We start from the raw sequence: 256580 nt of genomic DNA on the forward strand, positions 1-256580 counted from the left end.
CCTCGATTTGACAACTGGGAATAACGAAATTGAGTCCATCTTACTTCGAGGAGAACGTCTCTGAAGTACACTTAAATTTACGATTTAACTGCTTAAGATTTCTAACATTTTATTTCCATAAGAGGTTTAGGATTTTTGGCGTGAGTTAAGATTTTTTTGGACCTATTCCAAGGCTATAGTATAATTATCATAAGAGGTATTAAACTTTTATACCAGTTATATATGACCATGATTTAAATTGGACCTTCGAATAAAATTTTAGGTGATCCAAACGTTCAGTTGGTTGTTTTAAATTGTAACGTGACTTTAAGAGCTCAATTTTTTATTGGTATTAGGTTAAAAAAAAGTACTAACCAATATGGGTGAAAAAATTCTCAAGTGCAATATCAAATGTATTTACATATTGGCGATAGAAAAGACAAACTGCCCATGTCAACAGAAACACACGTCACACGTTAATAGAAACCGGCGAGGTCGCAGCAACATTTCTTGGCAAGAAACCATCACAGCGTTTGCAAAAAAAACTGGAAAATAACAGAAAATTTAAATGCGGCTAGCCAGACTAGAATTCAATCAGAGTCCTCCTGGAACACGAGTCCGATATATGCAGTCGCTGCACCTGTTCAATACGCCGTCGTAGACGTTACTCGCCTGGTGACGATTCTCCGGGACTGCCTCCGTGCTTCAACTTCGGGCGGTGCCTTGGGCTGACGGTTGCTCGGTATCCTCTGCGCCAGACCGCTCGAAGGTGCACTCAACCAGCCTCGGCTCCGCAGCAGTCTCGGGTCTGCGGCTGTCTTCCTTCTCTCCCCCGGCATAACAGTCATAGGAGCCGTCCCTTACTTGTGGCTCCTGTCCGTAGCGAGTCGTCCCTCTTACTGCTTCCTGGAGTGGTGACGGACGTTCCATGTGGTGCGCCCAAGTCTCCTGGTCACCACGGGCCGGTGTCCCTTCTTGGTGAGCGAGCCTGGTGAAGCGACCCTCGCTCGTAGCTCCTGTCCGCAGCGAGTCGTCCCTCTTACTCCTTCCTGGAGTGGTGACGGACGACCCAGGTGGTGCGCCCAAGTCTGCTGGTCACCACGAGCCGGTGTCACTTCTTGGTGAGCGAACCTGGTGAAGCGACCCTCGCTCGTAGCTCCTGTCCGCAGCGAGTCGTCCCTCTTACTCCTTCCTGGAGTGGTGACTGACGCCCCAGGTGGTGCGCCCAAGTCTGCTGGTCACCACGAGCCGGTGTCACTTCTTGGTGAGCGAACCTGGTGAAGCGACCCTCGCTCGTAGCTCCTGTCCGCAGCGAGTCGTCCCTCTTACTCCTTCCTGGAGTGGTGACTGACGCCCCAGGTGGTGCGCCCAAGTCTGCTGGTCACCACGAGCCGGTGTCACTTCTTGGTGAGCGAGCCTGGCGAAGCGGTACCTCGCCGATTCGCCCTCTCGCCACGGGCGTCTCCGTACCTAAGGCGGGTCGTGGAGTGCCCGCCAGGCACTCAAGACAAGCACTGGCGTAATGACAGCCAGATGACGTCAGCCGAGTCCCTTCACGAACTGTCGTCCTCGTAGATGGTGGGTCGCCGACCACAGCTTTGAAAAAAAAAAAAAAAAAAACCTGACTCGTGGATGTTTGTCGAGTGAACAGCAACGCGCCGGGCTGGTTGTTAGATTGCTGGCGGACTAGACCGGACAGTTATTTCGTCAATCGGTGGGCTCACAAGTCCCCACTCAAGAAAAGTAGTTACAACCTGACTGTAGGTCAGTGAACAGTAGCTGTGTACCAGGGTAAAAAACAAAAAAAAAAAACATCGTCGTTACAACACCTCTAGATGTACACCCAGGTAAGTGTTTGAAGTAAGTGTGTTATTTTCTGCTGGTTGTTGCTTACAAAGGGAAAAAATATATACTCTTCACGCGGCTTTCTCTACAACGGCGTTTGCAGCCTTGTTGCTCGCAAGGAATCCTGTGGTCCCCAATGGTTCGCTCAAGTGTATTTGTACGAGTCCCCGCAAGGCTCCGGCCGGATTACAAGTTGCCAACCTCTCGGCGGTCAATATCCCGCGTATTATAGGTTATCATTCCGCGGCCTGGGAGCTACAGCTATAGCGATTGCACGTCTCCTCTTCATTGGCGAGTGGAGGGAATTTCGTTTCGTACCTCCTACCGCTTCAGACCGAAGCGTCCGGGGTTAACATACTAGCCAATATTATACAAACACTCTTTTTAGAGACACATACAACACAAAACTATCTGACTATTTATTATTAGATAAATAACTAATAAACTGCACTAATATATGTGTATATATAAAAAATTTTGTGCAGTCATCTGTCACCATACGGGTTTGTGTCAGGTTGTTGACAAGTGATTCTTTAGACACACGAACGTTCTCATGAAGTGGTTTTTAAACCTTGCAACAACTACACTTGCCAGTGTTCTAACTGCAATGTATAGGGACCGGAAAAATTCGCGGATTCAATGACCTCGTAGGATAGCCTCCAGTCGCACCTGTGTTTCCGTACCATGTGCGTCTCTGCCTGAGGACGGGAGCAGATAGCAGTTCCCGAAACGTCGCTTGTTTCTGTTGAGGTAAAACTATTGTATTTGTTTGTCTTTTCGTTTTGTCATGTTTTTTGTCTCGCTTCAACTGTTGTGCTGAATTATTTTGGGTTTCAATATTTTTGTGTTGTCATCATTTGTGGGGATTTTTTCGTTCTCTTAGTACATTTTTCTTTGTTTTTCTTTGTTTGTTTGCTGACCATATTCCTGTTTCGGAATATTTTGTGGTGTTCATATCCTTGTTGACAACAGCAATTGTTTGCTTTATTTTGTGTGTTTTTTGTCTTTTTTTGAGTATTTTTATTTATTTATTTTATTTATTAGTTTTTCTTCAAACAGAAAAAGTTCTTAGCAATGGCGTATGTCCAAAAACTTACATCAAGTCAGCCTCCATTGTCCTCTGAATTTCTCAAGTAAACACGCGTATTCATTGGGTACTAAATTGTGAGGCGTCTCCACTGGGTCGCTTGTGATTCGACGCTTCTTTGGTCGATAGTCACTCATTGGCCCACAGAGCTCCAGTTAAACTGCGAGCCAATAGCAGAACCAGCAGAATTGTACACATGTTTGAATTTCAGCTTATCACGAAATGAATCAGCGAATTTTTTCCGTCTCTAGCAATGTCTTCAATTTGCGTGCGTCTAGTCTATTCTCAGTCTTGAAAACACGCTGCAAAATCTCTACAATGATAAAAGATGAAAATATGAAATAAATACATTATGTTTTAAATTAATGAATTTTAAGTATGTTTTATGTCCATTAATTTAAATCTCTAATTATATTTTGCGTATTTTTAAGACACGCTATATTATTTAAACTATAAAAATATATAATATTTAGTCGTTGTGATATTTGGTTACGAAAAGAATAATTATACTATATGAAAATTTTAAACAATACCTTTGCATTCAAAAAAAGGCAATATCACAGTTTCAGGTGATTTTTTTGTTTATACGCAATAGACGTTTGTTCTTTCCGAAGTGCAACAAAGGAAAGTTAATATTTTATCATTTTGATCTTGTGTTTATGGTCAAGATTCCCAGAAACTTGATAAGGTTTCCATAAAAAAACTATTTACAGTTGTTATTATTAAATAAAATTTAGCAAATTCAATTTTTTTAACATTACAGTTTCAGCTTCCTTAAATATCCTAGTTTGTTCTCCACCAAATAAAATTTAATGTCTGGAATCAATTGTAGGTTCAATAAAATTTTAAAGATTTATGTTCAAAATTATTAAATAATTAAATTATAAGAATTGAGTTATAGATGTAGGTATTTTATGATGAGCATCATAAATTTAAAAAAAATTGTATCTTTAAAACTAAATGATCGTATCTCAATGCTCTTTGGGTAGACAGATGACACATGATCTGCACTGTTCACAAAACATTCATGAAACTAAATAACTAAAAAAGATTAAAAAAAATATTTTTATTTTTAAATTAAATAAGACTGTGGTCTTGAACTTTTGTTAGGCAATGCATATACACATAAATACACATATGTACAAATATATACATGTAAACACATATACATACATACAAACGCATATACACTTTTACACATATGTACATACACACATGTAAATATACACGTTTACATGCATGCACATACATACAAACGCATATAAACTTATACACACATGTACACATAAAGACATATAAATATACACATATACATGCATGCACATACATATAAACGCATATGCTCTTATACACACACGTACACACAAACACATGTAAATATACACGTATGTACATGCATGCACACACATATAAACGCATACACACACATGCACACGTGTACACATATAATGCAAGAGCTCGCGGCAACTGTCACCCGCACAGCCAAGGGGCTCCGCACGTCATCAATCGGACAGTCGGGGTCCCGGAGGTCCCGGGCACGGACAAGGTTCTCGTGTCCGGCAGACGGGACTCCCGTGGACGGACGGACGGACAGCCGTCCCCCGGTCACGCGATCACGAGGGCCGTGGATCGACCCGCCGAACCGTCTCACGTCTCACGCACGCCTGGCGGTTCTCGTCACGCGCTCGGGCAGCCTTCACTTCACAGACGAGAGAGCCAAAACCCGAAGTTCCCCGAAATTCATGCTCTTATTTTTTTCCGTTCTATCTCATTGCATAAACAGGTGTGGCATTAAATTTTGCTGTCGATTAGGATAGGTTAGCTACATTATAAATACTTTAAAACATTGTGGACGGTTGGTTATATTAGGTAAGTACCTACAGCTACATTGGAAATAATGTAAAATCATTTTATGGTTGCTTAGAAAATAACTTTTTAATATGTGGCTATCCAGGGCTAGGAAACCGTTTACATGATTTCACAGTATCTTTGATGTAGCTATCCTAACCAAATCAACCGTCCACAATGTTTTAAAGTATTTATAATGTAGCTAACATAACCTAATTGACCGTTAGTATCCTTTTATCAACACCGCCATATTTATTAAAATGAACAAAAACAAACCCCGAAGATGCACGATCGGGCGTTTAGCTCTCTCGTCTGTGAAAAGAAGGCTGCCCCAGGCGCTAGGTAGGAGAGCCCATACTTTCAGATGATGGAGTACAGTGTTTTTGGAAGAAGCTTGGCTTCTGGGTTGTAGAGCCGTGTCCTTGGCGAATAATTCACAGACGTTTGAGGTCGACATTGCAGTCGCCATCCTTTCAGGGAGCAGTTAACCTACTGATGATGGCGACTGCAATTTCGACCGAAACGTACGGTGAATTATTCGCCCAAGGACACGGTTGCAACCCAGAAGCCAAGCTACCTCAGACGATGGCCGTGAAAGCCTGCGAACTGTACAGTGTCTTTGTCGGTAAACTGGTAACCATTTGCTACGGATTACGGTAAACATTATCGACCCTAATACCGGTGGGATTGATGCGAACACATAGAGGCATCGAATAAAAGAAAATAGCCAGTCATGGGGACTTTAAACATATGTGAAAACTTAAAACTTTGTTTTTAAATGTGTAATAGACATCATTTCTACGTCAAATGTACGTAAGAAAATGATTTTGGTATTATTTTAGTACGATGTCAGCATGATATCATTTATCCTTACATCATCTTTTAGTCACAACAGATGTCAGTGGTATGTAAAAAACTAGGTAAAAATTCATTACCTAGCTATGACTTACCAGTGATGTCAGACCTAGGCTATGTATTCACGTCGACAAATTAACTTCACTTACTGCTACTATAGCCATGTCGGTGATGCGAACTCACAAGATTTTACCCATACAAAAAAAAAGAGTCCAACACGCTCACGATACAGTCGAGTATATACAATGTATTATTGTATACATGCGTGTGCATGTACACAGTCCGCTGCGATTCGCCAGTCTGGCGCAACACGTCACTAGCATGTCGGTGACGCGAACCCATATGTATTGCCCCCTACCAAAAATCGCTCAACGAGGCCGAAGAAGTTTTCACTTCAAAAAGTATTATGACCGCTGAAAATATTTTTTCTCCTACTCGATCAGGATCCCCGGGCCTAGAGGAAACCTCAACGGCACACCTTTCAGTCTGTCAGTGTTTGGAATGGCAAGATGGCGATGCCTCCAGGAGGTCTTCGCCGATGTTTGCGATCCGTCGCCGGCTGCCGTGAGCGACTGTGAAATACGGCGCGAAACATTCTGTAGGTGGTTGGGGAAGGGGGGGGGGGGTTGTGAGGGGGGGGGGGGGGAGGAGAATAATCCCGCAGTACTTCGGCAACAAATCACCAGCAGCGCCGGCGCCACTTAGCCTAATGCCGCTCCGCCGTGCGCTAATGAGGATGGAGCGCCCGAATTAGCGCTCACAGAGAAATCCTCTGCCCCTGCAGGTGCTCGAAAAAGGGGTAGAAGTGAGAAAGAAGGGGGGGGGGGGTTGTTTTGAATCGGCGCCAGTGACTGGCTTCGCAGCGACGCCGGCGTCTGGACGCCTCAAACACCTAAAAACTCCCCCCCCCCCCCCCAAATGCGATCATCATCACCTGGACCCTTTTCCACTGACATCAAAGTAATGTAAATTCACAAACAAATATTTTACCAACTAACTGCGTCACTGAAGGCTTGATGAGGGAACGCGACGACATGAATAAATGTGTGAAAACCTGCTCAAATGCATGACGGATTCTAGGAATTTCCAAATAGTCAGGAAAATAAAGGAAGTTCTCTGACAGAACTGTAGTAGGAAAGAAAAATCCCATAGGTTTCAAAGTACTGTTTCTTCTGGTAATATTTTGGAAACCTCTGTAATCTCCTGGAACGTTTTAAGAACTCAATGTAACCTACATAACTTCCTATATGTTTGCAAATATTAAAAAAAGATCGATTTATAATTTTCTCACATTCCATGCAGCGAAATATTTTGAATTATTTTAACTTAATGCTTCCAGCATTTATGTCTTAACGAATTTCATATAAGGTAGTTATGCAATTATTTTTTTAATTCCAAACACTATTTTTCATCAATCGCACTAATACGTGGTAGTATAAATTTTTCTTTGGCAAAGGTTTAAGGTAATACTAATATGGTTATTAATAAATTCCGAGTTTGATACAAAAATGTTTTAATTTATTTTAATATCAGCCCCTGTTTTTAGGGAAATAGTAAATCTTTTCATCAAAAATTGTATCAGCCAAAGGTTTTATATAAATTTAAGGAGTTTTACAATAAATTACAATGTATTTAATAGTACATATATCAAAAAAAGTAATGACATCTTTTTCTACCCTTGTTATTTCTACCCCTAGCAGTAATGATTTGTAATATAAAATTTTCTTAAAACAAAAGTATTCAAAAATGTTTAAAAAGTTTAAGTTTTAAAATTTAAAAAATCAAAATGTAGAATATTATGTATTAATACATTAAATAGGCTAAACATTAGTTAAAACTTAAAATAGTTGCTAACAAAGAACTAATATAGTATGTAAATAAATGTAAGTCTAAGTTTCATTGTAATAAAAGTTTAATTTACACCACTTACAAAAAATATATATAAAATTGAAGGTTAATCATTTATTTTTACAAATGTTCAATTTAAGCTCCTTTAGTTATACGGCACACATTTAACCAAAAGTCAATTTCTTCCCAAGCTTTGGCTAAAACGTCCGAATTAATGGAAGCAATAGCCTCTTCAATTCTGTGTCTCAACTCTTGTCAATCATTAGGTAGCGGCGGAACGTAGACACTATCTTTTAAAAATCCCCTAAGTGAAATATTGCATGACGTTATGTCAGGCAAACGTAGTGGCCAAGCGAAAACGAGCTTTGTCGTCTCGACCATAACAACCAATCCAACGGTCAGGGACTTCGACGTTCAACCATTCTCGTACGAAAAGATTCCAATGGCCAGGGCTTAAATTACATATTTATTCTAAGCAAATATCAGAACACAAAACTCTTTACGCTCAGGAGTCGCCATTTTGCGTATGTGGCGCTGTAAGCTAGGAAAAGAACAAATAAGTACTTACGACTGCTCTTATCTAAATATGTTTGAGTTACTCTTCAGTTGTGACCTTGAACCAAAACTATACAACGCTTAAACAATTGATACTATTGAAATTTATAACTGGGTCATTCTTTTATGGACAAATTGTATAATTTATTGATTTTTATTTTAAAAAGATAATTCGAACATAAAGATCGCAGGCTTTCGCGGTCATTGTCTTAAGTAGCTTGGCTTCTGGGTTGTAGCCGCGTCCAAGGCGAATATATCACCGAGGTTTGGTCGACATTGCAGTCGCCATCATCAGGGTAGAGTTACCTGCAGTAGGTCACTCAACCCTGATGATGAAGTCTGGTATGTCAACCGAAACACAGGCGATATATATTCGCGTTGGACGCGCCTAACTCGAACATTTTCCTCAGTAACATGACTGGATTGCAAGAGACGTGTAGAACAATGAGAATGACAGTACGTGCAGGCATGTAGCAGAGGTGATGAATGGCGTCTGGAGGGAAGTTCCACGGCTCCAGGCAATCCACGAGCGGATTGCTCCAGTCGGAGGTGGATCTTCGAGGGAGGGGGGGACGACGACTGTTCCCCGCAGAGCTGTCTCCAGAAGAGCGCCTATGAGGCACGGCCCCGGTGTGTCTTCTTGGTATCTCGCCGCGCTCCCCAGAGTGCAACCACGCCGGATGGCGCAGCCGCACCTTCCACTCCGCCTGACGCACGACTCCCCGGGTGTCTTCTCACCCCCGAACACACACCCCCTCCTCCGGGACCCGGGGATGTTCCCGCTGGTGAGAGTACATCCATCCTCGTTCCGGCATACCGTGGCTCCGCTCCGCCAAATGCTGCGGTCACTTCGCACCGCGGACGACCCGAATGGTGTACCAGTGAAGGGTCTTGGTAGCTGCCGCTCTGTCCAGTTATGCTCTATTTTGACTGTTGTTGGGAATCAAGCCTGGTTCCAGGAGTGTCTGCACCGATCACCCTGGTGTGAAAAACCATCCTTGTCCTCCGCTTTCAATGGTGTACTTGGAAGGGGTGTGTAGTGTCATTCATCTCTGGGGCACGGTTCTGGATTTCCTACCCGGATTGACAAGTTAGTTGGTTGCAGCCTGTCTGGTGGCAGACCTCGGTGGTCACCAGCTCCCGAGGTCAGTACGTACTGGTGGGGTCTGTGCCTGCTGGGCGAGCTAACTTCCTGTGAAACTCTGTCCACTGACTTGCACGGGCAGTTGGCGGTCCGCTAGTAGCACAGAGCGGAGGGGACCTGTTTTCCGAGTCTAGTCCAGATGTCGGGCTCTGGATTAGTAAGATCTGTGAGACGACTCCTGTTCTACCCTAAGAAGGCGCAGACACAGGAGGGGAGGTGGCGGGCGAGCCGGCCTTCGGGCCGGAAAACAGTGTGGATGACCCAGTCTTGATAAAGTCTTAGGGCTCAGGACACAGCCAACTGTCTGGTCAGCTGAGTGCGGTAAAGGGGCTGAGGCGGTCACCATGCTGGGTTGGTGGTCCCAGCCGCTGGTCGGTGCCGAAGCTCTAACACCCTCCCGATCAACAACAGGGAGCGATCCCTCACAGTTATGTTTAAAATAATAATCTCTGGAATGTTTATAAAAGCGAACTGGAATGTTACTCCCACCCTACCCTATTAGGGCGCATATGAGGGAGGGGAACGTGAGAACGCCGGCCGTATGGTCGGAATAATATGTGGACGACCCTGGGCCAACTTCACTCCTGTCTGAGGGGCATACGTCATTTTCATTTTAATAATCCAACCACCAAACACATGATAATTTATAATACATTTTTAACAAGAATTTTAAATGATCTACTATTCTCTGGTGTAATAAATAAAAATAATATGTTACATTACAGAAAGATAAAAAGTTATAATGTATCAAAAATATTGTTTACATAATATAAAAACGACAAAAAGTGAATGCAATTGTCGTTACAATAATTAAGGTTTAAACAATTATTATTAAATATATATTTTCAGTATTAATGTGAGAATATTGTGCCTTGTTATAAGTTTCTACCGGCATCCTACATACACGCCTACTAGACCAGCCAATACGTAATGATTTAAATGATAACATATCTGCGTTGAAGGTTGGTTTAAGCGGGCCGTACAAGATGGCGTCGCGAGTTGGTCATCACTGCTGAAGATCGAGACCGCTCCCATCTTCAATTTCCCCAGCCCGTTGGGAGATCGACGATAAGTTAGTCATAAAATCACACCCTCGAAACATATCTCATTTTTTCAATTGCCGTGTCACCACTTTCAATTTTCAGAGACGTTAGCACATGTGCCATTTTACCAATCTTTTGATCTAGGTTTAAAAAGTTCGGAATTTCAAGAAACAAAAATAAGGGTTTAGGTATCTAATATGCGAAGGGAAATTGTGGAACTCGATTTAATAAAGCATTCACAACACCCAATAAATTTTATAACTCAATGAGTCACGTATTGGGCAAATTTGGCTGAACATTGTTCCTACTTTCATCATTTGCACTGTATTGATAACATTTGGAAAAATGTTTCTTTATAATTTGGACAGTCTTGGCTCTTAACCAAGACAGTTATATTTTTAATAGCAAAAATATATTTGTATGTAATTTAAAAAAAATGTTTTCGTTAAATTATGGCGATGCGATGAATTATTAGTTTTGCAAGAGATGCTTTATAAGTAGTTTTAAAATTTATACTTACTAAATGTGCCAATTATCTAGCCAAAAAAAAGTTGTCAAATTGAGATGCAAAAAAATTCTACCCGTTTTTTCCGCATTTTTCTTTCTAAAAAAAAGTGCTAAGTTATTCTAGGCGACTCGGTCGACGTGTTTCAAAATCATCTACAGCGACTCGACTTTCAGGGAGAGAAATCTGGAAATACGTGGTTTCCTCGCCTGGGTTTCGAGTACTTCCCTCTCGTGTCTCTTCCCTGCTCCACCCCCCCTCACCCCTCTTGCCCTCCGGGGCAGCCCGTGGGGTTGGCATGATATATTCCTCCCATTACCAGCCGCATTTTTCTGCGACGCCGCCCGACCCCCCCCCCCCCCCCCAAAGACTACTCAAGACCCTGCCGGCGCGCACGCCACTGAAATGTAGTCTTGCTTCTTTGGGTAGCACTTTCCCCCACCCCTATTCCCAATGCCCCAAGCATAAAAGTCATGTTGGGGCGAGAAGAAAATCAAAATAGGAATGCCAGTCGAGCAGAATTCTGATATATACAACACATTTACTTCAAGAGTGTACTTACAGATAAGCTTTTTTTTCCTATTTATTTTTTAGAATAAGTTCTCTTCGAAACTGCATACAGCGCCTTAAATGGCTCTATGATGTATGAAAATTCAAAAAGGGTAATATTTCAGAATATTTTCTTGTAAGTAAAGCTGTCTGAAATCAAGTCTGTGTTTTGTGATTATTATGAAACATAATTCGGTCTCTTTGACCATAATACACTCCTGCAATGATACTCAAGTTAACGTGAAGTACACAATTGCAAAGTTGAATATTAAGATTTATTGCGTATATGTTTATTTTAGTGTTTCTTTTGGTTAATTGATTTCAGCTTACTTAACGATGGCATTCTTTCCAGACTTCATGTTGTCGTCATCAATGCAGACACCGATGCAGTGGGTCCGCCCGGTCAGGGGTATACCTCGTGTTGGTGGGGCACTCAGGGGTGTCACCAGCCAGAGCCCCGCCTCGCCAACACAAGCACACCCCTGACCAGGCTTGTACCAAAGAGCGGCGCGCAGAATGCGGTATCGGCAGAGACCGGAAAAATTCGCGTATTAATTTCGTGATAGGCTGAAATTCAAACCTGTGTACAATTCTGCTGGTTCTGCTGTTAGCTCGCAGTTTAACTGGAGCTCTCTGGGCCAATGAGAAACTATCGACCAAAGAAGCGTCGAATCACAAGCTACCCAGTGGATACGACTCACAATTTAGTACCCAATGAACACGCGTGTTTACTTGAGAAACGCAGAGGATAATGGAGGCTATCCTAGAGGTCATTGAATCCGCGAATTTTTTCCGGTCCCTAGGTATGGGTGCTGACCTCTCACGAGGACTCATGCAGAGAACGCGTTCTGGGAAGAGATGTAAGGCCGACCCGGGTGTCGTGAATACCTCATGAGGCAAGTGGTGACACTCAGGTGGTTCCAGAACAAAAAAAAAAAGGAAAGTGGGTTAAGTCGTGGATTTCCCTCGCAAGGAGGCTCCAGTTGACGGGACATGCATGATGTTAAGAGGGCTCCGAGCCGCCTTTGCCTATAGTCGGTGCTCGGAGCACGTCGCGCCAGGTAATGGGATCAAACCCTTGATCCCCAACACATGATCACTGCCTCTCCGAGATCCTTACACCGAGCGCAGGCCATAGTTCCAACCTGTGAAGTATGTGCAGAGACAACAAAAAATATCTCACTGGCAGCTCAACATTTTCCTGAGTGGCTTTCTTGAGATCTTCGAGACTTCACTCAAGAAAACTGCTCGTCCTGCTGAATACCTTTTAATGTCAGGATCATTCATTTTGTTGTAACCAAGAATCAATTCGTAATAGCAAGACAAAGTTGTTTTCTATCAATATTGTTTGTTAACAGGTACATATATTTATGCCACGGTTCAACTGACATCACACACATATGCGAAAAAGAAAATGTTAAAAGAGGGATTTGGCTAGAAATTCCGTAAAAAGAAAAAAACAATTCAAACTATTGTGATTTTTTCAACAATATATTCGATAAGGTGAAAATAATGACTCATATAGTACTGATGTAACCAAAGTTTTTTAGTAAAAATTCGTAACATTCATTGGCTTGGTAATCACGACTACAGGAAATGGTTGGACCTAGCAACTAGGAAAATATAATCACTTCGAATTTAATGGAACAAAAACTTATATCTTAAAACTGTTTTTTTTTCTTTTCTTTTTTGCAATTTATGTCACTTTACTACACATTCAAATGTTAATTCGATGTTTTTAAATAGGTTATATTTATGTTACAAAAAGTTTCCGAGCTTAGAAGAGTTCCAAGTAAATTAGAAGGAACATTAAAAAGCTCAAATGAAGGATTTGCAGCTCAGGGTTGTTTACATTGGTAACTTTAATTGATCATGTGAGTAACTTTCATGCAATGTGATATTAATGTAGGCTTCCATTGCATAGTAATACCTATATGTAGACCGATTCTTCTTTTCTGAAAATGGGGCCAATACAACTATAGAATTTTTAATAAAACTTTCATAGTTATTTGATACACAAAAACATTGTTTACACGGATCTTCGTTTAAGTAATACATTAAAATCAGTTATCATCCCCAAAAAAAATTTAAAACCCTTTATAATGAAGTACTAATTTATCAATGCTTCAAAAATAAGACTGAATAATCATATGTAATGTTATATCCTAAACAACAAGCTACCATATTTCACTATGACATCCGTTAATGGCAGCTCAGTCGGGAAAAAACGCCGTTAACATACTGACTTGTAATTTATCTACTTCGATTCTTGCGCCTGAGACCTTTATCCTCATTCAAGCCCAGTTTACACCTTATTAGTGGTCAACGATTATAATTGTTCACAAGAACCCCAGTTACCCGACTAATTCAGGAGCTGGCATGTACAATTGACCCGGGTAAAGCCACCAGCTAATACTGCGTCAGTGAAGGACTCTGTTGGAGGGTCTAATGCTAATCATCGCAGTAGCACCCAAGTGGCTGTGGGTGCCATAGGGCCAATTGGCTGTCAGACAACCGCATGCTTACGAGCTTGCACGAGTCGAATGGCTAACCGATATCGAGAGACCCTGTGTGTGTGTTTGTGTGGGAGGGAGGGGGAAAGGGCAAGTGGCCAGGAAAAAACAAATTACTGTGTGAGGTCTTCAACTAACACGTTTTTAGAGGAATGACAAAATAAAAGTTGATATACGAATTTATAAGTACTTGAAACTAGTTTATGCAGTTGCTATATAGTAAGGAAAAAAAGACGGATAAGCATCGGTCTACTTCAAATAATATAACGGAAATATAATGTGATATTTCATTCTTTACAAAACAAGAAACTGTACTCATTTGAAAACCGAGAGTTGAGATAAACTATCAGCGAAGAACATAAAAGGTCTGCAGTTCGCCGAACCATGGAACCAGTGGCGGATACAGGAAAATTTGTCGGGAGGGTTGGCCGGAATGGGAAGGGAGATTTAGGAATGAAATTTAAAAAAATGTAATATTTTGATATATGTATTCAAATCAATTTATTTTCTAGAGACACTTATACTGACATACGGAAGAACAGTAGTAGACTATGTGAAGTGGCTTCTCACATAGTTGAAATTGCAGGTGATTTAACATCTTATAAAAATAACACACTGGCTTAACATATATTTTGTTGTTAACGGTTTTCAATATATAGGAAGCCCATGAAAGTATGTATTAGGTTCAATGGTATATTATACTAATTTAATTTCAACGATTTACAACAAATTATACATTTAAACTGAAATAACCTAGTTTTTTATCAATGTTTTATATGTTCACCTTTAATTAAACGGCTCACATCCAACTTAAAAGTCCAGGTCTCCCCACACTTTGGTTAACAAGTCCGGAGTAACGGAAGCAATAGCCTCTTCAAATCTGTGTCTCAACTATGGCAAATCATTGCGTAGTGGCGGAATGGAAACACGATTTTTTTATAAAGCTCCAAAGTATAAATAAATAAATAAATATATGTATTATTTTTTTGGTGAACGTGGAGGCCAGCGAAAAAGACCCATTCCATCGGTCAGGGACTTCGGCGCTAAACCACTCTCGTACAACGAGGTTCAAATGAGTAAGTGGCTCCATCCTGTTGCCAAATCAAGTTTAAAGGTTCACCCTCTACTGATTGGGGAAAGAGCCCCCTTTTTTTAGGCCCTGGAAGCGGAAGGGGAAAAGAAAAAAAACAAGAACGCATTAACTCTCGCGTGCGCTTAGCTGGAACTGTTTCAGTTGCTCTTCGATTGTGACCTCGAACCAGCATCCTAGAGTTGGTACTTTATGAAATCTCATAACTGGGGCATTTTTATAAGGACGTGACGCAGGTTCCGATCGACTTGACGAACCTCGTGCGAGCTTCTGGATTCCCGAAAGTCGCGCCTTGTTGTCTCTCGGGAGTCATCGGGAGGCGGTTCGGTGCGCAGAAGAGGAAGGTACCTACCAACCAGCGCCCGTCGACGCGGCAAAACATCATTTGTCTTTCCGGCGGCGCGTGTCGTCGCGCGGGAAGGGTTGAAGAGCGCAGAGCCCCGAAGGGTGCGCGGAAGATTGTAAACGTGAAGCTCCTTCAAAAGGGGCTTTTACGAGCGCGAGCGCTGCAGTACTTTCTCCTCCCCCGCTGCTCCAAAAACCCCTGCAGGGAGGGTCGGAACTTGTTGGTACGTGTTCCTCCGGCGAAGTTGGCCCCGGGGCGAAACGCCGGCGCCGAGGCGCTGATTACCGCGGACTTGTATGGCCCGGGAAAATAACTGCCATAACTTTGCTTCGCTTCCCGGAGATTAACTTCGCGCTCAAAGACAGCCCGCTGGAGGGGGTGTGTCGCGCGCTGGGAATCCGGCGAACAAGCCCGCTCTGCTGGAAGTATGCCTAATTAGAAAATTTGTCTCACAAAAAAAAAAATTAAAAATTCAGAAGTGAATAAAAAACAAGGGTGATTTTTATCTGTACTTTTCGAGATTTTATGAACAACAGTGAATACCATAAAAAAACAACCTTTATGGGTAAAAATAAAAGCATAAAACCTGTATTTTGAAGTATTGACCTGACTGTTTCAATTTTTGTCTATCAACAATATGAGGAATTTTTGATTTTTGTTGCTGTTCTACATTTTCACTACTCGTTGTATGCCTTATTTAATTTGGTTTTATAGCCATTCTTGGCTGATTTATATCAGTATAAATTATTTTTTTTTTTTTTTTTTTTTAGCTGAAACTTCAGCTCAGAACTAAATAGTTGTCAAAGATTAGAAGATTCTTTAAATATATTGGGAACAAATTTACGGATTTAGCTTTAGTATTTGAGATAATTATGATTTTCTGTATTACATTCTATGCTAGAAAAATAAGTCTCTTTTTTAGAAACCCATCTAGCTATTTTTGTCCAAGATAAGGAGAGTTAAATTTACCTTAAATGTTCAATAAACTCACTTTTATTTCACAATCAATATTCACTACAATTTTTTAAAAAAATTACTTCTACTTTTTAATAATAATTTTGAAGCAAACGTAGGCTAATAAATTATTTTTCCTAGTCAAATTAATATAGTTTACACTTTAATACAAGACAATTGACAGTACATGAAAGCTATTTCATCCAAAACGAATATAAATAAAAGACAAAACTTTATTTGGTTTGGATCAACAGTAATTGTTTCCTTAGGATGTTACTTCAAATTTTAACATAAACTATTATAAATTATTCTATTAAATAGTTATAGCATTTATTAATAAGACAGTATACTATGCAGACAGATAATTTTAACAAATGATATTATTATTCCTATTTTTTTAAATTTCTTCTACTTGTAATTTTTTTGTATACTTCTTAACTAACTGACATAATATCTGTTTTCAACGTTACGATGGCATAAAGAAAGATAGTTTCACTCACCCATAAAATTGGCAATATTTCACGCGAAAATATTAATACCAATAAAAAGGAAAACGCATTATAAAATTTATTTTGTAAAAAAAAAGGGGGGGGGGGGTTGTCTGTAAAGTCAGTTTACGGACAATAATTTTACGCGATAACGTCATAAAAAAAACATTAATGAAAAATTGCGTACTTTTGTTTATTTCCAAATATTATTTACAGATTTTGCACATTTAAATTAAATAATTTGTTTAAATATAATCACGAACAATTAGTTTAAAAACCCGCCTTAACCTGTTTGTATATAATAGAAGATTTTCTCGCACTGTGGTTGGCCGGTTCTTACACGCTCGGCTCAGGCGGAACGCGACAATTTTTCGTGCGTGCAGCCGGCGTCCATCGATTTTTAAGACGCTATCACGTCAAAAAAAAACACCACAAAGACTTAAAACTAAATGAAACTTTATTCATCCAAAGTGGTTTGTGGGTTTCCACGGGCTGTGTCGCGGGCGAGGCAACCGTCTCCAGACATTCGGCTCGGGACGACGGGAACAACCTCAGAGGAGACCTCCTGCCCTCCTGCGCCGGAGACTAGCGGCACTCGAAAATTGCGGGCATAAATGAGGAAAGCATTCCCGACCAGTCTGAATAAAACATGAGGCGCATGAGACGCCGAGGGCGCGTGAGAATGCGGTGGGATGGGCGCGACGCGACGAACGGAAACAAGACACTCATAAACAACGCTCCATATATATATATATATATATATATATATATATATATATACACACACACACACACACACACACAAACACACACACCGAAAACCACCTCTCATGTATCCTGGCGTCCGATGAGTGGAAATGAAATTGTGGTTTCGTTCTCGCGGCCTGTGCCTTCCACGCTCGTTTGCAACCAAACCGCAAAACCAATCTGCAGAAAGGCGTTCTTCTCGACGGAAGTAGTGACAAGGTAGCTGCAAACCTTTCGTCCAAATGCAAATTCTGCAATTTTTAGGTGCACCTACATCTGATCGACGAGGTAGAGAGACTGTTGCAGATTTTTTTTATTTTTCGTCATTATCTTTTTCTAGGGACTATTTTGTAGGAATTTTTTAACTAGACACCTTCCTTGCATTAGTTGTTCTGGACCAAAATATTTTCAACTGATGTTCACTTAGTGTAATACCATTGGAGTAAAAAGTCGCTCAAGTGATGATAATTACGAAGAATTTTTGCGCCGTTTTACAACCTTGATGATACACTAAGTGAATATATTGTTGAAAATATCTGTGGAAGAAAAAAAAAATTCAAAATTGGGTTCGAATTAAAATTATATAAATATCCCTTTATAAAATTAATGGTGAAAAAAATAATAAACTCAACCAATATTTTGTTCACTTTTCAACCTTCGTAATTTCCGGCATGAAATTTTGGTAATTTAAACATCCGGAAGAGAAATTCTTACTACAAAAAAAACTTTAGGAATTACATATTTTGTAAAATAGTTGAACGTTAATTCATTAGTATGTAGTAATGCGAATGAGGAGAAATAATAGCAGTTACTGACTACCCGTTTCTTAAAAAGTTAAATTTCCGACCTACCATGGTTGAAGAGATATTAATTCTGAATGGAGATTTTTTTTTTTTCAAAATGAAATAACGAACATTTATTATATTTTTTAGTTTTTTTTATCTGCTGACCGTGCTGGACTCAACGCGAGAGAGGTCTGTTCGGGCGAAATCGATAGGACCGAGGAGGAAAACATTCGCGAGAGAGCTCGCCTTGGGGACAAAATCCATTGCCTGTCGGTGAGGAACTAGTTTCAAATTCTTACCCCCCTTCTCCACCCCCCCCCCCCACAACCTTTTCACCCTCACCCCCTTTCGCTCCAGCGGAGGGCGAGGTTGCCTGGCGACCCACCTAGCTCTGTTTCACCCTTCCCCCCCCCCACCCCTTCATCGAATCTCCTCGTCTTTTAGCATGCCGCCACTTCCTCTCGGAGAAAGGGGAACCTACACCCCCCTTTTCCTATTTTTTTCTGTACCCGACTACTACCATCGCTTTTCCTCAGCCGCTGGCGCAGGACTGGAAGAGAAGCAAAAAACAATCACCGGATGAGCGCAGGCGGAAACTTTTCCCCACCCTGAACCCCTGACCCTATACCCCCTGCACTTCCCGGATAGGATCTAAATCCCCCCCCTTCCCCCACTGTTTGCGCCTCTGGGTGCAGAGGCGCAGCCCCACCCCCTCTCCCCCCCCCCCCCAAAAAAAAAACGGCGAACAGGGATTTCGGCGAACGCAGGGATTACTGACGGGGGTTTAACGGTTTGAGGGTCGCGCGCGTCTATGCGCCTACTGAGCTCCAGCGCCTTCGCTCTGGCATAACAGTTTTGAACTGAACCTCTGACTGATACACCTGTACCTCCACTACGTTCGTGCCTGATAAGCTTCCAGTAGAAAAAAAATAAAAAAAAATAAATAAAAATAACCCCAATTGTTTCACGGTCATTAAAAGAGTATATTTAACTCTACTTTAGGATGAGAACCAACCGATCAGTAAGAAAAAAAAAATTACGGTAATGAAAATTCTAAAATTTACTTAACCTATAAGTACGTTACACACGAAGAGTAATTTATATTGCAAATTCCATTCGGTGACTTTTTTTTTTTTTTTTCATATTTAGTTGACCCCTCGCTTTGTACTCGTCGGAAATCTGGTTTCCAGAGGAATCGTTCGTAAAGGTACAGATTTTTTTTTTGTTGTTAAGTTGGAAAAATTAGTTTGTTCTCGCTGAGAGCAGAGTGCGTCATTCCTCGTTTACAACGGGGTCCTGGCGACGCACACAAAGGCAGCTCTCCTGTCCGTAGCCGCCCCACAGGTCACGTGACGGCCGCGCCAGGGGGGGGGGGGGGCAACAGCAAAGGGAAAGAAACATCTGCAGTTGACGTCTGTGAAGGGACTGGAAACAAAGGGGGTGGTCTCCCTTGCGAGCGGGTGGTTTTGAAGGGGGTGGGAGGGCAGTGCGTTCCTACCCTTATCATACGTACGTCATCGGTAGCAAAGATATCAAAACCAAAATACTCTCTTAGGGGTCAGACACATTTTGGCACGGCACTGAGTGAGGTTTGCGATACCAAAAATTACGGTCGTGCATCCCAAAATTGTGCACAGAAGTCTTAAGCGGTAGAGCCAAGAACAGAAACACGTCATATTAGTTTTCCATTAAAATTTTTGTTAATAGCTATAAAAATCTGCATTCTTAAACCAGAGATTACCTACTCATGAAAAGATTTACAAAACCCATAACATAAGGTGGTATTCCAACTCCAAGACGTTCGGATAAGGTAGCGAATAAGCTACGTCTCAGCATACAGACGTAGCCTAACTCGCGGGCCGTATTCCAGAACGTGTCCAAACCGAATCCCAGTAAGTGGAAAAAAAAAAAAATCGGAGACAGTTTCGATAAACGGTGCTCTGCGCGAGGCTAGAAACTGGCTTAAACGCATTCTAACGGAGGTTTTGTAAACATCGATACAACTGTCACGGCAAAAATACTGAAGATACGGTTTTTTTCTTATTTTCTCAATTAATTTTTAAGTTGCGACTATTGCTTGTTTGACCGTTAATGTTCACAAACTGTATTCCGCGATAGTTTAGCGATCATAAAACTTTATTTGACTCAGCCACGTGCTTTGCGCGGTCCTCAATGATCACAACAATGACCATATTCGAGCTGATGGCACCAGACGCGGGTCCATCTGGACGAAAACAACGAAAAAGTGAGATATGCGCATGTGCGGAATTCGGGCAACAAATCGGCAATGGACAAGCCACCAAAATCCGTACCCTTAAAAAAAAGTGACTTGTTGTGACCTATCGTGCACTAGGAATGCGGTTAGGTTAAAGGTTTAGAATATTCGACACATAAACCCTTTTGTGTCTTTTAATAGCTGCCATAGTGTCTACTATTACTACAATAAAAGTCTTTTCACAAAAACTAAATTCTAACGCCAAATGAATTATCTAACATCTGTGTGAACCAGGCTGGAGTATGCCACGTCCATTTGTTACCTCTAAGAATTACTCTCAAGCGTACTTACAGTGAAAACTGGCTAAACGTTTTATCATAAAGTCTTGTAACTGCAATTACTCCCGCGATGGAAATGTCTAGAAATTCCTAGATGGTGATAAATGACCTATCATTTTTTTTTAAAATTGCTGTAATTTTTTCTACGTTATAGCTACCTTCTCTGTTACCCGACCAAATCAAAATGGACTAATGTACGTTTAAATTAATGTCAACATATTACAAATATATATATACTGCTTAATGAGTTTCAGCACTGGCGTTTGTTAGTATACAGCAGAGAACCGTGATCGATAATTTCAACTGGCGAAAGAAGAGGTATATAGCAAGAAAACATATGTATATTTTAACCTTTGTTTATCCTTCCTGGAACTCTGAGCGTTTGGCCGTCTTTATTGATGCACTCGTACGATCGAACAAACTTTCTTCCTTTCTAAATTATTCACCAAACTCCGTTTCTCGCATCGGAGTTTTTCTTTCATTCCTATTATGAAACCGTTAAAATCTTTGACAAGCAAAAGTAACTTTGGCTCCTGCAGTAACAACATGTTACGAAGAGCTCAAAGCGATGGAATATTCAGAAAGTCTTTTACCTTTCGACCACCGACAGGCTTGAAAAAAACCTTTCAAGCTCTACATGCAAAGGAATACGAAGCATTTGTTACAGCTCAGTAGTAGACTATCGGTTGGTGACTTACTTCAGTACCTGTAAAAAAAATTATCTTCAAAAATCTATTGACCCGTACTAAAAGCTTTAAATTTCAGCAAATCGGTCCTTGACGCTGGTTTTTTGAACGGGCGTTGCTAGCAACAGTGCTAAAAAATAAAAAAAATATTCTCGAATAGTTTTGAAGTAAGTAAAATAAAAACACGTGACACCACTAAATCTTTCATTTCCTATTTTCCTAAAATGTGTGCGTGTTCTTATGTAAACGCGTTAGAATTTATGCTTACTTTGCGTGATAAAAATCTAAATTTAATTTTTCATGAAACTATTTAATATAAATAAAATAAAAAAAGGAATGGAGTGAAGATCATAAATACGGATAGTAAAGAATAAATGCTTCCAATTTAAAAAAAAATTAAATTCTCAGCATTCCATATTTATATAAACAAATGTATAATATTAGTTATTTAATTTAGTAAAATAATCGAGATGAATTTTAATTAACAATGAATATACATAATTATGCTGAATATTTCTTATAATATATTAATTTAAATTTATGATTAAATTATTATTATATAATGTATTATTTATAATGCAAATAAATGATACACACAGGAACATAAACTCACTTATATAAATACAACTGATCATGAAATTAAAACCAATTCATAAACACAATTTATATCACTAATATTAACAATTATTATGTTTTTTTAAAATTACATTGACCAGTATTTAATATAAATCACTAGTGTACATATATATGGTTTAAAATTTTTTAATCTTATTTAGCCTTTTCTCTTTCTGTCGATGTTCGCTGCATGCTGCACGCGCATCGTAAAAATTCATTCTTATAATTTTTTTTTCCATAATTCGCCTAAATAAGTGTAAGCTTAAAAAAAACAAGTCACCAATAAATAACCTACAGTTATCTTTGAAATAGTTTCGAAAAATTTCCAAGTGTTCATGCGGTTCGATGGTTTAGAGACTCCAGCTTGTGCTTGCCACCAAGAATACATATTTTTCGCGGGCCGAAGTTCGAACGGACGCGAGGGACGGGCACAGGGTGGGCCACAAACAAAACAACACTGGAGGTGCGAGGATCCGACGGTAGCAGAGCTTTGCGCCCCCCGCCAGTCATCCTGCGAGCCTCGTTACCACTGCAGTGGCTCGGCCGACTCTCGATAACCAGAGACCGGAAAAATTCGCGGATTCATAACGTGATAGGCTGAAAATTCAATCATGTGTACAATTCTGCTGGTTCTGCTATTGGCTCGCAGTTTAACTGGAGCTCTCTGGGCCAATGAGAGACTATCGACCAAGGAAGCGTCGAATCACAAGCAACCCAGCGGAGACGCCTCACAATTTATTACCCAATGAAAACGCGTGTTTACTTGAGAAATGCAGAGGATAATGGAGGCTATCCTAGAGGTCATTGAATACGCGAATGTTTCTGCTCCCTATCGATAACCAGAGCGCTGACGTCACCGGCGCGCGATGAGGAGTGACCGCTCTCGTCGCCGCGGGGAGGGGGGTGGGGGTAAGAGGTGGAGGGAAGGTGTTTTTTTTAAAGAAAAAAAGAAGCTGTATGTTTGGGGGGGGGGAAGGCAATTACCGGAGGCTGCTGATAAGCCTTGTTAGCAGGGTCTCGTGACGTCACAGCAGCGAGGTTTTGGCGCGGGATCGCCGAGAGAGGATCGTAGCGTGTGTGCGACGCCGCGGTGGAAATTAGATCGGCTCGCGATCGATGCTGCCGCTGCCGAATCCTTGCCTCCGGGCGTCGGCCGGTTCTCCCCCCCCCCCCCTCCCCCTTTTCCTCCTTTTTTTCATCCTGTCATGTCCCGGCGCTGAATCTGCGGGCAACAGCAGATGCGATAGAAACCTTTCTGGGGGGTTCGACGGCCGAGCCTCGGTGCATCGGTCCCAAAGGGCCCCATAGTGAATGGATTAGGCCCCATGGTAATGGAGTTCGACTGGGTATGGTGGTTGCGGTGTCGGGTGCCCGGGCCTAAAAACGGGCTGTAAACTGCACGGCGAGGTTCCCCCTTTAGCCTTGTAGTCGGTGGAGGTACTGAGGCAACCCCCAGGAGCTTCCTGCCCGGACGCCGTGATTGCCATATTCCAGCTGGGGTTGGCGGTGTTCGTCCCAGAAGCGTGATGATCCGGTTAAACTACCAGCGAACAGTCTGCCGACGAGACCAAAAGTTGGTCGTAGTACGGGAAGAATCCATCATGTTTGAATGGTTCCCCGCTGAGGTTTTCTTATGGCCCAGGATTCTTGGTGAGGTAGGACTCGTACTTGGGAGTGGTGCCCCGAGTGCTTTAGGGGCAGGTATCAGGGCTCCCTAGCCCATTGAAGTACTGACGTTGTGAGCGACGAGGACAGCTCCGGTAACCAGCCTGGACAGCTGGCAGAGGTTGGGTAGGCCTCCACCGGACCGCGGGTTCGCTGGGTGATTGAGGAGTCCCAGTGTGAGGCGGGAGACCGGGGTAGGCGCCAGAAGTGATACTCCAGAGGGCTAAGGGAGCATCCAACTTGCTGGTTAGCTGAGTGGAGTAGGGGGCTGAGGTGGTGCATAAACTGAGATGGGTAGCCTCAGTCCCTTTGCATAGCCAAAGCTCTAACGCTCTTCCTGGTTGCGTATGCGGCGTGATCCGCATCCACGCCCGTGGGGGCCCCAGGGCGGCAGGGCCTCACGGCTAAGAGCGCTGGGTCATCAAAGAAAAGGGGGGAAACCCTAATTTGTGACTTCTGTCATGTCCCGGCATCGCTCGCCGTGTTATTCATTTCATTTTCCTGTCGTTACTTTTAACCCGGCGGCCCATTCCGTGCCTGTTATAACGATCTCGCGGATATCATGACTCGTTTAGTTTTTTTTTTTTTTTTTGAAATTACACTTCTTTAGACGCGTTATGAAAAAAAATATATATGATGAGAGTGAATTTTCACGATGCGCACGCACCAAAAAAAAAAATTTTTTTTTAAAAGGATGAAAAAAAGGTTACATACACGTATAAATTATAAGTCCTTGTAAATATACTTCAGTGATTGATATTGAATAGTGGTCCGTATCACTATAACCATTTACATATTTGATGTTAATTTTAGTTGTATAAATGGTGTTAATAAATTTTTTCAAGTGTATTTTTAGGAGTATTTATAAAAGTGTGGTTATTTTATCGAATATATAATTTATTTGCATTATAAATTTTAATTATAACATTTTTTATAAATTGATTTAAATATATAAATTATAATAAAATTTCATCATATTTATTGATTTTAATTATAAATTAAAATTTATCTTCAATATTTTTACTAAATAAAATAATTGTTTAAGTCATATGTTTATATTAATATTGGTTACAGCGTTTTATTTAAATATTATATTGATTTAGTTCATACTTTACCAACCGTATATTTATAATATAATCTTAGGTGCATTATTATTTTATATGTAATATTTATTTGCATTCAGAATTAAAGATTTTTTTTTTACTGCGCCAAATAAGTGTAACATCTAACGCGCGTACGTAAATACACGCACCCAAATGTTTATAGAAATTAAAAAAAAAAAAAGGTATCTGATAACGGTTAAAAGTCCTGCAAGTGTTAAAAATTATGATCACTTGCCTGGGATGTCAAAGCAAAAAAAAAAAAACCGTTTAGTAAATATCTGGCGAGAAAATTTGTGACCCAGAATACAAATCTGTTGGAAATAATTAAAAAGAAAAATGTCCGGATGTGTGAGAATGATGACTGGACGTGTTGAGACGGTGCCTTGTACTCGCGTGGACGTCCGGATCATTTTTAGGCGCGTGATTGAGGCGAAGAGATGGAGCAGGGAAGGAATGGACGCGTGTCGCAAGCTGCAGCACCCTGAGAAAACACTCAGACGCAGACTCTGGCGTCAGACGAACCCGACACGTTTCGTCACCATGCGAATGACCTTTGACATCTCGATCACAGTAGCCCGTGGAGAGGCAGCCAACCTCACATACTTGAAACATCACATCGCATTTTAGATGAGCTTGTTAGAAAACAGTTAATTTTTGACGCCTATCAATCTAATGATCCGATTAAAGTTCGTTAATCATAAGAACCTTTTTTGAGCATAGAAAAATTTTTATTTAACCTTTTTTTCATACAAAATTCTCGTTACTACATTGAGCACACAACTATACCACACTAAAAAAAATACATTTTATATATAAAATATTTTAAAATTTTAGAATATAAAACAACATAAACTGCTTTTATTTAACCGAAATTGGGAAGTATCGCGAAACAAGTTTAGCTTATTAACAATGTTCATTTGAAATTGTTTGCCTTTTAATGTGACGAACCAGATTTGCATGCCCATTCAATTTTTATAATTGCTCGAACTAATCCCGACGTTTCATGAATATTCATTCTACCTTTATTACGTGACGGTATTCAACCAACCAAGTGAAAAATATATATATATTTAACTGCAACGGGATTAATTCAATATTTGCGAGTGGGAATTAATGTATTATTCCATCTTATTTGCATTGCACATTTGCAGTACCTGCGCGACATAGTTTTTATTTTTCAGAGAATGGTTCTTTTGTCCGGTGGCGGGCCGCTGTTGTTAAAGCGGCTCACAGCAATGGACCGCATCTGTCGCGCTTGCAGGCTGGCCTCGCGCTAATTGATCCCCGGGCAAACAACAATGTTCGAACGCCGGAACTGTTGTTCGCGTCGAGTGCGCATCATTATTTGCATGGTAATTAGAAACACGCGTTGCTACCGGCGAAATGAAAAAAAACAAAAAAACAGAACGCCGCTTGGATTTCGAGAAGGTGGGGTCTCACACGGTCTTCGTAACCGCCAACAGGTTTGACCACCGAATCTCACGAACGTGCGATTACTTGTATTTTTTTTTTGATGTGATAACGTCTTATAAATCGATGAACGCCGGCTGCACGCACGAACAAGTGTCACTTTCCGCCTGAGCTGAACGTGCAAGAACCGGCCAACCACCGTGCTAGAATATCTTCTGCAATATCAAACAGTTTAAGGCGGGCTTTGTAACTAATTGTTCATGATTATATTCAAACAAATCATTTAATTTGAAATTTGCAAAAACTGTAAATAATATTTGAAAATTAAAAAGTATGCAATTTTTCATCAATGTTTTCTTATGACGTTATCACGTAAAATTATCGTCCGCAAACCAACTTTACAGACAATCCCCTTTTTTTTTTATTGTAAGTAACCGTCCTTAGAAACGCATTCACCATACTCCTTACCCGACGTATTAGTTTGCCAACAATAACTTCAAAGAAAGCCCATTGTTAAGTTTTCAACATTTTTAAAATTTTATTTTGAAGTTACACTTTTTCAGATGTCTTATGAGAAAATGAGAATGAATATTTACTATGCGCTCGCAGCATGTAACGAAAAATTACCGGACGAAAAAAAGGCTACATACAAATAAAAATTATATGTCCTTTTAAATCATATACTTTAGTGATTGATAATGAAAACTGGACCATGTGATTAAAACCCGTTTATTTATTTTGAATATGAGTGATATAAATTTTGTTTATAAACATTTTCAAGTGTATTTATAGAAGTGAGGTTATGTTCCCGTGTGTATAACGATGTCAGGTTGCTTGTAAGCTTCCATGGTCGCTGGTAGGGAGTGTCTGTGGAAGGTTTAGAAGTCTCCTGGCCGTTTTCATGGGAGTGTTTGTGAGGTCATGTTCCCGTGTGTATAACGATGTCAGGTTGCTTGTAAGCTTCCATGGTCGCTGGTAGGGAGTGTCTGTGGAAGGTTTAGAAGTCTCCTGGCCGTTTTCATGGGAGTGTTTGTGAGGTTATGTTCCCGTGTGTATAACGATGTCAGGTTGCTTGTAAGCTTCCATGGTCGCTGGTAGGGAGTGTCTGTGGAAGGTTTAGAAGTCTCCTGGCCGTTTTCATGGGAGTGTTTGTGAGGTTATGTTCCCGTGTGTATAACGATGTCAGGTTGCTCGTAAGCTTCCATGGTCGCTGGTAGGGAGTGTCTGTGGAAGGTTTAGAAGTCTCCTGGCCGTTTTCATGGGAGTGTTTGTGAGGTCATGTTCCCGTGTGTATAACGATGTCAGGTTGCTCGTAAGCTTCCATGGTCGCTGGTAGGGAGTGTCTGTGGAAGGTTTAGAAGTCTCCTGGCCGTTTTCATGGGAGTGTTTGTGAGGTTATGTTCCCGTGTGTATAACGATGTCAGGTTGCTTGTAAGCTTCCATGGTCGCTGGTAGGGAGTGTCTGTGGAAGGTTTAGAAGTCTCCTGGCCGTTTTCACGGGAGTGTTTGTGAGGTTGTGTTCCCGTGTGTATAACGATGTCAGGTTGCTCGTAAGCTTCCATGGTCGCTGGTAGGGAGTGTCTGTGGAAGGTTTAGAAGTCTCCTGGCCGTTTTCATGGGAGTGTTTGTGAGGTCATGTTCCCGTGTGTATAACGATGTCAGGTTGCTCGTAAGCTTCCATGGTCGCTGGTAGGGAGTGTCTGTGGAAGGTTTAGAAGTCTCCTGGCCGTTTTCATGGGAGTGTTTGTGAGGTTATGTTCCCGTGTGTATAACGATGTCAGGTTGCTTGTAAGCTTCCATGGTCGCTGGTAGGGAGTGTCTGTGGAAGGTTTAGAAGTCTCCTGGCCGTTTTCATGGGAGTGTTTGTGAGGTCATGTTCCCGTGTGTATAACGATGTCAGGTTGCTTGTAAGCTTCCATTGTCACTGGCAGGGAGTGCCTGTGAAAGGTTTAGTAGTCTCCTGGCCGTTTTCACGGGAGTGTTTGTGAGGTCATGTTCCCGTGTGTATAATTTATTTGCATTAAAAATTATTATATTATTGTTTAAAAATATTTATAATTAATAAAATATAATAGACATCCAGCATATTTATCGATTTTTATATTTTTAATATATTTATCTGAATAGTTTACGAAATTAAATAATTAATTTTATACATGTGTTAAAATAATATTGAATACTGAGTATTTATTTAATTTTTTATATGTGTGAATTCATGCTTCGAAAACCCTTTTCATATTATTGCTATAGTCATTTTTTTTTATTTATGTTAATTATTTTAAGTATCTCGCAGGATAACGCACGCGAGCAGTAGGTCGCAGTAGAACGTGCGAGCATAGCAGGTTGCAACACAACCCACTCTTGCAGTAGGTCGCAGTACAACCCACGCGTGCAGTAGGCCGCAGTACAACCCACGCGTGCAGTAGGCCGCAGCAGAAGCCACGCACGCCGCGGGGCGCAGGACGGCGCGCGCGTGCAGTAGGCCGGCGATCGCCAGCGGCCGGGCGGGTCCTCTCGACGCAGCCGGCCGCGACACGAGGGCAGGAAGGACTCTCGTCCTGCGCGATGTCCTCCCGCGAGAGGGGCCCGGGCCTCGAGAGGCAGTTACGCGAGGACGTGCCTCCTGGGCGCGGCCCGCGAAGGTCCTTTACGACCTCTCAGGACGAACGTGACGCCAGGACACCGAGTCCTCTCGACGCGGCAGTCGAGTCCGCTTCAAGGAACACTGCCGAGGCAAACCTTTCAACTATCCGCATGTTCCCGTGAGAGCCTCGCCTGCTTGCAGAGTGTGCTCAAAATTTCAGAACGGCATATGCTAGAAAACGGCCTTTAGCGAAAGGATTACAATGCTTTTCATCTAATCCAAACACTTTGTAATTCTTGCTAAGCTACTTTTTTTTGTCAGTGAAACGATGAAAGCGTTAAAAAAAATTAAAACTAATTCGGTTTTTATTTCTCAAGTAGAACGGGCGTTAGTCAGGTGAAATGTGTGTTTGTGTGTGTATTTGTTGACAGGAATCACAGCTATATAGTTTTTTGCATGGGTTATTTTATTTTCTCATAATGTCTTTAAAGTGCATTTTAAAAAAAACCTGTGAATGTGACTAAGTATAGTTCGTATTATCTTACGTCTTAAATGTCCTTGGAGACTGGATTAAGTAAATAGAGCAAAGATTTACGGGCGGATTCACTTGAAAAGTAGTCTTGAATCGCACGAACAGGCTACTCACATGAATTCTCCCTGATTACAAATCGCAACGTATTTGAGATTGAACCAATAATTTTTCGGTGGTATTTATTCTCGTCCTACGCTAGGAACTACTTCTACTTAGACATGTTAAAACTTGTCACCGTTGTTAGTTTGGAACAAAAAATATTTTTTTTTCAAGTATGCGAATAAGTTAAATTTAAAAACTATAATGTAACATATACTCGCAATTAACATAAGAGCAATTAAAATCAAACCTTAATATTTTCAGCGATGAGTTAGATAAGTGTATGAGCCAGAAGATAATAAATATTGAAAATATTTTTCCAAACTGAATCCATGAACCGCAACACAGCTTAAAACCATGGAATATTTATTAAATACTCAACAGTAATGCCTCTCGTTTCTCACTAAGAATGTATTGAGGTATACTATCTTTGGCTTCGGAATACAATTTCTGTGAGTGAGCTAAACGAGTTGGACTTTGTATTAGAGCAGTGGGGATTTTTTTTTTGACAATGCCGTCTTCTATCCGACCCGACCACTTGAATGGAATCTTTGATGTATTTTTGCCGCCTCTCTAATTGCCGCTTCAAGAGAGGATGGTCCCTACATACCCTTAAGGAAATCCCATAGATTTTCTCGTCTTTAGACTGCACTCCAAGCTGAATATAAAGACTACATAATTGTATTAGTTCGTATGTAATTTTTTAAAGGTTATTTATTTTATTTTATTTTATATGACACATTATGTGAGTGAAAATAAGCAATAATTCAACTTCAACGCCGTGATTCTTGTAAAGCTTGTAATTGTAAGATAGTAAGTATTAACAGAACACTCTAATTTAGTGCAGATTTTATATCTGTCTCTGTTTAAGTTCTTTGTAAGTTAAGTCTGCATTTGTTTGCCAGTACTACTTCAACAAAATGAAGTTTGTTGGTCATTAAAATTTTAAAGTTTTTTTAATATACTTTACTTCTCCTTAAAAAAAATAAAATGCATTTATTTTATGCTTGGATGCATTAAATACAGTAATATCAATTGATACAATTTTAAATAATTTTAAGCACCTGCTCGTTATTTCCTAAGATACTTTAGTAAGAAAGTTTTAACTATATTTATGAAAATATTTATAGGGATTGTAACATCGCTATAGTGGCCGCCTCAGAAGGAAAACGAGTCCAGTCCGTCAAGTTGGCAGTTCCGAACTGACGTCGCTCGCCCAGACTGCAGCTGGGTCCCGCGACGGAAAGAGATCTGGAGATCATTACGACCGAGTGATCTCCGGAGCTGAGCGTCCGGGCGAGTGGGGGGAGAGGGATCGGAAAAAGAGAAATAACTTGGGCGCCGACGAAAGTTAGTTTTCATTTCCTTCGGGGACAAAAGTTCCGCGGAACAGCTCAAAGGTTTCCATCGCTTGGAAACACTTTAAAATTAATTAAATTTAAGGCAAAGAATGATCCCAGACCATTTTAAGCAGGTAATTCATCCAAGCATCTTAAAATAATTAAATATATTAAAAGTGAGTGTAAAGAAAATTATCCCTCAGTTATTTGCCAACCTTCTCAGAACTATTTCTTTACCCAAACCAGCTCTATGTAATTCAAATTTGAAGAGTTTTAACATATTTTAAATTATTTTCCTTTAAACAATGAGCGAATAATTTGTTTTAAATTTAATGTCATACTGATAATTTAAAAAAAATGTATATTATTACAATTCAAGCGATATGCTTTGTAAATCCGGTGCTGTCAAAAATAAGAGATAAAAATCTTTCCTACGTTTAAACTGGTTGATTTGGTTAACTGACTTATCGCACTGTTTAACGTGTAAAGATACCGATGAAAAAGTCATCAATTTGAAAGAACTCTCTATTTATGTTTTTTTTTACCCGATACAAACAGACTTGTACGTATTTCCTGGGCATAATTATTATGCAACATATAATTGATTTTATAATCCATTTATATTCTATGTAAACATACTATCTGAAGTACCCGACTTTGCCAGGGCTTAATACCTGGCAATATAAGGAAACAATACCGAGTTTCAAGTCTGTAGGACATACACTTCAAAATGGGAAATTTCGATTTTAAATTCCCATTGAATGCACAATCTCGGTGCATCAATGCTACGCATCAACAAAACCGGTACGCCAATCTTCATCTTCATTTTGATGGAAGGAAGATAACCCCTAGCAACTTCCGTCGGCTTAGTGAAGCTCGCGGCGGCCTGCGAACTAACGGCGCTACTAGTAGTTCAAGCCATCACTAACATTATGTTACATAAGAGTTTCGTATAAAATATGATATTATTCCTGATTTTTCTATCAATTTTTGATTTTTTTCCAAGATTATTATTTTTTCTCTACATTCGTTTAGTTGCTTAGTAAATGCCTAATCTGTACCAATGCCTTAAATTGTTTTTCCCGAATTTGTTAGTTGAAGTGATGTTTGAAGAATATGATTGACAGCGAAGTCAAGTCAGGAGCATGCGGCAGTGGTTTTGGCCTCCGTAGCGAGCCGACCTCCGTAGCGTAGTCGGATGCACACTGACGTACGGTGCGAGGGGTTCTGGGTTTGAGTCCCGGGCAAGGCATGGGTGTAAATTTGTGTTTACATTTGTCACTAATTTGTCTGAGTCAATGAAACTGTCACACGAAAATAGTCAAACATTAAATAATAATAAGTAAATAAATGTGGGTTGTTTGACAAACATTAAAAAAAAGGAGCGTAGTCGACAACGCACCAAGCTACAGTGCGGGGGCTCTGGGTTCGAATCAACCAACAGCTATGACTAAAATTTTACAATGACTTGGGATTACAAATAAAAATATCTAAGGGAGGGGGGGAGGGGATGATCGGCACACTGGTGACCGTCAAACTTGCAGCAAGTGTGAACCCATCTTAAAAAAAAAAAAAAAAAAAAAAAAAAAAAGGAATTGGTCAAGCGCATGGCTTGGCGATCTGCCGGCTTAGGTTCAATACCCACTTGTACCTTTTTTATCGTTTTTATTTAAATACGATAAAAGAGTTAAATTACATAATTGTTTAAGGTTTTTGAATAAACTCATAAATCATGCTCTACAGTAAATAAAATTTTAAGCTGTATTATTTAAAACAAATCCTGTTGAAGTATATTAATTAACTAATTTACAGTAAAATTTGATATATTTAATATATTAATTTTAAATACATTTATAAATATATATATAGGATAGTGCCAGACCTTACTGTACAACCGTGGGGTGGACACCGAGAAATGACATACTTTTTGTTTATTTATGGCTTACTTGCTATTATTTTCCATCATAATGGTGAATTTACCGGTTTTTTTTTCACTTCCTTAGGGATATAATTTCATAATTGTGTGTAGACTATGTCACTCTCCGACCGAAAAACTATCTACATGCAAAAACAAATCATGTCGATTCGTTGCTCCGTTGCTGCGCGAAAGAAGGACAAGCAGACAAACACACTTTCGCTTTTATACAATTAGCAGGGAATCAGGGCTGTTGCTGTACGGTGTATAAGTGAGATATTCCAATAAAGCATTTTGGCGGTCGGCTACTTGTACCAGCGTGTTATGAGCAAGAGGTTTCCTCGCATTTCCTACGTTTTGTGTTGCTGCATGCTAATGCTCGAGGCGGCTATGCATGACGAGGAAGTTGGGAGTCACGCGATATTGTAAATGGCTTCCTCCAGTTCTGTGCCGTCAGCTACGCCTTAAACACCTGTTGCTGCAATCATGTGTATCGACCTGATAACTGCTTCCGTATCGGAGAGAAGCCAGGTACAAGTAATAAACTATCCTATTTTCATTACAGCGGTTAGTTTTCAGTTTCGGCGACACTATAATTATACTATAATATAACTATATATACATAACTATATAATATATAACTCTATATTTATATATTATATATATTATATCACTATATAATATATATAATAATATATAACTACTTGATTATTAAAATATGACTATAACTATATAATTATAACTATATAAATATAATTAAATGAGAATCTACCAAAAAAGAATTTGTGAACGAGTGAACATTTTCTCTGCCCACTGAGATGCGGAATTATTTTCCGGACAGTCTGCTTCGTATGTTGTTACAGAAATCTTGCAGTTAAACCTAATAAGTTTCAGTTCTGCAATAAAATAAATTCTCCTTATTTGTACAACCCAAAAACTTTAAAAATTTAACTTTGGCAGCTAATTATGCAAAAAGAATGCGCTGTACCTATTTATTTTTTCATTTAATGAAAGTTAAACATTTCAAAAAGTCTAAAATTTGATCAGTTATTAATATAAATATAAAATCATGACCTGAAATGGGAGGCACGCCCTTAAGAGCAATGCTACGCGCAGCCACCAGTACTATTTCCCAGACCCGGGGGAGTTGCTCTTTAGCTGCAGTCCACCTGCCCCGCAATTAGGAGCCAGACCCGGACCGTAATGAGCGTTTCATGCAACTCGAGCAAGCACTCCTGGCGCGTGGATTTTTTGAATCTCATTAGTGACGTGCTGGCTGGCTCGCTCTGTTCAAGTAAAGGAGAGGCGTGGTCTTCAACTCTTCCTGCATTTCCTCCTTTGTGTATGTATTCCAACACAACACTGGAAATTTTACGTTAACAATTTCTAGTTATTTTTTGAAGTTATAACGTCTTATAAATAGATGAACGCTGGCTGCATGCACGAAAAATTCTCACGTTCCGCCTGAGCCTAGCGTGCAAGAACCGGCCAACCACCATGCGAGAAAATCTTCTATAATATCAAACAGGTTAAGGCAGGCTTTTTAACTAATTGTTCGTGATTATATTTTAAAAAAATTTAAATTAAATTTGAAAAAACTATAAATAATAGTTGAACTTTAAAAAGTATGAAATTTTTCATCAATGTTTTCTTATGACGTTATCACGTAAAATTATCGTCCATAAACCGACTTTACATAAACCCCCCCCCCCTCTTTTTTTTAAGTGAAACTTCTTTGCGCGCGATGGGAGTAAAATTTTAAGGCTGAATTTTAATTCAACGTTTTCTGAATCATTGTTCCTGCCTTGCGCCTAACGCCATCCGACTTGCTGGCATCTAGTAAGGGAGTATTTGAACAGAGGGTTTGAGATTATTCTTTTGTTTGCGCGCTGCGCCACGGGTCATATTCAAGTACGTATTATTGTAATTACTTGTGCAAGTTAGTACTGTTAAACACTGTTATATGAGTTTTTATTTTAGCTGTGTAACCCTATTTTTTTTTTCAAGTTAAACCTCTTTGGACGCGAAATAACAATTTCAAGATCCGAATTTTAATGCAACGTTCTCGTGAAACGTTTCTGCAAATATTTTTTGTAGCTTCTCATGCAAATGAAATTTTACATAATTAACTTTGCAAATTTGTTTTGCCGTGTTTCAATCTGGTTGTTTTTGAATATATAACCGAAAATGTATACGTAATTTTATTGACTTACATTTTTTGATGAGACTGTGAGAATTATAAATCATTTTCTGCTATTAAAGTGTATTGTTTTTCAGCGAACTTTGGGAATTACCTATGCTTAATTAATATAATTTGTTTGCGAATTTTTCCCGCGGCATTATTCGCACCTCCCAGCAGTTCGCGGAAGAGGAGGAACAAAGAGAACGCCAGCTTGCGGGCCAACCAGGAAGCTGATACCACCCCCCACCCCTCGTAAGAGAGCAGAGCACTATTCTGCCCAGGAGAGGTCGCAGCAAGCGCTATAACCCCGCTCCATTCCGCCCGAGCGAGCGAGCACATCTGTTATTATAATGAGCGAGTTCGCGCTCCAAAGAGCCCGCCCCAGATTTTTTTTTTTTTTTTTTTAAACGCCGCTAAATCGTGGGAATAGAAGACATTGGCGCGCATTTTAATCACGTCCTTCCTCATTACGGGAGTTGAAAAAATATTCTCCGGCGAAACGTCTCGACCGCTTAGAGCTGGTGCGTGACCTTTGGAGAGGTGAACTTTAAAAAAAAAAGTACATATATACTAAGAATTCTAGTAAACTCAGCAGCATCGTTTGATGGCGCAAGTGTTCTTTACGATTTAAGATTTTTAGTCAATTTAATTAGAATATTTTAAGTAGATCAGTTTACAGAGTTTTAACGTTATATATTACCTAATTTGTGCAAATAAATAGTGTTTCTTTTCATAAAATGTACAGTTTAATATTATCTGTTTACTTAAGTTATTTTGAATCAAATATAGATAAATGATTGTCATAAAATGAATAGCTCAAGTTTTTATTGCTTTTGTATGAAGACTAACAAAGCTGAACTTGAAGCTAATTTAGTAGGGCCAGAAAGAGTTTAGTAATTTTCAAACAAATTTTCACTAATAATTTACATATAATTTTTTATGAAACAATTGAATGTATTGTGAAAGATTATTTTACAGCTAATCTATATAGGTAAATTTTGAAGTTTTTAGATAGTACTATGACCATTGAAATTGAAAGAAATATAGAAAATTGTAAGAAATATATTTGAAAGGTTTTGTGTTAGAATATATTTGAGTATAAAACAAAATAGTAAATTGTTAAATTATTTAAATGTTTATTTTCATGAAAAAGGAAGAAAATTTTAAAAAGAATATTTAACTACGACTTAACTTAAAAAAATTCAATAAAATACGCCTTAAGACAATGAATGTTACGGCGTTGCCTAGTCTCGCTGTAAAACACATTGAAAACTCTTCGTCTGCAAGTATGCAGTAATCATTGCGCTGTGCAATGAAGCTTGAAATGGCGTTGTGGACGCTGAAGGTCATCCAGCTAACACCACCACCACCCAGGCGCCATGTCTCCAGCTAGGCACCCACGCGGTGTCTGTTCGATTTCCTGTTTGGATCCGGGACGCTGCATTCCCACGTTCTTAGAAACTTGGTGGACGTACTTTTATCGGTATTTTTTTTTGTGGTCTCATTACCACTAACTACGAATTACTATACGTGTTTCAGTTTTAAAATACGTATTCCAATTATGTGTAGACACCACCTACATCCGATCCATATTTGGGTATTCTAGGGGTTTTAGTTTTCCTATTATCTTTTTAATTAATCTTTGTTAATAAGGTCTTACCTTTCATCGACTTTATTTAATTTTTATCGGGACATTTGTCTTCGGGTGTTTTTTTTTTCGTCTCTAACCATTCATTACAATTTGCATTTTTTTCTTTAGAATTATATTTCATAAAACTAAAGAATTTAATGTACATACAATTATTTACGGGTCGATAGCGGGGTCGTCCTAATATTGATCTAACTTGCCATATTGATTTTACCACTTGCATTCCTTCTCCTTGTGTTCCTCAGTCTCCGAGGCTCTTAATTTACTTTTCCTTTATCTTCATCCTTCATTCATTATACCTTCTTCCCTGCTGTCTTCTACATTTAGCTGTCGAGAGTGTTCTTTCATCTTCTAGTTATACTATCGGATAGTTAGTATAGACCTTCACAAGTTGTGGCTGGTAACTGGACAATATCTTAGGTTCACCTTTGGAGACTCTCAGGACGGATTGCAAGGGGGAAGGGGTAGCTCCTCCGAAAACAAACAAACTTATTTTTAAAAAATGTTCAGCTTACATCGATACAGCTATTTCGGAGGTATTCAGGAATGCAGTCCTCACCCTACATTGGAAGGGTAAGGGAATTTAGAGTTTTAGCTGAAAAAAATAAAACCGGTTATTCCACTACAATCATTTCCTTATTACGATAAAATGATTTTATACCTGCCAATAGATAAATAAAAGAATAAAAAGTCATAAATAAATTAACTAGTTATTAATTTACCCTACCTTAGATTCGTTCACAAGAAAATACAAAATAAAAGTCATAAAATCACACAATAATTTTTACAATATTGTTTTGTTACTTATTGGCTTTTGCGGTGGTTGTGTTCTTTTCTAAGAAAGTTTTCCATGACAAGAAAAAAACCTTGCAAATGGCCACTGAAGAAGGTGCACCAACTACCAACATCGTTTTCCGCAAACCAAACAACCAACAAAGATTAATGGTTCCATTTACAAACAAGCATTTTTTTTTAATTTTATAAATAACCAACTAAAGTATAACTAACTACCTACGGAAACTGGCAGACATCGTAACTTAGCTCATATTAAAGCTTAAATTACCTGGATCGATGGATTCGACACCTTAGCTGCATCCTAATACAAGTTTCCTGCTTCCCTTAGCTAAAGGATCCACTAGAACTGCATCGTAGTGAACGCGGCCATTATTTTCATTTCTTCCAAATTATCACAAGGGATGCTGATGCATTACTACATGCGTCCACTAAACAGTCATTTTTATGGATGCAATTCTCGCGTCCATTGATGTGTACCTATCTACGAAAATTAAGTTCAGAATCGTGGTTTAGTTTGTTTGCCTGTTTATAATATTACTTCAGATTTTTGGCTTAAGATTGATTTAAAACATGATAAGTGTAAGTGAAAAACCAAATAGAGACAAATAAAGACGTAAATAAAAATTATTGAAAGGCTAACTTAAACTTATAGGTATATTTATGCTCATTAAAGATATATATTTGTAATTTGATATTCTTAACAACATTTTTCTTTTGAGTGGAAACGTTTATAATATCCACGCTACATTAAAGGATTTTAACTGGTCGTTGCTATTTACGTTTTACTGAATATCCGTAGATATCGTGACTCAAAATGGCTGTGTGCACAATAGTACGACCAACTGTCAACAGGTTGTGTTAGCAGTAAAAGTATTCGGATACTATCTATCCGTTACAAATACGTCATTTACATTGTGGCTACATTTGCTAAGGATATATGGTGGTTTTTGTATAAGTGACTAAGGTGCCCAAGTTAACTGAATTATAGGTTTATCTTAGATAAATAGTTATAGAATCTTATACATTTCTTCAATAAATGGTTTTTTAATATTATATTTACTTTTACTACGTTGGTTTGAAATATCGGATGAGTCCACGTGGGTTAGTGAAATCAAGGACACTGCTACTCTTGAACATATTCGCATGAACTTAGAGATCATGTCGCTGGAAGAGCATTTGAATTCTGTACGTGACCGTTGAAGTCATGTGTTGCAGGTGTCTGCCAAAATAATTTGCCCGAGTTGTGTTCACTTAAATCAAAATTCTTTTTCTCCATAAAACTTTTTTGTATGCCATTTTATCGCCAGTAAATGACAAAATTCACTCAAAAATGCATTTTATTCACGAGTTTTTCATCAAAAGTAACTTTTTACAACAAATTTTTAGTTAGTTCAGTATGCATGATAGGAATGGAATTCGATGTCATCACCTGTGTGGTCTATAATGGACATTGATTTCAAATATCGTTGATTTATTGTGAATCTGAATTGTTTATCTTTAATACTTTTTCTTCTTTTCAGTTAATGATATTACCTTTAATAAGTTCTACGTAATTATATAATTTTTGTCTACATAAAATATATTTAAATGAAATAACATAGTATAAAGAATTCAGAATGGTTAATTGTAAAGAAAGTTTACGGACAAAAATGGAACTTTTGTTATTTTAAATTGCGGTAATTCTTGAACATTTTATTCCATGGTTACTTATTAAACCCTTGAATGGGTGGAGAGATGATTGAAACGAGAAAGGATTATTGTGTCATACCTCATTTGCTTTGCTAAGGATATTAATGGTCCTCTATTGTATGGATTATTCATGATGCGCAAAATACCCGCACTAAGTACAGCCATCAATAATACGTTAAGTACTTACACGTGTATGGCATTATTTTGTTTCCCGCAACATCGTTTACTCACGTTTCTTTGTAATATTAATACCTGGTATTTGAAGTGCCAGGGAACAGTTCGAATTAGTTTTGTACCCTTTTGGAAGAAGCACTAAGCTCGATGGATTTTTCAATTCGTCGTGAACGACTTAAAAAAATTATAACCATACAAGTTCACAAGTTTCAACATCAAAAAGTAGCCATAGCTAAGATATATGCCATGTCAAACAGGAAAAAAATATATAGAATATTTATCTAAAGCGGTATAGAAATATTTTAAATTGCAAGATCGTGAGGCCTAATTCCCCTTAATCTACTTTGTTTTCATTTGAGTGGTTGAGTGGGGCACAATTTACGTTTCTGTTCTACGAAATGTTTTTTCTCATACATGTAATTTATTTGTTATAAATTTTTTTCCAACTTTTTTTTGTTCAGAAAACATTACGTGAATTCTTCATTCTGTATACCAATTTTCTAACGATCCTCTTTCTGATTTCTTGCTTAACCGTGTTTTACTCATGTATATATATATATATATATATATATATATATATATATATCCAGCTCACGTCCTCGCAAGGAGATAAAATATTTACCTGTTTTTAGTCTAATTTTAAGGTTTTAAACACAAAACGTCTTATCGAAATCGGTAAAGTAGTTTTGCATGATTATTAAACATGTCAACAGACAGACACTTCTTTGGTTTTATTGTTAAATCACCGGGTTCCATCATCGTAGCGAGATAAAATATATACCAGTATTTAAGTCAGCTCATTAGCCAATACGTTTAATCAAATTCGGTTCTGTAGTTTTTGCGTCAACTTCGAACAAAATAACCATCAAACAGACAAACTACATTTTTATAAAAGTTAGAAAGCTAGAATAGATTAAAATATATCGATTAAAAAATATTTAACGAAAATTTATTTGATTAGAGGATTTTACCACCTTAATTAATAATAAATTTACAGGCAATATTTTTGATACATAATCTTGTACATATATTTGTGATTTTCTCATTTATTTTTGTGGATGGTTTTCCGTCTTGAAGAATTATTGAAGGTAAACAAAGTTGGAAATCTGAGTTTGGCCTACATTTTATCACTTTCTCCTTCATTTTCGTAATGATTTATGGATACCAGGTTTGGTTTCTTTTTTTCGCTTAAGAAAATGTTCGCACTGCACAAATTAAATATATTTTTGCAAACATAAAAATTCAGATTTTATCATTTAAATTTTTTTATTTCTCACAGCTCTCTTCTTGTAGGGTACAGACACACACAGAATCAACTTACAGGTTCTACTGAGGAGCTAAGAGTCACTGATATCTTTTCATGCATACATATGTAATTTAAACCAGTTAAGTGAGTGAAAATACGAGTTATTGTGCATTCATTGGACTTGTCAGTACCACAGTTAAGTTTTTTACCTCAGTCGTACTTAAAGAATGTATTCATATTCAACGGTTAAGCAGTTATAGAATTGCAGGTGACTTATCTTCGCGTATGGACAAGGCTTTATAGTAATATTTTCCTCAAGGGAGCATGACGGCTTGAAAACGGATTTGGGAAAAGGAAGCGTTTGTATTATTTATTCATATATAGACGCAGAAACGCTTTTTTTTTTAAGTCTCGTCAACCTTAGTTCCTCGCTGGAAATACGGAAATACCTCGTCAATTCGTGAAAAACAAGGCGATACGTCTCGCTACGCTTTAGTCGCACGGTGAGATTATTGCAAGGAGTGCCACCTACATCGAAAATCCATTGTCACCCGTCTATTTTATTTTATTTTTTTTTTTTGCTTCCGCCTCGGTAATTATTACTTTTTAACGAGCTTGTTACCCAAGGTGCATTTCGAGGGGCGTCCGCCATTCCGCGACAGATGTCCTCCCAACACCGTTGCCAAGGCGTTGCCAAGGCGTTGCCAAGGACGCTACGAGACCACGGGACGAGGATGCCAAGAGACGCGGGCAAGGGGGAGCGACGGGTTGCATAAAACAGGAGACGGCGCGCTTGACTCATAGAACCGGGTGGCTGGATGGCATGTCATCCTCTTTGACACCCAACTCTTCAACGTGTGCCATTTACTTCATTAAAAAGGGGTTGCTTTGAAATTAAATGAAATGCACATGCAACGTAGCCATTTTATTGTTGGTTGCAGGTTGAAGAAATATGGTTTAAATTCGGTGTATATTATGGTTATTATATCGTTAATGTATTGAATAATCTTAAAATTAATTTAATATTAGGACGTGGAAAGAAGGCAACTTTTTTTATCATACACTCTTCGCATTCCTTTCAGAAATGCTTCCATCATGGGAAAAACTGGGTACTTTAGTGCTTAAGTAAAGCTAATCAACATAAAAAATTTAATGATCTTAGATTTGTTTAATACTTACCGGAGCTGGTAGTAATTATTTACTGTGTGATTTTTTATGGCTCACCAAGTATCATGACCTAGTTTTGGATTCTTGTAGACGGCATCTTTATCAGACGAGTGTGGCTTCGTAACATTATCTTCACTCATCACTGTGGTGTGAAAATTTATTTCTCCAGCGGTTAAATACCAAAAAAATAAATACATAATTTTTTTTAACATAACATTCGAACACCAATTAAAGAATACGTGATAGTTATAAAAAATAATTTGTACGATGATATCTTACACAAAATATGTTTTTGACGTGATAACGTCTTATGAATCGATGAACGCCGGCTGCAAGCACGAAAAAGCATGACACATTGTCACGTTCCGCCTGAGCCGAGCGTGCAAGAGCCGGCCAACCACAATGCGAGAAAATCTTCTATAATATCAAACAGGTTAAGGCGGGTAGTTTTTAAAAGGAGAAATTTAATCTTATGACGTTATCACGTAAAATTATCGTCCGTAAACCGACTTTACAGACCACACCCCTTTATTGTTTATTTTTTTTGACGTGACAACGTCTAATAAATCGATGAACGCCGGCTGCACACACGAAAAAGGATGACTCATTGTCCCGTCACGCTCATTGTACGCTTGCGCCGCATCTATCTCTCTTCCACTCGATTGGAAAAACCATCGATTTACTATTTCGAGGCTCATTAAACTTGAAACACTCCCATTCCTTTCCTTCTTTTCCTATCATCGTCCTATCCTTAACAGAATAACACAGATTGGAAGAAGTTAAATAGTAAACATGTATAAAAGTTATAGTTAAAATTATCTCTTCGTTAAAGTAATAAACATATTTTAATTAATGAGTGCAAATAAAAGTAAATTTATCAATTAAATTGTAGATTTCATTTCACTCCTTCTTTGTATCCACACAAAATAGTGATAATTAAATAAAAATGATTCAATTTTATTCATAAAATTATGCAATCATTTCGTCAATGTTTTGTTATGACGTCACGTTAAACTATCGTCCGTAAACCGACTTTACAGACAACCTATATATATATATTTGTTTTTTTTTGCTGTCGCCAGAAATCTCGCTTTTATTCTAGTTATCGCGCAGCCGCTTGACAGCCAATCGAACGTGCAGGTGCAGTGACGTCATGACTAGGGACCGGAAAAATTCGCGGATTCAATGACCTCTAGGATAGCCTCCATTATCCTCTGCATTTCTCAAAAGTAAACACGCGTGTTCATTGGGTACTAAATTGTGAGGCGTCTCCACTGGGTAGCTTGTGATTCGACGCTTCTTTGGTCGATAGTCTCTCATTGGCCAGGGAGAGCCCCAGTTAAACTGCGAGCCAATAGCAGAACCAGCAGGATTGTACACATGTTTGAATTTCAGGTTATCACGAAATGGAATGCGTGAATTTTTCCGGTCTCTAGTCATGACGGCAGGCTCGGTGGAGCCCGCCAGAACTGTCTCTCGGAGAAACGCAGGCGAGGTTGGCCCCGTGTCGCGCGCGGCTAAATCAGCTTGTCACGACACGCCCCGCAGATGTCGGCGGCGCAGATTGCACTCCGTTTCAGGTCGAGGGCGGGGTGCGCTCCCGAGTGTGGTGAAGGGGAAGCCTTCTCTTCACAGACGAGAGAGCCAAACGCCCGATCTTTAGAGACCTGCATTAATTCGCGGATTCATTTCGTGATATGCTACAATTCAAATAATTCATACCTTAGCGCTGCTTCTACCACTGGTTCACTGTTAATATAAATTAATGAGGGGCAATTAGAGACCCTGGCTCAAAGAAGTGTCGAATCACAGACACTCAGTCGAGACGACTCACAAGTCAGCAGCCAATGAGCAGGTGGCATTTGCCCGAGTGTGTACAGTGTAGTAGAGTCTATCCTGGAGGTCATTGAACCCGCGAATTTCGCAGGTCTCTACCGATCGTGCATCTTCGGTTTTTTTGTTCATTCTAAATAAATATGGCGGTGTTGATAAAAGTATGCTAATGGTCAATTAGGTTAGGTTATCTACATTATAAGTACTTTAAAACATTGTGGTCGGTTGATTTGGTTAGGATAGCTACATTAAAGATACGTAAAAAAGCATGAACTTCGGGGAACTTCGGGTGTTGGCTCTCGCGTCTGTGAAAAGAAGGCTTCCCGTGTCGAAGATGGACACATCTCCCGTTCCGCGGCAGAGGTAGAGTCACGTGTGCGTTTCCGAAAAAAAAAAAGGTCCTGCACCGGCTAAACGATAGAACAATGAAAACTTCGTCGGATAGAACGTTCATTCAATCACGCACCTTTAAAACCACAAGCATTTCTAGATAAAGCTAGACGTGTGCACAGACGGTTGTCATACTTAACTCACATGTCTGTGGCTCTGTCATTGTTCCACTGACACGCACACAAATATTATACTGTGATGACGGAATTAGTTATTCTTAAGGCTCAGTCTTACCCACCGAGTTATTTATTTCATTATTTTTTATTTACGCCACCATTAATCAAGTACTTTTCCTATAAATTCATTCATATAGTTTTCTTGCCTTTTGTTGATGGAAAAAATTAGTTTTCGCTTAATATTATTAAATGTTTTTTTTTTCGAGCTACAAAATGTTTCTCAAAAGATCATAATTCTGAACGCAACATGACTTTCCACCGCTTATAGATAATCTTCAGTAAATATTAGTTGAAAATATTTGAGACGATTCATATTTTCCGAGAGCGCAATCGCTATAAATTAATAATAAAAGAGCTGAAATAACATAAATAATGTCAAAACAAAATTATATATCCAACATAGCGTTTGGTCCGACTATTAAGTTAATTATAAATATTTTAGGTTTTAAAATGCATAACTGTCTTTGATGTATAATTTTTGATTATGCACTTATCATTTTTATGACGGTAAGTTTCCTGCTGTTTATAACGGCTAGGATCCAGGTGCAATTCATTCATGAAAGTTCTGCACTACATAAATCACGTCACATTAACGAAGTTGTTTGCTCCTTGGTTTCGTAAACCACCCAATAACTTCTGAAGTACTCGGAAGTTTAAGGTAGTCTTCTTCGAACAAGTAAAAATTTCACGGCTTCAAAAGGAAGAAGTCGCAAATGTAGCGAAAGGAAAGAAAATCTATATTACTCATCCGATTTTACATCTTTGAATTGTTATGGCTAACTGTTTTCAGCAAAGCAGTTTGAAAAATATATGCTCAAGAAAAAGCGTAAATTGAAATAAAGTACTGTAGATTCACAGTAAAAAAAATTATACAAGTTCCGCTTCGCAGAAAGTTCTAAGAATGGGCTTTTTTTTACGTAGTTGCCTAGTTGTTCGCCTGGAGTAATAATAGAAAAAGAGCTTTTTTTTTTTAATGCTTTCGCTGTGTTGGAATTCCCCTTCACCTAATACATAATTAATCAGCCTGCTCGCACTCTGGCAATCCCTCCAAACTTTTACCTGAGTTCCCTAATTTACGGCTGTAGTTCTCTCTCTCTCTGTGTTCCTCCGTCCCTCCTCTTTCTACAACCCCTTTCATCCCCCCTCCCCTTAACTCCCCGAGGGATCCATTACCGCGCATTGTTCGACTCGATACACGGATGAACTGTTACGGAATAATTCACTGTCCTTGAGTTTGAAGCGCCATCAAGGTTGCTCTGTTCGAGATAACACGCATTGTTATAACTCACGCCAGCCAAGTTTCGCCCCAACTCCCCCGAGATAGAGCGACGTTTCAGCCGCTTTCTGCACGTCACGTGCTTCAAACATGGCGTCATCAGCTCAGGTAGGCCGGCCCATTAACATTTCCCGTGCCAAGCGAATGGATACCAAGTTGTGGGTTCAATGCGGCTACGCTAAATTTTGTAATGGAAACATGAATAAATCCCATGGGCTTGAACTGTAATTTTAAATTTTTTGCACCACGCACATTATTTAAAGATAATTCTATTCCAAATTTTATTTTTCATAATGAAAAGTAGTATGTTTAGCTGTGTAGTGGAAATTACACAAATTAACTTTACTTCCAAATGAAGGCAAATTAGTGTCAACGAATAAAGAAACTATTTGCAAAGGTAAAATTGCTTCGCTTTCAGGAGAAAGCCTGCCTCAAGATAAGAAAACACAATTTTATTCCTTCATAAGTCAATACAGATTATAGTTAGTAAAAAAAACTAATATTCTATACAGAAATATTACTAAGAGGCTAGGCAAATTTTACCTTGCGGATTTGTTCTGTTATATAATTTACGAGAATACATGCACCAAATTTCACGGCCGTAAGCCTTGTGTCTCCGCGCTACATGAAACACAGACAGGAACCCTAATTTATTAACATATGTTAATAACACAGCAAAATATCATGAAGTTCTACCAGGCACTGCGCATGCTAGGTTTGATTTTTTTTTCTTTTCATGAATTACGTTTCGCAAGTCCGGAACCTTCGACCCTGCGGTAGGAGCATCCTGATAAGATTCAACTCCCGATTATCGGACAGCTGATTTTTCACGCGTGCGAGGGTTTCCTCTGTGGGTTTCACGGCTGGTTGTCGAGTTCACCCCTTAGGCCTACGCCTGAGCTGCGAAAGGCAACGGTGACCCACAGCAGATTCCCCTCGCCTATGGTCCGGACCAGAAGCCACATTGCGATCTCCATGTCTCGTTGCCTGTTTCCAGGCCGATGAGCCCATTGTCATCACGGTAAATCATTATCATCACGATTCATATTACAATTTAACCCCGTCGCCCCATCATACGAGGTTTCTGAATAGCCTTTTGTCCACATATATTTTCCCCCGGGCGCCAGTCCGTGAGCGCATGCGTGGTAGCAATTGTGGAGGGGGGAAGGGGGTTTGCAATACCGGTAGCTATTGTCCCCAGCCGGGGGGGGGGGGAGTTGGGTCACCCCTGCCCCTGGAAGCGCGGATTGCTAACCTTTGTCGTCGCAAGGACTGTTTGCGGAGGGGTGCTTACCGCCGCAATTTCCTGTCTCCCGGGGGGGGGGGGGGGGTTGTGGCACGCGCTCCATTCCAACACTGCAACGTCACCCCTACAAACTCCCTTCCCCCCACACACAAACGACCAGGCTGCGGGCACCAATCAGGAGCTTGCTCTGCCACCTGGCGATACCTTCTGTGCGCTGAGCTCCGAGCCGTCTGCTAGGGGCAGTGCGTATCCTCGAATATGGTTCAGCACTCACACCGCCGCAGTGACGACAGTGATGCGTGATTGGCTGATTACTTTTATCTTAATAGTGTTGTTATGGTGAGGCGCTTCCTTAAAGGCACCGCCTTCCTGGGCACAAATGGGGTGTGCAGAGGTTCAGAAGAAAACACGTGAATTTAAAACTGCTCAAAATGATGACTGAGTCGTGTATGTTTAAGGGGAAAAAAATATATGTAAAAACATTTAAAAATACTCTAAGGGTGTATTTTTTATTTAATATTTCGTTTTATAAGTGGTAAAATGGCTTAAAAACTTGATTTAAAACAATATATTTATAAATTTGGATGTGATTTTTGTAAAGTTATTTTCTTGTAAATATAGCACAAGTATTATCCTTCTCTTAAATCAAACTTTAATTCATTTAGTTACTCGTATGTTTAAATTAATATTTTATTCATTTTACTTGTTATTGCACCTACATTGTTCTAGTATAAACAATGAAAAAGCTTGTTGATTAGAAAAATTCAAAGTAAACGAAATAACAATTATTATTTATGTGATCACTATTCCCTTACACTTAATTAAAAGAAAGTTTATATGTTATTAATAAATAACATACGCAATATTAGTCTTAATGGAGTTTTAGTTTTTCAATGTTAATATTTTTCTGTCTAAACAACTTTGTGAATTACTCTCTCCACACGAACGAAACCTCCTGCTGAGCTTTTATTCTAATGACGCAGCTGAGTTCCACAATAAATTCGTTGCATTGACCTTTATTAAAGGCGTATTTAAGATAGCCAATTTGCTTAAAATATTTTCAAACCAAAAAAAAAAAAACATTTCGTTATCAGCAATAAACGCTACACTTTGCGTGGAAATTCTTGCGTCGTACACTGATAAAAGATTTAAAAAAACTCGGTCAGAGAAGCTTAAAATTGTTCACTTCACACGGTACTGTCTAAAAATTATGTAACTACTTTTAATAATTTGCAAATGTGGTATTTAGTTGTTTAAGTCATGGCGTCATATTGGCGTGTAATTTTTTTCAATGTTATGATGAAAAAATCACTAATTTGTTCGTTACTATAAAACATATAGTACTTTTGCAGGAAATAAATAATGTAGAAGTATTAATATCATAAAAAATTTACTTTAGGAGGAGCTGGTTTTACATACTGTTTTTAAACCATGCGTTTTCAGAGGTGATTTTAATTTAAGTTAAAAAAATTTTTTTGGTGGTTATTTAATAACTATTTCTATGGGAAATCATTAATAAAACATGGCTGAATGAAAGAAAAGGTGAATGCCTTATTCCCCGCCATGCAAAATGAAGTCGCGGTAAATAAGTGAGACGTGCTGGTAGGCTGCGGTGTGGACCCGCCGAGGAAGAAGGCGCGCCGCTAAATATTAGAGCGGCAGTTTCGCCGGCGATGAACTCGATCGGCGAGGTCTGCGTCAGGCGAACCGCGAGGGTGCCCCCCCCCCCCCCCCATCAGCCCTGGAGCGCGCCTGCATTATGCAGAGCGCTTCCCCCCCACCCCCAACTAACCCACTGACGTCACGGTGCGGCCCGGGAGGGGAAAGGGGCGTGCTGCCGCTGCTTCGGACAGTCGTCAGCAAAGACATTAACACATCTGAAGTGTTTAAAAAAAATATTTTGAAAAATTTATGTCCACACATACACGTTTCCGATAAACACTAGGTCAATATTCTTAAAAATAAAGTAAGACGAAAACATACATGCGACTAAGGTAGCAGTACCTACGTCATTAATTGTAAGATTTTTGAACAGATTTGTTTTTTAAACACCAAACAAATTCGAACAAATCGACCTATAATATATCCTATGAGAGACAAATCGTTTACCTTTATTATTTATATAAAAATTAAGAAAAATTGCATGTAAATATGTATGTTATTGCAGTCATTATTCTCTTATGATTTTCTTGGTTCTGGTTTTGTAGCCTGTTGGATGATTATCGAGGTACCTACTGTAATTACTGACTGTTGACTTCGCTTGTGATTCAGTAGGCTAACGGTATAATTCAACAGTTATCCACCAATCGAAAAAAAATTTAATCGAAACTACTCGGCATGGATTTTCTTTCAGTGGTTGTATGACTGCTGAGTAACTAAAGCTAATCCAGTGAAAGAGAATGTTGGTATGAAGCCGATTCGAATGCTTGTTCGGTTGAAAGTCCTTGCTCATCGGGAGTAAATTGTACAATTTTTGGTCCGGTATCCAACCTCACACAAGCTGCATCTACCTTCAACAAACAAACAAAAAAAAATTGATGGTGTTTTAGACGGGACATTTAACAAAAGACAATTAAATAAAATAGAGACAGAGTGTTTTCTCACACGCACACAAAGCAGTTCATCCGAGAAAATATTGTGCAGTGTTGCCAGAACCCTGCCGAAAGAAGATGGTAACATGCTCTCAGCTGCCAGTCAATCAAAAGACTATTGTGAAGTATGAAGGCTCCCGCATCCGATCAGTCCAGCTCTCTCAGTTCGGACTGCTCAGATCGAACTGACATCATCGATTTCATTGAGGCAAACACGATTGTTCCAGGTGCTAAGTTCGGACCGAAAAGTCCGAACTGAAGCCTTTCCATACACTATCACTTTTATAATTACTGCTGCTATTGAATGTTTATTTTCATTATAGAGTATAAAACAAATTGACGGTTTGGAAATATTGCAGTTTCGTTTTTTGGCATAAAAAGAAAAATAATATAGCAATGCAACCAAAGAATATGTACAAAGATAACTGCCACGAAATTCAGCTGGTGGACTGTTAAACTGCTATTTTTGGACTGGCGAGACGCTTTTTCCATACACGGCAGATCTTACTGAGCCCACAGTCCGTTTATTAGGAACGTCACCAGTTCGTGAGTCCACCAGCTCCGAATGATCACAGGCCCCATCGTCCTTTCGCACGCACGGCAGTTCCGACTGTTAAGTAGCAACTGATGAGTCCGAGCTAGCAGTTCGTACTGACCATGCAAGGCGGCCTCAAGAGTTGGAGAGGCGGTCAGGTGATGTGGGAGATCGGGGAAGGCGCCAGCAGTGCCGAGAAAGTCTTAGCGCTCAGGACACAGCCAACTGTCTGGTCAGCTGAGTGCGGTAAAGGGGCTGAGGCGGTGACTATGCTGGGTTGGTGGTCCCAGCCGCTGGTCATTGCCAAAGCCCTAATACCCTCCCGATCAACAACAGGGAGCGATCCCTCACAGTTATGTTTCAAATAAGCTCTGGGATGTTTATAAAAGCGAACTGGAATGTTACTCCTGCCCTACCCTGATAGGACGCACATGTGGGAGGGGAACGTGAGAATGCCGGCCGTAGGTTGGAATAATCTGTCAGGTGAACGGGAGGTGACTGCGCTGTCAAAGGACATTCTGGATCGAGTGTAGAGGTAGCTGCCGACTCGGCATCGCCGGAGCAGCACGGAGAGGCAGGCCCCTGAGGTCTGGCAAGAGGAGGGAGGGGGTCACACTTCACGACCCGTCGCCGTCCCGGCTCCCGGAGAGGCTGGGCGTGTCCCCGACCAGGGACACCGTGTCCGCGAGCCGGCGAGATGGTGGTGATCGGCGACCGCCGTGGGGGGAAGGGCTTAATTGCTGCTAATGGCAGTTGTCGGGCGTGTCGGCCCTCCAGGAGCTTGGCCGGCGGCCAGGCTCGCCCTTCCACCGCCCTTCACTGAGCCCCAGGCCAGTCCCCCAACAAGTCCCCAAAATATCACATGCTCTCTCTATACACTTAGACCCAGGTCAGTCCCTCAACAAGTCGCCAACATATCCAAGCTCGCTCTATTCACTGAGTTTCAGGCCAGTCCCTCAACAAGTCCCCAAAATATCACAAGCTCCCTCGATTCATTGAGCTTTAGGTCAGTTCTCCAACATGTGCCTCAGGCTCACTCGATTCAGGTCAATCTTCTAATATGTCCCCAACATATCACTGAGAAAAGATTTTTAAGTCCCACTGATAGCACAATCTCGTTGCATCAAGGCTACGCATCAGAAAAACCGGGACGCTTCATTTGGTGGGAAGGCAGGTAACCCCTAGGCGAGACGCGATGGATGCACCAAACGATAGAGCGTTAAAAATTCAAGGCAATGCCATCTATTGACGAAGTTCTGCACTATACTGTTATTAGTGCCTTTCATTCTCTAGCAACCGCAAGCTACACTAATCGGGTGGGTTTCACCAAGGAGGAGGATTGACAGTTGCCAGACCTTAATACATGACCGTGTTTCAGACACAGATAAATGACACAAACTCGCTGTTTGTGTGTCTATGACACACTTCCTATGAATTTATAGTACGAACCTGAATTTACCCCCTTTTCACTTCCTTAAGCATGGCATTTCATTATTATATGTAGTCTATGTCACTCTCCGACCCACAAACCATCTACATGCAAAAAATCATGTCAATCCGTTGCTACATTGCCACTTGAAAGAAGGACAAACAAACACACTTTCGCATTTGTAATATTAGTAGGAAAGTAGGGGTGTACAAGTAAGTGTCCGTAAATTGTATTTTGTGGCACCAGGAAGTGATTAAAGGTGCTTGACGCCTGAACTGGCCTCTTTTTGTTAAGGTTTGGGGAGGAATTTTTTTTAAAATAAAAACTTATATGGGAAGGTTTGGATAGGGAGTGAATTCATGTAAGTCGTCATCGACATGGTCACGTGACATGTTAACGATAACACTATATCTGTTCCTATTAGTATAACTTATTGCGCTTTTAAATCTTAAGTATACAATTACTGTACAGTAAAAAGTGAGTACAAAATATATTAATATTCTCATATAGATATATAGTTTGAATAACGAAGAAAACGGAGTCTTTGTAGCAATATAACCTAAAAATTAAGTAAATCATTAATTATTTTTTAATTCCTACAATTACTATGCAATGCGTGTTTTATAGCAATTTAGGAGTTCGTTTACAAACGTGATAAAAGAAATTTGTTGTGTGATGATATTTTTTTCGTAAAAATTGCGAAAACGTTTTTAACTTCTGTCGGCAGTCCTCATGACTGCAATTTTAACGTGACAACGTCTAATAAATCGATGAACGCTGGCTGCACGCACGAAAAAGTTTCCCGTTACGCACATTGATCCGTTACGCTGTGTCCCGTTACGGTCATTGTACGCTTGCGCCGCATCTATCTCTCTTCCTCTCGACTGTTTATAAAGTGAAGTGAAAAGTTAATATGGTTTTCATTGCTTATTACAACAACAATTTCGGCAATAAAGGTTAATTATTCTTGCATTTTAAAAATCTGATTAGTAGTATTATAACAAGTTTTATTCTTTTATTATTAAAATAAAAATTATTCAATTTTATTCATAAAGTATGAGATAATTTCATCAATGTTTTGTTATGACGTTGTCACGTTAAACTATCGTCCGTAAACTGACTTAACAGACAGCCAATTTTTTTTAAAATTTTTTTTTTTACGATTTGATGATTCCGGAATAAATGAGGAACGTCACCAACGGTGAAAGATGTTTCTCAGGGGGCTCTGCTGATTCGCTCCCAGCCACCCCGCCGTTACCGCGTGCTTTCAAACAACCCGCTCGCTTGTTGATTACAATCGCTGTTCATTACCGCCTGGAACGCGAGCTCCATTGATTGCCGTTCACACGCGTCACGCGGTGTCGCGCGCCGTCAAAAGGGGCCGAGGCGGGAGAACGATCGACGGCGAAATGGGTTCGAACGCGGCTCGCCGAACATCACGCGGCTGCATATTAACCGAGATTGACGGCGAGTCAACGATCTTCAAAACGAACCACGAGATCCAAAATTGACCGATGCACAGTTGTTCGAAAAAAAATGTTCTAGGATATTCAGAACTCATTTATTTGCAAGAAAATCAACCAGGTAATAATGTTATGGTTTCAAGATAGTCTTAAACACACAAATAATTGTATGATAGGTTTTTTTTTTAGAGAAAACTCTTATATAACGTAAATCAACAACTATGATAGAGAGACCATGTAGAGACTCAACAGATTTGATGGCATTTTGATGTTCAACTAATCAATGATTTGAGAAAGATTAGGTTTGTGGCAGTTCATGGATAAATTTCAACTGTGGCTTGTTAAAAAATATGATGTTTCAATTTCTGATACATTTAAAAGAAACGTACGGCTACGTATTGTAGCCATTATCATGGTGATATTTCCAGAAAATATTTATATTGTTTTTCGTTTCATGGTCCATAGACCCCAAAACCATCGTCAACTTCAAAGTTTATATAAAACAGTACAGAACCAGTCAATAAACTTGAGACATTTCTAGGCACTGTGAAACAAATAAAACTGTTTATAACCTCCTAGGAGTTAATAAAGTTCCCTGATCCAGTAAAAATACCAATGCAGGACCAACTGTTAGAAGGATCTCTACTCGCCTAAAAGAAGTTCTAGCAGATATCAAATACAACATAAAACATTCAGCCATATCTCAGCACTACATTGAAAAAGGTCATACAATCCACTTCAACCAAGCCAAACACATTATAAATTTTGCCAACTATAACCACAGATTAATCAATAAAATTATAGAAAGAAAACACTATAACAACATTAACAAAGAAGATGACTACAAATTGAGAAATATCTCGAATGATTTTGTTTTAAAAAAAACCATGAACATTCATAATAAAAGAATAAACAAAAGTTTAAATTATGGCACATACAAAGCACATGCTGCTTGATTAGTGATATTATCCGCGTGATAAAAATCACCTTTAAAATTTACCTTAAATATATGGACTTTTGAACTAATAAAGCACCTGAAAATAACTTTGGCAAAAAGGCACATGAAACGAATATGTATTTATTTGCCATGTGATTATATTTTTGAAGGCTTTATTTAATGTATACCATAGTGATTTTGGTTAGATGTAAATAAACGTTATGATATAGGTACGTTCATTTTCTAAGATATCTGGGTACTGTTTAACCATAGTACCATTTGCTTATGTAAGGTGATATATTTTTACAGTGTAGGTTTGAGAGGGATGTTTGTCCTGGAATGGGGGATGGCTGTAATCCACTGGTGTGCCCCCTGCGGCTCTTGGCTGCCCTGTGTGCCTTTGCCCCAGGGGGGTGGGGAGGGGTGTTCTGAGTCATTGTTTTCAATGAGTGCCCACATGCTGCCTGAAACCCTCTGTGGCCCGTTTGGCTTCCTGCCAAGTTTCCCTGGAGGCCCAGCGAGGAAGACACAAGAACCGCCAGTATCACCTTTCTTTCTAAGGGGGAAAAAAATACTTAGTGCGCATTGAAGGGCACTTCTTCACTGAAAAAAATAATATAACTTGTGGCCTTTGATGAACGTTTTAGAAGAGATGAAATTTATTAAACACCGCAAAAATGTAGGACCATAACTTATTGACATGGAATGGACGCAAAGATACACATGATCTCTCAAAGTCTTTTGAAGTAAATCTTAAAAGTAAATCAGCGAATCAAAATTTTTTTTTGAAGTTCAACCTCTGATTATGTTACTAGAGACCAGACTTATTTAAATCATTGCTCTCCACCTGATACGGTCCCAGACAAAATAACTCCTAATTTTTAATGTTTATAACAGCATCAAACTTTTATGTAACTTTTCTTGGACTGGATATCGCATTAGTAGAGACCTGCAATATTCGCGTATTCATTCGGTGGTAGGCTAAAATTCAAACACATATATCTCTTAGATAATTTTTCTATTGGCTTACTGTTCATCTGGACGAATCTCAGCCAGTTATAAACCCTCAACCAAAGAAGGATCGAATCACAGACAAACCAGCTGAGACGACTTACAAGTCGGCAGCCAATGAACTTGCGTTCTTTGCCCGAGTTTACAGGTGTATGTGCAGTCTATCCTGAAGGCCATCGAAAACGCGAATTTTGCAGGTCTCTACGCATTAGGCGTTTTATAAATTAACAATTTCATATTTTTTGCAAAGTTTTCCTACAAAGAAATTGTTTACTAACTTAAAACAAAAAAAAAACATAATATGCCTTTAAAAATCTTGGCAGGAAAAAAATAAGTTTTTAACTGCGCAAAAAAAGTTTAAAAAAAATAGATGTTAAGGCAACCACCAGAAACTCTTCTATTTTTGTGATAGTTGTTAAGAAAAATAATTAATTTTTGGGAGGGCCCTGTTATCATCAACGACCGTGTCCCAGGGATGGGTGCATGTATTCTTCGAGCGCCCCCAAACGATATTTCATCCCGTCGCAGGAGTCCATGAGCCAGGGATAATCTATCGTCTGCCCCCTCGCCGCTATTAATATCCTTCAAATTTTCCAACTCCCCGGGGGTCGTAGTGATCCTTCTATAACGGCGTCGCTTCGTAAGTTAAACTACGCATCACGGCTTGCGTCAGTGCAAGATAGTGGTTAGTACTTTTTTTTTTAAATATAAAAATTATGAAACTAACTTTCTATTAAAAACAATCCAAGTGTGTGTATGTGTCGGTCGCACCTTTCCGATACCAGTCACGTGTTCTGCAGCCAATCAGATGGCCCTGAAATCTCATCCGTCCATCCGTCAAAACCTTACCAAGCTTTGAATTCCGACGGACGGTTGGGTGAAATTATAATTTTAGTAGAAATAAGTGATTTAAATTAATCTACTCACATACAAACAATAAGCTGTATCGGTTATTAACTTTATGTTACCTAAATATTTTATGAGCTCCTCTTAAACCTTTCTATTATGTATAGTTATTTACGTTTACCTATACTATTATAATATTAAAAATACTTAATTAAAAATTTAATTCTACTAGCGACTGTACGTGTAATAATCTTCTTGTGGTGGTCCAAATATTAATTATGATAATATTACTAAGAAAATGTCTTAATAATTAAATTTATTTTTAATTTTAAATATTTATCACTTTTTTTAATAAATAATTTTTTAGAAAATTCTGTGAATCGTAATAACACATCAAATCTATTCCATTAAAACTGATTTAATATTATTTTTGTTTAGAACATAATTTGTTTTATTTTGATTGTTTTGTATTTGATAAACCTTTCGCATAATTGGTTGATATATTTAAACATGCAAAGTATTTTACTGTGTAATGGATAAACTTCTTAAATTAGTCTTGTAATTTTTTCCTCAATATTATAAATTCCCCGTCTCTATTTTCTGCTCGAAGCAGACTTCAGTTTTTTATTCTGTTTTATAGAAGTCTCTTTAATATTTAACATTTTTTTCGTTTTATAACCCTTTCTTTAATACCAGCAAATTTCGCTTTCATTTCCTTCAAGATAAACCCTGTTTCTTTATAAAAATGTTTAGTTCATAAATTAAAAAAATATATATATATTTTTTATCGGCATAATGTATGTAATAAAATATTCTTTCATCTCTTTAAAGAAAACTTAATTATTTTGAAGTTTTCAAAAGGTATATATTTTTAGTTATTTTTAAGAAACAAAAGTGCACACAACCAACAGTATTAAATATATCCAAACTACTGTATTAGACACTAAAATGTTATTATGTGCTTAGTGCTTTAATATTTCTAATAAATGAGACAGAAAAATAGTGAAAATACATATATAGCATAAAAAGGCCTATTATAACTATAAATATTTTTAATGTTGTAACCCTTCTTCCTCCTTAATTGGAAGAGGGGTTGCGTCCCCGACTCACTCTGGGCGCGAAGGGAAAAAATAAATATTAAAACCAGGCATAAAAAGCTAAACAATATAAATCCCCCACACCACTGCCCAGGGGTCAGGCCAAAAAATTTAAAGGATATAATAGTAGAGTAACCATTAAACAAACAAGAGGCAAGACTTTGGACGTATGTTATTAAAAAATAGAAATTTGCAAAAATAATTTTTACTATACATAACCATACAAGCTTAGTTACAAAAGCTGACGTTAATAATGGCAGCATCTTATCCCCATTTGCGATACTAACAATAACCTTTAAAAAATCGTAAAAATATAAATACTGATAACAACAAGTATAAAAATATATAAGGGCGTGAGGCGTGGCCACTATAAAATATCAAAATTTACTGACTGCCCTAATACCAAAAATCAAACAAGACAATCAATACAAATATATAAAAAATCTACAAAAATAATACTGAAGTACAAACAAATTATTTAAATAAAGTTCTTAAACTCTCAATCAACGGTTTAGTCTTTCTTCAGATGTTCGTTGCTAAAGACTTGCCAAAAAAACAAAGTTAATATCCTAGGCGTGCGCTGGCTTCCTGACCTTCCTCACCAACTCCAGAGTCTAATGCCACGCCGGGCCATAGGTACGAATTCACAAAGGCGTGAACGATGACCAAAAAAAAATTATCTTATTTTTTTTTTTTTAAGGGAAATGTAGCAAAAACTCTTCACGTAACATAACTATGTTACCACCGAAGTTTTTATCATATACTTCAAACAAAGTCTTACTTCTTTATTAACTTGCCAATGATTTCATAAAAACGTAGAATGGCCGCACCAACCAACATCAGGCTGCGCATGTAGTCCAATACCGATCACATACTTTTAATAATACTGCACAAGCTGATATATTAGCTAAATGCAACTTTAAGTATGCCAATTCCGAAGACAAACTCTCAAAAACAAATTGCAAAATGTTCGTTTCTTCCAAACTTATACTTTTATTACAACTACAGGCAAACGGGCGACCTTATTAAAAAATCCCACACTGGAACAACGTGTGAAACAAATGGGCCTCTTCACCAAACAGGCTAATAAAAGTTCCGTCCAAATAAAATTTAGTATGGGAAAATACACAGTTCACTAGGTTTGCCAAAAACCAGTGCAGCACCACGAGGGTAAAAATCAAAATCGCGGCCTCTCTTTACCTTGATTTCTTCTGTACCACAGGGCAATCCATTTGCCCTGTCACCCATCGTGGAGCCTCCAACCCAATACTCTTCGTCGCCCGTTGCCGTCCGGCACACCAGTCCGCGCCGTCACATGGCTCTGTCCTCGACGGTCGCTCGGCACGCACCCCCCGGCCCAGCTGATTTTTTCTTCCCGGCAAGCCGAATGTCTGACGTCATCAGCCAACCGCCGGGCGCTCACCAAGTGGTATTTACGTGAAACACAATCGATATTCTTAAACTCATAATCGATAGCTACCAAACGGCGTATAACTAATTAACAGAAACAAATATAATTAAAAAAATTTACAGATAAATTAACATTAATTAAAAAAGGCGTAAAAATACGTGAAATAAAAAACCAGATAAAACTAGAGACCAGCAACAAAAATAAATTACAAGTAAAAATGTGGCCCTGCCGGCCACAACCTCCGCCTTGAACAAAAAAAAATTTAAACAGCAATCTTAAAAAACTAAAACGTCAAAAAAAAAAACCTTGGACTTGGAGACAAAGTATTCTCAAAAACTTCTAATCCAACAAACCAGCCCAAACTCAAACAAACAAACCTGCAACAAGGAAAACTTGCCTCCAAAGCCTCAGTCAAAATTTCAACGCTCAAAAAAAAAAAAAACAAGAGAAGGATTTTCCAACAAGTAACGGAAAAGACAAACTAAACTCACAAACCGAACAAACGGGATCTAAGTATGCCAAAACAAAACAAACAAGCTCCAAAGTCAAGACCGAAACGTATTAGACAAAACCTTCTCTCTCAAAATTATCAATAACTAAAGGTTGCAAACTAAAGCAAAGAACTATAAAAACTATAACCTCACAGGAAAAAAATCAAAACCATCACTGGAAATCTAAAAGACCACTAAAATTCCTGGTGCTGATCCTGCTCCCGCAGCTTGCAAATTAGCGTAAACCTGTTCTTTGGGAAGTTTATAAATCCAAGAAACTGCCATTATTAAAAAAATCAAAAAAGTCAGCAAAATCGCAAAAGTCCAAAGTCTCTGCCTAGCAGAGTGGCGCAGGTTGTAACCCTTCTTCCTCCTTAATTGGAAGAGGGGTTGCGTCCCCGACTCACTCTGGGCGCGAAGGGAAAAAATAAATATTAAAACCAGGCATAAAAAGCTAAACAATATAAATCCCCCACACCACTGCCCAGGGGTCAGGCCAAAAAATTTAAAGGATATAATAGTAGAGTAACCATTAAACAAACAAGAGGCAAGACTTTGGACGTATGTTATTAAAAAATAGAAATTTGCAAAAATAATTTTTACTATACATAACCATACAAGCTTAGTTACAAAAGCTGACGTTAATAATGGCAGCATCTTATCCCCATTTGCGATACTAACAATAACCTTTAAAAAATCGTAAAAATATAAATACTGATAACAACAAGTATAAAAATATATAAGGGCGTGAGGCGTGGCCACTATAAAATATCAAAATTTACTGACTGCCCTAATACCAAAAATCAAACAAGACAATCAATACAAATATATAAAAAATCTACAAAAATAATACTGAAGTACAAACAAATTATTTAAATAAAGTTCTTAAACTCTCAATCAACGGTTTAGTCTTTCTTCAGATGTTCGTTGCTAAAGACTTGCCAAAAAAACAAAGTTAATATCCTAGGCGTGCGCTGGCTTCCTGACCTTCCTCACCAACTCCAGAGTCTAATGCCACGCCGGGCCATAGGTACGAATTCACAAAGGCGTGAACGATGACCAAAAAAAAATTATCTTATTTTTTTTTTTTTAAGGGAAATGTAGCAAAAACTCTTCACGTAACATAACTATGTTACCACCGAAGTTTTTATCATATACTTCAAACAAAGTCTTACTTCTTTATTAACTTGCCAATGATTTCATAAAAACGTAGAATGGCCGCACCAACCAACATCAGGCTGCGCATGTAGTCCAATACCGATCACATACTTTTAATAATACTGCACAAGCTGATATATTAGCTAAATGCAACTTTAAGTATGCCAATTCCGAAGACAAACTCTCAAAAACAAATTGCAAAATGTTCGTTTCTTCCAAACTTATACTTTTATTACAACTACAGGCAAACGGGCGACCTTATTAAAAAATCCCACACTGGAACAACGTGTGAAACAAATGGGCCTCTTCACCAAACAGGCTAATAAAAGTTCCGTCCAAATAAAATTTAGTATGGGAAAATACACAGTTCACTAGGTTTGCCAAAAACCAGTGCAGCACCACGAGGGTAAAAATCAAAATCGCGGCCTCTCTTTACCTTGATTTCTTCTGTACCACAGGGCAATCCATTTGCCCTGTCACCCATCGTGGAGCCTCCAACCCAATACTCTTCGTCGCCCGTTGCCGTCCGGCACACCAGTCCGCGCCGTCACATGGCTCTGTCCTCGACGGTCGCTCGGCACGCACCCCCCGGCCCAGCTGATTTTTTCTTCCCGGCAAGCCGAATGTCTGACGTCATCAGCCAACCGCCGGGCGCTCACCAAGTGGTATTTACGTGAAACACAATCGATATTCTTAAACTCATAATCGATAGCTACCAAACGGCGTATAACTAATTAACAGAAACAAATATAATTAAAAAAATTTACAGATAAATTAACATTAATTAAAAAAGGCGTAAAAATACGTGAAATAAAAAACCAGATAAAACTAGAGACCAGCAACAAAAATAAATTACAAGTAAAAATGTGGCCCTGCCGGCCACAACCTCCGCCTTGAACAAAAAAAAATTTAAACAGCAATCTTAAAAAACTAAAACGTCAAAAAAAAAAACCTTGGACTTGGAGACAAAGTATTCTCAAAAACTTCTAATCCAACAAACCAGCCCAAACTCAAACAAACAAACCTGCAACAAGGAAAACTTGCCTCCAAAGCCTCAGTCAAAATTTCAACGCTCAAAAAAAAAAAAAACAAGAGAAGGATTTTCCAACAAGTAACGGAAAAGACAAACTAAACTCACAAACCGAACAAACGGGATCTAAGTATGCCAAAACAAAACAAACAAGCTCCAAAGTCAAGACCGAAACGTATTAGACAAAACCTTCTCTCTCAAAATTATCAATAACTAAAGGTTGCAAACTAAAGCAAAGAACTATAAAAACTATAACCTCACAGGAAAAAAATCAAAACCATCACTGGAAATCTAAAAGACCACTAAAATTCCTGGTGCTGATCCTGCTCCCGCAGCTTGCAAATTAGCGTAAACCTGTTCTTTGGGAAGTTTATAAATCCAAGAAACTGCCATTATTAAAAAAATCAAAAAAGTCAGCAAAATCGCAAAAGTCCAAAGTCTCTGCCTAGCAGAGTGGCGCAGGTTGTAACCCTTCTTCCTCCTTAATTGGAAGAGGGGTTGCGTCCCCGACTCACTCTGGGCGCGAAGGGAAAAAATAAATATTAAAACCAGGCATAAAAAGCTAAACAATATAAATCCCCCACACCACTGCCCAGGGGTCAGGCCAAAAAATTTAAAGGATATAATAGTAGAGTAACCATTAAACAAACAAGAGGCAAGACTTTGGACGTATGTTATTAAAAAATAGAAATTTGCAAAAATAATTTTTACTATACATAACCATACAAGCTTAGTTACAAAAGCTGACGTTAATAATGGCAGCATCTTATCCCCATTTGCGATACTAACAATAACCTTTAAAAAATCGTAAAAATATAAATACTGATAACAACAAGTATAAAAATATATAAGGGCGTGAGGCGTGGCCACTATAAAATATCAAAATTTACTGACTGCCCTAATACCAAAAATCAAACAAGACAATCAATACAAATATATAAAAAATCTACAAAAATAATACTGAAGTACAAACAAATTATTTAAATAAAGTTCTTAAACTCTCAATCAACGGTTTAGTCTTTCTTCAGATGTTCGTTGCTAAAGACTTGCCAAAAAAACAAAGTTAATATCCTAGGCGTGCGCTGGCTTCCTGACCTTCCTCACCAACTCCAGAGTCTAATGCCACGCCGGGCCATAGGTACGAATTCACAAAGGCGTGAACGATGACCAAAAAAAAATTATCTTATTTTTTTTTTTTTAAGGGAAATGTAGCAAAAACTCTTCACGTAACATAACTATGTTACCACCGAAGTTTTTATCATATACTTCAAACAAAGTCTTACTTCTTTATTAACTTGCCAATGATTTCATAAAAACGTAGAATGGCCGCACCAACCAACATCAGGCTGCGCATGTAGTCCAATACCGATCACATACTTTTAATAATACTGCACAAGCTGATATATTAGCTAAATGCAACTTTAAGTATGCCAATTCCGAAGACAAACTCTCAAAAACAAATTGCAAAATGTTCGTTTCTTCCAAACTTATACTTTTATTACAACTACAGGCAAACGGGCGACCTTATTAAAAAATCCCACACTGGAACAACGTGTGAAACAAATGGGCCTCTTCACCAAACAGGCTAATAAAAGTTCCGTCCAAATAAAATTTAGTATGGGAAAATACACAGTTCACTAGGTTTGCCAAAAACCAGTGCAGCACCACGAGGGTAAAAATCAAAATCGCGGCCTCTCTTTACCTTGATTTCTTCTGTACCACAGGGCAATCCATTTGCCCTGTCACCCATCGTGGAGCCTCCAACCCAATACTCTTCGTCGCCCGTTGCCGTCCGGCACACCAGTCCGCGCCGTCACATGGCTCTGTCCTCGACGGTCGCTCGGCACGCACCCCCCGGCCCAGCTGATTTTTTCTTCCCGGCAAGCCGAATGTCTGACGTCATCAGCCAACCGCCGGGCGCTCACCAAGTGGTATTTACGTGAAACACAATCGATATTCTTAAACTCATAATCGATAGCTACCAAACGGCGTATAACTAATTAACAGAAACAAATATAATTAAAAAAATTTACAGATAAATTAACATTAATTAAAAAAGGCGTAAAAATACGTGAAATAAAAAACCAGATAAAACTAGAGACCAGCAACAAAAATAAATTACAAGTAAAAATGTGGCCCTGCCGGCCACAATGTATAGAAACAAATTTTCTCTGTTAGTTGGATCAAACTTATAAAGACTCTTCTTTTGTGATTGACTTAACCTAAAATAAACGATGTATGTAACTTGTTTCTTTCCTGATTTATTGAATGGGATATTTTCCCCCCTAAGAACGTGGTAGTTGCACTATTTTAGAGTTTCAAAGGCTGTGTAAACGTGAACGTTTACAATTTTAAGCCTATAAACAATTACCCTTCCAAAAAAACTACTTTCAAATTATTTTACACGTGTGCTTTGTTTATTATTAAAAACAGCCAGTTAACGCTGAGTTTTTTTAGTTATTACCACAATGCAATACTTATATTTTACAAGCAAAGGAATGTTTTATGCTAAAAAGTTTTGGTATTATGCATTTTTCACTTGGCTATAAATGGATGATTTATATGATTTATATATTACTAGCTGAAGTACCAGGGGTTTTCCGGGCTGAACACAGGGTGATAGATGGTCCGCAAGTTAAAGCAAAATGGATAGCGCTATATGACAGTGTGTAGGACATAGAAAGATTACACACATTTACTATTTGTATTTCTATGACCTATGATTTTCTGTTATAATAAACTTATAATAAAAAACACCTTTATCGTTGAATAAACTAAAAATTAAAAAAAAAATGTTTTTAAGTTTTTGTCCAACACCCAAATAATGCACCACCACTTTGTATAACTAAAAACGTTGGTGTTTGATATAATTTGTCTTAAATTTCCTATACGTAATAACAATATGATTTGTAATATATTTTATATTAGGCCTACTTATTTTAGGATACAGTCAATACCAAAAATTTTAGGATATAGTCATCACGATAATGAATATGTGAAATTAATAACAATAATGAACCTATCATTAGTGATGGGGTGCTTCAGGGGTGCTTGTGATTCTGAGGCGGTACGATAAGAGCGACGCAGCGCTGGTGCTCGTATCGCAGTGTCGCCTCTAAGCGCAAGGCCGTATACCAGCGCGCAGTCTTCTCTTCGCGTACAGGGCATGCTATAATATATGTAGGATTCGCTAGGGACCGGAAAAATTCGCGGATTAAATGACCTCTAGGATAGCCTCCATTATCCTCTGCATTTCTCAAGTAAACACGCGTGTTCATTGGGTACTAAATTGTGAGGCGTCTCCACTAGGTAGCATGTGATTCGACGCTTCTTTGGTCAATAGTCTCTCATTGGCCCAGAGAGCTCCAGTTAAACTGCGAGCCAATAGCAGAACCAGCAGAATTGTACACCTGTTTGAATTTCAGCCTATCACGATATTAATACGCGAATTTTTCCGGTCTCTAGCTATGATATCTGTAGGATTCGCGAGTGGGGAAAGCGGACCAATCGAACACTTTAGTGGCGGGTTTTGTTCGACGCGACGTGCTTATGGGTTTGCCGCGAGCCTCCGGACGAGAAATGGAGGGTGTGCGGATTCTGGGAAGGGCGCAGATCTTCCCTGGACCGCCAGAGGCGCCTGTCTCCTCGCTTGTTACTCGGAGGATGTTCCTTTCCCTCCGCTGCATCCCGGCCAACGACTCCCCCCTAGCGCCGCCTCGTTTACTTTCTGCTCCGCCTGTGACGAGGTAACGACGACAGCAGCGGCGATACCACTAGGATCAGGGGGGGGGGGAGAGAGAACACCAGACGTCTGGTTGAACTTGTCGTTCCGGAACGGGGACAGGACCGAAGGAGATATCTCAAACAATTACGTCGCTAGAACATTGTTCTTGCGAGTTGCAGGTAGATAGTAGCACGGGCGTCCCGGGAATAAACCCGGAGGGTGGTTCCTCGCCGAAACGACACACCACACGAGTTGTTTGTGTTTCTGAGGCGGGACGATAAGAGCGACGCGACGCTGGTGATCGTAGTGCGGTGTCGCCTCTAAGCGCAAGGCGCGCAGTCTTCTCTTCACGCACAGGGAATACTATCATATTTGACGAGGAAATGAAAATAAAGTTGTAATCAAAGATCCTTGAGTGCTTTTAAAAATATGCCCCAGTAAAAGTTTATTCTTAAAACACACACGTCTTAACCATTTTCTACGTTATAAAAATGCAGTGTAAAAAAAAGTTATGCGGCAACAGAACCACACATCCGCCGTCAGCGTATTCTGAAATGTGTTCCATTAACAGATACCACTCGGACATCTTGAGTGGTTTTTGAGTGTTTTTATTCCTGAAGTTCTACGCATCGCACGTGTGGCCTAGCTGTTGACGAGACGACAGGCCACTAAACTGGGGATGCTTATAGGGAGTCTTCCCACTGATTAATGACGTCAGTGAGACACTTCAATTTGATCAAGGACAGAAATATTATTTCAGAAAAATGTCGGGAAACTTCACGTTTTGCAGCACAGGTCGTATCTGGAAGTCGGCCCATCTAAGTTTCGTCACCGTTGGTAGACTGACAGCGGGCGTTGAAGCCTTCACATATGCTCTGTTCAAAGAAAAGCCAGGTTTTTGGCGTGACAACGTCTAATAAATCGATGAACGCCGGCTGCACGCACGAAAAAGTGGCCCGTGACGCACATTGTTCCATTACGCTGTGTCCCGTTACGCTCATTGTACGCTTGCGCCGCATCTATCTCTCTTCCACTCGATTCGAACAACCATCGGTTTGACTTTTACGTGGCACATTAAACTTGAAACACTCCCATTCGTTTCCTACTTTTCCTATCATCGTCCTATCCTTAACAGAATAACACAGATTGGAAGAAGTTAAATAGCAAACATGTATAAAAGTTATAGTTAAAATAATCTGTTCGTTAAAGTAATAAACATATTTGATATAATGAGTGCAAATAAAGTAAATTTATCAATTAAATTGTAGATTTTATTTCACTTCTTCTTTGTATCTATTCAAAATAGTGATAAATCAATAAAAATGGTTCAATTTTATTCATAAAAGTATGCAATCATTTCATCAATGTTATGTTATGACGTTGTCACGTTAAACTATCGTCCGTAAACTGACTTTACAGACAACTAATTTTTTCTTTGAAGGTTTGAACCTGCAAAGATTCCAGGTTTTTCAACAACAACAAAAACAACAACTTCACCGCGTCGTTCTTGATGGGCGACGATGATGGAAACGGACTCGTTGGTTACAAAAGAAAAGAAAAATCTCGACCGCGCGCGGCGAAACGCGGCATGCAATATGCATGGCGCTCTCGCACGCAGATCCATTTTAAAAAGATTTCCCCCGAGGTGCAGCGGTGGTGGCCTCCCTCCTTACCCCTTCCCCCTTTCCCCTTCGCTGCCCTGGGGCGCCGGTCCTCGGGACACTTGGCGAATAGAATAATATATTGTCCTTCCCATCACACGTGGCGCGCTGCGACTTCTGGTTCCCTCACGCCACGTTTCATCCTGCTGAATGACGTCTTCCAGTTTCCAAACTGCCGCACCGCCTTTCCTCACTGCACAGGTTTGGATCCTCGTTAGATAATCAATACGTAGAGACCGGAAAAATTCGCGGATTCATTTCATGATAGCCTGAAATTCAAACCTGTGTACAATTCTGCTGGTTCTGCTATTCTCTCGCAGTTCAACTGGAGATCTCTGAGCCAATGAGAGACTATCGACCAAAGAAGCGTCGAATCACAAGCTACCCAGTGGAGACACCTCACAATTTAGTACCCAATGAACACGCGTGTTAACTTGAGAAATGCAGAGGATAATGGAGGATATCCTAGAGGTCATTGAATCCGCGAATTTTTCCGGCCCGTTTCAATACGATATTGTAAAGAGTGTGAGAGTTAGTTTGTAGTAAGTAAACTAGAGACAATACACTAAGCATATTAAAATAATTTTTTTCAGATTTTTAAAGCTACAGTAGTATTAAAAAACACATTACAAATCATCTATAATTTAAATAGTTATAGAATTATTTGTTACTAAAACCAGACAACCACATTTCCTACTTTCTGCAAGCTTACACCGAGTTGAAATGTTACAGATACAAAAATTAAAAATAATTGTTTATGGATACTATCAGTATCACTATTGTCGTCTATGTTACCATGCGTTATCTTTATAAATAGAATTTAATGTGTATTCCCTAAGTTAATGTTTTTTTTTCAAATTGATAAATATTTTGACATGATAAATTATATTACTTTATCCAACCGTGCAAAGCTATTTATCGGTTCCACGTGATAATATTCGTGTCAAGGATGCCGTCAGATGAATGGACCCATATAGACATTTTCATTCCAAACACGACTCACATATCTCCGTTGCTGCATATAACCTTATCCCAGCTCATCTTGAGAGCGGAAATACCACTCTCTTATCTCATCATTCCCATCGATCCCTATTTAGCGAAAACAACTTATCACAGCAAAAACCATCATAAACACAGATATATCGCGCCCGGGCGAGAATAAAAATATCGCAGGTTTTTGTCGGAACTATTTTTCATAACTTGAATTAATTTACAATGGCCGAGTCAATAACAAGAGGTCAGATGTCTATCATAAACTTTGTGGTTATGACGTATTCTTCGGGTCTGAGTATGACCGGGTGACTTAGGCTACTATTGGTGGTATTTATTGTTTGAGTAACTTCCTATTGATGATAACAGCATCACTAATAACTGCACTTAAATAAATAATTGTCCTGTTGTTGCAGCTCATATAAAAATTATTTTTGTTGTTCGCTACAATCCAGCAGCATATACTGCACATAAGTTCTCTTGAGAAGTTAATTTTGATACGCTGGAGTCTTGAAAACGACAAGTTAATACAATTTTAATAAACAAAAACTATATCGCAAATAGTTATGTTCTTAATTTTGAAAGATAAATATTGCAATATATTCTCAGCACAAGTAAAATAAATCAGCAAAGCGTAGAAGAAGTGTTATTCTCGCAAGCAACCAAACAATTCTAGCGAAATATTTGAGTTTTCAAAGTCTCTCTCTTGGTACCGCGTCGGTATATCCTAGTGGTACATCACTGTAGTCAGCCTCTGGTTATGTACGTCCCGTATATAATGTCTCTGAATGTGCCAGAGTAAGAGTTCAAGTACATTACGTATCAAAAAAGTTATTTTTTTGCGAGCTGAAAATTGTTTAAATATTTATGAAAAAGAAGTCAAATGTTTTGTTGGCAGGTATAAGTGGATCTTGCATAAGGATGCAAGATATTTTGGTAAATATCCAAATCTCCTAGTCATTTATTATTTATTAAAATACCTTATAATCATAAATAAATTCAAAAAAAATATTTTGTAAATATAACAGTAAAAATTGATTTAAATTATAGTACATATTACATCTATGACTTGCTGTAGTTATGAGCCTGATACAAAATATATTTTACTCCTACCAACCTACTTTAAATGACATGTTTTTACTAAGCGAAAAAATAATATATTATTTCACACATATTTTTAAAAATTATCTTAAAAAAATACCTTTTTTTATTTTTTTTCATTTGCACTCAGTTGTCAAATCTCAGAATCTCAGTTTTTCAAACCCTAACTGAGGAAAGATATTTTAGTCGCCATATTGCAGACGGACGAAGTGGTGGCCAAAGACCGAGATAATCCTACCCCACGCCACCCCCCGTGGGGATTACAACACCCCTTTTTGTCTGCTTCCCCCACCCTCCCTGGCCGCGAAGAAAACAAAGAATTAAATAACCCCCCCCCCCCCCACCCCCGTGTTTTAATGCGTCACGTAGGCAACGTTCTTCTGCGCAGTGGCTTGCTCGCGGTACTAGGGGAGGGGTGAGGAGGATGAAGAGGGTGTTTCTTGCAGGGTGGTTTGCAGCGCGGGAGGGCGGGGGCTAATGTAATCACGAGAACAAAATAGAAAGAGCTTTTTTTTTTGTCCGCCCACCAGTTCTCTAAATATATCACAGTGGCACACCGATGCGAGAGCCAGCTAAATAGAACTTAAGATGCAGTGACCATAATTTTTTAAGTTAAACTTTATTCATGCGCATTATGAAAAAAATGAGCGTGAACTTTTACGATATGCGCGCACGATGCAACAAAATTTCAACAGGATGAAATAAAAAGGCTAAAAACAAATAAAAATTTATATTTTTACTCTTAATTCATATACTTTACTGGCTGATATTTAATTATGATCCATATAATTAAAAAATATTTATTGAGAATATTAGAGATATAAATTTTATTTATAAACTTTTTCGATTTTATTTATGTTCCTGCATTTGAGATTTATTTGCATTATATATTTTAAATGTTACATTATTATTTAATAATTTTAATTTATAAATTATTATAAACAACCAGAATATTTATTTATCTTCATTGTGAATTAAAATTTATCTCATTATTTAAATAAATGAAATCTTTAATTTTATACAAGTAATCGTATTATAATTTAATACTAATTATTTATTTAAATTATTAATATGTTTTTACCAAACTTATTTAAAATATCACACCAGTTGTTTTATATTTAATAATATTATAATTAAATGTATGCAAATTAAAGTAAATTTTTTATTACGCCCCCATTTTTCCAAAATTAAATAAAATCTTATTAAAGGTATTTTTTCTAGTAAAATTTATCAAGGATAAGTACAAGTAGAACAGGTTTCCACGTAAACATTAGACTCTCTAACTGGAAAGTACTAAAGACCCCGAAGAAGTCAGCAGACAAACACACAAGACGAAGTTCGTGTCCACGACCAGACCCAGGAAAAATGTGAATGATGTGAGGTAGCCACAGGACAGTAAAACAACGTACTTACTATATTTAAAATTAATAATGCATATTTTTGAGCTTAATATGGTTCAGTTTCTAAGCCGTTAAGTTAATATACAGGTGGAAATCACACTTAAAATGAATTAACGCTAAAAGAAGAAATGCAACAAACATTTGTGGTTTACCCGGGATTTAAACCCAGGATCCTTCGCATCGACCTGCCGCTCTGCGGGGCTGGCTATAATGCATAGACGCCAAGAACTCCAGCGGCCAGCGGCCGAAACCCGGACCGCCTTGTTCCAACTTCACCTCGCCGACAGAATTGCCTCTTTTGCCCCTCGTCAGTTTTCTACAGCCAGCCCGTGTTTGCGCAGCCCCTTGCTTGTGGTCGCGTCTGCAAATACCGCACCGCCGCGCGCTGCGGGGAAGTCTGCCGACCAGGCGGAACTGCGCCTTTTTATAGCGCACTTCGCGGAAGGGCACAAATATTCAGCAGCTCACAGTGTGGTGTGTCCCTGTCCGCTCTGTGTACTCGATCAACTCTGTAGTTCCCTTTTACTGCCTCGAGGGGAAAAATAAATAAACATTTATTTCGATTTCATCCATCCCACTTTTATCTGTCAGCGACGGCCTGCAGGTTCGCTTCGAACTGGTGTAGACATTTAGTTGCGGAAATTTTAAGACTCGTCCATCTACCCGGTTTTATTAGTTGGTTTTCCTGATGATATTCAGGTTTGCCGAAATATATGGGATGATTTTCGTACCTCGAGGTTTTTCGCCTAGGAAAGTGAGTAGCCAAAGATATTTTTGACGTGACAACGTCTAATAAATCGATGAACGCCGGCTGCACGCACGAAAAAGTGTCCCGTTACGCACATTGTTCCGTTACGCTGTGTCCCGTTACGCCCATTGTACGCTTGCGCCGCATCTCTCTCTCTTCCACTCGACTGTTTATAAAGTGAAGTGAAAAGTTAATGTGGTTTTCATTACTTATTACAACAACAATTTCGGCAATAAAGGTTAATTATTCTTGCATTTTAAAAATCTGATTACTTGTATAATTTCAAGTATTTATTTTTTATTATTAAAATAAAAATGATTCAATTTTATTCATAAAGTATGCAATCATTTCATCAATGTTTTGGTATGACGTTGTCACGTTTAACTATTGTCCGTAAACCGACTTTACAGATAACCAATTTTTATTTCTAACGTAACAGCAACAACATTCTAGACAAACAAAAATAAATGTTTCCATGGTGTACATGTGCGACAGAAGTGAAACTTCTAGTTTATTATACGGTTAGATGTAGGAAAAATAATTCTCTTTACTGAGGTCGCAGATATATGTATGTGCAAGTATGCTAGAGGTTAATTAATGCTATTGCGCCAACTATGCAACAGTGAAAGTATGCAAGTTTATAAGCATGCCAGTTAAAAAGTTTGCTACGTAATTTCTACCCCTCCTCTGCCGTCTACTCCTCTACCGGTTCCCCCTACCACGTACCCAACTGTTACTCTCATGCGAACGGAATTTCCGTAAAGCTCGAGATTTGTAGCCCCGTGCAGTGTTGAAAGTTAGGCAGTACGCGCACGCCACTCCACGCAGCAAGCAGGTCTGTGCGGGCGAGGCCCAGGACTGTAAGATGGTCCTGGCGTCTCCCAAGGGAGCAGCCAGGGAGGATGAGAACTCCTGCAGAAGGAACTGGATGTGACGCCACGCCAACTCCTCCCCACTGGCAACAAGACTCCCCGCTCGGAATTAAACATTCATAACAAGAAGGTTCTGCATGCTACGCGCTGCGTGCGCTGTGGGTGGAAGGGGAAGGGTGTAGTTCTAGGAAAGGAGGTCCCAGCTAGGGGTGGGAAAATCCTCTCGTTGAAGACGCTCCAGCCTTCCAACCCCCCAAGGATCCTAAACGTGAAGTATGTTGTAACTTCTCTTGTTTAGCCGGCGGCATTATCACCACCCCCTCCCCTTCCCCGGCAAACCCTGGCATAGTGCGCGCGGGGCCCCACCTTATCTACACGCCCGTTTCCTTTTCTCTATTATTTAACCGCTTATGGAATGGGGCTGTTAATAAGCTTTCACCGTAATCCCTGCCCGTGGCCCGCGTAAAGAGGAATAAAAGTGTAATGGGATTCCTCCCCTCCACCTACCCGCAAGACTTAATGCGATAATCAACTTTGAGTGTCTTAAACGTTTATGGAAATGTGTTTAATCTGCGGCATTATCTCGGCGTCACCCCTTAGCCCCTTCTCTCTCTTTTTTTTTTTTTGCTTGCCGTTAAATTGGCGATCCTGGACCTACCGCTTTGGCGTCGTACGTAGCGAGACAGGGCGGGAACCGCCAGAGTTTAAGCCATGGAACCATGCGGTAAGGAATAAATTACATCGTGTTTATGACTCCCACCTTTTTTACGCCGCTACCCACTTCTCCGAGAAAGGTTATGGACCAACCAATTGGACCTAGTGTAATCTTTAGAACAGTCACTCATCTTACTACGCAAAGTAAAAAAAAAATAAACAACTTTTAATTTACTTTCAAGCAATTGTTGTTTACATGATTCATTTTTTAATCAATGAAAAACTGTAAGTTGAAGCCAATGAGCGAAACATTTTTTTATTGACGTCGCATAGTATTTTTCGCTAAGAATAAAATTTGACTAAAGAAAAAATTTAATAAAAATATTTACATCCTAAGGTTTTTTTGACTTATTCATAATTTATATTTTATCATTCCTTCGTTGGTTTTACTAAAATAAAGTGAATTACCATCAACCATGTATATTTTTTTATATTATTTATTATTTATTATTTTCCAGTACAAATATTACGGGTATGACTATGCTCTTGAATAAATACATTGCAAATATATAGAGATTATTGCTGAAAGTATTCTTAAATCATTAAGGAATGAACTTCCAGACATTTACTTATCTTTAAGTCATAATTAAAAAATTTCATATAATACAGAAATTATGGTGGATTTTGAAATACTTTTTTTATTTCTTGCACCAATACTTCTTAATAGTTATTACGTTTTTTGGTTTTAATTTTTGTCTCAATACTTTTATGCCCAATTTTTTAAATCTCGTTATTATTGAATTTATGTACCTGGTTTGAACACGTTCGATTTAAATTTTATTACAAATGTTGCATTTACTAACTATTTACTTGAAAATAAACGCTTGAAAATAAGGAGGTAGTAAATAATTATTTTAATTTAAATATTAAAAACTTTTCTTCGTGTTTCACGAGAACAGAAAAATAAACTGTATTCAATTCACGTTAAATGTACAATAAATAACTCATATTAACAGTTTATTCTTTAAGCTATGAAATAGAGACAATTTTAAAATAATATTTTTAGTAAGAAACAATAAAAAAAATAAACTGATACTCAGCAAATAAGAACGTTTGTGAAATAATAAATTATTATATGTGTGTAGGTACCTACAATATTTTACTAAAATATTTTCTGAGATGTTGAATAAGCCACATTTACAGACCCAAAACTAGATTTATACGGTATTTTAATAATTATTCTAATGAAGAAAATTGATTTACAACATAATTGGCGTATGCCAACAATGGCATTTATTTATTAAATTGTTTTAAGTCAACGGGATTTACGACGAGAAGATTATTTTATGTCTCTGGAAAAAAAAATCATTTCCTAAGTAATTGGCCATATCCGTATTGCAGCTTGTCACGGGTCATGTATTGATTTTTGAACAACCTCTCAGGTAGATACTGCAGCTGCCATCTAGCGAGCGGATTCGCAACAATTTCGTTTTGGTTCGCGCCGCAGCGGCTAGATGGCAGAGCGCGCACGCGAAACACCAGGACTTTAGCCCGGGTTTAAGCACCCGGGTATACACATACATTGCAACTAACGCTGAAAAATATAAGATGTAAATTATGTGTTGTGTAGTTCTATTTTGCAGGGTGACTTAAAACTCTCATATTGTGTAAGAAGATACTTTGGGCAGCGTTCTCAGTCAGTAATGCGCTAACACGGAATACGACAGCCCCTTCGATAACGCTTGGCGGCTGTACCGCATAGCAGTTCTGACATGCTGGAAGCCGTCTGCCCCTTTTGTTTCTTTCTCCTGTAGTTTTGCAGCCTTTTGAGATAGAACGTAATTCTGAATACACGGAGATATTATTTTATTTTAATGGTGGCTGTTCTAAATTTTATGTCAACTGGTAAGCAAAATCAACCGAAGCTTTATAAAGGCTAATACCAGAAGTTTGTTTATAGTTTTAAACAAACTCGCGTGGAAAAAAATATTATGAAGTGCATCAATATTTGAAAAAAAATTTCAGCAAGTAATTAGCATTAAATTTTATTTATGAAAAAAGTTTTGCTAATAAGAAAACAAAATGGAGGTGGGAGGGTTTCTCTCATTTTAAATTTCAATTATTAAATATGTCACATACGAAGTATATAACTTTTTACCTCTTTGTCAAAACAATTATGAAAACATGAACACCAAAGTGTCAAACGTTTTACTGATAGAAGACTTTCTACTAATTTCTACAAATACATCCAATGCACAATTTTAGAAGTAGGTTAGGAAAAGAGACATTTGATAAAACCATGACAATTTGTTATAAATTATGTACACATTTTATAAATCAAAACAAAAACTAAAAATCTAAATTCTAAATTACCGAAATTGTTTCCTTCTAACTAAAACATATTATTTTGGCTTTCTAATACATGGAAATGAATAAATTCACATAATTTGAGATATGAACAAACACATATATATATATATTTAGTTTTCACAGTAAGCCTCTCTTGATGTTGTAAATATATCGTGCCAAAACTTGTACCAAAACACAAAACGCAATACCTTTGTATTTAATTAAGGCAATAATAATCGTTAAATAAAACAAATATATTTAAATTAAATATTTTTTATATAATAGGAGGGTTAACACTATGCCTCATGTTAAAAAACAGTAATAATTAAAGTTGCTACATGAATATTGACTAATAATTTTTATTTTTTTCCGTGTAGTTGTTTGACTATTTATGGTAAATTTACATAGATTTATTCATTCAAAATTCCAAGCAAGGTGGATATCTTGGCATTTTGTCATTTTCAGTTTTCAAAATAATGGTACCAAATTTACTTTTAAGAAAGTGTTTTTCAATTTAAAAGCTCTTATTAGTTTATTTGCTGTTATATATATATATTTCATTGATGCGGTAAAGTTTGAATTTTTATTTTATGGTATTTCTGTTTTTCCTCTGGTAAATAAACTCATTTTTATAAAAAACAAAGATGTTCCCATTAATTTTTAACTTTGAAATATCTGTACGGTAATATTAAATTATATTTACTTGTTAATTTGAAAGCGACTGCACCATATATATACATATATATATGTATATATACACATATATATATATGTGTGTGTGTGTGTATTTGTGTACAGCATGAAATCATATTCGTAGCAGCCAAAGAAATAAAAAAACACTTTTAAATCAAAAAAGGGGGGAAAATGATTTCTAGAAATTTAAAGTGATGGTGCATAATGAAATAAACAATAAATTTATTTTAATCGTTAAAAAATGTATAATGAAGTCGTGTGTTTTAAAATATATTTTCGGCCCACGAATGAAAAATGATATTATAAAACCTAGAAACCGGTGCTGTAGGTGTTATTTGATTATAGATTAAAATTTGTTATATCCATAATGTTAAACACGAACTCTGGCGTAATCTATTCATAAATATTCTTGTTCTAGATCCTGCATATCTAAGGCTGGATGCTGAATCTAGGCACCAACGGAGGTGGCGCGACCTTCCGGAACACCAGAGAACTGCAAGTTCCGTCACTGCCTGTCAGATGTCAGCACTCAAAAGTTTATAATATAGCAATCAATAAGTTTTCATGAATTTATAACAATAAATTATTTTCGTAGTCTACAATCAAATTTGTTTAAAACAATTTGTTGGAAAATCACGAGGGTATTAGCTTAAAAAAATCTACTGTTACACACACTGTCGCAGTGCTGTCATTCTAAGAAACTGGTATGAAATTGTTCGAGGTCCACGTGACCACACAATACATCGCTGTGATGAGTTTCAGGATATAAATAAACACTAAGTTTTTTATTCTTGGAAGGTATTTTCTCTCAGCCAAGGTTTTAAAACGTTAAATCTCGTCCTTGTGCGTTGCTAGTTGAAACTGGTGTGGCACAGGCTTTGTTTGTAGTAGACTTTCATGCAGTGTTGGCAGAAATACCCTCAATATGTCGAATTAGAAGTGTCCAGCTAAGTAATTTGAGTCTCTATGAAAATACCAGTGAGTGCACACTTCCAAGCAGCAAAGCTAAAGTAGTAAAGTCGTGTCTGAGGAAAGTCGGCAATCTCACTTTCGTGCCCATTTCAACAACATATTTTGATGTGTACACATATGTCATTTTGTAGAAGAATTTTCACGAATTTGAAACGGAAATGCATTAAGCACGTTTCAGAAATCTCGAGAAGATGGCGGACCTGTGTGATTCATCCGTATATACATATATTTACATTATTTTTATATATTTTGTAAATATCGTGGTCACCCATCAAAGTACCAGCTACGCTCGATGGTGCTTAATTTTTATAATTGTTTACACTACAGCTAGAGACCGAAAAAATTCGCGGATTAATTTCGTGATAGGCTGAAAATCAAACATGTGTACAATTCTGCTGGTTCTGCTATTGGCTCGCAGTTTAACTGGAGCTCTCTAGGCCAGTGAGAGACTATCGACCAAAGAAGCGTCGAATCACAAGCTACCCAGTGGAGACGCCTCACAATTTAGTACCCAATGAACACGCGTGTTTACTTGATAAATGCAGAGGATAATGGAGGCTATCCTAGAGGCCATTGAATCCGCGAATTTTTCCGGTCCCTAACTATAATAGCATACGAATTTACCCGCTCGACATACATTAGTCTTATAAAAGTAGATATAAAATAAGAATATCTCAGAAAAATACGAGTCCTTTTACTATACTTTTAGTTCTTTTAAGCAAAGCTGCCTACATCAACGCGCCAACTGCATCATAACTGTTCTGAAACCACCCAAAGCGCATCAAATGCACCGACTTTGAGAAAAATTTTACAAAATCAAAATAGCCTAACCTAACTCAGGTTGGTTTGGTTCTGTTAGTTTTTTTACCATTTTGCCAAACAGAATTATATATGTTTTAAAAAAAAATTATTTCGCCTAAAATGAATACTTTTCGTATATTTATCATGCTCGGCATTACTTTTTATGAATTCTAAGTTAATTTCAGGTCCGAGTTTCGTATTTTGTTGGCAGAAAAAGGGACATGGACTTGAAATTCCCTCCGCGTCGTGACGTCACTATCAGAGACTTCTCCTTTCTCCTTTCTTTTTGTCATTGTTCCCTTCTGTCCTTTCCCTTTAAGCCGTTCCTACCTCTACACTCTTGCGCTGTGCTCGTATTTACGTAGCAGTGAACAAATCAACATGTATTAACTTATAGCATTTATTAGTGTTGAAACTTTGAGCGTGTGGGCGCAGCACTATCGTACGTTAAATTCCTCATGGATAAATTTTTTGTTCAGATTTTTTCCAAAATTTCTTTCGGCTTTCCTTTTGAAATTATCTTTTGGTATTTCCATTTTTATTTTCATATTTTTGCAGATCTTGTCGACCGTGATTTAATAGCAAATAAAACATTTTCTGGTTCAGGGCTCAAGTCAGGTTTCATAAAAGATATGATGGTAGCATGTTTCATTAATCTCATAGCCGTTCACATAATTGTAGAGATTGAAATTTTTGGTACTGAAAACATACCGTCATGTTGATTTTGGAATTGTTATAATTTGACATTATTGCTCTCTGTTTGTTGATTGTATTCGCCGTAATTTATTTAACGGTGTTTCAAATGTTCTTTATTGGCGTTTGATGTTTATGACGTGAAAATGTGTTTACTTGTACGGGTCGGTAAGCTTGTATACCCAGCACATTTCTTTGCCTTTTGCAATACTCTGTGAGCTGTAAATGTAATCATAGCTCGTTTGCGATGACGTTATATGTCTTTTTTTCCAGTTTTGTTATTGGTAAAGATATTTATTGATTACCCTTAAAGGATCAGCTTGGTAATTGAGATGGACAGTATTCAAAGTTATAAAGTAGCAAAAGCGTGCGAGTTCACGTAGACCAGATTGAGGACACGGGGTTTCGTATGTAGATGTGAGACACCACACAACACTGTTTCATGAAATAAATATGAAAGAGCTTTTATTATCCTTAAGTAAATGTTGTCAGAATATTTATTTATATATGTGATACTCTGAAACTGTAACACGTAGTTTAGTAAAGTCTTTGTATTCTTTATAGTTCATATTTGTAAAATAATTCTTTGATAATTAATTGTTATATGCGTCTTTGTAGGGAATTAAAGACGAGGAATTTTGAATGTAAAATTTGGTTCTGAAATGATAATCTACACGTTAAAATTGCGGTATGCTGTATTTAATGTTAAGAGACATGCTTTGGTTTGTACACATAGTTGAGTTTTCACAATGAGGAAACAAAGAGTGCTAAGAGAAGGCGCGTTGTTAAGAGTTAAAAGTTTTTTTTTGTTAAATGTTTACTGGTGCACAAGGAACACTTTAATAGTATCTGCTTGTAAACTTATTAAAAAAAATTTTAATTTTGTTTGCTAACAGGGCAGCTTTATTACGCTTGCCAATGCTACATGGCTGTATTTACCGTGGGTAACTATGGTACAGCACTAAATAAATGTATTGCTGCTTGTTTGAAAGCTTAATATGATATTTTAGCCTATCTTTGTAGTAACCTATAGTGTCATATTTTTACATTTTCAAACGCATTGAGACACAAAGCATTTTAATTATGATTTCATGTTCTTTGGTTAAGATTTCTGCATGGTTAAAGTTGTGCCCAACCTGTGTTGGGTACAGTATTATAAGTTTATATCAACATGAGATCCCATTAGATGTGTACACAACACTGGAGAGTACTGAAGAACTCGCTCGAATTTTTTTCTAGTTTATGCGTACCTCATTAGTAAGTAAACACAATAAATTATGTAAAACGCAAAATTAAAAGGAAGAACAAGTACAGAAAAAAAAAATTTATACATAAATAATTTTCAACAAAATAACAAATCGAGCCCAGAAAATTATAACGTAATGATAAATGTATGCACAGAAAATAAATGAAACGAAAAGTACCTTAACTAATACAGTTTGTACTCTTCATTAAAAAAAAAGCAGTAGTTGTATTTCAGAAACTCGTAATTTTAATGTTTAAAAATAATTTATTTTCAACAAACAATTTAAAAAAAACTCTCAATTTTTTATGTTAGAAGGCCACTTTTATCGAAGACAAAAACAGTCAATATCTTAACTGTTTGGTTGAGCAGTTCTGTCTTTTCAGCCGCTTATTATCTCGGTCTTTTATGGGCGGTAACATTGTGATTTTAATTAACTCTTCTAATTAAAGGTTCCTATATTCAATGTAATATCTGGGGTTTCATGCAGTGGTGAAGATATAGTTTCTTCAACCTATTCTTAAACGCCATTGAATTTCCCACTAAGGGAATACCCGCCATAAAAAGCACTTAAAAGAACAATGTGACTGTCACGGGTTTGTAGAAGGAGTAAAAGATATTTTACGTTCCTGGCACATAAAGAAATGTCGGAAAGAATTTTTTACGTCCCTGTTGTGGTTGTGTACAGTACCCACCTGTTAAAGTAGCTATTATTCTCCGGCATTGCTGCTGCAGGGTTGTAAAAGTGTTTCATTGTGCTTCACCAAAAGTGAAGCAAGAGTCTGTTAACATGTACGACACCTGCGATGAAATGCCAACCAAATGCGAAAAAAACGACAACAGGAAGAAAGAAAAGCATTGCTGTAGTCGCGGTTGCAAAATAAACAGACGGAAACTCATGTTACAAAAATCAGTGACCACACGTGTATCTGAAGTAACTTGCAAAGAGCGCGGCGACAGAATATGCTCTAGGCAACACTGGTGACAATGCCAAAAAGATTTTAGTCAACCATCCATAAAACAGAGGATAGTACCGTTCTTATTTTAAAAAATTGTATAAAGATAGAATTAAAAACTATAAAATTGTATTTTAAAATAACTTATTTACTTTTTATAGTCTGCGGTTTTTTTTATCCATAGCAGGTTTAGTTTACATCTTATTAAATTGATAAGTGTAGGAAATTTTTGCTATTCATTAGATAGTTTTTATCTGTAAAGAAGCTTTATTTTTATTGTTTTAAGAATATAGCACATAAATATTTAATATAAAGCAATGATTTTTTTTGTGACTCTTGATGTTAGCATGAACAGAATTTTCATTTTGTGGTTACGGTAATATTAACCATTAAAATAGCAGTTTCAGCAAGCTCTGTACATAACGTTATTGCAGAAATTGGAATACAACTTTCCTAACCTAGAGTTATTTAAAATGGGTTTCCTTCAGTAAATATAGCAAACAAACTGAATTTTTGTAATTCAATGCTCATTGTAAATGTACTGCGATAAATTTTATGCACTTTTACAATGACGTTAAGTTTGTAAAAACCAATTCATTATGTTGATAAAAATAATAGAACATTGATTAATTTAATACTTGTGTGTGTAATTCTACAGATACGTCCAAATACGTTTTTAACAAATATTTTACTGAACAAATTGTTATAATCTTAATTTTTAACAAAGTCACTTACTAAATTTTGTGTAAAATAACACAAATATACTTATTTTTCAATAATTACACATGTAAAATTACTAACCAATTAAACATTTACCTAAATTTACAAAATAATTTTGCAGTGTGGATGTAAAAACTTTCAATAGAATCGTTAATTTACACGCAACTTTGTATTTTCACACCAATGTTGAGTTTTTAGAATATCAATAAACATTTGGTTTAAAATTACACGACGCAGTAGTAATTTTGCACAAGAAATGTGTAACACCACATAAATGTAAGCACTATCACCGAACGTGTAAATTTTATGCGTATTTGATTCCTTAACAAACATAAGCAATCAATCTAAGAAAAATTAGCTACTATAATTCTTTTGGACCTTAAAACTTTCAACCATGTCATGCCATAATTTTAACGTCATTAAAATAACATAAGAACAATGTAAAAAAACTTTGACGTGTCTAACAACACCAGAGAGACGGTGTTTTATAAATGCAACTCTTTACCCTTGAACATTTTCATATTGTCATATTTGTGTTTGATTTGTCTTTCAGTTTTGTCGTGTTTTCGTCTTGTTTCAAATGTTGTGCTGAATTTTTTTGGGTTCAATATTATTGTGCTGTCATCATTTGTGTTTTTTTTTTCGTTCTCTTTGTCCATTTCTCTTTGTTTTTCTTTTTTTTTTTTGACCATATTCCTGTTATGGAATATTATGTGGTGTTTATATCCTGTCGACAACAGCAATTTTTTTGCATAATTTGTGTTTTTGTCTTTTGGGTATTTTTTAGTTTTCTTCTACAGAAAAAGTGCTTAGCAATGGCGTATGTCCAAAAGCTTACATCAAGTCATGCACTCCCATTGAACAAACCTTTCAAAAAGATAATGTAATATTTGTTGATAAGATTAATTGTGTTTTTAAAGCACTTAGAGAGTGTAATAAAGTGGGCCACCGAGGACGGGCGCACCTGCCGACGGTGACGTCAGAGCTCGGTGCTTGCACGCAGCGCCTAGGCGCGGCTATGGCTTCCCCGAGCCGTCTTGAGCGCCTTGAGGCCGCAAGCAGCGGGTAAGGTCGCTGCTTCGGGCGGATCGATGGAAGCGAGTACACACGAACTGAAACACAGCTCTTCGCTAAGTGACACTTTGGAAATACAACATGTTTGAGCTCCAACTCGCATGCACCTTCGTGATATAGCTAGAGACCGGAAAAATACGCGTATTAATTTCGTGATAGGCTGAAATTCAAACATGTGTACAATTCTGCTACTTCTGCTATTGGCTCGCAGTTTAACTGGAGCTCTCTGGGCCAATGAGAGACCATTGACCGAAGAAGCGTCGAATCACAAGCTACCCAGTGGAGACGCCTCACAATTTCTTACCCAATGAACACGCGTGTTTACTCGATAACTGCAGAGGATAATGGAGGCTATCCTATAGAGGTCATTGAATCCGCGAATGTTTTCCGGTCCCTACGTTATGTACATGGTTCATCGAATCCGGTGCTCGGGCAGTTAAGCGACACGGATCCCCGCCTGCAGTTCTTCAGGGGCCACAGCGGGGAGTGACCAGTCGCCGGCCTCAGAGTAAGGCCCGACGCCTGACCACGGACGCGCGGTCGCCGACGCGAAGGCGCCGTCGCGTCTCCGAGAATATCGGGGAGATGGGACGATAACGACGACGGGGAGCTTGTTGTGGGAAGAGGAGGGGGCGGGCAGGGGCCGGGAATTGATTCGGGAGGCTGCGAGCGGGTCTGGCGGGGGGATGGTTGAGGGCGGGGGGGAGGCAGGACGCCTCGCGCGCGTGCGCCGACGGCTGGGGGCGCCGCGACGCCTGGACGGCCCTCCGCGCAGAGAGAGTGTCGCGAGGACGCCCCGAGGCGAGACGCTGGTTCCGGGCTCCACGCGGCACGCAGCGACGCCGACACAGGAGCAGGAGCAGGAGGAAGGGGGAGGGAGGGGGTCGTCGCGCGAGGGGGTGTGTCCGCCGGCAGAGGGAAGGCCGCGGTCTCCGGGGGCCGCTATGAGTGGCGGGTCTGAGGACTCGAACCCGCACACGCACCAGCTCGCCCCATGTCGCTGCGCAGCCTGCCGAGGAGAGTGTCCTCGTCTGGGTGAGTTCCCCCCTCCCCCCTCCACAACCCTCCCCCAACCCTTCCTTCATGACAACACCGCCACCCTCCAGACAACCCCTCCGTGTTGAAAAACACACCTCTGAGATCCGGCGTCGGTGACTCCAAACTGACGTAGCCTCAAAACACAATCCCAAAATATTTTTTTTTAAACATGTAACTTTGTTTACCAAAACACATCAACCTTATCTACCATAAAACAATTGTCCACCAGGTATTTTTTTTGTTGGCAAAATAAAAATAAGTAATTTTTCATTTATTAATGACAGAGAGTGTTCGAGTCATCAATCTACACACGCCATTTTTTTTTTCATCGGGTCTATAGGCCTACTGATGTACTGACAAAGAATGATGTATCGTCGTCCGCCGCAGGACTGCAATTCCAGTTGCCCGCCGATCTGCACCGGCTGTTGCGACGTCGATGGATCGAATGGAGCTGGTGCTCTCTTACAGCTGTGTCGGGTCGCTTCCCGTTCGGGACCTCAGCCGTGGGACCTCTCTTCTGCAGTCGGCAGCGTGACACGTGGTACTGGGCCACCCTCATCGGAGGAATAGAAAACTTTACCCGAATTGCATCAACAATGAAGGAAGAAAAACAGCCACTACTAAATATTTCGGCCAGTATAAAACATTTTGTGGTGACAACAATGTTGTATTTTTCAACAAAGCCATTGATTTATAATAATCAAAATGCAGTCACTTTAAAAAGCCACTTAGTGAACACTACAAAATTATTTTGTTGCAAATAAAAAATTTTTCTTGGTGTCCATTTTAACAACAATTTTGTAAGGACTAATTTACTGTTTTATTTATTATGAAATTAGCAGTTTTGTGTTAAATACTACCATTTATACCAAAGCTGAACAGAATAATTCAATAAACAGAATTTTTTATGATAATTAAAAAAAAAAGATTTTTTCTTGATAGCCATTTTTATATAACACTCCTAATTATCTTTATAAATTACAAAAGCAAACATAAATAAACTTTCTCCATTTTTCTTGCACATGGGTGTTTAAGGATCCTGTGTTTTAAGAAGGCTACAAATAAACATTTTATAAAATGAATCTAAAACATGCTATAGCATGTGTATTTTCAACATAACTCTAAACTAATTTTGTAAAATGTTGTGATATTAACATGTTGCGATTGTAGTTAAAGTTATTTAAATAATTTTTCTTATGTTATGATTATTAAAAAAACTTTCAACCAACCAAAACATCTTCTAGCCTACCGTACAACTTTTGTTTCGGAGATAAATTGCAAAACATTTTACCAACATAAACAACGATTGATGCTTACTTACTGACTCCGAATATTAAAATTAATGATCGGATAGAAACCAGAACGCTGAAAGCTTATAGCAATATTCGTCAGCGGATAAACATCTTGTATTTTACTAGCCACGCCCAACATAAGTGGGTGCTGTACAAAATTGGTAGCATCTAAATTTGTTAAGCACTTCTATACTCATTGAGTAAAAAGCGTACCATTTCATTGTTTATTTCATCGTCAGTGTATACTTCACACATTTGTATGTAGCCTATACTTGTCCTGTGTGATTAAGGAACGTTTTTTCTACCATGACCTCGAGCAAATGGTAATAATTTAACCATCTGTCATACAAATTTTTACAAGAGTCTGCGAAAGAAATATTTTTAAACTAGTAGCAGCCAATGACTAGTTTCGCATTTCCTCGAGTCTTTTTAGGACAGTGAAGTCTAGCAAATCTTTCAAAAATATCAAGAATTATTTTTTTTAAATTAGCTAATACAGTTTTACGACCATCACTTGTTACCAGTGTGACACAACTTCAGTGTTTATCATTTGCAAAGAGGTTCTTTAAATCGTGGTCATGTATGGAAAGGGCTTTACGTTATTGATATCCTACTATTATTATAAACGCGAAAGTTTGTAAGTATGGATGGATGTTTGTTACTCTTTCACGTTAAAACTACTGAATGGATTTGAATGAAATTTGGCCTACAGCTAGCTTATAAACTGGATTATCACATAGACCCCACATTAATATGAAATTCCATCCCTAAGGGAGTGAAAAAGTGATAATTTCATTTTTAAAACAGAAAAAAATCATATGTCTTAGACATACAAATGGTGAATGTCATTACATAACATTTGTGGTTCACGATTTTTTCCTTCTTGTTTTTCTCTTAACTGGTCATTTCTTCAGATTAATCAAAACATTTTATTAAATTTTAATTTTTGTTTGTTATAATTATTTCAAAATTAATTTTCCAAAAAATGCAAGCATATTAACTGCTCACAGTGTTTTTTAGAGTCCGACAGTAGAAAGTTATAATGAGAGCAAATTATTTTGTTATCAAAAATAAGAGACCACCACGGCTTTGAGCAGATACGATTTTCTAACGTCGAGTCATTTATATTTATGGGTACAAAAAAGCTGAAAGCATGGTTCAACGGATTGTATACAACATGGTGTAAAGGTTAATTTTAATATAAATAAAATACTAAAGTAACTAACACAAAAGTAAACAAAGAAACAGAATGACGCGGATATTTACTTTGATTTATACTATTTTAAAAAAATAATAATAAAGACAGTTTAAAATGATATGCAAACTAATATGTCCGTTCCCTATGACTGCTTAACAAAACATAATGCCTTGGAGTTTTGCAGTTGCTATTTCAAAGAAATGTGATACACAAAATATTGGTATTTCATTACTATTACACGCTAAATAATTAAAATTTAAAAAAATTATATTTTAGAAGCTTTTTTATAACTGACTAAATGTATACAATTATTTCTTCTAGCCCTGTAAGGATTTATAACCCCATGGAGATTCTTAATCCCATATATAATAACCTTAAATTTTGTTGATTTTTAACACCAATGAATTAACTTGTAAGTTTTAAAACGAAAAGCATGGAGCGCATGTGAGCGCATTAGTAAGGAGTGTAGGAAATACCTTTTGTTGAGAAAACTCACACAACAAATTCATATCATTTGCAATTCAATAAAGTTGTAAGTGAACTATCCATGCATTAACTATCTATTGTATGCTCCCCAAGTATTTTTCATTTTAAAAGTTAATTCGTATGTGTTATAAATCCATAATAGCAAAATGGCAAGGCATTCTATATGGCATTTTTTTTCTGTTTAGTCCATTTAAAAACGTATCTTATTAATATTAATTTAATTTAATTTTTTTCTGGTTTTTATTCTTGTGTGTGTGTGAAATATTGGAATTAATTTAATTATATTTTAGGTACAGATTAACGATATGATTTTATTCCTAATCCCATATAAATTTCAGTGAAAATTTGTGATTGTGAATTTTAAAGACCAATAAAAATATTTGTAAGGAGATGTTAAAATGAGGGGCACCTGCGATAGCTAATAGTAAACAGACAAGCCGTGACAGACGCGCCAGTGCATTTCAAATTCAAAGCAACATCATCTATAAACTAAGTTCTCAATTTAACTGTTATCAGCGCCGTTAGTTCGCTAGTCGCAGTGATCTTTGTTAAGAGGACGGTCTTCGTCAAGGAGAACTATAAGAAGTTGCCAAAACTTACTTTATGACCGTGTGGTGGACATTATTTCTCTTAGCTCTGTATGCTTGATATAAGCATCGCCTGCAAGTACTGCGTTATGCATCCCGCAACACTGTACTGTTAGGTTCGTAGCCTAATGCCACGAATCCAGGGGTTTCACTAAAAAAAACCGTAAACAAATTTGTGAAGAACAGAAAAACAAACAAACTGAAAAGAAAGCGATTTTATAAAATTTTTTAAAAAGGCATGACTCTTTACGTTATTAAGATAATATCCACATATCCATTGAATCGAGCGAATTTCCAGAAATATGATGGATCTACTAAAACAACATGGATATTGTTATGTAACTTAGGTATTGGTTGAAAAATACTAGAATAGTGTCTGTATTAAAACACATGTAATTTACTTTAGTATTCTAGCAAACAAACTTTATTAGTCCTAGGCCTATATTTTGTATGGCATTAGTAGTTTACATAATTATTAAAGTAGTGTAATCACTTTCATGATTTCTTAGTATAAATACATACACTTACATATCAAACCCATTCCTTTGAGCAGTTTTCAATTGAAATGTGTAAAAAAAGTATATATTATTCAAGTTTTATGTAAACAATGAAGAAATAAAGCAAATATAATAGATTTTTTTGTTAATTTTTAAATTTTCGAAAATGCTAAAATGTTTTACTTATTTGATTTGGTTGAACGAAGTATTTCACGTAACATTAAATTAAAAAAAAAATATCTTCTAAGATTATAGTTGAAGTTAAACCAAACAAGCAATGCAAAAAGCATTAACGTGTATTATTTTGGCATTTTCCTTGGTTTTGTACAATCACCAGTTATAGAATGTATAAAGTTTTATTTTGACGCGTGATACTAAAAAGGCAACTTCTAAAAGTTAATTCATAATGTGTTGTTAATGTCACTCTCAAAGCCTACAATTATAGCTTTGGTCAAAAAGAACCAAAAAAATGATGTAGTGTGTGCCGCACACAATTACATCCTCCGCCACGAATGCTTTGTGATGCTTCACCCTCGCTGGCATCAGCCCGGTCATCTGTCACCATCGGTTCCCGATCTCGCCGTGACGGGGTTGAAAGGTCGCCACCGGACGACAGAGATGATCACGGGAGTGCGCTAGTTTCCAGTGGAGTGATCCGGTAATTATCGTCACTTCCCCCTGTGACCATGCGCGCTAAGGCACCCGGCCCGTGTGTCGGGGTGGGAGGGGGTCAGGACTACAGGCAGAACTCTATCAATGAGCAGACTGATGGCGTTCATTCTCCCGTGCACTAACGCACTAATTTTAAAACTCGTGAATTTTCCTTCCATCGCTTCGAGGTGAAAAAAAGCATACGTACCCTAAAAGTTCCTCTCAACTTTCATAGAAACAACGAGATACATCTTCAAGTTCACATAACTTGTTAATGCGGTGTATTTATCATACTAATAATAAAGTGTAGTAAATCTTAATAAAGTGTAGTAAAGTTTTGTTACAGTAGTAAAATTACCTTCGTAACATTGCCCATAAAAGTATGATACATTGGCTTTACAAATGTTAAGCATTATTTTTATTATTAATTATTAACAATAAGTTGCTTTAATCTCCTGGGATCTTAAACGTTTGTTTAGTTACATTATTGTTAGTACTTTCAGTGTGTTTTTGTACTTGAATAGGGCTAGCCTGTTTGGACAATGTATGCTGTCTATCACTAAAAATAAAATAATATAAAGAAATAGCTTCACTAGAGTCCAATAATTTATATAGATTTGGCGGATTGGGTTAATATAGTTTAAGATAAGTGACTGAGTTGTATTCCCAGTATTGTAGGGGATTTCCCAGTTGTTGGAACTGTCTTCCCAGGTCAACAACCGGGTGTTGCGTCGTTGTCCCCTAATCTCCATAGTGCGGAAGGCAACGGATGGCCATTGCAGAAACATAGAGTCATTGAAACTTCAGAAGCGCCTTTGTGTTATCTTTGATCGCCGAGCTCGAATTCGATAAGTATAGTTAGGCCTATTATCTCGTTCCTCGAGGAAAACCTTTTAACCTATTATCGTGTATCCATCCGCTCTGTCAAAATTAAGTGAAATCTTAGTGTGGATAATTTTTTATTGTTTTCCTAGTGCTTATGTTCATGTGCGCGTGGCTGGATTTTGTTTTTTAGCGAGTCGTCAAGAGTTTGCAAAGACTTTAAACATACGCACAAAAAATTATATGCACGCTTTAATTTCTGACAATTATAATTATAATTGTATAAAAACTGTGTTATGTAAACTTTGAAGAATAAAAAAATAGAAAAATAGCTATTTTGATTTCATGAATTTTATATTTTTTCTCTTAAAGAGTCAATATAATATATTAAAACTCTAAGAAATCACAGCTCTATGGTATAATGCTTAGAAACAAAACACGTTTTAATATTTAAGGTGTTGAACACAATATAAATCTCTCTGTTAAAGTATTCAGGGAATTATTCATATTGCTCACATATTATCATAATTACACTGTACATTCCGAAACTACTATTATAGAAATAAAAGTTAAGTTTTTAATATCTATTGTTAGTGAACATGTTTTGTCTTACAATAGTTTATAAGCATTTTAAATAATAATTCATCTCTAGACTATTAGAAGAACACAATTTTACTAAGCGTTACATAAGATAAAATATTGAGGTACGTTTAAGGTCTAGGCCAAACGAGTTACTGAGTATCGTCAGGAAATCGATCACAAATTACGTTTCATAGCTACGATGACAACGTTTCCATGTAAATAGAGCAACACCGTTGTCTTTATATGGGTCGTTGTAAAACTCTGCATGGAACTGGTTATTTTATTAATAGCTCTCCATTAGTGGTGATGGTAACGACTTTTTAAGTGCCATTTTTTGTCACCAAACCAGAACGCCATTTGTCTAACGAGTGTACAGCAGGATGGAAAAAGTATTATATCAAATTTCTTGAAATGATTATTCGAATGTTTTTGAAAATTTTATTAAAATCCATACATAAGGCGTTGTAATATTTTTTTTCGTTCTACCTATTATATTGCGTTATATTTCAGTAACAACGATGCTCAGAAATTTTTAATGCAAATTTGAAAGAATGCTATGTTTTGATTTCAACCGTTGTTTCAATAGAAAAAACACCTATTTCAAAGTGAAAAATTACCAAACTTTGAAAAATAAGGGACAATGTAAGTTTTGTGTATATATGTGTATTATACATAGATATGTATTTTTTTACCTAAAACTTCATCATTTGTTCGTATCGAAATGCAAATAAGTACAACACAAAAATATATTTATCCACCTGAACTTTGTGAAAGCATGATACCAATAGTTCTCTTTGACCAATGAATGGAAGTTTTAATTTTAGTACAGTAAATACAAACTTTTCTGTACAAAACAGACCAAAGTAATATAAAACGTTCATTTTAATATTTTTCTGGGTATCTGGCTGCAGCAGAATGGCTTTCCCGCTTTCTTTGTAAGTAATGTGCGTGAGTAATTAACAAATACATACTTTAGCATATACAATTGGCATTCACTGATTGGTCGCAGATGTCTTGTATCGTGACCTGCAACAGTACTGGATTTTTAAAAATTTATAGCTTTTGTATGATTCGATACTAAATTTGTAGTGTATGCGTCGCTTGCGAGCAATGACAATTACTAGCGCGTTCGAACACATGGTTCAGTCAATGTCACAGCGAAAACAGTTTTTTTGGGGGGGATTTTTTATAATATTTTTAGAAAGGTCTTATCTGAGAGTGTAAGGACGCGATTATTTTTTTAAATTTTATTTTGATGTATTGTAAAATTGTGCAACTGAAAATCTATAACCGCTCAGTGTTGTAAAAGCACTTGCGATAAAAATGTTGACCTACGCCATTTCATTATCGAGAGAGAAAATGTTGTAAAGATGTTGTCCAAGATTTATGTTCGATTAAACATTATTTACCTATTTTATGGCTTAGCTGCAAGTAGTTTCTGGTATATATATTATTTTAAATGTTACCCAAATATTATTTTTCTTAATGCCACTTAACTCCTTTAATCCTCACATTCGGGAAAATGTGAGAACTTATTGATTTTCCTTATTTGTCGTTTGTAATCACTTGCCGGGAGTATTTAAAGCTTTCTGAAACACTCTGTGTATATAAAATATAAATACTGTTATTACTTTCTCACTGCCTGACACACTGACTGACTCTGTCACGCTGTATGAATTCTGTTTCCATGCGCTTACAGTGTAACATTTCCACTTCTCTTTGCTAACCTTTTCCTTCTGGCATTGCTGCCGAGTCCGTGGCAGAAAGATAATAAGCATGGGGGCATAGGGTCACATTTTTATGAGGCCGATAGTTTCAGCATTTTTCAGTGATAAAGTAGTTAGCTGTGGCTTAGTTTGTAACGTTTTCACCGCTTTTATCTGTTTAAAATAATTATAGTTGTTGGCCTCCACTTTTACATATGAATCTACCAGTTACCGTTGTGTCAACTTTCCAGCTCTAATGATGGGATTAAATTGATTGCATATTTATGTTAAGGCACATTTGAATTGGTAGCATACTAATGTTGTTGCTAACTCTAATCAATTGAGCACCTCCATGCAAATCGCACTGCTAATATGATAGCCATCCTGGTGTATATTTTATCGAATCCACAGCAAGGAAGATTATTGAATGACCAAAGACATTATCACATAATGTAGGTTTACAGGAGGTTCTTCATTAAAAAACCAATTTTTTATTAAATATTTTTTAACGATTTACAATTAACTATTGTATGAATATATACAAAACACCTTTCTCAATACAAACCAAGCACATTATATATCCGTTACATTCGATAGCAATTTTCAAGCCTAGGTAAAACACCACTGCTTGTTGTCATTACTTGAGCGGAGCTACTGTTTTGGAGAGAGTGAAGAATGGTCGTCACTTCCTCCAGCCTCGGGCTGTCTCGAGACTCGCACGCGTGAGGTATTCTCGAGGTTGACGTGAGGTAGCCTTGAGTTTGACGTGAGGTATTCTCGAGGTTGACGTAAGGTAGCCTCGAGGTTGACGTGAGGTAGCCACGAGGTTGACGTGAGGTAGCCTCGAGGTTGACGTGAGGTAGCCTCGAGGTTGACGTGAGGTAGCCTCGAGGTTGACGTGAGGTAACCTCGAGGTTGACGTGAGGTAGCCTCGAGGTTGACGTGAGGTAGCCTTGAGGTTGACGTGAGGTAGCCTCCAGGTTGACGTGAGGTAGCCTCGAGGTTGACGTGAGGTAGCCTCCAGGTTGACGTGAGGTAGCCTCGAGGTTGACGTGAGGTAGCCTCCAGGTTGACGTGAGGTAGCCTCGAGGTTGACGTGAGGTAGCCTTGAGTTTGACGTGAGGTAGCCTCGAGGTTGACGTGAGGTAGCCTTGAGGTTGACGTGAGGTAGCCTCCAGGTTGACGTGAGGTAGCCTCGAGGTTGACGTGAGGTAGCCACCAGGTTGACGTGAGGTAGCCTCGAGGTTGACGTGAGGTAGCCTTGAGTTTGACGTGAGGTAGCCTCGAGGTTGACGTGAGGTAGCCTTGAGTTTGACGTGAGGTAGCCTCGAGGTTGACGTGAGGTAGCCTCCAGGTTGACGTGAGGTAGCTTCCAGGTTGACGTGAGGTAGCCTCCAGGTTGACGTGAGGTAGCTTCCAGGTTGGCGTGAGGTAGCTTCAAGGTTGGCGTGAGGTAGCCTCCAGGTTGACGTGAGGTAGCCTCCAGGTTGACGTGAGGTATTCTCGAGGTTGACGTGAGGTAGCCTTGAGTTTGACGTGAGGTAGCCTCGAGGTTGACGTGAGGTAGCCTCGAGGTTGACGTGAGGTAGCCTCGAGGTTGACGTGAGGTAGCCTCCAGGTTGACGTGAGGTAGCCTCCAGGTTGACGTGAGGTAGCTTCCAGGTTGACGTGAGGTAGCCTCGAGGTTGACGTGAGGTAGCCTCCAGGTTGACGTGAGGTAGCCTCGAGGTTGTCGTGAGGTAGCTTCCAGGTTGACGTGAGGTAGCCTCGAGGTTGACGTGAGGTAGCCTCCAGGTTGACGTGAGGTAGCCTCGAGGTTGACGTGAGGTAGCTTCCAGGTTGATGTGAGGTAGCCTCGAGGTTGACGTGAGGTAGCCTCCAGGTTGACGTGAGGTAGCCTCGAGGTTGACGTGAGGTAGCCTCCAGGTTGACGTGAGGTAGCCTCGAGGTTGACGTGAGGTAGCCTCCAGGTTGACGTGAGGTATTCTCGAGGTTGACGTGAGGTAGCCTTGAGTTTGACGTGAGGTAGCCTCGAGGTTGACGTGAGGTAGCCTCGAGGTTGACGAGAGGTAGCCTCGAGGTTGACGTGAGGTAGCATCCAGGTTGACGTGAGGTAGCCTACAGGTTGACGTGAGGTAGCTTCCAGGTTGACGTGAGGTAGCCTCGAGGTTGACGTGAGGTAGCCTCCAGGTTGACGTGAGGTAGCCTCGAGGTTGTCGTGAGGTAGCTTCCAGGTTGACGTGAGGTAGCCTCGAGGTTGACGTGAGGTAGCCTCCAGGTTGACGTGAGGTAGCCTCGAGGTTGACGTGAGGTAGCTTCCAGGTTGACGTGAGGTAGCCTCGAGGTTGATGTGAGGTAGCCTCCAGGTTGACGTGAGGTAGCCTCGAGGTTGACGTGAGGTAGCTTCCAGGTTGACGTGAGGTAGCCTCGAGGTTGACGTGAGGTAGCCTCCAGGTTGACGTGAGGTAGCCTCGAGGTTGACGTGAGGTAGCTTCCAGGTTGACGTGAGGTAGCTTCCAGGTTGGCGTGAGGTAGCCTCGAGGTTGACGTGAGGTAGCCTCGAGGTTGACGTGAGGTAGCCTCCAGGTTGACGTGAGGTAGCCTTGAGGTTGACGTGAGGTAGCCTCGAGGTTGACGTGAGGTAGCCTCCAGGTTTACGTGATGTAGCCTTGAGGTTGACGTGAGGTAGCCTTGAGGTTGACGTGAGGTAGCCTTGAGGTTGACGTGAGGTAGCCTTGAGGTTGACGTGAGGTAGCCTTGAGGTTGACGTGAGGTAGCCTTGAGGTTGACGTGAGGTAGCCTTGAGGTTGACGTGAGGTAGCCTTGAGGTTGACGTGAGGTAGCCTCGAGGTTGACGTGAGGTAGCCTCCAGGTTGACGTGAGGTAGCCTCGAGGTTGACGTGAGGTAGCTTCCAGGTTGACGTGAGGTAGCCTCGAGGTTGACGTGAGGTAGCCTCCAGGTTGACGTGAGGTAGCTTCCAGGTTGACGTGAGGTAGCTTCCAGGTTGGCGTGAGGTAGCCTCGATGTTGACGTGAGGTAGCCTCGAGGTTGACGTGAGGTAGCCTCGAGGTTGACGTGAGGTAGCCTCCAGGTTGACGTGAGGTAGCCTCCAGGTTGACGTGAGGTAGCCTCCAGGTTGACGTGAGGTAGCTTCAAGGTTGGCGTGAGGTAGCCTTGAGGTTGACGTGAGGTAGCCTTGAAGTTGACGTGAGGTAGCCTCGAGGTTGACGTGAGGTAGCCTCCAGGTTGACGTGAGGTAGCCTCCAGGTTGACGTGAGGTAGCCTCGAGGTTGACGTGAGGTAGCTTCCAGGTTGACGTGAGGTAGCCTCGAGGTTGACGTGAGGTAGCCTCCAGGTTGACGTGAGGTAGCCTCGAGGTTGACGTGAGGTAGCTTCCAGGTTGACGTGAGGTAGCTTCGAGGTTGGCGTGAGGTAGCCTCGAGGTTGACGTGAGGTAGCCTCGAGGTTGACGTGAGGTAGCCTCCAGGTTGACGTGAGGTAGCCTTGAGGTTGACGTGAGGTAGCCTTGAGGTTGACGTGAGGTAGCCTCCAGGTTGACGTGAGGTAGCCTCGAGGTTGACGTGAGGTAGCCTCCAGGTTGACGTGAGGTAGCCTCCAGGTTGACGTGAGGTAGCCTCGAGGTTGACGTGAGGTAGCCTTGAGGTTGACGTGAGGTAGCCTTGAGGTTGACGTGAGGTAGCCTTGAGGTTGACGTGAGGTAGCCTTGAGGTTGACGTGAGGTAGCCTCGTGGTTGACGTGAGGTAGCCTCCAGGTTGATGTGAGGTAGCCTCGAGGTTGACGTGAGGTAGCTTCCAGGTTGACGTGAGGTAGCCTCGAGGTTGACGTGAGGTAGCTTCCAGGTTGTTGTGAGGTAGCTTCGAGGTTGGCGTGAGGTAGCCTCGAGGTTGACGTGAGGTAGCCTCGAGGTTGACGTGAGGTAGCCTCCAGGTTGACGTGAGGTAGCCTTGAGGTTGACGTGAGGTAGCCTTGAGGTTGACGTGAGGTAGCCTCGAGGTTGACGTGAGGTAGCCTCCAGGTTGACGTGAGGTAGCCTCCAGGTTGATGTGAGGTAGCTTCAAGGTTGGCGTGAGGTAGCTTCCAGGTTGACGTGAGGTAGCCTCGAGGTTGACGTGAGGTAGCCTCGAGGTTGACGTGAGGTAGCCTCGAGGTTGACGTGAGGTAGCCTCCAGGTTGATGTGAGGTAGCTTCAAGGTTGGCGTGAGGTAGCTTCAAGGTTGACATGAGGTAGCTTCGAGGTTGGCGTGAGGTAGCTTCCAGGTTGGCGTGAGGTAGCCTCGAGGTTGACGTGAGGTAGCCTCGAGGTTGACGTGAGGTAGCCTCCAGGTTGACGTGAGGTAGCCTCGAGGTTGACGTGAGGTAGCCTCCAGGTTGACGTGAGGTAGCCTCGAGGTTGACGTGAGGTAGCCTCGAGGTTGACGTGAGGTAGCCTCCAGGTTGACGTGAGGTAGCCTCGAGGTTGACGTGAGGTAGCCTTGAGGTTGACGTGAGGTAGCCTCGAGGTTGGCGTGAGGTAGCTTCCAGGTTGACGTGAGGTAGCTTCGAGGTTGGCGTGAGGTAGCCTCGAGGTTGACGTGAGGTAGCCTCGAGGTTGACGTGAGGTAGCCTCCAGGTTGACGTGAGGTAGCCTCGAGGTTGACGTGAGGTAGCCTTGAGGTTGACGTGAGGTAGCCGCGAGGTTGACGTGAGGTAGCCTCCAGGTTGACGTGAGGTAGCCTCGAGGTTGACGTGAGGTAGCTTCAAGGTTGGCGTGAGGTAGCTTCCAGGTTGGCGTGAGGTAGCTTCGAGTTTGACGTGAGGTAGCCTCGAGGTTGACGTGAGGTAGCTTCGAGTTTGACGTGAGGTAGCCTCCAGGTTGACGTGAGGTAGCTTCAAGGTTGGCGTGAGGTAGCTTCCAGGTTGGCGTGAGGTAGCTTCGAGGTTGACGTGAGGTAGCCTCGAGGTTGACGTGAGGTAGCCTCGAGGTTGGCGTGAGGTAGCCTCCAGGTTGACGTGAGGTAGCTTCAAGGTTGGCGTGAGGTAGCTTCCAGGTTGACGTGAGGTAACTTCAAGGTTGGCGTGAGGTAGCCTCCAGGTTGACGTGAGGTAGCTTCAAGGTTGGCGTGAGGTAGCTTCCAGGTTGGCGTGAGGTAGCTTCGAGGTTGACGTGAGGTAGCCTCGAGGTTGACGTGAGGTAGCCTCGAGGTTGACGTGAGGTAGCTTCCAGGTTGGCATGAGGTAGCTTCAAGGTTGGCGTGAGGTAGCCTCGAGGTTGACGTGAGGTAGCCTCCAGGTTGACGTGAGGTAGCCTCGAGGTTGACGTGAGGTAGCCTTGAGGTTGACGTGAGGTAGCCGCGAGGTTGACGTGAGGTAGCCTCCAGGTTGACGTGAGGTAGCCTCCAGGTTGACGTGAGGTAGCTTCAAGGTAGACGTGAGGTAGCCTCGAGGTTGACGTGAGGTAGCCTCGAGGTTGACGTGAGGTAGCCTCGAGGTTGACGTGAGGTAGCCTCGAGGTTGACGTGAGGTAGCCTCCAGGTTGACGTGAGGTAGCTTCAAGATTGACGTGAGGTAGCCTCGAGGTTGACGTGAGGTAGCTTCGAGATTGACGTGAGGTAGCCTCGAGGTTGACGTGAGGTAGCCTCGAGGTTGACGTGAGGTAGCCTCCAGGTTGACGTGAGGTAGCTTCAAGGTTGGCGTGAGGTAGCTTCCAGGTTGACGTGAGGTAGCTTCAAGGTTGGCGTGAGGTAGCCTCCAGGTTGACGTGAGGTAGCTTCAAGGTTGGCGTGAGGTAGCTTCCAGGTTGGCGTGAGGTAGCTTCGAGGTTGACGTGAGGTAGCCTCGAGGTTGACGTGAGGTAGCCTCGAGGTTGACGTGAGGTAGCCTCCAGGTTGACGTGAGGTAGCTTCAAGTTTGGCGTGAGGTAGCTTCCAGGTTGGCGTGAGGTAGCATCGAGGTTGACGTGAGGTAGCCTCGAGGTTGACGTGAGGTAGCCTCGAGGTTGACGTGAGGTAGCCTCCAGGTTGACGTGAGGTAGCTTCCAGGTTGGCGTGAGGTAGCTTCAAGGTTGACGTGAGGTAGCCTCGAGGTTGACGTGAGGTAGCCTCGAGGTTGACGTGAGGTAGCCTCGAGGTTGACGTGAGGTAGCCTCGAGGTTGACGTGAGGTAGCCTCGAGGCTGACGTGAGGTAGCCTCGAGGTTGACGTGAGGTAGCCTCCAGGTTGGCGTGAGGTAGCTTCGATGTTGACGTGAGGTAGCTTCCAGGTTGGCGTGAGGTAGCCTCGATGTTGACGTGAGGTAGCCTCGAGGTTGACTTGAGGTAGCCTCCAGGTTGACGTGAGGTAGCCTCCATGTTGACGTGAGGTAGCTTCCAGGTTGGCGTGAGGTAGCCTCGATGTTGGCGTGAGGTAGCCTTGAGGTTGACGTGAGGTAGCCTCGATGTTGACGTGAGGTAGCCTCGAGGTTGACGTGAGGTAGCCTCGAGGTTGACGTGAGGTAGCCTTGAGGTTGACGTGAGGTAGCCTCGAGGTTGACGTGAGGTAGCCTCCAGGTTGACGTGAGGTAGCCTCCAGGTTGACGTGAGGTAGCCTCGATGTTTACGTGAGGTAGCCTTGAGTTTTACGTGAGGTATCGTTGAGTTTGACGTTAGGTAGCCTCGAGGTTGACGTGAGGTAGCCTCGAGGTTGACGTGAGGTAGCTTTGAGGCTGACGTGAGGTAGCCTCCAGGTTGACGTGAGGTAGCTTCCAGGTTGGCGTGAGGTAGCTTCCAGGTTGGCGTGAGGTAGCCTCGAGGTTGACGTGAGGTAGCCTCGAGGTTGACGTGAGGTAGCCTCGAGGTTGACGTGAGGTAGCTTCCAGGTTGGCGTGAGGTAGCTTCCAGGTTGGCGTGAGGTAGCCTCGAGGTTGACGTGAGGTAGCCTCGAGGTTGACGTGAGGTAGCCTCGAGGTTGACGTGAGGTAGCCTCGAGGCTGACGTGAGGTAGCCTCCCGGTTGCCGTGAGGTAGCCTCGATGTTGGCGGTCTTCCCCCGGGCCATTTCCCTCACTCCGAGGGCTTCTTGCGAGTTGACCCACTATTGCCGTGTCGCCACTCCTTCAAGGCCGCCAAAGCACCTTTGTCAAGTATCAGCAACGCAATCTGCTTTCTTCCACTATCCACCACTATTTTTAACACGCTCTCATTATCTTAACCTTTAACGGGCTACGTAAAAAATCTTGGAAGTTTATTTTAACCTACTTCTAATTGTCGTATCGATTTGAAACTTTTAAGTGTATGTAATCCGGAAGAGCATACAAAAATTTGATTTTGGAGTCAGGAGTGATAGTGTAACTCTTCTACTTTTTTGTGAGTAACTTATAAAAGCGTGTTTTTTTCTGTTTTTGTGAACTATAACAATTTTAGTTAAAAAAAGTTCACAAACACTCAGTTTTCAGAGTTTCGTTAATGGATCGCCAATCCAAAATATATTGTTAATTATTTTGACAATTTTATTCTCACCGTACATCCCTAAACTTAAAAATAAAATCTTTCATTTTTACAATATAACTAGGTATTAAATTTTCAGTAATGTCTTTTCCAGTCTATGTAACATAATTGATTTATTATAATAACAAATTATATGTTAAAAGAACTAATTTTATTTTTACTACGTAAGCAGTTTAAATTTGTTAAGTTTAGGCAAGAAGTGTTTGGTCATTTCGGCTGACAGTTCGTCAAGCACCGAAGTCTTCAGCTGATGCCTGGTGACAATGGAGATACTTTGGGTGTCCACCTTGTGACCCCAGGTTCCAGCTCCAACAATATTAATATTACTTGTAACTTGACCATAATACGGCAGTAGCCTGTTCAAAAGATGTTTCCCAAGCAACTGAATGTAAAAAAAAAAAAAACTATTCAAAACAATATTGCATTAACTGTTTCAAGCACGTTTTTTAAACGTAAATTAAGTAAATAATGTTCGTCAGGACCTAGATGTGCGTTAGTGTAGATATCAGGCAAATTTCTAACTTCTTCCGAACTCTAGACTTTCACAATTCGGCCCGCTAAATCTCAGTGGTCTTTATGCAAACAAAGCTGCCCATGTCCGTTTTGTGACAAGCACCGACCAAATAAGATGGAGGGGCCTAATAACCCTTAAGGGCAAGTTTAGTTAGTGATTAATTATCGGGAAGTTATTCCATGCCCTTACGCTATAACTAGGGACCGGAAAAATTCGCGGATTCAATGACTTCTAGGATAGCCTCCATTATCCTCTCCATTTCTCAAGTAAACACGCGTGTTCATTGGGTACTAAATTGTGAGGCGTCTCCACTGGGTAGCTTGTGATTCGACGCTTCATTGGTTGATAGTCTCTCATTGGTCCAGAGAGCTCCAGCTAAACTGCGAGCCAATAGCAGAACCAGCAGAATTGTACACATGTTTAAATTTCAGCCTATCACGAAATGAATCCGCAAATTTTTCCGGTCTCTAGCTGTAACAAAATTTTTAGTGGTCAGTGGTATGTTCAGGGCCTTTTCAAGCACCGACATTTATAATATTTGCTAACTCGAAACTTTCATTCTTCCTCGAGTTCCTCCGACCGCCAGGGCTGAGGTTCGCAGATGATACTGCCGGCCCTTCGTGAGCGGTTGCCTTGGCTTTCATTTCTCACGGCGAGTTAATTGTCGACGTCACGAGCGCAGGGCTGGTCGGTTCGAAGAGCTTTTTAAAACCCAACTCCCATTACGCTTCTTCTACTTTGGTTTATCTCTGTGATTATTTTCTTTTTCCCCCTTTCCCGTCTTTTCTCAGTCTCGGAAGAACCTGCCACTCCACTCCTTCGCCTCTGCCGCCCTGGAAAGTATCTTTGGTGTCTGTTCGAAGATAGAAAGGTCATTCCTTCTACTGGGGTATTCGGAACCGAGACTGATTTTTAGAACCGGGAATATTGGTACTAGAGTTCACTCCCGTATGAATGGTGCAGCAATCGGTGATTGAAGTAGATAGTCATAGCTAGATTTAACGATTAAACAAGTTTAAGAGACAGAAAGTAAAAGGATATACATTTGTGTTACAATTTTTTATTTAAAAAAGCATCTACTTACGTGAACAAATCACTTTAATGTCAGTCTTCTTTCAATATTTTACCTTGCAAACAAATTAAACAGATAATCGTTTTAACGCATGAGAATTCCGAGAATTATTAACTTAAAATAACTAGAGACCGGAAAAATTCGCGGATTAATTTCGTGATAGGCTGAAATTTAAACATGTGTACAATTCTGCTGGTTCTGCTATTGGCTCGCAGTTCAACTGGAGCTCTCTGGGCCAATGAGAGACTATCGACCAAAGAAACGTCGAATCACAAGCTACCCAGTGGAGACGCCTCACAATTTAGTACCCAATGAACACGCGTGTTTACTTGATAAATGCAGAGGATAATGAAGGCTATCCTAGAGGTGATTGAATCTGCGAATTTTTCCGGTCCCAAAAAATAACACTTCTTATTTTCATAACGAACTTAAAAGAATCAATATCGTTATATGAAGTACGTTGGTGCAACAACCACAGGCGCACACACTGCGGTCCAAACACCGAGACTGTCGACTGAGGCGTGGGCAGACTCACTCCCCTCGCCTAGTCAGATGAGAGTTCCAAATTAAATCAACCTTAGCGCGCAATGAAAACTAAAATTTTAGCTGTCCATGTCACTGGGTGTTTTGAGGGGTCCCAGCGTGATGTGGAAGATCGGGGAAGGCGCCAGCAGTGCTGATAAAGTCTTAGGGCTCAGGACACAGCCAACTGTCTGGTTAGCTGAGTGTGGTAGAGGGGCTAAGGCGGTGACCATGCTGGGTTGGTGGCCCCAGCCGCTGGTCGGAGCCGAAGCTCTAATATCCTCCCGATCAACAACAGGGAGTGATCCCTCACAGTTATGTTTCAAATAATCTCTGGAATGTTTATAAAAGCGAACTGGAATGTTACTCCCACCCTACCCTATTAGGGCGCATATGTGGTAGGGGAACGCGAGAACGCCGGCCGTAAGGTCGGAATAATCTGTCCCTGTTGAGTCCATAAAGTACCGAAATAACCGGGAATCGAATGTTAAAATTCCCGGTTCTTTTACTATATCAAAAGCACCGGGAAATTCCCCGGTTCTGTACCCTATTCCTTACCACCCTGCGGCTCCCGTCCTGCATCAGACGTGACCAATGTGCTGGAGTGTGTCCCTGTGATTTTAATCGGGTGCAGAATTGGCAGCCACCCATTAACCCCCCTCCCAAACCGCCTACAATTGCCAATAAGAGCGGAGACAACATGATCCACTGTCGCGCGCGTGCACTCAACGTCTCACACCCACTCTCTTATCAGCGGCTTCCTGAACAACAACACCCTACCTCCTCGACCACGGGGGGTGATGGTGCACACACAGGCCGTGTTCTCATCCAAACACCAGAGTTGTTAAGGCCCCTGCTTACCCGGTCACACACACGGGGCGCAGGGCTTCAGGAAAATCAGCGCGATTTGAAGTCTACTCCAGATATCCGAGTGGGGTCTGTTTACAAAAAGCATTTAAGAACTCACCGAAGGGAGAAAAGTACTTTTGATTTAGGATTAAGTTTCTTAAATGGTATTTTCTTTAGAGTTAATATAGCTAAAAGGTGTGTTTCCAGAGTAATTTTTAGGCGAAAACAACCGGTTCATATTCCACAAAGCACTTCAGGGACTTGCATTATAGCTGTACCTTCATTTCTGTGCCGTCTAATGTTACGGCCACCGCTCAAATTTAACAGTTTATCTATGGACGTCGAGAAGACTGTGCGCCAGTTTACCATTTGTGGTTTTTTTTTCGTTCTGTTAGTCCATTTTTCTTTGTTTTTCCTTTGTTTGTTGACCATATTCCTGTTGTGGAGTATTGTGTGGTGTTTATATCCTGACAACAGCAATTTTTTGCTTAATTTGTGTTTTTGTCGTTTGTGTTTTTCGTAGTTTTCTTCTACAGACAAACATTTGCTTAGCAATGGCGTATGTCCAAAAGCCTACATCAAGTAGTTTACAGCCTTGCGCTTATAGGCGAAACCGCACTCGAGATACCAGAGAGCGTCGCGCTTATTGTCCCGCCTCACTAACACACATACGCCCAGACTAGACGGGCCCCTAAGCTGGAGTCACATTGCCACGACGGGCCCAATGAAACACAAGGTCGCCGTGATGTTGACTCGATGAAATATGCCCCGATGATCCGCTAGAAGTAGATTCTATTTCTAATTTGGTAGTGTCATGCCGTTCGACAGAATGCCAAACGGAAACCTTACAAATCTTACCGTTAAAAATATTTACGTGCTTGGTAATTCTTTATGATTAACCAAGAAAATTTTCGTTCCACATTTGTAGTGTAGCTGTTGATATAAAAAGATATCACTGTGTTTATGTTCAATTTTGTTATTGTACATTCGTCAATATTTACCTTAAGAAAGTATGAGTTAAGCGAAGAAATTTGATTCATGAAAATCAAGCTAATGGTAGTATTTGGCTGAAGGACTACAGATATCAGCCAGAAAACTCTACCTACGCTGGTTTCAGCGCATTCTGTGCTGAATTTTATAAACGCATTTGGCTTGGAAAGATTTGCCGACAGTCATAAGAGAGTGTGTCGTGTTAATGTTGACGTGGTATTGTGCCCCTACGCTATTAAATATGTTGTGCTGGAACGCTGTAGGATTGTTTGTCGGGCTTGCCGTGTCGTGTTCGTCGTGGGATTGTGACTCCAGCTTTAGACATACCATTATTATGGCACTGGCTCCGCCGTCAAACCTTGTGTACTGTATAACTTGATAAAATAGTCATGGGACGCTAATGCACCTGCGTTTGACTGTCATTCACAAGAACTGATAAATCAAAATGTTTAATAATATTTCCATAAAATATTTGTCTAAATAAAACTGTCAGTATTTTAGTTTTGGATTATAATAGTAGTCAGAATTTCTCAAATTTCTTTTTTATTTATTTTTGCGCCGTAATTTAATGATGATCATCTATTACAATCATTTATACTATATCAATTAATAAAAATGACAAAAATATTTGCTTATTTAGTACCAAAAGGCACACCGTAAATAATGATACCTTACATAGTACGTACAGTGTCCTATCTCCAAACAGTGAAGTGGCAAATTTTCGGCTCAAACTATAAGCCTAAACTAGTCCTGACGTAATCATAGTAAATCGTTTTAAAAAAGACGGTATTTTTCAAATTCTAGTTTACTAAAATATTACTAAAATGTTTTGATTAAAATAATTTAATGATATTTCATTCGTTCACATTTAACAGCACCGTGTATAGCCCAGTATAACAATGTACAACGTATTGTTAGAAATAGCAGATTATTCTCAAGTTTTAGTTACGCATTGCGAGTCATTTAAACTTTTTAATTGGCTAATTTACAAGGGAACGACGTATCAGGAGTTGCAGTCTAATGAGAAGTTTCAGGGCAGCAAAATGTTTTCTCACTTCATCGGGCCGAGCTTTAAAAGTTCTTCCTGTGCAGCACGGGAAAAACTCTATGCACTTGTATCGCACTATGACAGCGCTACCACGAGCTTAACTTGACTTTTGAAATGTTTTGGAAATACGGTAGGGTTACAAATGGAATTTGTGAGGTCGTTGGTTGATTTCCGTTAAGATGCACTCGCAGGTGAGAGATTTTATATGCTTTCCCAACTTGATTCAAGAAATTACTTCAACAGGTTTTTTAAGGTCTTCAATTTTGAAGTTATAAGTGGAAACTTCAGCATACTAGTAGTTCTTACTCATGACGTGTTTCAGACTCGTGATGCACGGTAGTTAAGATTCAGATCCTATCTATTTATTTATAAGATTTCCTGAAAATGTTTTAGCACTCTTACAATTTTTAACACTTTACTACACGAATTTACGAATATTGTTCATACGTTGGAATATTAGAGCTCCTGTCTAACCTATTAAATATTAAATTTAATTATTTTTTTCATGGAAAAATATTTAAACTTCTTACGTATTACTTTAACACTCTTTAAAAGACTAGCTATATGTATTCGTCTTAAACTTTGAGTGTATTATTGAAGTAAAGAACCATGTATAGAAATCTACAACAGGAGATTCAACATATTACTATGGTAAAGAATGTAGTTTCGTACGTTTAGAGACAACCTTTTTGCGTTCAAGAACTCTTGTGGTACTAACACTTTCGTTTTATTTTTGAGGAACTAGTTATGTTTCTCGGATAAAACTATCAGTTTCCTTACTTAAATAGGTAGAAAATAATATATTGTATGTACTCCTTTAATTTGTTTTCATGTGTTGGTGTGAGGAAATTTTTTGTTTTAAATAGCCTACCTTCTGTTAGGCTATGAAAGTATTAATTATGTATCGCTTGCTAATTGTATCAAATCTGGAAAATGATAGGTATAAAATTTGAAAACCAAACTCTAGTCTATGTGAAACGAAAAGTTGGATTTATTGTTTTGAAGGAAAAAATAATAATTTTTGTGGAACAAATGGAAATGAAAAATTATATTTTTAACTAAGGCTGTAGTAATTATTTTCATACATTTAAAAGGTAAAAAAATGTAACTAACGTAAAACACACTGGTTGTAATGAACGTTAACCGATGTGTTTCTACTTAGCTACAATTATCATAATAATGAAATAAACTACTGGAGACAAACTGTGAAAAAAGCGTAACTTTAAATACTTTTTGCAGTGTGGTATGCACAATAATTGACTTAAACTAAAAAATTGAAGAAAATCTTTTTCTAGCATATCGCGGAACACCAGGCGTTTAACTGCATCGTTACTTCATTAATTAAATAATTTTTTTGGATGTTAAAATACTTATTTTTTGTGTGTTACATTAACAAAACACATGTGTTGATGTTCTTGGCACCAGTAAATAAGCAAATGAGATAGCTGTGGTCTGTCGGAAACACGGCCAACCGCTCTCAGTTTTCCGTGTGCGATCACCTGTCTCTTGCGCCGCTCTGCCCCGAGCCACTTCCCTTCCACCTCGAGTGCTGACCTGCGACGGAGCTCAAAGAGGAAGCCGCTGTTATTGTCCCCGGGCACGGAAGGACTGCCGCAATCCTTTCCACGTGAACATGCGCGCTCTAGGGGCTGCGTTCCTGTCGACCCACACACCTGCGCTCTTTTCGGGACGTAAGCCATTGCTAGAGACCGGAAAAATTCGCGGATGCATTTCGTGATAGGCTGAAATTCAAACATGTGTATAATTCTGCTGGTTCTGCTATTGGCTCGCAGTTTAACTGGAGCTCTCTGGACCAATGAGAGACTATCGACCAATGAAACGTCGAATCACAAGCTACCCAGTGTAGACGCCTCACAATTTCGTAACCAATGAACACGCGTGTTTACTTGAGAAGTGCAGAGGATAATTGAGGCTATCCTAGAGGTCATTGAATCAGCGAATTTTTCCGGTCCCTAGCTATTGCTGGTCTGCACTGCGCGTCATAGACAACACCCAGCAGAACGGACAAAGAAAGATAAACACACGAACAAACTGACAACGGGATCTCAGTTCCCGAAACCTCGCGACTGTTTTGTCTTGGGAAGCTTACTTTGTTCGGCTGTGCTGTCATCAGAACACCTGTTTAATTTCATCGTTGTGTTCGCGTGTGCGTCGTTTGGATTGTCGGTAATGTTTTTCAAGTTATCTGTTCGTTATCATCGTTGAGCAATTCTGACGGTCGCTGTGTGGTCCAAAGTTGTTGTTTGTCTGTACCTATTTTCTGTTTCTTTGTTGCAAATATAACGTCGTTGTCCATCTGTGGTGCAGTATTGTTCTGACTAATTCCTTCCAAGGAATTCTACGTGCTTTCTTTACATTTAACATTGTAAATGACTGATTTTGGCTCATTTTCTATGTCTTTGTGTATTCATCATTATTTCTCCTTTCTTAATGTTTTCTATACAACATATAGTTTCAGACTTGCAATGGCGTATGTCCAAAAAAATAATTCAGATCAATCTTCCTCGTTGCAAATATTATTCAAAGAATACAAAGTATCACTTTTACATCAATCTTCCTCGTTGCAAATATTATTCAAAGAATACAAAGTATCACTTTTACATCAGGATCTTACAGCCAGTATTTACACTCTGGCAGCTGAGTATATTTATAAAATTAACAAAATAATTTTTTGATAAGCTATTAGCTAATAGGTGCTTTATAAAATATGTGCTCGTCTTTTTATTATAGCCACAATATTCAACTGTCAAAGTAGGAATATTTGCATAAGTACCAGTACCTTATTTGCAGAGGGCGTAAAATGAGATGTCTACAGATCTTCTCCTCTGAGTCCTCTGCAAGGAAAACTTGGGTCCCAGATCTCATTCAATTATAGTTTCGTTTTCAACCACGTGTTCAGAATAACTTGACTGTATTTATCCAATGCGTGATTTAATTTTGAATTATATGAATTTTATCAAAATGATTGAGTTGCCATTTTATAAAAAATGACAAATGTTTTGATCATCTCTATTAAGTTAATTTATGTACTCGTTCTCCTACATTGGTTAGTTAGTCATTCCGGGTTATCTTGAAATACAAAAAACTACAACTTACCTATAATTAAATAACAAAATCAGTTTACGCCTCATATTTAATTGATACTTTAAATTAAAATAGAAATGCTTAAAGAAAAAATTTCATGTAAATACTTTGTTTTGTAGTTACCACAATATAATTTTTGAATTTTTAACCACACATATATATTTTATGATATAAAAATAATTTAAATGTCAACACGGCTATTTATTAATGATAGAAACATTTGGGTAGCCATTAAAAATAACATCGTATTCATGACAAAATTAAAATGTCATTCAAATCATTTGACACAATATTTTGTGACAACCAACAGCCCTAAAAGGTATTTCTTTATTGTAATTTTTTTTATTTTAAGAGATATAACTTAATGTACGTTCAATTTTGAATAAATTTGTTCAAAGTTATAATACGTAACTTAGATTGCCATTTAAACTTTTCCAAAGACTGGTGTTTGGGGATCTTTTTTTCTATTATTATTAATAACACACATTTACAAATTTCGTTAACTCATTCATGGAAAGTAACACTTTTTTCCACGTAGTGTAATAAAAATGCTTTTTTTCGTTAAACTCGTGGTTCTATTACGACTTAGCTTTATAAAAAAAATTAATTATGGATTCTTGGCCAACTCAGAAGTGATCGCTCTGTAAACGAGTTTGGAACAAAGGCGTGTTGCTCAAGACCAAAGTTTGTAAAGTAGTAACCAATTGAAAAACATTTTTCACGTGTTCAATGATGGTATTTGTGATCGCTACTGTCCTGATCGCTACTGTCCTGATCGCTACTGTCCTGATCGCTACTGTCCTGATCGCTACTGTCCTGATCGCTACTGTCCTGATCGCTACTGTCCTGATCGCTACTGTCCTGATCGCTACTGTCCTGATCGCTACTGTCCTGATCGCTACTGTCCTGATCGCTACTGTCCTGATCGCTACTGTCCTGATCGCTACTGTCCTGATCGCTACTGTCCTGATCGCTACTGTCCTGATCGCTACTGTCCTGATCGCTACTGTCCTGATCGCTACTGTCCTGATCGCTACTGTCCTGATCGCTACTGTCCTGATCGCTACTGTCCTGATCGCTACTGTCCTGATCGCTACTGTCCTGATCGCTACTGTCCTGATCGCTACTGTCCTGATCGCTACTGTCCTGATCGCTACTGTCCTGATCGCTACTGTCCTGATCGCTACTGTCCTGATCGCTACTGTCCTGATCGCTACTGTCCTGATCGCTACTGTCCTGATCGCTACTGTCCTGATCGCTACTGTCCTGATCGCTACTGTCCTGATCGCTACTGTCCTGATCGCTACTGTCCTGATCGCTACTGTCCTGATCGCTACTGTCCTGATCGCTACTGTCCTGATCGCTACTGTCCTGATCGCTACTGTCCTGATCGCTACTGTCCTGATCGCTACTGTCCTGATCGCTACTGTCCTGATCGCTACTGTCCTGATCGCTACTGTCCTGATCGCTACTGTCCTGATCGCTACTGTCCTGATCGCTACTGTCCTGATCGCTACTGTCCTGATCGCTACTGTCCTGATCGCTACTGTCCTGATCGCTACTGTCCTGATCGCTACTGTCCTGATCGCTACTGTCCTGATCGCTACTGTCCTGATCGCTACTGTCCTGATCGCTACTGTCCTGATCGCTACTGTCCTGATCGCTACTGTCCTGATCGCTACTGTCCTGATCGCTACTGTCCTGATCGCTACTGTCCTGATCGCTACTGTCCTGATCGCTACTGTCCTGATCGCTACTGTCCTGATCGCTACTGTCCTGATCGCTACTGTCCTGATCGCTACTGTCCTGATCGCTACTGTCCTGATCGCTACTGTCCTGATCGCTACTGTCCTGATCGCTACTGTCCTGATCGCTACTGTCCTGATCGCTACTGTCCTGATCGCTACTGTCCTGATCGCTACTGTCCTGATCGCTACTGTCCTGTTCGATCTGAGACCCTCAAATAAATGTAAACCTACGAAATAATTAATTATCAATAAACCAACTCACTATGTCATATATCATTACATTAAAGTAAAGTAATCTATTTCACGGTTTGATTAAATAAACTTGCGAATAGTTCCTCTGCCTTATAAGATTGCTTGTTGAGATGTGAATTTGTAGAGTATGGACACAGACCTATGTCAATTAAATTGCTGGGGAAATATGTGAAGTAGCTGAATGTTACTACAAACTCTAAAAATGCCATGTTTTATTTAAATAACCGAGTATGCAAACTATACCAAGGGGGAGGGGAAGTTCTGTTTTTTCCCCTCAATATTATGGTATGACTAAAAGAAATGTGTGTACTTATGTAGGCCTACGCCCATTACTAGTTATACTTACTTGGCGTGATAAGAACTAACTTTATTTTAGCGCGCAAATAATTAAATTTAATACAATAATAAAAATGGACGGGAGTGATATCAAATGTACTGTTGGTAATTTATAGATAAAATTAAATTTAAAAAAATTAAATAAATACTTAGAGTTCATTATTAATATATACGCGTGAATATAATCAATTATTTAATATAGTAAGATTAACCAGATAATTGTAGTTATAATTAGATTCAATTGATATGCTAAATATTAATTTTAATTATTTATTAAATAATAAGCACATAATTATAATAAAATTAAGTTATAGATGTGGGATCATAACCTCGCTTATATAAATATTCTTTAAGTTACACTAGAAACAGTTTATAAACACAATTTATGTCACTAAATATTCACAATAAATAAAGGTTTTAATGATATTGACCAGTAGTCAACATGAATCATACCAGTATATTATTTAAAAGCACGTATATAATTTTTATTAGTATGTAGCGCCTTTTCATCCTATGCAATTTTGTATGCATGCTGCGCGCGCATCATAAAAATTCACACCTACTATTTTTTTTTTATAACGCGCCTAAAGAAGATTAACTTCAAAAGTTGTGTTCAGTTACTGCAAGGCTTTCAATGCAAGCTTCTAAAACATTTTCGTTTCAGAAGTGTCCACAGATGTGTCGCTGCATTTAAGGCAAATAGTCGCGACAACGCGATCTCTAGGTGTATCTTCTAGCGACTTGACGGCATCTGCGTCGCGAGCATGGCGCGTCAAGCCTCGGCGGTCAGGAGATAAAAAGCCGAGTGCAAGGTGGCCGGCGCGTTGTCGGACAAGGTCATAAACCACACCCCCCCTGCCCGCGCAGGGTGGCCACACGTATCGCCGTGTCATCTGCCACCCACCTCGGTGATGTCGCGAGGGGGTGGAGTCCAGGCTAAACCTCTCCCATTGATCAGCCCCGCCGCGGGGATGACGTCACTGCACCACGTGATCGATAGGCCCCGCCCACATCGCAGCTGGTGCCATCCTCCGGTTGGCCAGTTACATCAAATCCTCTGGAAAGCCGACGCCGGACGCGTATTTCCTTACCCTAGGTTGACTCGCCGACGCATTTCTGAACTGCGGGGATAGACAATCCCCGGGAACGGTGAAAGGGGGAGGAGTAAGGTTCAATGTCGCAAGAAGGGGATCGAGTAGAAACAGACAGTTACGACAAGGTGGAAAGAATATAACAATATACGTTAAGTTAGTTTTTGTGTGTACTCTTATTTTATGCGTGTACTTATTTACAGGACATGTTAGTCATCTCTGCAACAGGAAAGATTTCTGGTTAGGTGCGGCATTCAAACCTTAACCAATATTTAAAGCAGATTTAAATAATTTTAAATTCTTTATACAAACATGCCGCAGCATTTATGTATAAATTTATTATTTAACTAAATTTAACGCTTGATAAATCCCAATTCCAAATTAATTAATTGATTAACGCAGTCCCCTTGACGGTGTGGCTGCTGAGGTGGCTCACTCACGTCGAGCTCCCTCCCTTCAAACCCAGCCCCTGTCGTGATTACATTCAAGCACAGATGTGGGATTAATTTCTTAGAAGCCCACTAGAACCATTAAGATCCTATCATTTTAAGTCTCGGTGCATAAGAGTGATACGCGAAAGAGTGCGATCCTCTTGACATTAAAACAACCCAAACTTTAATAATTTATTCCAATGAGCAACAATTGTAGCAAATATTTTTAGAGCTTAAGAGTAAACAATAATTGGTCCTGTACCCACTGAACAGCTTCTTACACAAAACACAAATTCTGTTTCGTTAAAAAATTATCCATCTTGTATTACAAACAGCTATTCGCAGTTCATAAAACACCTTAAAATTGTTTTATTATTTTGAGGTACGAGATTGACTGTCCCTGTAATTGAATTTTTTCAAGTAAATTTTATTGTAAGTAATTTCATTTATATATATATATATATATAAAATTTAGCTTCCGTATGTATTTGGCCGCAAAACTCGGAAAGTATACGATGGTTTGGATTGAAATTTTTACAGAACATTGCATATTAACAGAAGAGTGTTTATATGAAATAAAAGTTTGGGAAAATCCACCGGAAAAGTCGGAAAAAAAAGTTTCTATAACTAAATATCATGGTCACCCAACTTAGTTGTGACCACGCTCGAGGATGCTGTATCATATTGTCGATGTTCAAGCACATCAGGCTACTTTTTTTTTTTTTTTTTTTTTTTTATTAGTTTATTAGTTTATTGTGATATCATGTGCATGTACATAACATTACAGCTCACATCAGATTACAGTCAGCACAAATGGGTTACACGATACTGATACCTCGCCCCTGCGGATTAACACAGTCCCACACCATCTGTACAAATTTCAAAACATGAAAAGGTAATGTCCAAACCTCCTTCTTAACGTATTGTTTTTTACCATAGACCATCTGTCACGTCGTAGCTGGGATATGAAGTCCCGCAAGAAGTATGGCACTTGAGTTTTGAGCACAAAAGCTATCAAATTCGCCATCAGCCACACAGCCGCCCGCCTCTTCACGGTAGGGAAGGCCGTGATGTCGAGGTAGCACATGCGGTCCGCGCACACGTCCCGTGGAGGTAGGCAGAGCAGTCTGGAAAGTTTGGTTTTACACCACTCCCACAAGGGGCGCGAGAATGAGCAAGCACATATGCGATGGAGGGCGGTGTCACGGTAGCCACAGAGTTCGCAGTGGTCATCCTGGGATAACGCAATGCGTTTCTTGCGATAAAGGGTGGGTGTCAGGTCGTTGACAAATGTGAAAGCTTCGGCACGGAGATGAGTAGGTAATTCAGGATCAGAAACGTTTTTCCATATGTTCAGCCAACGCAAAGAAAGGATCTTATTCTGAATATTCGGCACAGAGGGTGTTGCTCGTCGCTGGAAACCATACAGTTGTCTTGTGGAGACATGCGTACCTTCGGGAAGTTCGGAAATCGTCGTGCGAAGGTGATCGGCGGCGGACTTGTAGTGTCGGGGTAGGCGCTCCCTGGCGCCCCATGCGGCTGTGTACAAAGCCGAGGAGCGACCACCCTGTAAGACACGTTGTATGACGCATTTCTGGAACAAGGCTCGTGCTTTTTGCTCATGCTCAATGAGTCCGAGACCACCTTTACTGACAGGCATCGTCAGCTGATCGCGGCTGACCTTGAAGAGGAATCCTTTCCAGATAAACCATCCAATGTATTGCCTGATTTGAGCTGCAATCGCAGCTGGCATGGGGAACACCTGTGCCATGTACCAGAGTTGTGAAAGGGAGTACATGTTAACGATATATACACGTTGGATGATGTTGAGGTTTCTAAGGTGTGACTCAAGCAGGCTACCACGAACATTCCGCACCACTCCGTCCCAGTTCTCTTGAATGGTATGACCGATGTCACCCGTGAAAAGTATTCCAAGTGTCCTGATCGCATCCGTAGACACGAATGAATGCTGTGGCACAATCACATCTGGCGCTGCTTTCAGATTCAACACTTTGGTTTTCGCGAAGTTGCATTTTGCATGCGTTGCCTTGTGGAAGGCCTCAAGAATAGCATGAGCGGCCGCGAGTTCATGGTCACTACGCACAATGACCGTAACATCATCTGCATACCCAATGCACGTTAAAGGATTCCCTTGAATACTCAGTCCTGAGAGAGTAGAGTTAAATTTCCTTATAAGGGGCTCAATATAAAGGACGAAAAGTACCATCGAGAGCGGGCACCCTTGTCGGACAGAGGAGCGAATCGGAAATTTGTCACCAAAACAACCATTGATGGACATCTTCGAGGTTAGGTTCTCACGGAACGTGCGTAGGACAGCTCGAACTGTCGGAGGGAAGCAAAGGTGCTCGAGCACCCTGTCGAGGAAGCTCCATTGCACCCGGTCAAAAGCCTTCTCAAGATCAATGTTCAGGAGGGCGACAGCGCCCGGCGTTGTGCGCGCCAGGAGCTGCACATCGCGGAGCGCAGAAGTGCCATGTGTGATGGACGTCCCCTGCACAATACAATGTTGGTCCGGCCCGATGACATCAGACAGCGCTGATTTAATACGATTGGCATACACCCGTGCGATGATTTTGTAGTCAGCACACAGAAGCGTGATAGGCCTATAGTGGGCTACTTCACGTGGCTGTGGTACCTTGGGTATGAGCACAATGATTCCCTCTGTTTGCGTGCTGCACAGACGCCCTCGTCGAATGACCGTGCGCGCCATTTCGCAAAATTCCTCTCGAATCGTTGGCCAATAGTGCTGGTAGAATTCGTAGGGGATACCGTCCACACCAGGGGATTTGGTTTTTGGGGCCCTCCGAACGATGTGTGTGATCTCTTCGTCAGTTGGGTCGGCCTCCAGATGGTGCTGTGCTATGTCGTCAAGGCTGCTGTCATACACATCGAGGAATGACGTCCCTTCATCATAGTCAATGTCGTGGTCCGCATAGAGTTCCTCGTAACTACTTGTAAATGCTGCGAGGATGGTTGTGGAATCCCTTACGACCGTGCCATTCGCGTCCACAACCGAGCTGATGTGCCTTCGTGTACGCCTCTTCCGATCTCGCATGAGGGAGTGAATGCTAAGCCTTTCTTGCTGTAGCGCACTCTTGGTGTTATTGAATACAATGCGACTTTCCATGTTCGCTCGGTGTATGGCGATGATCCGTTCCTTAAGGCGACGGGCTTGATCCCTCGGATTGGTAACTGCGGTTGGATGCGTACTTAATTCCCGCAGGGCCCTCTCGTGCAAATAGAGAAGGGAGTCCTGCTCCCGTCTACAACGCCCGCCATGGTGCTTAAATAATTTGGCCAGACCTGGTTTGACGCAGCCATCCCACCAATCCGCTGTGTCCGCGTACCTCTGTTTACATCGCAACCAATGAGACCAGCGCCGATGAAAATCATTGTCCACTTCAGTTTGACCCAACAAGCGTGTTTGTAGTCTCCAGTAGTTACGCCCAGGTGTGGGTGAAACCTCCGGAGCAGCCACAGTACAAACGACCATGTAATGATCTGTGACAGCCACTGGCACCACATCATATGATCGCGCGTTGTGTCGATGCGTGCGGGACATATAAAACCTGTCTAGGCGCGAACTAGATGAATAGGCATGAAAGGTGTAATGTGGTGTGGGTACTTGAAGAATGTCGACCATGTCCTCCACATCAATGGCAGTAACGAGCTCATGCAGTGCCGTGTTAATGGGGTAGTGTCCACCAACGTGATCACTGGGTGTAATTATACAATTGAAATCTCCACCTAGAATAAGACCCGTGCCATCATTCCTTATAAATGGAAGGATTTCCTGGCGAAAAAATTCCTGGCATTCTGTTCGACGCTGAGAGCCAGAGGGGGCATAGACATTCACACATTGTCCGATAATGCTCCTGCCAGTAGCGCTGGAGGGATTGAGCGCTATGAGTGTGCCAGAGATTATTCTCCCAGATGCGTGCGCTCTGATGTGCGTGAGTTCAAGATGGTTCTTTGTGACAACAATGGTTCCTCTCCCTTGAGGGCCGATGTTGGGGTACACATTATATTGGTCAAAATATGGTAGCCGCTCTAGCGCACACTCCTGTAAAAATAGTACGTCGATAGCGTGCGCACGTACAATGCTGTGTAAAGCATGAAATTTGAAAGGAGCTTCAATTGCACAAATGTTGACAGTGGCAATTGTTAAAACTCTAGTCATCCGCTACGTCTTTGCTACTAGCTACGTCATTCCCTCCCCCACTCTGTTCCGTTATGCTGATCGCGCCCCCCTTGATTTGCTCGATCGCATGCTGGGCAATGCGGAGTGAATATTTACGCTGTGAACGCGGGCTGTCCGGTAGGGCGGTGTCGCGACTTGGACTGCGACTCGCATGACGGGCCTTTTTGTCCTTGCGCCCGCTCGGGGGCCGTTCACGCCCACCGGACTTTTTGCCTGAGCGGGGGTTGGTGGAGTGCGCCTCCTGTGAGCATTCGGACATTCCGTCATCCTCCATGTCAATGGGCGTATCGAGTCGTATATCCGGGGCGGGCATGTCCTGTTGAGTCGGAGCAAGAGGTGATGCGGTAATAGTGGACAGCAGAGTTTTGAGTGGGACCGCCTCATAAGGCCTCTCCTCCCTGTCTTCTGACGTCAGAGTTTGTGCCGGTGGATGTAAGCTCGCCCCAGAGGTGGTGGGCCGGTCCCGCACTTCGTGCGGTTCTGTCGAGCGACTGCTCTGCGCGCCACTCTGCAGTGTCTGCGCCCACGTGCGCGGCGCGCCCGACCGCTCGCGCGGAAGAGTGGGGCAGGCCGCGCGGTGGTGTCCCGCCTGCGAGCAGTGACTGCAGGTCTGGAGTTGTCCGTCATACACTACGAACCCGTGATGCCCATCGACGACCAGCTGTGAGGGAATATTTTGATTGAGTTCCATTTTCACTATTCGTACCCCTGTCTTGGCTTTGAACTTGCGATACACCCCCCACATTTCGTCCACGCACGTGTGTATCTTTCCGTACGGAGTGAGCGAGTAAACAATCCGTTCATTTGGTACTTCCACGGGAATGTTTACGACCCTGACGGTTTTCAGGTTGTCTAGCGCCAGTTCTATGTCTACTTGTAGTGACTCACCGCTCGCTGCGTGTATCTGAGACGTTCCGCCGGTCTCTCGGATGATCCTCTCGCAGTGTAGTAGTGATGTCAACTTCACAAAGATGCACCGTTGGCGTCCGTCGACCTGTACAGCAATCACTTCGTCATCCTGCAGCCCAAGGGTCTCGTCGAGCCATCGGAGTAAGTCCAACGCGAGCGGTTTGGTTTGACACTTCACGCGAAGGGTATTCACTCGTGGGGTCGGTTGGCAAGTCGCCATGATGGTCCTGCGAAAGTCAGTAAGAAGCCTTTAGAATACGTTACGTGTAAGCCGCACGACACTTAACTCGCTCTCGCACTAAACCAGGAGAGTAACAGCGCACGAGACACGTCGCGTCGCACACGTCCGCTCACCACGCGAGCACGGGGCGGACTGGCTACTCGACCATTGTGCCTTGACGACTATAAGTTACAAAAATATGTATATATATATATTTCAAGAAAGAATAAAAAACTTTATTTAATTTGAAAGTATATTCTTTCGACTCTATTGATAAAAATACGTTTAAATTAAAAAATACATTTCGTACAATACATTTGAAAATTAAATAATTCTTATCTTATAGCTTATATCTTATATATTGCTATTATAATTTGTTATAATCACGTACGTTGTTATGATAATTGTTGATATATCAAACCGGTTGTCATATCAACCCTGTTGTCATAGCAAAATGTGTTTGTTGATTTTTCCAACAATAATCTTTTAACACTTTTGTTTGGTTTTCTAATAAGCCAAATATTGATTAAGCACAAAATGTGTCACTGTGACCAGTATATGTGTATGGTATCATTTATAAATGTTTAATTAAAGAATGGAATTGGTTGGATTTCATCTGTAAAGTGAGTAAACTTATGTTTTATAAAAAAATTGTGATTTAATGAAACACTATTTTCAGAATTTTGTATTTTGTATCCAACAGCAGTCATATTTTCAAGACAATTAATTGAAGTTGGTAACGGCACTGTACCTACAAATCCAGAAACAGGAAAAATCAGCTTATCATCTGATTTATGCAACATCGTAGATTCAAAAGAGGAATTAGTAGACAAGGTATTCCAAAACATCGAAACAAATTTCAAAAATCATACATGGTTGAGCGAAAGAGCCATTCTAGCGGCTAAAAATGTTGACGTACACGATATGAACAATAGTATTATAAACAGAATCGAAGGTGAAACAATGACATACAAATCTATTGATTCAGTAGTGCACCAAAATGAAGCAGTGAACTTTCCAACGGAATTTCTCAATTCACTCGATGTTCCAGGATTACCACCACATATTTTGAATTTGAAAATTGGTGTGCCAATTATATTGCTTCGAAATATCTGTCAGCCTAAATTATGTAATGGTACACGATTAGTAGTTAAAAAATTAATGGATAATCTTATTGAAGCAACAATTTTGATTGGACTTCATAAAGGTGAAGACGTATTACTTCCACGAATGCCACTTATTCCGACAGATATGGCGTTCGAGTTCAAACGACTTCAATTTCCAATACGCCTTGCGTTCGCTATGACCATCAATAAAGCACAAGGACAATCTTTGCAAGTGTGCGGTTTGAATTTAGAAAATGAATGCTTCTCTCATGTGTCGGGTGCTCCAGAGTCGGTAAACCATCTGATCTATATGTTTATGCAAAAAATTGGAAAACAAGGAATGTAGTCCTTCCATTAGCTTTACAATAAAAATATTTAAGCTAAACACATTTTTATTTCTTCTATTACATTCCACAGCCATGCACAGTAAAATATTAAATTAAACAATGAATTAATATTAAACTGTGCCACAGCAAAGCGTGGCCGGGTTTAGCTAGTATATATATATTAATACTGCACTCGCTGTAGACTATTGTATTGCCTAAATTTGATAAATGTTAAGCTTGATTGTTGACTTGGTCCATGGGAATTACTTAAATTAGGTTTTATGTATGTATACACTACATCACATAATAGTCTGTCTAGCGTAGTGGCAAGAATTCAATTTTTTAAAAAAGAATTTTTATTTTTATCTAATTAGAAATTATCTAAAAATAATTTTTATGACATGGTGGTCATGGCAAAATATTTCTTACCCTTTATCCTACAAGATGAAAACAACCGTTACTTTCAAAAAACTTAGAACATGAACCCCCTCTACTCGGTCGGCGAGTCAATCTAGGGTAAGGAAATACGCATACCGCGTAGCTTTAAGATTTTTGTGTTGAAACCTGGCGTTGTTGTCACGTCAGTCCGATGGCTAACAGACAGTATGCCCGGTATGAACAATTCATCTGGTAAATACACATGGTACCAACATTATGACAATGAAAATAACTTTCTATCCTCTTAAAAAACGCATTTAAACATTGTTCGGATTTATTAAGAAATACTAAAATAAAGTTGATTTTTGACAACCGGAAAATATAATTTTTATAATTTAACACTAAGCAATTTTTCACACTCTCAATTGTGTTGTTAGTATAGATTAGTGTATTTGGTTAAAAAACGCAGCGCAGACTTATGTTTGTTCCTCTTCCTCTCTCATTATCGCTACTTTTCGCTGATGCGACTATCCGATGTAACCGGAAGCTAACACGAGATTTATAACTTCCGGTGATTGTAGACGCCACGTTTAAAAATGAACAGATACTTTTCTCGAGCACAGATGCATTATGAATTTATACTATTATGTGGATTACCAAACTGATTTCACAGTTTGGCTACTTCACAATTGTTTGATGCTAATACTTTGAATTTATTAATAGTCAAAATTTTCTGTTTCGAAACAGTAAATTATTTATTATAATGAAAACCTTGACAATATCCAAACGCGTAATAATTTTTGTACAAAAATTAATTAATAACTGAATTTTTTTCAACTTTTAGAGAAAGATTATTAAATAAAAAATAACCATCTCTTGAAATGAAGTCACAAAACGATGTTCCTGCTGGCGCTGACTCGCAAAATTCTAATAAGGATTTTAATAAAATCCTTTACGTCTCTATATACTTTCGTCTGTATGCTCAGCACTGCATAGCAATAAAATTCCGTATGATACTACTTAGTCGCAGTAAAACCTGACCTTTTGTTTTTGCTGGCAGAATAGCTTAGCGCAAGGATCAATCAATAAGAAATTTTTTTGGGCCTTGTTATTTCTCGTTGTGGTATCCTCAGTTAGACATCCATAACTTTCATTACATTTATAACACATCTAAAATTATTTTCACTGTAATAAATTAAAATTACTACCAACAATAACCTATGGTAAATTTTAACTAGTGAGCTAAAATTATTTATAAAAACTATAAGTTGAAGTACAGCGCTGGGAAGCATTCTCGTGTATTTTGGTCCTAATCAGCATATACCGGATTTTAATTAAAAAATATATATTTAAAAATTAATTATTATTTAATGTTACGATTATAATGTATTACATGTGTTTTTAACTTTCTTATAGAACAATCATTAATTTAAAAAAACTTTGGCGACACAAGAAAAAATTTGTATTTATTTAGTTATGTAAACCTAACTAAAACTAATAAAAAAGTGCAGGGTTTGAAAAATAAATGCTGTATTTAGTTGGGAATAAGTTTACTTTATGGAAACTCATGAAACTTAATCAACGAGAAAGTATCTTATGAGCAGATTTAATTGGAGCATATTATGCAGACAACTTCGGTTTGAAATCCAAAATTGGATCAAAATATTTTTCATTTTAAAACTTGAATAAAAACACTCTTAAACACTACTCTAGGATTGCAAAGAATTAACAAATATAAATATTTTCTTTTTAAGAAGCTGGAAAGTTAGAATAATTGATATAAATGCCATAAAGTTGGTTAGTTTATACAATGATTAGCTATAAATTTGCTTTTTCTCCTTAAACAAATGAAAAACAATTTTATTGGAGACTTCCCGATTCCATCACATTCAACGGTATGGATAAATAAAAGTGGTAAATTAAAAAAACCATATTCAGTGACTATAATGCAATAGCTAATGTGAGCAAAGAACTCTAATACATGAAATACAGATAGGCCTACTTTAAAACGAGATATGGTCTCGTCATTAATTATTAAAGGTTGCTACGGAAAAAAAATTACTCAATATGTTTTCGTCACAAAAAAAATTGTTCACTCACAAAAACCTTTTTTTATATTTTAAAATTTTATTATGATATTTTTATTAGTATTTTTGAAATTTTACTTAATTTTGTGTTGAAAAGCACAGTGTTTTGCTTACAGAGCAAGCAAAACATACTTGTAACTAGTTCTAGAATCGCGTATCAAATAATTTTAACGGTTGTCATCAAATTGCTGATTTTCAGGTTTTTCTGCATGTCATGTTTAAGTGAAACTTCTTTGCTGAGGGGCATACCATTTTTGAGCGTTACGAAAATTCCGATCGCATGAAGGGAATAGTTGGGTACGCGGTGGGGGAGGAGGAGGCGGCAGGGGAGAGGTAGAAATGACGCAGCATACTTCTACACTTGCACAATTGCATTCTTGCACACTTGCATACTGGGAATCTTTACACGTTGCTTCTTACACATTCGCATACTTGCGCGATAGCATAATTTAGCGCTCGCAATTGCGCCTGAAAATAAAATAAGCAAGAATTTTCACTTCTACCGTACGTTGACCTTTTTTTAACTAAGTATAAATTTTATTTCTGCTTTTTCCTTACTAGCTTGGTTTAAGAAGAGGTCTTGAGGCCGGTCCCTTCTGGTCCCAAACACTCGCCGCAAGCACTAAATCTTTTACCAACTCACAATGTTAGCACACTTGCTTGCCCAGATGGGGCCTAACCTGCATATTAAATGAATAACATCAGAGGAAATAACCTAAATCCTGAAAACTTTAGAACGTGGCAGAACATTAACAAGACAAAAAAGTAAATTTGTAAAACACTATTAAATTTATTAAATGTTATAATAAAACATATGTAAAGAATTTTTTTTTCATAAATCAAATACAAAACAAATAAAATTATCCTCATTAAATTATCAGACACAATTTTTTTATCACAGCAAATTTTTCTCATAGTTTCATTTATAATAAACGTTTTGAGGTTAAAGTGATAATGTTTCAAAACTTGGAAAATTAACACAATATAAATAAACATATTCTAGGTGATTTCAAGGCTTTGGATAACTAAGTCATTTTCAACATTTTGAAACAAATATGGCCACCAAAGTTATCATTTTAGCACAGAAGGTGCAGAAAGTACAATAGAATTCAATGGGAAAAAGCAAAAAAAATAATAATAAACCCAAAACTTATACTTACCTCTCCAATGACTTCCATACTCTCATGCCCCTCTCATTCTCTCTGATATCATCCATTAATGGTGTTGTGGTCTTGATGGTCCTTGCTGCTCCAACCTGAACTTCCTAATACCCAGACTATATATACAATAATTTCCACCCCACCCCCCCCCGGCCCAAATTCTATTACCACAAAACTTCTCTGGGATGAAACAGAAAGTCTGGGACGGTAACAGAAAATTCTAAAAGGTTCTTCACTGTAGTCCAAACAATCGATTCACATGCAATAGCAGAACCAGCAGAATTGTACAAATGTTTGAATTTCAGCCTATAACGAAATGAATCCGCGAATTTTTCCGGTCTCTACAAATTGTGTTTTTAACTGCATTTCTGGACGTGAATCGCTCGTAGTTTCAGCACCCACCGCTAGAATTCACTACTGGAGATGTCATCTTACAAATCTCTGCCTTGCAGTTTTACAAGTGATATCGTAGGCAACTAGGAGTCTTTCGATTTTATTCTTCTTCTTGCTAAGATCTTGGTTGGTACTCCTGAGTTTGAAGATTTTTTTGGATGAAAATCTCTACGTATTCTATAGGTTTTTGCTTGAAGTTTACAATATTCAACACTACACAACAGTAGCCTGTCCATGACTTGTGGATGTGATGATTCCACATGGTAAACAGGTAAGGTTGTATGTTTTTCTCACGCCCTTGGATGTTTTTTTTTGACGTTATAACGTCTTATAAATCGATGAACGCCGGCTGCACGCACGAAAAATGGTCACGTTCCACCTGAGCCGAGCGTGCAAGAACCGGCCAACCACCGTGCGAGAAAATCTTCTATAATATCAATCAGGTTAAGGCGGGTTTCTTAACTAATTGTTCGTGATTATATTTAAAAAAATTATTTAAATTAAATAATTTTCGAAAACTGTAAATAATATTTACAAATTAAGAAGTATGCAATTTTCCATAAATGTTTTCTTATGACTTTATCACGTAAAATTGTCATCCGTCAACCGAGTTTACAGACAACCCCCTTTTTTAAAGTAGAATATGAAAAGGAAACGTCTCAACAATAAACACACGGTCTCAGTGGGGATCACTCGAAGTGAACGAGCCCGAGTCGCGGGTAGCTGTTCCAGCTCTGCCACGAGGGGAAGGGGGTTGTTAGGGGGTTGTGGGGGTGTTAGGGGGTGGTTGGGAGGGGGTGGCAGCGTGGCCGCGAGTGTCCTATCACTGGAATCTCCGCGCGCCGGCTCAGCAAGTCCGTTATCCGAGAGGCGACACGAGCGCAGCGCAGCGGCCGCGCGTCAAAACGCCCGCACTCGCAACCCAATTCCGCACCGCCTAATGCACCGACCGAATATATACATATTTTTTTCCCCTCTTATCGCACTCCATCCACGACAATGGCTTACACCTACTAGCAGCAATGAAGGAGGGGACGAAAGAGGAAGTTGCGTAAAATGGTCAAGTTTAAACGTGCAAATTCTTGAAACACAGGAATTTGAAATGCTACTTTAATTTGTCATCTGAGTTATTGCTGTTTAAATTTATCACAGAATTATATAAAATTATTTACATTACACGTTTTTTTAATCATATTACATAATAATGGGCATTATTAGTTACACTTTTCTGTTAAAAATAATTCCAATGAAATGCATCGGTGTATAGAAATTTCGTCTGTTGGCACCTATAAAATAATTATTTAACACTGAGCCTTTATAGTTTGAAAACACATATATACATATAACATTCACGTACTATCCACACGTATTAAAATTTTTACAATAAACTTAGCTGATTTTTCTCCGACACATGCACCATTTTTTATCCCGAAAACCTCTTTAATCATACTTAACCATTATTATATTAAATTGCATTTAAAAATCTGTAGATGTTTCACTGACATCAATTAAATTTCCTTATGGAACTTTTATTTTCTAGCAAAATAACTTCTATATCAAATATTTGGTAAATTATTTTAAAATAAGTTTGTTTTTGATTTTGAAAATTTGTTGGTTTTAATTTTTTTTCGTAATGAACAGCGTGATTTTTAAAATTTACGGCAGAAATAACTTTAATGACAAGTACTCTATCTTAATCTGTTGTTTCGCCGTTTAACAAGTTTCAATTTTAAAATGTTATTCCAACATTCCGTATTTTATGCCAGTTGATTTTTTTCATCTCATGGTCTTCCTTAGTATTTATATATTTCTAGTAGATTTTAACGCATTTAGAGGAAAACTGTCAGTCCGATCAATTCAAAGTTCCTGGATGATGTTCACTAATGCTGTTAACGATTTTATTTCTAAAAACTGGATTGTTTAAAAATAAATTATGTATGCAGCATCACAATTTAATCATTTGGACTTACCAGGCTGATGAATTGGTGCAAAGTATGTCGTTCTTGCATCTTGCTATAAAATTGGATGTCCATGACGTGACGTTAGTTCTCTTAACTAACGGAAGTCACTGCCTAAAGAAAAAAGAGCACGCTATCATCGTCGTGAAATATCATTTTTTTTTGCATTCATTCAGATTAGTGTAAACAGCGTTTGAATTTTTTTTTTTTTTTAATTGAAAACGCATCATACCTTGCAGGAATCATCAGCCAACCTTTGATAGTGCCTAAATTTTTTAACGGTTGTGTGTTTGAAAGCTCTGGGTGTGTTCAAGAACCAAGGAACCTGTGTGTCCCGTGCAGGCTGAAGCTTCGACTGCAGCGCTCACGGGGAGCAGCGGCCAGAGTGACAACTAGAAGCACCCGTCCGCTCAAGGCTATCTCAAGCGAGGTCGTGCATGCGGAAAATAAATATTCCATTACAGTCTCTTAATCAGCACTTTAACCAGCTTTACCTTAGGGGGGATGGCAAACATATTTCAGTCTCCTTCTTCTTCTTCTTCACTCAATTTTCGTAATTTTTTTTAACTATTTGATATCTTGCATTTTATTTCGGATAGCTTTTTTTGGCCTATTTGCATGTGTTTCATACTTCATCAAAGTTGACTAAATGCACGGGCTTCACACAATTTTTTTTAAATTTATATATATACTGAATGATTCTATAGAGTTTTTTTTCTTTCAATTTACAATGCAGAGCACGTAGAAACATACGAATTTGTAAGTACAAGATGAGCCAAAAGTTTTTCACCATAATTTCTGGCCACTGTCTGTGCTGGACTTTAAAAAAAAAATAGAAAGTATTTATTTTTCAAATTGAGCTTATTTTTTAACGTTATAGTGACGAGCTGTAAAAAGTTATGCATAAATACTGTAAAAAATTTGGTGAAAGGCTCGATGATCATCTTGTATTTATTTTTGCTTAACTACTTTTTTTTCTATCGTTTCTTTATCTTGATTACAAAATTGTCCAAAAAAACATCAAAACGTGCGTTTGTGCAATGCAAAATAAAAAAATGTTTAATAATGCAATACTATAGAAACAGTATTGTTTAACGACAGCTAGTAATGTACACGTGAAAAAGAAAACAACTAAATTAATTTTCTTTTAATTATTTTTGTTTTTGTTTTGCTCAGGAAATTTTGCTATCTTATTTATTTTCAGGAGAAAGACATCAAGTACCCAAATACGCTTGCAGTTATTGTTTATGGATGATTTTATTTGCCTTTCACTACTCTAGGGAAAATATCGTCTCCTTACAATTGACCAAGCCTGATTTCTTATCCGAAATCGCTGATTGGTACTGCTGTGTGTGTTTGAGTCTCTAATGACCTAAATTCGAAATTATGCATCACATTCGTGTAGAGGTACCAAGGGCTACCAAATTCGCCATTTTCCTACTCACGTTATACATTTTTTCCTGTGTGGCTTGTTCATTACTCACACACACACACACACAAACACACACACAGAGGGTATGAATTTCGCCGACAGACTTCCACTTTAGGTTAATCGCGGCAAAATAATTTGAAAAACGCATTACGGCTAAGGGTCTAAAATGCTTCCTGAGGCTGGTATACGTCTTTGACTTTGGGGCTGTACAAAATTTTTATTGTAAACAATAATTTATTTGAGATGAAACCATAAGCGCCTGAATTATTTTTAATTAAACGAAGTTCTACAATATCCGCAATTATTTTTAACTGTAGCATAATTATTATATTAAAATAATTAGGGGTATTAAAATGTCACAAAAATATGTGAGAGATGAAAACCGTATTCCCAATTTATTATTTCAAAGTTTTAATTTTGTTACAGCGACAAAATACGCACTGGTCGTAGAAAACAGTATCCAAACATTCAGTTTTTTATCTCAAAATATGTTCTCCGTTATTTACAATAAAAAAAAATGTTGTTCAGCCCTAACTTCTAAAACATATACCAGCCCTCGAACGCAGACAAAATCTGTCCGGCGAGTTACCAAATGAAAAATGGTTAGCACGTAAACCTTCTCCATGAAAAAAAAAAACACTTCGATGTGCCAACTTTCATGGCGATCGGTCAAACGTTGTCGGAGTTTATCGACGTCATGCGTAAATACCAACATACAATTTTTACATATAGGTGTGTATATATATGCATGCATACTGCTCTTTCATCAACCCCTCAGTTACTTATATTGGCATTTCAACTGAAGCGACAGCAGTTAAGACACCCCTGGTTTAGACCAGATGCTGATGCGGACAGCACAGTCTGCGACCAGTGCGTATCGGAACTGACACCGTCGTCATTGCCCGGTCCGCGTGCCTGTCTGTGCCTGTCTGTGCCTGTCTGTGGCGTCGATCCACGGAGCTCGCAAAGAGTCCCAGGCTGTGGGAAGACGCCCATCACCTCTTGTTTTGTGTCTGTGTGTTACGTTCTTGATGTGTTTGAGGTGTAAACGATTCTGGAGTCTTTGGTAAGGGGGGTGGCTGTTTGGCCTTTTCGGCTGTGGTCCTCCCAGCGACAACTCGCTCTGTGCCTGTCTGTGCCTGTCTGTGGCATGGATCCAGGGGGGCTCGCAAAGAGTCCCAGGCAGCTGATTGCCGCCCATTACCCCTTGTCTTGTGTCTGTGTGTTACGTTCTTGGTGTGTTTGAGGTGTAAACGATTCTGGAGTCTGTGGTAGGGGGATGGCTGTTTTGCATTTTCGGCTGTGGTCCTCCCAGCGACAACTCGCCTATCTCTTCGCGGTTCAAACGCGCGCGGCCGCGATTCAAGGTCACCGGGGAAAAAAACAACATTGCCGGGCGCGTCCGGGCCCTCTCGCCATCCTCGAAAGGCGCGGCGATAGATCGATACCGGCCGCGGGGGCGGTGATGCGGTATTTATAAACCCTCCTTCCCTCCTCCTCATCATATCCTTCCACCCACGGCCACTCCGTGGTTACCTACATACACCCTCGCACACTCGTCATCGCGCCCTTCTCTACGTCACGGCCCTCCCTGCTTCCCGGTGGGCCAGGTTAGGAGCCTCTGGCCCACCTTCTTGCGAGGGCACACCTCCCCGGGGGCCCTTCCTGCAGCAACACCGCCGGTGGCTGGCAACCGCACGGGGAAGAACCTCTTAATTGCCGAGTCTCAGACCTGGTGGTTCGAAGTAGTTTTTCCCGCTAGATAATAGGTATATTATCGACACAGTGAAAATTAATGAACTATATTTTTTGTGCGTGACTTGCCAGAAATTTCGGATCGACTACTAATTTATACATACCATACTTTTTCAATACTAATTAATATTATTAAAAAATTATTTATTTTTAATATTTGTGAATTATTTTGTGTGCAGGTGTACATTCATGTATATTTATATTAGTTTGGTTATGTTGCCGTATGTATTATTTATTTGCATTATTATTTTTTAATTTAATAAATAATTAAAATAAATAATTTCGAATAAATTTCGGAAAATTTTTGGTTTTAATTTTTTATTAAATAAAACTTATTTCAATTTTTTTTGTTAATGAACATATGTCCGGAATACCGACTTTGCAGGGTTACAGGCGAGATCAGTGGCGCGTAAATTTGAATTTCACGCCCGACTTAAACACCATCGCATTGGCTCAGAAGACGCGGCATCACAGCGCCCTGGCGTATCGTGTTTAGTTTTCTTCACGGAAAGCATGTGATGAGCGCGGCGCAGACGTGTAGAGACAGCCAACTGCAACTAGCAAACAGCAGTTGGTTTCTCAGAGAACCGTTGGTTGTGTTATTTTTACACGTGTTTAACTGCAAGCAATCAGCGCGGTGTAAACGGTTTGGTTGGTACGGTGCTGTGATCACGCTATCTCTTCTCAGTGGAGTGGCATCTGCTGCGTCGGAAATTCACGTGCTACTGTTCACTCATGTAACTTTACTGTAATTTTTTTTGTACTTTTTAGAAAAAAAAATTTTGGAAACCTAGTTGCCAACGATATCACTTGTAAAACTGCAAGGCAGAGATTTGTAAGATGACATCTCCAGTAGTGAATTCTAGCGGTGGGTGCTGAAACTACGAGCGATTCACGTCCAGAAATGCAGTTGAAAACACAATTTGTAGAGACCGGAAAAATTCGCGGATTCATTTCGTTATAGGCTGAAATTCAAAAAATTTGTACAATTCTGCTGGTTCTGCTATTGCCTCTCTGGGCCAATGAGAGACTATCGACCAAAGAAGCGTCGAATCACAAGCTACCCAGTGGAGACGCCTCACAATTTAGTACCCAATGAACACGCGTGTTTACTTGAGAAATGCAGAGGATAGTAGAGGCTATCCTAGAGGTCATTGAATCCGCGAATTTTTCCGGTCCCTTACAATTTGCTTATATTTATCACGCCCGTCATTATTTCGTGCCCGAGTTTTGTATTGTAAGTGTATTTGCAACGTGAGTACACATAAATTCATCGTTACCAAGGTTGGATTTTTAAGCATCACTTGCGAGTACTGAAAGACACGCTAACTGGTTTATTTTAATGTGATTTGGTTAATCGGTAACGAATGTCTTCGCACGGCTCAGTTCACTTGTTTCGTCGTGTCCAGCTTCGGCCTACTTCGGATCACAACCGAGAACACCCGAGTACCGGCCGTCAGCATGTGTTGTTGCAAGCAAAGCCAATTATCAATGTTTATTAAATTATGGCAAAAATTACTTTCAACCAAATATTGTAATATAAAATATTAATAGAAGAAATAATTACTAAACTTATAAATTAGTAAAATAAATACCAAAAAAAGATAGCGGTGAAAATAAAGAGAAATAAATTACGTGAAATAAACAGAAGTACCAACGATGGGAAAATGTTACCTGCGACTAGCAACATGCTTAATGCTCGAAATTCCCCATCAAATTAATAATTGGCATTAAATGAAAGCGGAGTTCCTATATCCTTCTGTTTGTACTCGTAAAATTTATCTTTAAACTTAAGATAATTAGTATTCACAATTAGCGTGACTGTTTCCCTGAATAATAGAATAAGTATATTTTTTTTCCTTTCACAGAACTATCATTTTTTCCGGAATTGTTTTTAAATTACCAAGAGTTCAGGTCACGGATACATTGGGGAAATAAACTGAACAGTGGTATTGAATAGTGGTATTTATATGGTATTTGGTGTAGAAATGTACTTTATTTTGTATGGAGATGACATTACCTGAATCTTTGATGGATGTAAGTGTCTGACTTGTTAGCGTTTAAAGAATTATTAAAAAAGAGTTTAATAGTCTTCCTCATGGAAGGCAGCAAGAGATGGTGAAAGGAGTCAAAGGTGATTTTCTGCTTCTTGTTGTTTATTTGATGACACTGATTGTATTTCAAAGTCTGACAAAATTTGCACTCTTTTAACGCAGTTAAGTCTTTGTGCCAAAGTATGTACTTTTCCGTGGAAATAAAGTAAAACGTTTTAACTGTCATAATATAATTTGTTTAAGACTTATATAGTAGAATTCTGTCGTGACTCCTTCTCTGTGTGGATATCTAGTTTTTCACCGCTATGTTCGTCTATGTTGTCATTGTTCTACAGTCCAAAACTAATTTCCCAATGTTAAACTACTTACATGTTTTATTTATAATTTTTTTCCTATGAAAAATTACTCTGAAATGATGTTAGTCAATAATTCCTTTACTTACAGAGTTTTAAGTTGAGAGAAAGATATCAATCATCATGAAAACTCATCAAGTTCTGTTTGCATAAAAATTGTAATTTGTTGAATAATTAAAGTTATTGCAATCATTGTTGAGCCATAGATTAGTTATTTATTAGTACCACGATTATTTTGAAGAAAAAAATAGTATACAGAAAATATATCTGATTTTTTCTTCCTCTCATATCCTGTACAGTATAAGTAGGCGTGAAGAATTTCTACTTGGTTTTAGAAAACCTCTGGAATAGCTAACCATATATTAACGTTAAAGCAAGATTGAGATTATTGATAAAGTTTTTTTTAATGTACATCCCAGTTATGTTAAGCTCTTACTTAATATTAAACAATGTCTTCTCTTGCGAAAAATTAACAAATCTTGATAACTTAATGAGGCAAAAAGTAACACGTGAGCCTGTATGTAAACAACATATGGTTTTGAACGTTGAAATATTTGGAAATTAAAGATCCAAGAATGCCGTGGCCAAACGTAAGTCATATTAATTTATTTAATCTAAATTTGTATCTGAGAAGTCGTTTCTACGTTTCAGTATTATTTTAATATCGGGCTGTTTATATTTGAAGAAGTAAATATTTTTTGAAAAGAAAAGGTATAGAATTAGCCTATTGTCCGAAATAAGAAATGCTGACATTTATTTTTTAAGCATGTAATGTAGGCTGTAATATAAATTATTATAAAAATCAAAAATACAAAATTTTGCCTTAGTAAATAGTTTTACTTTTGGTCAAATACTACAGATATAAAATCATATTTCGTGCGGATTGATATCGACTCTAAATCAGACAAGGCGTTTCAATCAAATTTCTTACAAAAACAAAAGTAAAGTGAAGCATGGAGAAGTTCAGACGATTATTGTTATTTTTCATGAGACATTCCACTAAATTTGTGGGAAACTGATCTTGCTGCATGAAATTAATTCTTGGGGTAGCAATTCGTAAGTTATATATATTTACCTTCAATAAAATACGTGAAATTTAATTCGTTAAATCAATTAATATTTTCAGTCGCAAGCATTGCCAAACCCATCAGGGTTGGAAAAAATTCATTTGTTTTATCACCGCACGTACATAGAACACGGACATCATGTTAAACATCGGGGTCAGGAAGGAAAGTTAGGGGGGGGGGGGAGAGAGTAGGTTCCCTACAATTTTGGAACGCTGCCATTTCCGTAGAGCCTGCAGCGCGTAATTCCGCCCAACTCTAACCCCCTCCCCTTTGCTGAACCCTAGGCATTGTATTTTGTAATCTGCGTCCGGGAGTAAAAAAAAAAAAAAACGGTGCCACCATCCTGACACGTAAAGAGCTTCTGGAGTCATTAAAACATTCGCGGAAGTGTGGGACCATATGGTTGGCCGTAGAGTGTTTTGGAGGAGGGGAGCCCTCACGCCTTCTCGTGCCAAATAACCTTTAATACACAAAAAAAATGTATATAGTGTGTCCTAGAAATCAACGTCAAGCTGAGAACAGTTGGTAGGAAAATAATTATATCTAAACGTCAGGCTAGAACATTTGGGAAGCCAAACACTCTGAATCAAATGAATGAAAAATGTTTTGGAAGTTTTTGAGTTAAAAGATTTTTTCTACGCAATCATGAATAACTTTTATGTTCATAACTATTAAATATAAAATTAAACATATTAAACTTTTGGAGGGGAAATTCTTTGTACAATTCATGTGGCAGATTATTTTAATCACGTAACTTAGACTATTAATACTTTCAAAATTGTTACAATGCTATATTAAAAATTTATTTGAAAATATGGTTCATTTTATAAAATAATTAACTAATTTTGAATATTTTTGACGTGACAACGTCTAATAAATCGATGAACGCCGGCTGCACGCACGAAAAAGTGTCCCGTAACGCACATTGTCCCACTACGGATGTCCCACTACGGATGTGTCCTGTTATGCTCATTGTACGCATGCGTGGCATCTCTCTTCCACTCGATTGGAACAACAATCGATTTGACTTTTCAATCATATTTTCGTCGTTCGAATTATTAATATAAGGTATGTAATTTAACGATCGTCCACCGATTTTCAGCACAATTTGTACGATTATTAATTTCCCGCCTACCACTATAAGAAATAAACATGGCGGACTACATACATTTTTAAAACTTCCACAACACAAAACAAAATTTTTATAAATATATATATATATATAACATCTGAAACAATTATTTCCAATATGGCCAATGTGGCCATGTGATTAGCATCGCTGACTTCTAATCTAAAGGTTTATGGATCGAATCCCGGCCGCTGCAATACTTTCATTTTCGTACTTGTAAAAATAAATACGGCGCGCGCAACACTACAAAAGTAATAAATATATTTGAATTAATGAATGCAAATAAAAGTAAATTTATCAATTAAATTGTAGATTTCATTTCACTCCTTCTTTGTATCCATACAAAATTTTGATAATTCAATAAAAATGATTCAATTTTATTCATAAAAGTATGCAGAAGTAGATTTTATCATACAAAAGAGAAAAATTTAAAAAAAATTTCTTCCTTAAGGAATATAATATTTTTAATGCCTAAATGGTTTGGTTGCAAAAACCTATTACGGCTCAGTCAGGCCGAATATGATATTTCATTTTCTTCTGAATCAATAATTTCATCAATGTTTTGTTATGACGTTGTCACGTTCAACTATCGTCCGTAAACCGAATTTACAGACAACAAATTTTTTACAGTATTAATAGCCAAAATTACCCAATTAAAGATTATTTCTGTTTAAGTTGTACAAAGAACTTTATTTCGAAAAGTATAGAATTCTTGATTTTTTGAATTGTTATATTTTGGTAGGGTTATTTACGATTGCGTAGCAAAAAAAAATAGTCACAATATATAATATTTTTGTTCATGATTTCGATTTTAAGACTTTTGAAGAAAAAAAATGCTTATAAACCAAAAAATAATAATTCAATATTTCCCATTTTTAAATTGTTATATCCAACAGACTTGAAACTAGGCAGTTATATTCCGTATGTTATGATGTGTTTAGCCCGGGCAACGTTGAGTTCTTCAACTAGTTTGTTTATAAATTAAATATAGTTAAAGCAACTAAGTGGCTTATTTTAACTCCCCTGCACATTCCTTCGGCCTATCCTGTTAAGCTACGGGTCCGTATTCAGAGTCACCATGGCGGCTGCACTTTGGGAAACTCCCGAACTTCAATACGGTCCAAACCTCCACGGCTGACGCGTAATAATTCACGTGGTTCGAACTTGAGGCGAGCACAGCAAAAGCAGAGAGGGGGTAAAAATAAATAAATAATTAGTGTAATTTGCAATAGTTCCACCCCTTTCCGCTGGAGGTCATGAACCCTCGCCCCCGAGGTGCAACAAAACACACGTGTCCTCTACCCCCCTACCCCCCTTGCCACTTTCATGTGGGGCTGAAAGGAAGAGAATTTCGGGTCGACTTTGTGATTCACGAACCCCTGTTAAGTTCTTAATGAACACGGGTTTGCCTGTTAGATCATTCATGCGGTCGCTGGTGAGGAAACTACCCTTGGCCTCGCTAATGTTCAACATCTTCGCGTTCCTAGGGCTATATATATTTTTCAATATTATGGAGGCGAGAGAAAACACACGAGAATTACGCAACAACCAATTCTTTAATTTTTATGACACGATCAAAATACAGCAAGAGTTACAGCTGAGAGTTAATCAGCTGCCAACAATATAAAATTTAAAATTATCTTTTGAAGTAGTAATTCTTTAGGCTCGTTATGAAAAAATATTATGTGACCGATAACAACGTAATTTACACAGAATGAAAATAAGGTTACATCAAAACTATATATGTGTTTTTAAATCTCATACTTTAGTGGATGATTTGAATACTAGTTTATATCATTAAACTCATTGATATGTAAATTGTGTTTATAACTTTTTCAAATGTATTTTGAAGTGTATTTACATAATAAAGGTTACGTTCTCGTATGTGTAACGATGTCAGTTTGCTTGTAAACTTTAATTGTCGCTGGCAGCGAGTGTCTGTGGAAGGTTAATAGTCTTCTGGCCATTTTCATGGAATGTTTGTGAGGTTATGTTCCATTTTGCATATTTTGTTTGCATTATATATCTATATGTATATACTATTATAAAACTGTAACGGTCCGTTTTTCCTGTTCTTATGATTTTTGTCTGTTTGAGCATCACGTAAAAACTACTGAAACCAATGTTGATTAACTTTATTTTAATATTGTTACGATCATGGGTTCGTTAAGGATAGCCCAAATAGGGAATTTATTACACACACAGTTTTATTTTTTGTCACTATTTACATTAATAGCAAATAATCTAAAAATGACAATTAATCAATTTTACTTAAAAATGTTGCTTCCCCAGTCATTCGGTTTTTACACACCGCACACCTCGCTGGGCCGCACCTCTGGTGCAACTCTCGCCGCAGCACCCCTCGTGGACCTCCGTCGCAGGACTCCGTCGCCGCACTCCGCCGCCGCCGTCGCACTTCCCCTTCGCCGAGATCCCACTTCACGCCTCGCTCGGAACCTCGCTCGGGATTCCGCCGCGCCCGCGACACTATCGCCCGGAACTGAACTCTCTGCCTTGGAACCTTCGTCCAGGGACTTCGCCGCTCTATCGCCCGGAAACTCCGCCGCGGGAAAACTCCCGACTCCACTGAACTCACTCATTCCCTGCCCTGGAACATTCGTCTAAGGACTTCGTTACTCTGCCGCACCCGCGGCACTATTGCCCTGCAACTCCGCCGAGGGAGAACTCCCGACTAACTCTCCCTCCGAAGGCCGGCGTCCCCGGCTTATATACCAGCCCAGGCGCCTTCCAGAAATCACGAGCACCGCTCGGGACAGTCGCGTCATTCCGCGCCGACCCGACGGCAGAAATCTCTCGAAACACGTGTCGGCAGCTGCCAGGTGGCGTGCGGGACTCCGCAGCTGTGAGGTGTCAGGTGTCTGGCTATCAGCGCCGCGCGGGGAGTGGAGGACTGGAGGGAGGGGAATCGGCGACCCAGGTGCGCACGGAACATCTCATGTTGCGGCGGCAGCCGGTCAGCCAGCTAGCGCTGCACCTGCGCGCCGCAGCCCAGCTAACGTTCGTAACATTATTATAAATGTCTGTGACTATCATAGGTAAAACTAAGCTATATAAATACATAATTCCACCCCTTATTTATGAGGAAATAAGGTTTCAAGATAATTAATTTAAGACAAATAATTATATCTTCTTATGTAACCAAGCATAACAAAAGATACAGGGACCTTCAATAATAAACATAGGTACTAAATCAGAAATTTACTATTTTTCCAAAATGCAACTCCTAAATGGTGAACATGGTTAATTATGGTTTTAAGATTAATAATTCAATGTCTAAATTAAATTAGGGCCTAAGTATAATAAATTATATTTGAATACAAATAATAAACATACGAATATAACCAACCACAATTTTACCAGTTAGCAAAATTCAAACCCTAAAGTTGCTAAAAGGGATATGCGTGTTTCAAAAATAAAAATCCAACACCTAAAATTCAATAATAATAAGTAATTTGCAACAAAAAAATACTTGCATCTAGAGTTAGGTATTGCTCATTTTTTGCGTGTATTAAAAGTTGTCTTTTGATGGGGTAAAAACGGGTTAAATATTCATTAATTGAATCATATCATCCTTGGAACTAATTAAGTAAGATATAATTAAAGGTAAAAAAAATAAACGATTACATTATTACTAAACTTACGTGCAAGATTCCACACCAAACGGTGTAAATGGGCAAAGATTAATTTAAAGAGAAAAAAATGCATATTTACGAATTTACTAGATCTAAGGTTTATAAATGAACATTATGCATATAGAGTTACAAATTGTATTTTTTACGTTTTCCGGATTTCGTCTTTAAAGGGTGTGAAAAGGGAGGAAAGCATGGTTTATCATAAAAAATTCATATCTCCATAGCTACAAAAACTGAATGTAAGAATCTTAGCATTAATGACGTAAATAATTAATTAGGTAGGGTACTTTGTGTCTATTTACTTAGAAAAAATGTTTGAAATTATTCCCATTCTTTTCTTTAAATGGTAATATTTTAGCAATACTCTGAAATTGCGCGAATGAAGACGCGGGTTTTAAGTTAGTAAATTATAAATTATGATATTATTATTTAACAAAAAATATTAATTTATATTTAGGATAACCATTCAGGAAATATATTGATTTTAATTATTAATTAAAATTATCTAGAATATTTTACTAAATTAAATATTTAAATTTATACCTCTGTTCTCTCTAAATATTAAATAATGAATATTTTATACATTTTTTATTGAATTTATACTTTAGAAACTGTATTTATAATATCACTCCACTCATTTTAATATTTTATTTCTATTAAATTAACCAATTAAGAATAACTTTTAACACCTGTACATAAGTACACGCACCCTTTTTTTATATTTCGATCTTTGGAACTTCAGGGAATTAAAAAACGGATTTCAGAATCTTTAGGCCTGTACATTAAATGATATTTAGTACGTCATGAGAAACATGTAGTGAAAGTATATTTTTTTTTTGTAATGAGAATGTTTTCCTTAAATGTGTTTCATTATAGCTATACTTAACATAGTACACGTTGTAAAAACACAAGATACAATAGAGAATTATTATAATTAATTATTGTAACAAACATTGTCCAGACAGTTAAATTGTGAACATTAATTTTACAAAAATAGACCTTTGGGTTGAGTCGTTTAGCCGGCTCTTGCTGGTTTCGAGTTAGGAAACCTAAGATGTACATCAAGTTCTGTCCCTGCTCGAACACGCCCGAATATTCACCTTCGGCCAACATCGGTTTTTTTTATATATATTTAAATTTCTCTGTTTATTTTAATGTAGCTATACTAACCTAACTAACCGTCCATAGTGTTTTAAAGTGTTTTTATTTAGTTAACCTAACCGACCACTTTTAATATTTGAATTAATTTAACCTGCGCAAAAATAAAACAAATCGCGAGGTTGGCCGAATGTGAATATTCGGGCGTGTTCGGGCAGGGACAGAACTTGATGTGCTTCTTGGGCTGCTCTTTCGGAGTTAGCCGTTCAGCAGAGGTGTGCGGTGAGACAGATGTTGGGTGGAATGGGAGGGGAAACGGAGGACCAAGGCCCGCGGCATTATGCCCTTAGTCCGGGCCCGCGCAGATACAAGCTGGCCCGGTGTAATAATGCCCCCCTCGAGGTCCATTTGCTGAAGGCGGAGATCCCGGTTCGTAGCGCGCTTTTTCGAAGCGAGGTACCCGCGCATGCACACTGCGCACTCCGATGCCTGGCTCTGCGCGCCGATACGTCGCCCGCACACGAGACTCGGGTCCAGGCACACAGACACAGATGTGAGACCAAATATTGTAGTACCTATATCAACATCGAAAAGTGGTAAAAAAAAAATTGCTTGTCTGTAAAGTCGGTTTTCGGACGATAGTTTAACGTGACAACGTCATAACAAAACATTGATGAAATGATTGCTAACTTTTATGAATAAAATATAATAATTTTTATTTAATCATCACTATTTTGTATGGATACAAAGAAGGAGTGAAATGAAATCTACAATGTAATTGATCAATTTACTTTTATTTGCACTCATTAATTCAAATATTTTTATTACTTTAACTAAGAGATTATTTTAACTACAACTTTTATACATGTTTGCTATTTAACTTCTTCCAATCGGTGTTATTCTGTTAAGGATAGGACGATGATAGGAAAAGAAGGAAACGAATGGACGTGTTTCAAGTTTAATGTGCCGTGAAAAAGTGAAATAGATGGTTTTTCCAATCGAGTGGAAGAGAGATAGATGCGGCGCAAGCGTACAATGAGCGTAACGGAACACAGCGTAACTGGACAATGTGCGTTACGGGACACTTTTTCGTGCGCGCAGCCGGCGTTCATGTATTTATTAGACGTTTTCTTTAGTTGTGGTTATTTATTATTTCTTGAAAAGTTTGTTCAATGTTTGTTTGCAAAAATTACAGTGTCGATAAATGTTTAAAATTAAAATTAGTTAAAAATCTATAGGCCCGTTGGTGCCGAAGTCGAATACGTGAGGAGGCAATAACCTTTTATATTCACTTACATCAACAACGGAGGTCAAATCAACACAAACCAGCGCGCTTAGCGCTTAGCGGAGAATATGGAGACCGAGAGATGCCATATCGGTTTCAAAATCCATACCTAACACCTTTGTAACGTTTAATATTTAGCTTTTTCTTCGTTGATGCGGAAATTGCACATGAAAAAAATTTAAAGATCATAACATATTTTCTATTGACAGTCACAATTAATTTCAGGCATTCCATAGTACGCTGTAACTACGGAAAATAATACAAATTGAGCTATTCAGTGTTGTTATGATCTAAAAGCTGTTTTAACATTTTTTTTTTCATTTCCTATCCCTCTCCCTTAAAGAAAGTTTAAAAATCCTAAGCTAGTCCAAAAAAAAATCATTTCAATGAAGCCGAACTCAGAATGTCCTTCTCACAATGTAAGCAATGACAGCAGTCATTGAATCACTCCAACATAAATAAATTGCCAATGGCACCGGATCGTGGTTTCACGAGTAGTCGAATCCGACAAACATCCAGAACAAACTGTGGACGGAAGAATTAAGGAGCTGAAAGACCCTTTTTCTGTCGTAAAGACGACCACTTGGCGCTTGTCTTCTCTCTTGCTTTTTTCTCAGCCGCCGTCTCTTTTTCAAACACCGTGAAGAGCCTCCCGCAGGCACACGCAGTCCTCGAGGGAGAGAGAGAGAGAGAGAGAGAGAGAGAAAGATCCCCAAGCCTGCGGGACTCTGACAAGAAAGAGGTTCTCCCAGCAATAGCAGGACCATGAGTAGAGACAGGAAATATTTGCGGATTTATTTCGTGATAGGCTGAAATTCAAACATGTGTACAATTCTGCTGGTTCTGCTATTGGCTCGCAGTTTAATTGGAGCTCTCTGGGCCAATGAGAGACTACCGACCAAAGAAGCGTCGAATCACAAGCTATCCAGTGGAGACGCCTCACAATTTAGTACCCAATGAACACGCGTGTTTACTTGAGAAATGCAGAGGATAATGGAGGCTATCCTAGAGGTCATTAAATCCGCAGAATTTTTCCGGTCCCTAACCATGAGCCTTCCGCGCAAAGCACTTTGCTCCGAGCAACGACCGTGCATCTGAAACACTAGAAAACTCAACGTTGTTTTTTTTTTTCTGTTCCCGCACACAATGACCGACTACTATGACATCTATGATGTAACGTGATCGAAAGTGTGCGTGACGATAGAATGTATTGAGAAAATCGATTGTCAACTTTTTTTTTTTGGAGTGAAACTTTCTTTTGGCGCGATGTGAGTAAAATTTCAAAGCCGAATTTTAATGCAACGTTTTCGTGAAACAATGCAATTAATTTTTTCCTAACATAACTAAAAACTAAGTGTGTTTTGGGAGGGGTCTGGGTAGGGAAGACTCTTAGTGCGTCTCAGGCCGAAGCCTATACGCTCTAATCACGCAGGTTATTAACTATGCAGGAGAGGAAGCATGCATGTTGTGCTAGGAGGGGATTGGCCAGCCATGGCAACGTTTTAGCCATGACTAACTCCCCTCACTGACTATTCTAGGTTAAAAACTAGATAAGTTGGGCCAAGGTAAAACCTGCATAGACACAGGGCACTGACATGCGTGATGCAAGAATTTCATGCATTTATTACAAGCAGGTTTTTTAACGATTTCTGATGCTTAAAGGTTGCGGACGGTGCAGAGAACTGGGCGGGCCGCGGACTCCACGTGGCGGCGTGTGGCTCAGGTTGAACCCCGCCTCGCTGCAGGGATTGGTGGGTCGCGGCGGTAGAGACCCGCCTGCGCCTGACGCCATTTGACTCGCTGGCATCTAGTAAAGGAGTATTTGGGCAGAGGGCAACACAGCGGGGTTTGAGTTTATCGTTGTGCACCGCGCCACGGGCCATATTCTCAATAAAATGGCTTTGTTTCAAGTACGAATTATTTTTATTCACTTGTGTAAATTTGTTTTGTTAAAGAGTGTTGTATGAGTATAGTTTTACCTATGTAACATAATTTTTTTTACCGGCATAATGCTTTTCATACTTTTGCTTGACAGTTTAATTATTTGTCAAGATTGATTATTTGATTAAAAAATCACATACTGTATTATAATTATGAGCCCGCGAACGTTGAAATATATTAAATTCAACTAAAAATATGCTAGTTTAAAAATTATTATACAAATCTCGTGCGTGGAATATAAATTATTCTTATTTTCACTTTCCGGCAATATGGTTATAGTGTAAATAATTACCGTGAGGTATTTTCGAGCCGTTTAGTTTTCGCGTCGCGGAGCGGTGGACATGTCATTGTTCATTCATTTGACGGCAGAACATTATAAATGACTATTACTGCATTGCAACATGTATATGCAGCCTATTGGCAGAATCTGTTGCACTGTAACTCAAGGATAAGGTGATATTTGCAGAGCTACGAAATAAGTCTATTTGAATATTCGATCACTTCTAACCTATTCATAATATTAAATTAAAAACTAATTTATTATAATCAATTCTAGCTTTGATATTTATTAAATAAATTTTATTTATGGTGTATTTCAACAGTGAATAATATTTATTGTTAATTAATCAATATTGGTTGATAAATAATTATCGATAACCTAAGCTATTATTTTGAAGCATGTAATAATTTTGTAAATGTAATGTTTAGTTCGGTTACATCTGGGACAATGTATGTCTATTGTTGATACAATTTGTGCATTATTTATTTATAAACAATAATTTAACTTACAATAATTTTCACTACATAATAAAAATAAATGTTGGTATATTTTTTTTAATTTATAGAAACATAATTTCATTCTCGCATAATACATTAATAGATAATAACATTATTCTAGTAATTTATCTTTTATAACCTCTTTAATCACTCATGTGCTCTTCGCCATTTTAAAGAATCGTTCAGACGGAAACGGATGTCATTTCTGTTTACGCTAGGCACAATTTTGATTGGCCGAATGCATCCATATCCAACCAATTTTAGAACCAGTCCTGTGTGAAAAAAAGAAGAAAAAATTCAATCGGAAACTCAAGTCGTCCAACTTGTGAAACAAACATGGCTAGTGACGTTTTCAATGACGTCATAACCCTCCGACTTTATTTGACACTATGTATTGTAAGGGACCGGAAAAATTCGTGGATTCAATGACCTCTAGGATTGCCTCCATTATCCTCTGCATTTCTCAAGTAAACACGCGTGTTCATTGGGTACTAAATTGTGAGGCGTCTCCACTGGGTAGCTTGTGATTCGACGCTTCTTCAGTCGATAGTCTCTCATTGGCCCAGAGAGCTCCAGTTAAACTGCGAGCCAATAGCAGAACCAGCAGAATTGTACACATGTTTGAATTTCAGCCTATCACGAAATGAATCCGCGAATTTTTCCGGTCTCTACGTATTGGAAGGTTTTAGAAGCGAAAATTGGACACTGTTAGTGTGGCCTTTAATGTCATGGGTGGCGCTGTAATCTCGTAGTTGTTTTGCGCCTAGAAACCCCGGCAAGCCCAACACAAATACCTGCCCCCCCCCTTCCCCCCTGACTAGGGCGGGCCCTATAGTAACACGTAACTGTAACTGCAGCAGGGTACCGTTCTGTGCTTGACGAGACTTGAGGGTTTGTAGTACATTCCCGCGCTGCTTGCGGTGCGTAATAATCCCAGCAGCTATTTGAAGGAGGGGGGGGGGGAAGCTGTGCGGGTGAGCGGAGGTAAGGTATTGATGCAGACATGGGCGAGGGACGTGCAAAAGGGGAAAACGGGGAAGGGGAGGGACCTGCCACAATGCAATCGTCAAGTGGATTAGCAGTCGTGCCCGCCAGGTGTGGCCAGATAGCCGGGGATGATGATGACGTCACGCAACAACGCCCCAGCAACTGGATTACAGCTCGCTGTGCCTGCCGCACAATGCAGCAACAGCCCAGTTGGCAATCGTGCCAATGCTGCTGCTAGCGGAGCAACCCAAGTACACACAAACATCATGTGAATAACTCTCCATCTTCATAAAACAAAATATGCAACAGTTGAACAGATAATGTTTACCCAGGCACTGCATTGGCATCAGCAACCGGTAGATTTTGTTTGCAATAGAACCGCAGATATTTAAAGATATTTCATGTCCGATGTTTAAATGTGTTCGTCTGTGCTGTCATGTTTTGAGTTGATTACAATACATGTTCAGTTTCATCCTTGGGTCTATCTGTTCGACATCAGATGATATAGGCTTGTTCTCTGAGGGTTCGTGTCTTAATTTATGTTATTTATTATTTTGCATTCTTGCAAAAGTCATTTAAAGATCGTAGATATTTCCCACGTACTACATAAACGTTTTAGTTGATCGGGTAACTGTATAGCATTACTTTTATTCATCTCTATGCAATGGTTAAAAAAAAAACAGATTCACCTACAAGAAACAAAAATTATAAAATTTACAGAACTCAGTGGACCTTTTTTTACAAAATATGAAAAACATATTGAAGATTTTTAAACTTTTGCTGTATTCCGTTTTGGTCTTTGTTATTTAAAGTGATGCATTCTGAATTATTTTTACATGCCAGCATTATGTGTATCAAAGGTTTCGTATTTTTTTTTTTTTAATATTTTCTTTATACACTTGTAATTTCTTTACCTTTGCATTGTTTTTTTATAAATGTTTTAAAGTTGTAGGCTCGGTGACGTCTTGCAAATCATCAATTTCACAAGCGATTTTGGCATTCTCACTTCGATTGCGTGTTTGTGTTCCTCAGCGTGCAAGCGAGCGAAGTGGCGTGGTGGTGACACGTGTAAACCGCGTTTCATCCATTCCTTCCATACATTCCAATTCCGTTTTCCTGTTCGCGATTGCCGGGATGGTTCTCTCACTCACATCCATGGTAATTTAACCATTTACAGTCATTTTTTCATGGCCACTTATCCGTTTATTGTATAAATATATATAAATTGTTTCTGTCTTCGTTAGTTTTTTTTACATTAATATTTAGTTCATTAAATACCTTTAAATCTTTAAAGGTTTGGCATTAGATGGATTTAAAAAAGGCCTTTTTATAGAATGCCTATAATACGTTATAACTTCAGGTAGCTCATGTGTATTGTATATGCTAATTTTTTATTATTTTAATATTTGTGTTTATATATATATAAGTATATATATACACGCGATCGCGTACGCTTGGAACCTGTCGCGCCGCAGGGGTTACGCTATGCTAGTTGAGCGCGCATCTTCAGCGTCGTGCATCCTGGAGTCCAGACTGGGTCGTGGCTTGTCGAGGAAAGCCCCTCGCGCATCTCGACTGCGGGTGTGCAGGGGGCGGGAATCGATAGCGGAGCGCCTGTGCAGCCCCAGTGTCCCAAACACTACTTCCATCCCTGACTCACTCGCAATCAAGCGGAGGCACCAGCTTCAACAACACAAGAAAATTGGCAGAACCCGGCAAACGTTGTCCTGATTTACCTCCACATATGTACCTCAAATGGATGGTTTTGTACGTAATCTTGAATCTATGAATCATTTAAAAATTGTAATTCCATTTTAAAACTCACCCACCAAGTACGCATCACAGTCAAAATCGCCATTTTATCTTGTTGATGGGGATTAAGGACGGTGAAATTCACAATATACCAATTTTCATGGCGATCGGTTGAACAGGAAAAATAAAGTTTGATGCGCAGCAGTCCCAATATAGTGGTGAGTTATAGCAAAATGGATGTAGCAAAAATGTTCTCCGTGTTCAAAAATCGATGTATGTCAATTTTCATTGCGATCGTTCGAACGGTTTAGAAGCGCCATCCAGTGGCGAGTTACAAAAATATTTATAGCATAAAAACCTTCTCCTTTAAAATAATTCGTTGTGCCAACTTTCACGGCGATCGGTGTAACTGAGTCGGAGCATCATTGCCGACAATTTTCAAGGGGTATTTTTTTTTTACTTCAAGCCATGTATATATTTTTTTTCTCAATTTGAAATTGTTAAGTGTTACGTGTTGACCGCTGAACGTCTACATCACCGGGTGATCTCATATTCGGGGATATGGTCAGTAGCTTAGCTGGATGATCACAGAATGATCACAGGCTTGATCACAGAATTAAAGTAGTTCCTGATCATCCCCAGACAACCATGATCCGTGGCACTTCCCACCGGGACATTTAGTGTGTACTAGGCCACAAACTGAAGTTTCTGCAACTCGCTTAGTGCACTTTATTTCAGGTTCGTGCACCCCGCAAATTTGTATGATCGCTTGGATCAACGGGCGGATAGCGTGCGCTGTGGAACAATTTTGACACACGGCCAAAGTGAAGTGTACCTTAATGTGTATTTTATTTCATCAGTCTGTCTGTGGCTGAGGACGGGGACGGATCTCAGTTCCCGAAACGTAGCAGCTGTTGTCTTAGGAAGCCTCCTGTGTTTGTGCTGTCGTTGGTTAGGTGTCCATAATACATATATTGCTGGGTTTCACCTTGCGTCACTGTGTTGTCGTTATGTTGTCAATATCATCACCTGTTTGTCGCAGTGTTGTCCGAGGCATTATTGACGTGACAACGTCTAATAAATCGATGAACGCCGGATGCACGCACGAAAAGTGTCCCGTTACGCACATTGTCCCGTTACGCTGTGTGCCGTTACGCTCGTTGTACGCTTGCGCCACATCTATCTCTCTTCCACTCGATTGGAACAACCATCGATTTGACATTTTCGAGGAACATTAAACTTGAAACACTCCCATTCGTTTCCTACCATCGTCCTATCCTTAACAGAATAACACAGTATGGAAGAAGTTAAATAGCAATCACGTATAAAATTTATAGTTAAAATAATATCTTCGTTAAAGTAATAAACATATTTGAATTAATGAGTGCAAATAAAAGTAAATTTATCAATTTAGTTGTAGATTTAATTTCACTCCTTTGTATCCATGCAAAATAGTGATAATTCAATAAAAATGATTCAATTTTATTCATAAAAGTATGCAAACATTTCATCAATGTTTTGTTATGACGTTGTCACATTAAACTATCGTCCATAAACCGACTTTACAGACAACCAATTTTTTTTGTCCTTGTTTGCTACTGTCTCGTCGTTTTTAGTCCGCTGGGTTCACCTGGGCTTTTAAGTTTTTTTTGACAAACTCCTTCCATGGAATTTTCTGTGCTGTTTAAGTTTTCAATTTGTTGACATCGGCTGATTTTTAGCTTGTTTTATATGTGTTTGCATGTTCAACATTTTTGTCCTTTTTTATATTTATTATTGCATACAGCGTAACATGCAATAGCATATGTCCAAAATAACGTCTTGAATAAAGATTTAATTTTGATTTATTACAATTTCTGGACATACGCCATTGCCGTTTCGCTCTGTTTATCACGGGGAAAATTCATAAATGCAAAATAAGAAACATGAATGAAAACATAAACATACAGAAAACCAGCCGAAATCAGCTGATGTCAAACAGATAAAACCCAACGTCACAGTGTTATCCATATGACATGTTTAGATTCATTGTTTGGTTCGCTGTTTGAGATCATGTGATTTAGGCCTGTTTTATGTAAGTTTATGTTTTAATTTTTTTCTTATTTTGCTTTCGTGAATTTTTGAAGTGATAACGTCTTATAAATCGATGAACGCCGGCTGCACGAACGAAAAATGGTCACGTTCCGCCTGAGCAGAGCGTGCGAGAACCGGCCAACCAACGTGCGAGAAAATCTTCTATAATATCAAACAGGTTAAGGCGGGTCTTTTTAACTTATTGTTCGTGATTATATTTAAAGAAATTATTTAAATTAAATTTGCAAAAAAAACTGTAAATAATATTTGAAAATTAAAAAAGAATGCAATTTTTTTTATCAATGTTTTCCTAATGACGTTGTCACGTAAAATTATCGTCCGTAAACCGACTTCACGGACAAAACCCCTTCTTTTTGCCTTGAAAAAAAAAGTGCAAAACTGGAATTGCGTACGTCCGGAAATTCGTATCAAAATCGGAATTCGTTCCCCGTTGCGTGAATAATTTGAAGAGAGGAGCGAGTGCGTCGCTGCGAGATGCCGGAGCGAGTGACAGCAGACAGACGGGCCGGCAGGGGGCGCACCCTGGCCCAGATGCGCGCGGGTCTCCGATCGATACCCGAGCGCGGGAGAGGGCGCCGCTGCGCCCCTGGCGGCCGAAACTCGCAGCTGCTCGGCGGGGCCCGGGCCCCCCTGCGCTGGACCACGCAGCATCCCGCGCAAACCGGTGGTCCCGTCTCGCCACATACAACCCAAAAGAGAGGAAAGTATATATTAAGAACACGTTTGGGACTTGATTTTTGGTGTCAAACTGGTTGTGGTGTCAATAATAAAGATTGTGCATTGGTTGACATAAGATCTTGTCACAACTCAAGTCCGATGAATAGAGACCAGAAAAATTCGCGGATCATTTCGTGATAGGCTGAAATTCAAACATGTGCACAATTCTGCTGGTTCTGCTATTGGCTCGCAGTTTAACTGGAGATCTCTGGGCCAATGAGAGACTATCGACCAAAGAACCGTCGAATCACAAGCTACCCAGTGGAGACGCCTCACAATTTAGTACCCAATGAACACGCGTGTTTACTTGAGAAATGCAGAGGATAATGGAGGCTATCCTAGAGGTCATTGAATCCCCGAATGTTTCCGGTCCCTACCGATGAAAGATGAATTGCATGCTTTTGCTAAACAATGGAATAGATGTGTATTGTCTAGAGTAGTAATGTATCTATCAGATTTTAAGTATGATTCAAGTAAATTTCAACGTGATCCTACAAGCAGAGTTCTCGTTCGTGAGACTAGAGCTGAGGGTTCGACCCCCAAGATACCCACCCAGTGACTTTAAGCCTTACGCCCGGGAACACATCCGTGTGATGTAAGCCTCTAACGAATTATCAAAACCTATTTACTTGCTGCATGACTTCAAAATTTTTTGGAAATAAAATAAAAGTTTGAGATATAATGTTATATATTTTGACGTGACAACGTCTAATAAATCGATGAACGCCGGCTGCACGTACGAAAAAGTGTCCCGTTAAGCACATTGTTCCGTTACGCTGTGTCCCGTTACTCTCATTGTTCCGTTACGGTGTGTCCCGTTATGCTCTTTGTTCCGTTACGCTGTGTTCCGTTACGCTGTCGGCGAGTACAGTAATAATAGGTTATGTTACAATTGACTAAAAAATTATGGTGATTCATATAATTGATGATAGATATTTGATTACAGTTTATTTATATGAAAACTTGTTCATAATTATATTTAAACTTTATAGCTAAACACCAGTTTTAAAATTAATTACAAGTAATCTACACGTGAACTGTTTCGTCGACTGTTTATAAAGTGAAGTGAAAAGTTAATGTGGTTTTCATTGCTTATTACAACAAAAATTTCGGCAATAAAGGTTCATTATTCTTGCATTTTGAAAATCTGATTACTAGTATAATTTCAAGTATTTATTCTTTTATTATTAAAATAAAAATGATTTAATTTTATTCATAAAAGTATGCTATCATTTCATCAATGTTTTGTTATGACGTCACGTTAAACTATTGTCCGTAAACCGACTTTACAGAAAACCAATTTTTTTTCAAATAGTTAAGATCATTACTGCCTGATTATAAATTAAATATATCGCAAGAATACTGCACGTAGACATAAATTGCAATTACAAATAAACTATTCTTTGGGAGTTAATGATTTACTTCCTTAAGTAAACAGTTAAATTGTGAATCATATTTATACGAATGGATTCGTGGCTGCTACGAGCATCACAAACTAAACACCGCATTAAGTAATCCCTTTAAAAGATAAAACCAGAGGTCAGGAAAGGATACAGATGGAGAATTAGCCGTCAGATGTAGAGCCTCTTTCCCATAATTTGTTTTCTGATCTTCACTTACCAATATGACGGACGTTTGTTCATACTAGCTGTTCTAGCCTGCTTTTATTAACGACTGTAGTTAAGCTGTTCGGAAGAAAATTAGATCAAAATATTAATTTGAAACAATAAAATGTGAGCGAGTCATTTAGTACTCGTCAGTGATGTGTAAACATTTAACCTCGATAACAAGCAAATTAGTGCGTTCTCATTTTGCAAATACACTTATAATACGAAATTCGGACACGAAAGTTTACGTAAAACTCTTTAAAATAATTCCGAGCATGATAATTGGGTTTTCTAACTACATATCTTGAAGCGAATCACGCTTCGTTTCCTCGCCCGCCGCTAGAATTCGCTGCCGGAGCAGCTACGTCAACTATTGAATCATTCGATTTGCAGAGCGAAGTATTGAACTAAATAGTGAAACGGCTCCGATGAAACCGAAAAAGAAAAAAAACTCGTAAAAGTACTAAACCCTGGCTTTTAACATGATATTGAAATACTGCCCATTTTGTTAAAATTTATCAAACTGTTAATACTATAAATTTTTCCGTTTGTCTCTGTGAACTTAAGTTTGTGTAATCCACCTCAGATGGCACCACCGTCAATTTTACACATATTCGTTCCTTGATTTTTGTCGCATTCATGAAATTACTCCCACCAAATGGCGCATACCAAGAGCTAAGATGTTTCACATTTAAAAAAAAAATCCCTTTGCGATCATGAGCCGTGGAAACTTCAATCGGAATACCAAGGCGATGCGGTTAGTCGCTGACGAGATTACGTTACTCTCTCGCTGCGTGGGCCGTCGGTAAACACGCCAAGCGAATCGCCCGCTGCACGGGGGTTCTGATCCGCGCGGATTATCCGGTAGCCAATAGGAAGCCGGTTTACGCGCAAGGGACGCAGCGCAGGCAATCACACGCGCCATTGAGCCCGCACAGAGGCGACTGGCCTCCAGGGCTAACAGCCACTTTACTGGCATGAAACACGCATTCCAGTCGCGATTTCCGGGATGCCAACCCAAATAACTTCAGTAAATCTTACAATTTGTAATTTCCTGCGTACTATCTTATGACGTGGTAACGTCTTATAAATCGATGAACGCCGGCTGCACGCACGAAAAAGCATGACTCGCTGTCACGTTACGCCTGAGCCGAGCGTGCAATAACCGGCCAACCACCGTGCGAGAAAATCTTGTATAATATCAAACAGGTTAAGGCGGTTTTTTTTTAAAAGCAGCAATTTAAAAAATATTGATATGACGTTATGACGTAAAATTATCGTCCGTAAAACGATTTTACAGACAACCCCCTTTTTTTTACACGCTTTATATTAGCTTCACCTGTATGTTTGTTTGTATGTTTGTAACCGACTCATTTGCACTCGATTTTGACCCACTTTAAACGGCCAGATTTAATCTAAACTTCGTACACTCTTCGAGGACCGGTGACAATACACTAATTTAATAAGTTTATCTCATTATCCTGATTAGGATCGACAGGATTAAATCATTTCCTCACCCTGCCTCTGTGTGAGAGCTAGTGAGACAACCGTGCAGTCGGCGCATGCGTACCGTCACGTCTACCTACTTTCCAGCTCGACTACTCGGGGTATTAGTATTATTACAATATATCCTCCACATTTGGTTTGTTGGCAGAGCGGATTGAGGCACGGGTCGTCGATGACGTCAACACACGGATTCACCGGTCGTGGGTTCTAATCCTGTCCACAGCTGAATAATATATTCTTTATTTTTCTTTTCAACAAATTTTGGGATTGGTGCCGTAAATCCAACTGTAATTCGTCTGGGACTTCGCCAATCCTTCTATTCAAACTAAAAAGTAAAAATAAATATAGTTTAAAAAAACTAATAAATACGCTTTTAAAGCACATCGAACTAAAAAGTGAAAAATAATTTTTAAAATAAGCTTAAAACAATAATAAATATAATACTAGTATTAATGTGAAAAAAGCGTGGGGCGCTTTGTTCCATATTTATCGTACATCGAGTGCCCGATGGTAGAGCAGCCGACATGTCATCGGAAGGTTCTGGGTTCGAATCCCAGTTCGGGCTATCCGAATTTTTCTCACATATTCCATACACTCTCTTATTGAGATGGTCCTTTCCTCATCCTTTCTCAATCCTTATCCTCCCCCAAAATTCCTGTTACGTAAATGTGGAACGTAATAATTAATCCGTAACTCCCATCCTTTCCTGCTTCACAGTATGTAAGACTGGCGATAGTGATTGTTCGTCAATAACCTTATACCATTAAGTCTCACTGAATATATTGATAACGTTAAAATCTTTGAATGGCTTCTAAAATCGAGATTTGAATATCAATACAGCTGTACACATTAATAATTTGGAAAATAATTACAGTTACTTATAGTTATCATGGAATCAATAGTAGATTAGAACAAATAACAGTTTTAAAAAAAATTAAAAAACACGTTTTTATAAATAAACAAAACTAAAAAGTAGAAAATAAATAATATTTTAAAAAACTAAAAACACGCTTTTATAGAAAATCCAACTAAAAAATAGAAAATAAAATTTAATAAATTTTAATTAAAAATAGTGTAAAATAAAAAAATAATTTATTTAAAAAAAGCGTGTGGTGCTTTTTAAGATATTATCAAAATGATAATCCTTCTATTCATATCTGTCAATAAAATAATTATAACTATTGACACCATGCACCCCACGCTTTTTTTTTAAATAAAGTAGATTTTTTTTTATTTTCCACTATTTTAATTCAAATTTATTAAAATTTATTTTCTATTTTTTAGTTGGATTTTCTATAAAAGCGTGTTTTTATTTTTTTTAAACTATTATTATTGATTTATAACTTGTTTAATTTGGTACATAATTACGTTGTAACAACAAGCTAAGTTTTATTAGACTTGTTTTACTAACACATGTTTCAACGCAGGAAAGACATTTCTGTCATTTGGACTGTGACCAACAAATAAATAACACACGGTCTCGGGTTTTCCTTTCGGATGTTCTCGAAAAACCACGATTACCTTACTTCACGACGTCAGGACCAAGACTCTAACTCTAGAACTTGGGAAAACTCACATATGCGCGCGCAACAGGATGAGGCCCTAATAATTTAAATATTTTAGTTTATTTTTAACATATCATTGCCAACACGAGTAAAAAGTAACAATGTGATCATAATCTGTATGACAGACTTCCAAAATCATGTCATATTTGCCAAAACAATCAAAAGGTTTGCAAAAATTGCGAAGATGTATTTTGTGAAAAATTACCCATTTTTAATGTAAATGTAGGAATCTAGCAAAAAAATAATAATTTAACTCTAAAATTAAAATCAGTTTAAACAGAAACGATTTCTGTAATCACCTAGTCAGAGGTATATTTGGGTTAGTGTGGTGGGATTTTAAGTGCGACACTCGTTGGTGCTTCTTACGGTATGACCTCTCTAAGCGCAAGGTTATGAACTAACGCACAGTTTTAAGGTCGTGCATTGGGAAAATATGATATATATTATATATAATTATTGTACAGCGCGACTGTAAGTTTGTTAGCAGGAAATCAACAACAAAATTGCCAGACTAGGAATACAAATTATATTTCACTGTTATGAAATTACATAATTCATGCTGAACTAACAACATAAGAACAAATAAATTTGTTCGTTACCGAGGTTAGATTTCACGGCACGAAACTACAGTAAAATCGTGGAATAATATCATGTCAGTGTTAAGAAGACTGCAAGTATTCGCTCTACCACTCTGGTTCTGGGGGTAGAGCGCCTGCCTTGTGACTTGTAGGACCCGGGTTCGCGCCCCGGCTCCTCCAAGGCGGATTGCCCAGACAAAATGGTGGCATTTTCTCTGGTAGGAATACAATCCCTTGTAACAAGTCAGGCTACCAAAGAAACGGTGGGTGGAACAGAAAAAAACCTTCCAGGTGGCTTCCAAATGGGGAGCCCGTTTCTTTTCTTGGGCTCCCCATGCGGTGGCCATTCCGGGGGTTTCTCCGGGGGAACGGAGTTTTGCAAAAATATTTTTTTTAGTTTTGTAGTGTTTTTGTTTTTAGTAATTGTAGCATTATCAATATACCATGTTGTAATAAAGCTCAAACAATTTTTTTTGCTTTTGTACATAAAATATTTGATTTAAGTATGTATCAGTAGTGGGTGGGTGGATACTGATGTTGTGTGTTCAACCACTTAATTGTATATATTTTCTTGAAGTATTATTGACAGTATTTTAGAAGCTTTTCGACGAAAAATATTTTTAGGCACGTGCATTTTATTCCTAAAAATATTATTTCTGAAAAATCACGTAGTTAGTCTTTTACACACATACACGTATCTTATATGTAACAGAGATAAATAAATAATTCTATTTATAATTAAAAAGCGGAGAAATGTTCGTTCCTTGAGTGCTTTAAAGAATCTGTACCTGATGTTTCATTGCCTTAAAACGATTTCGGAAACACACGATTTTGGCCATTTTCTTTCTTATAAAAATACAGCTTAGAAACGAAATACGGAATCATAACTACTCATTTTCCCTCAGGGTGTTCTTAAATGATTTTCGCAAACAGTTATTTTTTATTTATTCCCTCGCTTCTCAGTTATTTTTTATCCATACGGCACGTTCATATTTTATTTCTTTAACCTTCTCGTTTTTTTTCCCGAAATGGTAACGTTTCACTTAAGGATTACAAAAAAATGTTTGATGAATAATAGTTAAAAAAAATTAAAAACACGCTTTTATAGAAAATCCAACTAAAAAATAGAAAATGAATTTTAATAAATTTGAATTAAAAATAGTGTAAAATAAAAAAATACTTCATTTTAAAAAAGCGTGGGGTGCTTTTTAATATATTATCAAAATTATAATCCTTCTATTCATATCTGTCAAAATAATTATAACTATTGACACCATACACCCCAAGCTTTTTTTTTAATAAAATACATTTTTTAAAGTGTTTTGATTGTTCCGTATTGCAAAATAGATAATCCCTACTAATATTAAAATGCAAACTCGGGTTTATTGAGCGGTTATTTAATCACGTAGTTTCTTCTGAAGTTCTGCATACGGTGTGTGTACCTGCCTATTCGGGGGGGGGGGGGGGGGGGGGGGGAACTGTTCATTACAAATGAATTTTAAAAATCAACTTATTTCAATCTTAGAGTTAAAAAAAATTAACTTCCACAAAACAAAAGCGATTCGATGATAGCGGCGTGAAAAACGTTTTTCTCTGTTATTCCCCGGAAGAAATGTGGTTGTGGTTACTGGAGAAGACCGAATATTAAATTTCTCTTAATGAGTTTCAGTCTAATTTCGTGCGTTTCTGGTTTCTTTGCATTTAAATTTTGACCGACTTCTGGTTTCGCGATACAAAAACATTCTTCTTCCAAGCTCGGCCACGAAAAAAATAATTCTCCTCCGGCGTGCTAGCATTTCTCCGGGTATTTATTACCGCTTTTAGAGGGAATATTGTGAAGAACGTTTCTTTTTAGCTTCAGGCATCTCAGCTGAAGGAACTTGGTAAAAAATTGAATTAATTTTATCGGAACAAATGAAACTCTCTCGTTTAATAAATGTAAAAAATAATTGTTAAATCGAAATTTATAAAAAAAATATTTATGTATAAACAAATCCATCGTTCGATATGTTATCAGCAGGCCACGTTGTTTGCATTATAGCCGATCTCCTAGAGCAGTTGGACGCACGCCAGCTTACGGTGCCAGGGTTCTGGGTTCAAATCCCAGGTAAAACATCGATGAAAATTTATAACTAAAATAGTCACAACTTGTCAAAAATAAATAAGACCTTGTCAGTACTTGATTGTAGGTTGATAATGTGGTTAATACTCGCTACCATAATCAGTGAACACGACTATTAACACGCACTGGAAGTAGCATTTACGTGTTTTAAAAACTTTCTTAAGGTATATTAAATAATTATTAAATACGCACGTAATCACAACCGCACTCTCACACCAAAGGGATGTCCAAAAACAAAAATGTTTAAAAAATCTAAAGTAAAGTTGAAGAAGCGGCAATTACAGATTAGCAGAATTGAAGTAGCCGAATTGTTTTTTAAAGACTAAACCACATATAAACTGGCTAACGTTTCATTTTGCATACAATTTCGATGAAATGGCCGATAATAAAAATTACTAAAACTATCAAAAGGGCTCATTAAAAATACAGGTAGTTTACTAGCGTGAACGCTTACGAAATTTCTACAAATGGACACGTAAAATGTTACATATAAAGGCCATTAAAACTGCAATAACATTGACATGCCTGCAACATAAATGCAACATAAAATAAAATACTTTGATTTTTTATTAATGCCCAGGCTTCTCAGTTAAATTTTCAACATTTTATCCATTCGGCAGGTTCATATTTTATTTCAATAAAATTTCTTGTTTATTTTTTTCTTCAGAAATGGTCACGTTTTACATAAGGATTACAAAAAATTTCTAAAATGCTTTTAAAAAGACCTTTACAAATTTAGTGTTTTCATTCTTCCGTATTGCAAAATAGATAATCCCTACTAATATCATAAATGCAAAGTGTGTTTGCCTGTACTTCTTTCACGCAGCAACGGAGCAACAGACTGACATATAGATAGTTTATGGGCCGGAGGGTGACATAGACTATCTAAATTCATTAAATTCCATCCCTAAGGGGTATCTCTTACATACTTGCACACATCGCATTCTTGCTCACTTGCGTAATTGCACCATTTACATACTTACACACTTGCATGCTTGCATACTTGGACACTTGATATTTTAAACAATTACATACTTACATACTTTTACACTTGAATACTTGCGCAAATTTATAATTTAGTGATCTAATACTTGCATATATATTGTTACGAACGTGAGCAAGGCCGGAACACGTGCAGGTGCCTCGCGCGCCTGTAAGATAACAAGGATTGTCGCTTTCCCCCCTCCTTCCCATCACTCCCCGCGCGGCGCCCTGCCTTTGACACGTAACTGAAACCTGACAGCTGCGGAGTTACACGTGTTTCGAGAGATTACTGCCGTCGTGTCGGCGCGGAATGACGCGACTGGCCCTGGCCGCACTCGCGAGTTCCAGAAATGGCGGCAGATATATACAAAGAGGACGTCGGCCTCAGGAGGAGAGAGAGTCAGTTCAGAGTTCAGACGGGAGCTCTCCCGCGGCGGAGCTCCGGGGCGATAGTGCCGCGGGTGCGGCAGAGTGGCGAAGTCCTTGGACGAAGGTTCCAGGGCAGAGAGTCTGAGTGAGTTCAGTGGAGTCGGGAGTTTTCCAGCGGCGGAGTTCCGAGCGAATTTCCGAGCAAGGCGTCGAGTGGGATCTCGGCGAAGGAGAAGTGCGGCGGCGGAGTGCGGCGACGGAGTCCTGCGACGGAGGACCACGAGGGGTGCTGCAGCGAGAGCGTGTGGCTTGTGAGAAACGAGTGACTGGAGGAAGCAACATTTTTTTAGTATAATTAATTTATTTTTGGCAGTTTTATATTAATAGCTAGTAATGTAAATTGTGGCAATAAATAAAACTGTGTGTGATAAAAATCTTTAATTAGGCTATCCTTTACGAACCCGCAGTAAATCGTAACAATATATTTGATCTGCGACCTCGACCAACGAGAATTATGCAACCTATACCCAATAAAATAATAGGCAAGAAGTTTAACTTACGTCGCGCGTGGACTCCAAATACACTTGTTTTATTTTCTTTAATATTAATATTTTAAACATTGAAAGATCACTCCACAGGTAAATAACTGTGAGGTTGGGAACCCTGCGAGGGCTTGGCTGGCGGAGTGGAGCCGCGACTCTAATGGAAGGAGCTCGCCGTTATAACGAAGACTCGCGAGAGGCGGAAAGCCTTCACCCCCCCATCCACCAAACCTTCACTCCCCCGGAGCCCTTCGCCCGTAACTCCTCGACCCGCGGATCCGACGGCAAGTTTAACGAACTCTCGTCGCACGCGAGTACCTGCTTCGTGATGGATGACGCCCGCGCTGCCGTCGACAGACTCAGACCACCCCCCCCCCCTTTCACGCCCCTCCCTACCTTCCGGCAACTCGTCCTGGCAACGCCCTGGCTCGTTCTGTAGTCGTGGGAACAACAGCGCTTTGCTGGTTCCGCGCACGCCATGTTTGTTCCGTCCAAACACCTTCCGCAACTCTCACTGTTAGGTGGAGAAGGAGGTTTCACTTTCCACTGCTGCCAACTGATAGAGATCTAAAAAATTCGCGTATTAATTCAAACATGTGTACAATTCTGATGGTTCTGCCATTGGCTCGCAGTTTAACTGGAGCTCTCTGGGACAATGAGAGACTATCGACCAAAGAAGCGTCGAATCACAAGCTACCCAGTGGGGACGCCTCACAATTTAGTACCCAATGAGCACGCGTGTTTACTTGAGAGATGCAGACGATAATGGAGGCTGTCCTAGAGGTCATTGAATCCGCGAATTTTTCCGGTCCATACTGATAACCAAACAGCGGTTAAATCTAAAAATTTCATATTTTCTCAAAAATAATTATCACTGTTTATGTTTGTTTATTTATAAAAGGCGCACTGAGAGAAAGGTTTGTTGCCTCAACAAAATATTTGTTTATATATGGCGAAATAAATATATTTTGTTAATTAAAACAAATATTTTGTAGTAGGATAGATTCTGTTGACCCAACAAAATGTTTTTTGTCAACTCAAATGTATTTTTGGTTGGGTGTACCTAACAAATGATTTTTGTTACTTACCGAGTTTGGTTAAACTAAGAAAAAATTTTGTTCCACCAAGTAAATATTTGTTTCGCCATATATGAACAAATATTTTTTTTTATTCAAAAGTGGTTTTATTTCCGTCCCAAACATAATGCGAAACGAAAAAACAATTAGAACAATGTAATAAGAGAAAACCAGGCTAGGCATGTTTTAATTAGGGAAAGTAATCAGAGCATTTCAAAGAGGTAACAAAATATTAAATCCTATACAAAATGTTTTTTCATGGAAAACTAAACTAGGCAAAACGCTTTTTTTTTACTTTATTTGAATTAATTTGTTTTGCAGGGGGAGACGTAGTGAAGGGAATTGCAACTTGTCATATCGAAAAGAAGTTGTACTTGAAAACATTAAATAGAAAGTGGGTTTTGATATGCAATCAAACGATGAATACTGCTGTTTATTTTTCGCACGGCGTGATAGCGACAATGAAATACAGCAATGAAAAAAATTGCAGAGGAGAAGTGGAAGGATGCCAGGGAAAAGGTAGTTGTTGGAAGATTGTAAATTTGAGGACAAACAGACTCTGTAAACTGAAGTAATAGACTACAAGACGGCTTGTTTTTTTATGCAAATCAGTCTTTGATAAATAATGTACCTATATACACTTAGAAAATACTAATCTAAATATTATCGTTTGTAAGAGAATTGCGTGCTTTTTCTGGAACTGCAAGGTATGTTTTCTTGCACAGATATGAATCGACGACCTGGGTTTACTGGTATGTTTAAGCTAAAATGCATTAATTGGGGTGATATTTGATAAAATACTTTTTGAAGTGCCTTCTTGAATCCCATGTATTTTTTCTCTGACCGTGCATCAAATAAAGAACAAAATCTTTCATATACATATAATATATATTAAGTAATGATTTTTAATATACTATTCGGATTATTTTCTAATTTTTTGTGCAATTTTAATTTATTTTCAGTGTGGATCCCAAGATGGCGACCCGAACTATGTCTGACGATTTAATGATAAGCACTTGTACGCTTTAGCGGTTAGCAAGCGAATCAATATATTTATAGACACTAAAACTCTAACATAAACCACAAGAGAATACAAAATGGCGGTCAATGTGGCGAGAGTAATTTATACATTAGTATAGGTGATGATGGGTCAGTCTGCTGGTCCACACAAGCAAACTAGAAGGAAGGATATGTCAGTTTTTTTTACAAGAGCCCCCAGCAAGTATCTAACTATAAAGTCTAAATCAATACTTATTATAGAGAATTTAATGGAAAATGGCACATCTCTGTGGTAAAATGGATCTCTGTGTGGAATATGGAACCTCAATAATAAAATATCATAAACATGCAAATTTCATCTGTCTGGACTTATGAAAACTGACAACCTATCGAAAATTGCACTGTTTGTATGTGAAATTGCTTTCCAGCCTACAGGTTTTATGTCCAATCTACAGACTTTAAATAACCTTTTCAATATGCGAATATGTATATCTATACCTACAGGAGAAGGATATTGGGTCACGAGGTAATTTTCGACTATACAGGCTAATGAACGTCATCTGTATGTTGCATGACATATTAAAAAACAGTACGCTTTGAGATGAGTAGCTTTATTCTTTCGTTTCTTACTGCTGTAACATAAAATATGTTTCTACTTTTTTTTCTTCTCGTGTTAATTTTTTTTTCCATTCATTTAACTGCTATGATAGTTTTGAAGCATACAAAGCAAACTATCGATTTAACAAGCGATAAAAATGAGTCACGCAACTAATTTCCACTTGTGGATAACCTCCGCTTGACGCCGGAAGCATTGGCATGAGAATGTTTGATGTTTTTCTCTGGGAATAACTATTTGCTTTACACTCAACATTTATCACTTCGAGAGCATGTGTCCTGCTTGGCTGTAGCCACTATCGGCAGATGCTTATCACGCCATCCGACACAGAATCACGCCAGTGATGAGTGATGCGACAATGGGTGGCAAACGAACTTCCCCTCCACTGCCTGCAAAGACGCTTCCCCCCCTCCCTCAACGGAGTCAGCCAGCTGGAAAGTGCGCCGAGCAAGGGAGACGTCTCCCGGCACAATAAATGCAAGGAAATGTGTTTCGTCGTGAGAAAATTCTGGGAGTTTTTCAGCGGTTACCTATATATTTCTATATACAATTATAATCATCATTTAAGACTCTAGCTGTGTGCACATCAATTAATTACACTCAAGCCATAAACCAGCTGTGTAAAACCATAAATTCGGGGATTTTATAACCAATGTTCCGAACTTTAAAAAGCATTATAAAATTTTAAGACATGTTCATTTATCGTTTCCTCATCAGCTCAAAAATCATGGTTTTATTTGTAACGGGAAGCTGTAAATTTTCCTAAAACAAAATGCCCTACAATAACATCCTGAATACATTCTGTATAGGCTTCTTAAGGACATTTATCTTGCTGTGGCGCGGAAGGGTACAAGACACTGTAAATTGTTGTGAACTTGATGTAAATCAGATACCGTAAGGAACATCCAATAGATTTTAATGGCTCATTGCCGTAAGGGAGCTTCCGAAATCGAAACAGGAAGGCAGGGAGAGAGAGAGAGAAAGAGAATGAGGTTCGACGGCAGGGGTGGAGGGAAAGAGAAGGTGGTCCTGGCAGGACCTAGTTAGGAACGAGTAGCAGCGCCAGGAACACCTACAGCGGTCAGTTTCGCGAACTCGATATCTCGCCGGCTCGCGAGAGGGGGTGGTTTGGGGGAAGGCAGCGCAGATAAGAGGAGCATCCCCCCTTTGCCCCCTCCCTACAAACCACCGCACAGCGGTTACAGTTTCAGACCGACATCCCATTGGAGGAGCGGGCGGTCGATGCCGACCTATCCGGAGGCCAGCCGGGATTACCGCGATCTGGCGGATCATAACGGCCCCGCTCTCGCGAGCGCAAGTTGAAACTTGAACTGCTCGTCCGACCGCCTCATAGAAGACATTAAGGCCATCTTCTTGTAGCTTACATTCCTTAAGGGCTCCGCCTACCCGGGCACACATATGGTATGCAGAGCTTCAGGAAAAAAACAACGCGATTTCCAAACTACTCAAGATATCCGAGTCGGGTCTGTTTACGATAAGCATTTAAGAGTTCGCTGAGGACCGAAAAGTACTTTTGATTTCGGATTAATTTTTTAAACCGTATTTTTAGAAAAGTTTAAATGGCTAAAACGCATGTTTTCAGAGCAGTTTTTAGGCGTAAAAAAAAACCAGTACAGATTCTTTAAAGTACTTAAGGGACTTGCATTACACCTTTATCTTCATTTCTCGGCCATATAATGTTACGGTCACCGCTCAAATTTCACAGTTGTCCTGTGACGACGAGAAGTTTGCGCGCCAGTTCAGAGCCTTGCGCTTAGATGAGATACCGCGCTAGAAGCACCAGCGAGCGTCGCGTTTATCATCCCGCCTCACTAACGCACATACACCCTTGACGAGGCGGGCCCCTTAAGAGGCCCATCTAGTCAGGGGTATATTCGTGTTTATGTAGTTTTACAAAATATTCATTTGGAAACCAGTTGCCAAGATATAGTTTCTAACACTACAGGAAAATATAGTAACTTTGTACGACAAATGGTTATGGCTATTTTAGCATGTATATATGAAATACGTTTTTTATATAACACTAAGTATTTATTACCAAAATTATTGCATAATTTTATATTTTAATTGATTTTCATTCAAGCATAATATTTTAAACCATGTAAAAAATATTGTCATATTCAAAAATAGGACTTTATTAAGTTTTATTATTTAATTTTATTCAGGGAATGGGTTACAAATAACATTAACTATTGGAAGTACTGGGACATCACAAAGCATAAATTTCCGGGTAAGAATCCTATCAAGTATTACAAAGAACACTAATTTTCTAGTGAAATAATTTTAAACAAAGTCACTTTGGAACCACCAGCATTGACATTTAAGCACAAAATCTTTCAGTTATTTGTTATAGTTCGTCCATTCGAAAAGTCACCAAGTTTAACCCTGTTAAACGTAAAAATAAAATAATGACCTCGACACACATCCTTATAGTGTTGCTGTCGTAACGTTTCACTTTGAGACTTGCAAGAAGTGAAGATGTATTTTTAGAAAAAACCGGTGGGTTTTATAGTTATCCTGCCTTCCTCCCCCACACAAACACACTGCATCGTTGCGTTATATTGTATCAGACTCAATTCTTGTTATTTTTCTAGCAATAAGCCATCTACAATTCCTGGGTTTATTTTTATTATTTCATGCCGTAATCCAATTAAACCAGTGCATACACCAGGACACTCGTTCTTGAAATTAAACAGCAGTGAGTGATGTTCCATATAAAATAGCGCCAGGAGTGTAAGCGAGAAGTACGTTCGATTTATTGTTCTTTAACATCCGTATTGTTTGAATGTTATCAACAATGCTAGGATATCTAATCATTAAACATATTATCTAAAACATCTCTATCATTCAATGTTTTAGTAATTTTTCTTATTTTAACTAGATAAACCACTACAAATTAGCAAAGATCAATAATCCTGAAAATATGAAGAACTTCACAACTAATATTTCCATGAGGTCTAAAATAGAAATACATTCGCCCTCCTTCCCCAACTCGAATATTTTTTTCTAAATAAATCTTGCTGATGTTTTGATAACATCTTTGTTTAACAATACTCACTTCATAATGACAATTTATCGCTCTTCCTATCGAGTTCCTTTCAAGGTATTAAACAAAATTCTAAGACGTTTTGCAACTTATTCCTAACCATAGTGGCTACAAAACTTTAGAACTGATACCCACTAGATATGCTAATATCTCATTACAAATTATGCAAGGGTAATTTAATTTTGTAAAGTTAAGACATCGTGTACCAATGTTTGTTTTAAAAAACCAATATTGAGTCGATGTAAGCTTTTCGACATACGCCATTGCTGAGCACATGTATGTCTGTAGAAGAAAACTACAAAAAACACAAATTAAGCAAAAAAATGCTGAATTATTTGGGTTTCGATTCATCATTTTCGTTCTCTTAGTCCATTTTTCTTTGTTTTTTCTTTATTTGTTGACCATATACCTGTTATGGAATATTATGTGGTGAATACACCCTGTTGACAACAGCAATTTTTTGCTTAATTTGTGCTTTTTGTCTTTTGGTTTTTTGTAATTTTCTTCTACAGACATAGAGCAATGGCGTATGTCCAAACGCTTACATCAAGTCATGCACTCCTATTGCACAAATCTTTCAAAGATAAAACCAATATTATACTTTTTTAATGCAGTGTATGTGTACGAGTGTGGAAGTTACCCGCACGGAAAATGTGAAAGAAAATTTGTACGAGAGTGCAAGTGCGGAAGTGAATTTTCCATGTCTGAATAACTGCGAGAAGGTAGTATTGATGTTTAACATCTTGTCTCTCGGTATATGGCATTTGGTGGGATTAACTTCGTAAATGGAACGAAAACGTGTAACCACGGTGCTGCTATCTGTGGCTTGAACCGAAATTCACAACTGTTTAATGAATACAAACAAGACGAACAGTATTTGAATAAAATTCCTTGTTGAAAATCAGGTCTAAGGCTGGGTTTTAATGTTTTTCCAAATCTTTTTTCGTTTTTATCGGAACAGTTTCATTATAAAGATTAATCTTCCGCTCTGAAAATAGAATGATTTAACAGTCGAAGTAGCTTATCCGGCAGCGAATTCTAGCGGCAGGTGCGGAACTACGTGTGATTCGTGTCCAGAAATTGTGTTGAAAACACAATGTATTTATCAAGCTCGGCATTGCTTTAAAGAATTCTACTTTGAATTTTGTGTCCGAGTTTCGTATTATAAGTGTATTTGCAACATAACATATGAATTTGCTCATTACCAAGGCCAGATGTTACACATCTCTACCGACTACTAAAAAAGACTCGCTGGCATTGTTCTTTTTTTTTACTAATTGGTAGCGACTGGAAAAATTCGCGGGTTCGATGACCTCTAGGAAAGACTGCACGATCCTCTGCATACTTGAGCAAGCATCACCTGTTCAGTGGATACTGACGTGTGAGACGTCTCAAATTGATTACTTGTGATTCGATCGTTCTTTGGTTGAGGGTCTTCAATTGGCCAAGAATCCTCCAGATTAACAGCGAACCAATAGCAAAGGCAAAGGCAGCACAGAGGTATAATTATTCAAATTTTAGTACATCACGAAACAAAACCGCGAATTTTTCCGATCTCTACTAATTGGGCAGTACAGTCTATGAATGGAAAGCTGAAAACCCGCGTAGCTACTGCGCTGAGCTGTGAGGACATCCAGCCAATCGCTGGTGATGTCATTTCTCTCTTCATCCCTCTCTCTTTCTCGTCTTGTCGCGAGTAGCCAATACCCGCCTGACATTTAGCGTCTCATCCAATATTGATACCGGATGCAATATCGCCATCTTCACCTGCCGCGCCGCTGCGTCCTGGCCGAGATTTATTTTCCGCTCTGCGATCCCATTTATCTTCCCGTCGCACGCTTCACCCCTCCTCGACTGCAGTAGCAGCCGCTCCGCGGTAGATTAGGCCCTTTCGAGAGTAATATTTATTTATTTATAGTCACACCCTTTCATGACAGCGGGTATAATTAATTATGTTCTGCATACGGACTTAACTTCACTTAAAACCCTTTCGTAAGCCATGTATCAAAGAATTTCTGCATCGACGAGGTATGCAACCAACTTTTTTCTCTCATCTTGCGGTCAAGTAGAGGTTGGAAGTGTTCACTTAAATACATTAGCAAATATATAAAAAGCTTAAATTTCCTTTAGTTCAGTTATGTAAGGTATTTTTGAGCCATAACTTAACAAAAAAATATTTTTGTACAAACAATTTTTAAGTATTTATCAAAATAATAATTGTTAAATGATTTCTTCTTTTCAGTAAAGTATATTATATTAATTAAATCTCACTTAATCTCCACTAAATAATATCTCACAAGCTTTTTTTTTTTAAACATTAAATGTAATCTGCAAGCATTGTGAACGAAATAAGTGCAAACATTTTAGTCACATTGTGGGAAACGTTTATTTAAGTGTACAAAATAAGTGATATTTCAGTATCTGAAGTATTTTGTAGTGAAATTTTAAAGATAATTTTCTAAAGGTCATTCATTTCCTGAAGCCACACAAAATAGTTTCGCAATATTCTTTATTTTGAGGCAGCTAGTTTTAATACTAAATATTGTAACATTATTTCATAAGGTGCCAAAATTAGTTACAATTGATGTCTTTTACACTAAATCACAGTGCAATTTAATAAGAAAACCTAATTTCTTAAAGAATAAAAGACAATGAAATAAGGAACAATTTAATGGTTTAAGTTGTAAATAAACAGGGAAAAATGTTAAATGAAATGTAAAAGAAAAAAACATTTGATTGCCTGCCTCGCGCGCTAGAAGTAAAACATCACAGATAAGAGGAATATGATATTTTTAGGTTACTTTGAAATTCGAAGCACGCGTCATCATACAGTGAAAACAGACCTTTATTTAATATTGTTTGTCCAGGTCTTCAATGGAATCTAAGATTGAATTTATGGATTTATGGTAGCTAAAATATAATGCATAATCATATTGTAAATGTCTACACAACTTGTCACAACCTCAGATTTGAGAGTTAAAAATTGAAAATTACAAGTTGCGAAAGCATGCAAATGTATGCAAACGTATGCAAAAGTGTGAGGAATTATGACTACGTTTAAAACAGTATTGGAAAATACATGTTAACATACGCTAACGCTGCCATCTGTCGCCGGCTGTAAATATGTTTAACCCCGCACCATCGAGCCACATTCGTTACATACGTAACATACTCAACGCACGTTAACTCCGTTACCGACTCACTTCTGTTACCCTGTGATTCTGATATTACTCTACCGGTTGTAAAAATGTTTCACTTCATAAAAGTCTTAATGTAGTGAGACACATGAATTTTTAAAACTACCGAATTTTTTTACAAACATAGACCTTACTACCATTCATTTGCTCTTGTGAGGGGTATTCTCGACGTTACATACAGATTTTTTAAATAATTACATCATACATTATTTTGTGTGCACGAACAAATGCACAAAGAAAACATCAATACAAATCAAACGTCACTTATTATTCAAAGAAGAAATAGAAATGCAGCGTTGATTGATATCCTAGAAATTCCAACCAAATGAGGCAATGTTATTGACGTGATAACGTCTTATAAATCGATGAACGCCGGCTGCACGCACGAAATATTGTCACTTTCCGCCTGAGCCCAGCGTACAAGAACCGGCCAACCACCGTGTGAGAAAATCTTCTATAATATCAAACAGGTTAAGGCGGCCTTTTTAACTAATTGTTCGTGATTAAGTTTATTTAAAAAAAATATTTAAATTAAATTTGCAAAAACTGTAAATAATTTTTGAAAATTTAAAAGTCTGCAATTTTTCATCAATGTTTTCTTATGACGTTATCACGTAAAATTGTCGTCCGTAACCCGACTTTACAGACAACCCCCTTTTTTTTTGTTCACAATTATTTACTTCTCGAGGACTAAAGTAGGCGTTGTAGAAATAACAAGTTCTGCAAGTGAGAAACCTTGCTTTTGTCTCATTCTCCGAGTCCGCGATGTTCAATTCGATGGACTCAGGTTTCCTGAGCGAATATGATTCGCTTATGAAATCCCCAAACCACCTGCTTCTAGGTTTGTTGGAAACTTTGAGCCTAAGCGGCTTAAGAATCGCGAAGTGGAAATCCTTGTTAGACTTCAATACAAGTTGTTTCCGTCTCCTTTTCTCTGCAGGATGGAATACACCGTGCATTATAACCACGTTACAAAGAACAAATATTCGCATAGCTGAAACTGTCACAGATAATATAAAACCTTTGAATTTACTTTGTCGCGCCATCTTTAGAGAGAACTCAACACACTTCTCGTACCACATTTCATGCATTGCGATGTCCGCCTGCGTTTAAAGTGACAGCGAGAAATGATTTTTATCTATGCAGAAACCACCATATTCACTTACACACTACAACAACCGTGGTTTGACAGTTTTAGCAAGGTTATGGATATAACTCCAGATCTCTTGTTAACTTTCTGCAAAAAATTATAATAAAGAGGCTAAAGACTAATTTCCATGATGCAGATAACTTTGTTAAACAGATTCTAATACAATCAATTATTTGAGTAGGAATATGATAATGCATTTAATATTAGCAGATGTTAAACAAACATTATAAAACCAACCAAGAAACGTAAACTTATTTGAATACACAAATACGTCCAATGTTTGTATAATGATTTTTTTTGTAAATAACTAAAAATAATGTGTTAGTGAAATTCCATAAATTAGCATTTTTAAATAACAGCAGAGTATCTAAAAGCATGAGAGCTTTATTATAAAATTTAACCTTTAAAGACGGGTTATAAAGAATATTTTTACTGAACCGTGTGAAAATATATCAAGAATATTTTGATTAACTGACTTTAAAGGATATTTTCTCTCAGAAATATATTGAGAGACGAGATCTCGTAAACTGAGAATAATTGGCATAAAAATTCTGTGGTTAACAGCCGTGGTTTTGTTTGTGTTGAAGATTTAGTTCCACGCGGTTACACACACTGGCTTAAGATGTGTAGGTGTTGGTGAGGCGGGATGATAAGTGCGAAGCTCGCTGGTGCTTCTAGCGAGGTGTTACCTCTAAGTGCAAGACTGTGGCCTGGAACGCAGTCTTCTTGTGCATAGGTAAACCATGATATTGTGACGGGACTCCGTCAGACGTCCCGCGTACACCTATACACAACACAATAAATAACCTATAACATTGGGGGGGGGGGGGGGTACTGTAGCTCGTTGGTAGGCATGGTACTCGAGACCAAGTCTTCTCCCTATACAGGAAGTGTAGGGTATAATTTATGTACTGAAAAGAGACATGATTAGTTCATTCAAGCACAGATTTTATTTACTAGGATAACAATATTTAAACAAATATTTAATAAACAAATTAATAATAGATCGGATAACCAATGAATTACTAATAAATAAGTTAACAAATAGATTCACGAATAAATAAATACATTAAATACACATTAAAGTGAAGTCAGCCAGCAAACAATTATCGCTACAACAACATGGCCGTTCTCTCGTCGCCGCAGCTCCGCTGAGGAATAGTATACTTCCCAGTTACCACTACATACATGCTTATAACCAGACGTCGATTTTTCCCAAAACAAATAATAAAAAATAATAGGGATGGAATAATACTACATTATTTCTTAAAAGATTAAGTACAGGACGAAGATCGTCCTGCCCGAAGCTTAGTCACCCTATCCATCACAGCCAATCACTTACCCTCTGACTGGAGACGGAGAAAAGTTGTTTCAAACCGACGTGGACCCGGCTTCCAGAGAGGTCCCCAGGCAAAAAGCCTCGGCCCCTCCCTGGAAGGGGGTTTTAACTACGAAATTAGGCCATGCCGGAAAAAAAAAACGAACACCGAGAAAACTTTGCCACGGGGAAACTGGCTGTCCCCCCTTCCCACAAGGAAAAAATGGAAAACAAGCGAAGTCTGCTGTTCCTTCTGCGCAGGCGCGAGCGAGTTTCCCCCTCTCCCTCTTGCGCTGCTCGATTGTTTTTTTTTTCAGTCTACGTTTCCAAACTCGGACGCCAGATGGCAACACTAATCAGGACAGAGTCCTCGAAACGAGTACACAAAAGCCTCGCGTGGCAGAACAAACAGAACGACAAACAAGAGACTAGCGTAGCGCAGCGGGTTTTTTGGAACAACGTGGTGCAATCCCTCGGTGAGCCCTGGCCAGCGGCCCGCGAGAAAACGCAAACCACGCAGCTTCGCAAAAGCCGCGGTGCCAGTAAACTTCTATCGCAGTAACCTATATTCCAATACCCGCGTGTCGAAATCAACCGGCCGAGCCTGGAAACGCGCACGTACACCAACACGTTAATCTAACGAGATACAAAAGTAAAATAAATTTAAGAAAAAAAAAATAATGAAATTTCCAGACCGTGACAATATATTTGAGACGTAAAGGTAACATTATATGAAGTATAAATCAAGCTAAAGGTGTAATGCAAGTCCCTTGAGTGTTTTCAAGTAACTGAATTTGGTGTTTCATACGTAAATATTATTCTGAAAACATACGTTTCAGCCATTTTCAGTCTTTTAGAAATATATTAAAAAAGAAATATAGAATCATATCTAATAAACCGCACATAGCTTATTCTTAAATGATTTTCGTAAACAGACTCCATACGGATATCTTGAGCAGTATTCAAATATTGTGGTTTCTTCTGAACCCCTGATTATGTGCCCGAAGAGGTGGGGGTCTTTAATACAATTATTCCTCTGAACAATACGTTTAGCTTTTTACATCTGACGTCATCGAAACGTATACTTTGGCGCTGATCATTTCCACGTTTGTTTTACGGAAGGTCAGTAAGTTAAAACGTAATACTCCAATTACTGTTAGTAAATAATGAAATTTCATTTGATACTTGTTTGTGGCATTCGCTGTTTATCATTAAAGATGATTTCGAAATTTATTGCGGAAATCACCCGCAGAACGTCGGTGATTCACGAGGAACATTTGTCACGTCACGACACCCGAGACTGTAGCTGACCCAGGACAACAGTATGTCCATTAAAGAGTGTACCAGATATAAATTTTAATACTATCACCTGTAAACGTTGTAGATTTATTGTTCAAGGTCACAATTAAAGAGTAACTCAAAACCGTTTTAGATAACTCGCATGCGCGAGTGCTGCTTGGTTGTTTTCTCGCTTGTAGCGCCACCTACGCAAAAAAGGGATAAAGCGTTTTGTGTTCTGCAATTTGCTGAGACTGAATCTAATTTAAGTTCAACATGAATGAGAACACGTGAATTTGTTGCTCGTTTCCGAGGATAGATGTTATTTACTGGCAAGTACTGAAAGATCAGCTCAAATTTTCGACGTGACAACGTCTAATAAATCGATGAACGCCGGCTGCACGCACGAAAAATGTGTCCCATTTCGCACATTGTCCCGTTTCGCTGTGTCCCGTTACGCTCATTTTATATTCTTCTTTGCTAACGTGAACCTCCAAGCATTGCAACCGAGTCCGTGGCGTAATTCTGTTTTCATGCATTTCAATATAACATTTTCATTGCTCTTTGCTGGCATTGCTGCAGAGTCCGTGGCGCAAATATAGTATTTTTGACTGCATCTTGGTGTTGGGTAAGCCATTTTCCTTCACATTAAACTTGAACCACTTACATTTGTTTCCTACTTTTCCTATCATCGTCCTATCCTTAACAGAATAACACAGATTGGAAGAAGTTAAATAGCAAACATGTATAAAAGTTGTAGTTAAAATAATCTGTTCGTTAAAGTAATAAACATATTTGAATTAATGAATGAAAATAAATGTAAATTTATCCATTACATTGTAGATTTCATTTCACTCCTTCTTTGTATCCATACAAAATAGTGATAATTCAATAAAAATGATTCAATTTTATTCATAAAAGTATGCAATCATTTCATCAATGTTTTGTTATGACGTCACGTTAAACTATCGTCCGTAAACTGATTTTACAGACAACCAATTTTTCTTTGTATGTTCAGGGGATGGAGGAAATATAATCCCCATTCCCTCATCTGCTCTGTATGCACCACTGCAGAACGGAGATATCAATCCAGGTCATACGATCCGACAGTAAAGGCTACCAACGGCCTGATGAAGTGTCAATGCTTATATATAGTATTGTATGTATAGTTCTCGTTGAAGCCTTATGGTATTCTTTATCACATTAAATTTATGCATTAAAAGATCTGGCTAAAAATTGACTTCTACTCGGATAAGCTAAACCAGAGGACATAGAAAAATGCTAAATTCTTTCTCCCCTTTAAAAGAACCCCATCCTTACACCGCCAACCACTAAGTTCTCCAGTGAAAATACAGCATTATCGCATTACGTCGTAAAGAATAAACGCCGCTACTTTTCCTTAATACGCATTACTTCCAGGGGAAGATGTCTTTTTTTCTGTGTCCTTTTCAGAGCGACAGGCTGCGGTTAATTCAAGCAGCGAGTGGATAGAGGCGAAAAGCTGCTAGTGATGAGGGTTTGTCGGCAAATATTTACACAACGTTCCACGGCACCTCGCACGTAATGACAGACGCTACCGAGGAACTTACTAGGGGGTGTGGGCGGAAAGGATGAAGGCTTGTATCTCGCTCGAGGGCGGATAGCAGGGTAGGCTGCGTTCACACGACCCACGTGTTTTGGGTTGGCTTTTTTTTCCTCCAATGAACCCAGTCTATGTATGACCCACTTGGGATTTTTCAATATTACTATCTATAAAAATGTTTTATTACAATTTCACATTAGAAAAATGGTTGCGTACTTGGTGTAATAAAAAAATCTAACTTTAATTTTGCATGCAAATAATTATTAGCAATAAAATAATGAAAGGACTAGAGTTATATTATATAAATTTTTGTGGAAAATTTTAAATTTAATTAAATAATTAAATTAATTGAATATTCAGTATTCATTTATAATATAAACACGTGCATAACATTAATTATTTTATTTAGTTAAATAATCAACATATATTATAATTATTAATAAAAATCAATTATTATGCTGGATGGCTTTTTTTCTTAGTTAATTAAAAAAAATATTAAATAATTATGCAATGACTTATAATGGGGGCACAAAATGTTTTAATTAGCTTAATATTAACCAGTTTATTGTTAGAAAATCATTTTCACGAACCTATAAAAGTTCAAAACCATGTGATGTCAATAAACCCACGTTGGTGTTTAAAACAATAAGGCCGGGTTTTCGCCAACTCTGGGCCACGGGGCGAAGGAGTGGAGGGTTGTCTTGCGAACGCAGCGCTCCAAGCGCGCCTTACTGTAACCACACTTCTCTCCTTCCCTCTCTGCCTTAACGCGCTCCCCTGGGGCGCGGTTGCCTGCCTCTTTGAGAGCAGATAAGACATCTGCGCAGCTACAACGCTAATGAAAACACATTTTCGCGTCGCCCCGTCCTTCCAGGCGCCATCCGAGCTTCCCGTCTCGGCGATGAACGACCGGCAATCACCGTCCATTTTGCATAAAAAATTTGCCCGTGCTCTCATGAAAAGGCCGGTATTGCGAAGACAGTTTGTGACGTCCTCAAACCCCCACGACACTCTGCCTCTTCTGTGCCTTTCTTTTTAAGAGCGGCTTCCAGAATATTTGTATGAATTCAAATTTAAAAAAAAAATACTTTAGGCTCCATCTCACACAACATTTTCGATAATTTTTATTTAAATTTTATTCGTTTCAAAGATACTGTCATGTGTATATATATATATATATATATATATATATATATTATTAGCAGAACCCGGCAGACGTTTTCCTGCCAGTGTTTATTTATTAACTTCCATATATCTCAAATGGATGGTTTGAATGTAATCTAGAATCCATAAAGCGTTTGAAATGGTATTCCATTTTAAACTCACTCACCAAATACTTACCACAGTCACAATAACTACTTGCTCTTATTTGGGACTACGAATAGTAAAAATCAAAGTATACCAATTTTCATGTCGCTTGGTTAAACGGAATAGAAGTTAATGCGCTGCAGCATCATCTAGCGGTGAGTCGCAAAAAAATGGATAGCGTAAAACCGTCTCCATGAAAAAACACTTCGATGTGTCAATTTACATGATGATCGGTCAAATGGAGTCGGAGTTTATCAACGTCATATATACATACATACCAACATCCTATTTTAAATACGGGTGTGTATATAAGGACAAACACACACACACAAACTAGAATATAGATAACTCTGGCACTTTAACTTTGCTGTTTTGTCACAATATTTTTCACCAAATGATTAGTAGCTTAAACGTAAACTGCTATTTCATCCAATGATAATATTTATAAACACTTTCTCGTCACATTTGCCCTGATAACAAGAAGTAATTATCTGGTAACGACATTTTTTACGAATAAAAAGTTGATAAAAAGTTGATAAAAAAGTTCTTATTGAATTTACAGGAATAGTTCTATAATAGGAGTAATAAAAAAATACATGGCCATGTTCAGTTTCGAAGCATTTTTTCTATTTAATTTATTATTTCTTTAGTTTCATATGTTAAATTAATATGTAATAAGTAAAAAAACACAGGAATGGTATAAGTTTAGGTTACATAATAACTTAAAAAATTTGGGGTTTAAAATTAACGAAACATAATATTTATTAAAAAGGCTTGTACAAAAATTAAATCTACTTTTTATTCTTAAAATCGTTTATTTTATTACACTTGCATACATTAAAAGTTTCCTCATTTAAAATAAATTTAATATTATGTGAATATTTTTTTATTCTAAGATTATGTTTTTTTGGAGCATTATATTTTGTATTTTAATGACAATGGTATTAATTTTTATAAGTTATTGTTCTTCAGTTGATGTATTTTTATTTATCAGTTTGTCATTTTTGACATATTCAAAAATTATCAAAATATTTGAATTTCAGGCAATACAGGTCGTTCAGTACTCTCTATTCATTTCTAGCTAAATCAATCAGGTAGAGTTGAATTTGTAACACTAAAATAACAATGGAAATTTTATAACAACTTTGTTATTTTGGATGTGTTTTGTAATTTTTGCCATAATATATTTTTCTAGATTGATATTAAACTTTTTATCCATTTCCGACTCAATTTGTTAGGAATTTAAAGAAAATCCAGGGGTAACAATAGCAAATTAAAATTAACCTGAGTTTACTACATGTTTAAAGAAAGTTTACTTTTGAATATCTCTTTAAGTGTATTAACTTTAAGCTAGTCTCGGAATCTTTAAGCGAAATAAGCATGCTGCCACGTATAACGATATGTTTAGTGACAATTTATTAAATGTTTGCTTCGAAAAAGGAGGTAAATGGTAGTCCATATCTCTGATGTGAGATAATTTTTAACAGCCAGCGCAGCCTAGTTACCAGTGGCTAAAAGAGAACGGCTATTTTATTCATCGACAGACCCGCGAATATCTCGCCCAATGCGACAGTTTTCACATCCCTTGTTCACCTCGCGTGGATGCACAGCTGGTTAATGTTTTAGCGCGCGCCATTTCTGGCAATTTGACGCTTCCAACGGCATCCCGCTGTTCGCCGAAAACAAGCGAGAATCGCCTACACAGAACGTGACTGATTGTTTTTTTGTTGTTTTTTTTTAACATCAGGGTTGGTTTTTAAATGTTTATGTCGCTCAGCGATTTGCGTGACAGATCGGCTAATGGTTCTCTGACAAAGGGGAACTTGAGTGGTGAAAAGTGTATTCTTTTTTTTTTTAACACACTATGTAATCAAATCTTAAACGTCGATTTTTACATACTTCTAATTTTCGAAACGAATTGAAACTTTGAAAGTATGTATATGTAATGCGGATGACAGTAAAATAAGTTCATGACTATAACCTGAAATAGGGAGAGGGTCTGAGGGACAAAAACATTACTTTCGAACTATGAACAAAAGACCACTACTTTCGGGCAATGAGCAAAAGACCAATACTTTCGGGCTATGAGCAAAAGACCACTACTTTCGGGCTATGAGCAAAAGACCACTACTTTCGGGCTATGAGCAAAAGACCACTACTTTCGAGCTATGAGCAAAAGTCATGCTTTTTGTGTATCAACGAAGCCGGGGCACGGTGGGAAGTCTGCCCCGGGGTCAACTGCCTCCCTCCCCCTTTCAAGAGGTCAACCACCCAAATTTCTAAAATTTCAAAAATATAGTTTCTTTCGATTAGTAATGTTTCCGATCCAAGAGGCCGTAACATGGTGTAAAAATTACTCGGGCTTGATTCCCCCCTTTCTTTGAGGGTTTTTATCTACCACCGATATTTAGAAAATCAGGAAAATCGAAGTACGTTGATTGTGACGTGCTCCCGAAGCATTCGGGCACCATCGGAGCCCTTGGGAGTTGGTGTTAATTGCCTTAAAAATGTTTGTAAGTTTGAAAATTAATCTTGTAGTGCATTTATAAGAATTTATAAAATATTAATTCAATATGATTAAAAAATTTAAAAAAAAAATTATTTCGAAAACTTAAGAAAAACAAGCTTTCTGTGTTATATGAACAAAAAAGTATAAAATAATGTATAAATTTAAGTAATATTTTAACAGCGACAGAATGAACTAAAACTGCATAAGGAATTTTTTTATTAAACTTAAAATAAGAATCAAGAAAAAAACAAAACCAAAAGAATAGCCATTAGTAGTAGAAATTTTAAGAAAACTGATATCAAGAAACCCGCGTTTTTCTCATTAAAATTAATTGTTTTGTTTAAATTTTAATTTTACACTATTTATAGGGTCTTAAGACCATTAAACATATTAAAATATAGTATATGTATTCTGGAAGTCTCACAATTGCAAAGACAAGGTAGTCTTTCCCATAAATATAGGTATCTTAAAGAATGAAATATAAATACTCACATTTTTGCATCTCCATTTATGGCAATATGGATTATGTACTAAATATTTTCACATAAAATTTTCCTAAATAACGGTTGTCTATAAATTCATGTTAAATGAATATAGAATTATTTCGCAGTAACAGTGATGTAACCCTTGCTCCATAATCGTTTTTACGGTATGGAGTTTGTTAATCAGCCGATTGCTCAGTAGAAAGCAAAATTACGCTTCTCCAGGCTGAAAGTTACTTGGTACCGCATTAAAGCAAGAGTTCTCTTATTACTTCCGAGAAATACACGACAGTTCAGGATAGAGGTTATCTCTGAACACAGAACCCGTAGAAACGTGTCACCGTATGCTTATTTAACACACAGTGTTTGTCCAGTCACAGTGCTCGTGTGTTTGTGTGTGTGTGGGTGGATGAGAGAGAGTGTCCCGTAGAGGGATAGCCCAGCTATCCCTTCCCCTCTACTCACCCCCCACGGCTGTGGGGGTGCATCCAGTACCCTACAGCGGGATCAATACGCTAGGAGGAACCACCCCTTGCCGCCCACGCCCCTGCACCCCCGCTCCAAAGCCAACAAAAGCCAGCCGCCCACAGTCCCTACACGCCCCGCAACCCGCCATGCTCTAGCCCCTGCGCGCTACGCAACCCACCACGCTCTAGCCCCTGCCCGCACCGCAACCCACCACGTGCTAGCCCCTGCGTGCTACGCAACCCGCCATGCTACTGCCTATCGGCACTTCGTGGTTGCGAAAGGCATGCCTATTTTTAATTAAATCTCTGCACCTGCCGCCTGGTGTAAGTGATCCCGCACGTTGCATCCGCGTCGCTTCGAACATTGGACGGAAGATATGTGAATGGGAATTTAAAAACAAGTGCAATTTTTATTTGCGTTTTTTTTAAAAATTTTATCTGTTTTTATCTGAATAAAAAATTTTAGACATGCCAAATTGCAGAAATATCACTAAAGGTGTATTTCAATAATAATATCGATTTTAAGAAATTATACCATTAATAAAAAGCAGAAAGTAAAACTATTAAATATTGAAAAAATTGTAATTAACGAGCATAAAGTATACATTTAATTACTAATATCAATAATGTCAAATAATAATTTTGGGCAATATAGAATACAAATAATGAATGACTTAACAAATTATTGAATTCATTCCAGCAGAAAAATTGTCTTCAACTGCGAACGCCGCGACAATCAAACATTTTTGCAGTCTTTTTTGTTTACCAATATTTACGATTTTTCCTCAATTCTTCTTAAATAAAACAGAGATAACTGTACTTCATTTTTAGACACACACCCAAAAGTCACAATTAACCGCGAATGTTTTACGATTGCATCTCTTACACAACAGAGACATAAGTGATTGAAAGCAATTTATTTTATTGGTTATGACAAACATGCTTACGTTCCGCGGAAATTGTGTTAATTTTCTCGGATCAATTGAGCACCAGGTTTTTACAGTTCTATTTGCATTCAAGCATGTTTCACGTTTAAATTATCTGAATTTAATCGGACACATAAACAAAACATTATCATATATTTGATTTCTAATCTGACCCCAAATTAACTTATTTACAATTTTAATTTGATAGGGAAAAATTGGAATTAATTTTACGCAAATCAACAAATCAAATAATTCTTAAAAATGCTGTTCAATGTAGTATATTTTGACATATCTAAAGTGATACATATGCCTATTTATTAGCTGCACAGATATAGAGTAGACACGCAAGCATTATTTTTTATTCGGTACATTAGTAGTAGCAGGTCTAAGGAGTTTTTTGTTATGAAATAAACATTTTTTATAATCTAATTTTCTAATAATACATATGATAAATAACTATAGCATTTAGTGTTTCAGTTCCAATATTATAAAAAAATGTTATTCCTTTTTCATATTGTATTTCAATGCTAAGCGTCAAACTGCAGGTTAGATTTTGTTTTCTCATTTTATTGCTATGATGTGGCATAGGACTTATTTCTGGACATTTTAAACGTGAGTTCGTGTGCTATTGTAACTGTGACGGTCCTTGCATTTGACCGCGTGAGATGGATCATCTGTTATCTCCTATCGATGGTTGCAGGCACGACCCTGTTGTAAATGCCCACCTCAAAAGTTGCAAAACTGTCGGTGGGCATGCCACAAATTTAATTAATAATAATAAATAACCTTTAAGAGTTTTGCCATGTTAAAAATTATGATAAATAGTAAGAGATAAAACTTTAATGAGAATTGGATTCTTTAGATTGTGGTTCGAGCTACACCTTCCTAGTAAAGTTATTATTTTTAAGTAATTTTTTTTTGTATTAAAATATTTATATTTCAAATTATTAGCCATGTGATGTGGGTGAAATGTTATCTGGAATACGTTAAGTGTGAAGAAAATATTTATATTAAAAGTAAACCAGTAAGTGTGTTAATTTAATGTTTTTTCATAGCTGGGTTGCACAAACGTACCTTCACGTTCGATTAGATTTCCGCGGGCCGTGGCGCAAATACAGCGATATTATATTTGAAAGATTTGTGCAATGGGAGTGCATGACTTGATGTAAGCTTTTGGACATACGCCATTGCTAAGCACTTGTATGTCTGTAGAATAAATCTACAAAAAAAAACCAAAAGACAAAAACGCAAATCAAGCAAAAACAATTGCTGTTGTCAACGGCATTTAAACACCACATAATATCCCATAGCAGGAACGTGGTCAACAAACAAAGAAAAACAAAGAAAATATGGACCAAGAGAACGAAGTCTTCTTCACCAGACAGACGTGTGCTTAGCAATGGCGTATGTCCAAAAGCTTACGTCAAGTCAAATACAGGGAACCACCACCCAACCCCCTCTCCCCCTAAAACAGGTCAAAGCAAGCCCGGCGCCGCGACATTTCCTGGGCTGCCCCGAGGGAGCCAGCGGTCCCGCGAGGCGTTGCCAGGCAACGGCGCGGTGCATTCTTCAGGGCGATCTGCATACAGCGTGGGCGGCTCGGGCCGGGCCTACTTGCGGCCCCGCGGGCATCGCGCTGGTATCCCTCCGCCACGCGTCCACACCAGGGGGGAGAAACTCTAATTACCGAGACTGAGACCTAGTTTCATATAAGTAGTTGTGGGCCCGTCCGCTAGATAGTAGTTTTCATAATATATTGCTGACACAACTACATTAATTTATTAGGACAAGTAATTTATAAGCTATTATCAGGCAAACAAACCAGTGAAAATTCACTCTTCTTAGGTAGCCACTAATTTTGTGGTGTGTAATACAATGAGTTTTCGGACCTCCTACTCCTTTATTTATTACGTGAGGTTTATTATAGAACAGCACTAAGTATTTTCGCATCGATTAAATTAGTTTTGCGCCGCAAAGGAGATAACTTAATATAACCAAAAAAAAAAATATTAACTAAAATTCTTTGTATGAGAGCCTCTATTCCGATTTTTTATTTGCTGGTAGTTATGGGCCCGCCCAACAGATAGCGACACATGTCGCGTGAAACATGGTGTCAGTTTCCAGTGTAAGAGTCGCACTTCTTTATTTCCCTCCTTGTTCTGTGGTCCACACAGCTTGCCTGGTACCGGCAAACCTGCGTCACTCAAAGTCACCTCAGCAACACAGTCGTTTCGATGAAGAACTAATTAACTGGAAACCGTACGATGTAGATAGAAGAATCAAAATGGGAAGAAGGAAAATGTCTCCAACGAAAAAAAAAAAAAAAAAAACAGAAAACGTTTCCAGTGAGAAAAAACACAGAAGACGTATGTTATACTATTTAATCGAAAATCAATTTATTTATAGTAAATTTACTTAGATACGTAATTTTGGTTAAATAAATTTCAGGTAAATATTTTTTTTCTATTTAAGTAAATGGTTGTGTTTTAAATGCAACAAAATCTATTACTTGAAGAAAGGGAATTTAAATTATAAAAAATGTTTGTTAAATAAATGTTTAATATGCCTAAATGAAACAAAATAAAAGCAATATTACATACAGCTTTAAACAATCATTCCGCAATATTTTAGCTGAAAACTAACAAATTTGAGTTATTTAAGAGAAAAAATTTAAAGTTCATCACGTATTAATCAAACCAAAATGCTGTGTGTCTAAATTGTGGTGTTTACCTTCCGTACACATGACATCATATAACTTTAATTGGTAAAAATGTAATTACTTTATTTGAATTTTGGCCTTGCTCAGAGATGTTACAGATGGAAAATGCCGGTCCTTTCTAACAGTTTGTTCGTGGCAGCATGACACTTTTACAACACCTGATTCCACCCCTCTAATATCCTCCCCCCTTTTTTTCGTCATTGTGTGTACTTCCAACACGTGTAACTTTCACGACGCTAATGACTTGTGATCGAGCGACGATCAGGCAAAACTTGGAAATTGCTACGTACACAAACACACTAATGGCTCCCTGATTATTGATTCACTGAATATGGATCTTCGAGTCAGCTGCAAAGCTCGTTGGTTCCACTACACAAATCCAACTATAATAGATAGTGGAAATTTATGTTTGTCTCCAAACAAGTAAAATCTTGATATTAGAGTAAACATTGTTTTGAATGGATCCCTGGCCTTCGCAGCCATTATGTGAGCTTTCTTGGCATTTGGGCTTTAGCTGCGTAAAATAATGACTGATTTGACAAAAAATAATTGTACTACTCGAATGACATTGAAAACATACAGTGAAATTAAAACGAAATATGGGTGCCCTAGGTAGGGAGAAAATATATATACAGGAAATTAAATTTAAAAAAAGTTGTCTGTAAAGTCGGTTTACTGACGATAGTTTAACGCGACAACGTCATAACAACACATCGATGAAATGATTGCATACTTTTTTAAATAAAATTGAATAATTTTTTTTGCATTATCACTATTTTGTATGGATACAAAGAAGAAGTGAAATGAAATCTACAATTTAATTGATAAATTTACTTTTATTTGCACTCATTAATTCAAATATGTTTATTACTTTAACGAAGAGATTATTTTAACTATAACTTTTATACATGTTTGCTATTTAACTTCTTCCAATATGTGTTATTCTGTTAAGGATAGGACGATGATAGGAAAAGTAGGAAACGAATGGGAGTGTTTCAAGCTTAATGTGCCTCGAAAAAGTCAAATCGATGGTTGTTCCAATCGAGTGTAAGAGAGATAGATGCGGCGCAAGCGTACAATGAGCGTAACGGGACACAGCGTAACGGGACAATGTGCGTAACGTGACCCTTTTTAGTGCGTGCAGCCTGCGTTCATCGATTTATTAGACGTTGTCACGTCAAAAAAAATGAAAATTGCACAAACTTTTTGGTTCACATTGCAGCCGTTTCGTCAAACTGAAAAACCCTAAAGCTAGCTGTAAGTGTGTGCTTTTTTTTAGAGAGCTAAAATTGAAGGCCCCTATATCGTATTACCGTAGGCTGTACTTCCACGTTGGTTCCCTGACGGACGTGTTCCCAAACACTCGGCCTTGTACTGGAAGTGCTGATGAGAATGTCTTGTCGAGTCGCCAGGCTATCGACGCCTGTCCGCCGGACACCGGGTCGAGCGGGAGGGGGGAGGGGCGTGTTTGCTTGTCCCGCCGCCGCGGGGGTCCCGTGTGTTTGCCACCCCTCGCGGCGGATGACCCCGGGAGATGCCCCCAGCCGCGAGAACGGGCACCGAGTAGCCGTTAACCTTGCGCAAACAACCCCTTACCCCCCTTCATCATCTCCCCACCGCCCAATCGTCGCCAGACACGGTCTCTCCGTCTCGAAGAGCGCGCGCGAGAGTCTTCGCCAGTCTTGCCAACAGTCCGAAACAACTTCCCGACATCAAACTTGGTGGGAAAAAAAAAAGAAAAACAACTTATATAAATGCACGTTTATATTTTACATTTATAATTCATGTTTCACCAAGTAACCTAAAAATCACTTATTAGCCCGAAGTACAGGAGTAAACACCATCGGATACTTTTTTTTATTATTATTTTTGAATGGAGCTTAATATTGGATGGGGCGAAATGTGTTTCTCGGTTTTGAAGGGCTGTTCTTTTTAAAAATAAGGAACAACTTTCATCTGTGAGGTTTATTTTATTGGAATAAGTATACGTCCACTTTTTTTTTTTTTTTCAAGTTCTGAAGATCATATCAGGAAGATAGTGGCCGTCAGCAGCGATTTCGGAACTCTTCGGCCACTTTTCGGCACATTTCGAGGAGTATAGTGATTTTCTCCCGGTTCGCATCTTCAGTTCTTCCAAGGTGTGTGAGGACGTTACATGAAAACCTTTTCCTTGAGGTAACCCCATAGGAAGAAGTCACAGATGCTCCAATTGGGGCCTGCGCTGACCGGATATGGGCCTTTGTTACTCCTTCCTGTGGGGTAACCTCAAGGAAAAGGTTTTTAAACATCGTCCTCACATCTTGGAAGAACTGAAGATGCGAATTTGGGAGTAAATCCTGGGAGTAAACCCTTTTAAATGTGCCGAAAAGTGCTCGAAAATTTCCAAAATCGCCTTCATCAATGCATCACTGCTGATGGACACCGTCTTCTTGATGTGATCTTCAGAAATAAATTTTAAAAATGGGGATGTCTACTGATTCTAATAAAATAAACCTCATTTCTGTAAGTGGCTCGGTTTTTTTTAATAGCCCTTTATAATCGATACACAACGTTTGTCCCACTCTGTATTGCAGAAACCTTCTCGTCTTTATTTTTTGTCTCATTTAATAATCACAAGCCATTTTAATACAACAAGGAAAATTTTTATAAATACCTACAATTTTTATCTCTAATATTTACAATTTTTTTAAATATTATGGACCATATTCAATATAAATCATTAACGTATATGATTTAAAAGCTCATTTACAATGTTTTATTCCTGTAAACATTTCGTTTCATGGTGCGCGTGCATCTTAAAAATTTACTCTCATATTTTTATAACGGTTAACACTCGAAAATATTTTTATTATCGTTCTGTGGGGTTGTATTCCGATATTTAAATTTTCTCATATTATTTACCATTAGGTTAGATTAGCAACATAAACAAAAATTGTACAATCGGGTGAAAGTATTGTTGTGTTAGGTTGGCTACATAAAAAATATAGAGTTTTTTTATGTCTCTGTCCTAATATAAAAAACCTTTTACTTTCCAGCAACCACAGAGATGTGTGAAAATATAATTTAGCAAAAATTATGACTCAATTACCAATAGCGCCAGATACTGACTATAATTAAACTACTCACATAGGTCGTACTTCCAGGGAGCTTTCTGTGCACAAATGTTCTGAAACTCCCGACATACGGCACCAAAGGCATCAATCCAAACGACCGTTGGTAATACGAAGTCAATCGCACAAGAAAATATTGATACATATTTCGTTTCAAACAGCGTACCAAACCGGAATGAAACAATTTCGTACAGATTCCAATGTAATCTATAATATGCAACTAGAACTAAAATTTACGAATAAAAACATATAATTGGCATACAATTAATGAAACTAATTATTCCGTGTTTAAATCATCTTAAATACCATAAAGTTACGCATTCAATCTTTCATTATATTAGACATCTTATGGACAGGTAAAAATAACTCATTAAACGTGCGTACTATTGCTGTCAAATAAATAATTATGTTTCCAACAGTTGGCACAAATTATTTTAAAGCGTGAAACATCGAATATCATACCCTTACAAAAATAAGTTTCTGGAGAACAAACCTGCCGGATGTAATAATTCAAAAAGTATTTCTTTTACGTTGATAAGAAATTGTTGAATAATAATTGTGATAATAATATAAACATTAATTCAGAAACTCAATAAATCAATTATAGGTTGTTTGATTTTTATTTACAATGGCTCCTCTACAGTAAACAACTACTGACGTTACTGTATCAATAAGCCAAAAAGTGACTTATTTATCATTAGCTTTACGTCTACGAAAATAAATGAAACCCTCACCCCTCTAAGCATGAACATGTGAAAACAACTGCATTTCAGAGAAGTTTTATTGAAAAACTCGTGAAGCTGTTTGTTTATAAATCAGTGTGGAGCAGTTTAAACAGTTTGACAGTCAAATTACACTGAATGTTTCAAAAAATGTCATATGAAAATTGCAGTATGCATTATTTTCAGTAACATATTATGCAGTTTTATTCCTCGCGTTTGTTTCAAAGTGAAAATAAAAAAATAAAAATTAATGCCAAACAAAATGTTCGTTAGTAAAGTTTAACAAAAATTCATGATAACCCTCACCAAGTATGTTCTTGGCCGTTTCAATAATAATAATCATACGCCATTAAAAATGTTTATACATTTTGAATAATCATTTTCAAGCAATAAGTTACTAATTTAAAAAAAAATGCTATATATTTTCTAAAACTGCTAGAGTTCGGATGCGGTAGATCTTATTCATCCTGAACTTTATGTATTAAGTTTTGTTAAAAAGTAAGATATTTAATAAAAATATATTTCAGCTGGATTTCGATTCTACGAAGTGTGTTTTACCCTGCTTATATACTTTTTTAAAAGATTAAAATTAGACGCTACATGTGATTTAAGGAAAAAATTTATTACGATGTTCATTCGCCTTAAATAATGTTGAGTTCCACCTCTTTATCTTAAACAAAACAATATTATTTATATTTTTATGCAGCTATTTTAAGATAAAATTTTCGTGAGCATATGGTCGTCTGACAGGCAGGGCTTGCAATTGTGAGGGAAAATTCTTTGACCCTTTTCGAGTAAATAAACATTATGTAACTAACGTTTATACTGCCCGTATCTGAAAGTGGCGAGTTACGTGAGAATCGAGTGGAATGCGCATCGTCGGGTTCCACCAGGAAAGACTTCGTAGAGACAGTTACAGGGAAAACGCGAAGATATCTTCCCGGGACACCCGGATAACAAGGTTTCAGAGCGGCGGAGATTTTCATTTCCTTTTCCATCCCTGGGCCTCGTAAGTGCCCTGGTGAAACGCATCGACTCCCGGGGGTGGGGGGAGGGGACGGGGTAGGGGGGGGGATTCGTTGAATGTTTCATGCGGGACGAGCGCTCGCTCCAAAAAGCCCTTGCGATATCTTTACGGCCGGCCGTCGTATCTGGCGCGCCGCACGCGCCTTTTACAGCTACTCGGGCGCCTGACGGCCGTGATTAACCGCAGCCTCAGATGGAGATCTCCCGGCCCCACACGGTTGCCACTCACTCTGCTAGAGTGTGCTGCAGCCGAGCTGAACCAGTCTGACTGTCATTCCTGCAGTGTTCGTTGCCCCGGGTACAGGCAACCGTCCCGGAGAAATGGCATGCAAGAGATCCCACAAGGAGTGACAGTGGTGTTTTTAACATCAGCCGTCGTGTATTTTATGCATGGATGCAAAAGGGCAAAGGAAATTTTAAAATCAATTTGACAAATCTATATTCTGGCTGCAGGCACGGCGGCTCAAACAGAATGGATAAGTTGTTTCGGGTTGAGGCAAAGAATGGTACACACCACTCAAAATTGGCACATGGAACATCTGAGGCCAATCATCCAGATGCCATCAAACCACCAGTTGACATCTGGATGAAAAGAACAAGTTAGTGCTCCTGGAATACCCAAACGGGTTCAACCCCAGGAGGAAAAGGTGGTGATGCTAGGCCGGGCTTCGGCCCGAAACAACTTGTCAATCCTGCAGCTGGGGAGAAGATGCCAGTCTCCTCAGGGAGGAGAAGCCTGTCTCTCGAGGTGTCAGCTCTAGTATCCGAGGCAGATGCCAAGCTGTCCGCGTTAAGGGCGTGAGGTGCGAATATGAAGACTATTGGCACCTACCTCTGCCGGTTGTAGCACCAAGATGGTGCTTTTCCGGGTACCCTAGTCTCGTGCATCCTCATTGGTAGAGACCTGAAATATTCGCAGATTCATTTCACGATAGTCTGAAATTCATACACGTATACCTTTAAGCTGCTTTTCATATTGGCTCACTGTTCGTCTGGGCGACTCTGGGCCAATGAGAACCCCTCAACCAAAGAAGTGACGAATCATGGGAAAACCAGTTGAGACGACTCACAAGTCAGCAGCCAACGAACTGGCGTTATTTGCCCGAGTGTACAGAGGGCTGTGTAGATTATCCTGGAGGTCATCGAAACCGCGAATTTTTCAGGTCCCTACTCATTGGCGTGATATGGTACCAGATACGGTTAAAGGGGTGAGTCTGTGGGAAACAGCACGTACGTCTGAAAAAAAACTATATTTGGGTGTTTATAAAACTGAGACTCGGGGCGTTAGGTCTCAATAGCATGTAATGCACGCGAGAGTACGGGCTATGGTAATAGCAATAACCGGGCCTTAAATTTGGGCTTCAAAAAAATCGAAAAGGCAGTCATGGGGACTGTCGACAGAGGTGAAAACTTAAAACATTGCTTTTTAATGCGTATTGATTTTGTTATTATATCACTAGCATGTCGGTGACGCGAACCCATAAGTTTTTCCCCTACCAAATAAATCTCTCAACGTGGCTAAAGAAGTTTTCACTTCAAAAAAAATAGCACACACTTACAGTTTTACTCTCTGCTTCTCTGTGCGATTTATTAAAGTATCGCTGGTTTAGTCAGCGCCAGAGCATTGTAACTGAGCCTGGCCATATCGCAGTCCACGCTGTGCCAGTTTATGTTACTTTGTTGAACGACCGAAGCAGCGGCCGTGAAGGCTCCTCCATAGATGATGTGCAAGCACCGATACAGCATCGCTGGTCCCAGCCTGTCTAGCGCCACCCCTTGAGGTTACAAAGCGCACGCTACACTGCTGTGCTTCTAAGCCTCTTTGAAATTAAAAAAGGAGAATTTGTATGTTATAATTACTGTCACGCCAATTTTTCTTAACTATTTTTAACCTGTGATTACTTTTTTACTATGAAAAAAATTTATTTTGCCAAGTATATTTCAGGGGAGTTTCACAATCATAAAGTTTCATTTCGCACACCAATATGTATGGTATTTCCCCCAATTTACGAAAGTGACTATATACTGGTTTTATGTCCGCCATCTCTGTAACACATTTCCGTTTATTGACTCCCGTTTCATTTTCAAGAATTTAACTCCTACCAACTAGCGTATGAGGAGAGCTAAGATGCTTACACATAAAAAATAAAATATTTTGTAAATGCTTATTAAAAATTAATATATTGTATGGTATTATAATTTATATTTATACTCAGATTAAATTTTTTAAAGTATTTATGTACAATTACTAACAGAAATCTTTGTTGAGTAATTAATTGTATTGGTTGATTATGACGTGACAACGTCTAATAAAACGATGAACGCCAGCTGCACGCACGAAAAAGTGTCCGAAACGCACATTGTCCTGTTACGCTCATTTTACGCTTGCGCCGCATCTATCTCTCTTCCACTCGATTAGAATAACCATCGATTTGACTTTTTCCAGGCACATTAAACTTGAAACACTCTCATTTGTTTCCTACTTTTCCTATCATCGTCCTATCCTTAACAGAATAACACAGATTGGAAGAAGTTAAATAGCAAACATGTATAAAAGTTATAGTTAAAATAATCTGTTCGTTAAAGTAATAAACATACTTAAACTAATGAGTTCAAATAAAAGTAAATTTATCAATTAAATTGTAGATTTTATTTTACTCCTTCTTTGTATCCATACAAAATAGTGATAATTCAATAAAAATGATTCAATTTTATTCATAAAACTAGCTAAACCCGGCCACGCTTTGCTGTGGCACAGTTTAATATTAATTCATTGTTTAATTTAATATTTTACTGTGCATGGCTGTGGAATGTAATAGAAGAAATAAAAATGTGTTTAGCTTAAATATTTTTATTGTAAAGCTAATGGAAAGACTACATTCCTTGTTTTCCCATTTTTTGCATAAACATATAGATCAGATGGTTTACCGACTCTGGAGCACCCGACATATAACTGTCCATGAGAGAAGCATTCATTTTCTAAATTCAAACCGCACACTTGCAAAGATTGTCCTTGTGCTTTATTGATGGTCATAGCGAACGCAAGGCGTATTGGAAATTGAAGTCGTTTGAACTCGAACGCCATATCTGTCGGAATAAGTGGCATTCGTGGAAGTAATACGTCTTCACCTTTATGAAGTCCAATCAAAATTGTTGCTTCAATAAGATTATCCATTAATTTTTTAACTACTAATCGTGTACCATTACATAATTTAGGCTGACAGATATTTCGAAGCAATATAATTGGCACACCAATTTTCAAATTCAAAATATGTGGTGGTAATCCTGGAACATCGAGTGAATTGAGAAATTCCGTTGGAAAGTTCACTGCTTCATTTTGGTGCACTACTGAATCAATAGATTTGTATGTCATTGTTTCACCTTCGATTCTGTTTATAATACTATTGTTCATATCGTGTACGTCAACATTTTTAGCCGCTAGAATGGCTCTTTCGCTCAACCATGCATGATTTTTGAATTTTGTTTCGATGTTTTGGAATACCTTGTCTACTAATTCCTCTTTTGAATCTACGATGTTGCATAAATCAGATGATAAGCTGATTTTTCCTGTTTCTGGATTTGTAGGTACAGTGCCGTTACCAACTTCAATTAATTGTCTTGAAAATATGACTGCTGTTGGATCGTTCTGAAGTTTAACTCGCATATTCGTGGTTAAATGCATTTTTTTTACTGTGCTCCAAAAATTTGAATTTTTTTTAATTTAAACGTATTTTTATCAATAGAGTCGAAAGAATATACTTTCAAATTAAATAAAGTTTTTTATTCTTTCTTGAAATATATATATATACATATTTGTGTAATTTATTGTCGTCAAGGCACAATGGTCGAGTAGCCTGATGTGCTTGAACTTCGACAATATGGTACAGCATCGTCGAGCGTGGTAACAACTAAGTTGGGTGACCATGATAATTAGTTATAGAAATTTTTTTTTCCGACTTTTCCGGTGGATTTTCCTAAACTTTTATTTCATATAAACACTCTTCTGTTAAGATGCAATGTTCTGTAAAAATTTCAATCCAAACACCATCGTATACTTTCCGAGTTTTGCGGCCAAATACATACGGAAGCTAAATTTTTATATATATAGATTATGCAATCATTTCATCAATAATTTGTTATGGCGTTGTCACGTTAAACTTTCGTTCGTAAACCGACTTTACAGACAACCAATTTTTTTTTTTAAATAATCCAAATGTGAGGTTTGGAGTGTTACGCTCCACTCCTGGTCATCAGCACCACCGGGTGGTCCAGCTCGCGATGCACTGTCTCAGCACGTCGAAGCTGAGCCGCCGACACCGCAACGACCGGGACAACCCCGCGACCGAGGTCGATACGCGCGGAGCGAGGGATCGATACCCGGTGGATAATAAAGTGCTCGTGACGCGACCAACAAAGCCTGGGAGATTGATAGCCTCGCCTGAAGAGCTGCTCTTCTCGCCACTCCTGGAGAGACGCTCCTCTGTATCTGCCCTCGTAAGGTTTTTTTTTTCTCTTCTTCTTCACTCGCGAGAGAAATATCTTCACTGATCCGCTGGCATCTTCCCCTCTCCCTATACTTTCCTCTGTCCTCGACACCGTAGTTCTTACACGCTAATCCCAAAACCTTCAGAAATCAAACTTTTAAGAAACTCTCTTTCCGCGACTGCCCTAAGTTTTACTTGTTACTTTCTTCGCCCAATTCGTAATTATGTATGCATTTTAATGTCATATTAAATCATGACTGACATGCGTTTTTTTTTTTAAAGAATAAATGGTTCAAAAGAAAACAACTTACATTTTCTGTTTCGTCGTAGGAAACATACTGTGTTCTATTTGTGTTTTTTTTTTCTTTATCGTGTAGAGATAAATGATCAGATTGATTAGCGATCATGTTTTTTTTTTCATTATTTACTTCTTTTTGACTGTCCCTACGATCCGCGGAATATTTTCTTTGTTTACCTTCATATTTTTTCAACATCAACTACCTCACTTGTGTTTCCTGATTATGCTCACTGCAACTCTACGCGCGCCTGTGGTTTACTAGAAGCACGCGTCGCTTTTTAGTGTTGAAAGAGTTTTGACAAATATTCCCGAGATGACTCTTGGGAGAAAACCGACCAAGTTACCCAGTACTTGCAACACTACCTCACGGTATGAGAATTTTTATTTTATTTTATGAAAATACTATTGAAATTTGATGTATATTTTTTAATTGTTATGATAACAGGAACACAATGTATACTTTGAGTATAACGTAAGTCAATATAGACACGCTTCTGTTTAAAATAGTTTGTTTAAGACTATAAATAACTAAAATTCATCTAAAGGAGCTTCTGTGTTATTTTAATTTTATTTTTAACGCTATTATAAATATTTAAGAGAAGAAAAGAAAATTTAACTTAGGCGTAAGATCAGTTATGGCTAGAGACAGGAAAAATTCGCGTATTCAATGACCTCTAGGATAGCCTCCATTATCCTCTCCATTTCTCAAGTAAACACGCGTGTTCATTGGGTACTAAACTGTGAGGCGTCTCCACTGGGTAGCTTGTGATTCGACGCTTCTTTGGTCGATAGTCTCTCATTGGCCCAGAGAGCTCCAGTTAAACTGCTAGCCAATAGCAGAACCAGCAGAATTGTACACATGTTGGAATTTCAGCCTATCACGAAATGAATCCGCGAATTTTTCCGGTCTCTAGTTATGGCACATTTTTCGGACATTTATATTTTTACTTTTTCGATAACTTTGCCAAGGTTTTTGGATAAGCGACCGTCGCTTGTGCCAAATTCGTCTTGATCAGCTATATTCATTAAAAATATTGTGTATACATATTCAATTTACAAATGGATCGTACAATTATCTTAGTTACGTCGTTTCTAAAAATATTTTTATTTACGCTTAACATTAAACACGTATAGAATACGTACAACTACAGGATATTTATCAGGCCGTTTAATAGTATATATAATATTAAATGTTAATGTTATAATTACTTATGTGACCAATTATTCACTATTATAAACATTCCAACCTATAAGACACCAAGTAAAAGAAACAGATTGTGTTATGGAATTACGACTCTTACGTTTTATATAAAATCATTTATAGATTTTGTCCATGCAATTATATATATTTGTATGTACCAATTTTATTGAAGAAATGAACTTTAAGCGTATAAGCTAAATCATATAGAAAGATTGAAGTGTGTGTGTGTGTTTTTTTTAGCTATCTTGAAAAGACAGCTGTAAACTTTATATCTGGCTGAAAATTTTAATTGAACCTTTCATGCTTTAACTGGCTTAAATGGCATTTAACCAATCGAGTGCTTCATTATTAAAACTAACTTATATCAAATGTTTATAACTCAATACCGGACAATCTCCGTAAATAATGGCAACTACTGCGTTCAGCGCTCGTAGAGAGAGTTGTTTCGTACTTATTATTAAAGAAGAATTATTTTATGGTTATAAATTTTTGGCTAATAATATAACAATTAAGCGTGTATTTGTGTAAACAGATTTTTAATGTGTCTAGTTAACATATCAGTAATTGCATAATGAATAATAATGTGTGATAATTTGATCTGTTTTCGAATGATGCACGGCAAAAACCATTTATCGGGCGCTCTTTTTTTGGTTATAATTTCTACACATGCTTTAAACAATAAATTACACTTCTCCGGGTTAACGGCCTAAGTAATTAAGTAATTTCACTCCACTTTTCTAAACAAAGTTCTATTTAACTCTCGCAAGGCAGCGCTAGTGTCCAGGGTTTCCATGATTCTCCGTGATAAACAGGCAGTGTGACCGGTATATAGTTATTTAGTATTCATATAATATGTAGTAGTTGTATAGTGTTTGCTTATATGTTCTAGGAACTCTGACACCGATAACTTTGTATCCTCTATTGATTATATATTTTTATGGTCTGATACGGCGAGTAATTAAAGCGAGAAAACTTTTGACTGTACTCTTGAAGATTTTAGGACTATATCATTTCTAGAGAAAGTTTTAAAAAAATTAAATTCAACAACAAGAGAAGCCAAAACTTAAATTGACTGAAATTTTTTTATACAGAAAATAAATTCATCCTATATCCTTCCTTTGTTTATGCACGAAATTATAGGGCTAATTTATTTTTGATGTGTAAACATCTTAGCTCTCGGTATAGGGCAATTGGTAGGAGTAATTTCTTTAATGTAACTGTAGTTGAATGAATACAAAATGTGTATACGTAGTGCCGCAGGTCAATTTTTGAGTTTATTTATTATATTTTAACCTCAAATTTTTAATAAAATATTTTGTTCTATTCTAAGAAAATTTCAATTTTATTCTTGCTCAATCATCTCCTCATTCCCTTTTCATATTAACTAAATTAAAAAACTTTCAAACCAGAGAGCGCTCAAATATCTTTTATAATTACCATTCATTGAGGTTTTTTCTTTATCAAAAAGAATTATGTATTAAAGCATATGTATTTTAAATGTTAAACAGACTTATTTATGTAATTAGAGGTATAAAAATGAAATCTGGCATATAAATACTCCTTCACAATATCTTTCTGTTATTAGTGTACGCATGAAATTAAGTTTGGAGATGGAGTTTTTGCCCACTCAGCAGTGTCGTGCAAACCTTGCAAAAACCCCGTCCGTCAGGATCAGCGCGAAATAATTAGTTTCCCCCGCCGCGGGTTGGCGAAGGGGTGGATGCGCGGGGGGGAATTAAGGAGGGCGCGCACCATGTGGGAGCCTCCGGCCCGGGTGGGAGGGGCGAGTGGGCGGAGCGCCCGCGCCGCCGGAGGGGAAGTAGGGGAAGGCACGGCGAGGCGAGGCGGGTGGCCTGCGCGCGGGCTGGCAGGGGCTCGCCAGTTGTAGAGCTCGCCGGCACCCAGCCGGTCCACTTTGTGCTCCCCTGCCCGGCGCGACTCGACACGGCGCGGTACGGCTTGGCGCGGCTCGTCGCAGCGAGGCACGCGTTCTGGCGGCTGCGACGACACCACAGCAACACGGCCAACTCGACGGAAATGGGGCTGTACGTGTCAGGTTCCCCCCCACACACCCCCCACCCCCCCACCAAGGCTCGACCTGCTTGTGCGCGCTTCTGTGTGGAATGTGCTGTGTCCGGCCAGCCACGTGTCTGCAGTGTCTCCTCTCTCCCCCACCCCCTTCTCCCCCCCTTCCGCTCCTTGACCGTTCATGCACGCCTCCCCCACCCCCCTCCACACCACCACCACACCCCTTCTTTGCATCTTCAGCATCACTCGCTTGCTTCCTCCTCGCACTTGTCTTTCAACATTCCAGGAGCACTTGTGGTGGCACAGAAGCATTTTCGGGCTTCTTCAAATATTACTTCTGAAGCTTGCCGAAGATCATCCGCTTTAACTGTAAACCTAAGATCACTGGAAAACCTTTATTTTTCTGTGTACTCAAGGCACTGCAGTATTTTTTTTGGCGAATGTTTTATTCAAATTTATTTTGACATAAAGATTTATTTTTTGCAAATATTAAACATTACTCATCAAATAATAGCTGCTTCGGAAGTTTTATTATTGTACAGTATTTGACTTTCCATTCCTAACAGACAACATTTTTAAAATAATGAAATAACATTTTACTGTTTATTGTTGAAAAACCATACACATTTTCATTCTCGCCAAATAACAAATATTTTTCGACATATTTTGTATCTTACACAATTGTTAGTAAATTGCAGACATAATTTTTTTTCAAAAATAGTTTTTCAATGAAAAGAATACAACCATTTTTACTATGGTTAAACTTTGAATATAAAATTATTTAATTTTCTTTTTTTCCCTTCTGAATTACGTTAATTATCAGAAACAAACTTAAATTAAAAACGTCAATAAGAAAGTAAAAATTTACTTATGTGCCAAAGCTTTACAAAATGTGCTTGCTACTGGATTGTTTTCATTATAATTAAATACGTATTTCGTTTGAACAACAACAAAAATGTATTTCAACTATCATCGCCCTATTTTATAAAATAATTAGGTTATATTTTAAATTCATTTTATATAAACTTAAAATTTAAATAAATGTTTTAATGCATGACAATATTTTTGTGATGATTTTAACGTTATTATAGAAACAAATAGAGCCCTTGCATGTATCAATCAATTAACAAAGAAACATTTATAATGATTTGTGTTAGAAATGATTATATGTCATTCTTTATCCTGTCATAATTATTATCTAACTATTTTAATTTTTATTTACTGTGAAAGGTAAAGATAGTGTTATTTTTAAATACTTCTTATAAAATAAACAAATTCAAACAATGACAATAGTATTGGATATTTTGGTCTTTATAAAAAATGTGTTAATATAATTAAACAAATTTCTACAAATAACGAAATGAATAGTTTTAGGTTTTTTTATCCTTTATTATGGAACATTTAACAACAACAAAAACATTTTATACCTGTTTCTATTTTTAAAAAGTTTCTTCTTTCGATTTTAAAGCCTTTTGTTTTTCATGCATGAACCTAATATTTTCTTTACTGGTGACCAACCCGGTTTTAAACTTTTAATAAAATTTCATGAAAAAAATTAGAGTTTTTTTTTGAGGTAAATTCGTACCAGAAATTGTTAAAATACCACTGGATGGAAACTCAATAATTAAGAAGACTCTTTATTTGGAATTCAAAAAAAGTTAACAAAAAAATGGTGTCGTCGGTTTACGGACGATAATTTTACGTCATAGCGTCATAAGAAAACAATGATGAAAAATTGCATATTTTTTAATTTTTAAATAATATTTATAGCTTTGCATACTTAATTTAAATAATTTGTTTAAATATAATCACGAACAATTATTTAAAAAGCCCGCCTTAACCTGTTTGATATTATAGAAGATTTTCTCGCACAGTGGTTGGCCGGTTCTTGCACGCTCAGCTCAGGCGGAACGTGACATGCTTTTTCGTGCGTGCAGCCGGCGTTCATCGATTTATAAGACGTTATCACGTCAAAAAAACAATCTTCCCACAATTTACTTACCCGGGCAGTGGGTAAAGTGAGCAGGTGGCCAAGCGGAATGTATTCCAGCTGTTGGCAGAACTGCTAACGTGGTTGGTTTATGTTATCAGCCCTGACTACCGATGTGTGTGTGCGTTTGTGTGTGTGCATGGTAAGGGACTCTATTTAATAAAACATTGTCAGGACGAGCACATGTAATGTACTTGGGTCTGAAAACTGCTACCCAAATCACCTGTGGAGGAAGACTTGAATTCTTCCGAAAAAGGAATTATTTTTAGCGCCTGCTTGTAAGGCAACCTGCACCATACATTTTGCGGCACCCATGATTGGTGGGACTTAAGGGGGGTTTAGGCCTCGCCATCATGAAATTTCACATATTTTGATATAGCTTGAAATAAAGTTTCCGCATTATATTTATTATGGCTTGATCTTGCATAGAGCTTAGTTCTAGATACTTGATGAAGTCAAACGCTTGTAAATTTGTAAGATAATCATGACAGTTGTACTTTCCCACGTGAAATAATAAGTTCTTACCTTGCGGCGCTTACGGACAAGATCATGTTAGTAAAAATGTTGTTCCGACAAGGTATGGAAGGTATCGGATAAAAGAATTATGCCTTGATATGGCAAAAATTGATTTTAAAAAAATGGTTGTCTGTAAAGTCGGTTTATGGACGATAGTTAAACATGACAACGTCATAATAAATCACTGATGAAATGATTGCATACTTTATGAATAAAATTGAATAATTTTATTTTAATAATAAAACAATAAATAATTGAAATTATACCAGTAATCAGATTTTTAAAATGCAAGAATAATTAACCTTTATTGCCGAAATTGTTGTTGTAATAAGCAATGAAAATCACATTAATTTTTCACTTCACTTTATAAACAGTCGAGTGGAAGAGAGATGCGGCGCAAGCGTACAATGAGCGTAACGGGACACAGCGTAACGGGACAAAGTGCGTAACGGGACACTTTTTCGTGCGTGCAGCCGGCATTCATCGTTTTATTAAACGTAGTCACGTCAAAATTACAAAATTAGAATTACAACAAAATAATAGAAATATCTAAAGTGACGTCGCCTAGTCCCCCTTAACCCGTAACTTTCAACTAATTGCGTTTCTGTGTCATTTTCTTCACTTTTAAAAGGTTTGTATTTCAACCATTTAAAAATAAAGGTTTTATAATTTTCTAATACATTCATGTTTGTACTTATTTTCACTATGAACAGAGTAATATTTGTTTTTAAAAAATGCTTTGTAAAATATGGCAAACTCATGGTTAAAAATAATTCAACAAGTAAAACCCAAACTCAGTTCATGACTTGGTCTTTGGAAAAACTATCCCATTAACGTACATACACCAGCATTAAGATAGTCAGAGCAAATAACTTTACATTTAAACCAGTCCAAAGTTGGTACATGGTTAATTCAACAAGTTTTGTAACCAAAACAATGTAGTATCATTTAGTATTTATATTTTAGTTTCTTTTAATACACAATTCAACTGGATTCCTTAAGCTAGGAATGATTTGCCTCAACAAAATCTTTTTTTCGTTGTAATTTTATTTGCGTTCAGTGCTTAATTTAAATTTTAAGATTTACAATAGCTGAAATGTTGGTGTCATCTTTTAAACAGTATTAGAAAATTACGTTATATTTAAAGACCGGGAAAATTCGCGGATTAATTTCGTGATAGGCTGAAATTCAAACATGTGTACAATTCTGCTGATTCTGCTATTGGCTCGCAGTTTAAATGGAGCTTTCTGGGCCAATGAGAGACTATCGACCAAAGAAGCGTCGAATCACAAGCTACCCAGTGGAGACGCCTCACAGTTTAGTACCCAATGAACACGCGTGTTTACTTGAGAAATACAGAGGATAATGGAGGCTATCCTAGAGGTCATTGAATCCACGAAATTTTCCGGTCCCTAGTTATATTCTTTGACAATGGAAAAAAAAAATTCAACAGAAAACGAAATGAAACAATTGTTGCGGCCTGAAGAATTTTGAAACCAAGATGGCCTCTCCCGCATCGGGCCGGGTGGAGAAGGTGGAGGGGGGTGTTCTCGTCGCTCTCACACGTGTGGTGTCGCTGAGGTTGAGCCAAGGGGAGGGCGGGGGTCCTCTCCTAGGAACCACGAAGACTCGGGGGTGGAATCGATCCGCCCGAGGGGGCAGCTCCTCTGGTACACGCGCCCCCGACACCGTGAAGGTCATTTACACCGCAGCGGCCGGCCTCCCACCGGGCTGGCTGCAGTGGCCTCGGTTTTATCGTTCGGCCAGGACAGTTTGTGCTCGGCCTCACACCAGCACTCGAGGTATAAAGAGGGATGATATAGAGACCTGCAAAATTCGCGGTTTCAATGACCTCCAGGATAGACTCTACTACACTCTACACACTCGGGCAAATGCCACCTGTTCATTGGCTGCTGACTTGTGAGTCGTCTCGACCGAGTGTCTGTGATTCGACACTTCTATGAGTGAGGGTCTCTAATTGGCCCTCATTACTCTAGATTAACAGTGAACCAATTGCAGAAGCAGCGCTAAGGTATGATTATTTGAATTGTAGCATATCACGAAATGAATTCGCGAATTTTGCAGGTCTCTAGGGATGAAGTAGGTGCAATATGTTAGTGGGCTTCAGTTTAAGGTTGACGTTTTCCTGGTCTGTTCTCTAAATGATACATGCAATGGGGGAATTTTGATTTTATACCATTTCTTGAGCAAACACCTCTATAGTTTTGCACTGATTGTCATGTTGAAAAATCAAAAAAATGCAAAAACAAAATTCAAATAAATCCACAGAAGACAAGCCCTAAATGAGCTGATGTCAAACAGCTTATCTCAACGATGGACCTAAAAAGGTATAATGGACAATACAACAATGAAAGAACAGACGAACACATTCAAACTTAATATCAGACAGAATAAGAATGTCGTGGAAGGAAATTTAGTCGTGACAAAAAAAAAATAACACCACAGACGAAACAGTAGGCTAACAACGACGGGAGAGTTTCAACAAAAATAGTAAATGCTAGCAGAAAAAAAATCTAGACAACGCAGAAAATATATGAACACAACGATGACGATAAACAGCTATTATGGACAACTCAATTATGACAACACCAACGAACACTGTAGGTTTTCTATGAAATAGCTGGTCTTTCAAACGGCTTGCAGATCTCCTGGTGTTAACTCATCAATCACAAGATAAATTAAGTTGCATTATTAGGAATAGTATTTAAGAGCCGGTCCCCTTTCATATAGAATTTTGATTTCGTGATTTCGTGTTTGACATTATTTTACAGGCAACACTTCTCCACACAGTATTGTAAGTTGTATAAACATGTGCATTGAGTCATTGTAGGCAATATACTTTAACCTATATAATAGGGTCACAGCTAAAAGTCCCGCAGAGGCGCGTTTTGAAAAAGTTTGGTTTGCCATTTTGACAAAAAGTACACAGTAGCTTGAGCCAATATTATTTGACGTATAATTCTGCCCTAAACATAGACCGTTTACCTCGTCATTGGTCGATATCAAATATGTATAGATCATACTGTATGTCTATGTTGGCAAAACCGTTATTCGAGGTCATGATCTATCAGCTGTGAGTGGTTCGTTGCTTTAATAGTTTCAAAACTTTTGCAGCAAGTATTTAAACTATTGTTCATCACTGTGTTGTGTGTGGCTGAAAATATTTATCAGTAAAACCAATCTAGAATTTTTTCAACCAGGAAGGTGATTTTAAAATGGTTGGCGATTTGTTCTATACTGCCAACTAATTCACACACTGAACGGCTGTTTGAGAAACTTTTCCATAAAATAAAACATAATATACATTCCGCCAGTAAGATAAGTCACCCACTTACTGCAGATACATACCTAATAGGTTAAAGTGTTAAAAAAATAGTAGATAAAGTTTGTTGTTACATATGTCGTTTGTTGAAACCCAGTGAGAGTATTTTCATCCCTTGGCACAAGATTCGGTCACACTAGGTACTCGTGTTTCTCCTTGTTCATCACCGCCTCAATTCGTGCCAAAGCGGATCAAAATAAGTTTTGCTAATCATCAGAGTAAGAGAAATACTGTAATTGTGCTACACGTATACTTTTTAAGCGAGTGAATCTACGCAATCATCGTAAATCTATCAATAACGAGTGTACGGCAATCATTCCTTCGTTCTGTCGAAACAAAAAAAAATGAATTTTTGGAGAATGGCTTTTCAGAGTATGCACGACCATTCCTTCGTGTAGGTAACAGAATACGGCCCGGTGGCAGTAACAATTCATGCGATGGGTAAAATAATTTTTCGCATGAATTAACATTGCAGTGTATAACCTACTGGACACAGAAAATTTTATAACGGAAAGTTAACTTACTTGGATCTTTCTTGGTATTATAGTTACTGATGTTTCTGAATACTTTTGTAGGTATCATCTTCAGAATGGCTACAGAGAAAGTGAACCGAAATATCTGACAAAACGATGGAGCAATAATGATTGATAAAGGTATGGGGTGATTGATCATATGTAGTTGTTTTCTCAAGCTTTAATTTAGGATTTTGGATAGGAGTGGGGGTAAATAAATGTATTACCTACTATACGGTTATAAAACTTGCTGTATCGAATACACTCTACATTTGAAAAAAAAAAAAAAAGAAAACAGTTTCAAAGCTAAAACTCCGCTGGAATACGTACAAATCATTTTCTAGCCTCATGCTGGTCACCGTTTTTTTTAAACGGTGGCCGATTTGGTTCCTTACTTTGACTCTGTTTGGACACGTTCTGTAATACGGTCCACGAGTTAGGTTACGATTGTGTCCCAACAAGGGAGTTCTTATTCGGTACCTATCCCGAACGTCTTGGAATACCGCCCTTATGATTTTTTTTTTAGATGAAGGATTATATTATGTATTGAGGGCGCCTGGGTTCATTCGCCCGAGTTCTGTTCGAGCGTCGTAATATTGATTCAATATCTACATAAGGTTTCTTGAACCCTTGTTACACAGTTGGCTGAATTTGTTTAGCGTGTAAGGTCCCGTAATATAATGTGTTCACAAATACTCTTTGACAGCAGTCAGTTAGTCAATTAGTCACAAAACAAATCATAAAAATCACGAGCATTTTAAACATTTTCTGACTAGGAGGTTGTTAAGGTGCCTAAGGAATCCATTGAAAAATGTTAAATACAAAAAACACTTTAATGTTATAACTAAGACGTTTTCCACTTATGAAGCTGCATTTAAATGTTACTTTATTGTTTCACTTCCATTTTCTAATTTATGCACATCTCTATGGAGTAGGCTAATTTTGTGCTTCACGATACGCTTGTCTCCAAAGTTAACATATATCTTTGGCGTTACAGAGTCAGTGAGTCAGCGATGAACGTAACTATATTTAGGATAATTTCTGAAGGGTTTGCCATAGAATATACTGGCTTGTACAAATAAAGTACCATTTCAGAACCATAAAGTACCCAGTGATTGTGGATACGCAAATGTGATCAAGATTGCTGGTTAATTACAACTCTCGGCGTTAAGACCGTTACCAAGTATTTGGAAGAACTATATCGCATTGCGATTACCGCAAGTTATAAAACCTTATTTTCAGACATTATATGTTAACAATTTCCCAGGTTAATTACACGCTTTATATTAGCTCCACCTGTATGTTTGTTTGTATGTTTGTTTGTATGTTTGTAACCGACTCCTTTGGGTGCGATTTTGACCCACTTTAAACGGCCAGATTTCATTCAAACTTTGTAGATATATCGAGAACCGATGACAATACACTAATTTGATAAGATTATTACATTATTCAATTTGCAAAATGAGATTTTTTTCAATTTAAATAATTTCACAAGAAAGAGTTCGCACATGAGCAAATGGTTTTCTTTACAATGTGCGAACTATTTCTTTCAGTTTGTTTTTGGCGCAATATAAACAAAGCCTACTAAATATTGTGACATTTAATTAAATGTAAAGTGAGAATGGGTTATGATTATTGTGAACAATATACTTTCTTGAAGAGAATATTATCTATATTTGTAAAAATATGAAGAAAACCTGAAATAAGGGTTTTAAATGTTGTTTATTTCGTTAAATAGAGAAACACAATTACGTCTTTGCTTCATTTTACCAATTAACCAAGAGTGAAACATTATTATAAAACAACATTTTCTGCAAATATTTCACGAAACATGGAAAAATTGAGGTTTGATTTTGCTGTGAAACCAACGGCAGATGGGAAATCAAACACCATATGCATAACCTCATTAGCTACACCTGATGGGTAGATTTTTCAAATTCCACTCGAACACCAACCTGCAAATCTAAACCAAGCAGTTACAAATACTCCAAACTATGCCAAGGTCAGTAAATCATTAAATAAAGACATAAAACACGGAAAATATGGCTAAGTTTGACAGATGATATATCAAAAACATATTTGGATAGAGAGCAAAACTTACAGTTTAAGGATTTTTACCAGGAAGAAATTGAGGAAAAAAACGTGCTGAATCTATAGCTAGTGGATCAAATAAAAAATTGGAAAAACTGATAGAAAAATTTCTTGAAGAAAAAAAAACTATATCTGAAACTCAAAACTTAGGGAAAATTGCAAAAGATTTCATGATTGAGAAATTCACGGGCAGAAACTGAAATGCTTACCAGTGGATTAAAGATTTCAACAAAGAATGTGAACGTTTCCTTATCAAAGAAGACAAAAATAAAATAGAAATTTTAAAACATTTTTTAAAATACTCCAGTGTAGTTTGGTACAACTGCATGCAAATGAAACTTACAGTGGAATCGGACTGGGATAAATGGGAGAAAAATTTTAGTGAGACATTTGCAAACAAAGGATAGTCACCCATCAGATATGCTGAATTAGAATAAGCATCAATGACTTCCCGAATATATTGATTTTCATAGCAGGATATTGAAATTATTGAGTACAATAGTTCTTCAACACGCTATATTGGATACCATATTTTAGAAGCAGCCAATATCTACTCAAATTCACTTTAATAGCAAAGTCATGTAATAAACAAAAAAATTGAGCCACATCTAGAGACACTTCTGAGATAAAACAATATTTATCGATTTTATTTTAACTGCAGTCAATATCTATTCAAAACCTACTTTAATAGTTAATTGATGTAATAACTATCAAGTTTCTTTACATTGTTATAAAATTTCTTGCATACGTCGATAAAGAAGTAAAACTTTAAATTATAAATAAACCAAACTAAAAAGTATAAAATAAATAATAGTTTAAAAACTAAAAAACACGCTTTATATAGAAAACCAAACTAAAAAATAGAAAATAAATTTTAATAAATAGGAATTAAGAATAGCGATAAAATTTTTAATAAATATAAATTAATAATAGTGTGTATAAGAAAAAATGTATTTTATTTAAAAAAAAGTGTGGGGTGCATGGTGTAATAGTTATAAATATTTCATTGACATATGAGTAGAAGGATTATCATTTCGATAATATCTTAAAAAACACCCCACGCTTTTTTTAAATAAAATACATTTTTTTCTTATATAACTATTATTAATTTATATTTATTAAAAATTTTATCACTATTCTTAATTCCTATTTATTAAAATTTATTTTCTATTTTTTAGTTTGGTTTTCTATATAAAGCGTGTTTTTTAGTTTTTTAAACTATTATTTATTTTATGTATTAAGTATAAATAGAGTTTAGGTAATTATTTTATGAACTATATATTCTTTATCATAGCAATAATTTCTAATTACCGTCTACGTCCATTGCCCTCCCCCTTTTTATTTGAAATTTTACATGATTCCGTACCATATGCGTCTCTGCCTGAGGACGGGAGCAGATAGCAGTTCCCGAAACGTCGCTTGTTTCTGTTTAGGTAAAACTATTGTATTTGTTTGTTTTTTCGTTTTGTCATGTTTTTTGTCTCGCTTCAACTGTTGTGCTGAATTATTTTGGGTTTCAATATTTTTGTGTTGTCATCATTTGTGGGGATTTTTTCGTTCTTTTAGTACATTTTTCTTTGTTTTTTCTTTGTTTGCTGACCATATTCCTGTTTCGGAATATTTTGTGGTGTTCATATCCTTGTTGACAACAGCAATTGTTTGCTTAATTTTGTGTGTTTTTTGTATCTTTTTTTGAGTATTTTTATTTTTATTTTTATTTATTTATTTTATTTATTAGTTTTTCTTCAACAGAAAAAGTTCTTAGCAATGGCGTATGTCCAAAAACTTACATCAAGTTCACCTGTCATAACGCCATGCGATATTTTACCTTTGTGGCTTTATAAAATATCGTGTCTACATTTCGCCGCTACCTAATGGTTTGCTAGAGTTGAGACACAGAATCGAAGAGGCTATTTCTTCCATTACTTCGGACGTGTTAAACAGAGTGTGGGAAGAATTGGACTTTAGGTTGGATGAGTGCCATATAAATAAAGGTGAACGTATTGATTTTTTTTTTAACCTTCTATTATGTGTATAATTTGTTGTAAATAGTTTAAAATCAACTTTTGTAATAACATTGAAACTGGGAACCTTTTTATTATGGACATCCTGTGCATTAGGTTCGATTAAACAGAGCACGTCGACGTGAAGGACTGCAAGTGGCTAATGAAGACAACAAGTATTCTTCCTGACCTGCGCGCGGGGCGAAGAACTCATCAGCTGATAGCTCCCGACAGCGGCAAATTGGGGCAAACTGCAGGGGCTGAGGAAACCAGCAGAAGTTAACACGGACGAGGTGGGCCGGACCACTTTGGTGACTCGGGCGTTTCAACGAGGAGGGGGGGGGGGGGGTGTAGCGTGGAACGGAAACGAGGGGGAATCTCGCAGTCCACAATTACGATTGCCGAGATTATGGAGTTTCATTTCGTTGCGCGGTCTCTTACAACCTCGCAATGGTTGGCTTTTTTTAACAGTTATCGAGTAAAAGCTGTTTCTAATTAAAATGGAGAAGTGGATTCTGTTCTCGCATTCCCACCCCTAATTTTATTAATATCAGGGATTATTAAACGAATTTTTAACTTAATCCTGTTTCTCCTATTTTAAATTTTTGAAAATGTGTGTTTCATTTCTACAACAGTGCACTGGATTCGCAAAATGTCTTTTATTTTCGTATTGCATGCAGCATTCTTTAAAGCGATTCGTGACCGGTTTTTCATTACTACGAGACGTGTCACAAAATAATTTTTACTTTGTAATGTTTTTCCATGCAATACAAACCAAGCGAGATAGTGTTTTTAAATCGCTAATTATATTATTTGGAAATGCTTAATTTAATTTAGTCACTTAATGCTTGAGAACAAAACTAACACCCTCATTGAATAATCATTAACCCCAGAGCTCATGGACACAGAATACCTTAATGTTTTATTAATTTTGCAAATAAATTTAAGTGGAAAGAAGCAAATATGATCTAAACAATCTTCTTCAATTAATGTTAACATTCTAGATTTGTCTACATGCAGTCACATAAAAAAAGGTTATCAACCAACTCTGAAATTAAGAATTCATCAAAAACCACAATGAAAAGTATTCGCTTTGGTGAGGCATTTATAAGTGGCCAAATTTACATGTTTACTCGTGACCACAATAATTGTATAACATCAAAATAAATATCAATACATATCTCTACAGTGTCAAATGTTATACCAGACAGACGTGTGGTTTTCAGATAATTACTCATTCATGAGCCATCTTTTCTCAGCAGCATCCTTGGTACGGTCAAAAAAGCTGCTTGGAGCCCTTGCACTTCCCAAGTTGTTACATACTGTAGTTCGTAGATCCTGGGAGGCAGAACTGTTGGCTTGAAACTATCTATTGTCCTTTGAAGGACGGGAGTCTAGCTGGGGTGAAAATATTGTGTGCGACATGGTACAGTCACAACAACCTCTGGTGAGCGGTCGTTGTGGTTGTCTTTGAGCGTGTGTGGTTGCCTCTTCTTGGGCTCTGGACATTCCTCGAACCAGCCATACAGTCGTGGTGTGGTCGACATAATACGACCTGTTTACGTAGCATGTCCGTTGATGTGGAGACAATCTTCAGCTGCAACATAAGTGGTACCCATACATTCAACACTACGGTGTTCTGTGGGGGAAAATGGGTGGAGGTTTACACCCACCAATGCGTATAATCACCAGACGCAACTTCCATAACTTCAACCTAAAAACGTTTGGGAATGCGAACCGCGTGACATTGAACTGGCAATCCACCAGATACGGGATACGAGACCTGAACTCAAATTTGGCGTCAGCGGTCAAGGTGGCCGATAGCATTATGTTGTAGAAAACATTCGTAGAAACCAAGTAATGTGGCTACTTAACCCTCTAAGTGCGAGGCTCTGGTTGGTTCTTGCGGCTTAAACCTTTAACGAACGGTCTCAGATCGTGTTGTTTGGCCTGATGTTTGGACAAAGCCTTTGGATGTATTGCCAATGGGGTTCCACTGCTGGAAAGTGTTGGCGGTTGGGCAAGCAATTGGGGAAATTTGCGCCTTGGATGGTTCTGGCGAGGTAAATGATGCCTGGGTGCTGTATTGTTATTGTACTTCTTGATGGTCAGGCACAGGGTGTCACTTGGGAGACGTCCGGACAGCTCAGCATCGCCTCCACCTGCAAGGCTCCCCTCAGGGGTATGCAACCCGGTCACCGTCCTCGCACACCGCGAAGAGGCGGCGGCAGGGGCAGACACTCGGCCCTATTGATCGGCGTGTCCACCCCCGCTGTGCTAGGGGAGGGCTGCGCCAGGCTCCGCACCCCTTCCAACCCCCCCCCCCCTGCATCCCTCCTCCTCGGGGAGAGCCACCTCCAGCGACCTTCGAACCCCGCCACGGTTGCTAGGACACGTATTCCGGGACTGGGAGAGCAACTGCGAGCCTCCCCTCTCCCCCCCCCCCTTCTCGGGCCAAAACACCGCCTTATACATTGCTTGAAGCTGTCCGGGAAAAAAAAACAACGTTCGGTCAAGCATTTCTGGAAACTGAATCCTTATTTTCGGATTTTATCTTTGAAAGATTTCTGCAATAGGAGTGCATGACTTTATGCAAGCTTTTGGACATACGCCATTGCTAAGCACAAATATGTCTGTAGAAGAAAACTACAAAAAACACAAATGACAAAAACACAAATAAAGCAAAACATTGCTGTTGTCAGGATATAAACACCACAGAATACTCCATGACAGGAATTTGGTCAACGAAACAAAGAAAAAGCAAAGAAAAATGGACTAACAGAACGAAAAAAAAAACACAAATGATGACAGAACAAAAATACCGAAACAAAAAAATTCAGCACAACAGTTGAAACGAGACAAAAACACAGCTAAACTAAATGACGAAACAAATACAATAGTTTTCCAAAAAACAGAAGAGAACGAAAAAAAAATCCACAAATGATGACAGCACAAAAATATTGACCAAAAAAAATTCAGCACAACAGTCAAAACGAGACAAAAACACGAAAAAACGAAAAGACGAAACAAACACGACAGTTTTCTAAAACAGAAACAAGCGACGTTTCGGGAACTGCCATCTGCTCCTGTCCTCAGGCAGAGACGCACATGGTACGACACTTGAGTCGCACCTGTGTTTTCGTACCATGTGCGATCTGATTTGTTGTCTGATTACGAAAAACATATAAACATACGATGCGGGTGGATGAGTAGCTCTGTTGCCTTCGTTTTTAAACTGTATTTTTAGAAGAGTAATAATGGTAAAATGTGTGTTTACATGACAATTTTTTAGACATGAAGTAACCGGTACACTCAAGGATCTTGTAAATACAACTTTATCTTCATTTATCCTCCATTTTCCATTTTGTTACCAATTAAATATTATAGTTGTCAAACGTACGACGAGAAGACTGCGTGCCAGTTCACAGCCATGCGCTTAGAGGCGACACCGCGCTAGAAGCACCAGCGAGCGTCTCCAATTCCATCCCGCCTCAAGAACAGAAATACATCCCAGACTAGGTGGTACCCTTGACAACAGTTTCCAGTGTCTGTCGTTGGACGAACGAATATGTGCAGTTTTTTTTCCAAACCAGACGGTTGTTGGGTGAATTGAAAAAGCTTAAACTGTTCCAAGAGTACGTGCTAAGAACGAACGTCCCTCGAACCAGATATAAAATATGGACGTGTCCTTCATACTAGGTTCTCGAAGTTCATGAACAGCAGGATTGTAACGTCACTTTCTTGGCCCTAATCCAGGCTATCGATTTCCTTCAAAGATATAGAGGAACACCATCCGGCACTAACAACCATGGTTCTCCCAACATATGTTCTGGAGTCCTTCTTGGGGTCAGAATCCCGATATCACTTTCGAATGTGGGCCTGGGATGATGGTGAAGGAGATCAAAAAACACACATTATGGACACGTTTCGTGGCTAAACGCATCATGTGTTCTCTGAAAGCCAAGGATTCTACATTGTTCCACTGAATCTCAACACGCAACCTAACATTGCTTGTTTGTTATAATAACTGTAGCTCACTCATTCAAAACTGATGTATTCCAATAAAGCAACCACAGATGAGTACACATGAGTGGTCTTTGTTAAGTCCTTTCATTGTGAATCTATGTTTTTTTAACCATACAGTCAGTCTGTGTGGTCTCCGTTGTATATGTACACTTATTTGTTTTTTCATATATTTCTTGTCTTTATATCTTATTTAATTTAATACTCACATTGTAACTTGTCCTGTTGCTTTCGGTCAATAGCCAATGGTCAAGTGGTTTGTTTCTTTCTGTAGTTGTTTCTTTGTTTTAATTCAAAAATCAATCATGCACAACACGCAAAATTGCTAATCAGCATTTTTACTATGAGAAAAAATTGAAAAATTATAAAAAAAACCAAACTGAATTTATTTACAGTGTTTCCATGATTACAATTTTCAAGAACATTTGAGACAGAAAATTAACTGTAATTTACACATGATGGATTCAAAACAACTTTACTCCCAAACTAATATTTTATTGGTTTTAATTAACGACTTCACACATGAACTGCTTTGTTATTGTCAATAATGAAGAAGTTATTTAAGATTGAACACGGAGCGTCGGGATAGTGTTTATTTGAATAAAATTTTCAAACCACCAAAAATGTTTTGTCACTGTCGCAAAATTGTTTTATTGAAATAAGTGGGAAACATATAGGTATTACTCCCAATTATTTCAATAAAATAATTTTATGCAGCGATAAAATTCTCGGAGGTTGTAGTCCAATGTTGAATACTTACTCTGTTATTTAGTATGTAAATGTTGTTCGGGTCTAACTTCAAGACGTTCAAGAAGCATTTCAGGGGAATAAGTAGGGACCGGAAAAATTCCCGGATTCAATGACCTCTAGGATAGCCTCCATTATCCTCTGCATTTCTCAAGTAAACACGCGTGTTCATTGGGTACTAAATTGTGAGGCGTATCCACTGGGTAGCTTGTGATTCGACGCTTCTTTGGTCGATAGTCTCTCATTGGCCCAGAGAGCTCAAGTTAAACTGCGAGCCAATAGCAGAACCAGCAGAATTGTACACATGTTTGAATTTCAGCCTATCACTAAATCAATCCGCGAATTTTTCCGGTCTCTAGTTATAAGTCGTAGTGATGTTTTCCGTTTACTTTGTCGTGACGAACCTGAAGAAGTAGTTGGAGGGTCGTCCTGTGCATTATGCTTCGGACTACCACTATCCGCGTGCCGTCAGACTTCTCGGAATCAGTCGTGAGTGAGCTGGAAGCGTGCTTGGAGGGGGAGGTTGGGGGAGCAGGACAGGAGAAAGGAACGATAAAGGGAAAGGAAGAGACGAAGAGCGCAGAGAGGCGTGGCTCTGATATCACGGGTGTGATCGATGACCCAGATCGAAGTATCGCGCCGCCCGGTTCGAACATATCGAGTCTCAGCTCCGCCGAGTGCCAATCTGCTCGAGTTCCCCGCGGTCTGACCTGGTCGAGCCGCCTTCCTCAATCCCTCCGTAGGCAACGTGCATAGCAAGACAGTGCCGCCATTTACCGCTGAATTGTATCTACAAAACATTCATGGCTAGCTGCAGGAAGTCAGGGAGAAAAAGGAATTTGAGCACTTTTAGTTATATAGCATCAGGAGAAAACACAATTTTACAATATTATAAAAAGTAATAAAATAGCAATTGTGGAAAAATATTTTTTTTCTGTTGAACACATCGAGGAAACAAACTAGAGATTTATAAGCTTGGCTTCTTGGTTTGTAGATGTCTCGGAGGCAAAGATGTCAACGACGCTTCGGTCGACATTGCAGTCGCCATCTTCGCAATGTCGACCTTAACGCTGGTAATATCTTCGCCTTCGACGTAGCTTCAACCCAGAAGCCGACCAACCTCGCACAATGACCGCGAATTACTACGATATCTTAATGAAAAAAAAACAGGTTGTTCAAGAACTCAATCCAATAGTTCTGAAGTGTTCTACTGAGAAAATTGAGATAGAGTTAAATAAGTCACTTTATAGTTTTTTTATTAATTCTTGAGGGTGTTATTCCCCATCAAAAAACCAGATTTATAAATATGACTGGTAAAAATATATATTAATTGAAGGTACATAATATCACAAAACCAATATTTAATAATATTCCTTACCTCCATCAAAAAATTTCATAGATTTTTTTTTTCACTCCATAGTATTACAGATTTTTTTATTCAATTTAACTTATGTTTATAAAAACACCCTTCTCGTTGTACCTGTCTGATGGCACCGTTTTAAATTATTACGCATGCAAAATTCTCTAGCGGCAATGAAGGCGTGTGAATGTGTGCGTAGACGACAGTCGTGCACGCAAGAGTGCGCACGCATTCGCAGCGGTATAAGCTTTAGCCTCTGGCCGCCCACATGGCACCTTCTGCTTGAATCTTATCAGGAGACCGCTACTTGTACTCGGGGAAATGAAAATGACATCATTCGTATCCAATCGCGGACCTCGGCGGATGACCGCATCAGCGCCCAATAGCTAGAGACGGGAAAAATTCGCGGATTCATTTCGTGATAGGCTGAAATTTAACCATGTGTACAATTCTGCTGGTTCTGATATTGGCTCGCAGTTTAACTGGAGCTCTCTGGGCCAATGACAGACTATCGACCAATGAAGCGTCGAATCAAAAGCTACCCAGTGGAGACGCCTCACAATTTAGTACCCAATGAACACGCGTGTTTACTTGAGAAATGCAGAGGATAATGGAGGCTATCCTAGAGGTCATTGAATCCGCGAATTTTTCCGGTCCCTACCAAAAGCCGTTCGCTTAGCTGTTACTAAGCACGTGGCCACCAGCGATTCTATTGTAGCTGTACGAGTTTTCAATGCCTGAGTGTTATACAACCCTCTTGACTTGACCGTTTCGCAGATGTCCTGCCGCTTAAGGGGCAAAAAGAGGACTCGCACACCGACTGGTTGTCCGACAGGAACAGACGGGACGGCACGCGGCTCGGAGTCGCGTGGTCGGTGCAAGTGGTGTCGCTTGTGCGCCTGGTTACCCCCAAGTGCAGCTCCCAGCCGCTCACTCCGCCGCTGCAGAACACACACCCGCGAGGCCGGCCAACACCAACTACCAACTTCAGTTGCAGCTGTCCGGAGTGGCGAGCCGAACAGGGTTTACTTTTCCCGTCGCCATGCCAGCTTGCGCGGATTATTTCCTTCCCTAAGACATATCATTACTTCTGAGACATTCACAACCGTTGTACGCATTAGTCATGCATCCGATAGTCTGTTGCAACGAGAGAATTTTTATTTATTTTTTACTTTAGGTCATAAACTTCAATTAAACGTAATCAAAAAATTGTATGCAATAAGAGAGCACAACATTTGTATCCAGAATTATGAAAATATCATCAAATGTTGTTTAACAAATTATAGAATACTTTTTTTTAAAAGTAGATTAACGAAAAATAATTTTGTTTGGATACCACAAATAAAAAATGTTTTTCAAGGAAAATTATCACGTACTGAATTTTCCGAGGCAATTTTCCGAATATACTTTATAGATAAACATATATATACACGTATATATGTAACAAGCAGAGATAAGCGCTTGTTTAAAATTTAAAAGCAGAAAATTTGTTCAAGCTTTTTTAATTTTAATTTTAGAATTATTGTCTTTTAAGTCATTTTTAACATAAAAATTCTTTTAAAAGTCTTTGAGAATTTTGTTCTGTTTACTTTACAATTTTGGTTACTTTGAAAATAATATTTAATTATTTTATGAATTTATGTCGTTGCTAGCGAACCTGATGAAACTAATCAAAACTTTTTCTTCAGATAACGTTGGGAACATCTATATTAAGCTCGCACACGAATTCACTCGCACTTTTTTTTAGCATTTACTTTGCTATATTAGGATTCTTTATTATATTTTCTCTTTATGAAAATATTATATTTCTCTTTCTTGTTGATTGCTGGTTCTGAGTCTAAAAGGGCAGTTATTACTTTTGATATGTTTTCCAAAGAGACATAAAATCGCTTGTATTGTAGAAGTAAATAATACAGATAAAAATTATCAAATTTTTTCCATATCTCTTCAAATACATTTCTAGAAAAACACGCACGATTTCTTTATAGGACGGATATTTAAAACGTTGTATCAGGGATTAAATTTTTCTATGCCTTTTGTACGCGAAACAAAATTCCAATACTACACTCACATTTTTTTTAATTTTTGAACAAAACAAAATTACCGTTGTTTATGACAACGTAAAATCATGTACTTACAGCCTGGCTGACATGATTACAAATGGCCTGCAGGTATTTGGCTGCTATAAAAGAACTTGTCCAAAATACCGTAAAATTTCCAAGTGGCATACTTTCTAAATAACGTTGTTGATTACCAACCTATAATTTATTTCCACATAGATAAAATCAGGGACAGGTGCCGCCTTATAATGACTTTAAAAAAGGAGTCCTTAACTTATTTGACTTTTATAAACATTTTTAATACCCACAACTTGTGGAGTAGCACAACACATAACATCTCTCATTAATATGGGAGACAATATACCTACCGAGGTGGTCAACAATTTTTCAACACATTCTTATCTTATGTGTGTTTCCTAGCGTTATCTTCCACAGAGTTTCATGGTGAGGTCAAGGACGCGCAATAATACTTGTGTGAAATCATTGGTTAAAGCGACTTAAAATTTTTAATAGTCACCTTTTTTAACTCTCTTGGTGAATTTTAATTTGTAAAATCATGTATGAGAAAAATAACAACACTTCCTGTGGATTTTGTACAGCTTCAGTCAATCCTGTCAATATTTACATATTGTTTTAGATTTTAAGGAAGGTTTATTCTTCTGAGTACTAACTGAACTATTAAACCGTGTAAATGTTTATTTTAACTTCGGTAATAAGCTTTCTCATTAGTGTAACATTTATTTTTATAGAATTTTGATAAAATTTGTTTTAAAGAATTAGGTGGAGGCGAGGGTCAACTTAAATTATTTAACCCTTCCTTCAAATTTAAAGGTATTTTGAAGCTTTTGTACGCCAGTAAGCTTCCTTTGATTAGGCTAAATTAGTTTTTTTTACTAGGTAATAACCCACTCTTCATCAGCACAATTTCAGATTATGGCTAGTATTATATAATTGTATAAAAAATATGTAATAATCCAAATATCTAGTATGTACGTTTTAGTTTAGTTTATGATATATATTTTAAATAATCCTGATAAATTTTAATTTTATTTTATGCGGAGAGTAATTAAAATCAATGTTCCACATGCTTCACTATATTAGACATACCTATAATATTTAAAGTTATTAGAAAACCATTTTCGCAAAGTAAAATACGGTTATAACATTTATTATCGTACTTTATTAGTAGAATAGTAATCGTGCTGTGGTCCGAGCACGGTGTTCCCGCTAGGAGAGGAACGAAGCCTTGAGGCGGGTGTGTTTGCCGGGGCGAACAGCTCAGGTGCTCAGGTGCTCAGGCGCTCAGGCGCTCAGGTGCCGCTGGCCCGGCAGGATGATTTAGGCATGAGCCGGGCACCGCCGTCCGGAATTAGCGCCGCGACGCCGGACGCCACGAGCATGATTTCCCAGGCGGCAGCGCGCGACGCACGGACCGCCCAGCACTTAGGGGGGGGGGAGAGGAGGGGGCGTGGCGGAGGCAGGCCTGCGGTTCACACCCGTCCACTCCGCGGCCCGAACTCTCCCGAAGTGAGCCGAAGTGAGCCGATCGCCCGAGCAACTTCGGCAGCACATATTATACGATAAAAATCCTTCAATATTCACTTGGCACTGAGAAAAAAATTATTATAGAAAACAATATCAGCCCCGGCCGAAATGTACTAACATTTATAGGGATTAGGCACCGCCATATTGGATTTTCAATTTTATTTGCTTTAATTCTTTTTTTTTTAAATTATTTATCCAAATCAATTTTCGGCATTTCAAAACATAAATCATATCTCCCGGACCTTCTATACCTTGTTGCAATAACATATGTACTAATGGACACTAGTTTGTAAGCGCTGAGAGGAAATAGTTTATTTTTTAACGCGGGTGACTACAACTATCATGATTATCGAACCAGTTCACAAGTGCTGACTGCAACGAGTAGTTTGTGGCGTGTCAAACAAAAAAAAACTAAAACGTAAGCTTAATTGCAAGCGGTATGAAAATATTTAAAATTTGCAAGTTAGCCAAATATGATAATCCCTCTTGTAGCCCATTTCTTTTTGAAAAAAGCCTCGGCTACGCTATACTCCTAAGTATATCTGCGAAACCACAGGATGAAGTTGCAACTAACATCAAGAAAACCGTAAAAAAATCAAGGCATTTTGTCGCAAAAAATTTCGGCACTGTTATTAAGAACAGCATAAATATAATATGTTAAATATTTTTAATGCTGATAACCTTACCTATCCAACCATAAACAATCAAAAAAAAATTTTGTTTAATTAGGTAAGCTAACCAACTAATTTTTGATATTTTAATATTTGAAATTTTTCTTTTTTCATTTTCAAAAACCTTTCTCTCTTTCAGAACAACCAATTTTAACCGATCAATATAAAACGTCCAGCCAAAAACAGACACCCGCTATGAATGTAATTTAAAAATTGTAATAAGAGACATGTTGATATCATGTAAACAGAATCAGAAAAAAAAGTGTGTACGTGGAGTCCACACGTAACAGTAGTGAAACAACTTATTTATTAGGTATAGGAAGAGATAAATTATTTGTAATTTTTATTGAATAGGAGATAATAATTTAAATATTAAGAATGCAGGATTTATCTCAAACAAAAAAAAAGATACTTGCATGGTTAATTTCACCAATCAAAACCTCTTTCCCACATGAATAAATAAATTTTAGATATTTTAAATAGAATAAAAGCAATATGTAAGCGTTAATCGCTAGCCGTTACGAAAACAAAGACAGAGTAAACTAACATAAGCAGCGTTACGAGAATTCCGTACCATCACTACTGCGTCATTTATGGAGACCAGAAAAATACGCGGATTAATTTCGTGATAGGCTGAAATTCAAACATGTGTACAATCCTTCTGGTTCTGCTATTGGCTCGCAGTTTAACTGGAGCTCTCTGGGCCAATGGGAGACTATCGACCAAAGAAGCGTCGAATCACAAGCTACCTAGTGGAGACGCCTCACAATTTAGTACCCAATGAACACGCGTGTTTACTTGAGAAATGCAGAGGATAGTGGAGGCTATCCTAGAGGTCATTGAATCCGCGAATATTTCCGGTCCCCACCTATACCGGTTCCATCACCACGTACCTATTCCCCTCATGCGATCGAAATTTTCGTAACGCTCGAAAATTGTAGTCCCCTCAGCAAGGAAGTTTCAATTGAAAAAAAATCCCTAGGAGAGAAATTAGGCGTGCAGGAACGCGGCCTCGGAATGGACTGGTGTGAATCTTATGTTCGGTTACTCTTGAAAAAGGGTGGGGGGAGGAACGAAAGGGGAGGGGAGGACGCCAGAAGCGCCGAGACGCTCCAGTGCGCATGCGCGCTCTCTTCCCCCCCCCCTCCAGCCACGGGCGACAGCAGCCTCTGAATAAACAAAGGCGTCCGGGAACGTAACGGCGCCGCTCTGTCCCGTGACGTCACCAGATGTGTTTACGGCCGCTTGTTTACCCGCTCAAGATCGGCGCATCAAGTGTCCTGTGGTTGTGAAGCGGCTTGCGGTGACTCGGCACGAGACCTTGGATTAGAAATGCTTGAATGATTACGCCCCGCCGTCTGAATTTCCAGATGGTAAGCCACGGCTCAACGATATTTTTGCCCAGTTACTGGGTACTCACCACAACGCCGAAATGCCAAATTGACCACAACGCCGACAGCTAGAAAAACTGCTGTGTACCACAACGCCGAATTACCACAACGCCGAAATACACTAACGCCGAAATATGTCATTGCAGGAATGCCACAAAGGTTAGGTTAGGTTAGAATAGGTTAGATTAGACTAGGTTAGGTTAGACTAGGTTAGGTTTAGGCTAGGTTAGGTTAGGCTAGGCTAGGATAGGCTAGGTTAAGTTAGGCTAGGTTAGGTTAGGTAAGGTTAGGTTTGATTGTGGTATTTCGGCGTTAAGGTACATTTAAGAAACACACACAAATGCATTCAGTTGTTAATTCGGCGTTGTGGTACACAGCAGTTTTCTAGCTGTCGGCGTTGTGGTCAATTTTGACATTCGGCGTTATGGTATTTCGGCGTTGTGGTAACGACCCCCAGTTACTTACCCTCCGCGTGACTTCCTTTGTAGAAATGTTTTTTTTTTTTCACTTCTTTAAAGGACAAATTTTTAAAAATTGAAAAAAAAAATACAATACGCACGTCTATATGCTTGTTGTTCATTCTTAATTTATTACCTCTATATTTTGTATATTTAAAATTATTCATTTTACGTATTAAAAACCTAATCACCTAAAAAATTAGTAAAGCAATAAAAATGTTTAAATATAAATGAAAAATTGGCCTGAACCAGTCAATAAATCAAATTTTCTAGAAGCAGTTAAATTTTAAATTAAAAGTATTTTTGAATAAACCTATCAATCTAATTACTATTTTTGTATTCACATTCGTTATAACTGCCATTTATATTTTGAAATTAAGTCTAAATATATAAATGTTAAAAATTGTATAATTTTAAAAGTAATTATATATTTGTGTCATATATATAAATAAAACACATCTTATTTAAAATGGAAGCTCTGTAAAAAAATATTTAACAACTAATATGTGTACATAAATTTAAGATCTTGTTAAGAACAAAAATATACAGAAGCATAATTTCAGATTAATGATACACAATTTGGCAAAACAATTGTTTGTATTTTCTATTATAAACATAAGATAACTATACCTTATCATTATTCCGACATGTTTGATAAATATGATCTATAAAATATAAATACTGCAACTAATTATATAACATACAAAAGTGTGTAAAAATGAATGGTTTATGCACGTATTAAAACTCTTAAATTTTATTAAAACTCTTACATCTTACATTTTACTCTTAATTTTTTCTTTTTATGATTTATTTTGTTGTTTTATTTACCTTCTTCCAAAGACAGATAGCACAATCTCAACACCCGGCTGGTTCCAAAAATAATGAACATTAAACAATTTCCAAATAAAAAGGAAAAATTATCTACTCGAACCTAGCCTAAGTGTTAAGCTAAATACAACTAATTGAACAATTATACAACTTATCAATGTGCTTTGATGAAGTGGGCATTCCGTAAAATCACAATCAACTTTTGCTATCATGATCCACCAAAATTATCTTTACCAAATATTTATTTAAATATATGCATTAAAATGTACAAGCACCAAAGAATACAATATGGCCACAAACATGAAATAACAATTCATAACCGAAGAGGCAACTATAATTAAAATAACTTATAGAATCACAAAGTGTTATTTAAAAAAAAAATGTAATAAAATGCCAAAATTTATAATACATTATTAGAGACCTGCAATATTCGCGTATTCATTCGGTGGTAGGCTAAAATTCAAACACATATATCTCTTAGATAATTTTTCTATTGGCTTACTGTTCATCTGGACGAATCTCAGCCAGTTATAAACCCTCAACCAAAGAAGGATCGAATCACAGACAAACCAGCTGAGACGACTTACAAGTCGGCAGCCAACGAACTTGCGTTCTTTGCCCGAGTTTACAGGTGTATGTGCAGTCTATCCTGAAGGCCATCGAAAACGCGAATTTTGCAGGTCTCTATACATTATACGATTATATGCTAATTTAATCCTAAACTGCCGGCAGTAAAAAACTAACAAAGCGTCGAACTCAAATTAATAAATCTTTACAATAAAAAATGTACTCTTAAAACAATATACATTTCAGTTTATAATTTAAATACAGTTGATGATACAACGTCCTACGCAAATTAGGGGAGACCGCGAACCCAATATTTTAAAAGTCCAATTTAAACTTCGGTGTCAGTTTCAACTCTTAAAAAAAGTTCGTTCCACGACCTACTCATTTTATGTGGCGGGGGGAAAAAAATTCACCTTCGAATAATTTAGATGTCACAAATTTGGCAACGACGTCTTACAACGTATTAAAGTACTCGTGGTAGCTGCTCGAAATTAATCCACTGAAGTTCTCATTTACCACCAGTCATTTTAAATGGCACACACACAATAAAAAGTACCTACTCATAAATTTTGCCCGTTTCAGAATCTTCCAAAATGCGTGAGCAACCAGTTAGCCTCTGTACTTGCAAAAGGCGTAATTAAAAGGTCCAAATCGTTTTAACAGCGTAGCGAATGTTAGCACAAGCACCACCAAAAATTTCAGATCATAGAACTTTACAGTTCTCGTTGATGTTGCGCGAAGCACTCGTCAGCCATAGCAAAAGGCATTTAAATTTCATTCCAATAAAAAGTATAATGGTATCTCTCCTGTAGCAGCTCGTCAAGAGATGCAAAAGGAGTAACGGGTTAGGTTTACTTGCGATCAAACTTAAACAGTTCGGTGTTATACACTTTTCTATTAGAACAAGATTTACAGATTACACAAATGTAAACTTGGCACTTTGGGTATCCGTGAACAGCCGTCGCGAAGTATCGCTTAACAGGATACGGCTTGCAAGACTCTGTAAACAGGAGTATTTATAAATACTAAACAAACGATAAATACACAAACCCTCTTCCTGATTATATTCTGAAGACTGACCTATAATTAGGGACCGGAAAAATTCGCGGATTCAATTGCCTCTAGGATAGCCTCCATTATCCTCTGCATTTCTCAAGTAAACACGCGTGTTCATTGGGTACTAAATTGTGAGGCGTCTCCAATGGGTAACTTGTGATTCGACGCTTCATTGGTCGATAGTCTCTCATTGGCCCAGAGATCTCCGGTTAAACTGCGAGCCAATAGCAGAACCAGCAAAATTGTACACATGTTTGAATTTCAGCCTATCACGAAATGAATCTGCGAATTTTTCCGGTCTCTACCTATAATGAATAAACACATATTCTTACTCAAAACATACAACATAAACATGCAGTTTTAATGAATTTCCTATTGGCGAAACGCTTACAATCTACGAAGAGCGTCTTTACAACTCCGTTAAACAGAACACGTACAACAGCCATCCTGAGGCCACAACGGAGCAGCCGAGCTCCAGGAGTTCGCAGGAGCACGGAGTCCGCGACTCCCTCGCAGCTCTCAGACAGGAGCACTGGCCACCTCAGTGGTACCAACTGTCACAAATACCGCCCAGTACTGAAACACTCTTTCGCGACTCCCCACGCATCCCCCCCGCTGTGTAAGTTTACTAAAAGCAAAATGGAAATTAATAAAAAACCCAATCTTTTTAAAAACCAAACTATAAACTAAAATAACACATAAAATTAAGAAAAAGTTGAAAAAGACTTTTTTTTTAAATTTAATTGAATTCCTTAAGATTTTTCAAGAGCGCCAAAATTAACGTATCTAAACTACTTCAGTCACATTGTGTGTTTTTTTAAAATAAATATTAGCCTACGGGTATTGTATAACTTGCGCTTTATGTTTTATGGCAAAATAATAAGCTGTAGGCAATTGTAAAAATAATACTGCGTTCGTGGAATGGCGGCTGCTGTTTCACCTGAAGGCGTAGAAGTGAAATTATCAGCCAGGTTTTTCAGCAGTAATAAGCTAGTTCCTGTTTCAAAGAATGTGCGTGTAGTAATGTAAAAAAAATCGTATTTACCAAGTAGCTATAATGTATAGCATTTTCCCCCAAATTTCGATTAATAAGTTTAGGTAGGAATCATAGCAAAATCAAATGTAAATTTCCATTACGGGATCTTTATCTGTTTTCCCTTTACTTTAAATCCTTATGTCTACAATCTTGGTAAGGGACAGCTTACGTAATATTTTTCTTCACTGAGAAGCAATGTTTGTGTGTGCACACGCTTGATTGTATTTCTAAAACATATATCAGTTTGTAAACATTTGAAACATAGACCTTTTAATATGTTTCGAATTTTTTGCGTGATTACCAATTAAAAATAAATTTGTTTGTTATACTCATTGAAAAACAAATGTAAGATTTTTTTTATCATTTTAGATAAATTTGTTCATTATTTTGACACGTAATAAAATGAAAAGATTATGACATACTTAACTCAAAAATATTTAATTTTTCTTTTGTTTTGTAATTTTAAATTGTAATACAATACAAACAACAATCAAAAATTCAGATTGCAATGCTTTTTTTATTTTTTTATTTTTTAAATATGCATAAGCATTAGAAGGATTTTCTAGAAAAAACACAATTTTATTAGCTCACTCGTCCAACAATGCAAGCTAATTTCCATTTTTGTTTTGTGTAATTCCTTTAAAATATTCGATACTCTTCTTCACTTATATTTACTTGCAGTTATTCTCGCTCGTGTACACTAAGCCCGCTGATTCGCCACTCTGCGTCTAGTAATTGCTTTCGGTTCATTTCCAGAGGCCAATTAAATTATTCCGTTCCAATACACATTAGCTAGAAAGGAAACACGCACGTGCAATGGGTCTGTGTCGAAATGCCGGTTTAGCACGAAGCTCGGTTCGATTGGAAAAGAAAAAGAGAATAAAAAATTGAAAACGTGAGGTTCCTTCAGCAGAGGTTTGGTGAAGCAATTTGCAATTTAGATGCGTTATGGATGTTCGTGCGAAGCGCGCGTCGAATCTTATTTCACAGGAGCTTTTATTACTGGAACTGTTACTGTGCGCAGCGACTATATTTACCTTTCTGATAAAAATGTTTTACCAAGCCAGGTGTGGCACGTTGAGGAATTCCAAGCCTGAAAACTAAGTTATGCGTGCGTTTAGTATGACTCTTTCCATTATTTTCCATACACGCCTTTAACCCAAAAGCCTTTAAAGTTAAATTTCACCGCAAGCCAGACATTTTTGCGTAGTCCTCATCGTATTTGACTCGTTATCCTCGTCATACTGTTACTGTAGCAAAGGTTTTTAAAAAGTAAAAAAAAAACATTATTTTAATAGTTCATGAATTTGTGACTTAAAATGGTAATTTAAATTGAAATACTTCATTAATAAATTATTTATTTATGCTGGTGCTGTAAAAATTACATACGTGATAGCTAGGGACCGGAAGAATTCGCGAATTCAATTACCTCTTAGATAGCCTCCATTATCCTCTGCATTTCTCAAGTAAACACGCGTGTTTATTGGATAATAAATTGTGAGGCGTCTCCACTGGGTAGCTTGTGATTCGACGCTTCTTTAGTCGATAGTCTCTCATTGGCCCAGAGAGCTGCAGTTAAACTGCGAGCCAATAGCAGAACCAGCATAATTGTACACATTTTTGAATTTCAGCCTAATGAATCCGCGAATTTTTTCGGTCTCTAGTGATAGTTGATTGGTTTTGGGCTAGATGTGTAGATTGGCCAGAAGAATTTTATAAGCAACAGTTTAATTCAGTCGTAGCCACTGAAATAACCTAACAAGATAACGTGGCTTCGTAAATCTGGACCGTGTCTTAAAATCTGAAAGTAAAGTACGTTAACTATGTAGTTCCAACAACACTGAAGCTATAAATTTACGACATCCAATTGAAGTGTTTCACCTGAATACAATATGTTAGCCTGTAACTTTAAATGTACGTATTTTCTAACCGAACATGCCGTCTTGCTTGATATCGTCGACAGTTTGCGCCAATGTGGCAACAGCGGATGAACTGTAAGTCCAGACGCCAACGCGAGAGTTACGGAAGGAGGGGGTCGAATGCTCTACGCACTGACGCCTGACCAAGGGACTGTAAATTATTTTTTTGTAAATGAAACAGAAACATTCATGTGAAATTACAGAAATTCGTAAATGTTTACATTTACACTAAAACAGCTGCATCGCTACGAAATAGTGTACGCAATAACACTGGGGTCGGATTCTTGCCCAAGCATTTACGCTTCGTTATTGTCCCAGTAAATTAATTTGTGATGCGTTCCCTGAATAGTTTAGGAAAGAATGAATATGTTATTTGTGCATCCAACTGTATGTAATAAAGCTGTCCCGGATAACGGTATATTCGAATGACGCCAGTGCAGCTGCACCTGAAGGCGCGGCCAGTGCAGCTGCACCTGCTCGGAGCACATCGCCGCCAGACCCAGCTGACCCCCTGGGCCGATGGCATGCGCCGATAGCATCTGCGAGAAGTTTCGGCGCGGCCCCTGGCGTCACGCCACCCGCCCGACACCTGCGCTCGGCGGCACAGCCTTGACCTTCCCCAGGCGCCCCGCTCCGCAACCCCTCCTTAGCGCCGGTCCACACTCCTTCCGGTGACGTCACCCGGGTTCACGCACGTTCCGTTTCTGGTAGACAAGGTCAAACTTACTTTAATTAACTTAATTTAAAAAAATGGGCGTGTGTAATTAATGTACGCGCGTTAGAAGTTTTACTCATTTGGCGTAATAAAAAAAAATAACTTGAATTTGGATGCAAATATATAATCTAAATAAAAATAATAAGAGTGCTGGAGTGATATTATAAAAACTGTTGGTAAAGTATTAATTTAATCAAATTAATTTTTTTAAATATAAATACACAATATTCAAGATTAATATAAACACGTGTATAAAATTTAATTATTTAATTTGGTAAAATAATCTGGAAATAGTTAATTTACTTAAAATAATTTATAATTTAGCTGAATGTTAATTTTATTTTTTAATTTTTGTTATTTATTAAATAATGTAATAATTATATTTTTTATAATTAATATAAATATTACATACGGAAACATAAGCTCTTTTGTATAAATACCCTTTAAAATGTTTATAAATAATTTATTTCACTTATATTCACAACAAACAAATATTTTTTTTTAATTTTATGGACCATTATTCGATATCAATCACTAGAGTAATCACTAAAGTTATTTCAAAGCACATACTTATTTTTTATTTGTATGTAGCTGTTATTAATTCTATAACTTTTTTGCATGCCACGCGTACATCGTAATACTTCATTCTCGTCAATTTTTCATAACGCGCCTAAAGAAGTTTAACATTTAAAACATATTTTTTAAAATCTAAATAAGCATTAAATAGTGATTTTAAAACAAAAAACAATACAATTAGAGCTAGCATAATAAAAAAGTATTTGTTATTGCTTTTTTATGAACAAAAGAAACTGTACTCTTTATATACTTATTACATGGCAGTGAACCTAGTATACGAAATACCTCAAAATATTTTAAATATAACATGTTTCACATGTCTCTCAGATGACCTAGAGTTAATAAGAGTACAGTACCTTAGAAGCCATCTGGATCGTATGTCAACTATAAAAATCATGTGTCCCAGAGGACGCCTGTTATAAGATCTCGTATCAGTTTACTTGTCAAAATTTCAACTCACCTATCGTTTTGATATTTTACAAACGGCGAATTTTATTGGTTCTGTATCTACTCACTTCTAGATAAATATATTTAATATGTTTAACGAACTTATAAAGGATTACGTATTTGAAAACAACCGCATGGGGTGATGTCAACGGTACTAAATATTGACAGCTGCGACTTCAGACCGTTTGGCAATGACAGCGTCTTGCACCGGAAGACGTGAACCGGTCTACTTTAATATCTTCACGCCACGGGAGCAGCTGTCAGTGGACGTCGTCGAGCGGAGAGGCCGGCGGGGCGCCGTTTGGCACGCGGCCAGCTCAGCTGGCGGCCGCTCGACAGGTCTCCGGCAGGCTAGAGGAGCAGCGATCGATCACACGGCCCGCGCACACGCGGCTGCCTGCTCCCGAAGAAACAGGCCCTATGGCCGAGGCCGAGTGTGCTGCTGCGTACTTGCGCCCTTCCTTTGCGTACTCCACTCGCCCACTGCGGCGCACTTCACAGATCCGGAGAGTTTCAGTACCTGGCCACTTCAGACTGTAGCAACCAGCAGGTTGTATTAATATATTTTTAAACAATATATATTTTTATTCAAATAAAATTTTGTAGCTGAAATAAGTCATTTTAACACTTCATAAGTGTCAAACAAATTTAAAGTTATTTTTTAATTTGTGATTCAACCTTTGTGCTGAAAATTCCCTACAAAAGTTTTTAAACACTCTCAAATATCAGGCGAAAATTATTTAACAAGTTTTCAAATTAAAAATAATATCATATGAAACATAATTATCTAAAACGCAAGCATTTTGCGAGAAGTAAACAGATTCGTTGACTTGCATACTTCACTCCCATTTGGCCAGAGCTTGTGAAGTCACTTCCGAGGACAAGTACGAATAGGTACATACAGTGTGTGCATAAAAGACTGTACCAGTTTCAATGTTATTAAAACAGTTTGATTACGACCATTTACAACAAAATAATAAATATGGTAAAAGGTGAACTAGCGATTTTTTTTTTCTCAAGAATTTTCAATATGCTCACCTTTAGATGTACGGCACACATCCAACCTAAAGTGAAATTCTTCCCACACTTTGGTTAACACGTCCGGAGTAGTGGAAGCAAGAGCCTCTTCAAATCTGTGTCTCAACTATGGCTAGAGACCGGAAAAATTCGCGTATTAATTTCGTGATATGCTGAGATTCAAACATGTGTACAATTCTGCTGGTTCTCCTATTGGCTCGCAGTTTAAATGGAGCTCTCTTGGCCAATGGGAGACTATTGACCAAAGAAGCGTCGAATCACAAGCTACCCAGTGGAGACGCCTCACAATTTAGTACCCAATGAACACGCGTGTTTGCTTGAGAAATGCAGAGGATAATGGAGGCTAGAGGTCATTGAATCCGGGAATTTTTCTGGTCCTTAACTATGGCGAGCCATTCGGTAGCTGAGGAACGTAAACAAGATCATTTATAAAGCCCCAAATAAAATAAAATTGTATTTTAACGTGGAGGCCAGCGTAAAAGTGCCCTGTCGTCTCGAAGATCACGGCCAATCCAACGGTCAGGGACTTTTTTGTTGAACTACTCTCAAACAGAGAAATTCCAATGGGGAGGTGCTCAATTCTGTTGCCAAATAAAGTTTACGGGTGCACCCTATTTTATGGGGGAAAGAGCCATTGTTTCGCGCTGCAAGCGAGAAGATAACAAATCATTGTTTGCGCATGCGCTTATTTAAAACCGTTTGAGTTACTATAGAAGTATATGTTGGCCGGTCCGAGCCACGGAGTCGCAGTGTGGAGCCGGAGCCGATGTCCACCACCTTGGATTCCGACGTCATGGCGGCCATCTTGGATGACCTTGACATTGACCTTTGACCTTCACCTTCAAAATTTGCCAAACATTTACAAATATTACTCAAAATTCGTGCAATTTGCCGAAACACCATCAAAAGCCACCAAAATTTCCAGTTTTTTTGGAAATATTCCGCCAAAAATACTTTAAAAAATCTAAAAAAAACAATCCTTCAAAGAAAAATTCCCGTTTTCAGGGAAAAACTTTCAATTTTATTCCTAAAAAATGAAAATTCCCCATGAACAAGCCGCACTATGCCGCCGAGGTCATGACCTAAACGATTAGGATATCATGGCCGACATTTTGAATTACAACCTTACCGTTCCACTTTTCGTTACAGCCGCCATCTTGAAAATCCATATTTTTTATCCTGTAAATCCAGAAAATTCTTAAAAATTAATAAAAAATTACTAATAAAAGAACTATCACCATTTCGAAAACCGTCTGCCACCTTGAAAATACTTTATTTTTAAATACAATTTTAATAATTTAAATACAATTTTAATGGGGATCGGTCTCCGCAGGTGCGTTCGTATACAGTCCAGCGCTCAAGCCATGAGATAGAACATTTGTCCAGCAGAGAGCCGACTTTGATTGATGTGTATTTTGAGCCATGGCCATCATTCATGGGGAATTATTAGACCCCTCAATCCGAAAAGACATCGAATATAACGGATTGCAGGAGCTTGTATTTAATGTTTTTTTGTTCGATATTTCTTTTCCTTGTGGAACTGATGAGGTTTAAACATATATTTTTCATTAAAAGCAATTCACAATATAAAATTCAATTTTCTATAATTTTTATAAAATTATATTCAAATAATTAAAAATTCATACCAACACACTAGACTTTAAATAAAAAATTAATTAAAAAATCACTAAACCAATAATAATCTTAAAAATAAAAACGAACCAACGCCCAACTAAAAATTAAATATTTAAAAAATATTATAAATTAAAAAAATTAAAAAAATATTCTTTTAATTTGTTTTATAATTCATTATAAAAATGGCCTGTTGGAATGATTCAAGCAAATTTATGATTGAAATTTCATATGAATTTAGATTATCTTTGTTGGTTGTGTACACTGTTAAACCTCGTTGTGAGAAACATCTTTTATTTTACTTCTGCTCAAACTAAAAAATTGCTTAATGCAACAGAAACTACTACTAGAAAAAAAAATGTATCCTGGGGTCCACGCGCGGTAAAATGGAAATATACAGAAATTTTTATTAAAAATTCAATTATTTTTAATATTGTGCAAATAAAAATTGTATCTTATGTAAAGATGATAAAAAATGATTGCCAACAATTATTTAGATAAAATCATATGTATTTCAGAGTGGGGGATAAAGTGTGTACCAGTTTTGAAAGGTTATTAAAAAAAAATATGAACTTACAGAAATGAGGTTTATTCTGTGGAATAAGTATACATCTCCATCTCCATTTTTTTTATCAAGTTCTGAAGTTCATATCAGGGAGCAGATGTACTTCACAAGCGATACATTGAAAATTGAAAATAAATATAATACTTGAATTTAATAAGCGTGTTCCACTTATGTAGCTGTATTTCAAATGTTACTCCGTTGTTACTCTTCCAATTTTTTTTTTTTCATTTTTATACACATCTCTATGGAGTAGGCTAATATTTCTGCTTCATGATACGCTTGTATTTAAGGTGTACATAACTCTTTGGCGTTACAAAGTCAGTGATGAGCTAGGAATGAGAAGCCTAAGATGTACATCAAATTCTGTCCCTGCCCGAACACGCCCGAATATATACCTTCGGCCAACCTCGGGATTTGTTTTATTTTTGAGCAGGAAAAATGAATTCAAATATTAAAAGTGGTCGGTTAAAACACTACGGACGGTTAGTTAGGTTAGTATAGCTACATTAAAATAAACAGAGAAATATAAATAAACCCGAGGTTGGCCGAAGGTGAATATTCGGGCGTTTTCGGGCAGGGACAGAACTTGATGTACATCTTAGGCTTCCCAGCTAGGATTAGGTATAGGAAACATAATTCTCTTTGATGGGAGTCGCAAATAAATATATATATATATATATATGAAAAAGCCAGCTACAAATTATGATATTGCGCAAGTTTGTAAGTGTGAAAGTATGCAAGGTGAAAGAATGCTGCATCATTTCTAGCTCTCCCCTGCCGTCTCTTACTCTACCGGGTTCCTCACGACGAACCTGTTTTCCTCGTGCGCTCGGAATTTTCGTAACGCTCGAAAATTGTAACAATCTTAGCAAAGAAGTTTCACTTAAAAACAATTGGTTGTCTGTAAAGTCGGTTTACGGACGATAGTTTAAAGTGACAACGTCATAACAAAACATTGATGAAATGATTGCATACTTTTATGAATAAAATAGAGTCATTTTTATTGAATTATCACTATTTAGTATGGATACAAATAAGGAGAGAAATGAAATCTACAATTTAATTGATAAATTTACTTTTATTTGCACTCATTAATTCAAATATGTTTATTACTTTGACGGAGAGATTATTTTAACTATAACTTTTATACATGTTTGCTATTCAACTTCTTCCAATCTGTGTTATTCTGTTAAGGATAGGACGATGATAGGAAAAGTAGGAAACGAATGGGAGTGTTTCAAGTTTAACGTGCCTCGAAAAAAGTCAAATCGATGGTTTGTTCCAATCGAGTGGAAGAGAGATATATGAGGCGCAAGCGTACTATGAGCGTAACAGGACAATGTGCGTAACGGGACAATGAGTCATCCTTTTTCGTGCGTGCAGCCGGCGTTCATCGATTTACTAGACGTTGTCACGTAAAAAAAAAAAAATATTTATAAACTGAAAGAATGAGGGTTTTGAAAATCGCGTGCCTTGTTGAGGAAATGTTTTTTTTTTTGTGGCAGTGTGTTTTGTTTTCGCCACCGGATGGCGTCTCGCCCGAGCGAAGGCAGGCAGCGCCGACGGAGGACGGGCTTACAGGAGGCGCGAGGCTCGAAGTCGCGTGGAAGGGCTGTGCCTGCTCGCAGGTTTACGAGCTCCCGTAAGGGGAAAGGAAGGGTTGCCCCGGCTGACGGATGGTCCGACCCCGGCATCACACCTCCGCCTTCAGGAGTCAACGGGCTAAGAGACGGGGATCGCTGTCGACGCCTAGCGCACCTGAGGTCGTTCCGCCAGGGCGGTTTCGCCCCCACCTAACGGCCGTGCGTGCCACCTTCAAAGATGTCGCCGTAAACCGAGTCCTCGCGGGGCAAAAGAATGTTGTTGCTGCTGCATGTCCAATTACCTGATATCACTAGAGACAGGAAAAATTCGCGGATTCAACGACCTCTAGGATAGCCTCCATTATCCTCTGCACTTCTCAAGTAAACACGCGTGTTCATTGGGTACTAAATTGTGAGGCGTCTCCACTGGGCAGCTTGTGATTCGACGCTTCTTTGGTCGATAGTCTCTCATTGGCAAGAGAGATCCAGTTAAACTGCGAGCCAATAGCAGAACCAGCAGAATTGTACACATGTTTGAATTTCAGCCTATAACGAAATGAATCCACGCGAATTTTTTCCGGTCTCTACATATAAAACTGCACAAGGCCTTATGTGCAGCTTTGCTTTAGATGATGGGATCCCCCGACTAACTTGCTCCTGTTTGAATGACCACAAGCCGCCAGAGGAGTCGCGCGTGTGGAGTGCGTGCGTGACCGGCCCGACTGTGTTTATTTTCGGCCGGGCGGATGAATAATAAGGGCGGCGCGTGCGTGAGTGACGGTCGACCAATGAGCGCGCTGCTCTGCGAAGCGCGTGGCCGGTGACCCAAGCACCGCGCCATCTCGACAAATTACAGTCGATTTACTTACTGACTTCCCCGACGAACACTGCTCCTCAAACAAGCGGAACGTTTCGTCAATTGTTCCAGAAAACTTAAAACCCGATTTCTGTGCTGCGTTGCATGTGGAAAAAGAAAGGGTTGGTTTTCTGGAGGTTAACACATGTTTTTGAATATTTTACTAACCCTCTAAGATGACTTTAGTGATTTCACGATCAATTGTCCGTAAGGGAGGATAAATTGGTGGAGAATCCTCCCACCCCCGGCGTTATTTCGGTGAAGGTGTAAGTTATTTTTGGTGATGCAGACTAATCTGTCACAATGAGGCCGAGCCAAATCAGAGACCCAACTCCCACTGCAATCATTAACCCTTGTTACCTTCCACAAGGTAAAAACTTGCCCAGATGGGGCCTAACCTGCAAATTAAATTCAAAATTAAGATCAAAGGGATAAAAACTATGCTGAAAAATGTAAGGTGGCAGAACATTGAAAAAACACAAATAAATTAGTTAGATAGTTTATTGTTAATCTTTAACATATCTTAAATAACTTCCAGTACAAAAATAGTTATATCTGTTATGACTAGACATAGCTCATAAATAACTTCTAGTACAAAAATAGTTATATCTGTGATGACTAGTTTGTCCAAACAAAAATTATAAATTACACACAATAAATACTATATCTAAACTTAAATGCTTTATTTGGTTGAAGCTCCAGGCTAGAAAAGCCAACATTTATAAGGTACATTTTGAGTACTGTGAAGTTTTAGACACGTTGACACAGGATACATGTATCTGAGGTACCAGTTGGTCGAGGAAACTCCTCATAAAGTTGTTTAAAAACATAGTCAACGGAAAAAAGTGGCAGAAGGATACGGAGACAACCGGTACTTATTTTGAGTACCTACTGTGAAATATTAGACACGTCAAGTGACACAGGATACATGTATCTGAGGTACCAGTTGGACGAGGCAGCTCCTCATGAAGTTGTTTATAAACATTGTCGATGGAACAAAAGTGGCAGAAAATACGTAGACAATCGCTGCTTATTTTGAGTACTGTGAAATATTAGACTCGTCAAGTGACACAGGATGCATGTATCTGAGGTACCGGTTGGTCGAGGCAACTCTCGGCCGTGTGTCTCGGTATGCGCCGCGAGGAGATAGCGACCTCGTTCCACGAGTCGACCCAGCCGGCAGTCGCCGCTGTGTCCCGGATCGACACGCGAGCGGTATCGATTGCGCTTCGCCCCCGCGCCAAAAGGAGGGGTCTTTGTGAATGGAGGCGCCTCTCCTCTCGGGTCCCGGTCGTGTGTTCCGTTACCTGCACCGGCGCGCCAACACGCAGCCACGCCAACGGTGTGGCGTTCCGTAACCTTGTACCAGCGGTGGTGGCCCATCACTTGAACCTTTGAATATATATACTGTATAGAAGTCGCGAGTGGATAGGATTTACTCTACGTTTTTCAGAAGCTTATGATGAGCAGCTTGGGAACTTCACCGCTGCAGTGCGCTGCCGTAACGCCCTGTATCGTCTTAGTTGTTATTTACACGTTAGAGCGCAGCGCTGTCGCCCGCTGTCATTCCCCGCTCCCCTCATCCATCATTCACTGCAGCTCAACGTCGTTCAACGGGAGGGGGAAGGGGTGTTTGAAGAGTTCGAGACTTGTCCGCTAGGGACCACCACAAGTCGATGCCCTAGAGATGGTGGCGATTGCGGCGGTGAATTAACCAACTACCTCAAAACCGTATTAGAAGTTTTAACCTGGGCTGGCGACTTCTATACAGTATATATATTCAAAGCTTGAACGTACCTTGTTAAGTCCCCCGTCTACCCGGACACACACACGGTGCGCAGAGCTTCAGGAAAAACAACGCGATTTCTAAACTGCTCAATATATACGAGTGGGGTCAGCTTACGAAAAGCACTTAAGAGTTCGCTGAGGGCCTAAAAGTACTTTTGATCTCGGAATACGTTTTTAAACTGTATTTTTAGAAGAGATAAAATGGTTAAAACGCATGTTTTGAGAGAAATTTTTAGGCGTAAAACAACCAGTACAGATTCTCGAAAGCACTTAAGGGACTTGCATTACACATTTAACTTCATTTCTCGGCCATATAATGTTATGGTCACCGCTGAAATTTCACAGTAATCCTGTGACGACGAGAAGACTGCACGCCAGTTCAGCAGTCAGAGCCTTGCACTTAGAGGCTATACCGCGCTAGAAGCACCATCGAGCGTTGTACTTATCATCCTGCCTCACCAACACACATACACCCCTGACGAGGCGGGCCCCTTAAGATCTATCGCGTCAGATTTATAAGCCTGTCCCCATTATTTGACTGGTCGAAGGCCATTATAGTTTGTAATTAAACATGATTATTTTGGACGTACGCAATTGCTAGTTGGAACTGGCAGAGAAAGATTAACACACAAGCACTCAGAAACACAAGCCAAAATTAGTCGATATCGACTGTTACACATAAATACAGTTACAATTGTTTTGTCATTGTAAGCCCATTGAGTAGGTCTGTGCTGTGACATTGTTCTGACTAAATCCTTTCACGGAATTTTCTGTGCTATCTTGGCACTAAAAATTTGACATCAGCTGATTTTGTCTTGTTTTCTGTGTGTATGTATTCACATTTCTTTGTCTGTTCTTCGGGTTTTCTCTATATGACATACAGTGTAAACTTACAATGGTGTATTTCCTAAATCATTACGTATATAAATCTTCCCCATTGTAAAAGTTGTTCAAAAAACACATATGTGTATACAAACAAATGCCCCATACACTATGTCCGAAGTTAAATTGCTAGATGTGTCAAGATATTTTACAATAAAAGTTGGTAGGAAATAATTCCTTTTAATGCTGCCGTATTGAATAAGGTAATGTTTGTCAAGACGTAAACCTCAAATTAAAATAAACAATAAATTCAATTTACGCTATGTTTCATTCCTAGATTCTTACGGGAAAAGGGGGTGGGGGGCGGAAATTTATCCAACCGGTCTAAAACCGCATCTTTCAAACAAAATCTTAACATTCGTAACCTCCCTCTTTGACGACTAAACACAAAGCTAACCTATAATTTGGCATGACCTCGCCTACATTTAGAAACGTAATACAGCCTCTGATTTAAATCATTATTTTTGACATAAGGCATTACTATTTCACACCGTATGTCACATAGAAAACCCGAATAACGGACAAAGAAAGACAAATATACAATCACACCGAAAGCGAGCCAAAATTAGCCGATGTAAATCTGAATTACATGTGTAGTGCAGTGAATCCCGTGTGTGGAATCAGTCAGAACAACATCACAACACAGATGAACACATTGCGTGGGCGACGAGACAATTGCGTCGAAAACAAGTAAATAAATACAAACAACGACCTCGAAAAACACAGCGACAGACAGAGGAACACAACGATGATACTGAACAGATAATATCTACGACACATAACGCAAACTAGCAAAGGCTTTTTCCAAAACAAATTTATTTTCCATTGCAAGAATCTTTCAAAGAAATTAATACACCCTGTGGCTAGCAAAGTGCTGCCAGAAATTCAAACCAATTTTTCGGCACCAACAACTATAATTATAGGGGAACCGATAACAGTTTTTTTTTTCGTAGAAATTCCTGTGACACAAAATCCAATAAAATATGTATAACAAGGTACAAAATGTAGGTAATAAAATACGAGGCTAAAATAACTTAATCTGCAGATGTTTCTGTTAGAGTAATGTTTAGACCGTTTGAGAACTTCAAACACATTTTGTTTGTTTGTATAGGTTTTTACACATTTCTGGTGTAATTTGGAGAATTAAAGTAAATAAAAAGGTACAGTCTACATACAAACAAAAAAAACTCAGCCTGTACTACATTTGCCGGCCAAGAAAACGGAAAAAAAAGTGGTGACCCAGTTGTTTGAGAAGTGTGTCACTAAAACAACATGTGGAAAATAAGGGTGAAGATAAGCAAGGCGTGTTACTATGCCAAAATATTTATTATGGCTAAAATACAGTGAACAGTTTTTACAATGTTACAGCTTGCCTGCTATCACGACAGAAACATTTCATTCGAACGCTGTATCGCCAGTAAGTTAAATATCACAAAGTCTTTTATTTGGCCGATTATGTTTAATCACTGGATGATAACATTAACAGAAAATATTTAAAGTAAAATTTCCTTTCAAAATTATATATCTGATAAAAATATGAAGTAAATGTTTTTTTATTTATTATATTTAATTTTTAGACCATGTTTAACAATTTTACTTTTTTTGAATGAATCTTGCATTGGGCAGGATTCATTTAGGTAAAACGTTTTTGGACATACGCCATTTTTGGTTTTCACTGTACGCATTAGAGAAACCATAATAAAGGGCATGAAACATGACTACACAAAATAAAAAGAAAAACAAGCCAAAATTAGCATATATCAGAGATAAATGCATGAACAGCACAGAGAATTAGACGGAAAAATATCACGGCACAAATGAAGAAAGTGGGCTGAAAACGACGAGAGAGACAAAATACAGACAAGCGATAACGTCGGGACAAAACAGCGACAAATAGACGAAACCAACGATATTAAAAAAAATCAGATAATATTGACAATACAACGACGACAGCACAGTTTCGGATTACTAACATATATTCTTGTCATCAGACCCCAAAAAAAAGTTAAAGTTTAAATATTAATTGTCTAGAATATTGAAGTAGCTTGGCTTCTGGGTTGTAGCCACGTTCTTGGCGAATAATTCACCGACGTTTCGGTCGACATTGCAGACGCCATCATCAGGGAGCAGTTACTTACGGCAGACAGTGGGTAACATCTCCTTGATGATGGTGACTGCAATATCGACCGAAACGTCGGTGAATTATTCGCCAAGGACGCGGCTACAACCCAGAAGGTAAGCTACTTCAGACAATGGCCGTGAGAGCCTTCGAACAATGTCCAGAATATTGATCCATTCATACGGTTGCACATTGAAGTATATTAAGATATCCAAAGCTAACTTTTTTTTGACGTGACAACCTCTAATAAATCGATGAACGCCAGCTGTACGCACGAAAAAGTGTCCCGTTACGCACTTTGTCTCGTTACGTTGTGTCCCGTTACGCTCATTGTACGCTTGCGCCGCATCTATCTCTTTTCCACTCGATTGGAACAACCATCGATTTCACTTTTTCGAGGCACATTAAACTTGAAACACTCCCATTCGTTTCCTACTTTTCCTATCATCGTCCTATCCTTAACAGAATAACACATATTGGAAGAAGTTAAATAGAAAACATGTATTAAAGTTATAGTTAAAATAATCTCTTCGTAAAAGTTATAAACATATTTGAATTAATGAGTGCAAATAAAAGTAAATTTGTCAATTAAATTGTAGATTTAATTTCACTCCTTCTTCGTATCTATACAAAATAGTGATAATTCAATAAATATGATTCAATTTTATTCATAAAAGTATGCAATCATGTCATCAATGTTTTGTAATGACGTTGTTATGGTTCAACTATCGTCCGTAAACCGACTTTACAGACAACCAATTTTTTCAAAACAATGTGAAACTTGTCAAAATACATTGCAGTCCATAAGTTTAAAATTCGTATCGTGTCGTGGCATTGTTCCCGAACTTTGAAGGGGACTGGGAGCTGGTTTGAAGTCGCGTCGGGCCGCGGCGGCGGATGGAGCATCGGCGACCAGTCACGTGACGCGGACGTCTGGCAACGCTGCGCGAGAGAAGGCACCGCGCTGCCATCTACCAGCGGCTCCGCCTACCAGGCGGCAAAGGGGCGGGATCAATAATGCAGTTTTCGGGACATGGGGGAGGGTGTTGGCCACTCCCCCCCCCCCCTCAACGTCCCACCACGAGGACAGGGAAGCCTTATTTTCACAGACGAGAGAGCCAAACGTCCGATCGTGCATCTTCGGTTTTTTTTTTTTTGTTCATTGTAAAATGTTAGGTTAGCTACATTATAAATACTCTAAAACATCGTGGACGGTTGATTTGGTTAGTACAGCTACATTAAAGCTACTGTGAAATCAAGTAAACGGTTTCCCAGCCCTGGATAGCTACATATTAAAAAGTTATTTGCTAAGCAACCATAAAATGATTTTACAGTATTTTTAATGTAGCTATACTTACCTAACATAACCAACTATCCACAATGTTTTAAAGTATTTATAATGTAGCTAACCTATCCTAATCGACCACAAAATTTAATGCCACACCGGTTTGTACAATGAGATAGAACAGAAAAAAATGCTAGCATGAACTTCGGGGAACTTCGGGTGTGGCTCTCTCGTCTGTGAAATGATGGCTTCCCTCAAAGACAGGGGTCACTCCGTGGGCGGGCAGTTCGGCTAGCGAGCCCTGTCGAACCGGGTCAACAAAAATTACGACAGACAACTAACGTTTACCAACACTATAAATTAAAAAAAAAATTAGCCTTGTAAGACCAAGCGTGACAGAAGTGATACTTCTTGGTTATTAGGTAGGCTGTAGCTAGATAAAAATCATTTAGTATTTTTTTTATTGAAAAAGATATGATAATTGATAATAGTAAGGATGCGGGTATGATCTCAAATTTAAAAAAAAAGAGGGGGGGGGGGGGGGTTGTCTGCAAAGTTTACGGACGATAACGTCATAAGAAAACATTGACGAAAAATTGAATACTTTTTAATATTCAAATATTATTTACAGTTTTTGCAAATTTAATTTAAATAATTTGTTTAAATATAATCACGAACATTTAGTTAAAAAGCCCGTCTTAACCTGTTTGATATTATATAAGATTTTCTCGCACGGTGGTCAGGCGGAACGTGACAATTTTCCGTGCGTGCAGCCGGCGTTAATCGAATTATAAGACGTTATCACGTCAAAAAAGGCCTCTTTATGCTCCTGTACTTTCCCATCCGTCAAATGGCACTTTTTGGCGCCTTTTAGCGGTTTATTCCCACGCTACCGGGTGCAGAACAACATAGCTTTGTCATCTCTAGGACTTCAGTCCAAATCGTTTTCTCGTACGTTTGAAAATTGAATTTTAACTGCGAGAATCGTATCTTAGACTCTCAAATGAAAGACTTATTTTACAAGAGCTTGACTTAACTTGACTAGTTAGTTGAAAAGTGTTTAAGGCACCCATTGAAAAATTATAAATATAACTAACAATTTAATTTAATATACAAACATATTTATTAATAATTCAATTTATTTTATTGCTGTGCAAATGAAAATATTTTCTGACCTAAATATGAAACAATAAAATAATTGACAAAAATTTATATATATATATATAAACATATATATAATCTGTGCTATTAACCGATAATTTTAGCAGCATGAAATCATGTGACCACCAAAGAAGAACATAATATAAAAATTCGAAAGGACGTAACTACAAAAAAGTAACTAGCCCTAAACAAACTTTCGGGCATACAAACATATACATACATAGGTAAAAGACAAAAATACGAACGAATTTTTAATAAAATTATAAACTTCAAAGATATAAGCAAATTTAAAAAAAATCGAAAGAGCATAAGAACAAAATTCAAAATATCGCCAAAAGATTCACTAGTGACACAAACTTAGATTTATAAACAGGAAAAAAAAAATTCACAGGTTTTTTTTTGAGCAAAAGGTTCTGAAATGTAAACATTTTTCATAATTATTAGGTGGCTAGTTATGAATCTAACAAACCATTTAATTAAATAATTATTTAATAATTAAGGCGTGTTCCACTTATGTAGCTGTATTTCAAATCTTAATCTATTGTTACACTTCAATGTTTTTTTTATTTTATCACATCTCTATAGAGTAGACCAACATGTGTGCCTCATGATACGTGATGAGTGAGTGATGAGCGTAACAATGCACATGATATATTTCTGCTAACTGTAAAAAAAAAAAATATGATTACGATTTAATTATTCAGAATGTATTAAATATTTTTTTTTTCAGGGAAAAACTGAAAGTGAAGATTGGTGGGATAAAATAGTCATTAAGCTGTTCGGAGGGGAGCTGTGATAAGCCTGGCTTCCACCGCCCCCCTCTAGGGGAGAATACCTGCCAGGCCGACGCTGATTGGTGCAGCGGGGAGGGGGCGTGAGGTGGCGGGAAGCCTTCATTTCACAGACGAGAGAGCCACACCCGAAGTTCCCCGTAGTTCATGCTCGCTTTTTTTTTTCCCGTACCACAACAGCAATATTTATTTGTGATGTAGCTTACTCATACGTCATACGCCGTTCTATCTCATTGTATAAACCGGCGTGGCATTAAATTTTACGGTCGATTAGGATAGGTTAGCTACATTATAAATACTTTAAAACATTGTGGATGGTTGGTTATATTAGGTAAGTATAGCTACATTAAAAATACTGTAAAATCATTTTATGGTTGCTTAGCAAATAATATGTAGCTATCCAGCGCTAGGAAACCGTTTACCTGATTTCACAGTATCTTTAATGTAGCTATCCTAACATAACCAACTATCCACGATGTTTTAAAGTATTTATAATGTAGCTAACCCAACCTAATTGACCATTAGTTATCATGAGTTACAATGAACAAAAAAAAACCGAACATGCACGATCGGGCGTTTGGCTCTCTCGTCTGTGAAAAGAAGGCTTCCCGTGGCGTGGCTGGCCGTCGATGGAACGTCGCCAGCGCGTTCTGGCGGGGGAAACAGGAGGCTCTTGCAGCGCTCTTGCTAGAGTCGGCGGGAATGTCAAGGGCCTTAATTTGATCCCAGTCGACGTGACGAACGGTTGGGGAAGAATGCCCTTCCTGCGACTCGACAGTCGCGTCAGTTCTAGCAAAGTGGCCGTTCCTTATAAAACAACTGAACATACGCATTAATTGAAAATTAAAAAAAAAAATGGTTGTCTGTAAAGTCGGTTTGCGGACGATAGTTTAACGTGACAACGTAATAACAAAACATTGATGAAATGATTGCATACTTTTATAAATAAAATTAAATCATTTTTATTTTAATAATACAAGAATAAAAACTTGAAATTATACTAGTAATCAGATGTTTAAAATGCAAGATTAATTAACCTTTATTGCCGAAATTGTTGTTGTAATAAGCAATGAAAACCACATTAACTTTTCACTTCACTTTATAAACGGTCGACGAAACTGTTCACGTGTAGATGACTTGTAATTAATTTAAAAAACTGGCGTTTAGCTATAAAGTTTAAATATAATTATGAACAAGTTTGCATATAAATAAACTGTAATCAAATATCTATCATAAATTATATGAATCACCATAATATTTAGCCAATTATAACATAATCTATTATTACTGCACTCGCCGACAGCGTAACGGAACACAGCAAACGGGACAATGAGCGTAACGGGACACCGCGTAACGGAACAATGAAGGTAACGGGACACAGCATAACGGAACAATGTGCGTTACGGGACACATTTTCGTGCGTGCAGCCGGTGTTCATCGATTTATTAGACGTTGTCACGTCAAAAAAATATATAGCTTACATTCTTTTGTTTTCAGTAGAGCTTCTACCTCTACCCCTACCCCTGTGTGAGGATAACGAAAGAAGACGGGGTTTTTTAGTTACTATTACAATAGTAATTATCGAGTGTTACTATCGCCTTAATGGTTTTCCATGGTATATCAAGCACATTGTAGTGTTTAACTAAGTTTAGTTCGTTTGAAAAATCTATACTGAAGATATAACTTTTCTAGGCAAAAGTCTGTACATTATATGATATGATGAAAAAAAATATCTACGAAAACTCTGATACTGTTGATTACCGTAACCCATTGACGATTCCTTCCTAAAAATCCCCTGAATAGTTTTCGTAGCATATGTTCAGCGTTGCTAACGAGATGAGTAGGTACATTTAGTAGGTGTGGGGACACAAGCAGCAGGCTGCGGATACAGGGATAAACGCGGCCATCTTGAATTAAGTCACTTCCGGCGTCCATCTTTGATTACATCATTTCCGATTATTATATCATCGTAACGAACACCGCAAACCTACAGGAGTGTAATGCTCGATTGCAAAAAAAAAAATGGTGGTAATTCTAGAACACAAATTGGCGGACGTGACGTCATTATTCAAAATGGCTGAAGATTCTAGAAAACAAAATGGCGGAATCCAAGATGGCTGATTCAAAAACTGCTACCGGAAGTATTATGTAATCAAAGATGGACGCAGGAAATTACGTACCTAATCCCGGATGACCTCCGGAAATGACGTAATCCAACATGGCTGCGCAGATCTCTGGATCATAAGCGTGCTGCTCCTGCTAAACGTACCTTCTGAGGTTTAAAATGAAACATTTTGGTGTCAGTTATGCTGTAGTCTTCGGGGTGTGTGTGTGTGTCCCTGTTTCACTTAAAGTTAATTTTTCCTCGCTGCCTTGTCCTGCTGTTTCCGTCCAAATGAATGTTCTGATTGTTAATAATCTCCGAGTCCGCCGTCACCGAAGCTGAGCTCGACGCGGTGTTGTGTTTTGTTCGCGGCGCCGCGCGGTGCGCTCGGTTAATCCGCTAACTGGCCGCTCGCGTCCCGGCGGGTTCATGGGGAGTGGTGAGAGGAGGGGGGGAGTAATCCCAGCCAAGTCTCGCCGCGGGGCTAATTGCCTGCGACACGGGAGCACTCGCTTGCCTCCCGTCGCCGAGTCTCTGTCCTGGATGGCATTGCGCCGACACACCAGAGATTAAAGTTTCTAGACGTGTTCTCAGTCTGTTTTCATTCCGGTTCCTGATTAGTAGAGACCTGTTTAAATCGCGATTTCAAATCCCTAAAGGATAGACTCCATGATCCTCTATATGCACTCGTACAAATTACATCTGCTGATTGGTTACCGACTCGTAACACCTGTTGACTGGAATGATCGTGATTCGCTAATTCTTCTGTTAAAGATTTTTCATTGGCCCAGGGTCCTTCAGATAAACTGTGGCCCAATCACTGAAGCAAAATAAAGTTAAAAGTATTTGGACTCTATCCTATCGCGAAATGAATCCGCGGATTTTACAGGTCTCTACTGATTAGCGATGACTAGAGACCTGTAAAATTTGCGGATTCATTTTGCGATAGGATAGAGTCCAAATAATTTTGACATTATTTTGCGTGATTCGGCCACAGTTTATCTGAAGGACTATGGGCCAATGAAAAATCTTTAACAGAAGAATTAGCGAATCACGATCATTCCAGTCAACAGGTGTTACGAGTCGGTAACCAATCAGCAGATGTAATTTGCACGAGTGCATAGAGGATCATGGAGTCTATCCTTTAGGGATTTTAAATCGCGAACGTTATAGGTCTCTAGCGATGACATTATTGACCTCTTAATGCGACTCGACGTGTTTTGGTGCTTGCAAAATTTTAATGAAAATTAGTGTAATAATATTTATCTACTTAATTTCACTAATCTGAGAAAAATTAAATGGTGTGGAATTATTCATAGTGGAAAAAAAATTCAACATTTGTCACAGGCAACAATATTTTACAGAATATTCATGAAAATACCAACTGATCATATTATATTTTTCTACCGCTTACTACTTTGCCTTATGATACGGATAACATATTTATTTACAATTTTTTTTAAATTTTAATAAGGAATGGGCTAATAAAAACCTCGAATCCTCAAATAACATATACATCTTGGTATTCTAAAGATAAAATATTCAACGAATGAAATATATCCAAAAGAAATTAATAGAGGAAATAAAGAAAATTAAAAAAAAAATAAACACTGATAATCACTGATGTTTTAAACGTTCGTTTTTTTTCATTTAAGGCTACATATGCTATTGTTTGTTTCCCAGGCAGAGAACGAGTAGTGAGAGTGTTGTTGAGAGTCGTGTTTCTAGTGTTTGTTTTCCAGGTAGAGATCGAGTAGTTCGAGTTGTTGAGTGTCACGTTGATATTGTTTGTTTTCCAGGCAGAGAGCGAGTTGGAGTTATTGAGAGTCGCGTCCTTTTTGTTTGTTTTACAGGCAGAGAGCTATTAGTGGGAGCTGTTGAGAGTCGCGTGGCTAGTGTTTGTTTTCCAGGCCGATAGAGAGTAGTGAGAGTTGTTGAGAGTCGCATTGCTAGTGTTTGTTTTCCAGGCAGAGAGCGAGTAGTTGGAGTTTTTGAGAGTCGCGTCCTTTTTGTTTGTTTTACAGGCAGAGAGCGAGTAGTTGGAGTTGTTGAGAGTCACGTTGCTATTGTTTGTTTTCCAGGCAGAGAGCGAGTAGTTGGAGTTGTTGAGAGTCGCGTCCTTTTATTTTTTGGTTTAACAGGCACAAAGCGAGTAGTGGGAGTTGTTGAGAGTCGCGTTCCTTTTGTTTGTTTTCCAGGCAGATAGCGAGTAGTGGGAGTTGTTGAGAGTCACGTTGCTATTGTTTGTTTTCCAGGCAGAGAGCGAGTAGTTGGAGTTGTTGAGAGTCGCGTCCTTTTATTTTTTGGTTTAACAGGCACAAAGCGAGTAGTGGGAGTTGTTGAGAGTTGCGTCCTTTTTGTTTGTTTTCCAGGCAGAGAGCGAGTAGTTGGAGTTGTTGAGAGTCGCGTTGCTAGTGTTTGTTTTCCAGGCAGAGAGCGAGTAGTTGGAGTTGTTGAGAGTCGCGTCCTTTAATTTTTTGGTTTAACAGGCACAAAGCGAGTAGTGGGAGTTGTTGAGAGTCGCGTTGCTAGTGTTTGTTTTCCAGGCAGAGAGCGAGTAGTTGGAGTTGTTGAGAGTCGCGTCCTTTAATTTTTTGGTTTAACAGGCAGAGAGCGAGTAGTTGGAGTTGTTGAGAGTCACGTTGCTATTGTTTGTTTTCCAGGCAGAGAGCGAGTAGTTGGAGTTGTTGAGAGTCGCGTCCTTTAATTTTTTGGTTTAACAGGCAGAGAGCGAGTAGTTGGAGTTGTTGAGAGTCACGTTGCTATTGTTTGTTTTCCAGGCAGAGAGCGAGTAGTTGGAGTTGTTGAGAGTCGCGTCCTTTAATTTTTTGGTTTAACAGGCAGATAGCGAGTAGTGGGAGTTGTTGAGAGTCACGTTGCTATTGTTTGTTTTCCAGGCAGAGAGCGAGTAGTTGGAGTTGTTGAGAGTCGCGTCCTTTAATTTTTTGGTTTAACAGGCAGATAGCGAGTAGTGGGAGTTGTTGAGAGTCACGTTGCTATTGTTTGTTTTCCAGGCAGAGAGCGAGTAGTTGGAGTTGTTGAGAGTCGCGTCCTTTAATTTTTTGGTTTAACAGGCAGAGAGCGAGTAGTTGGAGTTGTTGAGAGTCACGTTGCTATTGTTTGTTTTCCAGGCAGAGAGCGAGTAGTTGGAGTTGTTGAGAGTCGCGTCCTTTAATTTTTTGGTTTAACAGGCAGAGAGCGAGTAGTTGGAGTTGTTGAGAGTCACGTTGCTATTGTTTGTTTTCCAGGCAGAGAGCGAGTAGTTGGAGTTGTTGAGAGTCGCGTCCTTTAATTTTTTGGTTTAACAGGCAGATAGCGAGTAGTGGGAGTTGTTGAGAGTCACGTTGCTATTGTTTGTTTTCCAGGCAGAGAGCGAGTAGTTGGAGTTGTTGAGAGTCGCGTCCTTTAATTTTTTGGTTTAACAGGCAGATAGCGAGTAGTGGGAGTTGTTGAGAGTCACGTTGCTATTGTTTGTTTTCCAGGCAGAGAGCGAGTAGTTGGAGTTGTTGAGAGTCGCGTCCTTTAATTTTTTGGTTTAACAGGCAGAGAGCGAGTAGTTGGAGTTGTTGAGAGTCACGTTGCTATTGTTTGTTTTCCAGGCAGAGAGCGAGTAGTTGGAGTTGTTGAGAGTCGCGTCCTTTAATTTTTTGGTTTAACAGGCAGAGAGCGAGTAGTTGGAGTTGTTGAGAGTCACGTTGCTATTGTTTGTTTTCCAGGCAGAGAGCGAGTAGTTGGAGTTGTTGAGAGTCGCGTCCTTTAATTTTTTGGTTTAACAGGCAGAGAGCGAGTAGTTGGAGTTGTTGAGAGTCACGTTGCTATTGTTTGTTTTCCAGGCAGAGAGCGAGTAGTTGGAGTTGTTGAGAGTCGCGTCCTTTAATTTTTTGGTTTAACAGGCAGATAGCGAGTAGTGGGAGTTGTTGAGAGTCACGTTGCTATTGTTTGTTTTCCAGGCAGAGAGCGAGTAGTTGGAGTTGTTGAGAGTCGCGTCCTTTAATTTTTTGGTTTAACAGGCAGAGAGCGAGTAGTTGGAGTTGTTGAGAGTCACGTTGCTATTGTTTGTTTTCCAGGCAGAGAGCGAGTAGTTGGAGTTGTTGAGAGTCGCGTCCTTTAATTTTTTGGTTTAACAGGCAGAGAGCGAGTAGTTGGAGTTGTTGAGAGTCACGTTGCTATTGTTTGTTTTCCAGGCAGAGAGCGAGTAGTTGGAGTTGTTGAGAGTCGCGTCCTTTAATTTTTTGGTTTAACAGGCAGATAGCGAGTAGTGGGAGTTGTTGAGAGTCACGTTGCTATTGTTTGTTTTCCAGGCAGAGAGCGAGTAGTTGGAGTTGTTGAGAGTCGCGTCCTTTAATTTTTTGGTTTAACAGGCAGATAGCGAGTAGTGGGAGTTGTTGAGAGTCACGTTGCTATTGTTTGTTTTCCAGGCAGAGAGCGAGTAGTTGGAGTTGTTGAGAGTCGCGTCCTTTAATTTTTTGGTTTAACAGGCACAAAGCGAGTAGTGGGAGTTTTTGAGAGTCGCGGTGCAATTGCTGGCGCTCACGGGCGCTCGCGACGGCAAATGTACTCGCGGCTAATTTTACTGTGACCTTCGCCCAATCGATAAGTCGTTTAAGACCCGGGGTGGAGTGGGTCCGGTCGCCGGGGTGGGGGGGGGGTTGCCAGGGGGGGGGGGGAGCGTGACGTCGACCATTCGTTGTTCGTTATCTGCACGACAGGGGCGGCGATCCAGAAGCAGAGGACTTTAGCCACCTGCGCTCGGCCGTCGCAGGAAATTGCAGAGAGAACACACTAAGGGCGCGGTTACAAAGGACTCCGAACTACTTCAAGTGGACAGTTTCAAGTAAGCGTGTTTACAAACGCGAAAGTGTCAGGGCACACGGCAGTTCGTATAAAGTATGTCAAAACTTCAAATCCGACTTTCTACTGTCATCGAATCTTTGAATTAATGTGTTGTGAATCCTTCCTATTTTAACTAATCAAGCGTAGGTATCTTTGTTAAAGAATTACCGTCAGCATCAATTTTGAAACAATAAAAAATTTAACAATGTTCCTTATCGCGTTTCCAGTTTAAATCAAAGCTTTAAGACTCATACCCTCAAAAAAAATTTTTTTGTTGATAATTATACAGCTTTGCATCACAAGCACAAGCAATTCCTTTTATGTTATTTTAATATTTTTTTTTCCTTTTAAATACCACTGGATACGCAGTAAGGAACAATAACACGGACTTTTTCCTTAAAGAGTCAACATCATTTACAAATTCACATAAGAATAATTATTTGTTTCGCATTAACAATCACAATGGATCATGAGATTTTCCGTTATAATAGCTCTACATAGTAGCTGTAGTAGTATTTTCTTGGTTTCCTCCAATTTGAAAAGTGAACTGAAAGAAAATCCGAATTTTTATTTTTTTAAGTTATTTAGATTCGAATAATTACAAGTTTCAAATTCAGAGTGACACGTGAAGTCAATATTTTGGTGTTCATTTTAAAAAACTATTCTGCGTGTAATTATAATATAATAAAAATATTTAGGTGTAAAAGTATTTAAAAAACAGTGAAATATTACATAACTTGAAAAAGTTTCGTTTTTAAAATAATGTTCATACTATGAAAAAACTGACATATTACATTTAGTAGAAAAAAATGTCAAAAGTAACATATTTTGAGAGCAGGATCATTTTTATGACATAAATATTTGTCAACTTGTGCATCTTACACATTTCGAAGGCAAGTTAAAGTGTTTGTGTGCTTAAAAAATGTAAAACTAGTTTGAAAATTAATATATAATTAATTTTTTAATGATTTTAAAATAAAAAAGCCGTCAAATATTATTTAGAAGAAGGTAAATATTTTCCTCAAACAGAAAAATGTTTCGGTTCACTTAAGTAAACATTTAATCAAATCATAACACAATTAAAGCTAAAAAAAAACACTCAGTAATTTTTAGTAAGTATTAGCTAAATGTACCAAATAAACACTGTTAAATTTTAAAAATTAGTTAAGGAACGTTTTAAAATAATATTTTAAATTTTATATTGATAACTCGTTTAAAAATATTGTTCGTTGCTGTCAAGATTGTAATGTAGTAAATATCTTGTAGGTGGAATTTTTTGTCAGTTTATACTAACTTTATTCTTGGATATCAACAGTAATAAAGTCAGGGGTTGCGAATACTTTAAAAACAATTATAATTGAACAAAGAACAATATTTGAACAATTTTGTTTTGAAAAAATTCAACTTTTACACAAGTGTTACAAACGAAAATACTGCTGGTCGCGCACAGGGAGCTGGCAGGTCCCCGTGGAACAGCGCTAAGTGCTTCTGACGCGTGTCGCGGCTAAAGCGAGCAGGCTGTAATCCTGCAGCGCAACAGGCCGTCTGAAATACGGTGACGTTAAAAGTGCTCCCGCTTTCATCGCGAGCAGCGTAATTACCTCCCGAGGCTCGTAAAACCCCTGCAAATGAATGAGCGACCCGGCGCTTTGCCCCGACAGCGAAACACACATACAACTGGAGAAAGTTGGGAACCTACGCTTTTTACCACAGCCACAACGCAAATACAGTACATGCACACAATAAAATTACACTTGTCTTATTTCTTCGTTAGGTACCAAAATCTTACGTCTTCAAAAGAAAGTCGAGCTGATCATTTTTCAAATATTCACTGCTTGTTTATAATTTCCATAAGCCTGGACTCATCGCAACTTTTTTTTTCGCTAGATTTATATCACTTGAGATATTTGCACTAACCTGAAACTTTTTTTTTGTAATTGATGTTCTGAAAATAAATTACTGGTCGTATAGTCAAATGTAGCTACCTCGTTTAATGAATGGTAGGCGGCTACAAAATAGACTCACGTTATAATGACCTTGTTTACCTTGTGTCGTCACTTAATTGTGAATAACATTTATTATTTGCAGCGGTGTCATTTATGATTACGTTTAACGTTACATTCAAGTATCTTTTAGGTGTTGTGAATCTTGCATACGTTGTTAGTTTTGTAATGTATTATTTAGCTTTTACTTGGCTAATATTTGAACGAATAGTTTTTATGGCGTAAAAGGGGGTTATGATATAGTTTCGGACAGTAAAATAAGTTTAAGTATTTCATAAGTGTCTCACCTTTCCAGATAAGACCACATTAAAATTGCTTTCGATTACATTTTAATAGTTTCGCATTATGACCCAAGAACCAAAATTTATTAAAACCATCCCAAAGTAAAATAAATATAGAATACAAACCTATGTTTACAACTAGCATTACCACGAATAAAATTTTGTTTTTAATTTTATTTTCCAAAGTTTCTGCATCTTATAATTTTCAGGCTTCAGAAAGTATGTGATTATGGCATGAGATTTTAATTTCAGCTGTCTCTATTCCTTTCAAACACACAAATATTTATACATACATATGTTCCTCCAATACATTAGAAATAAGTAAATTGGAGATGAAAAATACCGCCAGTCATCGTTTATTTAAACGTATAAATTAACTAGAAATTTCAAAAAGTAATAATTACTGTGAAACGTTCGAGAACATGGATATTCCTGAATATTGTTTTTTCCCCCCTTGGATTATCGAACTTCAAAATATTTTCAACGTCAATATAATAAACTAACTAATGTACAAACCATTGAAATTTAAATCTAGTTGTAATAAGCTGGTCTATAAAAGCAATGAATACAGATGAGCGTTGGCATTCCTCAGAAAAATTATTACGAACAAGAAACCAATCTTATTAAAAAACTGCCCTTCTGTTAAAATTCACTAAACAGCTAATACTATAAAGTTTCCCTTTTACTTTGAGAACTTTCGTTCGCGCTATCTGCCACAGACTGCAGCACCACTGTTACACATTTCCGTTTCTTGACTTTCATCGCATTAACGAAATTACTCCCACCAAATATTGTATACTGAGATCTGAGAGGTTACACACAAAAAAAATTGGTTGTTTGTAAAGTCGGTTTACGGACGATAGTTTAACGTGACAACGTCATAATAAAACATTGATGAAATTATTGCATACTTTTATGAATAAAATTGATTCATTTTTATTGAATTATTGCTATTTTGTATTAATATAAAGAGGGAGTGAAATGAAATCTACAATTATTTGATAAATTTAGTTTTATTTGCACTCATTAATTCAAATATGTTTATTACTTTAACGAAGAGATTATTTTAACTATAACTTTTATACATGTTTGCTATTTAACTTCTTCCAATCTGTGTTATTCTGTTGATATGACGATGATAGGAAAAGTAGGAAACGAATGGGAGTGTTTCAAGTTTAATGTGCCTCGAAAAAGTCAAATCTATGGTTGTTCCAATCTAGTGGAAGAGAGATTGATGCGACGCAAGCGTACGTAACGGGACTATGTGCGTAACGGGACAATGAGTCATCCTTTTTCGTGCGTGCAGCCGGCGTTCATCGATTTATTAGACGTTGTAACCTCAAAAAAATTTTGAATACACAGGCGCGATTGGTACCGCAATATAGAATATGCCGATCCATAGAATGCTGGATTAAATACGTTTCACTGTGTTTTTTTTTATATTCAGTTTTTACGCGCCAGCTAAATTTGTTAATTTACTATTAATTTAAATTTTCAAATTAAATGAAAACATATTCAGTTACAAAATAGCTCAGTTGGCTGCAGTGCTCACGAGTAAACAGTTCGTGATCAGCCCGGCAGGTAGCAGCACCAAACGGGGCAGGCAGTAACGATTTACTGCGATCGCGACATCAGTTACCGTTGCCTATCGTTGCTGAGTAGCGTAATTACGACCTGAGACTCGTAAAATCCTTAGTGACATAATTATGCGATAAATATCTCGTCACAGACATGATTATGCAATATAAAGCAGTAAATGAATGAATCATGAAAATAAAAAATTAAATTATGATTATATATTATATCTTGCAAAAAATAAAAATAATTATTTTTATTTATATTAGATCCAACTTTTAAACCAAATTCAAACAAAATATCTGAAACCTATCGGCGAATAAAAATATTAATAATGTTCTAACTCAACCCAAACGCTGGGTTTGGGTTACAATAAAAAAATTTAATATGTATCTTTTTTCTGTTATGTTGTACAGTGACTTTGGCATAACGAACCTATGTATTAAGCACGTGGTATGATATAAAGCAGTGTTATTTTCAAGAAAACAAATTTCAAGATGCTAAATATAAATACAAGGAAGCCATCGCTTTATAGAAAAACACTTAAATCTTTATTTGAGTTATTAAGTACCAGCAAAATAAAATAAAAAGAGCGCGCGTAACTCAGTACATGTAATATATTTGAAACTTCTTCAGCAATTCTAACATCAATTCGTAAGTATATCGTAAGGTGTAAAACGGCAGCGAGTTATATATATATATATATATATATATATATATATATATATACATACATATATATATAAACTATGTAGCCTATTGGCAGAATCTGTTGCACTATAACTCAATGTTTAGGTGATAAAGCAGAGCTACAAAATTCAGTCTATTAGAATGCTCGATCACATCTAACCTATACATAATATAAAATTATATAAAAACTGATTTACTATAAATTAATAACTTTCATATTTATTTATCACATTTTTTATGGTGTGAATATTTCAATACTGAATAATAATTTTTGTTGATTAATCAATATTAAATATTGAAAAGTTATTGATATCCTGAGCAGTTGTTTGAAGTGAGAAAATTTTTTTATTAATTCATGGTTAAATAGAAAATCGTCTTCATTCTCTCTATATATATTTGCAGCGGTGTCATTTTGATTACGTTTTACGTTACATAGACTTACCGCAATGCATTCATAGGCATTTATAATGTTCTGCCGTTGAATTGATGATCAATTATTAACACGACTGCCGCTAAGTGACGCGAAAACTAAACGTCACGGACTAACTTCGCGGTAATTCTTTACATTATAAACATTGTCTAAAAGTAAAAATATAAACAATTAATATTCCACGCACTGAATTTGTTATAACTTTTATTTTAATGAGCATATTCTTAGTTGTACTTCACATATTAACAAAGCTCGTGGACTCATAATAATAATACGGTGTCAGAGCCCTTCCAAACAAATACACTTAGTTTAAGTTAGGTTAGAGAAAAAAATCGTTTCACAACAATTTTTCACGAAAAGGTTACACGAATATTCGGCCTGTAAATTTAAGTCCCATTGCGCTCAAAGAATTTTCACTTCAATAATATTCTTACAAATATTAAAATTATTTTTATACTAATTATTGAGTAGATGGATTTATTTCCTTTTGATTGGAAATGACAATAACAAAGAAATACGAATTTGAAAGTGTGAAACTTTCCCACTACATTGTGATGGAAAAAATAAACAGCAAAAATGATGTATTATATTCAAAATCTCTTTATTCATTTTAAAACTATCAACTTCATATGTATGTAAGTGACTCTCTAAATATTATTTGCACATAAACATGCTTGGATATATAATCACGTTAATTTGTGTAAATTACATACATAAAGTATTAATAGATTTTCTAAAAAATATTTCAAACAATTGAATAATTTTTTTTATATGGGAGAAAAGATAATTTTGTACGCAGTAAGTTTGTGAATGAAAATATGTAAACAATAAGTGAAACACCAGCTACACTGTACTACATCCTTGATATACATATAGGCTGCTTGTAGTGTCTCAGTGATAGATGGTCTGCCTATCCACAAGGCGCAAAGAATGTTTAACACGAAGCTTACAACAGGGCTCTTCTCAGGAAATCGGTCACTTACATTATTGAAATTAAACTTTTTTTCTGAGGGGGCTACAATTTTCTAGAATTACGAAAATTCCGATGACATGAGGGTAACAGTTAGGTACGTGGTGGGGGAACCGGTAGAGGAGGATAGGGCGTCAGCGGCGACGCCACTACAACGCATGCACTAGCGGTCGAATGGGAAGATGGCAGAGGAGGGGGTAGGTAAGTAGCATAGCATGCTATGTGCTAGTTGTAACAGCCGGAAGAGGAGACGGCAGGGGAGAGGTAGAAATGACATAGCAGAGATGCTACGGAATTCTCGTAACACTGCTTGTGTTTGTGTATTCCTTCGAAACGGTTAACTATTGTCGCTACAGTAAATCTTTTATTTAATTTAAAATATCTTCAATTTATTGATTCGTGTGGAAAAGAGTTATTAATTTGTGCAATTAACTGTATAAGTATCATTCATTATGTCAATTGTGTGATTGAAAATTTAAAAAAAAAGTATTGGCTTAAAGGTTAGCTTAAAAGTCAAAAGGGCTTATAGGCTTATAAGATAGGCTTTATAAGATTAATTTATGTTCGAATGAATTTTTTTTATTCTTTTATTTTATTCAACTGGAGATCGTTATGAAACATCATACCTAATAATAATAAAAATGCAGAAGCAGATAAGACATATTAAAGGAGGCAACTTAGGAATAAAACGCTGAAAGAGCCGCCAGTGAACGGATGCGAGAGTTCAGGACGCTGAAAAATGCATTTTATTGACGTAACAACGTCTAATAAATTGATGAACGCCGGCTGCACGCACGAAAAAGTGTCCCGTTATGCAAATTGTCCCGTTACGCTGTGTCCCGTTACGCTCATTGTACGCTTGTGCCGCATATATCTCTCTTCCACTCGATTGGAACAACCATCGATTTGACTTTTTCGAGGCACATTAAATTTGTAACACTCCCATTCGTTTCCTACTTTTCTTATCATCGTCCTATCCTTAACAGAATAACACAGATTGGAAGAAGTTAAATAGCAAACATGTATAAAAGTTATAGTTAAAATAATCTCTTCTTTTAAGTAATAAACGTATTTGAATTAATGAGTGCAAATAAAAGTAAATTTATCAATTAAATTGTAGATTTCATTTCACTTCTTCTTTGTATCCATAAAAAATAGTGATAGTTCAATAAAAATGATTTAATTTTATTCACAAAAAGTATGCAATCATTTCATCAATGTTTTGTCATGACGTTGTCACGTTAAACTATCGTCCGTAAACCGACTTTACAGACAACCAATTTTTTTTTCATTTGAGATCATATCCGGATCCTTACTATTCTCAATTAATATATATTGTTCAATAAAAAGCTGTTAGTAATATATCTCTATCCTTAACTAATAAGTAAGATTTACGTCTACCACGCGTGGGCTCCAAACACACAGCTGTAGCTTGCAATGACCCGGTAACAACTGGTCAGGTCTAACGACGCGCACTGTTCAGACCACTCGACGCTGGGTGTGTTGGGCGTGACCGCTCTCCGTTTACGTGAACGACTGCATGCGCTCTTCTCCCGTTCCTACCTCGGCGGCCATTTTCTAATTGACTGCGCTTGTAGCCGCCTGATGAAGTGCAGTGTCGGGCCCGCTTTAACGACTCGGCTGCGAGTCTCCACGGGGCGAAGAGAGAGAGGAATTGCAGTGCCCTATTGCCCGATCGTCCGGAACGCGTATAGCGTCACAGTTCCGGTACCAATCCGGCTGCTCTACGACTATACGACCTCTACGAGCTCTACGGCGGAGGAGTAACGACCCCGGCGGGTGGCAGGGTTTTTTTGACGTGACAACGTCTAATAAATCGATGAACGCCGGCTGCACGCACGAAAAGGTGTCCCGTTACGCACATTGTCCCGTTACGCTGTTTCCCGTTACGCTCATTGTTCCGTTACGCTGTGTTCCGTTACGCAGTCGGCGAGTGCAGTAATAATAGGTTATGTTACAATTGACTAAAAAATTATCGTGATTCATATAATTGATGATAGATATTTGATTACAGTTTATTTATATGAAAACTTGTTCATAATTATATTAAACTTTATATCTAAACGCCAGTTTTTTATAATTAATTAAAAAGTCATCTACACTTGAACTTTTTCATCGACTTTTTATAAAGTGAAGTGAAAAGTTAATGTGGTTTTCATTGCTTATTACAATAACAATTTCGACAATAAAGGTTAATTATTCTTGCATTTTAAAAATCTGATTACTAGTATAATTTCAAGTATTTATTCTAAAAAAAGATTCAATTTTATTCATAAAAGTATGCAATTATTTCATCAATGTTTTGTTATGATTTTGTCACGTTAAACTTTAGTCCGTAAACCAATTTTTTTTTGGCACGTCTGTATCCGTCAAGGAGGCCGCCTGCGGCGCCAAGGGCGACAATCGCATCGCACGCCTCATCGCCTCTGAGCGCCGGCAGGGTTGCCAAAACTCTTCAACACTCAATACACCGGTGTTTCGACCAATGTCCTGCATGAGTTGTGACGAGTATTGTGCTGCTTCCAGAAAGAAAAAAAATAAATAAATAAATTTTTCGGTGCATTGTGTCATTAGATGATGCGATGTTTGTGCTGTTTCGTGTAGTTGAATGGTGGTTACGTATGGAGACAAGTAATCTGACCGCTCAACCACCGTGGACTCAAAAAGAAAAAAGAAAATATAAATATATTTTAAGGACAATTACGTTTTTAAAAAAAGAGATTACAGTGAATTTTTTTAAAAATTATGAATACTGTTTATTTATAAAGAGAGAATATAATTTAACATATAGGCTATGTGAATGTTTTATAATACTTATTTCACCAAAACTGATAGATAATGCGCTCGGAATAATAAAAATAAATCCGCAAGTGCTTGTTATTTAAAATGTGTCAACCTTATAATTTTAAAATAATTTACTTATGACAGATGTACGTTAAAAAAAAGGTTTTTTTTTACAGTCTACTAACTACAAATATATTTATAAATTATTAATGCTAAAAAACATTGCATTTATTGAGTTTAATGTATTAAGTATTAATGTTTTGTGATTTGGGTTAAGTTTTTGATTTAAAACGCTCATTAATTTTATGATAGTAGTTGCATTTCGGTGAATTATAGTTAGAGACCGGAAAAATTCGTGGATTCATTTCGTGATAGGCTGGAATTCAAACATGTGTACAATTATGCTGGTTCTGCTATTTGCTCGCAGTTTAACTGGAGCTCTCTGGACCAATTAGTGACTATCGACCAAAGAAGCGTCGAATCACAAGTTACCCAGTGGAGACGCCTCACAATTTAGTACCCAATGAACACGCGTGTTTACTTGAGAAATGCAGAGGATAATGGAGGCTATCGTAGAGGTCATTTAATCCGCGAATTTTTCCGGTCCCTAGCTATAGTGTATTAGCATACATTTCGGTGTTATATTGTGTATTGACATGAGTTCAGTGTTATTTATGTTTTATCGCAACTCGCCATATAATCTTGTCCCTACCTACAGATAGACGAAACCGAAAAAAAAAAAAATTGAAGTGGTGAAACTAATAGAAATATTACATTTCGGGTAACTATGACATCTGTTTTACTAACATGGCGGAAACATGCTTTGAATCGAAGGAAGGTCTCCGAGCTCAAATGTTCCTTCTGCTTCCATCTCCCCATTCTTCCTCTGTATGTTAATGAGCTCGTAGTTGACGAGGCGATAAAAACAATTAAAATCGCCATCTCTTTCGCTGGGAATGATAGGCAGCAGCCGGATGTCACGCCCATTTTGGACTCCGTAAATTTAAGCCGTTAAAGAGGGATTTCAAAAAAATATCGGTTTCTAGACATAAATAAAAGCTATTCGCCATTCACGCTTGTAACGTTGTGTTGATAGTCTAACAACCCGCTATGTTCGGCATGCGGTCAAGGGGCCTCACATAAGGTTTGCGTTTAACGCTATCCACGGAAGATTAAATAAATCTGTTATTTAAACGCGACACTGACTCATTCACTGACTCTGTAACGGCAAAGAGAGATGTATACATATGAAATAGGCGAATCATGAGACAAACATATTAGTCTACTGCATATAAATGTGTATAAAATAAAAATGGAAGTGGGTCGATATTTTTTTTTTCATTTGGGAATATAACAGATAACTACCAAAAATAACTAAACAGTATTTTTTCATGGAAATACATTTGTTGAAAGATGTGTGTACTCTAATCCACTTGGGTTTGTTCAGAAAATAATTATTGTTACAACGTAGATTTCTACTCATAAAGCAGGCGCTCTCTACCAACAATTCGCTTAACAGAACGACTTTCACCTCCGCTCCCAGCGCCTCTCGTGGCCACTCGAACAAGCCTCCGCGAGATGCGGGCTTTAGCCGCTAGAAAGCGCGCGCTACCATCGAGACAGCCGGGCGTACCAAAATTATCGTACAATCGAGATGTATTTCTGTTCGGCTGCGAAAGCACGTGTTGGTACGGTTATCGTACTTATTTGAGGCATAATTTATTTTAGCCGAGTCTGTAGTCTCTAGACTTCTTACATGAGCAATTTGTCCTTGTAAGGTTTTGTAGGCAACAACAGACCAATGGTGGTGGTAAATATTTTGTTGCAAACTATTTTAGTGGTCGTTTAATATATACATTTTGGAAGAAAAAAAAATAAAAATCAAAGCCGAAATTATTTCAATATTATAATATATGATGCTGTTATTTAATTTACACGTACAGTTTGGTAATACATATTTTCTATCTTAATTATAAGATTGTCTTGGAAAAAAAATTATTTTGTCTATTAAGTAAAAGATTGTCTTGAAAAAAATCGTGTAATAAATCATTTAGGTAAAATAAAATAGAAAATAAAATTTTCAAAAATAAGTCACAATATTTCTACGAAAAACTTCCAATTCAGTAATCAGCTACAAGAAAACGCGTCCTAGAAACATGAACACGGGTCTTCTGAAATCCAGGTTTGTTTTTTTTGATATTTTCCAGCCACTTCTCAGCTGAAGGATATGTCGTGAGTTTTGTTCTCAGAACTCGCAAGGCATCCGCGAGCTGGCTTGAAATACGAGACACGATGGAGCAGACGTGTCGTAAAGTTGGCTGCGCTCCAACACCGAGGCAATTGTTCTCTCTGGATTTACACTCCGGAGGAAAAATATAACGCTTCCCCAGGCACGAGGTACAAGTAAAAGAAAAAAAGTGCGCCGAACCTCCAACGTGCAAGAGAACGTACAACGTAAAAATACGTAAAAATACTGATATAAAATGTTCAGCCATTTGACATTGTGGAAGACAAGTAAAAATTACGTACCTTCAAATATATATTTCTCAATAGCTAAATTTGACTTAGGACCTTGGTAAATCTAAAAATTACAATGACCACATACCGTAATAAATTAAAACTCTAAAAGGTATTTTAAAAAATAACTTTCGAAATTATATTTTAGCATTTGAAAACACATATGCATACGTCATTGTAAAAGTTCATAAATATTCGTAAGGAAAAAATTTACAACGATCTAGTATCTGCAAAATACATACGCACAATAACAGAATCACATCAAATGTTCACATGCTTACTGTTCACATGGCACTGTTCGAACACATCTTTAGTTTATGAGGTATTAGCTTTTCAAACTGTGTGAAAAAACACTTATCGATTTTTTATAATAAAATAGCTTGTTCCATAGAAATGTATAGTCATCACTCTAGGCATTATTTTTGAGAATTCAACGTTATATTTGGTGTCCGAGTTTCGTGTTATAGGTTTACTTGCAACATGAGAACACATAAATCTGCTCGTTACCGAGTTTAGATTTTTATACATCTCTGGCGAGTCGCTCTCATTTCTTTTTACTACCGAACCGGTATTCGTGTGGCTTGGAGATCCTTGTTTTCATTGTTAGCAACATGCTTGAATCCTATTCGGGCGTTAAGGTACGGTGGTAAAAACCTCACGTTTACATTTATTCACGGGCTTCTGCGTCGGACTTGGCCTCAAGATTTCGCGGTTGATGGATCACCGCGCCTTTTGAACGACCGCGGAACATCAGAGTCGGCGGGGCTCCGGGAATTCAAAGCAGTTCTCGAGTCCAGAACCCGAAAGTCTTCCGAGTCACGGCTCGGAGCAGCAGGTTGGTCGGAGAGAGCGGGGCGGATTTATCGGCCTTGAGACGACGTGCGAAGCAGAGAGTGTGTGTGTGTGTGTGGTGGTGGGGAGTTTAGCCGCGCTCTCTCCTGTTTGGTTCCCATTCCGCACCAGCAGCGGTGTGGGATGGCCACACCCCCGCAACGGAGGAGAGAGAGAAGAAGAAGAAGACTGCCGCCACCATGGAGTACGTCTGTGTGGAAAGGAGAGAGAGAGAGAGAGAGAGAGAGAGAGAGAGAGACTCGAGGTCTCAGGACCACCGGCGGTCATGATGGATTGCAGTTGTTCCCTCGACTGGAAACTCTCCATTTACCCCTCCGGGGCGTTCTGGAAGTGGACCGCGGCCCGGTGGTGATAGCTCTGAATGGCAATACCCGACCTTCACTTCCGTCCCGCGTCGGGCACTCTCCCCCTCTTTCCTTCCCCTCCACTCTCCCGCAACGACCTCTCTCTCTCTCTCTCTCTCCCTCTCTCTCTGTCCTACCGATAACCTGCATTTGGCTGTGCGACACCACTCTCAATCCCAAACACCCGTGATAAGATACCGTGGACGTAAATGGACATTCCCCCAAGGGTAAGGTAGCGAATAAGCACTACCTTGTTGGGTTTGCAACAGTAACTTAACTCGCAGAACGAATCCGAATCCCTGTTAGCTAACAAAAAAAAAAAAAAAAAACCGTTTTAATAAACTGTGCCATGTTCTGTACATATTCTTAACAGAAATATACAGTACATTCAACAATTATCATTACCATGCACGTGTTCCAATGTTTCACACAAACATATAAACAAAAAATTTATTTCTCTCATAACTGTGTTGGGTTTTCCTTATACGCTCACGATGCATTGTAGACCACGCCCACAAGCTTCATGGTAAAGAATTTGGTATGTCAACATTGAAATTTTAATTTATTAATATAACTGCTAAAACGTGTTGAGGGTAATACAGCAAGTGTTTAACATTTTATGATGAATAAAAAATATAATACATGTCAGAATATTATTTTAATAAAATTCCTTGTATTATATAGCACCGTTTATAGACAAACTTAAGTTTACATTAGCTGATTTTACCTGCTATGTTCGCAAGAATCGTCTATTTTCATTATTCGCTTTGGTTGGTCCTCAGTGTTGACCTGACTCGGGGTCCACAGACGAGCAGCCAACCCTAATGAAGCTATTTAATCAGCCTTATCACTTACCGGTGGGCAAACGAGTAGATACCACAGCGATTTCCATCAGCCCAGTGTGAAACAGTCACTGCTTATGTAGTTCCTTACATCATCACAACGGCCAGCCGCAAGGCAGATCCGACGAAACTGAAGTTCGCAGGCACGAGCATTCCCACACTGTCTAGATACAATCGGCGTGAGAGTCGTCACATTTGCCTGCTCACACACATACACACAACTCACACACACCTGCACTACACTTCCGATGGACCTGCAACGCATACGTTATTTTCCTCGACTATTGACTGCCGTCTCATGTCACACTCCGCGGACTCCACTCGACATTCTGTACCCGCGGTGGCTGGCGGTTGAAACACTTGTCTCTCACAGAGGCTAATCTGGTTTTTCACGAGTGGAAAACGTGAGCTTGAGGGAATTTTGTGACTGATCCATTCACATGCATGGGGTCGTTACCATAACACCGAAATACCATAACGCCGAATGTCAAAATTGACCACAACGCCGATAGCTAGAAAACTGCTGTGTACCACAACGCCAAAATAACAAGTTAATGAATTTGTGTGTGTTTGTTAAATGTATCTTAACACCGAAATACCACAATCAAACTCAACCTTACCTAACCTAACCTAACCTAGCGTAATATAACATAACCTAGTCTAACCTAGTCTAACCTAACCTAGTCTAACCTAACCTAACCTTTGTGGCAGTCCTGCAATGACAGTGTATTTCGGCGTTGTGGTGCGTCCCCACATGCATGTGTCCATCGTCTCCGATGATCTTGGTCCATTTAAACTCTACGTTTCCTTCTGGACTCAGCAGAATATTAACTCAGTACTCACCACCAACCACCAGAGATTTTTTTTTGTAAAGAGTAACATTTTTATGATCTCACAGTTATTTACTTAATTTTCAAATCAAACGTTTTCATAAAACTAGCTTATGCTTTCAATCACTTGCAATTTGTAGGAAGCCAGACAGGTACATAAGATGGACTTCTAGACAACGTGATTTTTCTTGTAACTATGTATTTGACCTTGTCTGCTTCACACATGTTCTGCGGGATTCTGGACAATAAATGATTTTGTAAGGGATGGTGAGAAAATTTTGTTTTGGAAAAGATTTGAGTGGGAGGGGGGCGTGAAACGAAATTATCTGCTGTAAGTTATACATCCGAAAGAGCTGGAAGATCAGCATCGTGTAAGTAATTTTGTTCCCAACATACCAAAACCTGGTTACAGTAATAACTGTTCACATACCAAAAACAAGCAAACTCGCATAAAAATACGGCAATACTTTCACAGGTTTGTCCATTCAATGGAATGCCATTCTAACTGGAAAAAAATGTTTTGATATTATGTTGTTTTTTTAGGGGGGGGGGGGGGGAAGAATTACATGAAGCTGGAAACCATGCCCTACTAAATGTAAAGGGGGGTGTATCATAGCGTCGTTTAAACAGTTAGTGGTGCTTTGCTGTGTGTGATGACTGCCGGAAAAGGACAAGGAGTGGTAGGGAATCTGAAGGGGGGGGGGGGGGGAAATGCCGAGCTTTACTGCTTTGCCGTACGCAGCGCTGCCATCTAGGGTAAGGGGATGGAGGATTATTAGAGCCCTTCACAGCTAGGCCGCCAATCTGTGACCCAGTTATACGTCCAGCCAAGCAGTCGTCCATTCTGAAACTCTTGTCCTCTTCGTGGTCACAAATATACCGTTGTTTTTGGTTTTCGGGTCAGCGGTTGAAACTCAAGCAAAATCCTTTAGAAAATTACAGCTACGTGATTATTCAGAGTAAAGTTTTGGTTCTGAATTTTAACCATTATTTGCAATGCTTATATCGTATTATTATTAATTTAATTAAATTTTAAATAAAAATTTATGCCATGAAAATCATGCGATTAGACAATAGCGTGCAGAGCTCCAGGAGCTGTTAAAGCGTCATATTATCTATGCCGTGTCATGCAAAATTTATGTATAAATAACTAAACATAAAAAACATACCCAAAAAAAATTAAGCTTATCTATGCCGTGTCATGCAAACGTTATGTATAAATAACTAAAAAAATAAAATAAAAAACCCAAAAAAGAAAATATTCTTATATATGACGTGTCATGCAAAAAATGTATAAATAACGAAACATAAAAAAATACCCAAAAATAAAATATTATTATCAATGCCGTGACATGCAAAATTTATGTTTAAATAACTGAACATAAAAAAACATACCCAGTAATAAATTAATCTTATCTATGCAGTGTCATGCAAAAGTGATGTATAAAAATCTAAACATAAAAAAACATACACAAAAAGAAATTAATCTTATCTCTGCCGTTTCATGCAACCTTTATGTATAAATAACTAAACATAAATAAAAAATACCCAAAAAGAAATTAATCTTATCTATGCCGTGTCATGCAAACGTTATGTATAAATAACTAAAAAAATAAAATAAAATACCCAAAATGAAATTAAAGTTTTTTTTTCAGCTATGGAAAATCCATTTTAATTATGTGTGCATGCCTACATTTTTGTAAATAGCATAACGCATTCATGTTTGCAGGCTTTCACGGCCATATTGTCTGAAGTAGCTTGGCTTCTGGGTTGTAGCCGTGTCCTAGGCAAATAATTCACCGACGTTTTGGTCGGTGTTGCAGTAGTAGGTAACGGCTCCCTGATGATGGCAACTGCAATGTCAACCGAAACGTCGTTTGAATTATTTGCCAAAGGACACGGCTACAACCCAGAAGCCAAGCTACTTCAGCATTAGTAGGGACCGAAAAAAATTCGCGGATTCAATGACCTCTAGGATAGCCTCCATTAACCTCTGCATTTCTCAAGTAAACACGCGTGTTCATTGGGTACTAAATTGTGAGGCGTCTCCACTGGGTAGCTTGTGATTCGACGCTTCTTTGGTCGACAGTCTCTCATTGGCCCAGAGAGCTCCAGTTAAACTGCGAGCCAAAAGCAGAACCAGCAGAATTGTACACATGTTTGAATTTCAGAGCCTATCACGAAATGAATCCGCGAATTTTTCTGGTTTCTAAGCATAAGGCATTGTTTGAAGGAGTACCTACTCGGCGGGGCTGCGGGCAGTGAACAGAACGCAGTGACACGAAGCCAGTGTCCCGTGGCTCGTGCCTTCACCTTCAGCGGCGTGAGCGGCGGGGCGCGGGGATGTAGGTCGCGCGGCGGCGCCATGTTTGGGCCCCGGCCGGCCTCGACCGAGTGCGGGGGTTTCCCGTCCCCTTCCGCGCCGCCCGCCGCCTCTGCAGCGAGCACGGGGCGACATAAATCACACTTTAAAAAATTAAATTCTTCGTCTCAACGTTGCAGCACAATGTGCATACACACTTCCGATTTGAAATAAATTTGCGTGACAAAGTATCGAAAAAAATTAGGAAGAAAATTGGGAGGAAATTTGGTAGTTTATCCAAATATTCTTAATTTTTATATTTTAAAAAAATTTTAATATATACATAATACTTAGTTCAGAGAATTAAAACAGTTTACTCCTATACAAAAATTGGTTATTTAACATGCATGTAGCTTAAATTTACAATATGTCCACTTTATCCTAAGTTCCTCAGGATCCAGTAACAGCCGCTCGTCACAGTCTGAGAACTGTGGCAACTACGGCAT

General features: G+C 38.3%; 1 protein-coding gene across 1 annotated transcript; it reads right to left on the bottom strand.

The window, feature by feature from the left end:
• Positions 1–875: 875 nt before the first annotated feature.
• Positions 876–144240, bottom strand: LOC134533375 (dentin sialophosphoprotein-like). Its single transcript, XM_063370896.1, has 6 exons — positions 144111–144240; positions 125275–125330; positions 106348–107536; positions 103990–104147; positions 8478–8724; positions 876–1138 (listed from the first exon to the last, which is right to left on the bottom strand). Exons 1-6 carry the CDS (start codon positions 144238–144240, stop codon positions 876–878), a joined length of 2043 nt encoding a protein of 680 aa, XP_063226966.1.
• Between the last annotated feature and the right edge of the window lie 112340 nt (positions 144241–256580).

The sequence above is a fragment of the Bacillus rossius genome, chromosome 6 (assembly GCF_032445375.1).
Source record: "Bacillus rossius redtenbacheri isolate Brsri chromosome 6, Brsri_v3, whole genome shotgun sequence".
Taxonomy (NCBI): Eukaryota; Metazoa; Arthropoda; class Insecta; order Phasmatodea; family Bacillidae; genus Bacillus; species Bacillus rossius.

Coding starts and splice junctions, on each gene's coding strand:
- LOC134533375 (XM_063370896.1), bottom strand. CDS start 144,240: ATGCTGCGTGGTCCAGCGCAGGGGGGCCCGGGCCCCGCCGAGCAGCTG. Junction 104,148..106,347: donor GGACAGTAGCGATCAGGACA/GTAGCGATCACA, acceptor GTGGGTCGACAG/GAACGCAGCCCCTAGAGCGC. Junction 8,725..103,989: donor CAGAGCGGCGCAAGAGACAG/GTGATCGCACAC, acceptor GTCGTGCGTCAG/GCGGAGTGGAAGGTGCGGCT.